The sequence below is a fragment of the Thunnus thynnus genome, chromosome 19 (genome assembly GCF_963924715.1).
Source record: "Thunnus thynnus chromosome 19, fThuThy2.1, whole genome shotgun sequence".
In the NCBI taxonomy this organism is placed as follows: Eukaryota; Metazoa; Chordata; class Actinopteri; order Scombriformes; family Scombridae; genus Thunnus; species Thunnus thynnus.
In genome coordinates this window covers 12,284,609-12,564,596 of record NC_089535.1, presented here as the reverse complement: position 1 = coordinate 12,564,596, position 279,988 = coordinate 12,284,609, and the positions used below count along the sequence as shown (strand labels likewise).

General features: G+C 39.6%; 8 protein-coding genes and 1 long non-coding RNA gene across 29 annotated transcripts; 4 read left to right on the top strand and 5 right to left on the bottom strand.

Moving 5' to 3' along the window:
• The first annotated feature begins 55,559 nt into the window (after positions 1-55,559).
• LOC137171166 (alpha-synuclein-like) lies at positions 55,560-66,964 on the top strand. The gene is made up of 6 exons (XM_067574946.1): positions 55,560-55,849; positions 56,260-56,418; positions 56,705-56,734; positions 58,491-58,633; positions 65,423-65,494; positions 66,183-66,964. Exons 2-6 carry the CDS (start codon positions 56,298-56,300, stop codon positions 66,198-66,200), a joined length of 384 nt encoding a protein of 127 aa, XP_067431047.1. The 5' UTR covers positions 55,560-55,849; positions 56,260-56,297; the 3' UTR covers positions 66,201-66,964.
• A 5,084-nt stretch (positions 66,965-72,048) lies between these two features.
• On the bottom strand, positions 72,049-84,117 carry nop14 (NOP14 nucleolar protein homolog (yeast)). Its single transcript, XM_067574342.1, has 19 exons — positions 83,932-84,117; positions 82,004-82,186; positions 80,905-81,039; positions 80,561-80,702; positions 80,091-80,239; positions 79,830-79,958; positions 79,598-79,720; positions 79,310-79,441; positions 78,833-79,181; positions 78,554-78,684; positions 78,359-78,444; positions 78,131-78,266; positions 77,839-77,940; positions 76,771-76,924; positions 76,502-76,661; positions 73,047-73,194; positions 72,814-72,932; positions 72,579-72,734; positions 72,049-72,485 (listed from the first exon to the last, which is right to left on the bottom strand). The coding sequence occupies exons 2-19, from the start codon at positions 82,184-82,186 to the stop codon at positions 72,389-72,391; spliced, it is 2,631 nt and encodes an 876-aa protein (XP_067430443.1). The 5' UTR covers positions 83,932-84,117; the 3' UTR covers positions 72,049-72,388.
• Positions 84,118-86,209: 2,092 nt separating this feature from the next.
• add1 (adducin 1 (alpha)) lies at positions 86,210-116,100 on the bottom strand. Of its 12 annotated transcripts, none has more exons than XM_067575287.1 (17): positions 106,916-107,057; positions 103,774-103,982; positions 102,826-102,988; positions 102,350-102,501; positions 102,088-102,168; positions 101,701-101,850; positions 101,447-101,590; positions 101,238-101,336; positions 100,702-100,875; positions 100,005-100,355; positions 97,176-97,271; positions 96,933-97,025; positions 95,239-95,325; positions 94,185-94,341; positions 93,376-93,711; positions 92,353-92,442; positions 86,210-88,682 (listed from the first exon to the last, which is right to left on the bottom strand). In XM_067575287.1, the coding sequence occupies exons 1-17, from the start codon at positions 107,022-107,024 to the stop codon at positions 88,390-88,392; spliced, it is 2,784 nt and encodes a 927-aa protein (XP_067431388.1). In that variant the 5' UTR covers positions 107,025-107,057; the 3' UTR covers positions 86,210-88,389. The 12 variants fall into 12 exon arrangements, with proteins under 12 accessions (XP_067431388.1, XP_067431377.1, XP_067431384.1 ...); XM_067575283.1 differs by lacking the exon at positions 93,376-93,711 and adding an exon at positions 91,350-91,383 and having other exon boundaries at positions 88,541-88,682; positions 106,916-107,051; XM_067575284.1 differs by lacking the exon at positions 93,376-93,711 and adding an exon at positions 91,346-91,383 and having other exon boundaries at positions 88,542-88,682; positions 106,916-107,051.
• Positions 116,101-122,894: 6,794 nt separating this feature from the next.
• Positions 122,895-167,579, top strand: sema4d (sema domain, immunoglobulin domain (Ig), transmembrane domain (TM) and short cytoplasmic domain, (semaphorin) 4D). 6 transcript variants are annotated; one of them, XM_067573483.1, is made up of 21 exons: positions 122,896-123,056; positions 134,098-134,213; positions 142,204-142,262; positions 155,219-155,352; positions 157,111-157,256; positions 157,348-157,410; positions 157,522-157,620; positions 157,745-157,838; positions 158,005-158,121; positions 158,343-158,494; positions 158,772-158,947; positions 159,088-159,244; positions 159,451-159,673; positions 160,366-160,478; positions 160,980-161,152; positions 161,369-161,415; positions 161,630-162,001; positions 163,802-164,053; positions 165,235-165,447; positions 165,709-165,800; positions 166,714-167,579. In XM_067573483.1, exons 4-21 carry the CDS (start codon positions 155,256-155,258, stop codon positions 166,741-166,743), a joined length of 2,616 nt encoding a protein of 871 aa, XP_067429584.1. In that variant the 5' UTR covers positions 122,896-123,056; positions 134,098-134,213; positions 142,204-142,262; positions 155,219-155,255; the 3' UTR covers positions 166,744-167,579. The 6 variants fall into 6 exon arrangements, with proteins under 6 accessions (XP_067429581.1, XP_067429584.1, XP_067429583.1 ...); XM_067573482.1 differs by having other exon boundaries at positions 161,630-162,007; XM_067573485.1 differs by lacking the exon at positions 163,802-164,053.
• Positions 167,580-168,154: 575 nt separating this feature from the next.
• On the bottom strand, positions 168,155-169,980 carry zgc:86839 (Cyclin-dependent kinases regulatory subunit 2-like). Its single transcript, XM_067573486.1, has 3 exons — positions 169,803-169,980; positions 169,028-169,155; positions 168,155-168,832 (listed from the first exon to the last, which is right to left on the bottom strand). Exons 1-3 carry the CDS (start codon positions 169,859-169,861, stop codon positions 168,789-168,791), a joined length of 231 nt encoding a protein of 76 aa, XP_067429587.1. The 5' UTR covers positions 169,862-169,980; the 3' UTR covers positions 168,155-168,788.
• A 4,180-nt stretch (positions 169,981-174,160) lies between these two features.
• On the top strand, positions 174,161-194,004 carry shc3 (SHC (Src homology 2 domain containing) transforming protein 3). The gene is made up of 12 exons (XM_067574091.1): positions 174,161-180,053; positions 183,206-183,276; positions 186,415-186,478; positions 187,501-187,620; positions 189,175-189,228; positions 189,597-189,648; positions 189,739-189,868; positions 189,961-190,111; positions 190,273-190,366; positions 190,472-190,663; positions 192,472-192,797; positions 193,023-194,004. Exons 1-12 carry the CDS (start codon positions 179,418-179,420, stop codon positions 193,149-193,151), a joined length of 2,019 nt encoding a protein of 672 aa, XP_067430192.1. The 5' UTR covers positions 174,161-179,417; the 3' UTR covers positions 193,152-194,004.
• Positions 194,005-195,277: 1,273 nt separating this feature from the next.
• On the bottom strand, positions 195,278-199,489 carry LOC137170602 (sphingosine 1-phosphate receptor 3). Of its 3 annotated transcripts, XR_010924637.1 has the most exons (3): positions 199,301-199,489; positions 197,232-198,794; positions 195,278-197,188 (listed from the first exon to the last, which is right to left on the bottom strand). XR_010924637.1 is itself a non-coding variant. In XM_067574092.1 (2 exons), the coding sequence occupies exon 2, from the start codon at positions 198,715-198,717 to the stop codon at positions 197,557-197,559; it is 1,161 nt and encodes a 386-aa protein (XP_067430193.1). In that variant the 5' UTR covers positions 198,718-198,794; positions 199,301-199,489; the 3' UTR covers positions 195,278-197,556. The 3 variants fall into 3 exon arrangements, 2 of the variants coding, with proteins under 2 accessions (XP_067430193.1, XP_067430194.1); XM_067574092.1 differs by having other exon boundaries at positions 195,278-198,794; XM_067574093.1 differs by lacking the exon at positions 199,301-199,489 and having other exon boundaries at positions 195,278-198,595; positions 198,678-198,794.
• Positions 199,490-211,893: 12,404 nt separating this feature from the next.
• On the top strand, positions 211,894-219,298 carry LOC137170939 (uncharacterized). Its single transcript, XR_010924686.1, has 3 exons — positions 211,894-212,495; positions 217,419-217,511; positions 219,188-219,298. It is a non-coding gene; the product is annotated as an uncharacterized lncRNA (long non-coding RNA).
• Positions 215,911-236,255, bottom strand: LOC137170937 (zinc finger and BTB domain-containing protein 7C). Of its 3 annotated transcripts, none has more exons than XM_067574606.1 (4): positions 236,059-236,255; positions 219,162-219,890; positions 218,382-219,055; positions 215,911-218,048 (listed from the first exon to the last, which is right to left on the bottom strand). In XM_067574606.1, exons 2-4 carry the CDS (start codon positions 219,861-219,863, stop codon positions 217,427-217,429), a joined length of 1,998 nt encoding a protein of 665 aa, XP_067430707.1. In that variant the 5' UTR covers positions 219,864-219,890; positions 236,059-236,255; the 3' UTR covers positions 215,911-217,426. The 3 variants fall into 3 exon arrangements, with proteins under 3 accessions (XP_067430707.1, XP_067430706.1, XP_067430708.1); XM_067574605.1 differs by lacking the exon at positions 236,059-236,255 and adding an exon at positions 226,405-227,095; XM_067574607.1 differs by lacking the exon at positions 236,059-236,255 and having other exon boundaries at positions 219,162-222,788.
• Between the last annotated feature and the right edge of the window lie 43,733 nt (positions 236,256-279,988).

Genomic DNA, 279,988 nt, shown 5'->3' with positions numbered 1-279,988 from the left:
TCACACATACCCAGGAGCTATGCGTATCTTCATTTTTCTCATTCTGCATGTGCGTGTGTGTGTGTGTGTGTGTGTGCGTCTGAAAGACACAGGAGCAATGTATTGTTTTCCCTAGAAGATTATGGTTTACTGTTTCAGTTTCTCTCCTCTGTCACAGAGCTGGGAACTACCGCAGGGAAGACATAGTGCTATTTTTAGAGCAACTCACCTTTGTTCCTCCACTGGGTACAGAGCTGCCCCGGATGATTTTGAACAAGACCATGATACAACATAATTAAATATATGTATATATATATAAGGTAGAAATATTTTAATTTTACGGTTGTTTAAAGAGTTACAGGCTAATTCCAGTTTATTATAACTTGATCTTACTTTTATAGTTTTGCCCATCAGTCCCACCAGTAATAATATCATACATACTCACCAAGTTCTATGCTGAGATTATTGCCAAGACCAGTGAGGCAACATCAGACTATGGAGATATCGCTAAAAAGAAGTCAGATGTTGTAAGTAACAGACAGTCATAACGTTTTTTGGAAGAGAAAACCCAAACCGTCTGTTGTAAATATCCATCACAGTTTACAAATTGCATCCATGGCTCAACTTTGACCTACAGTACTTAAGTTGTGTGCGCACACACAGTACCAGTCAAAAGTTTGGACACACCTTCCAATTCCTTTGAACGAGAAAGTGAAAACTTGACTTGATACTGTAGTCGTCCTGTGCACTGGTAGATTATTAGTGACATTTTAGGTGTGCTCACTTTCAGTTTTACTTCCAAATAAATCAGCTTAGATAATGTAGCTAACTTGGTTCGTTGCCTTGTTTAACATCTGTTTGTCCATTTGAATGCTTTTGTTTCTTGCCCTGTTGGACTATGTTGTAGTAGTGTTGCAGTGGTCCTACAGCTCAACAATTACTTTGGTACATAAGTGCAATGTTACAGATTACCCTTAACTAGGAAAATAAGACCTAAATTGTAATAAAACTATAATTATGTTAAATACACAGCAAGATCATTTTATGGAGGGTAGAACAACAGCATTAACTCAAGTGCTTTAGAGGAAAACATCAACTCTTCCAAATACAATTAAGATCTCAAGAAACTATATTTATTTTTCTCTTTTAAACTTTCTCTTCATCTCCTGCCTGTTTCATTTTCCCTCCTACATACAGCACAGTAATGTGTATGCATATCAACCCATCCACTCATCAACCCATCCACCACGACGTTCCATAACAAAGAATCCAGATTGTGTAACTGTCTGTTAAACCAGTTTTTTCTCCTCACTATTTTAATACCTCACCACAAAGTTGCAGAAGGAGGGAGGACCCTCCCCTCCCTGTGACTCATTCTGATATGTGCGTAAGCAGCTGCTACAGACCTGAGAGTAGTATTTCATTACTCTCACCATTATTATTGTCTTCATATTTGCTGTCATTGTGCTGTTAGCTGCTTGTGCCAGGCTAGTGTAAATGACGGCTATGTTCATAAACAGAGAACAAGTCATTATGGCAGCCAGGCCTAGATCATAATGTAGATAATGCATCTCCATGGAAATGTTCAACTGTTTCTTTTCTTTTTCTTTCGTACAGTGCAGCACTTTTTTTTTCACTATAAGAAAGGAGAAAGGAGCCTGAAACTGAAATTGTAAAACAAGCCGTGGCTGCATAGTGAGACAACAAATAGGAAAGGGGGACATTACAGGGTGAAGGGGAGAAGAATGAAAGACAAGCTGGACAGGCAAAAAACAAGGACTTGAAGAGCAGAGAGGGATGTGGAGGGAGGGAAAAGGGGGACGATGAAAGGGAGGAGAAAGACTTGAGTGTAAAAAAAAAAGAGGCATAATGACGAGCAGCAGGTGTTGAGGACGTAGTAACACAACTCTGGGTCAAAGAAAGATCGTGGTAGAGGGGGTTTTCCATTGAGCTGAGGGTCTCTGTAGTATTATGTCACTCTTAAGGCCCCATTAAGCCATAATGAGGGTGTTACCTAAATTATAATGTCACAGTGGACACTGCCAGCAATACTATTACACTTGGCTTCGTAAACTATCAAAGCTGTCACTGTATCAGCCGTTCTACATGACAATATATAACCTAGCTTTGAAAGGGTAATGTTATAAAATTGAGAAAACCCTAACTGGAGTGTGAAATTTTGACTTCAGTTTGGATCAAAGTGTGCCACCATCTACAGCCAGGACCCTTTCAATGAATATGTCACACGGAAACCGAGTCAGATGCCATCGTGAGAGAGAAGCTAGGGCACCAGGCCAGAGTGTAAATATTCACTTGACGATAATGTGCGTGCTGAGCTAGTGTACACACCCTCTGCCCACAGATAGCAGCAGCCTTTTATCTTAAACTGTACACACACTGGCTCGGTAACAGTGACATGACAGAAAAATAGCCGCACAGAGCAGAAAGAAAGTGCTGATCCAGCATCTTCAGAAATATGAAGAAGGAAGGGTATGGTGAATGTACAATACATGACTTAAGTTGCTTAAGTTACCACATAAATTCCGGTGTCATTCAAGATCAGACTTGTGTTGTATGTAATGTGTTATGCCTATTTTATTCAACAATGCTGTTGAGTCTGAAATGACTCTCTCCTCTCAGTTTAGGTGTTAAAGGTGACATATATTTTTATTCTGGAGTTCTACTGGAATATCTTTGTGTGTTTTGAAGTAAAAAAAACCCAACAAAAATAAACATCTAATTTATCTTATACTGACCTTTACACAGTCCCTCAGTTCAGCCTCTGTCTGAAAGAGGCCGTTTCAGCTCCTTTCTCTTTAAGGCCCCCCTTTAAGCCCACTCTGATCTGATAGGTTAGCTCATGGAAGCTGCCTTTGAAAAGATTTCTGGCATCTCTGGAGGCTATGAAAAAACAAACAGTAGCTGTAGGATTTTACTTCTTTTTCTCATTCTTTACTCAAAATATAACTTCTCAAGTATATTCATACATGTTCGAACCGTAAAGCTATTCAAAATATGCAAGTGGATAATGTGAACAACCCATGGAAGAACTTTAGCAACAAAGACTACTGGTGGTGTACCAGCCATCGGGCAAGTCCTGGTGGGCCGCTGCATTGGTGGGCCAGTGAACCGTCAAAAAAATCTGTTTATACCGGTGCTCTCTGTGTGCCTGTCATTCGGGGTGCTCATGAGAGCATGCTGCGTGTGTCACTGGTCAATCAAGTCCAGGGCTGTCCAGTACATCCCCAAAGATTGCTAAATGGATGGCGTTTGTGGGCATCACAACGTCATCACTAGGAGGAAGTAGAAGTAACTTTGAGTTAAGAAGAATTCCTTTATGAATCCTAACTCTGTCACGCTTTTTTTTCATCTTTGTTGAGACTGTGACAAGTATTAAATCAACTTTATGATATTTTTGTTGTATTGAACTATGACATAACAGTCTCAACGCTATTGTTTCCACTCCCTGTATGTGTACCTACTGTATCAGGAGCAGGACATGAGAGCATGCTGCGTGTGTCACTGGTCAATCAAGTCCAGGGCTGTCCAGTACATCCCCAAAGATTGCTAAATGGATGGCGTTTGTGGGCATCACAACGTCATCATGAGGAGGAAGTAGAAGTAACTTTGAGTTAAGAACAATTCCTTTATGAATCCTAACTCTGTCACGCTTTTTTTTCATCTTTGTTGAGACTGTGACAAGTATTAAATCAACTTTATGATATTTTTGTTGTACTGAACTATGACATAACAGTCTCAACGCTATTGTTTCCGCTCCCTGTATGTGTACCTACTGTATCAGGAGCAGGACATGAGAGCATGCTGCGTGTGTCACTGGTCAATCAAGTCCAGGGCTGTCCAGTACATCTCCGAGATTGCCAAATGGATGGCAGTTTGTGGGCCTCACAACGTCAACACGAGGAGGAAGTAGAAGTAACTTTGAGTTAAGAACGGGCTGAAGCTTGGGATTTTGACTATCAGGGAGCATTTGTACTTACTTTCACCTCATGGTTTGAAAACTTTGACTATGTTTAACATAGACATCCAACATTATAACAGTATGACAGATAATCACAAAAAGCACGATATGTCACCTTTAAGGTGATTTTAGCAGTTAGCTACTTCTTTTTTGGAGGCAGTTCATTTTAGGATTCCTGTATAAAACCTCTCTTATGGCCTTTTCTGAGTCCTAAAATATGGCAATGGAGCCAAGCCAAGTAAGTTATGAAAACCCTCTACTCACACATTAAACTTGTATATTAAGAAACATGTTAAATGGTTTGACCACTTGTCATTCCTTACCTAAATGCTGTGACAGCTTTTCTTCTTTTGCCTTCTCCATAATGCGTGTTATTCAGCTCGATTTCAAAAGGCGTCCTTTTTCTGAGGACCATGGCCTGAGCCACAAAATGCGAGAAACAGAGATAGTTTTTGTCGCTGACGGGAGCAATTTGATGCTTATCATAATTGGTGTGCGCCACTTGGTCTCCACTCCATGTCCTGACCAGCTGCAGCACAAAATGTTTCAGTTTCTGCAATAGGAAATGTTAAAGTGGACCACAGAATGCTAGCTTCATCACGTAGCTCATCAGATAAGGCTACAAACCACACTGACAAAACGCACCTGAGGAGCTTCTCAAAGAGACCTTTTGTGACTTCGTCCCCCCCCACCACTGTCTCAACAAACCTAATAACTGTGCTCAGAGCCAGGGTCCATTTCTAAAATACACACAAGCATGTAATTATTGGCAGCTAATTGGCTAGCCCAGCGTTACGGTACAGGGGCAGTGCGGTGGGGGCGGTCATTAAAAAAACATTTCCTGTTGTGGGTTTGCTGATGCTTTGATTGATAAGCACAAAGACACATTTTTTATCTTCGGAGATTGAAGGGACAAATCTAAAAGCAGAGACATTCCATGATAAAGGGTGAGTTGTGGAAAGGTGTCATAATGTATTATTTGCTAATCTAGACCTATTTAAGTCAGACCTAAGTCCAGTTCAAAATAGTACAAGAATTAGAATTAATTATGCTTTCTGTGACCGACAGTCGGGTTCAGTTCAGTATGCTTTAAATTAACTCGGTTGTATGATGTGTCATTCAACCACGTGTAAAGGCTTAAACAGGTTTAAACCCTGATCTCTGTGGTTTTTTTATGCGGTTTTTTTGTCTCTCCACAAAGAATCATACAAACTGGAATAAGGGCCCACACTTTCGGACCGTCTGTCCTCAAAGGAATTCTTTGGTGTTGCACTTGGCTGCATGCATGAAAAATGATTTAAGTGTGTGAAGAATGGGAAAAGAGAGGATCCTTCCAGGAGAGACTCTTGCCGACTTTCTTACCTGGCCAGTCTCTACGGGCAGTGGGCATGCTTGTTTGAGTGTCAGGTTTGGAAAAATACAAAAATTGTCAAAGGCAACTCCTAAGGTGTGGGGGAGAGGGGGGGGGATCATATTGAAGCTAAGGTTTCTTTGCATTTAAAAGGAAAGCTGACATATTTGTAATGGCACAAATGCCCAGCTATCATCATATATAGGTGTTGTGTATCTAGTGCAACCTAATACAACAATTCCTTTATGAATCCTAACTCTGTCACGCTTTTTTTCATCTTTGTTGAGACTGTGACAAGTATTAAATCAACTTTATGATATTTTTGTTGTACTGAACTATGACATAACAGTCTCAACGCTATTGTTTCCACTCCCCTGTATGTGTACCTACTGTATCAGGAGCAGGACTTAACCTCAGACTGAGACCTACTTTCACTACATCACAGGATGCACTCAGGAAGGGAGGAACAGGCTGGAGCTTGAGCCCGGCTGGAGAGGAGTAGGCAGGCTTAATGTCGGTCACAGGACGATGACCTCATAACATCGTTCCTGCAACCTGTAGTTACGCAACAGCCCCAGCACCACCCGTGTTGGCGAGGCCAGGGAGGAAGCGCTGAGGACAGACAGATCCCCCCCTCTCCCTCTTGGGGGGCCGGGTGGAGAGACAGGCCAGGGCTCAGATCTGATTTCGCAGGAAGGAAAGGAGAAGGGAGGGGAGCTTTGGATAAGAGCGCTGCCGTTGCTTTATTTTATCCTCTCTCCCTCTTAACTGTGACCCAGGCCTGTGTTATGAATGCCACAGAGGTGGAGTTATTACACACACAAAGCTGAGCCAGGTCTAATCTTGTTACTATTCTGTTCAGTAACAATGCAGTGCTCCTTTACAGGGGCAACGATTCAGATAACTGTAGTTCAACAGAAACAAAAATGAAGTTATATAACATTATGAGCGGCTCCTGCCATTTCAGGCTGATTTAGGTGTTTTACTGATTGGCCTCCATACCCTGTCCCATCTATTCTCTTTCACTTTTCTTTGTCGTCATTTAATGAGCCACTTCTTCACTGACTAGCAGGTGATTTGGAAGGGCACGTCTGTTTATCTGCCCTAGGCCAAGAGGCGCCTCAGTCTGGCTATAAAAGACAATTACTACAACAGGAAGCTCCCGTCAGCTAGAGGGCCCAGCCTTGTTCAAGTGCATACAAATACAAGCACAAGTACCCTAATACATGCTAGATACTTTTAACTGTGTGCAGACACCCACTGATGCTTACAAATGCACCTCAAAAAATGTCTATGCCCTCTCTAAGTCTCCACTCCCCTCCCTCATTCTTCGGGCATGACAGGGCACTTCATCACCAGACGGCACACAATCTCTCCACCCACTAGAAGACGTGGAGCTCTTTGCCAGAGAGTTGACATGGAGTTGGCAAAGGAAGTCAACCCACACCCTTTTGGCGAGGGATCAACCGCTGCAGACCTTACTACCTGTCTGCCTCGCTGGTCAGTGCAACAGTCTGTCACTGTCAACATATGTGGGTAGTGTCCCCTTCCACAAAATGTGTTTTGCTTATTGTTCCTTCAATTGGATGATTGATCTTCACTGTAGTGAATGACGTAGTTGCAAATATTGACACTAGAAGGCTATTTTCTGCTGAAGGGGGAAAGTTTCTCTGATCTCACCTTAAATCTGAGTTTGAGGCATGTACCTATGAGCATGATTTGTGACATCACAACTAGTTTGGTGCCAACTGTGGTCCAGTGTGCAACTCACACAAGATTGATGTGGAAATTTGAAAACTCTTGTGTTTCAATGAGGGAGAAAGAGTAGTAATTTCAATAGTGATGGTTGTTAAGGAGAGTAAATCGCATTTTAATATTGGTTAACGGGTATGTTACAATATCTAATGAACCTATATATGTTGTCTTTTTCTTGAAAATGCCCACTTAAGCTTTAGAGTTCAAACAGATAGTCGACATGTGCTTCAAACTTCGTTGTCCTTGTTCTTAGTTTAAATACAGAAACAAAACATGGTGACAAAGCATGCTAACAATTAGCTAACAAGCACGGACAACTTGTTCTGAACTAATCAGATGGAGGAGTTGACTGAAGTTGTTCATTCTACATTGAAACTACAGAATAAGTTATCCTTAGCAAATTAAATAATACAGCGTATTAGCTATTTCTCTAAATGTTCCTCTATTGTATAAATGGCTCTGGCAGTAACAATTTAGTCATTTTGTTTAATGGCTGTGGTGGAGATTGCTGTCTTACAAGAGGTCTGTTGAAAATATCCCATAAAGTAGGTGTTAAATTGGGTTGAGAACATATAGTACGATCTAAAAGAAAGTCTTCAAGTATTTGGACTGTTTCATTTTGGCTCTGTACTTCAGCAAATTGGATTTGAAATGAAACCATAACTACAAGTCTACAGTGCTGACTTTCAGGTTTAATTTGAGGGCATTTACATCCATGTCAAACACACCGAGTTGAAATTGGGGCCTTTATTTGATACAACCAAGGGTTTACAGATGTTCCTAAAAAGTTCCCCCATTATGGATATGAACACCCCAAACACTGTTAACACTGAAATTGAGCACTTTAACCTCATAGTCATTGTTTCATTTAATATCCAAAGTGCTGGAGTACAGCCAAAACAATGAAAACCATATCACTGTCCAAATACATACATACTGCACTGTGTATAAGTATTTGGACAGTGTGATATGTTTCAGTTTCACTGTCAGTAACATATCAGTTTCACAGTTAGCCAATACTGTACGTTTCTCATTTCCGAATAAATTCATAAACATTTTACACTGCAGAAACAAACACTGGGGAGCTGTGTCAAGATTTTCTCATATAACCTTTTATCATTCTGCTGTGCAGCGTTGTTCAGCGGTCCATGCAAACACTGGCACTGGAGATATTTTCTTTTTTCATCTTTGACTCTCAACTGCTAAAGCTGGGCTTATAAAAGTAAATTACATGTCTATAAAGTAACCTCCTGTGTTTGTGGGGCCAAATTTGAAGTTGCGTCATAGCAGAAAAACAAACCCTAAATTATGTAACACACAGTCATGGTGCTCTCTGCTCAGCAGCTGGAAGAATTAATATATAAATTATATTTATACCCATCAAACAATCTCGCTCGCTGGTTTGTGGTTCCTCCTTTTTTTATTTGCTTGTTTGTTTTTTTCTTTTCTTTTTTTTTTTTTATTATTTGACAAAAGTCCCACAGTCCTGCAACACACATGTGGACATACACATATGTTTGGCTGTAGTTCTAGAGCGCGTGGGAACATGGTCCCGTTTACGGTGCTTTGCTAGCTTGTTGTGCTATATATCACAACCTCTTGACTTTGTTCTACGTTGTTAATCTCTCAGACAACCTCAGTACAAAGTCAAGAAGTTGTGATATGTTGCACAACAAACTAGCAAAGCTCTGTAAACAGAACTGCGTTCCCGCTCATGCGCAGTGGTGTCTGCCTCACACAGAACTACTCTCTCAAGACTGAAAACGTGATCATACTCTTGATGATCTTGTTAGTTTGGAACATGTCACCCAGTGCCTTGGTGTGGCTCATTGTGTTTTAATCATTTTTGGACAACAATAGAAGTCTACGGAACGGAGGAATGTGATATATCAGGCTTTGAATACACACGCGGTACTTGGAGGAAGGATCAATTCATGGGTGGTTTGGCTCTGCACATGAGATTTGCTGACAATCAAGAAAACAATCATCCTTTAAGCACTTGGGTGCATTACAGTTACAAAGTTTCTTTTTTTTTTACTTAAAGACAGAAATAAAGATCGGTTCAATTCAATAAAAATAGTGCTTCAACAATATGTACATCCAAAAAAGACAGTTAGTCAAAAGAGTGAAATTCACTACAGCTTCCTCTCCGCTCTGCTTCACATGAAGTACATACTTCTGGTACTTTAACTTCAACCTGCAGCCTGTTCAAGTAGAAAGATCCCTTCCATGAAGGCAGAAATGGATGGCATGTGACGATATAAAATTTAAAAAGGTTTTACTCCATTTACATCTGTTTAACAGCCTGAGTTTAATAGTTATTTTCAGCTCTGCCATGGAAAACAGTGCTATCATAGATAAGATTTGCCTGTACATCCGGTACCAGTGGGCCATTGGTAAATAAACGTCTCCTAGACAAAATGGTGTCACAACTTGCTCTTATCTCAAATGTTCTGATCAATCTGATATCTCCTATTTGTAGAAATTAGTTGGAAATGTTTTCATTCATCCAATTCTCCAACACTAAAACATACATATGTGAATGATACAAATGTTTCCACATGCACACACAGGTATCTATACTCGCAATATACAAATACACAGGTGAGGTTTAGATCTGTGACTGAACACCATGGTTACATCCCACACCTGAATACCTGTGTCTCTCATTCTTAGGCTGGCTTACGTCTGTGCTTTCACCCACACATGACTCATCACCGACCTACTATCTGATAAAGACTCATTGTCCCTTCCTCTATTTTGACGAAACATGTCTGCCGTTACTATTTACAAAGATCTTTCCCATTCCTACAATACTTTTACTTCATATGCAGTCAACACCGTATATTGTAACTGTGTGTCTTTGTCATTGTTGTGACAACATCAAAACAACTGCTGATATGTTCTTATCGCTTGTGGACTGCGTGGGAGGTTTGTGGTGCAATTTACTGCCATATTGAGGCCAACCAAAGTCCAAGAAATTACACTGGGTTTACCTCACTGACAGGACACAAGTATAAAGAACAAGCTTTGAGGAAAACCCACTCCTCTGGCGTCCATGGAGGGAGACTACAGGAGATTAGATCAACATGCTATCACAGGTGTGTGGTGCTCTGGATTCCTTTTTGCACTGAATCGCTGACTACAGCTTGTTCAAAGGTTTCCAATGACCTGCATACCTCACAGCAGGAGAGACACACTTTGAACTTACAGTCTAATTAGCCTACTCTCAACTTCACAAATTGCTACAGATGCATATTTGATGTATTCTGAACTATTTTAGCAACCGCAAGGCTACCAGAGAGATCTCAGAAGTGGTCTCATTTTTACTTCTCCTTTTATTTTCCTGTCAGTCCACCACTTTGGTCCAGATTGAAATATCTCAACAACTATTTAATGTAATGGATGGAAATTTTGTTCATACATTCATGGATTCCAGAGGAAGAATCCTAATAATTTCGGTGATCCTCTGACTTTTCCTCCAGCGCCACCATCAGGGCAAATCTTTCATTTATCCAGTGATTTCTCAACATCTGCTTCATGATTCATTGACACAATTTCATCATTTATTTGTCAATTTGCCAATATTTTGGTTTATGACAAATACTTGGCAACAGGGTTGAGTGGCAGCACCGTGTCCAGCTGTCTCAGTGCATATCAACATGATTGAGAGTTTTTTCATCATTTCTGCCTAGCATCAGCATGTTTGCATTGTCACTGCGAGCATATTAGCATGCTGATGTTAACATTTAGCTCAAAGCACTGCTGTGCAGAGTCGCAAGCATGTCTGTAGACTCTTAAATCTCGTTTCTACTACTTCCCAGTCTTGTATACCATTTCCACCTCTACATCACTGATGTCTAACCCTTTTCCTTCCTGTTTTCTTCTTCCCTCTTGTTTTCCTCCTGCTCCTCCACCTCCTCCTCCTCCCCCCCTTCTTCTCTTCCTCAATCTTTTCCCCCTACAGCACAAACGTAATAGAGTGTGTCCATCCAAAACTCTGACTGACTGCAGAAAACCCTAGAGGACACTGCATACTTTTACCCTGCCCTAACATGTGCACACACACACACACACACACACAATTATACATAACCCCTCTCAGCTGCTTGTACAATCACCACACCCGTCTGCATGACATCAGCCTGTGATGTCATCATGGGACCAATGCTGGCATGCTGTCCAATGCAACTTCATCATCAGCATCATCATCCTTTGGCAGTGGTGGATGAGCCTCGGATGGGAGGCAGCTGGATTGTAACAATTCCTTCACCCTTTGCACATGTCACTCTGTGTGTGTCTGTGTGTGTGTGTGTGTGTGTGCAGAGGGAGCAGAGGGGAGGCTAAAAGACGCAATTGCTCTAATTCAAACAATCTGAGCCAGACGGACTTTGGCTTTCTTCTGGCTACTTCGTCCTGTTTATAACGTGCTCTCTGGACAGATTTACATCGTGTTTGTCAATATTTCAACTGCAAGGTAAATATTAGAGTAACAGTGCTTATTAAAGAGGAAAAAAAGAGGAGGAATGTGATGGAGGGGGGGGAGAGAAAAGATTCAACACTCAAGGGAAGAGAGTCAAGAGTCAGAGGAAAGGAACAAGATGGCATGATGGGACTGGACAGGATGGGGTGGGTTGACAGGCAAAGGCGAGGCATGACAGGATGGGATGGGACAGGACAGGGAATTGTGAGGTGGGGCAGCACGAGGTGGGGCAAGACAGGAAGAGTGGTGCAAAAATATGATGACAGGGCAGAAAGTGGATTGGATAGGTGAATTTTAGAAGAGAAAGGTAAGAGGAAAGGAAAAGTACAGTAGGGGGACAAAAAGAGAAAATGAAAGATGAGTCAGTTTGAGGATATTTGCTTTTAACTTTTTTCTGTGATGAATGTTATTTTCACAGTGGAGAGCAGTGCATTATCACAATTACAGAGATGAGATGTGATTGCCAAAAAAGAGGGAACATAGAAAAAAAGTTTGTCCATCTCTCAATAATTTTATAACTTCCCCACCCTGTTCATGGTACTCAAGCTCATTGGTGAAAATGTAAAACTTTAAAAAGGGGTCTTGAAAATATACTTTCATATTTAATAATTCTCTGAAACAGCAGGGCACTTAAGTTTCCTGAAAACTTTACTCAAACTGGAGTAAACAGTGCATTCGTTGGGGACTTTTAGCTCTGGACTTGGTGTGCTAGGGGGTTTTTAACATTCTGTAAATCACCCTGATGAAGGCCCTGTGCTGAAACGCGTTGGTAAAATAAAGAAGATTCTTCCACAAGTCAGTTGCCAAGTTGTTTTTTTTTTCACACTAGTGAGTTTTTAAGACAGCAGGAAGGTATGTGAAGGATTAACTCAAGATAAACCACAGTACAGTGCCTTTGTACGTTGTAATAAAGGTACATGTATGTTACCCAGTTCAATTGTGTAGCTTAATGATGTAGTTTTTGGACAACAATGAAGCTCTATGGCACAGAGGTATAAGTTTAAGAGGCTTTGTTGTATTCACCAGACTTATCCTTTAATCAGAGATGACTTCACCAGGCTCCTTACAGCCTGTGGGTTTAAATGTGAATTTTGATATGAGCATTATGCTATAGATGGAATTTTTGATGTGTTTAAATGGTTATAGATGCTGCACTTTATGACAGCTTCTCAAGTGTATGTACAATATTTACTTCCCTTTTATTACTTCCGATGTGTATTTATATCATTATATTGATTTCCAGATTGCTTCCTGTATAAATTTATCATCAGTCTTTATGTTGTATTTGTAGCTTTATCATTTAATCTTTGTACTGGACCTACAGTAAGTATACAAGGTCTTCTCTTTCCCATATTTGATCTTCCACCACTTAAGCGTTTTATTGTGAGTGATCTGCACTATTGAGAGAAGTGCATCATAAAATCATCTAACTGTCATTGGCTAATTCACTGCGTATTCCTCACAGGCGGCCTCTGACTCTGACAAACTCTGCAGGAGTCTGAAAATTTCAACCCGATACTGCCTTGATGACAGTTAACCATGATTGTGTTACTCTGTGAGTCTGTTTCACTGGAAGTAGTTCTGGCTCATCCAAACCAGCTGTTTATGAAACCTTATCGTGAGGAGCCGCAGCACTCCGGCGCCTGTGCAGTGAACGCACCCTGGAAACAACCACAGTGTTACAACACACCTGGAGCCCATCCCAGGGACAGACAGACAGACAGACGGATGGATGAGCCCGCAACCTCATTGCCTGTGGCAGCATCATCCCAGCTCTCACGGCAGCACCCACCTCTTTAGACGTTTTTTTTTTTTTTTTTCCTTCATTCAGAGAAGCCCGTGCAGTTCTGGGGGACACTCTCTGTCTTGCTAGCTGTCAGCCATTATCATGCTGCCATTCTGTATAGATCACCTCCAGATGTTGTCATGTATAGTTCACATTCAGTAAAGCAAATTCTCTTCATCCAGGCAAATAATGTGAGAAATAAACTGCCTTTTACTGTATTTGTTTTACACTGTTCAGCTGTTTTATGACTATTTTCTAAGATTACCTGGCCCAGCAGAGTGTTACACAAGTAGTTACTTGTGAAAATGTTGGATATGTTACTGTATGATCGAAGAAGCCTTCACAGCACCAAGCCCCAAGCCAATGGCCTTTAACCCACTTAAGGGTGTAGAGGACAAAAGTATGTAAATCTGATGCAAATCTGATGATCTCAAATATGCAGTTTCTCCTGGAGAACCCTGTGGCTGCAAAGGGGGAAAATACTGCTTATACCGATTCAGCTTAGCTGAACAGCAGAAATCATCAGTGATGAATGTTTTACATTAGGGTAATAAAGTGGACTGGAAGAATCCACACTGGATCAATAGCACAGGGCAGCTTGCCAAACCATGTCATTAACCGCATATTAATTTTGGCAGCAGCCGCCGAGCCACATTCTGATCGAGGTGGTTTCTAGAGGAGTGTTTACCAAAACAAGACTTCCAGCTCTGCTTTAGTGGTTTCACAGAGCTATCCAGTGACGTAGGAAACCTCGGCATATTACTGGCTTTATGTACGCATGTAGAAATGTGAGGTCATGTCAGTCTTGTAAGTGTACTTTCTCACCAGAATGTGAAACGCTGTGGACTGATTCCCAAAGCAAATTAAAGCCTGGTCCTGCGATGGATCAAAAGCACAACTGTTGTAAGATATCATTACAAGGAACTAAGAGTGTAAAAACCAAGTTGTTGACTTTAAACACAGTTTCAGTCCAACAACTGGAATTGCACTTAAAGTCCAGCTCTTAACAGGAGAAGTACAATCAAAGAAAATATCAGCTTAAGACTCACCAGAAACTTAAATGCACATCAGCACCTTTAACGTCAGCACTCTATATCAACCATACAATCTCCACTTTCCTCAACAACTGATATCTCATTCTTCTCGCTCCAAATATAAGACATGTGTCAAAATGTTCCTCCCCTAATTGACCCCTAATCACATTTGCTGTACACACAGACGTCTGGGGGGTCTGTCAGACTTATCTCTCCTGAGGGTGTCATGTTTGCTCAGCCCTCGCCGTCTGATGCAACCTCAGTCTCACAAGTGCTTCATACTGTCCATATATATATATATATTTTGAGAGCCTATATTTTTCACCTCTTCACAGAAATCAAGTATAGAAAAATGGAAATGTTCTGCTGCTTTGCTGTCTTCTTTTTCAATATTTACACAGCATTTCACATAAAATTTACACAAGGAGAGAACACTATACTTAAAGGGATGAATTGGGAATCAGTAATGTAAAGAAAAACTACAAGAGACACAAGGATTGCGGCGTATATGTGAAAAGGAACTTTGATGGAACATAATTTAATGAGACTTTGGAGATTCATTCCCTGCAACAAGAGCCATAAGCAAAAGATGGTGAAGGTGAGAGTTCATGCTGATACTTATTATTGGCTGATTAAGATGTATGATGACCCTTGACCTCCCCAGAATCTAAACCACGTGTGGCCAAAAGACGGCACTAATAAAACTCAATGAGCTTTCATACAATCCCCCTATTTGTATGAAGGCTAAGGTTAAAGTTGTATGAAAATCCGTCTTTGTTTCTTTTTTTTCTGCCTTTTTTTTGTCGTGGTCTTGCACTATTTATGTCTCCCATCTCATAGAAGCTTTGAACTCAAGAAATTTCTTTTCAAGGTGTGAAATATCATTATAAACAGACCATAAAACTATTTCAAAGCACGCAGATAAAATACTTAATGTAAAAATATTGTATTTAAATTGCACAATATGTGAATAATGGAAGGAACACATTTTAAAATCTTGGCAAGTCCACAATATAAACCCATTTAAGTTACAAGTAATTGTTTCAAGTTGATTGATTCCAGTTGTAGTAAAAGTGTTTAAACACTAAAAGGCTAAAAGTTAATTGGATTTTTATTAAGTTTCTGGTCAAAACAATTAATCTAAATGAATGAGTAGCTATGTAGATTTAAACTCCTTTTTTAAACGCTACACAAAGTACAACAGACTGTTAAAAACAATTAAGGAATATGAGTTAAAGCCACATTATCCTAATATTTTTTCATCTTTTAACACGCAAACTGAATCATTGGCTTCAACCTTCACCTCCGCTGCATCTCTGACATCAGCGTTCACTAAACCATTGAGAAGAATTTGGCAGCTCATATCTGGCTCTAATTAGGAACTCTGTCAGTACTTTTTGGGACAGAGAGACACAGAAAAAAAAACTTGGGAGAGTGAGGTTTCATTCATGACAGGACTATGAAAAGTTTTTAAATGCAAATATATTCATGTTCATGAAAAGTGACAGAACTATTTTTCCCACCATATGAGGTTTATGTGAAGGAAACAGCCAGTGGTTTTCACACTGAACTAACGTGGTGGAAAGCGAGGATGTTGTGGTCGGGTCGGTGGATGGGTGGATGTGGCCTTAAACTCTGATGACCTGGGTTTAAATCCCAACTCAGACCGAGGAGTTTTTTTACTGCGAGTGAAGCCTCAGTTTTTAGGAAACACGTTTATTATTTCACCATCACCAGAACCTTAACCCAACTTTAACCTCGGATTTGATCTCTCAACTAATCTAAACCAGATTGTTTTTATGTGCTAAACCATAATCCTTTTTCTAAGCCATAACTCTATCTAATTTTATTCTGCAGAGAAGTAATCTTCACATAATTTACATACATAACATGCAATCCGCATTTCTGAGTTGCTCTCAGTTCACTATGTTGGATTGTGTGCACATCATTTGCACATCCAATAATTACAATATATAAATGTACAGTATGTCCCCATTTACAAACTCCATGTAACATATAGCCTTCAAACAAACAACAAACAATAACATATTGATTATTGGTTATTTTGCCATTGTATTATGCTATACAGCTATATATATATATACATATATAGGCCTATACAGTATACAACCCAGTATATAGCCATATCGTGTTATTAATTAGCTTTAATACACACGAGTAACACACTTCACTCATCTGTAAGCAAAAAAGGTTTTAATAAATGCCTTAAACCAAGTTGCAGTGTGCTTAAAAAGTATACCTTGAAAATATTACAATGCTTATAGTCTTCATTTATAAGAGAGAAAAAAAAAATCAATAAAGACATTGCTTCAGTTTCATGTACTTTGTTTGTCAGTCAGCTGGCAACGTTGTTCCAGTCTGCAATATCTCAATAACTATTGAATGAACTGTCATGACATTTTGTACAGACATTCATGGTTCCCAGAGGATGAATCCTATTGAATTGGGTGATGTGTCTTGACAACTATAACTGTCATGAAATTTGATACACACATTCATGTCAGAATGAATGAATGTTGAATGTTACAAATTGTGATATCTCATCGTTTCATCTAGCGCTATCAACAGCTCTAAATTTCACTTTGTCCAGTACTAATAACCTTCCAAGCCTCAGCTGTACTCAGTACTCAACTGTGTTAAGTGCTAATTAGCAAATGTTAGCACACTAACAAGCTAAATTAAGATGGTGAAGTTAGCGTTTAGCTAAAAGTACCACTGTGCCAAAGAACATTACCCTAAAATAAAACCTGGATAACTATGCTTTAGGAGTAGAAGCTAAAATGTCTTCTTGTTTTTCACAGTGAGTGAGCAGGACCAGGATTACAGTAGCACTTCTACAGGAAACGTACTACACCCAGGTACAGTATGCTCAGAATGTCAGCTATTAGAAACTGGCAATGTAAACTTGTCTACCGAATATGATTAACATGCACATTTTGTAAACTTAATGTGGCTTAAAGGGCATTTAGGCTAAATATAAAACACAAGAAACAGCATTAATGTCTGAATAGCAGCAAGAAAACTGTTGCTAAATGATATAATTTACGATATTAGTGCAGTAGTTAAACAAAAACCTCACACAAAATGTTGTATAATATGGATGTATTACTATACTGTTGCTGTTTTCTCCACTTTTGTGGGATAATCTCATGTTGTTATCAAATCGAAGATGCATTGATGGATTCAAGCCAGCTGGGGGGAAAAAGCAGCTCAATGCTTGAGTAAACACACATTTCAAGGGTCTGATGGCAAGGACTCACAGTAAGAGCAAGCCATTTTCTTACTCTGCTACAGCTAAACAAGCTAATAGACTACACACAAACACATACACACACATGTATACACACGCATAACTAAATATACACACATATACATGTGTACAAATCAAGATATAGAAGTTGTTTTATTGAACAACACAACCATTTACTTGTGTAATCACCATTTAGATATTATATTGGATAAAACTGAGCCACAGCAGTTGCGGTAGTTTTACTTATACCAGTAATTACTGTGTATTAGAACTATATAATATTTATATCTACATTATAGATTGAGAAATGATGTAGTCAGCAGTATCTTGCATTATGTTTAGGATTGCTATTGAAAACACTTTGTATAGAATCACTGAGCGTACCAACAAACAGTCTGCCTAAGTGAAGTTATGATTACTATAATGATATAATGTGCTAACCACCTCTAAATTTTCCCCCTTGACACAGAAAGATTGATGGTGGCCAGTCAGACCGTTCCCTCGAGGAATCCTTTGAAACCCTGCAACGATGTTGATATAACAAAGATTCATTATGACTTTTATAAAATAAGTTGTCCAATAAGATTGTGAAAATGATTTATTGCTTTTTTCGCGGGGAACATTCCTAATTCCTAATAAGCTGCAATAATTTCAGAGCAATCCCCTCCATCTAAACCAGTTACTCTACAGTAATGTCTTTTACTTGCTAAATGAATTAGCATTTGCAAACAATGATCTTCTCTGGGGGCTATAACCACAGGAATTTGACAAACCCCTGCAATTAATCCTGGTTAAATACCAAACTCCAGACAGCACGAATATAATTGTAGGCCGATATAAAGTCTTAGCTGGGTTCGCAGTTGCATTGTTTTAAAGTTGCATTATCTTAATATGCAGCGGCATGTCTGTTGATATTGCAAAATCCATCATTGTCTGTGTTCTTTAAGAGTTAAAGCTGATTTGGATTTTGAAGTAGCAGAGTATTCCAGTGTGAGTGAGTATACGTTTCACTGGATATCTCTATCTCTCAGGAGTCTTATCAGAGCAACAGCAGCATTTCAACAGGAAACTGCATTCCAGAAAACATTGTATCCCGGACTAAATGAAAGACTGTTTACAGTGTTAAGTACAGTGGTTCTTTCCAAAAAAAACTGATTAAAAGCTGAAATTGCACAGCCAATCATCAGGGGGAGTCTATCGTCCTATGATCATGTGCCACTGTTGCCAGATCCAAGTGTTGATCTGACTCATCACAAGCTTTTAAATCAGCTATGAGCTCTACTAATTATTCACTGTTACTTTTACTGTGGTTCACTGGTCTTCTTGAAAATGGATCGAGTCTCTCCTGCTGAGTGAAACATGGTTTCAATAACAACACTGTAACGATTTGACAATCATCATGGTTGCCATTCGCCACATCTGAAATCAGCACATTCTTGGCTTGATGCGTCACCTTGAGGCAGCTCAGAGGAGCCATACCTCTTGTGAAATGAATGCGTGCTCCTCTTATAATATTGCTCGCCAAGGTCAAAGGTTAAAAAGTCTCATCTGACAAATAATACTTACAGTGACCTCAGGCGATCACTTGAGATACTGTTTTGTTGTGAGTGAAAAGGAGCTTGATTTGTCTTTTGGCCAATGAAATGAGCTAATCAGTACCACTTGAGGCAACATCTGGGGTGAAATGAACAACTGCAAAAGATCTGATTGAGAATGGCCAAACACATATACAGTAAGACTTGAGTTTGAATCATGATAATTCAGATCTTGCCCTTGACGTTGGTGCTCTATGGAGATGAAACAAAACAAAAACAAAATTTTCATCTCTCTGAAGGGGTCTTAAAGTAGCCAAATCTAGAAATACTGGCAACACTCAGTTGGCCTTGACACTTATTCACAATCAGTAAGGTACAATTATTCTCCTGGGTTGCCCTGCAGCTGTAGTCTGGACAAAACAAAAACAAAACAAACTGTCATGTTTAGGTCATTTATGAGTAAAATTGGGAGGAACATTATATCTGCCATAAATGTCAATGTCATAAATTCCAAAAAAGCCAAACTGTAACATGCAAGAAACCACAAAGCCTTGAAATCAGACCAAACTATCAGTAAAATGCAAACATTAAAGTGAGTCTATGTGACTTTTACTGAACAGCAACAACTGTGGCTGCAGTATAATGAAAAATGCTAAAATGTAGCCTAATATTAGCACAAGTCAGGAGGAGCCACTGGCTCAGTGAACTGACTCAGTAATGTCAGTTACACAGAAATATATATATAAAGTTTTCTAATGTTAGCTAACATTAGCCACCATATGCTACTGATCATACCAGACTGAGTGAGGCTGTAGCAGCAAAACCCATGTAGTGTATTAAAGGGATACATTTTCTTATGAATTCAACATTTTATTTGTAAAGAGGTAAAACGGGTAATTTCTTCTTTCTAAAGTCACATAGTCTCACTTTAATGCTAGCAGAGTCCATGAATGCAGCATCATGCTTCTCTGTTCTCAAAACTCAATCAACAGACTGGACTTAAAGCGCTGCAACTTGATAACATCCTGACAAGAAAAATAAGTCATGCAAATCACTAGAGAATGTGTGTGAGTTTTGGGAGTTTGCTGCAGGAGGATATGAGTGAGATAAGAGAGAACAATAGATTTTCTTTTTTTTTACAAGGTGCCATGAAGAGAGGAAAATAAACAAAACATTTGTTTTTAAGCTGTATTATGCTTTCATTACATCCTGGTACTAAAAAAATATATATTCATTTTTATTCCCCTGCCAGGTAATAAAACCATAATTGATTATTGTGATAAAATTAAATAAACCTAAGGCTGGATTTTATGACTCCAGACTTCCTGCAGTGTTTGGTAAGCAAACTGAAGGTGACTATCAGGGCAATACACTGCAGTATCAAACTCGGAGAATGACCTCAGATCAAACATAACACAGTGGTTGACTTTTGTGTTGCCATTATTTTATGACCATAGTAATTTCATTATGTACAGCAGTGAGATATTTAGCATTGAAAGGGAACATTGGATAATGTTTTCTGTCTTACCCAGAGTCAGCCAAGAATATCAGAAACAATTTCATGTCTGCTGGTCCAGCAGAGTGACACAGTACCTCCAGGATGTATTAGCAGCTGAGCACAAGGACTGGAAATAAGAAGCAGCTCCATCATTAAAGGTATTAAAAGATATACTGTATTTTGTGGTGACTCCGGCTGTCCAATTGACATATTATCTCATCTATTCTCATTTATTTATGTGGTTTTAGAGGCAATTGCAAGGCTATTTCTTGTAAATAACGATTTAATAAATCCACCCAGCACCCATCTCAAGCATCTTCTGGTGCAGCAGGTGATGCAGTTGCATTTCCATTCTGTAAGCAAGGTGAAGAGCATTAATATTATATGAGAGATGACTTGCACATGAATTGGTTATATAGTCCATGCAAAAATAATATTGTTTCCAGTTTTTAAACCTCTGAGCCAAACACATGTTGGGCGGACTGAAAGTGTCAGTCTGTGTAATTTATTTGAATTGTTTGAATTCATTTGAAGCGTCAGTCTGCATTATTCTTCTGAATTGTACGTCTCCTTCAGACAAGCCATCAGTCTCAATGAATCTTTATCTGGGGAGATATTTCAGTTGCATATCACAATAAATTTGATCAAGAATGATTTAGGCTAAAGAAAGTTTGCCCAAAAATCTGAACTACACAGCAAAACTGTCATTGTTAACTAAATGTCCAATCACCCAATCAAAGCATGTGTTGTTGTTAAACTGATAAGCCTCAGAGACTTTCTACAGTTTGATAGTGATTAGACACAGGCCAGAAAAGGGTGCAAACTAAGTCAAGGATATCCTCACCGCACCCTGCCTCAGCAGGCGAGCTGCCTGCTGCCTCATGCGCGATGCTATGCTCGCTATTTTCCATAGTTCAGTCTCATTCCAGCTCTAATTTCAGGGGGAAAAAAACATTTATTTAAAACATGCGGTCCTTCTCACACCTCTTTCTCTGCTGCTCCAGCTCTCTTTTACCACTTTTTTCTCCCTCTTTCTTTCTTCTCGCCTCTGCCATTTTCTCGCCTTTCTGCCTTTTTCTCTCTGTTTCACCCCCCCCCCCCCCCCCCCCTTCTCTTTGTGTCTGTTTGTCCTCTCCAGCATGTCTCTTGTCCTGTGGTCTTTCTTTAGTGTCCATATGCTCTTAGTATTAAAAGGGGGAATGGAGGGAGAGAGGAGGTGGGCAGCTCAACCCTCCTCCTGAGGGAGCATCTGCTTCTCTCTTTCCTCTTGTTCATAATCATCCCTCGCTCTCTTTCTCTTTCTCTGCGGACTAACAAACAGCGCTGACCTCAGACAGTTGGATACATTTCAGAAGAGCAACATGATATAAAACAAAAAATATGCAGCCAAATGACAAATCAGGTTAGGGATGTGGCCGAACTCCAGGACATCACAAACATTTACAGATAATTGAAATAACTATTCTTCACAAAAACACCTTTTTTAGCACTGATGCACTCTGATATTGTGATATTAACAAGAATCTGCATTCGGGTTAAATTAAAGGTCACATTCCCCAAGTGCTCTTCATAACACCCCACAAAGTCTTGAGAAATCAGTTCAGCTGCTATGTTATTTACATTATGGCTTTAAAACTGAAACATCTGACTCATGCTGTCAGCATTAAGATTCTAAAATACAACATCAATCAAGGAAGTTACACAACTTATCCAACAATAATAAATGATTTTTTGGAAAATATCTTTTTAATAGGTTTCCTACCTAACTAGTTTGTGTTTTACCTTGTTATTTGTAATATTGCGTGTGTGTGTGTGTGTGTGTGTGTGTGTGTGTGTGTACAGCCACCCTAGTCATATAAATTGTTATGTAGATTCTGTAAATGTAAATGTTTTATATTGTTTAGTGACAATCTTGTGCCTTGGGTTTTTTTTTGTGTCTTTTTGTTTGTTCGTTTTTTTTTGTATCATCGTGTACGATTACATGCTCCTCTTCAGTTTGAGGAGCATCTTCCACCCTAAAACACACTCGGATTCAAACCCCAAACTGATTAACATAGACTATAGTCTTCTAAATCTGGAATGTGTTTTTTTTAGTTGTACAAAATATGACATTTGGAAATTACAAGGTCTTCAGTCAACAAGACCACAGTAGAAGTTCACCACACACATCCACCCGGGTGACGTAAGTAAGACGCATAATGATATTGCATTAAACTGGTTATTTCTGAGGGGGATTATGGTGCAAAGGCATGTAGGTCAAGTGAACTGTAGACCCTGAATTACCCCTTGTAGTGAATATATTTTGATTTTTACCAACCCTCTATTCAGCGCATGCTGGGATTTGGTACAGATATGCTGTATTGCATTGAATAAGTCTCAGCAAGTCAGGTTAATTAATTCATGATTGCTCTCAGTTACTGGTGTTCAAGAACATTCTTATTGTTTCAATCAATCAGTTAAAGGTGCAGTTTGTAGAATTTAGTGGCATCTAACAAACAAACTTGGCAGAAGTGGAATATAATATTCAAAGTATTATAAAGTATTTTTTAATCAGTGTATAATGCCTGACCTTAGAATAAGCCATCTATGCCTACATAGGGAGCAGTCCTCTTCCATGGAGCCCGCAATGTTTCTACAGTAGCCCAGAACGGACTAGCCAAACACTGGCTTTAGAGAGGGCCTTCTGTGTTTTTTTTTTGCAAGTTTCATGGAGGGGTATTCAGTTGGTCACAATCTGCAACCTCAATGCTAGATGCCACTTAATCCTACACACTGGTTCTTTAAAGAATGTGGCTAAATGTTTACTTAAAGGAAAAGTTCAACATTTTTAGGAAATACAAATATTCTCTTTCTCATAAAAAGTTAGATGACAGGATCAATACCACTCTCGTGTCTGTCCATTGAATATGAAGCTACAGCCAGGAGAGGGTTAGCTTAGCTTAGCATAGATTACAGCAGGGAAAAACAGCTAACCTAGCTTTGTCCAAAGGTCTTAACTGAGCGTATTGACTTCCTGAAGCTTTATTGTCACTGTGAGGTTACCAGACAACCAGCAGAGACTACAGGAAGTCACTAGTGCCAACCAAGAAATAGTCTAGCAAACCCACAGTTTTTACACCTTTTGGTGTTGCCAACTAACCAAACAAGATATAACATGTTGATATGTGAGCTTTAGAGGTGCTAGTAGGTTAATTTTTTTCAGACAGAGCCAGACTAGCTGTTTCCCCTTGCTTCTAGTCTTTATGCTAAGCTAAGCTAATTGGCTGCTGTCTATAGCTTCACATTTAACATGAAAACATGAGAGTGGTATCATTCTTCTCATCTAACGAATAAGTATATTTCCCAAAGTGTCAAACTATTCCTTTAATTGCTATTTTTTAATAAAGCAAAGATTATTATATTCAACACACATACATACATGTACATATAGTACATACAACAAACTTTTTTATGAGAAATTTCAGAAACATATGCTGAACATGCTTTAATGACAAGGCTTTAATGTCATTACTGTATTTGTGCCAATCTCACATTGGAACAGGAAATGATGAATTTGACTCTGTAGCTGTTAACAGTTTGTAAAAGTATCTTTCCAGCTGTTCATTTCAAGATAATTTCAGATTTGAACACTGTCTCACTGTGTAAACACACATCTATACTGATTGACTCTACAGTTTCCAGATATCCATCAATAAATACAGAGAATATCTGAAGTGTTATGTATTCAATATGTCCATAAATTACTATTGAACCCAATAACATACCTTTCCATGAGCCATTCCAGAATATGACCGATATAAAATTTCATATCTCCAAACGATGCTTTGAAACATCCCATGAAATATATCAGCTTCTTATTGCCCGTGAGAGACTGAGCAGCTGTTTAAAGCAAGCCGACTAACAAATTCATCCCCTAAAACACAGGCAACATGTAATGTATGTCTCAGTGGGCGTCATAAATAGTGTAATAAAATTATGATAGTGTCAATGTTTCCAACCTCCAGGAAGGGAGAGAAGTGGAGTGAGGTCCAGGTACTTACGGTATGTCAGAGACAAGGTCCTTTGTTATGTGAATGGCTCGTATTTATGCATGATATTTAGACAGGAGTATTTCATCAGATTCAGCTCCACTAAAGGATGGGTTCATCATTTTTCAAGTCTGTCTTAAAATAATAGTCAGGCGCCCAAATGAACACTGAAAGAGGTTTTTCTTGATGTAATCATTCCTCCTGTTCATACCGCTTATTAAAGGGTCCATTGTTAATGTGCTTTCAATATAAATGAAATCTTAAATCCTCGGTTTTTCAAAAGCAAAGGTTTATCTGAGGGTAGTATGAGGCTTCAGCCATCAGATTTAGTCAAATTAAGTGGACATAAAGGTTACAGCCTTTTTAGAGCAAATTTCCCTTTACTATCCTTCCACTGCCACTCAACAGGGAAACACAAAGAAGGAATTTTGCACTGAAAATTTTTTGGAAGATATCCACTTGGTTTGACTAATCTGGACAGCTGAAGCCTCGCATAAGCTTCACATAAAATTTTGAATACATTTTTGTACAAAACAAGGACTGTGGATTTTGTCTCCTACCACTTATATTGAAAGAACATTATGCAGGGATCTCCTAATAGTGAATATGAACAAGAGAAACGATTGCAGCAAGACAGACTCAAAAATTGTGAAACTGATTCTTCACTGTCTGTGGTGGGTGATGTCACCATGCTTTTCATCACTGACACATAAAAATCTCCTTTTTCTTCCAAAAGTATGAAACTACGGATATTATTTCATGTCACTTGATGCCAGATTTTTACTTGTAAATGTGGGAATAATTATTTAATTTCTGCTTAGCCTGACAAAGCTATTTCAATTTTAATAATGTGGAGGACTGCTTAAGTCAGTCCTGTTGTATTACAGTACAATAGAACTAAGCCCCATGCTTTTCTATGATTATGTAATTATCTCTTAACTACTTTTTCACTCCCTTGTACTCACTATGTCATTAAAGTTGCCCAAAATATAGCCCAGCTCTTGCATTTCTTGTGTATAAAATTATGTCTCCAACCCCCCTCACCATGTCTGCTCTTCCCTGCTCACACAAACATGGACTAAATCTGCAGGGCACCATCCCCACTCTGCTGACTCAGACCAGATCAAGGCGTGGGGAGTCTTCTTTTTGGCATTGAGGCAGGAGTGCGGATCTGGAATTACTGGGCATTGTGCCATGTGACGATGGTGTCACATTTGTTTTCTGCGTGCAAATGCATATCAGCGTGCTTCATATCAATAAGATTACACAAAAGGGCTTTCCTCAATACGTAGGAAAGGGTGTGTGAAGGGAGTAGGATTCTGTATTGTTTCAACAGATGATTCATGTGTGCTCTCAAAGGATTGCTTCTTTTTCAGGTTTTGCATACAATACAGCCACGCTTGACCTCCATGTGCAACGTCAAGGTGAAGGGTTTGGTTGGTTTCATAAGATCATAAAGCTCAAGCTACATTGAACTGCAAGCCTGATGCAATTGCATCATCGAGGAACAGATGTTTGTGACATTTTGCATCCAAACTCTCCCACTCTTGTGCTTGCCTCACTCTACTTCTCTTCCATGTACTGTGTGCACTTTACCCTCATATAAACTCCTACTTCGATGTCAGTGCACCTTTTGAGACATTTATAAGGCTTTCCCATGAGGGAACGCATAGTGATGATGAATTTTTAAGCTTTAGATGACACATAAAAACAGTATATCATAGCAACCTGGGTTTCAGTCTGCCATAAAGTGAGAATTAAAGAGAGAAAGGTAAAACAAGGATAAGAAATAATGACAAATTCATGCTGTTCATTTGACAGCAAACACTGAGAAACACTACAGGAGAAATTCAGGGAAACTGAGAAAGCATATTTGCTTTCAGCTTCTCTCTCTGGAGTGTCTTCTGCACGTACTGCGGTGTTGCTGAAAATGAGGCTGCTATGTATTATCAAGGTTTGACAAGTAGTATGTATGACTTGGGGTTTTCGTGTTCCTCTCTGCTTCTCCTTACAATTTAAATGTTGTATAACATGTTAATCTGAGGCTGTGTACTCCTGGATGATACAAGGTAAAGGTTCATTACCAGTGTGAGAAATGAGAACAGATTTCTCACAGTGAACGAACAACCCTATGTTTTGTAGTGAGGACTGTACCAGATTTCTCCTAATTACAGGCCAGAGGGGGGTACAAGCAGAACCAAACAGCTTAACACACATCAGAGGAAAGAATGTTTCTGCCCTTCAAAGCCTCATGAACGTATGTATCATCAAACCACAAGCTGCTAATATACTGCACCAGTAAAGAAAGCTATATTAAGTGAAATATAAGCCAAATAATGACTCTCAGATTTCTCCTGTATGGGGCTCCTTATGTTCGTGTGTGTCATTGAATCTTCTTTGTTCATCCACTGCCATATCTGCAAATTTCTTGGTTTGTTTTTTGTAGTTTACCTACCGCACATGCTGTAGTTGCGCACACACATATTTCTAGTGCAATGAGCAATTATTACGGACAATTTTGGTGCGCTCACTTTCGGTTTAACCTCCAAATAATGTGGTTTAAATAATCTGGATGAAGTGTTGGCCAATTTATGATCTGTCTGATTGTCCAACCTCTTGTGCATGTAAGACTTATCTCAACAGTCATAAGGACATATCTTAACAGTTGCTTTTAAACCAGAAACATCCTTTACTATTGCAATAATACCCCAAGTATCTGTAGTTGCGTATGAAACATAAGGAATAAATCATAAATATTATAATGAGTAACTGATGTTTGCTGATCCAGTGGATGACAGACTAAAGATACACAGTTACAGCATTATCATACATTACCATGCAGCATATCACGTTACCTTAGGGAAGTTAACCTGAATGTGTACACAGATGTGTAACACTTCCGCATGCTTCTCACCCCTTGACCCATTACAACCTGTAACCTCTACCTTACCCCCATTATCTTTTCCTACTCTCTCTCACACACTCACGATGTCAATGCACACACGGGTCATGTAGACGGTTGGAAATCCAAGCTATTGATAGTTACCTTGGGAAATGCCTTCGTTTTGGGTAGAATAGACGGAGCCATTTCTTCCCACACCTGCTGCTTTGTGTCACTTTATCCCAGAACATCCTCTCTGGACACCTTATCCTGGCCTTCCCAGAGAAAAGTGTAGGATGACTGGCAGGATGACTGCCAAGTGCTCCAAAAAAAATCACATAAAAATCATAATAACAATGTATTTTATCTTGATTTGCTTGTAACAATAAATATACTCACAACAGAAGTGAAGTTATTGGAGGTTGAATTGTTCATTCAGGTTTTTGTACAGGAAATGTTTACTGTAGATTTTGCTGTACAATGTATATTAACAACTCTCTTTCCCTCTCTCTCTCAGCTTTCCTCCACTAGGATACACAAGTAACCAGAGCAGCCAGTGGATCCAGTGACATCGGACACCGCCGAGGAGTATTGACTCTTTTCTCCAAGCCACGGGAAACACAGGACACAATCTAGGCCTCTCACAGTCAGCACGCTATCCAGCGACACAGGTCCAAAGCTTGGGTTACCACCTTACCCTCTTCTCTTTGTGCATCTCTCCATTCAGCATAGAGAAAGATAACTAGAGCTGTTTTAGGCCCTGAGGTGGGATTAACAGCTTTCAGGCACCAAAGTGGCTTGTTGTGATCGTCTATGAATTAAACAGGAAGGAGTTTAAAACCTTGATTGTCAAGTTAAAAATTTTGAAATATTCTTATAAAGTTTGTTGGCAGTTCATTCCCACGCAATTTCCTCACACGAAGGAAACACCAGAAGTCAACATAACCAGTTTGCATGCACGTGTGTGTGTGTGCGTGTGTTGAGTGGGGGATGGATGTTTACTTGGGCCTGGGAAGCAAACTTAATCTGAATGATCCACTTTCTCAGAACATAAATTTCTGACATAATTAAACACTTCACAGACCATCATCAAAGAGGCGACGGATGGCAGGAGTGCGTTTCATCTGTCCCAACAGGAACTGTAATGTTTGGCCAAATAAATAGAGGGTATCAGCTTTCCGCAATCCCACTAATTAAATGAGGAGGCTTTTTTTAGAGCTGCGCTGGTTTGAATCATATCAGCATAGGTTAGATAAGGCAACATCTTGATTTGTAGTGCATAAAGAAAATACAGAACTAGAAAAACAGTCAGGAAATCAGAGAAATACTTGGTCTTTGAATTTTAATCAGACTGGTTTCCAGTAAAAATATTTGCCCAATCAATTGTTTCCCTTCGAGAGTAAGACAAACAATCATCACACCATGGATCATTAGGAAAAATGGGCACACGCCTCCATATGCCTGTGCCCAGCTAAGTGTGGTATAGCCAATGATGGAAAGAAGCTCTCATTAACAGAACATAACTGTAGGCACCACTAAGCAGTCTGAGACACAATGGCTTCAGGCCGAGTTTACATAACACAATCATTGGCTTCTGATTAAAATATTGGCAAAATAAAAGGCGTCAGTATGTCACTAAAAGTCAATTTGCCATCCAGTAATTACAGCACTTCGTTGTTAACACCATTGTCCGTAAAAATAGCTGGGTGGCGGGGAAGACACATAATGCATTGTGAATTCATACAGAGGAAATTTGGTGGTGCAAAGGAGGGCAGCGCAGCAGTGGAATGAAGGTCAGGTAGCACCTGTTTAACATCAGCAGCTAACAGCAGGAATATGAATCAAACCATCTGGGTACAGCTCTGCCCATCAGATTACTGCTTGGCATGCAGCTGCATGGCAGTATGTGTGTGTGTGTGTGTGTGTGTGTGTGTACGAAAGAGACACAGACAGGCAGATATATTACAGCATCAGAAAAGAAAAAGCCAAAAATGAAAACCAGAGATCATTTCCAAGACTACTCTGCTAGTGGAAGTGCCCAAAGAAGTTAGCAATTATCATGTCTCTCTAAGGAGGGCTTTATGGGTTTAAGCGCTCATCCTAGAAAATCCAAAAGTGTGCACCACTTCATGTTCCCAGTAAGCTAGCCTTCGCTTCGGTCCGAGGTAGCGGGACGTGTTTTCAGAGCATGAAAGGCAACCACCCGCACTCCTTATCTGGAAGATCCTGGCTCCAAATGGAAAAGATGGCACCAACAGTAAGCTGCAACTCTGAGCTTCAAACTGGCTCCAATGCAAACCAGCGGGTGACGTCACACCATTTTCCATTTAAACTCTCTGTCCTTGTTGAGACCTGAAGTCTACTGGATCGTGTTTAGATGGTTTTCTTCTCAAGCTAAAAAGAAATGACGCATCTGCAGTATCTTCAACATAATCAGGAGACATTTGGAGTTTACTGAAGCCTTGTGGCTCTCCTGAGGGAAAAAATCTCATGGACTGTCATGCATCCACTGATGGGAACAAGGAGACCCCTGCATGTGCTGGGGTTCCCAGAAGAAAGAAACACACAGAAAAACAGATAAATACTCAAGTGGCCTGTGTGTGTTTGTGTGTGCCAGAGGGCCAGCCAAGCATTAATGCTATCCCAAACAATGCTTCAAGTTTCTTGTTGTGTCACCCAATCTACTGTACTCTATTTTAGTTAATCCCCTCTTAGATTATCACCCCAGGCATCCCATATATAACACCTGTTGTTTACCTCTCAGTCATCTGGACACAAACAGCCTCGATGAAACCCTGACAATCGTTCTCTGGGGAATATCGAGGAAGCACATGGAGGGTAACATCTTCGGTCCGCACCTCTGCCCTCCCTCCCCCTCGTCCGTTTCTCTCGTTTGGACGCCACCACCGACAGCTGTGGAGTGGAAGGCGAGCTGCTGACGTCCTCAGGGGTAATTGCGCTGTAAATGTGAGGTCTGGGGGGGTAAATAAAGAGCTGTGAGCCAGGACCAAAGTAACCAGGGTAACAGGAAGAGAGAGAGAGAGAGAGAGAGAGAGAGAGATACACAGAGAATGGGGCAAAAAGCGTAACCTTACACCAACCACCATCTCTATTATAGGGAGCATCACCAGCATTACATATGTCATATATATAGCTTGTGGGTTGCTTTCAGTTTCAGTTTCCCCCTCTCTTTCTCTCTCTTTTCTTTTTTCCACAGCTTCTGCAGCCTTCTCCCCCTCCTCATCCCTCCACTAACTGTCAGTCAGAGTGGTGTCAGTATGAAAAATTTATACAATCTTACCTACATTCATGTGTATGAGCTCATAAGTCAAGGTTTCATGCACATTGGAAATGATTGAAAATACCTCTAGGAGAAGTTTGAAAAGGTGATTCTGTGTGGGTGCAATGGAGCACAATTATTAGTGTCGACTCATAGACTAAAAGAAGTGTTTCTGCAGATTTTTTAGAAATGTTGCACACAGAATTTAGCCGAATCCATGTAATAAACCAGGAGATAATGATGACATTTCAGAGCAGATTTTTATTGTACTCTGTTTATGGTTCATACATTACAAGAGGTATTTCAGCCTAGAACTCTGGATACTTACACTGCTCAACCACAGCCTCAATTCATTAAATCGCATTTATTAAATACATTAAATCAAATCCCTACATGCGCTTTGCTGCTGGAGCAAAACTCTGCTCCATTTACTCATCCATCACTAGAAGGGAATAACATGAGGTGTAGTAAAAGATAAAGGAGGCAACCATTAGCATGTTTTAATTATCCAAAAAGTACATTTTGCCGCACAGACGTCAAATTAATAATGTAGAGAAATGTAGATACAGTACTGGATGAGAATTCTCAGCAGGGAAAATCAGATTAATTGACTTTCTAGAGTTGTGTCTAGAAGACTTGGGTTACATACAGTATAGGAAGGTAGTGTATAGGGGCAGCGAAGTGGATCAGTAAATCTCAGAGCCCTGGTTCTTTTGCATGAGTTTTGCAGCTCAGGTAAACCAGTTCCAGAGGCTGAATGTGTTATGGTGCAGCCTATTCTTCTACAAATGATGTTTATATACTACTCATTTGCATTTCAAAATACTTTTAGGAGTAAATGTAACTGCTGCCTTGCCTGTGTGTTAGATCTGTGATGAGCTGGCAACCTGTCCAGGCTGTTTCCCTGGCTCCAGTCCCCTGTAACCCTGAATACGAAAAAGCGATGTCAGCCGAAGCAAATCACATACATTTTTAAAAATCGGAACGAATCGTTCTGACATTATCGCAGGAGACAAGTAACAACGTAACAAAAACAATGCTGTGAGGATACGTGCATGAAACCCAGTAGGTTCTAACAAACAGTATGTGGGCCCACATACAAGCTCTAGTGTGACATTTTCCTGTCATATCAGCTGGTAAACATCTTGGCTGAGAGTTTTCTTTCAGTGTGTCTGATATACAGCAAAGCTCTTATATTTCTCTGGGAGACATGCAGACAGTCCCTGGTTCCTTGTGGTTCCTCCATCAGCTCTGAATCTGAGTGGGTGGCTGACTAACTGGTCGACTGGCATTCCCCCAAAGGCACAAGGAATGACAAAAACTTAGAAAAACAAAGGCACACCAAAACCCCAATTGACTTGCACAATAAAATCCTAATTAGCTACTGGCAATAATGATAATAAAAATATAGTCTAGACATGCTGTATTGAATAAAAAAGTGGGGGATTTTATGAGAGCGTAATGCACAGTTTAAAAAAGCCTCCACAATATTGTCTGTGATGCCAGTGACAGCGTATATTATCTTGTTTTATGAATAATAAAAAAAAAGCTTTGCCGTTTTCTTGTTTGCTGATGTAAGGGGAAAGTATGCTGGTGGGTGTGAGTGAAGTCTGGGTCAGACTCGCACGGCTCAGTGTTTCATTAGTGTGCCTAATGCTGCTTTATTGTAATTGAAGTGGCTGTTAATTTAAGCTAACTATAATGAAGAGCCAGTAGAGTTAGGCATCGTGGTGGACTCTTCAGCAGTTAATTCCTGCAGAGAGCCTGTGTGTGAGAGTGCGAGCTTGCATGCGGTGTTTGTTTAAAGCTACCATTTTGGTTTTTTACCTTTACAAAACGCAGCATGGCTCAACAACAATAACACGTCCTACCTGTATATGTCGCTGCTGGAATTCAACCCGTGGGACCACATTTACAATCTTGGCACCCTAACTGAAAAACGGCTGCCTCTTTTAGAGACGTCCCACAAAGTGTTTTTGTTACAGTCGTAAAATGGACTCGCCTTTAAAATGTAAGAAGCAAGTTCAAATTAAAAAGCAGACTGCTGGAGTCAAAAATTTCATTTTAATCCCAATATACAGAGTATATTTTTGATTAATTAGCTAATTACTAGATCAACATTACCTGTATATGCAGTATTTGAGGGGTCAAAGGGCACCTAGATGATTAATGTATCATCCAGGTGCTCAGATGCTTAGTTAAATCTCTGCACAAGCTACAAAAACATTGTTTACCTTTCTTTGGAAGGTCTTGGATTTGGTGTGCCTGTGTTTGTAACAATGGATGTGACCAAAACCTCTGTTAAGCAACTTACTGCCACTGTGTTTTATTGTCTAGAGACAGTGTGGCGGTGCTGGTTGTTGCCACAGCTGACACACATAAAACAAGTCATTCTCTAATTTTGTTGTATGTAACAAATGTGGTAAAATCTCTTGTGCTCTGTTTCACCGTATATGATATACAGTAGTGTACTGTGGGAGATTCATGTAAAAAAAAAAAAAAAAGTCTCTATTTTCGTTGAGCTCTGGTGAGGAGCTTTCCCTGATGTCTGCAGTGTGCGGGTTCCCTTCTACTCTCTTTGATCTTTTTCTGGAATCAAATGTAATGATTGTGGCTAACTTTGAAATCTGGAAACACACTTGCTGTGTCTCGTTGCAGAGCTCCTTTGCACGGCTCTTGCTGGCACATTTCAGCTGCTGTTCGCTGCTTTTATTTATTTGAAATATGGGTTCGTTTTGATAAGATACTATGAGCCACTGATCAAGCATTGTCTCTCATTAGTGCAGGGATGGCATTAAGTGCTGATGGTTAGCAGGTTTATAGACTATACAGCAGATGGTTAAAGGAATAGTTTAAAAGTTTGGGAAATATGCTTATGGAAAGTGAGAAGAGAGGATTAATAATACTTTTATATCTGTGGACTAACTATTCACTATCCACAGAGGTGGTTAATTTAGTTTAGTGGAAGCAAGGAGATACAGCAAGGCTGGTTCTGTCCAAATTTCAGAAATACACCCAGCAACACTGCTCAAAGAGAAATTTAAAGACGACATGATGTGGTGTACAGGGACTTACTTTGAGTAGAGATTTCTTGGCAAACAGCAGTGACTTTCTTACTGAGTTACTGAGAGGTTTCTGGCAGTGATGACATTGCTACATTTCTGTTTGTTTGCAGATTAAACAAACGACATATATCATGTTGACTAATGAGGTTCAGAGGTGCTGGAAGACATATTTTTGAACTTTGGAGAGAGCCAGACTAGCTGTTTCTCCCTGTTTCCAGTCTTTATGCTAAGCTAAGCTAACCACCTCCTGGGTCCAGCTCCATACTTAATTCCGTGATCATGGAAAGACAATAAAGATTGGAGGAAAAACCCATGTTTACAACTTGCGAGCGTTTATTATTAATGGAAGACTGATGGTTGTATGATTGCAGAGTTGGCGATATTTGAGGGTTGGAAAAAACTGTGGATTGACAATGCAGCAATATATAATTCAAATCAGACTTTGTTGAAGACACAGCTTATGGGGGGTCCATAGAACAATAAAATACAATGAAAAATAAATAAATATACAATATCTATTAAAAAAAAAAAAAAGAAGATTTATAAAGAAGAAAGCATTCCACACTGATCAGACATTTTCATACAGGCTGGAACGCTATAAACTGAAGATGGGTTTAATTACCTTGGACAGGCTTTGGCTGACATGAGGCATCATTGTTTATTTAGTTGTCTGGCACTTCAGTGTTATTATGCGCCAAGTCGGCTATATCGGAGCTTTCAGAAAAATCAGATTTTCCAGTCATAATTACGACTTGGATGTTGATGTGAATACTATTTACTGGACGGAAACTGGTTATTATGATAACTCCAATATAAGGAACGCAGCATAATGCACAGATATAAAAGCGGTATTGATTTTCTCATATAACTCTCAGCAAGAAAGCAAATTAGTTTATTTCCCATAACTATTCTTTTAAGCGCCTTGTCACGTCAGAAAGGGACACAATGCAATGTAGCCACAGGTCCTCCTGAAACAGGTGATGCTGGAAGCTTGGTGATGTACTGACTGTTTGCAGGTCGTGTGGCTCCCATTGGTTGTGCCTGGACTGTTCTTTGCAAAATAGATACAAAGAAGAAAGCTCCTCTGGTGCTGCTTCTCATTCAGACCAGCAGGGGTTTATATAAAATTGGATTATACCACTCAGCTAATGTAGCCTCCTCTACTTTGGACTCTGCAGCTCCCCATTCCTTCAAAGGTCAAGACAGTCAAGTTCACTAATGTAGAACTATATGCAGAAGTGCCACGCAAATTTCAGCTCATCCACAGATCAAAGCGATTCCGCTGAACTGATTTCAGTCTCAAATTTCAGTGTCATAATTGCTGGTTTCAGCAAGACCTAACGCTACATCAGCACAGGGATTCATCTGTCATGACTGGGTGTAATGAAACTTGCTCAGCCCTTCATTGCTTTAGAGTATTAGTGGACCACACTGCACGCAGCGTTGAATTACAGATTCCTGGAAACCCCATGTAACGTTTGTGTCTACTGATGTTATACAGTTTGATTTGACTGCTGTTGCGTGAGTAATGTTTATTGATTGATATGTTCATATGTTGATGCTGAACCTCACTTTCTACCTACTCTAATCTATTTTCATCTTCTGCTGGAGCGCATTATTTGCCTTTCATAATAGATTAAAATTATTCATTGGTAATATTTTTCACTAAATAACTATATGTTTGTGCCCTTTCTGTTTTGGTGCTGTTCACTGTTTGGATTCATCTTCTTCACTTTTTTTACCCTGCTCAGACAAAAAAAAAGACAAAAAAAAAATTATCAAAAACTAGAATATACGTGCGAAATACTGATAAGCAGGAGGTACATCTAGTAAAGATGGGAGTTAATGCATGTTAGGATATAATGGCAAATGGAATTAGAGCAGAGCATGTCTTTCATGTGGTAATGGGCCTATTTGTTGGAGTCAGGGTCCATGCCTTCATGTTACTTAAATGGCTTTATGGGGCAGTATTTCTATATATAAAAAGTTTTTTTGTTTTTTTTTACCACAAGTCTCATGGAGGCTTTTTCATGTGACTGTGCATTTTATAGTGAAGATATACAGCAGTTGGTTTTTCTCTCAACCTCTCATTTAAAAGCAAATTGTCTTTAACAATGGATATAATCCAATATAACAAATGTGGTACAGAGAAAAAATAATTACTTCTCATTTTAATGTATTCTGAGGTTATTGTTTCCATTATATATCAAGTATAAACCTTACTCTTAAGGTGAGGACTGTACAGTGGAAAGTCAGCATTAAAGGACTGGTTCACAATATATCAAGTCTATCCTAAAACAATAGTCAGGTGCCCAAATAAGCATTGACACTTGCTGTAATCATTCCTCCTGTTCATACTGGCCATTAAGAGATCCCTTTATGATGTACTTTAAATGTAAGTGACGGAGGACAAAATCCACAGCTGTCAGCTAATCCACAGCTAAATTCTTCCAAAGTTTCTGTCCTTTTAGTGCCAAATTCCCTCTTTTTGTCACTATCCTTCCACTGCAGCTGAGTAGGAAAACACTGTCCACAGGGACACAAAGAAGGAATTTTGTGCTAAAAGGACTGTAACTATGGAGGATTTGATTAACTCAGAAAGCTGTAGCACCATATCATCTTCAAATAAACTTTTAAATACTTTTGTGCTTGAAAGGAGGACTGTTTATTTTGTCCCCTATCACTTAAGAGTGTTTGAAGGAGATCTTCTGGTCCGCATGAATAGGAGGAACGATTACAGCAAGGAAAATCTCTTTCAGTGATAATTTAGGCACCTGACTGTTGTTTTAAGACAGACTGGAAAAATTGTGAACCTATCCTTTAATGTAAATACAAGTGGAATGGGTAAAAACAGGTTTTGGGACTGATAATTAAAGCCCCTTACTTAATTTTACATGCCAAATAATTTTAGGTTGGTTTTGTTTTTTTATTATTATTATTATTGAATAATCCAGGGAAAGTTTAGTAATATACCAGCAGGTGCTTCCTTTCTGTGTGGCTTGCAATGTTTAACTGACATGTGACGTCAGTCCTATTTTCTCTGTCTTAGAGAGTACGTATGTCTCAACTCTGCCAACTCACGCTGCATGTAGAATCCGATTTCCCCACCTTTATTATCCAATGTAATGAGTTCAGGGCAGGTTGGGAAACACGTGCAGATCATAAATCTGTCATTACGTTAGTCTACATCTCTTTACTTTGTTGAAGAGTAATTTGACAGTGTAATGAGTTTTACAAAATTATGTCTTCACTTGTTCTTTGTTATTCTTTCTGGCGCTTCATAAAGATACTCTGAAGAGTCTTTGCTCCCTTCATTTGTCAGTTTTTAAGAGAGACGGACTTGAAAGCTCATTTCTGATTTCTTTGAGGACATGTTCCTGAAATCTAGTGTCATGCTACACGTCTTTACAGATGTTCCAAGTTTAAAATGTGGCTAGAAAGTATTTATCATCATGACGTAGGGGGCACCAGTTGACACATGCATACAAGTTCCAAAATACTAAGAGTTTATCATTTCAGCCAAACAAAGAGTCTATTATGGCAGAGAGAAGACGCTGACTGCTGATATTTCTGTTTGTTTAAACTTTTTACTCACAGTGAAACAACGTTAATTTTGGTTTGTGGGATGTTGGCGGTTGGGGACTGTAGAGCAGTGTGAAGAACAGATGGTCTGAGTAAAAAACCTGTTCGAAAAACACACAGCCAGTTGTGACAAGGCAGCTTCTGTTCTTCTCCTGATTGTGAAATTTTTCCTTTCTTATTTTGTCAGCCTCTGTGAGGCAGCTGATATTTGTTTTAAGCTTTTGTTTGTTTTTTGTATATTCAATACAATACAGTAATCATAGAACAGAATGAAAAGACACCATACTTGTACAGCAATCAGTGAACGCAAAAAAAAAAAAAGTGAGAGCCCCATTCCCAGCCTTAGCACACATATGGGAGTCTGTTCCCACTAGTGTCTTAAAATAGTCACCGAGGGCTTTTCAATTATACAGGCCACGCTGTAAGAAGGGGCCCAATCATAAAACCAGAGTGTTTACCTCCTCTCTAAATCTTACGCTGCTTTGATTAAGGGGGCAGAAGACGGCTGGGAGACTGGGAAAGAAAGGACAAGGCCGGGGGTAGAGATACTGTAAGAAAAATTCTAGGAAACACAATGAGAGCTATAATTGTCAACCATCTGTGACCTGAGGCCGGCAGAGCATCCGCCATAATGTTAGGTCAGTCCTGTGACACTAGAAGTACAGAGAGAGAACATGAGTGGGGTCATTAAAGAGGCAAAGGGCAAAGGTGTGCGCAAGCTGAGGTTCATATCAGTCTGTATTAAAGGGGCACTCCTCAATTTTACGTGTCACGGTCAATTAACTCACCCGAGGGAGTACATGTACTACTCAGCCTGTGAAAACAATATATTCTGTTGAGTCTGTGAAAACTACTCAAGTGACACCATGTGAGTATCTCAGTTTAGTTTGGGAGACTACAAATTGTAACAAACTGGGATGTTTGAAAGAGGTAGATGTTTAACAGAAGATGCCATTTAGTTGCATCCTGGAGGATCTAGTGTTTTTGGAGCTTGCTTGACTCAGGCTAAGAAGGAAAAATCAGCATAACTCAGCCTTTTCATCTGTGACCATTCTTTTAAAAAGTCCCCCAACTGAATTACTGGAGTACACTTGTAAAGAAATAGTTTGACATTTTGGGAAATACACATAATCGCTCTCTTGCTGAGAGGGAGGCAAGAGCAGTTAGCTTAGCTTAGCTTAGCATAAAGACTAGAAGCAGAGGGAAAACAGCTAGCCTTGCTCCGCCCGTCCATAGCTTAAGAATCCACCTACCAGTACTTCTACAGATAAATAATTTTGATCTTTTTTGTTAAATCTGTGCACAAAAACCAGCAATTTGTGAATTTAGTTGAAGTTACGTGCTGTAACTATTTCTTGACAACAAGACAAGAAAATCAGTGCGCCCAAGAAATAGTCACAAGATATAAATGTCTCTAAACCCATAACTTGTTATTTTTGCATTTCGGTTTGTGTATATAGATAGATATAGATATAAATGATACAAAACATGTTATTTAATTAGCTTTAGAGGTGTTGGTAAGCATATTTTTGTACAGACTGGCTAGCTGTTTCTCCCTGCTCCAAGTCTTTATCTTATGTTAAGCTAATCGCCTCCTGGCTCTATCTCCATACTTAATGCACAGACATGAGAGTAGCATTGATCTCTGCATCTAATTTTTGGCAAATAAGTGGATAAGCATATTTCCCAAAACTACTCCTTCAACAGATAAATAAAAGTATTTGTGTTTACTGTGTGTCTTCATCTGAGAGAAACATTTGCTATAATGATTTATAGAGTTGTTTAACAGACTTAAATGTTAGAATAAAGGTTTGTCCTCAGAGTTGCACCACAGGATTCCCTCACTGTCATCATGGAAAATGGAGTTCCTACTGCGTGTGTTACTTCATGTGTGTTTATAGAAACAATGGCTGCATACGAGGGTGTGGATGCAGTTATAGAAAGGGTATTACACTCCTGTTCCCAGGTTTCTTTGTCTATTGCTGCTTTGAGGAACCAGCTAGACCTGTTTAAACAGAGTTCCCTCTAAATAAATCACAATATAAAGGACATTTTTTATAGCACACCTTGCCGCTCATGTTGCACTGCAGGCATGATCACGATGTGACACTTTTCCACTACACGGTGCCAAACAAGCACTAAAAGCAGGAGCAAACTGTTTTCTGCTGCCATGAGCTGGTGTAAAAGCATGAAATCCTCCTCAGGGCTCAAAGACTGCTGAGTGTCTTTTTTTTAATCTGTGCACATGTCTTCATCAGCTCATAAAAAAAAATTAATGTCTTCATTGTTTGTTCTTTTCCTCTGTCTGATATTTGTTCATTTCCCCAACCTGAGTAGTAAAATGATCTTGATAATGGTTTTGTCGGTTATAGAAAAGCAATATAACTAATAGACTGGATCATATGAGTTATTGGGTTTACAACAAAAAAAAAAGTAGAAAATGCTCAAAAATTTCAGTCAGTTGTCAGATACCCACAATTTGGAGAGATGATAGTGTCCATTTAAAAATAAATATACTAAGCAAATATTTCTTTTTAAATGTGGGACTTAGGCATAAATCATTGATGCTCATTTAAGGGTAAATTAGATTTTTGTTGATCTTTAATTCAGCAGGTCAACCTCAGCATAAACACCCCCGTCTGATCTTCTTCTGCTGGCTGGATGCTCAGGGGATTATGTTTTTTAACGAGCTTCTCCTCATAGGAGGTAGATCATCCCTAATCAATATTTCAACGCATATATTAACATTATCCAAATTGATTAAGTGCCCCGGCATCCTTAAATGTTGTTTATCAAAGGAAAGGTCACTTGATGTATTTGGCTGTCCAACAGGGTATCTTCCTGAGGACTCCATAGGAAGACATGGTGTAATATTGATCAATGGTTTACAGTAGCTTAGCTTAGGTTTATCATCACTAATGACTCATAAGAAAATGTTTACACATCCCTTTAGAGAAACAATCCAAAAAAAAAAGGGAGTCTGTGTGTCTGCATGCGTGTGTGAGTCCAATTGGAAAAAGCAAATCAAGAAAGACAGTTAAATCATTATAACTGCTGTTATGCAAATCAAAGTTCACATCAATGAAAAAGCATCAAATTTATGTTCAGAGCTAGATGACTCATAGTTCACACTCTGCAAAATGTCTCACCCCTGCAGCTGTATTAATCCGCTGCTCTGTCTGTGCTGGTGTGGTGTTCTGCAGGGTTTTAGGTTTTAAAGCAGCGCAGTAAAACTAACTAAGACGTGTTGAGAGGAGCTCAGCGAAACACAACGTAAAAGATGAGACAGGCCTTTTGTCTGATTAAGAAGGAATTAACTTTTGATGCACTGATTGCAAAAATATGCTTGTTGCGACAATAAAAATGGAATATAGTTGTTGTAACTAAACAATGGATGGAAGTACTTCTCAACTGCAGGCTGATGTAAGTTCACTCGCTGAGTCCAGTTGATATGTAACATTTGATTCAGTTTAAGAACAGAGCATTAAATGATTCATTCTGGCAGGGATAGTGATTTTGAATGAACACGTAGTGATGTATGATGCCTGTCTAATGCTCCATTTGGCATGTAGGAGGAAGTAAGATGATGTTACACGGTGAAACGCAAGCATTTAAGATTTTTTATTACTTCAGAAGATAATAAAGAACCGAGGAGTCGTTTGAAGCTTATCAGCGCACTCCTCAGTCATTCTGCTTCTACATCGACAAGGGATCTCAAAAAGTGAGATAAACACTTTGCTAAAGGCAGAACAGAACTTTTATGAAAGATTCTATGGGAGAAATACAACTAAAAGGATTGTTTTGGGTTTATATGAATGTGCATGCATCAGCATGCTCAAGTGCAAACAGTTTTTGTTGCTGATCTAAGGTGCCCCTTTATCCTCAGATCAAAAACGTGGCCTCAGTGCACTCTTGTCTGGAAAATTCCCATCCTGAATGAGAGATGTGAGTGAATTCCTCAGATGTAGAAGATCATGCCAAATGAATAAGTATACTTTTGACCAGCTGATTATGATTGCTTCTTTGGCTTTCCAAGTGAGGGAAAAACCATCCAGTTTGCAATCCACAGCGCCAACATGGTCAACTGAGGACACGGACGCTTGTGATCATTCTCATCAAGCGCTGACTGAAGTGCCGTTAGAGCGCTGACACAATCTGTGCCATCTGTGCAGGTTGTGTCAGCTGGCATGTGTGATTAAAGACATGTCATGTATTTTGATATCTAGCCATCAAGCTTTTCAGTTTTCTCATCGCCCTCTGTTCTCTGCAGTGTGATGGAAATACAATATTCTGCTATTATAGGGATGTTTGTTTCTCATAGAAGGTATTATTCTACTACGCAGTACATTGGTAGAATGCAAAGTATGCTGTTTATAAGCTGCTAAACATCCACATTCATATAATTTAATAGGTAAAAAGTAGAAAAAATAGTGTGTGTGAATTTTGATTTATCATAAAGATACATGATATTCCACAGTTTTCAAGAGAGGCCAACGTGTCATGATTTTCTTTGGTAAATCATCATGTCAAATGTATTCCGAGATGTATTTCTTGTGAGCTTGTAAATGCCGAAATTCATGTCTCTGCGTCATACACTTAATCCCCATTTTAAAACATAGGCCAGATCTGAAGTCATCATAAGATTCACAAAGCACTAAACAACGCTTACAGCACAGTGGAGACAAAACTGTGTCGCAATCACATTCCACATTCTGAGCGAGGCTTTAAAATCCAACCCTCCCTGTCTTTCACAAACATTAACAGGCCTATGGTTTGTAGCTCATTCATGAATCTACAGTTCGTCTTTGGAGTTCCTGCTTGAAAGTGTAAGTCTACCAGTTCTGACTCAAAGCCAAGGGACGCCCTTTTTCCCTTTTCTCTGTCTCAGCTTTGAAACCATTCATGCCCTGTGGAGCGTGTGCTCCACCCAAACACTGGAGTATCTCCATGGTGACACACATACTGTACATATACCAACCTTTAAGGTGCGTGTCTGTGTGTCTTTTCTCTTTTTTTTTCGTCTCTACCTAAGCAGCCTTTGAACCATGACAACGTTTGAACGACAACGTCAGCAGATAAGGGGTTTCCCTCTTCACGGCCTCCGGTCACCCAGGCAACATTCCTGAGTCGACAAACATTGGCCCAGACTTGAGCCTGCATACCAGAGGATCTCCCAGGAAGTCCAAAGGCTTTCCTTGCGTGTTGTTGTTGTTGTTGCTATAGTAGTGGCTGCCAGCCAGAGAGTGTGTACAGGTGAAAACAGGTACATATACTGTACCCGCTTCTACTTGTTAACTTCATTGAAAACCTTTGAAAGAAATATAACACCGTCTTTATATATAGACACTGACACACCTGAAAGGCGTCACATCTGACATGATGTTGCAGGCTTTCCCATAGGCAGAACATTGAAGTCTGACATGTTTGTATTTTAGGTATTAACAACATAGCAACATGGAATCTGCATTAACTTCATACAGTAGTTTATGAAGAATAGAAACTGTGAAATATGTGAATTTGCATGTTTTATCATGTTCGCGGCCTCTTGATCAGCACACAGCTACAGCAGACATTTGGAGAGTTTTCTGACCCGACTCTTAAAAAGTCACTGCGTGGTCCTGGGTGTGTGTGTGTGTGTGTGTGTGTGTGTGTGTGCACATGGTTTGTCATAGCCACTATAGGGAGGCGAGAGGCTTGCAGCCGCTCAGTGCAAACACAAACCAGGGCCATCTGCATGCCTGGATCCCCTCCAACAGCAACACTAGCACACGCACAAACACATCCACACACACTATACATGATATCATGAACTGGGTTTCAGTGGCTGTAGCACCTCATCTGTCGACGTAAATGTATACAGCCTGGGGCCAAAGCAGATGTTCTGCATACTGTGATAACGTAAAGAAGTTTACAGCAACACTTTCTATCCAAATCTCTGAGATGTTGCACAATTAATGTTGTAAATTAGATTATTCTTATAAATGAAATAACAGCTCCTGCTGTGGTTGTTATTATTTTACGTCACACAGACTGTGATATGTTTCCAGATTGTAAGATATGTTTTGCCTTAGGTCTTAGTTTCGCTGTTGTTGGGTAATGTTGAGAAAACAAGTGAAGCATGTTGTTATGAAACAGTGACTGATGCTGTGTAGCAGCAGGCCAAAGTGAAAATGCCTCTTTCCCTGCCAAAGATTTGTATTGGAAACCACAGATTCATGGCACAGAACCACATAGGCCGTCCTCACTACACAGATCCAATTCCACAGGAACATTTGTGTAAGTGTGTGTGTGTGTGTGTGTGTGTGGTGGGATCAACATGCCTATGGGTCTAAAAAGGTTTCATTTGGTTTCAATCGTAACTGTAACCGAGCGGCTTGTTGATTTCACAGCAAGAAATCAAAAGCAAAGATAAAGGACCTGCAACAGGTTGCCATGCCACTTAATAGACATCTGATGAATTCACTGTCATGTTAAAATTTGTGAGCGAGCCTCGAGAAGCGCTTGGCTGACGCACAAAACTCCAGGTGAGCATAATTCAATTGGTCAACACAGGAAAAAGTTTGTCGATGGAATCTTCACATGCAAGCTGCTTTGGATTTCAGAAATTTAAAGGAATCTGCTATGGACAAAACAGCAACTTGAACTTGGTATCTCTCTCTACTATCCACATTTGTCTTCTCTCATCTTAAATGGAAATGTTTTGAAGTAGACATCCTTAACTAATTAGGACTTTGAGGTTGTCCTCTTGGTCCAAGTTGCTGGGATACTTCAAACAACAGCAGTGGATTCCCGGCTGTATATACTGTACGGTTAACCATCCATCAAGCTGGTCCCCTTCCCTCTGAAACGCCACAACTTCCCTTTGAACTTATCACTATGGACTGAGAAAGAAAAACATATTTGACAGACAAAGTGTGCGAGTGAATTTTCGTCATGACTCAAGACAGTCTGCTGTGTCCTCTTATCAGCCATGCAGACAGCTAATACATATGGATTATTAGTCACTGAGCGTCCAGATTGTGCCAGAGTCTCTTGAGCTGCACAGACTGTCATTTAGTGGAGAATTTTGTTTACAAAAGGCTTATTTGAAGCAAAGTTTCAATTTGACCAAGTTGACGGCAAAAGAAAACCAAAATGAAACATTTATTGCTCACTGAGAACAAAAGAAAAAAGGGTGGTGTGTGTTAAATGAGACACTGAACATTATGCTTTTCTTATGCTGATTCCTTTATCCACAAACTTCTTTAACAAACACAATATCTTATTTGAGCGACATACCTTCAGACACAAAGGAAGATACGTATATTGTAGGTATTTCTTTTTATCTTTAAATATACAGTAAGTGATTTGGGGGCAGCTGAAACAAACTGTAAATAAAAACTGACATATTAGCTATCACCTTTGGCGAACAGCTAACAGTTGCCTATTTATACATCCATTAGCAACATTAGTAACATTTATGTCACCTGGCAGAATATTCACTCTCCCTTTAGCTCTGTTTTGGTCTCCACCACCTCCTGAGGAAAATATCTGGCTCTTTAGCTTCTAAATGCTACACTGTGTTCACTAGCTAGTCGCTAACTTTGTCTGTGTGCCATTTGGTGCTTGGCGGGTAGCGTACAGTTGTTTTTGAGAGCTTTTTCTTTGAGAACAGCTGCCTGCTGTGGCGGGAAAACAAGTGAAACATGCTGAAAGTTAACCAAAACAGTAAAATTGCAGGGCGTAAAACCAAAACAACGAGCTAAAGACGTTTAAAGGCTCCATAGAAGCAGGAACTACAGTCAGGGGATAATTATTGGTGGGTTTGTCACTATGAACAACAGCTTTCACATTATACATGTCATTTGATCCATTGTTAATATGAAAAATACTCCTTGTTGCAGTTTTAACACAACATTAAGATTTCATTTAAGATGTGACTGAACAGGAAAATACTGGCATCACAAATGGTATTTAGTGCTTTCATGTTCAGAGTGATAGAACAACTTGCTGCAACACATAAGACACTGTGCCAACTACTATTAAATCTTCACAACATTAAGAGCCTAGTTCATTAGAAATCAAACACTAGAACAGTGAAGAATTTTTGTGTTGTTTGTTGTCTTATTTGTCATTATTGTGCTTAGTGTAAGAGCTGCTCCTGCTTATCATAGGCTCTGTACATAATATCCACACTTCACCAGGCCTAACATTCATGCCATCTGTTGATTTGTTGATTATTGTCATGCTATATTGTCAATTTTGTGTGTCTTTTTTGTCTCTATGTAGTGCAGGCTCTGTTTGTATCTGCATATTTTCATTGTTTTTATTGTTGTGTGTATTTTCAATGCTTTTATTCATAACATTTGTGCTTTCAACTATTTGCCTGCCCAGGGAGAACAGATGAAAAGTAGCCTTTCTGGCTAACTCTTTCAGAAATGTTATTAATATACACTGCCCCTGTCAAATAAAATAATAAAATACAAAACACATCAGATTAAAACACATCTAACTCACAACTGTGAGTTAGAGTTATCGCTTCAATCTGACTGTCAGCAGTCCCTGTTTTTTCAGGTGGGTTTTTGGATGAGTCATCCAGAGGTTCTGCAGGTTCTGCTAGTTTTGTGTTTGGATTACAACAGATACACTAAATTGCTACCAGCATGTGCCATTCATCTGATATGACCTGTGGAGGAATCTTATCAGATGTACCGTATGACAATCCTTACTGAGGAAGGACTAAACATAGTTTTGTGCTTTATCATACATCCCAGTCACACTCTCACTTATTCCCTTCTCCGGTTACTGAGATGTTTTCATGTTACCAACCGTCATCTCAGTGGGCATGATACTGCTGATGCTTTCTCTTTATGTAGTGTTATATAAGAGCTACCATTTTGAGAATTTGGGTAATGTCCTCAGAGGCAAACAAGCATATTTATGACATTCGTTAAATTGAATCTTGATTTCCCAAATTTAGAGTAATTTAGACAAAACAACCCTGCATACTAGATTTTTTAGTATTTGTGAAATATCCCCAATTTGCCTGATTGTGTTAGGATCAGTCAACATTTTTACCATCTGTCCATTATTATAATTTGAATGGGAAAAGGAAGAATTTAGATAATTTGATAAAATATCAGTAGCCATAATATTTACTACATCATGGCATAAAAAAAGGCAAAATCGCTGCCCCAGTTTGATCATTAGATCCTTTTTTCCACCTTTGCTGACCTGAGAATCCATCATTTATACTCCTTACTAGGTTTTGGAGATCTCTGTGTTCATCATATAGCTTTTCCTCCACTGGGAGTCCATGTTGGGCTCTCCTTTCTGTCTCTCCAACACTGTCATCAAAAGATATAAATTATATTAACCTTCCTCTAGTGTTCTGATGCTGAGGTTAAGCTGTATTCTTCTTCTTCTTCCTGAGGTGACATTTTTTTGTTAAATGCCTGCCAGCTACAGCAAGCTCCACACCACCTGCAAAGACCGCTAACAATCTCGGGGTGATTGTGGACAACAATTTGATGTGTCAGGCCGATATCACAGCTGCACAATTCAGCCATCTCTCCAAAGATCTCTTAAAGAAATATTACCTTTTTAGTACAACATCCCCCACTCTCATATCTCCTATCTTGAATATTTTCATTCTCTATTTGTGCTGTTTTCAAATGTACCTAACTTATAGCTTCTCTACATATATATAGGAACTGTTCAGTCAGACTATAACAATTCTCTTCTGTTGCTTTAATTGTTATTATTTGCTCCAAAAAATAATGTAAGTTAAAGTGAACAAATGTAAGAGGATGTCATACAATAATTACAGATATGTGTCAAAACAAGCAAGTTCTGCATGACACAATCTGCTTTTTGGTATCTTGTAGTGCCATCTAGTGACGGTTCCTCTGTGTAAACTGTTGTCATTTGTCTGACCTGAAAGGAAAAAAAGTGGGCCACAGCCACAAAAACACACATCCTACTCCTACAATATACAGAGCCAACAGAGTCTTTTACTGTGAGAATGTCCAGGTGGGAAATGTCAGGCCTGTTCCTGGGAACTGTAACCCTAAAACTGGTCAGGCGTAACCATCTGGATCTCAGAATAATTGCATTAGATTTTCACCAGTGAAACCAGAATGTTTCAAACCGTTCCTGTGATTTAAAGACGGATTGTGTAAGAGTTGATCTGTAAAGTATCAACCCACCAGTTAAATTACCTGAGTCATAGTCGGTGAAAATTCATCAAGCCAACCACTACATCCTGAATGACTCACAGTAAATATATAAAGTTTGCTTCACTGACTTCATTTTAAATATCAAGTCAAGACAATTTCACATATATTGCCTTGAATTGCCAAAATGGCTTTACAAACTGGAAAAAAATCCAAAAAAACAGGGGAAAAGGGGTGAATCCTTCTGCATAGATGGACAGATATGCAATATTAGCTTATGTTATATACTGTATTAAGTATTATTCAAAATACCTCATATAATATTAGGTAAATATTAAGAATAAGATCATGAGTTTCAGGTAGAGTGTAAAAATGTTTGCTGTGAATATCTTAGTAAAGGAGCTTTCAGGCACCACGAATAATTAAACAATGCAAAATGAGGTGTGAAACCATCATTAAATGTAACATAGCGCTATAGCTTTAAACAAATACATAGAGGAACTGGTGTATTAAGTGTCAAAACACAGATAAAACCAGTAATCATACCTTTCAGCACGATCGCAACAAGACACTCTGTTGTGCATGTAAAGGAAATAATAGAAAATGCACAGAGGCAGTACAGATGATCACCTTTTCACCTCTTGCTGCTGCACCCACATTGTAACATGTACCAACGCCCAAGGAGTGACTAACTAACTAACACCGTCATCATTCCTCTGCGGTCTGCCAAGTGTCTGATGATTCAAAGCATGGACAATGTCCAGGCAAATGCAGTGAGAGTGAGAGTCAGTGAGCCATTATTGGGATGGATGTGTCACCAAAAGAAAAGAGAAAATGCTCCCATTGAGATAGGATTGAAGGAAAAAACCTAAAATATTCCGCCTTAAAACAAACAAATCAGACAGTGACTTATGAGGGAACATGTTATTTAATTTTGACAAATGAAACTAAGTCACAACAGATAAATGTCTGAAGAAGACTCAATTATACATGAAAATGCATGTAGTAGCATGTGTTTGTATTTAAGCGTGTGTGTTTGCTTGAGTTTTGAAAGTCTAAATCAGTTGATCCTACTACTAGAATTATAATGTAATGTTATAATGTTTTTCACAGCAGCTCAAAATTTGCATGATGGACACCCATGCTCTAAATTTGAAGCCACAGAAAATATTTTCTGAGCAGCTGTTGATTGTTTTTTTTTTCTTCTTGGCAGTCTAAAAACCTTGGGATTTCATCATGAAAAAGCTCTAAATATTGGAGGGATTCATCACCCTAATATTCCCCCGCTGGTTCATCTACAGAGCAAAATGCTCCCGCAGCCAGAGGAAACAGAGTAATATGATAACAAGCATGTTGACCATATCTTTAGAAATGCTCTGGATCTGTCTTAAATGTACTCTTAAGACTTCCTTTACCTCTCTGAGACCAGCATAAATCAGCTTGATAATGTGACTGCTAAGACAATTAAATTGCAGTCAGAGTCACAGCTTTCTGTATCTGAGTAATCAATGCCTTTTATTAACTGTGGCTGTGCTCTTGTCCAGGTCAGTGGGTTCAAACAGCTATAGCACACATCCCACAGTAGGTGGCACTACACCACATGAAATAAATTCACTTTTCAACACACCTGAGCACCTATAAATAACATCCATGCAATAAATTCTACTTAAATTGAACTGATGATGGTATATTTTGGTGCTACATACATTAAACTGTGTAATTATTGTCACATATCATTATTAATATTAACAGCAGTAGTGGGAGTGGTGTGGCTATTTTTATCCTAATAAAATAGGTTTTTGTTTTATTTCATTATCAGTATAATTTTCATTTTTCAGTCTCTACTTAGCTTTAGATCTCAGCCAGTCCATCTGTAATGAGGCCAGACTAGAGACATAATCAAAGTTTCACTGTGAAGTTCTGCTCGTATTTCATCTGGTTTGGATCTTCCATGCACACTCCCACACATATACACATAGACACACACACACACACCCGTGCACAAACACACACATGCATGCATGGAAAAAGAAAAAGATGAAGAGACACAGCAATAAGTGTGTGACCGCTGGTGACAGCAGGCCAGAGCTGCACAGTCATACTGAGATTTTGATCTGCCTTTATCCATTTAAGTCTCTTTATTCCTCGCTGGCCACCAGACTGTGTCTTCCTTCTCCTCGTGTACACACTGCAAAATCCTGATAGCGCTGCATTCAGCTCTAACATAAGAAGTAGAGGATTTCAAAACCTAAATCAATACTGCAAACAGTGTAATAGATGCACAAGGGATGGCAAAAGCAAGTCCTGTCAAATAAATCTGGATGTTACGAAAAACATATTGTGAGATTCTTTTTCCTAGCATGACTCATGTTATATAATATGCCTTAATTATGAATCATTGAAGACATTATGCTGCAGAGGGTGGTCATTTAGAAAGAAAAGAAACTGAGAGGAACAAAATAAAAAAAAATAAAAAAAAATGTGTCTCTTTCTGTTCTTTATGATCATTTTGTCTTTTGAATAAAACAGAACAATTAATACTTTCAGGTGTTTTTTTTTAAAGTGAGCTCATTGTGACTAGAACTAGCAGCATGTTATTATGGACTGCTCGTTAGTGATTGACAATAGGTGATGAAAGAAAGTGTACTTACATGACACACGTCTGTCTAAGCTGTTAAGTGAGGTTGTAATGTACTACTTTTATCTGAAACTCACTATTTTAGACCACTACTTCAGCGATTTACAATAACAAACCAATCATTCTTTATCATTACAATGATTTATGATGTTAGAGCATGTTGGAGAAAATGAGTCCACCGTAACGATCTGTAAGAGTCCAGATGACAGTAGGATAAATTACATTGCTTTACTGGCACTCCTGCCCTTCCTGCCCTAAAATGAAAAAAGAAAACTTGCCATTATCTCTAAGAAAGGCCACTGATTTCTGTAAAAAGTAAAAAAAAAAAAAAAAAAAAGCAGCTTTTACAGTATATGGGCTGTGGTGAACAGTGCTTTCTTAAATAAGGTGGAACAGGACATCAGAGGTTCAGCTGATGAAATTCAAAACAAGAATCTAGCCAAATTTCAGCCAACAGTTGGTTTAATTTAAGATTAGTGAGTATTTTCACTATTTTCTCTACAGAAATTATAGATAGTAACACATCATTTAAGTGAGACCCACCATTTACGGTTAATATCTAACAGTTAATATGCATGTGGGCAGCAAAAATGCATGAGGTGAGCCCAAAGTTAAGATGTGACTGTCTGGTTGAATAATTTAGTATGGAGATGAGACATCAATGGCAATTTAAATTATATTAATGTGGGGGAACTTTAAAATGTCTAATTTTAAAGCATCTATGATCAATATTTTTATAATAGCATTCGATCACATGTCTCTGTATGTAAAAGATTTTGCTCGTAGTGACCAACCCAACGATAATTGTCACTTGACTCAACTCAACTTTATAGCATATTTCCGCTCATTGTTTTGGTTTTATGGGCTGCAGCCTTAATATATTGGCTCACTGGCTCTCACTGCTCTCGTAGCGTTATTTTTGGTCACAGCAGGCAGCTGTTTTCAGCGGAAATACTCTAAACACCCACTGTACGCTCCCTCCCCAGCACCAAAAAGCATACAGACATTAGCAACAGGCCTTAGAGGTTAGCTTAAAAAGCCAGATATTTCCCTCAGTAATTGGTGGAGACCAAATCAAATGGAGAGTAACTATTAGACATTCATTAGTGGCCAGAAACTCCACACGAATGTTAATGTTTCTTCAAGTCTACTGGATGTATAAAGGCAACTGTTTGCCAACAAGTTAGCTATATCAACTGAAAAGGTGATCATATGTAAGTGTTGTGCTCACAGCTTGTTTCTTCTGCCCCCATGTGGCCAAAAAATCTTATTTAAGCCCTCACCTTCTCGTCTCTGCTCCACAACTTACTAATATTATTATCCCAGAGGGGAAATTTGAGTTGCAGCCAGGTGAAACATAGAACAAGCACACAGACAAAGGTATGTAAAACATGCAAAAAAAAAAAAATGTAAAAATGCATGAAACATGTATATCAAGTGACAACATATGTGTGTGTGGTCAAATGAAAAGGTCCCACAAGAGTTCATCAATATCAGCAATGACAAAAATCATTATACTCAGTAACAACAATATAAACTCCAATATACTGTGTGGAAATTGTCAGTATAAAATGTAAAGCATGTGTGATTTGAACACTCATCCAGACTGAGGGAGGATTACAGGATTTCCACATACATTAGTCTGAAGAAAAGTCGATGTTACGTTGCTATTAGTGTGGAATCCATCAGGTCCTTTAATTGAGCCTGCGGGCTGCTGTGCTGCCGCCGCCTCATATTGAGCCTGGGGCTCACCAGCACAGACAGTAATGAGCCTGGCTTGTCCCCTGTAGCTAGTGATAAATGACATGGGGCCATAATGCTTCTGCTCTCTCATGTCTGATTGACAGCACGGTGAAGCAGGACTCGACCCGCTGATACTGTGAGCGTTTGAACACATAATATGCATTGAATCTTCATATAAATGAGAAATATTGCTTTGACAGTGACAAGACATGTGTGTAGTTAAACTGTTTAAACACTAAGATGTTTTGGAACATCCCTCTGATCATGTGCTGTCTTCCATGTAATTAGCAATCTATCTTTTTAATTGATCAATGACTTTCTCCCTGCAAATGATTGAAGTTATTTTTCATCTGAGGCTTCATGATGTGTAGGTGTTGTGCGGGTAATTCTTTGAATATCTGTCTTTAGCTAGCATTAGCTCAAATGCTTAAACTACAATATATCAGGAACACTGCAATATACCAAGCTACAAATAGAAAATCAATAAATGCTTTGCATACTTATAATAGCTCTACATACGTGGTGCATCATAGGTCATGTGCAGTACATTTATGCTCTAGTGTGTGCTGAAAAATGTTCCATTGTTCAGCTGATAGAGTTAACTGTTTAAGCTCACAATACGATGAATATTAATCTTACAGTCTAATCCAAAACAGTTTAAAATTAGGTGCCTCTTATGGTTGTAATGTTAGAACTACATGGACCGACACTGTAACCACTGCTGTCTAATTAGAGTCAGAGTCAGTTTGACTGATGTGTTACAGCTAAGCTCAACATGAACTACTAATACTGTGTGTTGTCAACGAATCAATGCAGCAGTGCCTTCACAATTTTAAGTACTATATGTATAAATCATACTTGTGAGTGTGTAAAATATAATTGTCCATTATAAATTGTTAAACAGATTTTCTGCATCAAGTAAATTGATATGTGTACAGGTCAATACAATATTGTTTATATCTGTAAAGTTAAAAGTCCATAAATGCACGGTCTGCATACTCTGTCAGTTGTTTTTCTAACACCCTCATACCACTCTCATTATTATTAATTGCTTCTATTGATAGATGTTTTTGCCCTGCTTTGGATGGAGATGTCAGCCAATCAGTAAAAGGTTTGCGAGATATCTTGGCAACTATATGGCCATATTGCCATAAACTATGCTGTGGATTTTCATGGTACCAAGAGGCTGAATATTACAGTGTTTTTTGTGACTGCCTGACCTTTACTCTAGCCATCATTTGGCCAAATTTTTGAAACCGCAAACAGCTAATGGGGAGATTGCAGTACATGGTTGTCTGGAAACCTCACTGTAATGACAAGTTTCTCCTCCCTGCCAAGAAATAGACCCACATATAACCCCCAGTAAAACCACAAAATGTCAGTTTTACACTGTGATTACTGTAGAGATTAAACAAACAAAATATAATGTGTCCATTAGTGAGCTTTTGAGGTGCTTTCAGACAGATTTTGTTCCCTTCAGACTGATGGGCTAGCTAAGGTTACTGTCTCCTAACTGTAGCTTGATATTCATCATACAGATATGAGTGATATTAATCTTCAAGAGAGCAAATCAGCATATTTCCCCAAAATGTCAAACTATATTTTTAATGGCTCATATAACTGTACTCCAAGGGATGTTCGGGGACTTGGAAATTTTCTTGGATCCATCCGCTGACTTGTGCTTTTAAGGCACCTTTTCATGGAGTGTTTCATTGTCTTCTTTGTTAGTGTCTAATTAATAAACTCCCCAACAACAACAACAAGATGAGTGCTACTGTTTTACTTGTATGACCATCAACACATCCACCTCATGTACATCACATCATCAAGGACATCTGATTGGTTATTCACTCGAGGCATGGAATACCACATTCATGGCGCAGGTTTTGACTGACTCGCCAAAATTGGTGGACCGTCCAGATACAGGTGTATTTACACTGCAATTAACTGAATCCCTTGACTACGCACAGGTGAACTCCATTTAACAAATGATGTGACTTCTCAAACCAAATGGCTGCAGCAGAAATGATTACGGTGTAAATCCTTATGCAAACATCTATTTTGTATTTTATAATTAATTCAGATCTGTGACAGCCCCTTCCTAACCTACCTTAAGTATATTGGTAATGAGTTATTGTTATATATTCTTGTGTCCATAAAGGTATCTGGGAGAATGTGGGTGTGGCAGGCAGCTGAATTCAGAGCACCTGTGTCTAATGCTGCCATAGGATAAAAGGCCAACTCCCAGTATTGTTCGAGCTCTCTTTCTCACCTTGACTCATCCCAGCAAGCAGCTGCAGGCTTTTGTTTTTCATTTGATTCTAGTTTTGTTTTTACTCCACGACACCATACACTTCATTGTTCACACATTCTCACCTACATTACTCATGCTACTGATTGACACACTCCATATTTGCAATTATTTCTTCAGTTGTTTACTTTATTATAATAAATATCTTTGATTTATTGCCATCCGTTGTATCCGTTCCCACATTTGTCATGGCCTAGGAACCGGGTTATGACAGATCACTTTGTAGAGATCAGTCTTTTTCTGTTGATAAGTGTAAAAAAAACCACATTACTTTGATTCAGTTTTGTAAAACAATACAACATGAAAACTGCCATGGGCCTCTTTTTATATGTGCTATATCTGTCAAAAATCCATAACAGGTATAAAACCAGATTACACTAAACCACCTATTGCCATTTAATAAGTTTAATAATGCCATTAATAAGAACAAATTTGGGGTAAAAAAAAAAAAAAAAAAAAAGTCCACTGATAGGTTTTTATCCTTTCTTTATTGGTAATACTGCAGTTATAAATTGTTGTAAGTTTCTCATTGTCTAATAAGAAATCAAGTATGATGTTATAAATGTATGTTAATAAGTCATTAATGGAAAGTGTGCAGTTTTAAGTGTTAATAAATGGATTTTGGTCCAGATTCTCTGCAGTGCTTTTCTATAAACTGTGGTTATTTAAAGGGAGTTTGCAAAACATGGATACCCAAACATTATAAATGCTTTATATCTGATCTGTTAAGCATCAATCATCATCAAGCATCAATAAAACCATTCATTACTAATCTATAAACCCTCTATATAGGTACCATTATTAAAAAGTGGTACCACTGTCATGAATAATCAAAAAGTGTGTTTGTTTAATCAAAAAGTTGATCAACATTAGTGTAAAAAAACAACCTCAAAGTGAGTTTATTGATTGCTCACAGTTTGATTTATGAGTCGATTCCAACATAGCCTTAAAGGGAAAAAAAACATCTTACTCACAGGTGGGAACACTAAACAGTCCACTAATGTTATCTTGCATAATTACACTGCTACTAATTGGTAGTTCAGCCGCAGATGCATTCAGCCGGCTGATGATTTTAAAGAGCCTGATACACGCTGTGGGCAACCCACGTACAGAAAAAGAGCTACGTAATCTTTGTGTGTGTGTGTGTGTGTGTGTGTGTGTGTGTGTGTGTGTGTGTGTGTGTGTGTGTGTGTGTGTGTGTCACAGACAGACAGAAAGACAGACAGAGGAGCATCTCTTCTCTCGCATCAGCATCACGGGGTTTAAATCGCTCTTTCTCCATCACTGAGGCGGAGGCGTCTCTCTCTCTCTCTTTCTCTTTCTCTCTCTCTCTCTCTCTCTCTGTCAGTCTGTCTGGAAGACACTACACATCGTCTTTGGAGTAGTAGTTGTAGTTTGGAGACAATAAACCGGTTGCACTGCTCTTTAGGGGAATCTCCGCTGTCATCCCGGAAGACTCACCACATTGTCGCCTCAAAGGAAGTTGAAGCAAACAGGTGCGTGAATCACAGCTGTATCTCTTGTTCTCTTTCTCCTAAAAAATATGTTAAAATCATTCATTTAAGAATACCAGCTTGTGTATTATTTTATCTTCCTTGTCGCTTTGCAATACAACAGCTCAGTTTCACCTTTTTTTATTGAAATTAATAGTAAATCCATTCATGGTTTCTCAGTTGGGCTGTAGCCAGTTCCTACAGGTGGGATTTTTTTCATCAGCCTCAGAGAGCAGGGCTGCTCGTACCATCTGCACAGATATTGTATTTTTACATGGCGATACTGGCTTTTTCAAACCTGTCAGAGAAGAAAAAGTAGGGCGGTGGCATCGTTTTGTGTCTATAATACCGAGCGCTTCAAATCCGGGAGTGCCTTTTTCCCTCATTGCGCCTGTTTTCTAACATCTCCGCAGCTGCGTGTGCGTGTAATTTGGGAGCCAATCAAGCAGCCATGGACGCCTTAATGAAGGGCTTCTCTAAAGCCAAGGATGGGGTCGTGGCAGCGGCGGAGAAAACCAAGCAGGGAGTGACTGGAGCAGCTGAGATGACGAAAGATGGGGTTATGTTTGTCGGTGGGTGCTGGGAATTCATCTGATTAATGATCTTTTTTTTTATAACAGGATGCTGGTAAAAAAAAAAAAATGGACAAAAAGCTTAAAAACGTTGTTCATTGTTAAAATATATATATTTAAAAATAATATTATCATTATAATTATTATTATTTTACACAACAATCACCTCTGAGCTTGAATGACACATATAACCTTGACAAGCCATCAGTTTTTAATTTTTAATTTATTATTTATTTATTTTATTTTACATGCTGACTAACTGAGCTTCACTTGGATTTTCTTTCAGGCACCAAAACGAAGGATGGAGTCACAACAGGTAACAGCATACATGAATGAAGGCTTAAACGCATCTGCTCCATTCCCTCCCCATCCTACACATTTTGCATTCAGCCCTTCTTGTTGACACTCGAGCGAGAGTTTTACTCCAAGTACATAAAAGCAAAAGCGGAAAATGATACCGGATCCTCAGGTGGTCAGTAAGAAAGATGTACTGTGTAAATCTGCAGGTGAGTAAGTGTCATATTTCACCGCCTAACTCAGGAAAACCTGTCGAACTCCCCATGGGCCATGCCTCGCCATCCCTCATACATAACAAGCAGGGAATCCAAGGGAGACCGCCTGCTATAGGCATCCAGGGAAATAGCTGTAAAGTAAAGCAATTAGCATTTCATAAACTGGGATTATAAGAGAAATTCGTGATGCTTGAATGTCTTATTAAAGCCTCTAAATGAGGGCGGAAGGAAAGGAGTAAAGCACCAGGATATCGTCTCTCCCAGTGGACCCAAGTGGCTGCACTAGACCTATGATCAGATAATCTGCTTTCAGGAGGTCCGCATAAGCAGAGATGATGACCTATAGCAAAGAGCAGCTGGGTCGTGATTAATTATTATGTGTAACACAGTTGGACTCCATCATGATACAGTGTGGAGGGCAAAGGAAGTGGACCGAGTGGCCTTTATGGCTTCAATCAAACACTTGTTTTAAATGCAGAGAATGTCCATGTTGATGACATTTTTAGCCTTAATTATAACAAGGAAGTCTCACTGGATTTGACATTTTTATTTGCAACTGCAGTTACACAAAGTTTACACATGAAAGTCTCAAGAAACACACATGAAAACCAGATGGACTGATATGCAAAACTACGAATGACAAAGCAATGAGCTGAAACAGTAAAAGGCGGGGTGAAACTCGATGAGGCCTGTTGAAGGCTTTTGAAAGGAAAATGCCTCCAGGCTGTTCTGCTTGTGGTTTTTCAGTTCCCCAAATGACACTAGAGGTGGTGATCCAGTTTTAAATAATTATGTAGGGGGTTTCAAGTAGAAGCAGCAGAGTATCAGTCTATAGTAATTAGTCTTTATTCAACTCTATAGACCTCAGGTAGCCCACAGTAAGGCAGGAAGTAGATTTCACCACATTTGAAAATACCGTTGCAAAAAAAGGAAGTAAGCAGGTAATGTGACAACAAAAGCTTTAGCTCTTATTAAGATTGTTTTTTATTTCTCATCCAGATTCATCTTTATTCAAGCAAAAGTGATATTTATTATAGAGAATATGGCATTTTTGAAACAAGAAACATCACAATATTTCCCAGTGTTCCCAATATTTCCAGATGTACTTTTACAAGGAAGTGGAGTTTATGTGATCACCACCATGAGTCTATTTGGGTTTTTTTGACTGTGATCACCATGTTGAAACCTATCGCATTAATTAATCATTTTTACTTTGCATATATGTTTTGGAAAGAAAGAACAATTCAGATTTTGGTGACCTTATGGTTGTTTTTAGCGCCTCCGTCAGGTCAAACTTTGCTAGTAAAATTCAGTCATTAACCCTTTATGTGTAAAAGTGTAAAAGCTATTAGACTTAGATTTATCTGCCATATATCGCTGATAACTGGAGAAACGTCACTAAAGAGCAGCTCCACTCACATTACATTTCCTTCCAGCTTTGAAATCCAGTATTGTGAGATCTGTATCGTGTTAATGTCTCTTTCTACATGCTGATCCTCAGAGGTATTGAGGCTCTATAGAGATACACCCTCCTCAGCTGCTCTTCTTCCATCCCTACAGTTGCAGGTAAAACTGTGTCTGGAGTGTCTCAGGTGGGTGGAGCCATGGTTACCGGGGTTACCGCTGTGGCCCACAAAACTGTGGAGGGCGCAGGTAATATTGCCGCTGCCACTGGACTGGTCAAGAAGGATCCAGCCAAACAAGTAAGAGATACCTGAAAATTGTTTTTTTGCTAAGAAATCATATATATTCTGTATGTATGTTAATGTGTAGGTGTTTGTTTTGACTTGCAGAAGAAATTTTACTTAATTTTCTGTGGTAAAAGCGTCCCCTACTTTAAGTCTCTCCACAGGCATGAATTTTTCCAACTGACAATGGAGATACTGTTTGATTGGTACCATATCTGTGTGGGCAGTCACTAAAAATAGTTGATAATAACACTGACTTAATAGACCCTTTACACAGCAGACATTTTGACTTGTCAAAGCAGGAAAAAGCACAGGTGGAGTCAATAACATCAACGATGGCTGCATTCCATATAGGTGAGCCAGTTTCAGGGTCCTGGTATTGTGCATCCTTACTCACTGACTGGAATGTCGTTAATGTTATTATTTACACCACACATTTTTCCTGCTTTGACAGGTCAAAATGTCTGCCATGAAAAGGGCCTATTAGTCATGGTTGAGACTCCTCCCAAGAAAAACAACACTATAGGTCATAATGTCAGTTGGCCAAAACTGACCTATAGTTACGTTTGAGTGACAGATGTCATCTCGCAGCCGTAGTTATTAAGATCCGGAGAAAATGACTTCTATATAAGCTGACAAATTTCTTCATTCAGAGGTGGCAGGTTGGGTGGATGGTTTGACTTGCAAAAAGTGGACTTTGGACTTTGCTGCAGGAGACTGCTGTTTGTTTCCCGTTTCCAACCATGAGTCGGGACAGTTTTTAAATTTTTTTTAATTACAATCGTCCTTTAACCTTAACCCCATGGTGTTTACTGTTGCCATGACAACGAAGGTTGTCTTACTTTAAGGAGGTAGTAACTTTAACCCACACCACGTTTTTCAAACCTTAACAAAGTGATCATTTTAACAGTTTTTGTGCCTAAACCTATCCAGACCTTAACCACAGTGTTTTCGCATCATAAAACATCTTTTTTTTATTGTAACAGTTTTGGAAAGCACAGATAAATTATGTTGTGCTGCCAATTACTGCCAATAGAGGCACCATATTAGAAAATGCTCCAAAGTGACGCTCTGGAGTGTTTGGTAAAACAGCGTATTTGGTCGCCTAAATTGGTGGACTTGTTGCATGGTTTGGGTCTTTTAGCACTTCATATGTTATAAAACTACTTGTTGCTAAGCGTTTTGACAGTTTGGTCATTTGCCATCATCCCCGACTTGACCTATGAGAAAGAGACAGCTAACGCTAGCTAGACCCCCTATTTTTTTATAATAATAATTAGAAACAGTTTTTCTATAGCACAATTCATACATAAAATACAACACTATGTGCTTTACATAAACATAAATAATTGTCACATTTAATATAAAACAATAAAAGAAGGATAAATCAGTAAAATAATGTACTTTTTCAAAAACTGCAGTGTTCAGGAGCTGGCAATGATTCAGCAGGTGTAAAGATTACATGGGCAAAAGCGAAAAAGTCTCATGAATCAGTTTCAAGCTAGGCCAACTAGCTTCCTCTAGCTCTCTAGGTTCCACTTTCCAAGTGGAAATTAGAAAGTAAACAAACTTCACAGTACAATGGGTCTTCCAAAACGCTGAATGTTGAAAAGGGACAGACTTCTTCAATTGCTAACAATACATGGGCTCATTGAAAAAAGGGGGGAAAAAATGTCAGTAGGCTTCCAGTCTATAGCGCACAACTAGCCAAGCCATCCAGTAATCTGCTGCCCCCCAGAGGCTTGAAGCTTAGACAGTTTCCACAAATATGTCAAACAAAAATATGCACAATAGCTGCAGTGTTAACTATCATAGTAGTGTCATATATTATAGTTTCCTCACACAAGAAATGAGGAGAACTGAAAGTTCAAGTTGATTTTACTGCTTTGTGTGACCACACAAATGCTGGATGCTTATACTTTTCCACAAAAATATGGATATAATGTTTATAGATTCAAATTTAAACACATATTTGAAGATTGTAGTTCGCAGCAGAGCACATTCCCTCCATTTCATGCCAGTGGCTGCGAGCCATAACTCTTCACTGTGTCAAAATGGCCTCCTGACCTTGAGTCATTTGTCATCACTTCTCATATCTGCTGGCTGTCTTTCTTGACTGAAATGAAAGCCATTACATATTGTTAGCTTTCCTGCATTGTTCATCAGTCAGTCTGGCCTTCGTTTGTCCAAAGGAGGAGGAGGAGGAGGTGAAGGCAGTTTACAAAAAAGTCAAATATGAAAAATGATTATCTTTCCTCTGTTTAATTTTATTCTTCAATCTCCGAATTTTTCTATTTCACTCTCTTCTTCTCTTTAGCAAGAATTTTGATAGCTGTTCATGTGGATTTTTGTAAAGAGTCAGACTAATTACCAGCAAGGTTATTTCTTTGGTATTTTGGGGGTTTTAGCAATGTAACTTTAGATTACTTTGATTAGATTAGCTACACAATGATTTGAGTATTTTTAGACTTAATATTGTATATTTAACCTTACAAAAAACATTTTATCAAAGAAAAATTGATAATATCATGTGAATCATGATATAATTTCACATTTCACATGATAAATTCACGTGTGTTTTTGAGAAATTTCACATGTGACATGAAAGACAGCACATGTGAAAACATTTATTTCACATATAATATCACATGTGCAAAACTGTTTCACATGTGATGAATACACATGCAGACAAATGTAATCTATCACATGATGAATTCACATACACGGTAGGTACAGTGTGCGATTTTTGGACATAAATTCATGAATTTCACATGTGATATTTTTTGTAAGGGTAAATTTGATCTCTTTTAGGCCAATAAAAATATATAAATAAATAAAAGATTGAGTATTTCTTCACCAGAACTGTAAATAGTAATTGACAGAAAACATAACTTAACATTTAAGTTTAAATAAAACATTGAATTGCATTTGGATAACCTGAACTTCTACAATTCTGGCCACAGTCTAGGATTGTCTGTTCACATTTGGATTTAAAAGCCTTTGAGACCTTTATTTATACTGCACATTTAATTATTCCACTGTTATTTGAGATAATGCACTTTAATTACACCTTACCCCCTAAATCTCTACATTTTCACTTTTACTTTACACTAATTCCTAAAAACAAACACGGAAACTCTTCAGCAGGCCCTCACGCTCAAATAATCACTGTTCTTCTTCTGTAGTCAGACCGTAGCAGCTACACTTCCGCCATGCTGCCACTGGTTCATATCTGGATTAATAAGGTGTTAAAATCCTTAAGGAAGGACTAAATTTGCTTGTAATTACCCTCCTTGCTCATAACACTGCTGTGAGTAGCAGGAAATGATAAGCCAATCAAATATTTCCCAGGGCAATCCAAACACTTTGTTCAGTGTTTGTTGTGATGCTCAATCTCCCATTCCTTAATTAGCGATGGAACACAGGGGAACCCATAACAATAATTTAGACACCAATAGATAACAGCACACACGCACACACACACACATACACACAGCTCTTTAGCTCTTCTTTAATTGGCTGTGATTAGTTAAAAGTACACTGTAAAAAGATAAGATACCAAAGAAATTATCAAGTTGTTTTCCTGCCGATGGCAACGACTGACACATGTTTTTCAGCGTGTTCTTTTTGATTTTCATTGCCGGCAAAAAAAGGCCTCTTACATTTGATTTCATTATCAAAGGATGCATGTGGTATTTCCCACAAACATCCAAGTCAAATCCTTTCATCTTCCTTAGTGGTTGAGTTATTAAGGCAGCTAGATAGCTAATCGTGCGTTTGCCCTGAGGGATAAAACACTGACGGAGCTCCACCTGGAATGTGATCCGACTGATTATGAGCAACCCTGACAAGCCAAACTGGCAGGCAGAACAGACAAACAGATGGACGAACAGCCACAGAGTAGACTGACTGATGGAGATGGAGAGGTGGATGACTGGTTCGTTGGTGGACTTACTGACTGACTGACAGAGGCACAAACAGATTTTTAAAATCCAGGTATTCCCAGCAAGAGATTGACATGCAGACAGCAGCAGATCGTCCTCATTAAGCCGTCATTCCCAGAGGGCTCAGCCATTAAACGTCATTTATATTGATTTCATTTTTTAAAAATTGATGCCAGGTTGAGAGAGCCCATCAAAAATTGTCTCCTGTGTCTGACACCCAGATACACACACACACCCACACTAGCAAACACAAGGTGGTGGGATGCTGAGTCTGCCGTTTGATTAATCTCCTCATCTGGCTGTTTCACCAATTCATCAGCTGCTGGTGACTCATATCAGGGCACACAAACGCCAGCAAGGTAGAGGAAGATGAAAATGGACTCAACAAACACATCTTATTGCTCAGATATTTTCAGCGGCATGCAATAAATTCTAGCTGAGGCTGCTGTATTCCCCTTCCCCAGGAGGCGATTTCTGCTCAGAAATTGCTATGAAACAATACAGTCATTGTAGGCGCGGTGTTAGCTTTGATTTGCTTTGAAGATGAAGGTTTATAGTTGATATTTCAGGTTTGATTTGTTCTAAAAAATAGTGAACTTTTGGCCAAAGTTTGATCTGACCACAGCAAATAGACAAGGTGGTGTTTATTGCCGTTGTCCAAGTATGTATGTGTGTTTGTGTGTGTGTGTGTGTGTGTGTATTTACACGAGCACATGTCTCTCTGGCTCGGCTGTGTGAACAGATGGAGGCTTGATGGGTGGTGTTAAATGCAACAGCAGGAGGAGAAGGTGCAATAACTGGTTTAAGGATATGTCAGCTGGCGAGCGCGTCACACACACACACACACACATATATACACACACATACGTGCACACATCTCTGTGACCGCACCCCATTAAGGAAGGTCAGTTCAATGGCACGGTGTAATCAAGGCATCCTTTCAATGAGACAGGAGAGAAGTAACCCCTCCCTTTTCTTCATTAGCGCTTCATAGCTCGTCTCTTTCTCAGCAGCCTTCTCACTCAAAATGACCGCTAATCATTATAAACGTTATGAAACAAGAGTGTAAGTGGCTTTCAGTGTGTGCAGGGACAAGAGTGGGGTGAATTATGTGTGCTGTTTAGATATAAAAACATGTTTTCTTCTGTGGATTCATCAAAAGTTGTCCTTGGATAGACGTGCCTGAACAATCACTCGATCAGTGATTCTTTTTCTTATTTGAAATCTTACTTATTTCAATTTAAAGTGTCCGTGGCTCACCTGGCTTAAAGGAATTGCAATTACAAAGTGGTACAAAAAAGAACAGAAACTGCACATTACAGTCTATTCAATTACATTCTCAAGCTTTCAGTCATAAACGGTCTTATGTATATACACAGTAAATTCCAGTGTTTAGCCCCATTGCAAATATCTTTGTATCCCTTGTATATCAGGGTCAGGGTTTGTTATAATGGCCAAGGATGCATCCATACAAGGCTTGTGAAATGTTACAAAGAATATATGCACATACACAGAGATGATGAAAACTGTACGCATATGAGGAGGCATAAAGCCAAGGTTAATTTTAAATAAAGAAAAAATATATATACAATATCACACTTTCACAGTTGTTTAATATTATGTGTAAATATGTAGTATTGCACATATTTTATCATTTTGTTGGTATAACCACAGCCCTGTTCTTCATATGTGGATAAATAAGTTAGCTTGATTTAATTGTAGATGATTAGACACAAACCTGGATTTGATTTAAATGGATCTGGAGCTGTTGACAGGGCAATCTTGTTAGCTGTATTATGGTCATAAAGGCTGAAGCATGACAACTTCTTTTCAGATGCAGATGACTCTTTTAATTGAGTTTAGTTAGATACTATGAGTGAAAGGATTATGTTCAGGTAAAAGTTTTTTTTTATGGGACTTTGTTATTTAAACTCTAAAATGTATGAAAATTTGAATCACAAATACAAATTGTACACAGTTGGATTGAGACCATCTATCTTAGATAAATTTCTGCATGTTTCATATGTTATAGGTAAAATTATAGCAATTACACGATTGATTTCTGAACTAAGTTTGCTGGAATTATTACAAATTAATCACAAAATCTAATCTGCTTTACGAGAGATTTTGGTAGGTTGCATTGCATAATTAGAATATGTTAAAGGTGCAGTGTGTTGTGTTTAGTGGCATCTAGCAGTGAGGTTGCAGATTTCAACAAACTGAATATCCCACCTCCCCTTCCAAGCATGTTGGAGAACCTAAGGTGGCAGCGAAACTCAAAAAAACACATTTGTCCGTTCTGGGCTACTGTAGAAACATGGTGGGCTCCATGGAAGAGGACCCACTCCCTCTGTAGATATAAAGGGCTCATTTTAAGGTAACAAAAACACATCAATTCTTATTTTCAGGTGATTATACACTAATTAATAATATTATATTCCATCTCTGTTAAGTCTGTTACACTAGATGCCACTAAATTCTACATGCTGCACCTTTAAAGGTGGTTCTTCAATACGTGCAGTAAAAATGTGCTGGCTGAAGCCACAGTTCCATGTTTGCCAATCATGAGTACAATCAATCATACTGTAAGATTAGCACTCATCTTAAAAAATAAGATCACATTATTATTCAAGGTAACAAATCAAACCTCTAACTGTGTTTGAAAAGCTGATTGAGAATTAAAAGGATTATTCTAGCAGGTTAACATCATGTTAGACTGGATTAATAAAGCCTTAATAGGAGCCAAAATGTATCTATGTCCATTGCTTATTTGGCCGTTAATCATACATAGATAAAATAATGCAAGTTTGATCATATTCAGAGCAAAAAAGACAAAGTTTTCTTATTTTTTGTTTTCCAGAGTGACGACCCCTCAGCACCACAGAACATGGTAGAGTCACCGGTTGATACTGATACTGCTGATGTCACAGAGGTAAGACTCCTCCAGCAACTGGTGGACGCAAAACCACAGTCAGCAACATGAAGCTTTATCTCAGTTTGATTGTTTTAGAAAGAATTATAACCTCAGTGAGAGTAAACAGAACGAATCATTGCAGTTCATGGATAACTATCGTATGTCTTACAACTGAGTTGGACTGGATTTGAGGGGGAATTTCTTCTCATGAGTCTTCCAATACAATTTGATAAATCAGCAGGAACAAAGATCACATAAGGCTGAAGGAGAAATGGGAATATGGGAAAATTCATTCCATGTATTTAGATTTTGAAGGTTTGTGTAATATATGACGTTGAGTGGAGACTTTCAATCATAACACTTAATTGATTGCATACATTTCAGTGTGGGTGGTTTCCCCAAACATTGATTGATGATGAATCTTTTACAATATTAGAAGCACATTAAGTCAGCGTTTCCTATGACAAATCCTTCTGAGGGCAATTAAAGACTAGCAGATTAGAGGTCTGTGGACTATGTGACCAGAGTAATAAATAAACCGTCCGTAATGGGTGTTGTAACATCATCTCAGCGATAAACAGGTGTAATATCATTATGCTGTATGATGATGTTTTATTCAAGGATAAAATGGATCACATCACAGCAGTCATTTGTATGCAGGACGGTAAATTCACAGCTCACTTCTCATCCCTCTTCTCTCTCTCAGGAGGACACCGATGACTAAGCTGATTGAGAGGCTTCACAATCAAAGATCAATGACCGAAAAACATTCCATGTCGCTCTGCCAAGTCCCATCGTGCCTCGTTTTGGTCCTTTATGAAGTCTGTGCCCAACGTCTGTGTGTGTGTCTGTGTGTGTGTGTATGCGTGTGTGTGTTTTTTTCTGTCTGTGCTGTTACGTATGTCCGTGCGGCAGTATCTGTGTAAATGTCGTAGTGAAAGAGAGGTGTTGTGTGATTGTGTGTATTCATGTATGTGTGTGTCTGCGTGTGCCTTTTGCACATCAGTGAAAGGGACCTCAGGTGTGTGTCGTACGTGTGCGACTGGCTGTCATTTACAGTGACTCCCTCCCTGAGAATGCCACCTGGTCCATGTGTGTGTGTGTGTGTGTGTGAGTGTGTGTATGTGTGTTTTCTGTCAACCGTGTGACTATGTCAATAACTCAAACAAGGAAATATACCACAATTTACCACTTAAAGCACCTAAGTGTCTCTATACAAATGAACAATTTACAGTGATCTGTTTGAAATGGAAGCGTAATGATATTCTCTATTTTTGTCTGTATACTGTCGCTGTTTTTTGCGGTGGACTATAAAGTGCTGAGCTATTTGTGCATTCATATTGTATTTTTTAAGTTATCACTGCTAAAACAAATATATCTCATATTGAATGGACTTTTGAAAACCAAGAGCATGTAAAACAATTCAGCGTGACAGCTGTGATATGGATTTATTTGGATTTAAGTGTTGAATAAAATATGTAAAAAGTGTGTTTGTTGCTTAAGTGTTGTTCATTTATCTGTACTGTATGTTTACATGTGGGGTCAGTGATGTAAAATTATATATAATATAAACAAATAGTGAGTGTTTCGCTCGTCTATCAGATAAAAAGTTATAAATGCTTAGATCAGAGTCCCTGTATGATATTATAGAGATTATACAAATGTGTAAACATTCATCATAAGATATCAATGGGATTCAGAGATCTAATAATGTATCAAAGATAAAAATCTTCACAAATACAGAAGGATTTTTTTCCAGTCAAATAAGAATATATACAAAAACCATACACACCTTCCATGTATTTACTATTTATGCTCAATTATACACTTTCTAAACATAACATTGCCTACATATTCAATTTATGATACAATTAAATAATTTGGTGCAAATCTTCAAATTGCTCATCATCTATAAACAGCATCAACAGTAATCACTAATCAGAATGAATTTGGCACCGGATACAATGACTTTTTCTTCCCCGTAACCGATACAAAATATTTTCCTGATTTCATCGTGTATTATCGAGAATTTACCTTGATCCTGTTGTTTATTTCATGTCCTGTGATGTGTATTAATGACACCATTTTTAAAATTGCTAACACATGTTTCTCAATTCTGAGTTTCAATTTTAGTCACTGTGGACTAAACTGTGAATCACTTTTCACTGCTTTGAAACAGAATGCATTTAGTGACCACATCTTTTAACATTGATGAACTGTTTTCTCACTCAAACTCAACTACCACCAGTATTTACAGTCCATTTTACACATGCTTAAATACTATCATTATAACTGTTAAATTTAATTTCAAAAGTGTAATATAACACCAAATCACTCTAAATTAAACTGCAATTTCTGCAAAACCTACATTAAAAAAGAAATCGAAAGAAGAATGCATAAACTCCTAATTGGGATATAAAACACGGAGCAGAAGACAACGGTGAAACATAATGCTACCTGTTGTTTGTGTTTTTTTAGGTCATCGTGTAATGAGTGACAAAGTTTTCTTGTTATGAGTCAATGTTCTGGTGAAAGAGATGATCCTGAAATATGAAGTGTTTTGGTTGCATCAGTGCGTTTTGGACGTGAGATCATGCATTTTTGTAAACTGTGTTAAAAGACTGGAAAGTGATCTCAGCATAAAGAAATGTGTGTTAGCATTGTGAAAAACAAAACAAAACTGTAATATTACAAGTTGAACAACTCAAGAGGTTTACACGTTTAAAAGAACTAAATTATCACAAGTGTAGATTGAGAAAACATAAACACCGTGATGCATGAACTCAGCTAGATGTCAAGTCATTTATTCCATCTCATTATTTTTACCCTTTATGAGAAAGTAGGACAAATAACAGCCAGCAACAACCTCTGTGTGTGTGTGTCAGCTAGTTGGGAAACAATCACAGGGAGACAATGGAGGACAACATGTGCTCATGTGCACCAATAACAGGTTGCTGTTTTAAGGATTTCAATATCTGCCAAGGATTTTAGTGATTTCTGCCAAGGATGTATGATTAGATGATCTGTTATTATTGGTACATTTTCATCAGAGGAAAATATGTCTTCCAGCATTTGGTTTAAAGGGAGTAATAATCCTGCCTGTAGCCAGTGAACCAGTGTGTCATTACAATAAAGCGTGCTGGCCTTGACTGCGTGCTGTACCCAGCTGTCCAGCAGCAGCAGCAGTACACACAGGTATAGTGTGTGTTGTACGATAGAAAGAGGAGGTAAAACATGTACTAACAAATGTCAGTCCTTGCAACCAACTGCTCCAAGATCTTTCCTCTGCGAGACGGTTCTGCTCCATTAACACCGAGAGCACCAAATGCATCAACAACCTATTGCTGATAAATGTCCCAATTTTAATCCCACAGCATCTCACCGCCTGTACTGTGATATTAGTTGTTCACATCCCTCTACAGCTGCAGTACATCTTCCTTGACTTTTTGTACTTGTGAGTTCTGAATCCTTGTCAGCAGGTGTGACACAAGACAAATCCTTGAAAAATGAACCGCTTTTGCTAAGTAGGGGTACAGAAATCCTCTCCTCACAACATTTAGTTAAAGCTATATTACTTGCTGATATAGACAGGCCTTTATTAAGCCTGAATCACTTGAAAAATTATTCACATAAAAGTCAGTACTCCCAGGAAAACCGTGTGAGTCATTTAATTTGCTACCCTTTGTTTGTATTGCTTACTAATGAATCCCACAGAGAGGAATCAGCAGTTGTATGCCTCCAAACATTGTTTTCCATCCTCACTAGTTATCATCCATAGCTGTAAACTGCTGTTTCCTGGAACATCCCTGCAGTCTCAAAGTAGTCGATAACTCCTGGTTGGTTTTGTTTATTGAGGCTCCATGCAGAGAGTGACATGAGATTTAGGTTGTGTATATTTTTATTTATTCCATGAATGATAATTTGAAACTATGTCGAAAACTCCTGATGTAATTTGGAAAAAGATACTTGCATGTGTGGGAGATTTTAACCAGTTAAGTCCCAGCTCAACCAACAGCTTCATGGCACTATTGATGGTTTTGACATTAATTTAATTCAATTTATTTAATTTTCTGCAGGAAAAACAGCAGAGCAATGTAAAACATCACAAGCTGTGAGCCCAACTCAGTTAAGAAACTGTTTAACGATTGGTTTCCTGCTGTCCCACAGTGAGGACAAAGGCAACAAAATAGCATAAAAACAAGACAAACAAAGAATAAAAGTTGACAAGTTAGACAAAAAACATTCTTTATATATATAGTCTGAAAAAGATACTTATTTTAAGAGTGAATTCTCACTAAAAAAGAATACAACATTTGGCAAAAAATACCACAAAAGAGTTTAAAAAATGAATAAAAGATTGATTATTGAAACGTTAGACATTACAATTTTCATTCAGAAAAAGAAGATATCTGTACAAATGCTTAAATTATAAAAAGGACTGCAGTATACAAACTGTGCACAGAAAAAGAGTCTTGAACCATAGTTATTGTTCACGTATGGGACATGTTTGCCAGTAAAACTGAGAGCAACAACCAACTCTTGGACTGTGTTAGCTGCACCTTTGTGGTGCAGGGAGAGTAATATCACACATTTTTACTTCAGGGATGAGTATCTTAAGAAGAATCAAAGTTTCATATTATCAAGTTTTGTGAGAGGTGAGAGAAAAGTAGCAACTTCCAATGTCACACCCTGGTACAAAAAGACCAAGGAGTAGACTGAATTACCAATGTCACATAATTGTGCCATAGTTCTCTAAAAAAATGTGTATAAACCCTGCACAAGATTCAATTCTGTCTGAGACGCTCTTTGTGGCCCCATAAAACCCCCGTACTCAAGAACTACACCGGCAGCAAAGAGAAGTAGGACATGTAGGACCTGAATGTCAGGTTTGCGGGACAAATCCAGAAAGTTTAGGCACTACACCAGAGGAATGCTGCCCTACAAGCTGAGCTCAAAGCCCTGCAGAGCCACTACAAGGAAGCCCCTGCAGTCATCAGCAAGGACTACGAGCTGAAATTCAATCAGTGTAAGAAAGGAGCTGCTGATATCAAGTGAGGATACCTTGAAGAGGTTGAGGTTGAGTTCAATCTGACTGCCTTGCTTGGCTTCAACAGAAGAAGAGGAGATGATCCTCAGATAATTTTGTCAAGATGTCGACAAGGCCACAATGTGAGACCCATCTGGACATGGCTTAACACATGCAGGAACCGCCAGGACCTCATCAAGCTGAAGCTGGATGCAGAGATTGCCACCTACAGGAAACAACCTGAGGGGGAGGAGAGGAGGTGTGGAATCATCACAGCAGCTGCAACAGGTAAGTAGAGTTAAAAGAAAAATACTTAAGTTAAAAAAAAACCTAAAAATAACCAGTACAATCAGTCTCTCCTTTTCTTCTAACCAACATAAATTGCACTCTTGTTCTGTTGCAGGTGAGTAAATGTCACTCCAGGCTGCAGAGACCTTTAAATCCAAGGTGGTGCTATTTTATTACCCTTTGCATAAGACATCAACAGAATTTATTGCTGTTTCTGTATCCCTGCACAGAATCACATATCTCTTAGTGCTGAAGTCCCAACCAAACTAACTTAAACCAGCTCTTCCTGCCAGACCAGTCAAACCATAACTCCTCTGTACCAACATACAACCCTTGAATGCTTGTTTGTGCTTGAATATCTGTGTTGATAATAAAATTAAACCACTGACATTTGCCTAACCTGACTTTATTTCTGAAATAAACCCTTACAGTTGGATTAACCGTTACCCATTACCTGAATATCTAAATATTATTTATGATAATCACTTACTCTCAATACTTTGACATACAATTGTTTTCCCAAAAACAGAACCCAACAAATCCCACAAAAGACCAAAACCAACTACATTATCCTAATTTTAATCTATCCTATATGTGCAGCTAATGCCTGATAAAGCTTATTCCTGTGTGCCATACACCTCCATTGTTGTACAAATTATTAGTGCTGTAAATACTCTGCAAGCAATTATTAATCTGCAGCTAAAAATAGCCCCAACTCCTGTTTGAGTTATGTTTTAAAGCTACAGTGAGCAGCTGTTACAAGAAATTACCTTGCCTTTAAAGAAAAGATGCATTTGTGATCAGAAACCAATAGTTGTTGTCTTCTCCTGGGATTTGTTGACGATAAGGAAAATATAGAAAAACTGCCAAGTTTATCCTTTAAGCCACTTGGTAGAAAGTAGGTGGTAATCAACATGACTATTCTAATAAAATACTGATACTTATACTAAAAATAAAAAAAAACTCTCTCAAGCCTGACTACACCCACTCCACTGAATGCCCTTGGCTAAAAAGTGAATCTGCAACACTTCTCTTACAGACCTTCTCCATATGACCACTACCATCTCCAAATTTAATTCAGTCCAAAATGTATCCCAATTGCCATCTTTCCTCCCACATCTCTGTTATCTTTCAACAGTCCTGTGGCTCCTGGCTTCACCCCCTGTAAAGACAGCTACAAGTAACCTTGCTCTTACTTTGCTGAGCTTACCTTGAAAAACATATTGTTAAGAGAAAATAAGAAAATAGAAAGGTAGTGTATTTTTGCACATTTTATTGATGGATTCTGTGGGGAAAAAAATGAGATTGCAAACAAAACATTCACCGCTGTGTAGACTGACACTTCTAACAACATAATCCGACCGTCAAACGCCTACATCAGAGTGTTTGACAACTCGGTGTGTGTCGCTGACAGCTATTTCTAAAACAGTATAAAATGTGTGTTGTGAGGAAGAAGGTTGAATTTATACTGTCTCATGATAAAAAATAAAGTACAAAACAGTTCCTGGTTCCACAAGTTCTTATCCACAGCTGAACTGGAGAAGTCCATTTAACAGGGAACAGATGATGGAGAGAATCGAAGGAGACGTTTCTGTATTTCACTTCCTCTTCTTCCTCTTCAGGGCCTTCCACTCTCCCTCCTGAGTGGCCAAACTGCCGAAGAGCTCCTTCACTTTCCTCTTTCTCTCTGCATCTCTGAAACGCAGAACGTATCAAATGTTAGAGGCTTTTACAAACATGCAAATCATTGTGGTTCACTTCCACATGGACGCTGCGTTTTATCCGCACCTGTTCATGACCTCGTTGAGCTTCTCTCTGGCCAGGAAGCGCGAGTCCTTCCTGATCTCCCTCAGAGCTCCCTTGAACTCCTTCTTGTACTTGTGCTTCAATCGCTCCTTCTCTCTCTCTTCTCTGGTGCTGCCGCGCTTCTTTCCGTAGTCCAACCTGACAATAAAAGATGCTAATTAGACAAAGCCAGCAAATAGTTAAAAACAGCCTTCGCATTCATTGGGTCGCCACTTACACTTCAACAATCTTGGGTGTGAGCAGCTTCAGAGGAATGGGCTTCTTCTTCTCAAAAACCAACCGACTGCGGGTCACAGGAGCACTGCTGATGGCCTCTAGGATCTCACTGTGAAGCTCCTGCAGCAAAACAACAAACATTATAATTAAGGAGAAATAGAAAATAAGACCGTGAAGCAGAATATATGCACTCGGAGAGGGGTTTAAGTGTATCAAACCCTCTTTGGCACAAACCTTTAAAGGTTCAGGTAACGTTTGGGCCGAGAGATGTTTTGAAAGCAGCGTTCTGATTGGCTGGAAGATGTGCGTGAAGGATGTGAGGTCTTTGTAGAGAAGGCAGCATCGCTTCACTAGGTCCAGGCAGGTAGACAGACACGTCAACCTGTGGAGAAATACAAACACACAGATGAACACCTCAAATGTTATAGTTTGCTATTTGTCCGATGGTTATTAGCCTTCCTACATCTGACTGTCATAGCAACCCTAAATAAAACAGTTTGCTGAAAACAAGTTCATGTGTATGTAAGTATAAGTATAATAAATAATGGTTGCTTGCAAATTTCACATATGAATATCATAACATAAAAGTCCTACAAGGCTCTTGCATGGCTAGTTAGGAAGAAAAAGAAGAAAGACTGAAAGCTAATAAACATGGATGTAAACAACGCAGGATTTAAAATATTTAAAGAGTTGACTTTGCAAATGTTTCATGAGGAAGGAAATGGATTCAAAATATTTGTCAGACCCTACGGATACATACGATGTGTTTTGGTGAGTAACAGTCAATGTAAACATAACTTTTGTTTGTTGTAAGAGAAAACTCTACAGGGCACCTTTAACACAAGAGGAAATTATCTCGTAGCAAATTGCAGCTTGCAGGTTGCAAATTTCTTTTTTTTTTTTAGTCTTGGATTAACTTTAGTCTTCAGATTATTAGCACAGTATATCAATAGTGATGCAGTGACCAGCTCTCTGCTTTAACAACAACCAGATGATGAAGATAACAGTGTGTTTTGATTAGCGAGTGTTGCTTCACTGACTCTCACCATATAAATCTAGTTAGCATTTGGACATAGAAAAGTTTGCAGCAGCTGGCCAACATAATCATTTTGCTGCATCCATGTTGTAGAATCCATGACTATTTCATGTTGTTTTGTATCTAGTTATCTATAAAAGAACTGACAACTAATTACTCTTTTAGTTCAAAGTTCTGTGTGCAAATACATATTTATTCCACTCTCGTTTTTATGCAGTGTACACTCACTCGCGCCCTTCTCTACTGGACTACTCTGCAGCATCGCTGAGGTAGTAATTACCGTGGCTACGACACTCTTCACACACACAGCTGCTGGTGTGAATGTATCATTGTGAGGCCTGAAGGAAGGCAGAAATTAGAATATGACTGGACATCCAGGTGTGAGGAGCGGGCGTCACATGAAGCGCTGCGTTCGTAACAGCGCGGAAGAGATCCGACTGCATCGGGCCCTCAAGGCCGAGCGTTTTAAAGATGATTTAACTAGGTGGGCGTTTAGGGTCGTCGCGAGACTGAGTCTGACTCATTATGAATTAACAGCTGTAAAAAAATAAAAGCTTTGAAATATTATATGACAACTGCAGCTTCCAAAAGAATAGATTAGGTGAATATAAGACACATAAATGATTAAAATGAGGATAATATGTAAGTTTATTCTTCAGTTTCTCTGTAACATAACCACTTCTGAGTCTGAGTCACTGTGTATGGCATGTTAGGAGCATTAATTTTAGTTGAGTACAAATGAAAATGTATATTCTCGCAAACTGTGTACAATCCTGATCCGCTGAAGCCTGTTTGCAGGCTTTGCTTTGTGCCCACACACCAGCTGCTGTGTGAAACCATGCTGGCGACTCATCAGAATCACATGAGTGTATGTATCAGCTCTGAGCCGCACAGTCTGTACAGGTAAACACCGTATGATGGTTTCTTAGGTTTCAATATGCGTACAGTGGCGGCCATTAATGAAGATGCTTATCACAAGTTGATTCTTTTAAAAGCAAAGCAACTGGTTAAAGGAGAGATCTGTACGAGTGTGTCTGTGTGCTTCCATTTTGTCGTCACAGTTTTATTTTTTGCAAAAGAACAAATTAGCTTGTCTTTTATTCACTTCAATAAAAGGTTATTAATCAGTCTCAGTTTTCATTTTTGGTGGACTTTTCCTTGTCCAAACTGAACTTTGTAGCTGTGTGAAGAAAAAAACATTTTCTCACACTTTATTTCCCCTCCTCCTCTTCCTGCTGTGTCTATAATTGTCTCCAGGCAAAGGTCCACTCTTGTTATTACATGGTATTGTTATATACTTACTTCTGAATGACCAATTAATGCATTCTGAGATCTTTCTTTCTGAACACCAAGTCTCTGAGGGTAAACTGCATATACACAATATGTCTGGGGACACCTGTAGAGGGGTTTGGTTTATTTTTGAAATAATTTTGATACAGTGAACATATAAACCAAGTTTGAAATATCTAAAGCTAGCTAAATGCTTGTATGAAGGTGGTGCTCACAGAAGTGGCAGTAATTCAATAAAGAAATTGACATTGAAAACATAAATGCTCTTGTCATCAAAATCCTTCTTGCAGGCTGCCTGGTTAACTAACGCTAGCTAGCATTAGCGACTAATCACTATGACAAACTCTTGTAAAATATGCAGATGTGTGTCGCATTTATGGAAAAAGAATAGTACAGGAAAAGTTCAGCATTGCTTTCTTGTCAAGACTTGGATGAGAAGATGGATACCGCTCTCATGTGCGAAACATGAAGTTACAACAAGGAGACAGTTAGCTTAGCATAGCATAAAGACTGGAAGTAGAGGGGAAACAGCTAGCCGGGCTCTGTCTGAAGGTTAAAAAAATAAAACAAATTGTAAAAACATGACTATTTCTTTACTGAGCTCAATGACTTCATGGAGTCATTAGTGAGTTTTAGAGATGCTGGTAGGTGAATTTTGTTTTGTTGGAAAGAGCCAAGCTAGCTGTTTCCCCTTGTCTAAAAGTCTCCTGGCTGTAGCTTCATATTTCATAGACAGATATGAGAAGTATCGATCTTCTCGTCCAACTCTCAGCAAGAAAATTAATTAAAACAATCTTCTAATTCCTCTGAAATGTTCCTTAAACGTTGTACTAGACATCACTGCATTAGAAGTAAAACAAATGGTGATCTAGCGGCGGCTTCATGTGTCCTCTAACATTCATAGTTACACAATAATACAGCTGCAGCAAACCTAATGTGAAGAGAAGGGACAGATTTCAAACACCTGATGTTACTTTAGTGACGCAAACATCACTTATAAGAAAGGCGTTACTTCACTTGAGCTGTCAACTAGTCTGGACAGTAAATGTGCAGAATGTAGTTGTGGAGTTTCTAACAGAAATGCTGTTAGTGGCGGATTCAGCTGCTGTCTTCAGACCCATATTATTATATGGTATGACAAATCATATGTGGCTCTGCAAAACTGCCCAATACAGTACCACTGTTTCACATTAAATCATGTAACTTTACTGTTTACCTTGTTTTCTATTCAAATTATTTTGGTAGCTTATGGCCATAAGTTGTTGCTCCGAGGTCAATGATGTTGTTAATTGTATAAAAAGTGAAATAATGTAAGATCATTCTATTGTATTGGAGGTTTTGACCAGCTTCTTTTTGCTCCTACCTGTGGTGATCTCTGTCGAGGTCATTTTTCAGGTCAAGGTGTTGGGTAGCAGACAGTGGCAGGCTCTTCTTGCTCCAGCTCTTGGAGGACTCTGAGTCTGACAACACCAGTAGATCACTGTACTTCCCTGATGCCCTAAAGGGCGGCACCACAGAGGAACCTGCAAAAGAATATTAAAGTCTGTAGTCTAGTATTTGTTTCACCTTACGAATGCTGGCACCAGTACATGCATGATATGACCTGTGGAAATGTGTATGTTGTGCAGTTACCTAGAGAGGTCTTGTCCTGTACGGCCAGATGTAGCGTTCCAGCCAGGAAGTTGATGAGCTCAGGCAGGAAGCGCTTTGAAAAAGAGACGTACTCCACTGCCAGACAGCACAGCATTAAACCTGATGTTACATCCTCTAATGATCTCACTGGACACTGCAAATAGTGCACAAAAAACACAAACAATTAGGGAATGATTATGGCAGTGGTGCTAAAACCTGAACATCCATTTCTTCAGTGAAAATGATTTGATGATTTGAATTATTTTTTGGTACTTAAGAGGAAATATCGCCACGTCTTATGTGGATTTCAAATCGGTGTTGATTATAAATGTAGTCAACTGAAGCAATAAATTCCTCAATGCATGCTATATTGACTGAGAAAGCTGAGTTTTCCTGCTCGTGTAGCTGTGCTGACAGTGCATACATGTACCAGGATGCATTGCGCACGAGCTATTGACGCCCTTCCCCATACCCACTTGAATAAATACGGCTGAATATCCGCGTCAGCCAAAACAATGTAAAATGTATCCTCATCCTCTGCACTCATATTTTGGGATGCTGTTAGAAATGTAGCTAGTTTGCAATAAAAGCGAAGAGAACAAGGAAGTTTTGTTTTTGAGCAGCATCTAAAGCACGTGACCTGGCTGCCCAGAGACGAAGACTAGAAATCCAAGATGAAACAGCCTAGATAGCTGGAGATAAGGTTGAAAATTGGAGAAACGGTCCTTTAAGAAGAGATTCATTTTAATATAAATGCCATGTCAATATGATTCAGCTGCAGTTCTGAAAAAGAAAACAACAGTACTGTTGTGATGTCAATGAATAATTGAGAATGTTTGAGGTGTATATATGTCAAGCCTCTTCTTATCCGCAGAAAACACAAGAAAGAATGATGACAAATAAGAGGATGAGGGATGGATTCAAACAAAATGAGGAGTCCATTTGTTCAAACAAAATGAGAAGCCCACAATGATTGTGTAACACACTGAAACACACACACACACACAAAGGCAGGATCAGTCAAAACAGGGAAACACAGACAACAAACGCAGTGAAGGCTGTGTGTACCTTAGTGAGACCTTGGCTGATGTAAAGCAGCGCCGGAGTCGTGACTGGGTGTCTGAAGTCTGAGGTAGGAAACAGCAATGCCGTCACCTTCAGGTAAATAAGCTAAAAACACACAAGAAAGATTCGTTCTCGTTTAATGCCAAGAGTATCTGTAAAACTAAGCTAATTATAAAAGAAACAACATTTCAAGCTGAAGATAGAAGTGACGCAGGCCTGTAAATTAACCCACACACACAAATTTCTACACACCCTGGTGACTATTTTTATGACATTCACAGGAAATAATCCGTACCATGTCTAGTGCTGGGAAAGCAGCATGCCCTTTGACCTCCAGCACCTCCTCCATGCTATGAGCGGCATCTCCAATGGTGCTCTGCATGGCCTTACAGGCTGCTTCTGGAAACATCTGACATAGAGTGTACAGCTCTCTACAGAACAAACAAATAAGTTTAGTTTCAAGGACTAAATATTCAAATCAGGGGACAAACTTGAGGAGGAAAAGCCATTTTTTTCAACTCACGGTATGAGCTTATCTATGGTGGTGAGTTCAGGTGGACTCCTGGTGGCCAGCTCTCCTACGTACTCCAACAAAAAGCCAAACAGTTTCTGAGAAAAACAGAAAAAAGATATTATCAATTTGAACAGAACTAAACACAACCAAAGACAAATGTACAGCACTGATTTACAGAAGTGGAAAGCCTGTTCTTTATTGTACCTGCAGTTTGAGTTTATTACCAACAGCCAAACTAGGATGGTTGCATTTCTGAGTCCTGGCCACGATGAGGCGCTGGTTGTCAGGGGTGTGTCCGTGGAGCAAATCTTTGAGATCGTCGTAGCACTCTGGAGCTATGAGAGGAGGACACAGAATATGTAAGTAAAACAAATATGTCTCTATTTAAAATCATGATCAAAAACAAGCTCAACTAGAAAAGGCAAGTTAAGTTTCTTTAAATCAAGTTCTGATCTTTATATTTCTATATTTGTGTGTCGTTACCAGTAAACGTGTACGGCAGCTCTGCTTTGGCTGCGTCCTGCTGAGCCTTCAACTCCTCTTTGGTCAGACTCTTCTTCACTTTGGCCTTCGTCTCTTTCTCTTCCTGTTTTCTCTCCTCATCCTCGCTTTCTTGCTCTGACTCCAGGTCCGAGTGACCATCTTCTTCTTCTTCTTCTTCTTCTTCACTGCCGCCCTCCTCCTCTTCCTCTTCCTCATCCCCTTCCCCTTCCTCCTCCTCCTCTTCTCCATCTTCATCTTCCTCCTCTGCCTCTGATTCCTCCTCACCACTCTCTCCCTCTTCATCATCTTCATCTTCCTCAGAGCCCTCTTCAATGTTCCATTTTCCATCCTAGACGTATAAAAGAAAAGTGAATGAAACGAATTCTGTATTCACATAAAAAAACTACAAACGATGTGATGAATATTTCTGAGGAAAAAAATCTTGTACACACGGAGCGTATACGCATCGTCTCGTACCTGATAAGACAGGGTCTTCTTGTCGTCCTTGTCCAGGATGAAGCCGTCATTGAGGTCATCAGCAGACATGTAGGTCTGTCTCTGTGCGCTGTCATCTACTTCATCTCCCATCATCCTCCTCAGACGGTCAGCCTGGAGAAACCACAGAGCACAAGAAATCTACTATCGCACAGAGGTTTCAAACACGTTAAAACAAAAATTGAATGTGACAAGATGCCGTCCGCCTCAAGATAAAAAGGCTCAACACCTACAAACAACAGGAGGCAAAGATCCGCGCTGTGAACACACCTCAAGTTTCTGCAGCTTCTCCCTCTCCTCCCTGGCGAGCTCCTCTGGGGTTTTCATCTTCTCCGAAGGCTGAGCCTTCATCTCGAAGCCGAGCTCCCTGACCATCATGTCATATTCTTCCAGCTAGAACACATGGAGAGGAAGCGGAGAGGGATCAGGCTCCGTCACTGATGAAAGAAAGCACCAAATGGAGGAACGACGACATTTCACTGATTGATTGGTCCATCCCTACCTTGGGTTTCTCCTCCTGTTTCTCGGCTTTGGGCGTCTTTTGCACCATCAGAGCCTGGATGCTCTTCCAGTCCTGATCCAGCTTCTCAGTCAGCTCCTGCGCCTCCTCTTTCTGCACCTGTCGTTCCCGCTGAGAAAGAACTCAAAAGTTAATCATCTGGACCACAAGCAACATCTCGTCTAGAACATCATTACAATCGTTTGTCAACAAAAAACCAAAAGCCTTTATTACTAAGTAAAAATCCACAAGATAGACACTCACCTTCTCCTGCTTGGACTTCTGGATGAGCTCTTCAATGAGCTCCTGCCGGGACTTGGCCCTCTGGCTTCCCTCCTCCTCCTGCTGCTCCCCTGATGTCTTCTTTCTGAGGAGACCCCCTCCTCCTCCGAAGTGGGCGGCCGTCAGCTCGGCTAGGTGAGAAAGTGGAATAGTGTCATTATTATGTACCAGCTCCGTCATCTATAGTATGACTTATAAAACCCTGATATGGGCTGGCATCATAAAACCACGACAAAAAAGCAACCATGTTGAGGGGAAACTGTATTTTGATATTATTAAGTAGGGAAGTTCATGAATTATTTCGGATTACAATTACAAGTTTGCAAGATGGCAATGTCTAAATTCAAACTAAGTATCCAAGAAAGAAGGTCAATTTCAGGTTTAAAAATTGCCATTTATGTTAGAGAAAGCGTCTGCATGCAAAAACATTCAGTAACTCTGGTTACACTCACCCGACAAAAGACCTTTCTCTTCTGTTTCATCATCGCTGTTCACAAGGTCATTGAATTTCTCCATTTCAGCCAGTGACTGGCCGTAATGAGTCAGCTCCTCCTCCTCGTTCAGGTTGTACACATCCTTCTTATCATGGACGCGCTGAAAGGTGATGCAAATTAAGTAGAAGTTTGAAGTATGTAACATTTCAGAAGCCCAAAGCTACAGAACTGAGTCAAAGTTGGTCCAAACAGGGCTTTAAATGGTGAAATGAACTGATTGTAAGGTTGAAAGGTGAATGTCGGGTGATCTGATGTCCTGTACGTCCGTCCAGGTAATATAAATGCGTTATTACTTCACTCACCTGCCTCTCCATTGCGAACCTCTGTAGAATTTTGTCTTCTGGTGCCATCTTGGTGTCATACTCTCCAAAGCGTCTGTCAATTAATTTGTTGGACTTGTTCTTGTGTTGGTATTCCTTCAGGAGGGTCTCTTTTCTCTATTATAAATACAAAACAAAAAACATAAAACAAAAATCAAGAATTGCATATTATGTTTGTCCACCTCCTCTCGGGCAAACACACACACACACAACAGGCTACAAACATATTGGTTCTTTATTGGATTGGATTATTAGTCAAGACTGCTTCACTGACCAATCAATTTGATCTGATAAGCAGCAAAAAATATCATATGTATACATAAACTACATACAAAATACATAAACGAGAAATAAAATGCAGTTTGCCACTATTTAGCTCGATTTGCACGTCCTTACAAAGCTCCCAATTCTTCCTGCAGAAACTCCCTCTGCTTCTCTCAGCATGATGCTGCGAGCACCAGCCTTCACAGCACAGATAGTGTTAAATTGATGATGAGTTGTGACCCATGACTGCCAGATACAGTGCTACAGCAGAAAAGTTTTTTTTTTTTATTTCATAAGACCACAGAATCTTTTGTACTTTATTCTGAGAGTCTGTGTTCCTTTTCTTTATTCTGCCCACACTGGCATTTTCCACTTCTCTAGCTTCTATTTGCTGCAGTTCCCCGAGTGTTTGGTCAGTTTTTGATGAAGAACCAGCAGGAGTAAGAATCTGGTTTGTTTTATTGTTTGTTTTTAATATATGTATGCAGGAGGACTCCCAAGAAAGCAGTCTTGATATTGAGGGGATTATAATGGTGTAATAAAGTGAGCTGAATTGGTTAATTAACAGTTTCTTTATCCCTAATGATGAAGCCTACTGTGCCCTTATGAGCACTAAATACTTTAAAACACTTCCAGAGATATACGCCTCCTAATAACTTCTCTGTAATCTGTGTTCTGCAGCCATTAGGACTGAATTTACTGCACGTTTCAGCAACAAACAAAAAAAACTCAAAGAAAATGTCAGTGAGCTTGAATACTTTCTGAAGGTGACAACATGAGACACATGTCTATACTGGCTAAGCTTTTGTCTTCTTACCTTATTGATGGCTTTGGATCGAGACACACCTGGCAGACCCACATCGTGCTTTGTTTTTCTCCCCAGAACATCAAATTTCTTCCTGTTGATTTTCACCTCAAAGGGGTTGTTCTTGATCTCAGTGGAGGTTTTGGTCTTGCGGACCTTGTCGGCAAGGCTCCTCTTTTTAGGTGCCTTCCCCATCTGTAACAGAGTAGTAGACTGATGAATAATCATCACTGAAGTCTGTTTTTCCAGACTACCTGTATCTGAGAGATTGCATAAATCCTGTTATCTTTTGAAACTGTTGTAGGTAAAACAAAATATTTTTTAACTATTAAATCACATGTATTTATTTGGTATTTGGCTGCATCATATTCTGCTCTTCTATTTATGCCGACTTGTATTCTGGTCATTGATTTGTCTATCTATCTAGTTTCATCCTGAGCATCTGGTTAACATTAGTTTAATTAGCTTTTCAAGTGTTTTTATAAAGAAAACATTGTTTTTTAAGTGTGACTCAAATGTACTCCTACAAGCAAAAGTCTCAAATGTAATAAAAAGAAGGTTTATATGAAGAGAGGCAACATTAGGAGCAGACGGGTGAAAAATTAAAGGAAAAATCTGAATAAATGGAGAAACATAACAAGTGCAGATGCTTCCACACAGGTGCATTGCATGGTACAATTTAGAAATTAACATCCAATCATGCTCTGTGGCACGTATAAAAATGCCACAGTCACAAAGACTGCTCAACTGGCTGGTGTTTCAAAAGGAACAGTGACTTAAGTGACATCTGCATTTACATCTATGGGAAAGACATCAGTAAGTAGGGTCGGACATTTGATAACCGTGATGCTCATGCATTAGTGTGATATGTAAGGAAAAAACAGAAGAGCAACTCTTCCTCAGGTGACTGAGAATATGAACACAGGACGTGATCAGATTGTCAGCAAGAACAGTCTGTTGATGATTACATAGAGAGAGATATTATAGTAGGGTTGCAGTGCATAAACCCCTCATTACAAAGATGAATGCACATTTGAGAGTTCAGTGGTGCAAAAATCATAAGCACTGGTTTACAGAGATGTGGAAAAAAGTGATATGGTCAAATGAGTCATCCTTCACCATATTCGTGAGCGAGAGCATATGTGGCGTTACACTGAGAGAACGGTACAGGTCTGAATGCTTGACCCCTACAGTGAGAGTATCTGGTGGCTGTTATGCTGTGGGAGGCATTTTGCTGGCATGGTTTGGGTCCACTTGTCCCCTTAGAGGGAAGAATCACTGCAAATCAATATAAAGTTGTTCTGATTAATCACCTTTATCCTATGATGAAACATTTCTATCCTGATGGGTGTTGTCTCTTCCAGGATGACAATGCTCCCCTCCACAGGGCACGAGGGGTCATTGAATGGTTTGATGAGTATGTAAATGATGTGAATCATATGCTATGGCCTTCACAGTCACCAGATCTCAACCTAATTGAACACCTATGGGAGATTTTGGACTGATGTGTTAGACAGCGCTCTCCACCACCATTATCAAAACACCAAATGAGGGAATATCTTTTTGAAGAATGGTGTTCATCCAGGGTGCAAATTAACCTTTTTGTCCACCGGCCAAGTGGATAGTAAATGTCACTGCCACACAATAGATTACCTTTGTTTTTTTGGCTGGTGAGTGAAGCAAATCTACCAGCCACTTGCATATTTTACCAGCATTTGTCTGGTGACTGGTGCTAACTTTGTGCCCTGGTTTCATCCCTCCAGTAGAGTTCAGAGACTGTAGAAACAATGCCAAGGTACATTGAAGCTGTTCTGGCGACCTTAGTAAGACACTTTATGTTGTTTTTTCCTTTAATTGGTCGCCCGTCCTTACCTAGATACACTACTACTCGTTACCAGTTTGTAAACAAACCAACATTAGCGCACACCGGCGGCGTTTACCTTTGTTCCGGGTTGATGAGCCGAGTTATCAAATCCAGGCGGAAGAAAACATGGGAGAGTTACACTCTGCCAACGCTGATTTTAACAAATAACGCTTTATTCTTTTACTGTCCACGTTGTTTCACTGAGGTGCCATTTCCAGCGTGCACAGCCCGGTGTCAAAGTTCAAAACAAAGGAGCACACAGCGCTACTTCCGGTGTGTGTTTTCCTATGGCGCCCCCAGCGCTCAAACCCGGAAGGACACCCGCCATGAGGCCTGCAGGAGAGTAGCCTACAATTGCCAGGACAAATACACGAGGACTAAATTTATCTCAGATGAGCAAAGACTGGAGGACACTGATTGATTTATAGCCTTTAACCTTTTCCACTCCACCCCTATTTTGGAGCAAAAAAACAAAGATTCATTCCAAAATTATTACTGGCTGAACCGCAGCAGCCAGCTGCATAAATGAGGTCATTCCAGAAAGGAAACCTCCCAAAGTTTCCTGTGAAAGTGTCAAAAACATTCAGGGTGATAAAGATACAGAGCAGAAAGTCTTTGAAGGCAGGAAAAACTGAAACATTTTGTCCGCCTAAGATAAAAATGTCTTTTCAGTCCAAATAACAGCCCGTGTGTTTGTGTGTAAAGGTCAAGGACAGTATGGAGCTGTCAACTAAATACCAGTAAATACCTTCCTCACATTTGAAGAGGATAGCACACATACTTCTACAGAGTTTTTGTCATGAAAAGGCCCAAACGGATGTTAAAAAAGAACATTTGGAGACTGCTAATTTTGGTGGTCAAAGCTAACGCCACACTTAGCATGCAGCTAAACGAAAAAATCATGTTTCATACAAATACATTTTGAAAATTTAATTAAAAATTGACACAGAAGGTTTTGAAAGAAAAATGTGCCTAAAAATGTTCTAAAAGAAAATCAAAACTTACCAGCATTTGATTTTTTTTTAACATAAGGATAATATACACACATTCAGGTAAACAATATCAGCACATACGAAACTTATGGACACACATAAATCATGCTATTTTAACCAAAACATGTTGTTGTTTTTTTAAATTGATTGACATATTTCCCATGAGGAGGGAAGCATTTATGCTCCTAAAAACAAAAAAGTCTGAGATTTATGCAATATTTATTGAGTTTAACCTCACATGAATGTGAGAAACATTTAAAAATATAAAAATTATGATTTTATTTGACTTCAAGCTAATAAGTACACTTGAATTCATGTCTTCAGCCATTGAAAACAGTATTGGCAGTTTTATGTTGCCTCATTTTCCCCATTAACGTGTTGAGAATGACTCCATTACGCGTCTTCATCAGAGTCTAAACCAAACATCAGCCTGTTTGAACTATTAAAGGCTGAAAATCAATCAGTGTGCTTCAGTCTTTTCTCACCTGATGCAGCTGCACATTGCTGGAAGATGCACAGAGAACCCCTTTAACTAATTTTATGTCTTATATAAGTAACATGAGAGAATAACTATACTTTCCATTATTATTAGACGTCACACAGACTATCTGAAATGAACAAAACACTTCCTAATAGATGTTCCTCTACAGTGTTATCTTGAAGGTCCAGAGTTCATGGTCATATCATAGCAGGCAAAACAAAGACATTATTCTTTTAAACTTGGCACAGATCACCATTTATTCCCACAATAACTTAATCAAATCAAAGCTGCAGGAATGCAACAACCTAAGACATGATTTCTTTTATCTTTTACTGTGTTCATGCTCGTCTGTGTAGGTAAAATAGATGTTAGTAAATATAGCAAATATATCAGATTGTTATAATGTATTTGATGCCAAGACATTGGATTGACCAGTTTGATCTATTTCTTCCCCTTTTGTTGGTTTTATTGTTTATTTTCACCTGCACGCTAGTATTGGTTGCTGCAGAATTATTGTACAAGTACTTCTGGTGTGCATTTATACATTGTGTGTAAAATATTAAAAGTTAATACACATTCTCCTTAACCAACTAATGATTCACTGCCCATAACACTTATTTTGTTGCTGACATTTTTGATCCATCTTCATCCTCCACTGAGCAGTTATTCAGGATGATTCAAGACACTAAACCTGAAGAAATACTGAACCTTTTAATATCATCTCATATGTTATTGTTCCCTGACGAAGGAGATGGCTGAAATATGTGTGTTATGAATAATTTAACTGCTATGGCAAATAAAAAAAGCTTTTGTGCACCCTGGATTACAGTATATTCCTTCATTACTTGCAGTCAACATAAATGACAACAATCACAAAAAAACAGATTTTAAAGGTAGTGTTTTTTTATTCATGGTTGTAAAAGAGGCAGAACCATGAGACAGGTGGAAGTATTAAGTCTGTAGATGGTACAATGATGAGACATTTAATTGGAAGTGGTTCAGACAGAATACAAATCAGCATAGCTGTGAGATTTAAAAAAAAAAAAATCTATGGTTGACTCGGATGAAAACTAAAATGGACTTTAGTATCGTTATCAGCACACTAGAGCTAAAATAAAATATACTTCAAATAAAAAAAGGGGTAGTTACAGTCATTTAAAAAGGACAGTACAAGCTCTAAGCACTCTAACACATGCAGTCCTCCAGGAGTCAGACATTCTCAGCTTGTATGTAACGCCGTACATACACCACCTGTGGTGAACAAAGGTCGAGGTTTACTAAGCATCTTGGATTTGGTGGTTTCCTGTTAGTTTTGCCTTTTAGTTCACCTTGAATTACATGGACTGGTCACCAACCTTTACTAGAAAAACAGGATGAATAAACACAAACTAGGAAGCAATGCACGGAATTGGCCTTAGTATCAATGCCCTGCAACCTGAAGCACAGCTCATCTGCAATCACACATCAGTGACATAAACATTAATAACAACAAAAAAATAATAATTGTTTCTCCAGTGTACATTGTGTCTTTACTGCAACTGGAAACAAACAGGTATTCAGTGATAAAAAGTGGAGTTTTTACACAGGAAAATCCAAGTTGAGAGTGTGGAAATATGACTGATTGATCATGCAGCTCTGTAACAGTGACGATGTCATTTACATGTTCTGCAACAACTGGATCTACTTCTATGATGCACTGTGATTATCTAAAAGTAATGTGTGTGGTATGAGTTCCCAAACAGTGGTTTTTAAAAAAAAAAAAAAACATAAGAGGAGGTTCACAGTGCTCTCTCACAGCAAGTAATCATGGCTCAATCTGCTTTGTGAGAAAAAGCGCAGGAGGTAAAAGAAAAAAAACAATAATCTTGAACAAAATGAAATATGTAATCTCACACAATATTCTGTCTTTCACAAATGCAGAGAGAAATCAAGGGGCAAATGCAAAACAAAGCTGAGCTCAAAAAAAAATTTTGTTTTTATACATTCCTTCATACTAAAGACTTACAGCCAGTAGCAAATACATTATCAACCCTCGGAATAATCGACAAGCACAACGCTTGATGACGCTTCCCGGGGATGACTCACTCTTTGTTGTGAACCGTACCCAACATCAGAGGCTCAGACAATACCATCTGCAGGTTTGCAGCACCGCAGATAAGATATTTTTCATGAATCTGCTTTGTGAATTATCCAACCAAACATCGTAAGATCATCAAAAGAGCTAAAGCACTATTCAACATACCTGAAAGGCCGTGCCAAATGCTTGTGGGTAGAAGATTTTGAGGTTTTTAAAAAAAAAAAAAGTCAACAAACATCCAGACGTGATTTAGCTCGTATGAGGCGGATTTAATCGACATATTGGATGACGGATACATTAATATGAGCTTTACATGACTGCATTTCCCACGGGTAAATAATTGAGTGAAAATATCCTTCTCCTGGCCTGCTAACATGTAATTACATGGATGCACAGCTTCAGAGGTAAAATTAGCACTATGCAATTTGTAGTCGTCTCCGTCAGAATTAACCACCAGTTAAATGAGAGGGTACAAGCTTTTCTTTCTGCATTCACTGTTTTGTAAAAGACACTTTGACATATTTTTTTTTTGATACAATCCCAATACATTCTAGTGGTTACAACAGTTTAGTAATACTCTTCTTTTTAAAATTAAAAAAAAACATGAGGGCGATAAAACCCTAAAGACCTCACATCAAGCGTGTGGGCCTGTAGTAATAGACATGCATAAAAAGGCCAGATGGAGCGGACAAGACAGGATGCATCACTCACTCACAACTAAAAAAAAAAAGCCTCTAATAATGAAAAAATCTTTATGCAATCAATCATTTTTACACTGTATATAAAATTGGCACACACTAACGAGGAAAAATAGGTTAATAAGCCAGCGACAAATGATATCAAAAACAACAAAAAGCATAACTGTGTGTAACTGTGGCTTGCTCGAAGGGTGCAATGATAGCAGACGGAAAAAAAAAAGCAAAAAAAAAAAATGAAACGGAGGCAGAGGTCAGCCTTCGGAGACTGATCCAACATTCTCCAAATCTAGGACTCTGTCTTTTTTTTGTTTTTCTTTAGGAAGGAAGGAGTGCGGAACTTCTTTTTCTTTTTGGAGGGTGATTTGCTGGGAGACTCGTCACCCTCCTGGTCGCCAGCGTCAGCAGCTTCCTCCCCCTCGGCTGCGTCTGCGGTGGCAGGGGCAGGGGCGGGGGCGGGGGCGGAGTCTTCGGCAGGAAGTGCTGGAGCGTCGGAGGGGTCGTCGGGTGTTAAATCTGGAAGGGTCTGTCTCAGGGTGGCTGCGTCGCTGTCGTCCTTATAGGTTTGCTCTGGCAAGGATTCTGGTGGTGGTGGTGGGGGAGGGAGGGGAGGGGGGAGGAAATGGAGAGTTATTGATCTCAAAGAGTAAACTGATGCATCTGCGCTGCTGAGCTTTCACACCACGGAAGCCGCTACGAATCAACCACTGGATAAGCTGGAAAATCCGTGTGACTTTCTACTTAAAAAGCATCAAACTGTCACAGCAAGAGTTCACACAAGCTGCCATCTTTAGTGAACAGCATCTATCAGACTAATGTATTTAAATCAGTTTAAGACATTATTGACTTTGAACTATACAGAGAATATGTGCTCCCCAGTTTATGAAAGCCTTTAAGGACAAAACTCTAACATTTCAACAAGCGAAATTCCCACTAAAAGCCAAAAGGGCCCTTCAGACACACACACACACACACTACTAAAAATATACACATAACACCCAAACTCACACCGTCACTCAGATCAAAAACCAAACAAAGATGCTCCGTTTCTCTTACATTACATATAGAAACCTCAAAGTTTTTTTTTTTATCTCTGAGAATGACAATAAGCAACAAAAAAATAAAATCCAAATAATTAATCAGGATTTTTTTTTTTCTTTCTGACTCCTTTTATTCTCCTTATTTTGACTGGTGCAAGCTGGTACACTTTATGTTACCTTCAATGAAACAGGGAAATCTTAATGAGTGCAGTTCCCTTGCTCATTTGCACCCTGTGTACAAACAAACAACAAGAAAAAAAAAAGGAAAAGTCTACAACAACAAAAAATACAGCAATACTGTACTTTCAGAGGTTTTAATAAGAAAACCACACAAGAAGGATTACGTAACAAGTCAGGGGGGATGAAGGTGAATTAATTCAAAACCTGAGAAGCTCTTAAAGTTAAAATTATTAACAGGAGTCAGAAAGTCTGAACCAGTGAGCATGAAACCAGCTGCTGGGAGTATAGACACTAGATGATCTTCATACTGAGAGCTAGAAGAGTGTTTGCATTTCTTTTCTAAGTTTCCAAATTACAATAAAGAAGTATACTGTGTGATCATTTCTCTCTCTGTCTTTATGTAGAAGTTGTTCTTGGAATGATATATCAAGGATTTAGTTTCTTTTAAAAAAATTTTTTCAAATGAATGAATAATCTTTTTCAGATAATCTACCTATAGCAGGAGAGTGATAGATCATTATCATAAAAGTGGAACATATTTGTTTGAATACACGAGCAATAAAGCATAAATCTAACCTTTGTGTTTGCCCAAGTATGTTTTCCTATAAAAAGCATCTAAACAGGGTTCTGTTGGAATGAAATACTGGTCTGATATTGAATTTTCCTCATCATATTATACTATAATACTAGGGCAAACAAGTTTTAGCCGTATGCCAAGTCTTTTTTGCATGTATGCAGCCGTTGAAACCCCTTTGTAGGTTTTCAATTTTCATTAGAGTCAAATTATGAGAGTAAAAAGTCAGAAGACACTTTGTAAAGCTTGACAGGCAACAGTAGCTAAGAGGGGCCAGGCTAACTAAACAGAAACAGCTTTTTTCATTAGTAAAATAGTCAAATATATTCAGAAATTTCTTATAAGTTTTGCTGTTTTTATTTTATGAAGAAATATCAGTGTTGATTTAGTTTGACTTTTCTAGAAACTATCTTTTAAATGTTATTTAGGTGACTGTCTCTTCCTGTAAAAATACTCCCAGCGAAAACAGTTAAGAAGCACTGAGTGCTGACGCTGCATCGGCTTCAGTAAACTTCAGGGATCAGTGGCCCAAACAGCATCCAAACCGCTGCGTCAAGCTCACACTGTGCAGCCAGATGCAAACACAACCGCAGTACAGCTTTGTTCAGTTTTTAAAAAAGTTGCTCACATGCAACAGAGACCTTTTGTCAAGACCTGAGAAAACACTACACACCAGTCGTCATTTCAGATCTCTCATGTCTGTCAGGACAGAGATGAGGCCGAACACACCGACAGATAAAAATGGACACTAAACACCACACAGCCAAGCTTTGTGCTTCAACCGTCTTTCAAGCTAAACCGACAGCGAGTCTCAGCAAAAGCCAACAGCAGGAAGTTTACTTCCGAAGCCACACTTAAATAAAGCACTGATGTACCTGGTAAAGGACTCGTCTGCAAGACAAAACAACATTCAACACGTTTTTCGAAACATTACCTGATTTTTCCCATGAGACAGAAAATATACAGTGTCATATAACATTGATAGAATGTGCATATATGTGCAAGAGAGGTTGGTTAACTTGATAGTGAATCATTAGCAGGAAGAGAAGAAAAGTTATCTAATGTAAAAAGGTTTGGTAGGTTGTGAGGTTTACTTCAGGAACATCCTCCACTGGGCTTACTGTGATTTAAATGCATGATATTACTGCGATAAGTTTGTAAGGAAGATATCAAGATGCCGTCAGCATTCAGGCCAGGATCGTTTTATTTTTTGGAGAGAGGGAGGAGCTCTGAAATAACCCCCAACAACACAACACAGAGAAAGAGATTCAGAGAACCGAGTTAAGACCGACTGAACAGTCACAAAACCCGGACAAACAGGTTAGTTCAAACCACAAAACAGCTCTAAAACTGAAGCCATGCAGAGAAAAAAAAAAAAGGGGAAACACAAGCATGGAGGTGACGGGTATAGTAATTAAGAGGGTGGTGAGGTCAGGTGGAACAGTACGTACTTACTATGGCAACAGGTACTCTTTTGTATTTCCTTCTCCTGATTGTAATCGCAGCCACAAAGAAGAAAAAAAGCACAAGTAGAAACAAATGTCTATGCAGATCAAACCACAGGCACCGTGTTAAATTATAAAAGGAATTAAAAAATGTGAAAATAGAGAAAAAAAAAAAATCAAACACCAGAAGAAAAAAATAAATAAATAAAAAGAATGGTTGGGAACCATTCTTAGTAGACCCCAAAAAAGATGGAGAATGGAAGCGAAGGGGAAAAGGAGATCTTGTCCAGAGAGACATTTGTTATATAACAACATTTCAGGTATTAGATTACACCGGCATTAAAAGCTACTCATCCCCTTCCTCCCTCATGTTGACTTTAATTAACTCACACAATGAGGAAAACTTGTTGTGTATGACTGGAATAATGCCAATTATCATTTAATTAAACTGTATCAGATTATAACTTCCTGATTCTTTTTTTTTTTTTTTTTAAAGAGCCAGAGCTGGTATCATTGTGAATGATACTGCTGACATACTGTAGGTGTAATCCAATAGTAATAAAGACCAAGAGGGAGAAAATAAAAAAGAAAGAACAAAAATAGTCTGCACTGGGGTCCATCAATTCATGCTAAAATACTTATTTTTCAAATATAATAATAATCTATTCAGTATATCTCACTGTTTTGTCTCTGGTATTAAACCTTGAGACTGCAGCAGATTATCTGGCCCTGTAATTTTCCATCTCTCATGGCGTAAACCTAATTAAATAATTAAAACCTCTTGGCCTCTTATTACAGAAAACACAGCACAGCAGCACCTGTAGTAGTATTATTAAAAGACCACGACATGAACAGACCCCAAGACAGACAGGCAGATGGACAGGCAGGAGCCTCCGCATTCCCTCTTTAGAGCCTAGAAAAACCAAAACACCCAGCCACAGAGGACTGGGGAAAAACCCATGCTGAACCAGGCAGGACAAGGCCAGGCCAGGTAATACGTCAAGCCAACCTACCTTCCTCTGCTCTGATTGGGGTGCTGGGAGGCGTGGTGGTGGGTTTCTGGCCCGCAGCCTCCTCCTCAGGCTCTTCTAGTTGTTCTGGTTCTGAAAGAAAATCCGCAGAAATAAAAACAGTGAGAAAAACTATTTACCCCAAATAAATAAACAATATAAAAAAAAAAAATCAAGGAACCACTTAATAAATGTTAAATCGATCTACATTATTCAAAATACCTTTAGAAACTTATAAATTCTGACTAAAGCTTTGTCTCAGAGAATCTTGTGCAACATTGCAACACAAAGAAAAGGGAGGAACATAAAGAACCAAACCAGGGAGGAAGCGTTAATGAGGAGAACACTGCAAACCCTTTCAGATAAATCCCAGTAGAGTCAACTTTATTAAAAGTGTCCCAAAGAGCCAAACAAACCAAAACTACCATTAGTTTTAATCAGAGGCACAGGAGGGAGAGTGGACACCAACAGAGATATATCCAGGACAGGTTAGCAGGAAGAGAAGGAGGACACCATTATTCAAGTCCACACATGGGTTGCTCTGATTGGATGACTGAGCTCAAACATAGTTTCTGCAAAAGGAAGGAAAAAAAAAAAAAAAATCGCAAAATCGCTTTTAGACTTGAGGAGTGAGCGCGATGGGTTTAAACCTCAAGATGAGCTTGCTTTTAACTCTTAACAACCTCTCTTCTCAGCTCCTCGTCCAATCAAACGGCAGAAAGGTATTTGATCTGCCAGAGCTCTGATGCCTTTAGACAAGACATCAGAGAGATGGGATGGGGAGGGGGAAAAAAAAAAATCAAGCAAAGGCTTCAGAGATTGAACTGTGGGTAGGGAGGGTGCTTGGACAAAGTAAAACAACGGCAGCAGACTCAAAACCCCCAGAAAGAGGAGAGAACACAGCAGGCGGGGATTCCCAAAAGTCTCAGTGCAGTGGTATGTAGTGAGACGGGCCAGGGCTGAGCAGGGGGGAGGAGGGAAGCGGAAGGCCAGAGTTTAGGCTGGACTCCGCTTCTTCTGGTGTACCTGGAGCCTGATCTCCCTCAGCTGCTTCTACTACCGTCGGCTCCTTGCTGAGGGCTAGCAGCACGGCGCAGTGGAACTCCTTGTGGGGGGAATCTGGTGCCGAAAAACACTCGTCCGCGGTCGAAAAAACTTCGTCTGTAACCGTCCCTGCGGAGCCCTGCTCAGAGGCCGGTGTAGCCGGGGTGGGAGCTGCGAGCGGAGCTTTCTCTAAGGTAGGCGAGTCATTCGCAGACTGTAGAGGTGTGGAGATAGAGGCTCGACCCTCTGGTACCATTTCAGGCTCTGGACAGGACTCACTGGAGGCCGATCCCTCCCTACAATCGTCTTGTCCCTGCACTGTGAATCCGTGTGTTTGGGTGTGTGTGTGGAGAGATAACATCACAGTCCGGCCAAACTGAAGATCATTCAAAAATACTTCCAATTTTATTATAACTATGTTTAAAATAAGTTTCCTATACACATTTCTTGAGGGACATTAAGGAAGAGTGATTACAGAAGGAGCAAGCTGGGAATTACACAACACAATTCCCTCTTGTCCCTGCAACACAATGTTACCCTGAGAACTCAAACCTGCACTGATGGAAGTGCTACCTGCATTGGTCATTATACAAGATAGTCAAATCATAACCAGAACTCATGACCATGGAAAACAACTGCAGATTTTTACACCTGAAACTTGGTAAAAGTGATAAAAGTGAGCCACACAGCTGTTCTTTTTTTTTAATTGTGACTATTGTTCCATCCCCAGTTTACAATTTACATAACTCCAGATTCATTTTTATCTTCTCAGCTTCACTCGTCACTTTTACCTTCGGGCCCTTTCTGTTTCTGCTCCACCTCCTTGCGGTATTCGTCCAGCTCCTGGTCGGTGAGTTTGGTGAAGGGGTTTGGACCCTGCTTGCTGACGATGACCTTGGGCTGGTACTCCTTTTCGATGATGGCCTTGGATGCGGTCACTAGCTCCCCCTTCAGGAGACAGACGAGAAAGAAGGAGGTGATCAAATATATGTTAGTCACTGCAGGTGGTTACACATTGCTGGCAGAAAATTTGTTGAAAATGAAAGTTAGATTTTTTGAAAGGGATTATCAGATAAGAGGCGGTTAATTTCAATAACTTTTACGCAGCATGAGCAGAAATATCAGCCGTATTAGGTGAATGTAAAACATCAGAGCACATGTTAGAGCTAACAGGCCATTTCATAACGCAGGAAGCACGTGTGATGATGCCAAATAATAGGCTACTTCTTATTTATGGTGAATTATTCCATTGAAAAACATTTTTTATTAAATCCAACACTGACAGATTTGAGAAAGAGTCCAACATTACATCACCAGGTACACAGAGAATGGCCGAGGTGAAGCAAAAAAAACCTGCAGTAAACTAACAAACAGCAGTAGTCGTATTCTATAAAACAAAAACATTGACTCAGTTTTAACTTTACTTAATCTTTCATGGACTTTATATTCTTTAAAATACATGCAGTCAACACCACCATCACTGCATAGAATACCTGTGCTCTTTACTTCCCATCTCAACTTGAAACGATATATTTTGAGATTGAAAATCTCTCCTGCAGACGGACTCGTAACAGCAAAATACATGTCTGTCTTTGACCCAAAGGATCCTAGCTGGCAGAAAGATACATTAATTTAACTGCATCCAAAGTTCTCAGGCTGTAGAAATGGTTAGGTCACATGACCATACAAACATAAGGGAGAATGGCCTCTTTCTAGCACCACTATTTGCTTTATATATACGGATATGTACAGGTGTAAAGTGCTTATCTGTGGGCTCGGGGGAACAGTTGGGAGGATGATGTGAAGTACAGGTGAGTAATATTTGTGACAGCAGCAAGTAAGTACCTTTCTAATTGATTTAGCAGGACTATAGGACCCCTCGGACACATCGAGGCCATCAATAGTGTCTGTACAGTCAGACAGAGGGGCGTCCTGCAATAGTAAACCCAGTGAGGTGGGGGCACAACCCAGCTCTTGAACACCAGCACATTCAAATTTGCAGTCTGTCAGGCAGGCGTGAATGTGTGCAGACATTCGCAAACATATCAACTTCCACACACGCAGAGGTGGAAAGTACTACGATATTCCTGCTAGATTAGAAATACTATTGCTTCGGTTTTATTACTCAAGTAGAGGTGAAGCTTCTTGTGTTGAAAACTGATCAAGTAAAAGATCAAAAATGACTTGGTCACTGTGAAACTGAGTCTTCCTGGTTGTACAACAACACAACTGCAGGCTAATCTGCAATTCTGCCTTGTTTTAAAAAGTAATTGTTCTCATTTATTTAAATCAGAAACTCTGTGAAATCTTGGTAAAAGTAAGATTACTTATTTCCAGCTGTCTTTGTGATTAGTTGCTTTCCACCTCTGCATCCACACGTACCCTGACAAGAATACAGGAACATTGGAAAAGCATGCAAAGAGAGAGTGTTGTGGAAAGAGACATGGGGTGATGGAAAGCATAGCAGTGATGAGACAAATAGCCAGGACAGGATCATGCATTGTGAGGACATACTATCCACACAAGGGGGTGCTGAACACTACAGTACAATGTACCGAGTCTTAAAACAACAACACATCAAGGCCTGCTTTGGTCTGCTACCTGATGTGCTGGGTGACGTTTTAAGTAAGCCATTTGATTAACACACTAGGAGAAATAATTAGCAGCTCTGTTTTAATATGCTCGTCGTCCTGCTCCTCTGTGTGTCTGGGTTAAATGTTCAGGAAGCTTAGTCTCCAATGTGGAAAAACTGAGCTACCCGGCGTAGGAAGGGCGAACCATGCAAACTGTACTTTATTTTTCCTCATGTTTTGCCTTTTTACCTCTTAAAAAGAGGATTAACAGTACATGCACAGGAAAAAAAGGCATAATTATGGTTGATTGTAGTGGGGATTTTGTTGGAACATTTCATGGAACCAAAAAGACCAGCCTGCAAAATGACAGATAACAGTCCTAACCGCAACGCAAAACAAATAAAAACCTCAAAGAAATGGAGGTTGGGAGAAAAACCAAAAAACAAAAAACCAACAACAACCAATGTATGAATACAGACACAACCTGAGCTGGCAGGTTTGGAGAGCAGAGTGAGGTTACCTCTCCCACATACTACTCACCTGCCAGATTGACAATCTCTGTGGTCAAAGAATAATGTCACAGTTATAAAGTCACCCCATGCTTGGGGACACAACATGGAGGACATGTTTTTTGCTCTCTGTTATTAGTGGTGAAGTTAGTCCTTCAGAAACTGATGTCAAATCAGATTACAACGGGTATAAAATTTTGATGGCAGCCAATTTTCTTCTATTAAAAAAAGATCTTTAATTTAACTTTGCGCACAATATTCACACATTGCAGCATTTTGGTTTAGGGGTGACACCAGACCTGGACAGAATATATTATTAAAATATTTTTTTTGGAAATTTGAAATGTATGTAGACTGAATAAAAAATAGACCAAACATGTGACTGTTTTCATTCATCTCCAGGTCAGGATGGCTGTAGCGGTGGGGTTTTTATGTGCCGGGTTGTTCACAGACTGACCTGGTTGAAGGAGCGCTCCACCACAGTGCCGGCACACAGAACCTGAGACTGGGGCCCTGCTGTCTTTATGTCCTGCAGGTTCTGCTCCCGGATCTATGAGAAAAACAAACAAAAAACAAACAAACAACATTTTAAGTACAAAAAAAGAATACTAAACATACAATACATCCTGCTTAAGAAGCCTTCAAGTACATTAAGAGCCTTAAATGGTCTTTATTTCATAGTAAAGATAAGCCCCGATACCTTATTCCTCATTTCCAGGACTTCTTTCGGGTTGGTGTTCAACGGGATGAACTGATTGGCTGCCGCAGCCTGGCGGAGTCCGTCTTCTTTTGTCCACTGTAAACACCACATAACGTGTTAAGAAAACAAATAAAGCCAAGATATACAAAATGACATAAAAACCCAAGCACAAAAAAAAATAGATTCAGACAAAATACTATGCAGGCTTCACAATACGAGAATCATGCTGAACTGAAATGGACAAAGTGAAATGACTGTAAATATGTTTTAATGCAAACCAGTGAACCAATGATGATGAAGCACATTTAGAAAATATGTGCAAGATTCATTTTTACTTTTATAAAAAGACGAAGAAGAGAAGAAGTGTAGTTTACTATGTGACTGTTTTACATCATTAACCTGCATTTCCTCCCTGATGCAGTAATGTTATCATCTAACTGAATCTAGCATGTTTGATCTGTGCAGTGAAGTGCACAGACGCTGACCGGAGCAGGGACTCAATTCTCTAAAAGCATTAAGAAGGTTTTGATATACAGTAGATTTTGCTTTTTTGTGTTTTTTTTTTTATGTGACAATAATCATAAAAGAGCTGAAATGACATTAAATGAATTAATGAGGAATTTGTCAAGAAATGCAAGAAAACTATTCTATAGATTATGTTACTCATTTTACACTAAATAGCTAATGGCCGTCTTCCACTATCATTTTTTTGTTTTTGTTTTTTTACATTCATCCATAAGACTCAATGCTGAACTCTAGAAACTAGATGAACCAGAATTAGGCTGCTGGAGGCAAGGAAGCACTTTAATACTAACAAGAAACCACATTTGACTCTATGAAAGTTTCAGCAAGAGAAACATAATGTTTATGAACATACTGGAAATGAGAGGAAATTGTGGTTTATGATTTAATAGCTGCTTGTACGACTGGTTTTAAGAGATAGTTATATGCTCCTTCGGGCGATGATTAGTCAGAAACTGCTAATAAGACAGTGTACTGAAAACCCATTTGTCATCATCATTGATATACCATTAGAATTAAAAAAAAAAATCAAAAAAACAACAAAATCAACTGAAAACATCACAGAATGAGAATAAAAAAAACAACAGAAAACGTGAAGGGGTAAGGGAGGGAGAAGTGAAGGGTGGTGGGTGGCGAGAAGTGAGGGAGTGTGAGGACAATGAGGCTGGCTTACGAAGCGAGAGTGGCAGTGAGGGGTGAGCTGGCATCACCAAAGTCATTTCCCAGGCTGATACACAACAACAAGGACGACAGAGATAAGAGAGAAACACACCCGAGGACATTCGCCCACGTTGGGACAAAAACAAAGCCATTGTCACAACGCTACACACTGAGACAAGAGTGTATCTTTCCAGCAGAGGATGAAACCTTTCATTGTTTAGTTAAATAAAAAATGTTCCTCTTAATGTGACAAACCCATCTCTTTTTTTTTTTTTCCACAAACACGTTGTTTTTGTAAACCTGGTAATGCTCAGCATGATTGCAGGAACCCATTTCTTGCACCAAACTGAATGAGCAGCGGGTGAGTAATAGAAATCAAATCTTCAGCTTTCATGCAAAATGTTTTTTTTTTTGTTTTTTTTTAAATCATTTTTGAAACTAAGCATGTAATTCGCTGTGGAAAAGCGGAAGCTCATGACTTCATTCCTGTATTTGCTCTGAGCTTGGCTGGTTAGCTGCCAAACTAGGGGGCTAGATGAAGAAGGGTTTCTTGATGGAGGTAGCTGGGTCGGGTTGGTTGAGTATGAGATGAACATGTAAACACGATATACTCACTGAGAAAGAGTCTCACAACACAACATTTCCTACTTTCCCAACAGGAGATAATTGATTTAAAAGTCAGGTCAAATTTGTTCAGTTTTGCTTTTTTTTTTTTTTTTTTTTTTGCTTTTAACAAATCCACTCATGCAGGCGATCACCTTGAGGTGTTCAAAACCAGAAGAAAACTAGAGAGAACAAAAACAAAAAAGGGGAAACGTACAACTGGGAGCAGTTGCAGGTATTTGAGGAAAATAAAAAAAATCAGAAAAGCAGGCTGCATAACTCTTTGCCGAGGAAATTTCATACTCAAGATTTCTGTTTGACTTTGTTTTTCTTTTAAAATGTCTGTCATGTATCTGGCATTATTCAGGAAATTAAATTTTCTCAATTAAAGCCATGCCACCTCCCTTATTTATGCAAGCAATGTGTTAGAAGATGTATAATAAAGAAGCTCTGTGTGTGAGCAACCCACAAAGCAAACTGACACTAATGAGATTTTAGTTGATATAGCCTCAAATCTCGCTACACTCGCTTTATTTTTCAAGAGTGCGTATTATGGTTAGCAGCAACATCACCGTGTCTTGCCATGTTTACCTGCCCACTTGAGGACTCATGCCACACCCCTGCTGCTCGCTCCTCTGGGAAAAACATCAACACCAACAATGCATTTCACTACTACACATGCAGTGGGGCATGCTGTGGGCAGATGGCCTGGCATCATGAAGCGTTAAGAGACCAGAAGGAAAAAAAAAAAAAAAACACCCAGCTAAGCTTAAGAAGTAATTAAAAGAGTAGAGGTAACTGCATCAGATAGGTGGGTTAATAGGACATCTTAAATTACAGTGAGTGAACCTAAAAAAAAGCTTAGCAGTGAAAAACAGGATTCTGTTTTTAGCCTGCAATCATTTATGTAAAAAGAAAAAACAGCTTTGTGCTAAACTTTTACCCCTCACTGTCCCCGGAGCCTCAAGATGCCGACCACCTACCCGTTTCCACCAACAAGGTAGCTGTAAAATCTATACTATGAACAATAAGGTAGGCACAGACCAAGCAGTTGGTTATACAGCTTGGCACGCAGACACCGGACGAGAGAGACTGCAGCAAGGGTTTGACGTGATCGTGTGTTATGTTCGTCCACACCTTAGGCTTCGACTTGGGGCTGCTGCCGTCGGGCCCGTCCTCGTAGGGCTCGTCGGGCCGGCCGCCGGCATTGAGCCAGCGGGTCTTGTCACGCTGGCCGCGCTGGAAGCTGTGTTTCAGCGGGGAGCGAGCACCTGAGTCGCTGTCCTCCCCGTAGGAGTAACCACCGTGGGAGGAGGGAGCGTTCTCCACGTCACTGTACTTTTTAGCTTTGTCTCGCAATGCCGGGCAGCGGTAAGGATAGCCCGTCCTGTAGCCCTGGGAGACATGAGGACAAGGAGATAGAACGACAGCAGGGTTTAGAAAATTATTAATACAGTAACTATCGAAGGTTAAAGCGAGACTATTTACCTTTTAAAAAGAAGAAATAACACATTCTTTTTCTTAAAAATGTTATTTATAAGCAATAAAACATACATTTGCTCAAAGCAATCTTATCTATTTGTGTTACTCTTACGCAAAAGTTATTCAGCAGTTTGGAAGACTTCACAGATTAATTGTGGATGTCATCAAACAAGAGATGTAATAATATATTTTCAGAACCTCCCACCTCTCCACTCTGCTGCAAAAAGTTTAAAGTTTTTCCCTTTTTCTTTGTAGTTACCAAGTTGTCGAGCATTCTCATGAGAGCCTCAAACTCCTGCTCCCCGACTTGCCACTTGGGGTGTGTAGAGGACCCATCACCGGCTGGCTCAGGGACCCGTGGGCGAGACTTGTATTTCGCCGGGTCCAGCATCACCAGATTATCTGGCCCTCCAGCGCTGGCCAGTGTTCGCACCTGGTAGAAATGTTGGGGGAATACAGACAGACAAAAACACAGACAGATCCAGAGTACAGAAGGAAAAAAAAAAAAAAAAAGTGGACATGAGGACATACAAAGACACACAAACATCCAATAAAATAAACATGTACATGAGGAAATATGAACATATATAGAGAAGTGGAGAGACAAGGGACAAAGACAATTGTTATGAAAAATACAGACAAACATATGATACCAAATATCACAAAAACAAATGACATACTCATACTCAAAGATATAGAAGTTATTTTACATAAATAAATGCCCTGGTGCTAGTCGCTATTGCCAACTCATATTACAAAGTGAATGTCCTTTACAGAGCTTAACGTGTGTCCTACCTGGATCTCACAGGCAGTGACCAGGTTGTGGATGTAATAGAAAGCTTCCTCCACTGTTTCACCTACAGACACCAAGCCATGGTTCCTTAGGATGAGCACCTGGAGGATAGGGAAAAATAAAAAAAACAGAAAAATGTCTGTTGTTGCTCCAATTCTTCATGTTTTCATTTACACTCACACACACACACACACACACACAGTGCCGTTACCTTGCTGTTAGGCCCCAGGTTCCTCTGTATGACAGCGGTTTCTTCATCATCCACCAGTATGCCATGGTAGTCATGGTAGGCCACCTCACCCAGAGACAGCGCCTCAGGTGAGATGGGCAGCAGGCCGCATTTCATGGCCGACACCTGCGTCCAAAAAAAACAAAAAACAAGGTGACATAACATATAACTTACTACGATGTGTCCATTTCTGTTTGTGTATTGGGTATAATTACTACGTGTGCACTGTCACTTACCGCAGCACCCGCAGATGTGTGTACATGCACAATACACTTGACGTCAGGCCGTGCGGCGTAGATGGCGGAGTGTAGAGTGAAGCCGGCCTGGTTGACCCCGAGGTTGGTGCTTCCTCGGTCCACTACTTCACCTTGAAGGTTTATCTTCACCTGCAAAGGCGGGGCGGACAACAACAGATTTAATAATCATGATATCAGCTATGCATCTCAATCAGACTACAAGCGGTTCATTTTTGTCAAATACCTCTGTGTTTTATTACATAAGAAATTAACTAATGGATCTAAAGAGGAATTAAGAAAAAAATCTCATCATTTACTGATAGAAAATTAGGAAACAAACAAAAGTAAAGACATGCAGCATCAACAGAGATCAGCACTGATTCTCACCAGACTGGACGCAGTGACTTCACTGTACAGGAGACCAAAAGGGACAATAAGGAAACGCTCCTGGTCTGAGTTCACCCTGACCTAAAGGACCAGATGACAGTCACGTTAGATGATACTGTTCATAGAAAATGGTTCACATTTAGCTGAACTAATCAATCAATAAAGAACGTTAGCCAGAACAAAGCTGATAAAGACAACAACTTTGTTAATTTAACTTAAGTCACTTGATCTGTTGTATTATAAAGATTGAAATTTATCTTACTGTGAGATGGTTGTAGATGAGCTGGGACCAGCCGAACAAGTCGGTGAGGCGATAGAAAGCAGCCAGCTTGCAGCGAAGCAGCTTCTCGCCCTTGTCGTACGAGATAGAGTCTGAGCCACGCAAGTCATTCACTGGAGTCACCATACCCAAACCTGAAAGATGAAGATGGGGTCAGATAGAGTTGACGTACAGTGAAGAGTTAACGGGGTTGATGGTGAGGAGCAAAGGACGTTAGAACAGGCGAAAATGGATAAAATACATCGCTCTGTACAGAAGAAAAGACCCATTTGTGATTTCCTTGCCCGCAGGGAAGGAGAGAAAAAAAAAAATTAGATGGATTCTGCTTACTGAAATCAAACTGGACTCTTTGTCCAGAAATGAATTCTGGCATGCAGTTTGTTAGTCATTGTGAGCAGAGACATAGCCGGGCTATGGAGGTCAAAAAGTCACACACACTCATTCACTTCTCTGCTTACTCATGTTGAGCGCTGCCATGCCTCCTTGTGGTGCAGCGGGATACATGGAAGGCATGCTGGTGGTCATGAAATCAGCGATCTGCTGCAGAGCCAACAGGCTCGTAGGCGTCTTCCCCTTCTTCAGCTGATCCTGGATCATCGTCTCCAGCTCATCGCAGAACGCCTGCCGGACATCGACGCAGACACACAGACAGAAGGAGACGAGAAGATCATAAGATCAAAAAGACGAAACACATAGAGGCACGGTGACGTAAAAAGAAAACAGGTAGGGACACTAACACAAAGAGAGTAGGCTGGCTTGAGATTAAGATGAGCAATTTTGGAATTAAAGCAACATTTTGTCTTCCTTTCAGTCAGATATTTTAAATGTTTCTTCTTGTTGTGTTCTCTCCATGATATTAAAATGAATTTGCAGAATCTTGAACCTTTCTTGAGACGGATAATCCATCACATGTCTGCTTCTACTGTTGTTCAAGTGGAGATTCACTTGAAAAGTCTGAACTATATTACAACAAAGCGATCATACAACCCTGACAAACACCGTTGTGACACCTTCACCGGGTTTCACATGTTCAGCCAATAAAACAAGGATACATAAATTTGAGACTGAGAAAGGTCAAAGAAAAAAAAGGAAGCTCATATAAGCACCATTCTGGGCTCATTTTCAAGACTTTTCATACACACAATAAGCCTTTAAAAAAAAAAAAACAGTGTTGCATTCATCTGGTCACACACACACTGTTTATGGGGAATAAACTAGATCCATCATGTGACATTGAGAAGGCTGCTGACTTAACACTAACAGAGTCTATTCATGTTTAAAAACGCCTGCTGTGGTCGTGTGCATTGATCAACTGTGACCATATTATTTTGTCAGTTCATGTAGTTGTATGTGCTGGTAAATCTAGACATGTATTTTGTGATTTATGACGTTTCTGTTCCACTAACCGGGCTCTGTAGTATCATGGAGACCCTTTTCCTCTGCTCCATCATGTTGAAGTCCTGCCGCAGGTCGGGAGCCATGTTTCTCTCCCTCTGGTACTCCGGACTGCTTTCATCCACCCGGTCGAAGTACCGCTCCTTGTGGGGGGCTGTGGTGGGAGGGGGAGCCGTCACCACTCCGGCACCTGACTCGCCGTTCATCCTGGTTTGGCCTCCTGTAGATGTGCATAGAAAATATAATTATATTGCTATAAAGTGGCCAATAATATAATATTTATTGACAGAAATTTCTAATTTAAGCAGCATTGAATATCAGGTGTTTTTCAAATGATAGCAAGAGGATATTTTCTAGCAAAAGAAACATTAGCTCCTATGGCTCATTGGCCCAGAGGTTGACACAATAAAAATGTTTGTGTTAAATTCAGGGTCATGATCTGTGTGTTTATATGACATGTCAACACATGAGCTCACAAACAGATGGGTCAGAAAAAGGATAAAGCTATTTCAACTGGCTCCAAACGTAGATTGATCAAAAATATTTGGCACCATTCGTAATGGTCAAAGCTTAATGTGTTGAGAGTCCAGATGTTAGACAACAACAACATATCAGTGTTGTTTTTGTAAAAATTATGGATGGCTTGTTTCTTAAAAAGGTGGGGAGGACTTCCATATATTTCTGAGAGGAGAAAGAAATAAGAGTGAGAATGAGTATGAGATGCCGACAGAGGGACATATAAAGTTTTTCCCAGGTAAATGAAGAAATGAACACTGCCTGTCATTAGACCTGAAAGCCAATCACAGTCAACACTCTACCCCACTTCCTGTCATGGCCACTGGACTCCTCTTCCCAGCTCAGAGAGGTTTTAATTGATTTTCACAATGTGTTTCCTGGCATCACAACACCACTCAACTGTCAAAAATAGGCAAATGAAAGTCAAACAAAAACTGGAAATACAGCCACAGGTTTATTTACCATTCAGCTTAAAAAAATATTTGATTAGAGGTGAACAAACTTCACCAAGAAGTCCTTAATTATCTCTCAGGAATCTCTAAAGCATTGTGGACGTAACTATTCTTGTATACTGTATGCTTAATAAACTATGCTCTCTTAACAAGCCCCCCAAAAAATAAGAAATTGACAACAACAGGGAGGGGATTTCAAGACATAAAGAGAACAGAGAGACAGGTTTCCAATAGATCCACCTCCATCCAGCTGGCTGGGTGTATGCGGGGATAAAGAGCCTCCGCCTGACAGTCACAGCACAGACTACTCAAGCTCTGCCTCTGAAGGACACAGACAGACTTAAAAGCATAGGGAAGTGTGTGTGTGTGTCTGTGTGTGTAAGCATGCATGGGTAATGGGGGGTGCTCTGGCAGAAACTGATGCAGCCCATTAGTCTGCATCAATACAAATGTTCAGCCAAATCTACCATGACAACTGCAGACCAAACCCAAAGCATCCAGTACCACACTGAGCACCGACAGACCCTCTCTCTGTTTCTGCCCACTTTTATTGGTGTTCTGAGATTTTCCACAACATCAAACCCATCATTTTCACTAATCTCAGGTCACCTGTTTCAATCAAGGTTTTTGTGTTTTCAAGCTGTTTGGCTAATTCCAGCCCAACAACGTTTTTGTCCATTTTAAGCTCATGAACACATTAAATAAAAAGAATTTAAATTATCTCAACATAACATTGTACATTGTAGATTGCTGCCCAGCAAAAGGCAGAAAGCAATAACACTTTTAAAGTCTTTTTCAACTGGTTATTTCACAAAAAAATTTTTGACACAGATACAGATAAGACCTAAAAACTGCACTCTACCTTCAAGAAAAACTTCAGAGAATATGTGGGGGAAAAACACAGTATAAACAAACAAAATCTATTCTTTCTTTCAGCTTCCCATCAACCATTTCTTAATAATTACCTTGAAACCAATATAATACATTAATTGAAAATGTAATACATTTAAATATATTTAATTCCACTGGACTCACTAGGTGAGGCAGCAGTTAGCTATGACTACTCTGCTATGCTAGGCTAGTTACCTTTTAGCCGGACTAGCCAAGCTCTTAATTTGCCATGACCGGATTTAACTTTTACCTTTATGTAATTTATGTGGGAAAACAACGTAAACTACCAAGACATTATTTCATCATCATTTATACATTTAAATTACACAAAACAGCTAGGGGGAACAAGTAAGATAAGCAACTTTAGCTTTACCCAAGGCTAGCCGTCGCTCTCTCATCAGCTAGCTTTAACTGCTAAAGCTAGCTTTCTTGTTTTGGCAGTTTTGTTTGGTTTTAGCTGTTTTGTAGTACTGCAAATTTAAAAATTCTTTTAAATTATACATTTATACACACATAATAAATGACATTAAATATTTTAAAAATGTACAATAATAATTATACATAAAAAATGTATGTTAAAACAAATGTGAACAAGTTGCATTCTGGCCTACTAAATTTTAGTATGTAATTTACTTAGCGTTACTGCGCTAACTAAGTTACATTCTCAACATTATTAATTTAATAACATTATTCACTAATCTTACAATTATTGAGACAAATATTTAAAGCAAAAACTTAATGAATACTTCCACCTTCCACGTGTAAAGAAACTCAGAAATGCGTCCAGAGAGGAGGTAGTTGGGGTTGACGTCCTCGCCTTTCTAACAAAAAACATTCACCCCTCATTATAAATCGAATCCTTCCACACTTTTCTCCTTGGTGTCTCCTCTCTGCCGTTTTCCTTCAATACTATCTTAAAACTACTACTATCTTAAAAAGAAAAAACGAATAAAAAGAGGAAAGCGAACAGTATTCTCTCTCTACAATCATTCAGGATGGAAAACTCAGTAGGGTCTGTCGTGCTCGTGTGATTAGGACATCAGTTATTGACACAAGAATAAAGACATCAGCAATTAGTTCTGGTGCCAAATACACTCATTAGGGATAAAAGAGTGTGTCCCAGTCGCTGGCATGCTATTAATACAACTGTATCTTTTGTACAGCAAAAATATGCACAGAATCAGATTGGTTTGATGCGGGAAATTCAGCAACAAAAGTGAGATCCCCATCAAAACCTGTCAGTTAAACCACTTCAAAAATCTCTGCAACCCTTCCAAGATGGACTTGTGTCAACCTGGTTTACAGGAAGATGATCTTAACGCTTCACGACTGACAGTCAGATTCCCTTCGGTCTGATTTTCTTGTTGCAGTGTTTGCTGCTTGTTGTTCATGTTGGTGTTCATCGCTAGTGGCAACGAGACAAACCAACATGTCTGCTGACAAAGGGACAACTGAAAAAAAAAAAAAGACAAATCAAATCAAGGACAAAGCCCTGAGAGTTTAACATCCATGCAGTCCTTTCTACTGACCTTTTCTGCTTAGGGCGGAGAATACTACATTGTTCAGAGAACAGTCTGACAACAGAATAAAGTCATCGGTATTTAATCTAATGTATCCTATTCTGCTACAAATTAAACCCCACAATGCCACAGAGCCCTCATCTGATGACATTTAAAAGAAAATTTTGTCGCACACTGTAAATACAGACTGTAAACTGGTATTTTATCATTTATTTCAGTCTAATGCCAGTCTTTGCTTAGAAATGAGAATATAAATTGTAACATTAACTCACAGCCAACACACTTAATTTCACAATGTAAAAACACTTTGGGCATCATACACTTTCCCTCAATGTCCTAAAAAGACCATAATAACTTTAGAAATGCTTTTCTTGTATGTCATTTTTGTTTGAACTATTATTATCTGATGATGAGCCAATTCATTTTAGCTGTTTGATTATTAAATAGCCTCTAGGTTTACATAGTATGATAAACCATTACGGCTGCTATTGCTGCTGAAACCATTATTAAAGATTGAGCTATACTGACCTACTGAAGTTTCATCAAGAGCGCAGGATTTTATGTAAGCCCTAAAAATGGGAATTAAAGTTTTATTTGAATGCAAATCTTGCTTGCTCACAGTGGCCCATCTCTGAGCGCTGAGGCACTGCGGGAACTAACAGAGCTGTTGTGTAACAGGATCCTTTCAATCGTCTCCAGGCTGCCATCGGTCCAGACAGTGTCCAACACTGCAGTGCACACTAACACAAGATCTGCCAACACCTGCAACCATAGACTTGAACGAGCCAGAAGTATCCATTAAGAGGTATCTCTAAAACTACATGAAGGGTGAAAGAAAAAGGAGGAGCAGCAGGAGGAAACCAGATGAAACGCAGACATCACCTCTGTAGCCTTCGTATATTCTCCTCTGTCAGTATTATCAACTTGAAGCTGGAGTAAAGTAAAACTGGCGGAGGGTAAAGGGAATATAGATCATGTTGCGCAATATATTACTAAAAGGAGTTCAACTCGGCCTCTTCCCCCGCCATCTCCGGGAGAAGTTTTTAAGTAAATTAATTTCCTGCTGCCGCAAATCTTAACTCAATCACCTCAGCTGTGCAATACTAGACACCGTTCCAGCAGGCACATCTCTAGTCCATCTATAAACTATGCTAAAACAAATAATCAAATCACAAAGCTCTTTATCTCTTGTGGACAAAGTAGCAATAACATTGGCCTTAGATGCAGGAAGCATTTCTCTTTCAACACAGAATGCTGTCATCTCACAACCACGGGCGCCCCCGCCTCGCCAGACCCCATGTTTCTCATCTCTCCTCAGAAATGTAGGTGCAGGGGCTCGGTGAGCCTCCGCTCCTGTTAAAGAGTGCAATCGCTATGGAAACCAAACACATTACCATGGAAACACAAGGACGGTCTTTAGAGATTACTGTTATGTAAGAAACAGCTGTAGGCCAACATCACACGGCAAGCCAGTCAGTGTCACAATGCGCACATCTTCAAGCTAACGTGTTACTCGTCTCACATTAGCTTCAAAACATCTCAGGGACTCGGCGGCTTCTTCGGTGACAGTAGGTCAGAAGTGAATGTGCATTTCTACAGATACAATATCCACTGGATAAAAAACGGCATGTTTGTTTTCAAGATTAAACCAAGTTGGGGATCAAATGCTTAATCTTAACCTGAAACATACATAACCTGGTTATAATCGCAACACAATGACTCTGATGTGCTGAGAAACTTAAGACATTTCACTGTTTTATAAATGCACTTGTTCTGTATCAAGATGTTAACAGAAAACTCCACTCCGGAAATGTCGCCGTGCATCAGAAGCACCTGTCATCTTGTATCACAGGAAGGGTGGAGTTGCTGCCACAGTTGATTCAAATCAGGACAATAAGAAAGTGTTCATCGTCCACTTTAACTTTCTTTAAGAGACTGAATGTTTGAGCATAATGTGGTGATAGCACAAGCGGTTACATCTTGTGATGGCCCGTCTCCCTAATGGCAGACTCACGCTCTTAACCACACCCGTTGGATGATCTGTATTGGAAAGTACATTGAACTCAGTAAGTGCAACCATGGGTGTGCCTGAAGCTGTAGCTCATACATCAAACTGATTGTCAGTATCTGGTCCTGGTACTGTACCGTCTGTCCTAACCAGCACTCTGCAGAAAAAGTATTTAAAAAGGGGTTTAAAGGGTACAACTTCTCCAAAGTTGCAAGAGAAACATGTTAAATGATTGTTGATGTTAAAAAAAATTAAATCCCTTTTCAAACACAGCCAATATTTGTGGGTGTGACTAGTGCCCATAAAAAGATCACAGATTAGGGGGAATTCAAGAGAAATCTGAATCATCAGTTTTCTTTCATTAAACCCAGGAGACACACAATGACAAGTTAAAACCAGCCTGAAGGAGAAACCAGTCAGAAAAATGCAGACTTTGAGCATGTGAGCAGAGAAACCTGCTATAGGCTAGCTCTGGTACAGCTAGTATCAGACTTTCTCTCTATTATCTTTGACAAGATTAACTCATTTGAGCTCTTTTCTTCAGGCCTGCTAGGAAATACCAAAACAGTGAAGGTCACACTTGTGTACCGATGGCCACTGACAAGCAGAACATGGAACGGCTTATGCACATTAAAAGCTAATGTCGGTGCCTCCTTTTGCTCTCTGGATGTGGAAAACCCTTGGAATATATGCGTCCGAGGGTTTGCTCATCTCTTAGCAACGAGAAAAGGTTGTGATGATGAATCAAGCCACCTGCTTTTGTGTGAGAAATAAGAGATTTTGTTTTACTGTAAGAGTATATTTAAAACATACAAATGCTTCAAAAGTAATCAAAAGGAAACAGCAGCTGACAACAACAGCCCTGTGTATCTACCAGACAATACTTCAAACCTTATCTTTACTACATGTGCTCATTAAGCAGGTTGTAAACTTGGTGGCCACAGACAGCCAGTTAAATGTCTTTACTCAGATCAAAAGGCTGCATTTACAAGAAACTATTGGCTTTTAAGTCAGGCACAGTCTACAGGTCACTTTCAGTAAACAGATATATGCATCTACTTTTTCAAATTCACAATCAAGACATCCCTGATTATGAGAAAGACGTTTGGAGTCTTCTATCTATTTCACCAATCTATGAGGCTTTATTCCTATATGGAACAAAATGTGTAACATTGTAAGGGAATAGTCTTATTCATACATTTCTATATTGTGAGATCATTACATAGATTCTGGAAAAAAATCAATTATGAAACTGTTTATGGATAAAAACAGCACCAAGAGTCACGCTAGCAGCTCTGTGAGGTTATACTTATGCACAAAGCTTTGAGCTAAATGCACACAATGACATGGCTCACATACTGATGTTTAACAGGTTTATGTTCACCATGTTAGTTTAACGCCTTAGCAGAACATTTGCTAATTAGCGCTAAACACAAAGTAGAACTGAGGCTGATGGGAATGACGTTAATTTTGTACATATCATTTGATCATAAACTAAAGTACTGGATAAAATAAAGTTTTGACCTGATGGTTGCACTGGTAGGTACAAAAGTTCATCTAAAATCGATTTAATAGCTGCTGTTGTTGTTGTTGCTGGAACTGTATTTCCATCTAGACCAATGACCAAAGCCCCGTTCCTAACCACACAGGAATGTCCAGATTTGGTTATTCCAGTGAATTAAATACCTGACAAATAAAAGGTACTTCACCACATTCATGCAAAAAAAAAAATCACACAAATCAAATATGGTCATAAAGCAGTCCTGCTCACTGATTTGCAATATTGCCGACAATGGCCTGATACACCCAGATAGGTATCTCAGTACTAACAGTATGGCAAGATGTCTGACAGCAGACACATTTTGTGGTATATATATATATATATATATGGTCATATTGCTCAAACGCACTAGAAAAAAGTCTATTGTCTCTTAAACTCTTGATCTGTGTGCCTACCAGGACGATGTCCATCTGTGCACCCAAAAAGGAAAATGAACAGGATGCTGCTGCGTTAAAAACAGGTGATTGTGAAACAAACAGATGTGTTGAACTCGCTATGACACCACACAATACAGATGTTTCCAGCCTTGACAAAGGCTGCTATGAGGCAATGATGAGTTAAAAAAAAAAGGTAGAGATACTATATGAAGAGGAGCACCAGGCTCTCTGCTCTCCCTCAGTGCCTCGCTCTTTGTAAACTTTAAAAAAAAACGCACCCGGGAGGAGATTGTACAGATTTCAATTTGATCATCTCTCTTTTGAGATGGCGGAAGCTTGCAGTGAAAACATCTTTTCAGCATGACTAAGCTCTCACCAAACGGAAAGCATTCTGTAAAAGATCCATTTAGTTCGGTCCAAAAATATGACAATCAAGCAATCACCAGTGAAAAGATCATTATGTGTGTATAAAAAAAAAAAAAGCTGGCCTCAAACATTCACTGTAACAGTTTCAATGTATGTGTGTGTGTGTGTGTGTCCAGTTTGTGTTTCAAGCAGTTTTTAGACATTCAAGAGAGGCACTCAGACAAGGCTCTTTATATCTCTGAGCTGGATGCCTGTCATTACTGGTGACAACTGCTCTTTAGTGTGTGTGTGTGTGTGTGTGTGTCATGTGCATGTATGTGTGAGACCCTAACTACTGCAATGGTAGGAATGCATTAGGTGTCATTTTAGCGTTGCTCCAAGTATGGTCTCGTGCCTTAGACAGTAACTGCGCCCCACACACAGAGAAGCTACAACATGAGCTAATTTCAGACAAATACAGTGTTAAGCAAAAAAGAGGGGACAGCAGCAATACACGTGTTAGGTTCACTGACCTCACTGCTACTCAAACAAAACCTCATCACTCAAGGAAAGAAAATTGGGTCTCATGTCATTTTAATATCCTAAATTCTTTTCCAACATCAAACATGTACAATTATTCTTGATTTCAGACTTTTCCCTCCTTAATTATTTGGGTTCATCCCACATTTTGGCGCGTATTCAATCAACCAAGCAGGTCTTATTTAGCAATAAAATGTCTTCTTCCTACCAGACTTTGTAGCAAGCATGGTATCTAGCTGTCCTCTCTTAAATCACTCCGTGTCTAGACAGCAAACGTAGCGTGAGCAGCACGTGAGCAGAGCAGAGCAGCAGCAGCAGCGAGTGCTCTGTCTGTGTGTTTATATTGGAGGCGTTCAGGTGCAGTGTTGAACGTGGGTCACCCATGTGTTGGAAGCGCTCAGAGCCCGATACACGACTGTAATGATGTGAATAAAACAGAGGATGGAAGCATAAATCAATGCTTCAGGTGGCGGTTACGCCCGTGAGACGCGGCGAGCTCGCACGGAGCCGGTGCAGACAGCTGCATAGATTAAAATGAGAGCGTATCTGTCGCGTGTGACGTTCGCTGGGAAAAACACGTCTGACACGCTTGCTGCTGTCTAGACACGGGGTTATGGTAAAAAGGAGTAACTGGTGAATCAATTTCAAAAGACGTTTTATTGGCAAATGTTCTGTTGGGGTCATGTTGAAATGAGAGGAGGAAACACTATAGCAGAGGAAGAAAGAACAGCCAGCATCAACGCTGATGTTGGAATTACATTAGAAAGTCCTTTGGTGATATTTCACCATGACCCATGAATATGTTGAATATGTGAGTCACTTACATGCTGTGCACAAGTGAATGCAACCGCAGCTCATTATTTCACCTCACACTCATTTTAACTATTCCAAAAACTGGTCGATATCACCGCGTGAGTGTTTGTTTCCTCTTTGAAGTCAAATGGCGCCTTCATCATTGTGCCAGCTCTGACATCACATCATCATCCACTCACTCACTATATTACATTACATTTAGTCTCTATCCATTATCCACTGTGTAATTATATCCAAGAGTGCAGCTTCCATGTTTTTATGCTTAGTCAACTGATGCTAACCCTCTGAGAAAACAGTGGCACACATCAAAAGAACTAGGATCAAAAATTTAAAACAAATATGAGTTTTCATATCATCGCTGCTTTGGAAAATAACGTCCAGCTTCACCATCGATGGGACTACTGTATGCACAGGAAACTTTATTATCTGTCGCTGACCGCCGAGGCCAGGCGAGATGCTATGTTGTGTTAGTGTGCAGAGTACAGTGGCTCGGGTTTATCTGGCTGTCGCATGTCTTATGGGACAGAGAGGCGGGAGATTGCTCTCTGACACAACACACCCCTCCCTGTACATGTTTCCCCTGTGTCACACTCTACCCTGTGCTATCAAGTGTACATCCTGTAATAGCATTCTGCCGGCTAAATATTAGACCCAAACATGCTGTACATCGATATGATCCTTTGTGACCTCCGTGGTGTGAATGAAAGTTCAAGGATGACTGTTTTTACATCTCTAACTTTTAAAAAAAAAAAAAAGCCTCCTGAAACCCTGCTAAGTGATCACATATGGGGAGGAAGGAAGGAAAGAGAGAAATAGAGAGAATGGACTTGAAATGAGGAACACATTTTCAGCTGCACTGCAGTCAAGGGTGTGGGCGTGGGGGAGTGGGAGTAAAACAAACACAGATCTCTGTATCTAGAGTGAGTGTGTATTCATGTGTGTAGTAGCGGTGTAGTGTGTGTCGAGGGTGGCAACATGGAGCCAGACTGACAGAGCTGAGCTCCGTCCTTGGGGAGTTTCACTCATTCTAACAGAATTACCAAATCCAGGGTGTTACCGTCCCCTAACACATACACACACACACACACACGCATGCACGCACTGAAAATGTATCTCGGCAGTTTGGCTTTGCTAATCCACATACAGTATGAGGGGGAAGGGACTTCACAGTGTACTTTAGAAAGGAGATAGCAACAGATTAGTGGTTATGTTGTTCAGTTTGGACCCAAAAACAAACAGCTGTCAAACAGCAAAGCATAGTAAACAATTAAAAAGACTTAGGCGCCATGACACAAACTCACTGGGTATTATCACCTCTCCATCTTCCTTCTGATGCTATTAGTAGAGCTGGACAATTACAGCTGCATCTAACAATTATTTTCATTATTGCTTGATCTGTCCGTTGTTTTTTCTTTACTTTTAGTCTATAATTAGCAGGAATAAATTGTGAAAAATGGGCATTTCAAGCTCACAGAGCCCAAGGTGACATTATTTGTCCTGTCTGACCTAAAGTCCAAAACCTAAAGATAATCAATTAACAATAATATAAAATGGTGAAAAGCAGCAAAATTCTCAAATTTGAGAAGCTTGAACCAGCAAATACTAGAATTTTTTCTCTGATGAAGGGAAAGATTAACTGATGAATAAATGCCATCATGTAGCTTTACTGCATTTATGACTTTCGCTTTATCAATACACAGTGTATTCATATGCACTATCATTGCATACTTTATATTTAGAGATGTGGTCCAAAGCTTATCTCAGTTTCTAGTTTAAAATGTTGGTTTGATGCGTTTTATTTAGGATCGATAGGAGTTGGCTGCTTCAACAACACAATATGGAATTTAATAACGTAAATCTGATGCAGTGAGACATGGTGTTTCCTCTCATACTGTGAAAATACAGGTTGGCAAGTGAAGGGAAAAAAGTGCTTACAATTCAAATGTGATGTGCAAAGTTATTATTATTATTATGCAGGACGTAGCGTCATATGACAAAAAGGAAACTGCTCCATCACCACACAACTGAATACAGCTAACAAACTGTCCTACACACAACAAACACACCCAGACTAGAAACAGACCCGGTGTTACATCGTGTTTGGTGACCCATCAGATTCTGTGATCTGCAGTGATGGAAGAAGTACTCAGATCTTTCACTTAAGTGAAAGTAGGGCTGGGCGATATATCAATATCGTGATATGAGACTAAATATTGTTATATTGTGATATGGCATAAGTGTTATCTCTTCCTGCATTACAGTAAAGTGATGTAACTTTCTGAACTCACCAGACTGTTCTAGCTGTTCTATTATTTGTCTTTATATCTACATTATTGATGATTATTTATCAAAAATCTCATTGGGTAAATATTTTGTGAAAGCACTCATCCCTACAATATTGTTGTAATATCGATATTGAGGTATTTGGTCAAAAATATTGTGATATTTGCCCAGCCCTAAGTAAAGGTATCTGATATATTAAATACATTTGAGAAAGTACATCATTAATACTGATGAGTCAATGCATACGCAGCATTTCTGCAACATTGGTACTTTTAGTACTTTAAGTAAATTTAGCTGGTAATACTTCTACACTTTTACTTAAGTATGATTTTAAATGCAGGATTTTTACATGGTGATATTGATAGGCTACTTTTACTTAAGGACCTGAGTACTTCTTCCAACACTGCAGGTCACAGAAATTGATGGGTCACCAAATACAGTGTAACATCGGTGCAGAACAACTACAGGAGGAAAACCTAGGCAGCACAAGAGCCCATATTTAAGAGCTACAGTAAGTGTGCGCCATGTGAAATGCAAAATAACGCAAACACAGGCCTGCTCGGGAAGCTGGCTAATGATACTCGGGGCAAAAACACACACTCAGTGTGGCCCTAGGCTGTTGTTTTTTTCTACACAGGAAAGCGTCCGAGCGAGAGGTGAATTCATTAAACCGTATTGAAACACACAAACAGTCGTTTACAGTATGAAAACGTGCCTCTCTGCAGACTCAACCGACCAGAGGCAACGTATTAGCAAAACAGTGAGAGCTCGCCACACCGAAACACAAGGAGACGACTGAGGCACAAACATATTAACACATGGACCGTGTCGCACCGGACAGACGCTGCAGGTGAAAATGCAAACCGTGTCGATTATTTTGGAGCTTACCCTCTGTTTGTTGAAGTGATGAGATATAAACAGTGGTCGGTGAAAGCGGGGCGGCGATTTTCACTATTTTTATCCCCCACCCTGGTGACTTCAGAGTGGGTTTATCGTCCCTGCGTCGCTCCGCCCATCCACCGTCATCCAATTTGGGTGCGCCGAATTTTTTTTTTTCTAGGATAGCGAAGTCATGACCCGCCCCTCTCTGCCTCTGATTGGCTAATACTCGTTGCCTTCGTTGGTTAGATTGGTTAGATTTAGGCACGAGGCGTGAGATTACGAGCCGTATATAAGAGTAAGCCAATCAGAGGCAGAGTAAGGCGGGTCATGACTTCGACATCCTAGGGAAAAAAATATCGCCTTGGGTGCGGTAAACGAGTAATCTGCAGCCCAGCATTGGCCACCCGGAAACACCTGACCGCACCGGGGAGATTTGGTTGGAGCATGAGCATCTGGCCCGCCCCCCCTTGAAAGGGGTTTTAGGTTTTCACTTTCTAGCTCAAGGTAGTAAAGCCATGCAGCTAAAGAGAGTGTAGGCTGACGCTGGTCAAATTCATACACCTGTTTTATTGGTGGCAGTAATGCACAAATACATTGCAATCTTTCATAGCTCCTGAAAAAAACAAGGATTGTTGTGTGTATAAATTGGAGCTGCAACAATTAGCCGATTAATCCATTAGTTGCCAACTATTGAATCTTCAGCCATCTTGATAATAGACAAATCGTTTTGAGTCATTTTCTGAGACAAAAATGTCCAACTTCTCTGCTTCCAGCTCCTCAAATGTAAATATTTTCTGGTTTCTTTAGTCCTCTATGACTGTAAACTTAATATCTTTGGGTTGTGGACAAAACAAGACATTTGAAGACACCTTGGGCTTTTCACCATTTTCTGACATTTTATGGACCAAACAGCTGATCGATTAAACAAAAAAAATAATCGACAGATTAATAGATAATTAAAATAATCATTAGTTGGAACTGTACACTGTGATGTAGTAAATTCATGTTGTTAATCTCCTACACAGAACAGAAACAAGCTTTATCTGTTGCTCTATAAAGTTTGAATTATGAGCCCTCATAGTCATAGAAAATAACACCATTAGTTCATACAATTGAATTGTACTGCCTGAGAATTTCAAAAGACCCTTTAATGTTTGTCCTGTATTCAAGCAGTAATCATAACCATACCAAAAGTAAATCAGACTTGAATCCAAGCTCAGAGTTAGTTAGTTGGCTGAACAGGTGATGTGCAGTGTAAAAACACTGCAATCACTGCTACTATTGACTTCTAATGATTGTGAAACTGGAGATATTGCATTTTATTTATGTATTGATCCTGCACGGTGATATCACTATGTGGGGAAAAAGTGTGAGATAATGACATATTTCACATGAAACCATATTGTACAATGTAGCCTATAGTCAGTGCAATACTGACGGTTAGTGAGTGCAATACTATTTAACCAAATTTTTAATTGGATATCTAATTTATGGCCTCCTTTGCACATCTGTATTTTTAAACATTTTTATTGTTTTTATCCTTTTAAATATGCACTGCCACTTTACTGACCACTGGTCACTGTGTTCTGTTATTTTAGGAATAGTGTAAACACTATGTACCAGGGGTACAATAGTGTATTTTGTATGTCTGTACATATGGAGATGATGTACCCATATTTTTTTTCTATAAGCAGCTGTATGCAACACTTATATACAATAATATATATACCGTACACAATAATATCTTATCTTATACTAATATTGAGTTTGGAACTGTGGTCAAAACAGTTGTGGTTTCACTCCAAAATTTAAAACATATATGGGGTCTGTGCATTCTTTGAAAGGTGATACAAAATGATAAAAGCATACATTGAATTTAATTGAATGATTTTGCTCAGATGCACTAGACGTGTGGTGTTATTTCTGAGATAACACAAACAACTTTGAATTTCGTTTAGCTAAATCATCGGAGCAATCAAACCCATTTTTAAGAGCATGTAGGGTTACGCTTGAATAATTTAGGCCTCATCTCTTTATCCCTGTGCAAATGTCACATTATCCGTTTTATTTGTGCATCTTAGGTAACAAAATGCAGCTTCACCTTGATTTAAAGCCAAACTCAATACAGCTGTGGTGCTTATAATGACACAACTGTATTGCAGCACATGTTGACTTTATGGTGCAAGTCAGGCAAGCTATTTTAAAACCATGTTGATGGCACTCGGGGTCAATTACATCACACTGGACCCACAGCGAGTCTGCAAACATTGTACAGTAGAGCCTACTGTATGATGTACAACTGGGAAAATTTAGCCCACCCACCAGGGGGCGCAATAAACTGATTAGTCAGAGATTGGAGGCGGGACTTCCGGTGAAAACACTCCTCAATCGCCCCCAGTGTCCCCTCCCTCTCATAGGCTATTTATCTCCCAAATATATACCTCCATAGTCTTTGATGGAACAATTTGAGTTACTGCAGCACAGACAGCAAAGTGACTGCAGCAGAAAGAGGGCAACAAGGGGCAATTACATGATTTATGAGCGTGCAGTAGCCTATACAGCACAACATAAGGAAGATATATTCACTATCCTAAACACTAGATGGTGCTGCTTTGCCACATTGGTGCAAGTCAGTGTTTTGTTGCATTAATGTTATTCCCTGGGGTCAATGAAGTACATGAAATAACCAACCAGGCCAGAGTTTATATATTAGACAGTATTATGATGTTAAGATAAATAGGTCAGGTAATCATCAACTTGAAGGACATAAAAATATGTCTTGCATTTCATTGCACTGTAAATAACCAGGGGCCGATTTAGTGATGTGGGGGCTGCAGGTAAACGCTGTCTTGCTTCATTTTCACCATTTCTCTAACTGGGAATGTTGGTATTGGCAGTGATAGGCTAGAATAAGTACTCATTATTAATACTGCACAGTAAAAATACTGTAAAAGTTCAAGTCCTGCATTCAAAGTTTTACTTAAAAGTGAAGAGTGAAAGAGAGGTATTATCAGCACGATGTACTTAGATTCACTTAACTAGTGTTCAAGGTGGAGCTTTTAATTCTTATATAATGCTGCATAGTTTAATCAATAATAATGTATCATATTTTATTTGTTATATTTTGTGAGTAAATGAATCTGCAGTATAACCAGTAACATTTATCTATGTATTGGCATAATGTTTTCTTCTGGAGTAGAAGTATACAATTGCATACTTTTTAAGTACTTTGGTGGACATTTTGTAAGGTATTTCAGGGTAAAATGAGTTAGAATCGTGACATAACTCAATATTTTTCATATCTAACCATCATAATAGCTGTTTGGGGCCCTTTTAGTTGGGGGCCCCAGGCAGTTGCCTACCTTGCCTAATGGTAAAGTCTGCCCCTGCACACAAGGAATGTGGGAGAGGAAACTTAAAAGAGAAGAGGAGAGGCCCAGCCACAGGCTACAACATAAGGTAGCTTATTATGACATTGCTGTTTGTTACATTTTCTTATTTCTTTAGTATACAGTGAACATGAAGTGTGAGTGAGAAACAGGACATTTTTGCTTCGTTATTCCGTTCCATGACAAACCAATATTTAAAGCTCAAGCTCATTTATTTGCATAAAAACATCACCAGTTATTTTTTTAACCCATAACTGCCAGGCCTTACTTCTTCATAACTGTATAATAAGAGTATCTTTTAAATTGTCGGGCAACAAAGTCAAAGTTTAGACTGTAACTAATGTAATAATAAACTCATATGGGGGATAATTTTCCACAAGACTCTGGGGTTTACAGCATATATCCGTTAATACGAGTAGACTATTGGCCCTGACCTCTGACTCTTGTGGTGTCAATCCTGTCCCGTACCAGTTGCCACACAAGCAGTCTCCCCTTGACTGATCTCAGACCAGTGCTAGCCATTCCAGTGTTGTGAATAATTGTGGTCTGCCTTGTAGCATGGATACACCAGCGAGGGACTCTAAATATATCCGAATGGTGTGTCTGAAGAGCTCAGGCATGGAGATCGTATACTTACACTAGAAATGCACCTTACTGTATTACTTTCTCAGCCATTGTGTGTGCATGTGAGCGTTTCTGACTTCCTGTCCCTGTTATATTTACATTTTGGGCTTTCGTCTGTTTATATCTGGATCAACAGTAAAATAAGGCTCACTGTGTGTTGCATGCGTGTCACTGTATCTGTCTCCTTTTTTACATTGATATGTCATGTATACACAGAGCAACTTTAAATCCACCATCAACAATGTCCACGAAGGAGGAAGGAGAACGAGAAAACACATAGAAAGGCTGGCGAGAAAGACCTACGAGAACAGAGAAATTTATAAAATAGAAATCAAAAGAAAATATAGCCTATCTTTAAAAATGCAGATCTGCCTGAGCGGGCAACAAATCATTTGAGCTCAGCATTACGTTTGGGTTTCAGCACACATTCCTCGGTCACCTGTTTTCTCTTAGCTGCACATGTCACAGAGCGAGTGAAGATAAACCCAGCTGCTTTTCGTATTCATTTCAGGCAGCACTTATCGTCCCCTTTTAACTTCAGCCAGCCTTCAACCCTAAGCTCTCAAATCACTAGGGGTTGATATGAAAATAAACAATTTGTACTATAGCTGATGATGCCTGGGAGATGTATTGGCATATTAAGGGGTGCAGCCTAATTCTTCTTTACTGAAGTGACAGGAGATTGTAGACTTGTGGCACTGGGAATGTTTTTTACAGATGAGTGCACCTCTCCAGCTCAAATAAGCAGGTAGATTTCTGAACACTTGTTATTCAATGAACCCACAAAGCAAGCACAGAGGTAGACTGCAACGTTGTTCTGTCTTCCACCAGTAGCAATCTGTCTTTTTACTCAAAGATGGTATTGTATTCAGTCCGCAGTGCCATGGAAAGCCCCACTCCCTCCGCCTCTGCCCTGCACAATGAGACAAGGGTCAGCCTGTCTTTCCTTCACTGTGTTTTTGATTCACTTCTCCTTTAGGAAAATGTTGTATAACCTTTGACCCCCGACAGTGACCTTTTAAACCAACCGGCCCCACCTACAGAGTTCCTCGTCCAGGGTTTAAGGTTTAAGATTCTTCAACAGGCCCGTGACTAGCTGCCACAGAGGACACTGAGGTCATGTCCTCGGTCATATTTCTGGAAATTTGGGAGGTTATATGACATATAGAGGAGTTTACGATCACACATTGCACGTGTTGGGTTGTATAAGGTTGATTTTATATTTTTAGAAAGTAATAAATTAAAATCTGACTGTTTTTAAACAAGAAAAGGGGATTAGTATTCTCCATCCATGCATTTTTTTAAATGCAAATTTTCATTGGAGTTTGGTTGGTGGCGAGTCAACAATGAGAAATGCAAAGAAAGGTCACTGACAAAATAGACAAATGAAGAACCATATTGCTATATAGTAAGTGTGTGCATTGTAGTAACCCTATAGCAGCTGTCTGTTAGGGTCTCGGCAGTGGTGGAAGAAGTATTCAGATCCTTTAGTTGAGTAAATGTAACGATACCACAGTTTGAAAATACTACATTACAAGTAAAAGTCCAGAAGTTTTAAGAGCAAAATGTACTTATAGTATTGTTAGTGAAAGTATCCCTTATGTCCTTATTCCTTAAGTGTTCAATTATTATTTATAATATTATTTTTGTAGATGTGGGAAAGTAGGAAAAACTCATTTTAACTCCTAACTTTAATGTAGCGTTTGGCAGTTTTCTCTAAAAATGCATCATATTTTATGATTTGATCATACATTTTGGATGAAAAGTTTACCTCTGTTGTCAAATAGTGGAGTAAAAAGAACAATATTTGCCTCTCAAATGTAGTGGAGTAGAAGTAAAAGTAGCATAAAATTGAAATTCTTAAGTACATCACCATTGTACTCATGTACAGTACTTGAGTAAATGTACTCAGTTACTTTCCAACACTGGGTTTCCTATTGGAAATGGCCATTTTTATGAAATTATATTATGTAGGTCTATTTGTCATTAACTAATATGATAGAAATTCCTCATTCACTCTTGCACCATTTATAAATTCAGGCTGGTAACTTGTTACTTACTTTGATCAGTGAAAGCAAAAATACCAGTACCTATCTTTTGAAATACTCTGTTATGAGTAAAAGTTATGCATCTGAAAAAAAGCATTAGCATAACTCAAAATACAAAGTACCAAAAGTACTCATTGTGCAGAATGGCCTATTTCAGAATGATTGAATTATAAATATTGATGCATTAATGTTGCAGCTGGTAAATGTTGGGCTTATTTTAACTAATTTATATTCTGCTGGGTATTTTAATCCAATGGTTCTCAAAGTGGGGTCCAGGGACCCTCTGGGGTCCTTGAGGGAGTTCCAGGGGGTCCCCAGAGAAAAGGGGGAATAATTTATTTTCACTATAATTGCATCCATAAGTAACACAACAAAAGAATATGTGACTATTTTGGTCATGGGTTTCATATGCTTTCTGTGATAAAACATTTAAAAGCAAAAATCTTATCAGATGGGAGACCCTGGGACAAAATCCTATCAAATGGGGTCCAGGGTCTAATTTGTGTCAGTTTAGGGGTCCTTGACGTGAACCACTGTCTTAATCTATAAGACATCATCCAATTGTTGATTATTATGTATATTCATAATATAAATCTGCAAAATAACTAAAGTTGTCAAATGTAGTTCAGTAGAAAATGCAGAAACAGAAGTAGCCTATAAAGGTTTACTCAAGAAAAGTACCACAAAATTGTAATTTAGTAAAGTACTTGAGTAAATGTGTTTATAAAATTTCCATCTATGGCTACAATGGTTGCTGAAAAGAAAAGAAAACGTCCAGGTTGAAGCTGCTTGTGAACTTTCTGAAGGATACCTCGGTTCCCCCACCACCACCACCACCACCACCTCCACCCTGTGTGCCCTCCCCCCTGTCTGTTGATATCACAGCCCGGAGAGGTTTGAATGCAGCCTCTGGCCCCCGCCGCCATGCTGCGCTGAGCTGAGAGAGAGAGAGAGAGAGAGAGCGACAAACCAAACTTTGTGACGCTGCTGCTGCACCGACACTCATCTCCTAACACACCGGGACAAAGAGGAAAACCTCCCCTCGGTGAGTACCAGCCGCTTTCGCTTCCGTGCAAAATGAAATTTGCGCCAACTAGCCGGTGAAAGCGACGCTGGCGGAACTTTTCTGTTTGAAATTTGCGAAGTAATTTCAGCCCCGCTGCTCGTACTCATGCGTGCTGTCGCGGACTTCCAGCTCAGCTGCACTTGTTGCACTGTAGCCGAAACCCCTGCTGAGACACAAAAGAAGAAAAAATTACATCTTTGCAATTCTCTATTTTGAGCTGTCCCGCGTTTTGACGGCGCAGAAAACTTATATATCACTTTCCCGCGACGTTTCTGGGCCGAATTGCAGAAAAATGAGATGTTACCAAGCGCTGTAGTTGGCTGACTGTTGCGTCCACGCAGTCGCTTGTCACTGTCCTTGAAGCGCTAAATAACTCCTGAATATAATATTACGTGTCCACCAGCAGTGGTCACACAAATCTTTTTAAAGATTAAACTCCCCTTGCAATTTTAAAATGCCATTCTGGCACCCAGAGGTCACTGAGAGGTTTCTAACCTTGGCATGCATAAATCAAGGGTGCTCTTTCATTGCAACAACAAAAGCCCTTTTATTGACAGCACTGAAGCACATATCCACGTTACCACAGTTTATATGTGGACTAGTTGGACCATCAAGTGAAAAAAATACCTGCAACAGGCACTGGTTTGATTTCACATAGTTGACTTGCAGCCCCACAGTCTCTCAAGATGTGTGTTTCTTTTTAGTTGTTTTTCTTCAGCCTTGAAGGCATCTTGTGCCAAGACAGGAGGGCAGTGCAGCTGGGGCTCATCAGCAGATGGTCATAAACCTTTCACCTGCATGCATGTCTAGTCTTAGTTGGAGCTGTGTGGACCGGAGGGAGTAATAAGAAGTTATGGAGCTGCTTTCTGTCTCACCATTTGCCCTCTGGCCTGGCTAACCCAAGTCCTGCGTCTCCATGACTCTCTTGGCTCGATGCAGTATAATTCAAACTGCACCATCACCACCCTGTTACTCCTCTTGACCTTTACCCCTTCGATAGAGTACATGCCTTCACAGGCTCAAGTTCTCTTATCTTGTATATTACTGCTGATTAGAGCTGAAACAATCAATCGATTTATCTGATCAACAGAAAGTGAATTAGGAGATGTTTTGATCATCGTTTTAATGCTGTGAATACTTTCACTGTCGAGTAATGCGCCGATTATTTTCCCATCTTATTCATTTCTGGTCTATGAAATGTGAAAAATGCACATTGCTGTTTCCCTGAACCCAAGGTCATGTCTTCATATTTCATATGTTGTCCGATCAGAGATCCAGAAATCACAAAGTATTGAGTCTAATATCATAGAAGACATAGAAGACCAGTTATTTACATTTGAAGATGAATTTGTGGCAGTTTTGCTTTAAAAACTAATCAATTATCAAAATAGTTGCAGGTTTGTTTTCTGTCGATTAATCAACTGAACGTTTCAGCTCTAAATTGGAATTTTTCAAACAAAAAATGGCAAACATTTGATGGTTCCAGCATCCTAATTTCTAGGATTTTCTGCTTTTCTTTGAATATCTTTGGATTTCGGACTGCTGGGACACAAAAGTCTGACAATTTGAAGACGTCACCTTGGGCTCCTGGACATCGTGATGGGTGTTTTCCCACTATTTGGTGACATTTTACAGACCAAAAATGAATGCTGTTAATTGAGAAATAATTAGAAATTAATTGATAATTAAAATAATCATTAGTTGCAGCCCTATTCCTAATAAAAGAAGAATTTGTTAGCATTTGTCTTTTCTACATACTTGTTAACATTTCAGGCTCATAATGAATGAATGGATGCTCTTAACTTAAGAATAAATAATCCCCCTCACATTATATGGGAGGGTTACATTGCATAAGCACTGTGGAATTTTGAAACATGCCAGCTATTTAGTTGCTCACTAAATACAGCTGTTGTGCTTTCTAAATCTGTTTTCCACTGCTTCGTTAGTGACATTAACCGCCCCGCCTCAACCTCCTCTCCTCCCCGCTCAGCGTTTCGACAAATGCAGGGGCCATGACATCCCTTCCCTCGCGGCCTCAATAAGTAATTCTTCTGCCTCATCGAGTTTGATTCCACAGGTCCTTGGCTGGGTCATATCAGGCATGGGGCAGCCACTCGGATCTTGTCAATATGATGGGGCTGGCTGGCGCTTCAGTGGCACCCGGGCAAGCCACAATCATGTCAGCCAGACCCTCAGGGGGGGCCCGAAGAACTAGCCAGAACAGGATATTGCTGTGTGATCATTCACCAGCAGCAGACAAATCATTAAACCAGTGGCTGCGTGCCACTGAGCGGTCTAGGCATTTCTGTCTGTCACACTGACTTTCCCTCAGGTTAGAAGTTGTGTTTGTGTTGTAAGGTTGTCATTGCTTCTTGCGGAAGGAACGTTAAATCATGTAGATTTATTATTTTGTGTGAAACAAAGCAGGTTACAAGCATTGATGCAATCATTTTTGATCCTCAGTCATTGCAGATAAACTGTAGTCTTGATTTGTTTTGTAGATTTGAACCCGTGCTGTTTAACTTACCTGCTTTTTATGGGGGGTATCTTAAAGGATATGGCTGGCAATTTTCAATATTTTCAACAAATCTCATGTGCAGAGCCAAACCAACAATGAATTGAATGAACTCCTACTTGGAATTATTGTGTGTGTATCCAAAGCCTGATTATATCTTATTCTTGTGTGCTGTTGTTGTCCAAAAACTGTAAAAGACACGTCAATGGGCCACACTGTTGCACTGCGTTTACAGTGCTTTGCTAGCTTGTTGTGCTACATGTCACAACCGATTTTACAATGGGAAAACGTAGCACAAAGTCAAGAGGTTGTGATATGTAGCACAACAAGCTAGCAAAACACTGTCAAACGCAGCTGTGTTCCCGCGTATGCTAAGAGGTGTCTGCTGTACACAGAACTACTCTCCAGAGACTGAAAACATAGTTGCAGTTATTAGTCTTTGGAGCTGTTTCTAAACAAACTGCCGTGTCCAAACTCCTCATAGCAAAGGAACATGTCACCAAGTGCAGCAGTTTGGCTCACTGACATGTTTTTAATAGGTTTTTTACTACAACGGAGGTCTACGGCACAGAGGAATACGATATAGCAGGCTTTGGATACACACACACAAGACTTGTAAGCAGGATTAATTCATTATTGGTTTGGTTCTGCACATGAGATTTGTTGGCACTAAAAAAAACTGTAGAGAAATCGCCAGCCTTTCTGGGACTTCCCATATTGGGAAAGCTAATTGGTCTATTTTTAACGTGTGTGTGTCTGTATTTGATTTGTTTGAATTCTGTTAGCGGAGAATCTGATCTATCCGTAAGTTATTCTTTGTCTTTTTACACACTCAGTGGAAGCACAGGATTCACATGTGCTAAATTAAATTACACAGACCGCCCTTGCTTGTTAATGATAACCATACTTGTGCACGCAAACCCATCTTTAGAGTCCTTTTTTTTTTTTTTTTTTTTCATCAATAATCAATTTAAAATGGGTGGGAAGTGGGAATCCAGTCAGGAGCTACATGGCTGAAAGAGATCTTTGTTTTAAACCTGAACTTTGTGCAGAAATGGCGCTTGTTTTGGATGTCAGGGGTTATTTACTTGGATGCCTTGTTTTGGGTTCAGACCAAACCCTGGCTGTTTGTCAAATTTCTCTCTTGTAAAAAAAAAAAAAAAAAAAAAAGTTGGAGCATTGAAATCGGTTCTTACTGGAGCGAATCCAGTGTTGCTTATAGGAGCGCACATTAAGCACACATGCTGCGTTTGTGTGCTACTCCTCAGACCCAAATGCAATTATTCAACCACCTCAACGGAGACCCAGTTTTAAGAGACGTCACTTTTCTTCACATGCCTACAGTGAGTGACTGTCAGGTAATTGAATAAACTCTAATGGGTTTGAGGGTCACCATTCATGAGCCGTCAGAGGCTTTCTTCACAGACCACTACTACACTCATCCCCTCTGCTGAGTTTGCTCGTCAGGCAGCCCCTCTGGTAGAATAATACCTGCAAATGGTCTGACAGTGTCTGGGCAGCAGCACTTCCCCCCCTGCTGTGAAGGTCACTGTAAAAGGTGCTACGTCTTCGACACGGACACACACGGCCCTCATTGTTCCCTCCTGCTCATTAGCAATCTAATTATCAGGATTCTCCCGCAGTCGAGTCAGCAACTCACTTTAATTTTAAATCATATGCACTGCATACTGAAAGAGGAACCAATGCGATTCAAATGACAACAGGGTGACCTTTTTTATACAAGCCAAATAGATGTCCTGGTATTAGGAAACAAGGTAGGAGAATTTGATGTATGAGTTGCAGCAACCTCATTGTTCTGGTCCTGCAGGAGTTAAAGGGTAGAGGTCAGGGGCCAAGTCTGTGGTGCTCTGATGTTGAGGTGTGCTGTGCTGGCTCTGAGAAACAGACATCTGGGGCAACCCCCACCTCCTTTTGAAACACACACACACACACAGACACATACACATACAAACCTCCCCTGCCACACCCTAGTACCCCAACACCCTCAGGCTGGAATAATTTCCTATTGGCAAATAGAGTAGCATCTGGCTGCATATCAGAAGCAGACAGCAGCATGTGTAGGCACTTTCTGTGTGTGCTTCCGTGTTACTGGCCATGCATAATGCATTGCCGCATTCCAGAGATGTCTCAGCAAAATTGTCTCATGATTGAATGGTAGTTTCAAATCAGCTGATGCAAAGATAAACACTGGATGTTTTTTTGCATTTTAAGTATAATAAGTTGAGGAACAGTCCTCACCCTGCACGGCTCAGTCACTTTAGTTCTTTTCAGTGAGCAAAAGGAGTTATTGCATTAGGGAGCGCAGCACAGCAGCTGCTTATTTGTTTGAAAATGCCGACAGTAATTGCATTAATGAAAACTGTGCAGGGAATCCAGGAAGATTCCCAAGACACTTCACCCATAGCCATGACTGACCGCAGAGAGTGCAGGAATCTACTGATGCAAGGCTGCAGTGCTATTGACGGCCTACTTGATGTTTTGAAAAGGTTCCCAGCGTTGTGTTGCTGAGAGCAGGGAGCTGGAAGGGAATGGAGTGGGGAGCTAGCCTACATACAGTACATTCTGTTGCTGTGGTAGATATCACTGTCTGACACAGCTGAGAGGAGAAGGTGCTGTCTGTCTTTGTCCAACTTTTCATCTTTTAATGGGGTAGCATTTGTTTATAGGCGATAGTTTTGCCTAGGGAAAGGTCTCGCATGACAGAAAGTTAATTTGCAATCAGCAGATTTTAATCAGTTTTCTTTTTTATCAGCTTGTTGTTGATTTGTTTAGTGTTTGCATAATGAGATGTAGCCTTCAAATCCCGACGTCAGTGATCCATCGCCCGAGGATACAAACTGTCTTTACAGTTAACGCGTGTGTGTGTGTGTGTGTGTGTTTGTGTGTGTGCGCGCAGTCCACATCACCTAGGGCTAAATACAGTGCTGAGAGAGGGCAGCAGCTGGACCTGCAGTCCCCATTCATTCCTTTTTAAAAGAGAGAAAAAACGTCCCCATAACAATAGACACACTCCCACAGACACACATGCACACTACCCTAACCTCAGCCCCCTCCCCCTCTTCACCCGCCACCCCAAATTACCCCTCCCCCCCACACCCCCTCCACCACCCCCACCCCCCCTTCAGCAATTGTGTGCATTGACGCTTTCCAGAGGCGCGATCCAATGCGCTGTCGCTCCTCACTGGCGAGCAGCGTGTGACTGCTGTGACAGGGGGGGAAAGGCAATCCTAGCCGTTTTGTTACACACTCAGACGGAGACAGTCTGCCACTGACATGCGTTAAAGTGAAACAGGCCTTTAATGCAAGCTCTCCACTGTTTACAGCCTCTCGTGCGCTTTTTTTTTTTTTTTTTTTTTTGAAAGTGTTTATCGCGCAAGATAGAGGGAGAGGCTGAGGGAGACCGAAGGAGGAGGGAGTGTGTGTGAAAGAGAAGAGGCACGACCGGGCAGTAGGGAGGAAGGAGGTGACAGACAAGTCGTGCCAGATGATCATATTCTATTTTTTTTTTTTTCATCTGTCATGCAAACCATTGGTGACTTTTCCAGTAATAACAGTGTGACTGAGCCGAGTTGGAAGAGCGTCTCTCTCTCTCTCTTTCTCTCTCTCCCTCTCTCTCTCTCTCCCTCTGTCTACAGCATTCTTCTCTCTCAACCTGCAGGATCCTCCCACTCAGATTATGGTAAGATTCACCGCACAAACATCTTGTTGGAGCACCCGTCTTACAATGTCAACACCTTTTTGCTTTGCCTTTAGAAATCAGATGGTTTTTTTTTTAAGCTGTGCAGTGGAGAGAGTGTCTTGTGCGGTGCATGCTATTTTTACCCAAATCATCAACCGGGAGGTAAATAATTCAGTGTTTTGGTGGGTGGAAGGTTCTCATGATGCAGTGAATGGGACTCTAATGTGACTTATTTTGAGGAAATAGCCACACAGTTCACTTAGATAAACTGTTTTGTCGTTGGCTGCATGAGTTCAGATTGATAATGTTTACAGACAAGAGGCAGCATCTTTTTATTATTTTCACCTATATCTGTTGTTTTGTTTATAGTAAGGTGTGTAGAAGGAGTTGTTGTTTTTCCTGGCTGGCTGCTGTCAGGTCATAAATCTGCCTCGAGAGTCTTAAGGAGTGGCATTATCCTCCCAGCTCGGACATTTCAGATTTTCCCTTTCACCACGCCACAAGTTGTTCATCTAAACTGGGCATTGAAACACTTGGAGAAAGATATTGCTGTAATTGTTTGTGAGCGCTGGGCTCAGACAGATCAAAGCTAGCTAACATGTCTTTTCAAGTGCTGCTGCTTTTACTTCAAAGAGCACTGTTCTTCCAGCTCGAAGCAGGTCCCTATCTCCACTGTGAAAACACTCTATCTGTGTCATTCACCTGATCTTTTTTAGCCACCAGCTGCAAACCTATTGCAGGATGATTTGAACTGCTCTTTATCGTTCACTGGTGTGTAGAGTTTCGAGCCAGGATCCACGCACTTTATCATTGTTTGCACAAGGAAGAGAAGGCAAGAGTTTAATTTTGGGTTTTGGGTAAGGAACTCTTTGCTTAGCAGCAAAACACTACATGCATCATCACCACAGTGAGCATGGGACATTTCTCATATGAAGCTCTCATACTCGGGAGGGACTTGCCACATTGTGCAAAAGCACAGACTTTTGCATATTTAAGCAATTTAGTTATTTCATTTGGAAATAGGCTTATTGTGTTTCTTCAGGAAAAGGCTGCAACATTTCATCCGTAACATTCTGGTGTAGCCTGCACTTTTGCAACAAAGACTGGAACAAGAACATTTGGGAGGCATTCGTTCAAATGTAGGCATTGTCCAAAGCCTTCTCGGAAGATGACCCTGATCTTTAAAAAAAAAAAAAATTTCCCATAAACACGGTGTGATGAGAGACCAGAGGAAATGGAACTAAACTGATTACCGGAAATGACTTGGGTGTATCAGCTAATGTCTGTCTCCGCATGGAAGACAGACACACAAGCAAAAGTTTAGTGAGCAGCTATTAGACAGGAAAATCAAAGTGACATACTGACAGTTAGGCAGATGCACCAGAGCATCAGGAAAGAGGGGAGGTCTTGATGTAGTCGTGTGAAATGGGGAAAGGAAAGCAGGAGGCACATCAGCCCGTTGAGCCATGACCCTCCACACACACAGACAGACTGCCACTGGCTGTCTCCAATGCTGGTGGCTGTCTGTCTGGGTTCGGGGGCTGATAGCACTGGGCGGGGTCGAGACCCTACCTTCACTCCTCCGTCTCCCTCCAGTCATAGCCCTATCAGCTGACCAGCGATAAAACCATTAATACCTCTTTGGTTAATCTGCGGTGGATTATTAACTGAAATCGACATGTTTTTGAGTGAGTGTGGTAAAACATATGATTCAAACGCTCCCATTTTCTGCTTCAGGTCTTTTATAGATCCCTGACAGTGGAATAAATTGGTATCTACCTTTTTATCTGCTTATGGAACCTAAATCCCATTCTGGCAGGTCACAATCTGTGTTACACCAGCGAAACAGCAAATAATCTATAAATCTAAAGTGATGTTATTGTAATCTTTTAGTGGTAGATAAGCTGAAGAGTTAATGCCATGTTTTGGATATTGCTCATCATCAGCCAGCAGGATACAGGATGTGCCTGCTCTCATTGCCTCATTAAAATTTCAAAATCAAAATGCCGGCTGTAAACGTCTGCTGATTTTATATGCATTCCCAAATAATGCATCATCAGCAGAGGTGTGTTTTTTACATATGAATTTTGCATTTTTATGAATTTATTATTAGTGATAATTGGGGGATTATGCATGCTTTGATTCGCCTGATAACCAGCAGCATTGTTCCAAAATTGTCATCATTGCCTCTTTGTCACACAATCTATTCTTCATCTGTGATTGGATTCATACTGTCAGCTCGCTACCCGGAGGATTTCTTGGTGCACTCTATTTATGCTAGCAAGCTGGCTGGTTGGCTGCCTTGGTAACTATGGTAACAGTATCCCCCAGAAAGTTGAAGAGACCAGTCCTTGCTAGGCTAATTGTGAGCAAGTGAAGCATGTCTGCAAAGTTAGACGTTAGTCCCAGCCCGGACAATGGCTTGTTGCAGTGGATTTTTTTTTTTTTTTGGTTTGTTGTCCTTAATGTCTTTTACAGACATGCATTATCCATCACAATAGAAGTGATTTGCTCAGAGCTTTTTGTTTTTATGAAGTATTTGAACACTGAATCATCTAGCTGCTTGACCTACATACACATAGAACAAAATAATGCACATAAAAAAAGGTGAAAAAAAGGACTTTGAACTCAATCACCATTGCAAACAGTGTCACAAAGGTGGAGCATATAATGTTTCACACTTGTATTTATCAATATGCTGAATATATTTGGTGTATCATTGTTATAACTGTAAATAAGTTACTATAGTTTAAGTCATTTTCCGTAACAGTGTTTTTCCTGGATTTTTCTGAGACAAAGGTGGCAAAGGCACGTGTGGTGTTGTGTACACAGTTTGCACCTTCAGAGTGTTGTGCGCTTAAGTGAAAAATTAACGATTTGACAGACCAAAGTGTCCACAGCGATTTAATTTTATACCAAGATGGAACAAAAAGCTGAAAAATAAGGGTTGTGACAAATGACAGTGTTTACTTTGTAGGCCTGGGACGATATGCTGATCTCCTGATACGATGCTATTATGATACTTGGGTGTTGATTTGATTCAGAACCGATTCTCAATGGAATGAATAGAAGAGGGGGCAATATTTTCAGTAGGGATATGTTTTTCCACCTAATTGCATTTTTTCCCACTTAATTGCAGAGAACATTAAGTTGTATCTGTATTGGAATTAACATATTATTATGCCAACCCTTATCGTGATGGCCCTCTGGCAATACAATGCTCTTCAAGATGTACACGTTCACTGTGCAAAACAAGAAAACTACTTCAACTTTAGTTTATGTAAAACATGCCATATTTATTTTAATGTAACATTTTCTTCCAAACAAAACTGCAAGATTCATCCTACTGAAACAGGCTTGGATGAAACTCTCCCTGAGATAATCCTGGCAAAAGCCACAACCAGGGCAAAATTGACCTATTTCACAAGCTGCAAAGTAAATAAATGTAATCTCTGTCCACAGGGATCATGTGAAAGTAAGTGCATCGTACAGCGTTCTGGCTTTATCGAAGGACAGGTTTTTTCGCCGGTGACTGTTTCTCTTTGTTTTTCACAAATTTGTCATAATGATCAGGATGATGGTTCTTAAAATGGGCAAGTGTTGAAGAAATGCTCCTCATCACATGACTGATGCTGAGCAATCATTGCAAATATCAACTTTGCTGTCCGTGTTGGACACTTTAAAAAAAAACTCCACACTGCAGACATATTGTTGCACCTTCTTTGACACTTGACGCAAGAAGACGTGATGTTGTCGCGCTGCATGCACACCCTTGCATCGGGGTCGTGGCGTCGAGCATTTAGTCATGCATCGAGCATGATCATATCAGCAGAAAAGTTCATTTTGGGCTGATGCGGATATTTCATTTTAGAGGACCAGTGTGTAGGATTTAGTGGCATCTAGCAGTGAGGTTGCAGATTGCAACCAACTGAATATCCTCCCCCTCGCCTCACAAGCGTGTCGGAGAACCTATGGTGGCCACATAACTTGACATACACAAATGGCCCTCTCTAGAGCCAGTGTTTGGTTTGTCCATTCTGGGCTACTGTAGAAACATGGCAGTGCAACATGGTGGGCTCCGTGGAAGAGGACCCGCTCCTTATGTAGATATAAAGGGCTCATTCTAATCTAATGAAAACACAAACTTTCTTATTTTCAGGTGATTATACACTACTTAAAACATGCTTATGAATATTATATAATATTTCTGCCAAGTCCGTTCCACTAGATGCCACTAAATGATGCCACGGATGATGTGCTGATATTATCATGCATACCTAATTTTCAGTCTCTTTCTCCAGTATACCGTGTGCCAAACCATTGACTGGTGTCCTTAGTCCACTGAAATACAATATGAAACATAACTGGCAGATAAGATAAATGGTCCACAACCTTTTTATTTTAAAAAGTTTACTGCATTATTTAATGAATTTGAAAGCAACTCACAGTCTCCTGCCTGTAACAAAATGAGGAGGAGGCGGAGTGCTCCTCTGTTATTAACATTATATCTCCAGCAGTTGAAAGCAGCCTCTCTGCTGCACCATTAGCTTCGGGGAAAGCCATCGCTGTCAAAGATGCTGAACAGGCGCAGGGTCTTCTGAGGTGAAACAGACAGAGCACTGAGTTATTTTCTTCACCTCAGAGTCGGTTTAAGTTGTTAAAGTGCTACAAAGGCAGCTGCCAATAATACAAAGGCCTGGAGTTAGATTGGAAGGGAAAACCCCACATAAGATTTTCAACCTCCTGCAGGTATGAATGAGTGATTTCCTCTAAACTAACTCGCATCGCTTTTCTATCTTTTGCAGACTGGCGTTGGGACGTTAGCCCTTGCCCTCACCCTCAACCATTTCTAACTGTGTGAAGAAAAGTGAAAAGAAGTTTTAATGAACCAGTATTCGCTAGCCGACGCCATGACAGACAAGTAAGTGATTTATCTTTTCTCAAGGGTGTGATTTGTGTATACCGCCTACTGTGCTCTTTGGCCTTTTTGTTTAGCTTGAAGTAAGAAGATGATGCACTGCTGTTGTGGTTACTTCTCTCGCTCTGTGCAAGATTGTCTGAGTGGAAGTGTGAGAGTGTTTCAGTACAGAACTGGTGGAGAATCGGGGGGTGGGGGGTGGTGGGTGGGGGGGGGTGGGTGATAGCACAGAAAGAAGTGTGTTGTGGTTGGGGGTTGGTATAAAGACAGTCTGTTTTGCCCCTGAAGACGTATGACATTTGCATCAGGGCTGATTTGCATTCTTGTTCACTGTGCTGGTATGTCGCTGCTGCTGTTACTTCGTCTTTATTTCCCCGACAAAACACAGTCATTTAAAGGGCTTTGAGCATTTTGCTGTGTTACCTCTTCTTTTGCTCCTTCTCTTCTCTTTTTGCGGTTCCTTCATCTTTTTCCCTTCTCTTTTCATTTAGGACCAGTTCTCTATACTCCCTATCTCTTTTTCTCTTTTTTTTTTTTTGTTTCTTTTGTCAACTTTGCCTTTGTCTCTCAGTCCGGTATTTGTAGGATTTGATCTATATAGAGGATGGAGAATTTGGGTGCAGTAAGCAAAATAATCTGCTGTCAGTGTTCATAATAAGCGGAATAAGTGGTGCAGGCCAGTCAGCTGAAAGGGATAGGCGCAAACATAGTGAGGGCCAAACAAGGTCAGGCCTATTATGTGCTTGAGTTACAGAAAATGAAAGGGGCAGTTAAAAAAAAAAAAAAAAAAAAGTTTGGCCCATAACAAAACCAAAAAAACAGGTTGTTTTCAGAATACTTTGATGCCACAGATAAATCGTAGTGATAATGGAGGCTTCTGCAGGATTTAGTGAAGAGGCAGAATAAATGTATACGCAAAGAGCGAAGTTGGTGAATGAGATAGCGGTGGTTCAGTGTTTGTATGCACTTAGTCAACCCCCCAGTATCTCTCCACTTATTAGTTATGCACCTGTTCACCCTCTCAGAGAGAGAGAGAGAAAGACAGGGAAGGAGAGGGGGGGGGGGGGGTGTCTGGTGAGTCACTCAGTCTTTCTGTGAAACAGGCCTCAGGGTAGTTCTCCTGGCCAGCACACTATAATGTCACAAGAAAATATTGTGCATCTAGCTGGTTAGTCAATCTGTATAATGCTGTATTTGCCCAGAGGGGAATTTCTCTTGCAAATTAGTAGGTTGTACAATTTCAGCCGTTCCCTCAAGGTTGCATTCCAGTTTTTTACAGAGCTGGACATTCAGGCTGGGAAGTTTTTAAGAGTTTTGCACATTACATAAAATTTATTAAGGCTCTGCTGGACCAAATCAAAATGAAAGTGAAGATTGGGAGTTTCTAAGTAAGTGATGATGTTGTTGACAAGCTGTCCCGTTGGATGAAAGGTATCCCAGCAACCAGAAAGGGCACAAGAGGAGGGGGGGGGGAGCGGTAGTTTATTGTGCGCTAGATGCTAGTCCATGTTGTAGGATGATTGTTCATCGGGGGAAGAATGATAAATGTTATGCCAAAAGGAAGTAAGGGGAAAAGTTGGAGGACGTGCCCCCCGACGGTGACGGCGAACAAAGCCTCCCTCCACATGGGACTACTTAAGATTCATACAAAGGCTGAAGAAGACGGCTACTTATTTTCCTTACTAACACACACACACACATCCACACGCACACACAGAGGCACGCACACACAGAGGCACGCACACAAATGCTCCGTTATTTTTCTCTAGCTCGCTCATGAGCAAACATTTACACAAAGCGGGATATCAGTCGACATTCCTTTTTAGATATGTGCATTCCAGTTGTTATTCCCAGATACAAGCTGGCACGCGGACAAAACAAGAAGTGGAATAACATTTTACACCGTGACTGCCAAGTGCGCAATGTTCACATTGGGTTTGTTTAAAGAGCTTTGTATCTGTGTTTTCCACGCAGATGTTGCTGTTGATTCGGGGAGCTGATTTTTATCTGCTCTCGCGTCCTCAAAAATGAACATGTTTCAGTTGCAGGATTTTAAGTTTAGCCTCCTATTGTACCAGGATGCCCTGGGATGAGGAAAGTTTCAAAAGCCAAATTTGCTCCGTAGTGCTTGTAGACAGGGATTCTTTCTGTTGAAATTCAAGCCTGCATAATCCTCTTCAACACACTGCTTTGTGTGTGTGTGTGTGTGTGTGTGTGTGTGTGTGTGTATGTGTGTGTGTGCAAAAGTACAGAGTCCATGCACCCTCCATCCAGGATTTGAGTGAATAGGAATTTCATCTGGATTTTCTTTTTTTTTTTTTTTTTTTTTTTCCCTTTCAGAAAGATTTTCACCAGGGTTTACTGTATTGCATCATTTATGAAAGACAATATCCCAAATGAACAGAGAGGATGTAGTCCAATGAAAATGTTGCTTTTAATGAATTAAAAAATATGTTATTTGGCCTAAAGTGTTAAACTCTCAGTTAAGTTCACCGTTCTTTGGGGAAAAACACAAAAACAAAAGAAAGATGTAAAAAATGTGTTCCTTAAGCGCTCAAGCCACACTATCATATTTCTTTATGCAACTGTTCCATTCTTGTTTTCCATAAGGAGAATCTGCCTCCTACTCATTTCTCCTCGCTCTTCTTTGTCCTCGCTCTTCCTTCTCTTCAACCACTGTATGAATTTGCACGCTTGAATATCCTCTCTCATACCAAAGCCTGTTTTCTCCCTCTTCTTATGTCCTCTCTCGTTTTTCCTTCCCTCCCCCACCTGTGGTGGTGCACACTGACAGCCCTGTCAGAGGCTTGGGATGTTTATAGATGGACAGTAAGGATGGTTGCACAGATGAGAGTGTGTGTGTGTGTGTGTGTGTGTGTGTGTGAGATCGGATGGAGGTGTAGGGTTTTTTTGGTTTTTTTTACAAGAATGACCACACGGTCATAGAGATGAGTGGCCTTTGTCAGTCTACTGGATGTCTGTGTGCTTTGTGTATCTGTACCAGTCAAAGTCCCACGTGTGAGTGTATTCATATCAGTCTCAGGGGAGCGAGGATCCAAAACCACTAATAGGAGCTTGTTAAGAGCTTTCTGTCAAGCAAAGCTTTGAAAACTGCAACGCTTTGTCATTTGGGGCATTTTCACACCTATCTGGTCTGAATCAGTTGAGTTGGTTCTCCCCTTGGTCGGGTTTCTTTTCACACAGAGGAAAGTCCAAGCAAGCAAAAATGCAGCACCGCAAGCCACATGTTCACTGGCCAAATACAGCGTACTAGTCCAGGTCTTACCTCAATTCATTCTCTAGCTAGTTTCTAGCAGCATTATTTTTTTATCCCACCAGCATTCTGCGAAGACTTGCACCTACTTTGCCTCTGATTGGCTTTGACCCAGATATTTTTACCCTAACCATGTCACTCCTTGTGCCCAAACCTAACCAACGAAAGCAACGACTACTAGCCAATCAAAGTGAGAGTGGGGAGGATCTTCCTGGTATGCAGGTGGGGAAAAAAAATAAGGCTTGCTAACATCTGTTAAATTCACTCATCTGCATCCTGCTATGTACAGCTCACCTGGCTACGGGAGCCGTTTTACTCAAACTTGCAGAGTGCACCGAGTGTTCAGGGCGGATTATGGATGGATCACGTTCCCACCACAAACAAACCGCCTCCTCTTAAGGGTCTCGGTGTGGTTATTGCACCCAAGTGCGATTACTAGGGTTGGGTAACAAACTTTTAAGGGTACCAACCAAATCACATTGGTATTACCTAGTCACGTTCGATCAATCAGTGCCAAATTCCAGTTACTTGCGGGACTGAGAGTGCTTGCAGCCCCAATATAAGTTTTAAAACACACATTTACCAACCGAAGCATCTTACACCGAGTCTCCGACACTGACAGGAGCACCAACATGTGGATACAGAGAGCTACAACTGATCCATTTTTACTAGCCTGCACAGTGGCTAGCAGCTAATTAGCATGGCTAGGATTGTTAGCATAGCCGTGCTGTGATGTGTGTAGCCCGTAGACTGTATAAAAAAATTAAGGTGTAGCTGAGGTGTTTGGGTTTAACAGCACTGTGCTGGGCAGGTGACAGGTGTGTTTACGCTGTTTGTGTGCTCTGAAAAACATCACAGCGCTGATATAAAGTCACTGTTAGCTTAGCATGCTAATCGTACATAAACATATGATATCCATACATATCCCTTTACGTATGGTCTCTCTTTAATAACGAAGTATGTATTACTTTATTATTACACCCTTAGAAAGCTGCCAAACACCCAAGCTGTCTTTTTTGTCAGCTTAAACTGTCATTGTGTGACTTTCTGTTAAGTGACAAGGGGGGAAAAAACTCCTGGAGCCAACTGGAGACTTTCGGTCAAATGATTTAAGGGGTGGTATTAAGGCATTGGTTTAATATACCTGAACCAGTGTTGTGTTACATAGGATACTGGTAAGAGGAAGGGAGTGGTGGTCATAAGATACTGACAAAAGCTCAAACTGGGACCTTTTTACCAGCACTTGGGAAAATCAGGTGTCACAGTGGAGAGGGCTCAATAGCCCAGCCTGTCAATATGTTTACCATGGGCTGGGTTTCTGAAGAAGGGCCATTAATACATTTGTTCTGGCTTGAAGAGTCCTCAAAAGGCCAGCTTTGGCCAGTCCTCATTCAAGTCCGCTCATCAATTAAGAAAACTCAGACCCGTGACATTTCCACTTCCTCTCTGTCCCCTCTCCAGACCGCTGTGTCACCAAGGGCGTGGTTTGGGGGGCACCGCAGAGCTCGCCCACAGGCCCGACACCCACTCAGCACATCTTGAATTAAGACATGCGAAGGCGTGGTGTCACTAATGTCATCGGGATTCGTGGGTGCATAGTAAAAACTCTGTATCAGCTGTCACAGGGTTTTGTGGGAGCCGAGGGAAGCCGAGTCAAAGTGCTTCCTAAGGATGTCGAGGGGGATGTAACCTTTGGCCTACGGCTCATCAATCTTACGCAACTGTCATCTTCTCCCAGTGCTGCATTGATGCTGTCAGAGGAGGCCGAGAGGCAGGGACTCGTTGTGTCGTGTATTTGTGCTTGCTTGCATACATGTTTTTTTTTCTTTGTGTGTGTGTCTCTGAGTGAAGGAGTGACTGAAGAATGGGGAAAGTCTGGAGGAAAATGGAAAATCACAGGGTGATACTGTGCATATTGAAGGTCCGCATGGCTTTCTCATTACCGTCTTTTTAAAAGTGGCTATTCACTGCAACCAGCAAGCTTGACCTTGATCTATGTGAATAGTCGTCTGTGGCTTCGGAAATCATGAAACTGATAGTAACCATGAAACTGATCTGAAGTAATGTGCTATCATTTATGGTCAGCTAAAATCTATACTCGATGACAGAAATGCAATAAAGCGATCTTAATACGGAAAAATATTCCTCACCGCAACCAACTTCATTACAGGATACTGTGGTCAACAAGCAGCGGAAAGACAGTAACATACCGTTATGGTCCCTGCACATCCAAAGCTTTTCTTTGTCTTAATGTGATCAGTTGTAAGTGAAACTGCCCATGTCTGTTGTCTGGTGTGTATCATCTCTACTTAACATAATCTGATTATTCTTTTATACAGGAGAGCAGGGGGCGGTTGCATTACAGTAGCTTACCCCCACCAAGCAAATGCTAATGAATCTGCATATTTGGGTTGATTTGGGTGACCTGAATTCAGTTATCTGGAAAAATTTGTCTACTTCTTCTCGGGACAGTATCTGTTGCTTTGCCGGCGTCATCCATACTGACAGATTTAGTCAGCTATCTTGGGATTTTACCAACTTTTGCTATATAACTCAACTTTTTCTCATTTGTTTAAAGATGGATTGAAGATTGTTTGTGATTTAGTGATAATTAGACATCGATTCTCTGTTTAAACTACCAGTGGAAATTGACCACGAGTCCCAAACTGAACTATAGTCAAGGCAAAGTAAATATGTAAGCCCATGTTTTCCACTCAAACAGAGTCGGACTGTAGTGGACTGTGGGAAATAAAGCTTGTGTACTTGTGCAAGGAGAATGTATTCAGCCTTGTTGTAAGAGTTTTCATTTAGCTCAGGGAAGCAGTCTAAGGGAACAGACTGGAAAGTGTTGTGAATGGAGGCCCAACCATCTGTCACAATGGCAGTAAGAAGATTTCAACTTACCCTCCCTTTTGAAATATACAGTCTTGTTTTCATGCACTAAAAAGTAAAGCAAAAGAATTTTTCCAGCTGACTGTTCTGTTGTGGCTTGATGCAGATTATTCCTCAAAGTCTTTTGTTCTCTTTTTGTTTCATTAGTGATGCACAACTCCAGTGCTGACGCAGAACAAAAATTTTTAAAGGTCCTGAAATCCTATTCTCTCAATTACCTTCTTACTGTGAGGGATGTGGTCCTACGTGAACACAAAAAAATGTTAGAACAGCTTCGGTTATTTCAATTGAAAGATTTCTGCCTGTGCTCTTCACAGTGGATTAAGCAATGTTTAAATCAAAATTTATTGGCTTATGTGCTTATGTTACCAGTACTGTCTATCAAATGTGATCAAACACAACCACAGAGTCCTGATGCAGCAGAAAAGCTAAGCTTTTGAGCGTTAAACTCAATAAATGAGTAATGATGTTTTTAGTCATGCTAGATATGTGGTTTTAGGGATGACGATTGGTCGGTTGCACAGTCCGTTATGGCATAGAGCTGCAGCAATTAGTTGTGATCGCACAAAATAATTGATTAATCGTTATTTTTCAAGCAAAAATGCCAAATATTCTCTGGTTTCAGCTTCTCACATGTGAAGATTGGCTGCTTTTCTTTGTCATATATGACATTAAATTGAATATCTTTGGGGTTTTGGTTAGTCAGACAAAGAAAGCAAATTAAACACATCGCTGTGGGCTCAGACTATTATTTAAGATTTCATAGACTAAAGGATTAATTGAGAAAATAATCAACAGATCAGTCATCAATGAAAATAATCATTAGTTGCAGCTCTATTGTCGTGATTCCCAAAAGTCACCACAAGTTGACCACCTTGTTTCAGAGTGGTGTTGATGACAAGTGGTTTACCCACACCTGCAATAAGGGAAAAAACATGTAACATTTCTAAAAGCAAAGTATTAAAACAATGAAAACTGTGTATATGAGTTAAAGTCATTGCATTTCTCTGCTCTCCACTATTGATAATTTTATCAAACGTGATACTTGTTTTTTGACAATAGAAGTTGTGCTTGGCTGTGTCTGACCTCTCATAGTTGAATCTGTTAAATCATAGATGATTCAACAACGTTGAAGGGAGAGTGCTTTCACTTTATTTACAACTGATCCATCTACAGACATGGCTGCCCACAGCCTTACATTTGTACTCCCATATCTCAGGCTGGAAAATGGTGTGAGGCCACAGCGAACAGCCAGTTCAAGACACTGAAGAGGAAATTAATATCGTGGTCACAGACCTCGGGTTCCTCTGATGGTATTCGTACAAAATAATGTTTATCATTTGGCTGCTCACCATTAATTTGTCCTTGGTTATAAAAAGTACACATGCTGTCCTGACAGACATAACAGTATATGATCTCACCAGCTCGGTGGTCAGAGGATATGTAGCTATGTAATTGTTTTGTCCTTCCCAGAACACTTATCTACCTCACTTGTGTGTGTGTGTGTGTGTGTGTGTGTGTGTGTGTGTGTGTGTGTGTGTGTGTGTGTGTGTGTGTGTGTTTGCTTGTACGGGTGAAGCGGTGGTATTCTTTCATGTGAATATATTATTGTGCAATGTGTGTTTTCATTGGTTCATCATTTTATTGTGCAGTGTGTGTGTTTTCATTGGTTCATCATTTTATCTGACCATGGTCTAGACAACTAACCACACATGCACACACTCAACACATCCACCCAAACTTCTTCCTCTTTCTCATAGGCACTCACACATACTACACAACTGTCTTGTCTGATCTTTCTGTCTTCTCCCCCCCCCCCTTCCCTAGCTTGAGGATTTTATAATTCTCTCCGGAGGAAGAGCGTCGCATCTTGTAAGGATCCACAGGTCAGAAACTCTACTCCTTTCTCTCCTTCCCTTTTTTTTTTTTTCGCTGTGCAGAACGATACTGAGCTGCTGACGGGTCTGCATGCTTCAACACGAATGCTGCATGCTTCTCTGACTCCCCCCACCTGTAACCACCTTGGGGCTTTTCTCTGTTTTTTTTTGTTTTTTTTAATTCCCCCGTGCATGACCACACCTGGGCAACCCAACTTTGATTCTGCTTTGCTTTGGTGCCTGTGGAGAAAAACTCCAAATTTGCATTTTTTTGGAATCATACTTTGCTTTTTTTTGTTAATCATTTTGACATTTGCATTCACTGTGTGATTTGGGTTTCTTTTCCTCTTTTAAGTTGTGATTCTCTTGTTTTATATCTGCTTGAAAGCAACCTGATGGTCCATGTTGTGTTGATTATGATGTTGTGTACATTGTGTGCCTGCTTCCAGTGGGCTTTAGACAACCAGCTTATGCTTGGCTCTGTAGCTTTGCTCTGCAATTGACTATTTGTTAAACCTCTCTCCTGTCAAGCTTTGAATTACTCCAAATGCCAAGTGCATGCAGTGTTGCCAACTTAGCAACTTTCTTGCTGGATTTGGTGACTTTTAAGACCCTTTTTAGACTTTTTTTTTTCTAAAAAAGTGACTAGCAACAAATCTAGCGACTTTTTGGGCAGATCTTAATACCTTTTTAATCGAATAAATTCACACATTTTTCTTAGTGAATGTGCACTAATGTGGCTGTGGCTCTCTGGACTGACTGTGTTCAGAGAGCGGAGACAGAGCAACAGCATGTTCAGTCGACCAATCATCAGCCAGACAGAAACAGGAATAAGCTGTGAATATACGTAACAAAAGACTAATCACTGATCCCCATTGATTGTCCGGGGAACTCCTTCTTTGTTTTTATTCCAAATTATTAATCTTGACTGTCAAGACACACATTGAGTTTACAAGAGTGAGTTTACCCCAATGTCCGGATCCTCTGTATTCGCAACACTCAATTTACAGTCTATACAACAGCCTGCATACAAATTTTTTGATATTAAAAGTTGATTTTAGATGCATTTAGATGAAACATTCTCAGCTGTAAAAAGTAACTCATGATTTAGCTAGTTAAGTTTAAAATGTTTTAATTTTTAAATCTTGATGATGTCATTTATGCGTAAATAGGCGTATAACATCATCTAGTGACATCTAGCGACTTTTTGAACAGGCTTTAGCTACTTTCCACTAAAATAGTTGACAACATTGTCTACATGGGGCTCTAGTAAGAGCAATACTCAGCATCTAGACAGATAGGAGGGTTTTTTTTTTTATCATCTTCCCAAAGCTTATAACAGGAGAGCAAAATTGTAAGGAATGGATTAAAGTGTGTTAGCTTGGCCAGCTAACCAGCTTTCCTACCTACAGTAGTAATGTAATGTTCTTCTCAGCTCCAAGGAGCATATCACTAGCTAAATATGTGGGGTGACAAGTCACCTTACAACATATTCATTATGTGGATCCCGAGATGCTACTATATCAAAGTTAGAGTAACATTAGCGCCTCCATCCTTTATTTGGATTGTTCATACTCCTGTTTTTCTTCAGTAAGCATGTTAGCTAATTTTATAATTATATAGTTTAACATTTTTATTTATGATACTGTACTATAATACCAGGGCTAACTAGCTCTACTCACAAGAAAAGCTGTTCATGTCTTCTGCATGCCTCATCAACTCATGAGGAAGTTGAGGTTTTGCCGGAAACATGTAGACGTAGCCTCAGTCTTTTTGTATTAAATCTTGCATGCAGCCACCGCGTGCGTTTTTAAGACCTTTCTCCACGGTTCTTGTTTTAGACAAGTCAGCTGGAAACATTAAAAAGTCAGCTGGATATTGTTTTCAACCAACTCATGCAGTTTATTTGAGTTATCGAACAAGCTACGGCTAATAAAACCTGCTAGCAATAATCTTCATTTTAGCCCCACTAACTCAACTTTTATCTGAAAGAATTGAGAAGCCTGCTTTTGTTTACCCCTGTGTGAAACTGGGGAACCATTGTTCCAAAAATTACTAAAAATTTCGAGTAGTAAATTTGCCACCGCCTCTGTAAACGTATGATGTGCCACGCAAGCATAGAAAATGTGTCGCAGCAGGATCCAAGGTGATTTACATTACTCTTAGACGGATTTAGATTTTTTTTCAAGTATTTTTTCTACATAAGCTGCTTGAATTTTAAGTGTCCTAATTTTCCCAAATGGATTCAGTTATTTTCATTACCGTAAGGATAAAAGTGTGCTCTAAATGTGCTCACCAGATCACGAGAAATCTGCGTGATAACTGTTAAAAGATTGAGGCTTGGCTTTGTGTTCTTTATCCCTCTCTCTGCTGTGAAGGGAGTGGTAAAATTAGTGTTTTATCTTCTGGTATGCCAAGTTCAGGAGGACACACTGTTAGCGTTGTGTGGTGTTTCACACAGCACTCCAAAGGAGGTTTTTGTCTCTGCTAGCCAAAATTACCACCATGAAATCAGTGCCTGTTGAAGACTGCTGAGAGAAAAGCAGAGGAGAAAGGAGCCCTCCTTAGAGGCAGAAAGGAGAGGAGAAAATATAGCAGGGTGTTTAGTGATGTTTACAGCGCCTTCAAATGTCCCCTGACTGGTGGGAAAGCCTAGCAACTGTAATTTCAAAGATGGTTTGTTGTGTTTTCTTTATTTATATCATGATGTTCTTTCACAACCTCACCAAAAATCTATAAAATGTTTGCCATGTTAATCAAATGAAGGGGCATCATCACAGTTTTATTTCACATCAGTTGAATTGAAACCCAGACCCAGAGATTTATTCCACTCTGGGAGCTGAAGTCACCTGCCCTTGGCTATTGCTGTTTTTTTTTAAATAAAAAAAAAAAACCTACCACCAATGCGACTACCATTCACCAGCTTGGGACCGCAAGACCTTCAGCTGGGCTTTCGCAGCTTCCCAAAATAGCCCCACATTATACGCCCCAAGGCCTGGCTGCCATCACAGTTGCCTCAAGGAAACTACATCAAATCTGTGAATGGTGGCTTCCATGTGACCCCCCGCATGGATCACCAGTTTTTCACCCCCAAAATATGTGACATTTTCCTTTCAGTGACATTTGAAATAAAACCACCTGTGTGCTCTTTATCATAGCAGCTCAGCATAGTTTTGGAAGCTTGAATTGTCAGGAAATATTGTTTTTATCCACTCAGTACATGTGTGTATTGTTGATAAAAAAACATTTTGTTCCTAGAAAATTTATATTCTTGTGGCGACAGAGATACAGTGCTGTTTGACCACTGTCTACATTCGCTGTCTGAACACTATACTTGTGGATGATGACATAAAAGGTAATTTTCGGATGTGTAAATGTAGAAGTAGCTTCAGATTCTCCAAACTAAAGTTCCTCTATTGTTGTTTTTGCCGTTGCAAATGTCAGTAGTAAAACTCCACTGTTTTCTCCTTTTTAATTAAAAGAAGTGCATGGTGATTATGTTTTCATGTTAGACTACAGAGGCACAGTTTGTGCTTAGAAGGGGAACGCCACACAGAGAGCCTTGTTCCTCTAGTTAGCTTACTTCACTTGCCTGTATGTTTATAGGGAAGTTTTTCAGATCTTCCAGAACCATATGACTCAGGGAAAGGGCGTGTTGTTTTTAAAAAGCTTGCCATCGGCAGACTAAATATACCCTTTACTGGACCTGACCCCTCATTTGCCTTTGCTGTGGCCACTTTAGGTCGACATGCTAGCTCAGCAGGGGCCCTACAACCAGTAATTATATAGGAGGGCTTCAATTTTACATCCCTTGTATAGTGTTGCCTTCACACAAGCTCTTTTCCTCAATTTAGACATTTCGGTTGTCACTGATGGTTCACCTACGTTTTAATTCCACCTACTTCTTCTCAATAGAACCAGAAATAGTTTATTTCCAGCACGTTGTGCTTCATAAATGAGTATCATGTGCTGCTTGTCATCACTCAGCCTCTAACTTAGTGTAGTTAATGTGTATTAATGCTGTGAAAGTAGTAGATCGTGTCCTCGATCTGGCTTTTTAAAAGTTGAACTTTTCCTCCCATCTGTCATCCATGGATGATTCTCCATATGACCAGCAGTCAGCTGTCCGGTGGCGGTCATACAGCTGTTCACTGGATTTAAGATGACTTTATGTTAACATGATGTGGCTTTGCACTTCACAGCTGAAGCCCTGATGTCTATCTTCAGTGAATTCCAGATGGTTTGGAAATGGATCAGAGCTGCAGACTGTTATGCGCTCTGAGAAATTGAGCGGATAAGACTGCTCTTGAAAGTAAAAGGAAAAACAGTATATTGTGGGTTTTTTACTATTCTTCTTAAGAGGTTTCTCAGGAGTGGCACATTACTGGAAGCCGCCTGAAATGCAGCTTCATTAATCAGATGGAAGCATGATAGTCAGCTGGAGTTGTCATGCCAATAGCTTAGCCCAGACCGAGAGACTGTAAAGCCCTGGCTGTCTACGTGAAATGTCAAAAACAGTTCATCAGCCTGTGGCGAAACACAACCCAAAACTCTGATGCAGCTGGCAGTATTTTAAGATGGGCTCGTGGTCCCTGTCTGGTCTTATAACAGGGATTTGATGCCCACAGTTGGCATTATCATGTACACATGTGTGCGTGCTCGAGTCTCTGCCGCATCTATAGCCAAACTCCATTAATCTGTAAATGACATTGGAGCAGACATCTGTCCCCATCAGTGTGTCATCCTTCGTGCTCTCAGTATTTTGTTTCAAGAGGAAGGCTCTCTCTCTCTCTCACTCTACTTTCTCAGAGAAGCCTTCCTCCAAATAACCCACAATACCCCTGGAGAATATAAGTGCAAGCTGCTGTTGGAGGAAGAGGCAGCAGCTGTAGTTGGAGTCCTTCAGACACTGTATGTTCTAAAGAAAGTTTGGGCCTACACTTTCTGACAAAGCATAGTCTAATCATTGACCTAAATTAAGAATGCAAATATGCATTATATTTAAATGTGGGGAATTCTGGAGGCATTTCTGTTTAATTAATGATAAAAAGAAAATATTTCAGGACAGATTGTCACAATGAAATCAATGTAAGTATGAATTATTAAGGACAAAATTAACATTAAGTCATTATAAAAAAAAAAATCTAGTGTCCTCGGTCATAAACTGGCTTTTTTAAATAATGCATCCTGTGCTTCCACAGGATTATTATTACATTAGTACCAGTTATGATATGAAGCTATATGATCAGTCTATTAGACAACCGTCTGCAAAGCACCCTGATTATCACAAGCAGCTGATGCTGTGCTATCACCATTCCCACAGCTTGGGTGGGTACTTACAGATGGTCCTGATGATTAAGTCGGCAGTCGTACAACAAAAAAAATGTGCTGTATAGTTTGTTTTGGAGAAAGTAGAAAGACAAACTGTCATTGCTTGTCTCAGTGACTACGTTTATATGCACACAATATTCTGGTTTTCGCTCTTATTCGAAAAAAATGGCGGACTTCTTCGACCGTGCGAACACAGCCTCCCTCTTTCATTCGTTGAACCACCTTCTTGAAAAGGTCGGCGTTGCGATATTTGGGCGTATCCCAAAAACCTGTTGATATCCAAGTCTTTCAAAATGTTTAAAAGTAGGTGTGTTTCTCCTTCTGACCAGAAATGTGGGCTTTTCTTTTGGGTGTGTATCTCTACCACAGCGTTGCAAACTGTTGGCTAGTTGGTTTGTTTACAACGTACAGAGCTGACCATAAACAGGCAAGAGGCTGTGTGTCGCAAACTGCGGTAGACACATATTCTGAATGCTCTGTATACACGTTCGAAGAATTCCCCTAAAACCTGAATAATATCCAACATCTTAATCAGAAAATGCTACATTTGGAATAAGGCCTAATTCGCAAATATCCAAACGGAATATCCTGTTTACATGACTTGTATCAAATTCGGACTATTGTCATATTTAGAATAATAGTGGAAACACTTAAGTGCATGTAAACATGGTCATTGAGGCTCTTAGGGACAGCTGATGTGGATAAATGAATCATATGTGCAACATGAGAGGACAGAGGATTGGTTGGAATAAAAATAGGCATCATGGTTAGATTAATTGTGTCCTTTGTGTTTAAGGAACAATTTCTCGTCATGAGGGCTGAATTTACTACTTTAACTGGAGGTGTGAATGGCGACATGAAAAAAGCAGAAGTTATTTTCAACAACTTGGTGTGCAGTACAGCATGGTAATGTCATATTGAACTGCCAAAAGAGACATTCTTTCCACAAAATTAGCTACTTAAAGCACATTTCCCGTTACAGTTTGTATGCACGCGGTTAGGCTCATTGGTATTATAGCAACAGATTGTGGGGGGAAAAAATGAGTAGCAGCCTCTTGGCTTACTGCCGCAAAAAGGAAGAAGAGCATCTCTGTGAATTGATGCTGATGATGAGTGAGCACATGGAAAAGAGAGCCAGTGAGGAGAAAGAAGTGAAGGGTTGCAGTTATTGGTAGGCACTGAATGTCCAACTCCCTCACATCGCCCTCCATTACACTCTGTATCCTCTCCGTTCTCTCCGCTCACAGGATGTGGAGCTTCTTGTCGGCACTCTGCTTTGGAAGTGAAGTGGCAAGTGGTGAAGCCGCTATCTGGTCCTACGTGACAAGTGCTATCATTTCATCAGGGAATCTAATTATCTAGAATGGCTTGGTTTAGTGAATAAAGCTTGAGTCCACTCTTACTATGAACTTAGTATCTCTTTCTTTCCCTGTCTCCTGCCTTTATGCAAGCTGTAATACTTCATTTCCTGTGGACCGCTCTGGTGTCATTTAGTGCTCCCACACACACCAACACTGCCTCTGGGTCAATTTTGTTCCCCCAGTCTTATCCGTTGCACAGGGATTGACAATCACCACCAACAAAATCAAATGACTGTCAAACCAAACGGCAACTACCACAGCTTGAGACGGAAGCAGGTGCAGAAACACCTTACAGTGAAACGCCACCGACGGCTCCTAGATGCTGACTCCAAAAGATCCCTAGCTTCAGTTGAGTCCCATTCAATAAGAGTCAACTTCTCTGTCAATAATCTTTTTCAACTTGTCATTATGGTCTCAATCACTAAATTCAGGCCCACTAATGAATATGATGGTGGTCATTTTGGAAAAATTGCTCTGTGAATAAGATTTGAAGAGCTTAACATGTCTGCCATGTGGGCGTTGAGTGACAATTTTCAGACTATTGTCACAATATACTATATGTCATAAGTTTAATGTTACTTGATTATGATAACTGCCCTGTTAGCACAATGTAGCAAAAGTAGCTAACGTGAGGCTAGGTGTGCACAGCTTGGTGTTCCCAGTAAGCTAACATTCACTTCTATCTGAGGTAGCAGGGCGTGTTCAAAACATGAAAAGTGACACCTCGCACTCCTTTTTGGAGGGTCCTGACTCAAAACAGAAAAGATGTTACTGACCATAAGCAGAAACCCTGGGCTTCAAACACATGTCACACCTCACTACGTCCATCTTTATTTACACTCTGTGTCATATTCAGGGTAAAATTCCACTTAAATTCTGACACGCTTCTTTTTCACAAATTTAACAGCTGGTGTGGTTTTGTCGTCCATGTTTATTAGGTACAAACAGCCAGTAGATGTGTACAATGATTAATAGTTCAGATGTTTGCTGTAGCAACATGCCCCAGCTCTGTGTAGATACATGAGGGATGCACTGCTTTGATACACCAGATTGTACATCAGTATGAATACTGACCCTATTAAGCAGATTAAATATCATTAAAGACATAAGAGATCCACTTTAGATAGTTTCTTTGTCAGTGTCATTTAGTTACATTCAGTCAGTCATCGCAGGAAACAGACTAAGTTTTGAGTTGAGTGCCACAGCCAACCCTGACCTCATGTGACTTTGACATAAAATGGTCCCAATGATTTCCACCCAGTGAAGTGTACAGATTTCATATTTGGGTAAAATGAGTATCGGATCAGTTATTACATAGCAGGAGGATGGACTAGACTGAAATACAGACTTCCTCCTCTAAACTCTGAAGAAATACTTTTTTTTTTTGAGTTATATCATCAACCTCCAGGGAGAGAGAGGCCCTAGGTGAGCGAGCGAATTAAAGTTGATCATGAGATGAGATTACAGGATCTGGCTGGCTCGGCTCAGGAGATGACACTGATTAAACTAACTTCATATCATATGTTTGCTTCATTGTAAATAGTCAGAGCAGGGAACTGAAATGTTGGGGTGAAAAGAAAATGTTGTTTTTACAGGGTGGGAAAGGTTAAGGTGCACACCTTAATCAGACACAATCAGGTTGGGATGTGTGAAACCAAGAAGGGTTAGGGTTACAGCTCATACTTGATTATTGTTAAACATTTTCAGACTCTTCCGGAAAATCCTGTTTATTTGTCACCAGGCTCTCCCCATTTACAGTAAATGAACATTAAGGATAACTGCAAACTGTGAGCTCGGCCCCAACCTTGAGCCCAACACCTGCTTGGAATCAAGCCGGTGTTTTTGCTTTAATGCATCATGCAAATTTGTCGAGTTTCAACTTGACTGGATTCGTCCTCACCACTATTTTTGCTTTTAGGTTGGAGTGTGCACTTCTTTAACTCTTTTGAGTTAACTCCTCCTAATTTCACATAGTTTCTGCACTCACTAAGATTTTTTTTTTCTTTGGGTTTTCCCCATGGTTTATAATCCTACAGATATTTTTTTGTACGCCTGTTTGCTGTGAAGACTCGACACTCTGTATCTTATTTTGTCCTGAACAAAGACTCTGCCCTTCCCCCCAAATAAGAAGTGGAAAACAAACTTCCTTTTTCTCCCTTAATCTGGCAATGCTTTTCACAGAAATTGTGTGTAAAATAGCTTAATTAGCTTATCAATGTGAACTAAAGGAAATACAATGATCAACATGTATTTAGCTTTGAATCCCCCGCCCAATGGGGACATCTGGTTATTCTTCCCTAAATTGTTCAAAGTACTTTCTAGCTAAAGTTGAGTTCTCTTTTTTCCCTCTTTCATACACAGTAACACATTGAAGGTTATGGTGCACAGATAGGCAGAGCTCCACTTCCCCCCCCCTCTCTGTCCCTTGTCCTCAGTGGGCAGCCTGCCAATATTTGTGCCCAGTTAACAGTGCAGTGCTGGGAACCCCAAGGCCCCAAGCAGGTGTCAACCTCCCTGCCCAGCCAAAGGAGCTGAGAGGGGAACACAAAGGGCTCAAAGAGACCTGCCAGCATGGTAACCGTCTTAAATATCCGAGGCCAGTATGGCCACTCCTCTAAATCTCTCAGCAGCATAGGGTAGCTGCCAGTCTGCTCTTTCTGCTACTGTAACACTGACTCTCAAAGGGGTTTGAAGCTTTTTTTAAGCTTTGCCCTAAATGGGGTTCGGAGTGGTAAGATTGATAGAGGGCATCAGGAGTGCACAGATAGAGGGATGAGTCTAGTTTGAAGCTTTTATTTGTGCAGTGCCCCCAATAGAGGGGTTTTTCAGAGGACAAAAAACCAAGAGAAATGTGGTCTGCCTGCGGTTTTCATCACAGATTGAGTATTGTTATCTCGTCCACTGACCCCTCTCTGTCTCTCCTCAACAGTCACAGTTTTTGCTGTTGTCATCGGACTTTTTTTGTGGATCGTCTTTACGGGACGCTTCCAGATCTCATGGGCTTGTGTGATCTTTGAAAATACTGGCTTGCCTCACAGCTAAGCTGTCCTGGCATTTAGATTGGCAAGACTGTAAAAGAACTGGATGAGAGGGAGAAGTGATGCCTTCGTCCTCTGTCCTCTCTCCTTTCTCTCTGTCTGTTCATTGTTTGCTACTCTGCAGTGATGATGTGGATGGGACTGGGTGGGGGGGGGGGTAGAGTGGAGGCTACCATCATCTTCAGTAAACAATAGGTCCTTGTGTATTTGACCCCCTCTCTAGTGGAGTAGTCCACGGTTAGAGCTGAAACTAGAATGGAATTCCATCTTTGCTAGATTTCGGTCGGTGGAAGCTCTCACGAAAAAACAATCTCAGTCGTACCTCTGGGTCCATTTGTTCTCATTTACAACCAAATCAATAATCAATTAGCATTTTCCCCCCTTTTTTCTCAAGCTGTGATGACCTCCATTGATTGTCCATGCATGCTGTGCCATATGATATATCTCCTCCCCCCCGGCTGTGTAACTAATTACTAGCCTATATGTTGGTGGGATGAGCCACAATGGGGCCACTAGGTCATTAAAAACTAGCTGACAATGATTTATTTGTTCTATGACCATATAATGTGTTGTGTAATTTTGGTTAAAAAACCTTAAATGAGGACAAATGACGTGATGATAAAGCAGTTTATTGTTTTCCTCCTTTTTTATTTTATTGAAGTCCCTTTTTAATTGTGAGATTTCTCTTTTATATACACCTGGAAGTTTTTCTTTGGCCTCTTAAGAATAAAGTTTACTTCAAACAAGTCTTCATCTCGTTAGCTTGAATACAAATTAACTCCATATTGTTGGGACATTGTAGGACTTTAGTTTGTTCCTGTGAGTGAAAAGTTTTGTTATCTTAACCCTTGTCTTACAAGACATCCGATAACCCTTTATCCCCTCCTTTCGCGTGACCGGCCCACCCATTTTGCGGATGTGTGCTGCGGGTACTTCAGTTTCTTTTGAGGATGTTGTAGAAAACCAGAATAACCTGCTTTGTGTCGGATCCCTTTACTCTCACAGGAGGAGAGAAGTACACACAACCACCTGAGAGGCCAGATCCACCCACTTTGTGCTTACTACAACAACATCAGCCGTTCAATGAATGCAACGCGCATATTTGTACGCACACATGCAGGCGGCACACATTATCAATCTAGAGTCGTCTCTAATATTGTCAAAGCCAACTATATCAGTGAGAAACCACAAAGATACACCCTCCCTCTCACATGATTGGATCAAGAGACAGGAAGCACTTCAGCCTTATAACTGAATTATATCAGTTAATCACTTTCTGACTTAATACCATTTCAGTGTTAATAATATTTAGTAAAAGAAGATAATCAGCCTTCCGTTCATGTCACAGTGAATTTGATCAGTCATGAAAATTGACCTGGAGATTATTTTACATCTACCCTGCGTCACAGTAAATTTGGCAAACATTGCATTTATTACAAGCCGGATTGAGAACAGATTTAGAGATTTATTTTAATATTTTACTTAAGCTTTAAAGCTTCCCCCCGGCTTTTCAACTGACCTAAAATAGGTGACTTGAAACACGGTTTGTTCAACCAGGAGATATTAAGTATTTTAGATAAAAATGAGTCAAATGAAATGATACAAAAATGTTATTAAAGTAACTGAATCATCTATATTTGAGACATATTCAAAGAGGGTTTATACTCCCAAAATAGATACACAGCATTTCAAGATAAAACCATTTTATTGCAAGTCATGATTGGTAGTAAACCATTATAAACTTGCAACCATAACTTTCTTAAGTAAACACAGTTGGTTATCTCAGTATCTTGGAGTAATACATTTGATTTACCAGTGTACAGAAACTGCAGTGGCTGAGTGTCCCAGGAAAACAACTTAACATTTTATTGAATATGACATCAATCTCCTGAGGTGGATCTGGATAAGTTTAGCGCTTGAGTGTGAAATAACACTGAGCAGCTTAATGGAGAGCTTATCAGGCACATCCTGAAGTGAACGAACCAGGAGAGAGCCGTTAAAAGGCAAAAAGATCAGGAACGCTCTGCGAATCGGCGAATGGAAAACGACACCCACATCTGATAGCTATCAGGGATGCTGTCATCATCACAGTCATTGTCATCTTCACCATCCGAGGCAAACGGATACGCCTTTTACTGTGTCGCAACAATGGTGTGAAGTGCAGAATAACAAGTTTTTAATAAAAGGGGGATTTTCTTAAGCCTGAGGTGTTATTGCATAACGCACATACCAACAGCAAACTGAAATGTCATACAGCGGTCACATTAACATTAACTGCACTGCTAAATGGTCATCTGTTGCCAGAGTGTCATGCCAGCTGTGTATATGTGTGTGTATGTTCTCTGCTTGTTACAAATATAAGCGGATGGTTTTCTGCCACTGTCAGTCATGTTAGTTCAGGACCTCAACATGTACTGCATCCCCTCCCATCTCTCTCCTCCTTACTGCCCCCTCTCTCTCTATCTCCGAGTCCCCAAGTGAAACTCCACATTCATCTGTTTTCCTGTTTGGTTATTTAACATTTCAGAAATAGATCCAAGTTCCAAAAGAAAACCAAGGTAGCCTTTTGTTGTGCGCTAGAGTGAAAGTACAGTACGGGGAGTGGAAATTGCAAATGTCAGAGTTGTTTCTGAACGCAGGCAAGAGTTTACTTCCCTTGTTTCGTGTTGTTTTAGAACAATATGACTGCGGATTCATGAAGGTGAATGAATAAGAACGTGAGTAGCACTAGTTCCTTATTTGTAGGCGGCTTTTGTAGAGCCCAGCTGGTTTAAAAACAAAAAAGCAGAGGAATAAAAAAAAAAAATCACAATTCATGTGATAAAAAATATTACAGAGAATATACAGATGTCAGAACCTGTTTTATTTTTTTTAAATATGTTTTCACATAAGAAATATCTGCATTTCAAATGTGCTTTTATTGTAAGAGAGATGTTTTTTTTTTATTGTTCAGTGTCTGTCCAAAAGATATTTTTTCACTGATTTTATTCAAATGCACGTGACATGCTACACTAACCTTCTAAGCGATACAAAAGAGGATGAATCAGCCCTGCCAGCTTTCAGTATGAGGGAGGTGGATTTGATGTCCTGTCCCCTTTTAGCGCTTGTGCTCGCATGATAAAATCAGCCTGTGAGAAACTCGTTCATTTCTACATACTTGTGCAATCCCTTTTTTGGTGCATCAGGTTTCAGTGTGTGTGGCTTTACTTTTTGTTTTTTTGTGTGTGTCTTACAGAGGAAACTTCACAGTTCCGAAGTTATCAGAGTCTAATATGGGATTCGGCGTGCTGGGAGTGTTTCTGGGGCTGCTCCTCGAGGTCTCCACCCATGGACCCCACGCTGTGCCTCGAACGTCCTGGAGACACCAAGGTAAGGTTTAAGTCATATGACGTAATTTACTCAAACTGTGTTTCTCAATCAACAGAGAAATTAATAGTTTACAGTTTGATAACTAATCATTCATTAGGTAGAAATACCAACAATTTACTGATAATAGTGAATTGTATAAGTTTCCCCATACTAGTAATATCATAGTAATAGTATAAACTTAGGCAAATTAAAGATGTCAATTTTTACTTGTAATTTCTAATTGCTATGTTATTTTTTCACGTCTCATCAATTGATTTATGATTGTATCAAGTAAGAAAATATTTTAAATATTAATGCTTTTTTGTTAATATATCTTTATACTTCTGTGACCATTTTACAGTAAATTCCATCCGAAGAAATGCAAACCATTTCTGGCAAATGTTCTTCAGAAACCACTATGCCGATTTAAACTGAAACTTTGAGTGTATAAATGCACTCAAATTGGGAAGTCGTGCTTGTTAATCTCAGTTGGTATTTACGGTCTTGCACAATCTCAGAAACAAGAAACAGGAGGCCCTAATGTAAAGTTCATTTGCTCCACTGGCAATGGATGGAAAACTGACTTTGCAGATTCCTGTGGTGGAAGTTTACATCCCAGTTAGCATTAAATTATGAGTTATGTAGTAAAACAAATAGAAAGCTTAATACAGGTTGAACCTTCAAGTTATACAGATCTGTATCATATACCAAAGCTCTCTTTTTAAACTCTCTCAAGGCTCACAATAGATTTCTTAGTAACACCTATTTACTAAATATATCTCATTAAATGTCCCCCAGTCTCACCACAAGCTCTCAAACTGGAACACTTTACTATCATGGGGAAGTTCTGTTTACATGCTGCTGTTTACATAAATAGCTCCAAGTAACCAAGTCGCTCTGTGAGAACCAGTACAGCTCACCCTTTAACAAAGTCGACTTTCTCAACTCACTGCGATACAGTCACAGCTTCAGTCACTCAGTGTGGGTATTTGCTTTCAACATTGTGGTGTTTATGTGCAGGCACCTGCAACCCGAACCCACTTGCACCTGGCACAACTAATGCCAGCCGGATACAAACACTCCACTAGGTTTGCCATCAATCACAACAACACACAGTATAACAACAGATGAACTCACATCATATTAATACATCGGACTGAGAGAAACATATCAGAATCTATGCTTGAAGGTTTCGCCTTTTTGTCACCTTTTGTTGATATTTACCTGTTTACAACATGATATTGATGATTTCAAGTGCATGTTTAACCTATGTTAACTGTTTGGTTTTTTCTGTTTGGTTTTTTTTTTGGCTACTTGGAGGCAGTGGAGTTTTTGGCAAACAATTGCTCAATTATACAACCAGAAAAAAGCATTCATTTGGAGCTCTGTTTTTGGCCACTTGATGAATATTTACTTTCCTTTTAGCTCTGATCTCATCTCCACCAACTCCTGGTGGAAATATGTCTCTATTTAGCAACTAAATGCTCCGCTTTGTTCACCACATAGTCGCTAACTTTGTCTGAACCAAAACAAGCTGAAAAACACTAAAACACTCCATAGAGTTGAGAGTAACTGCAGAGTTTGGGGAAAATTATCTGTGGGTTTTGTCACTACAAGCAACCTGTTTCATATTACATTTAGTCATTTGATCCTTTGTTAATATAAAAATATTGATTATAGCAGCTTTAAAAATCAAATTTTGCTATAAGTAAAACTGCATATTTAGTTTATGGTCATTTTGGACGCTGAAGTAATGTGATCCAACACTTTTGTGTTCAGATTTAGATCTGATGGAGTTTTCGGAGCCTGGGATCTTCAACTACTCCACATTGTTGCTGAGTGAGAAGAGGGATGTGCTGTACGTGGGAGCCAGGGAGGCCGTCTTTGAGCTCAGCAAGAAGAATGTGACCGTCAAAAACAACAAGGTATCAAAATACGATTGAAGATTTATGACTAAGGGAGGAAAAAAAATGCTCATACAAGTTTTAATTCTTATCTTCCTGTCAACAATTTAAGGTTCAGTGGACAGTTGCTGAACTCCCCATGATGATGTGCACGCTCAAAGGAAAATCAAAAGAGGTTTGTTTCATCATTGCTATGTTAATGTGGTTTTATCAGCCACTCTTTCAACTGCCATGTATGAACAGTCTGCAGCGTATTTCAAGTTGTTTATCGAATGTTGCTCTCCAGAGGGATTGTCTGAACTACATTCGAGTGCTCCAAGTCGTAGACGAAGAGCGTCTGTATGTCTGCGGAACACACGCCTTTCAACCTCAATGTGATTACTTGGTAGGTTATTGCTCGGTCTGCTTCCTTAACGCTGAACAGCACACTGCACAAATAAACATGTGTTTGAGCTCACCAATCAACACAGCGGCCTTTGAGCTGAAATTTAATCTTGAACTCCTCACAGAATCTCGCTGACTTTTCGCTGAAGGGTCAACCCGAAGATGGCAGAGGAAAGTGCTCCTTTGACCCTTCACAAAGCTTTACTACTGTCATGGTTGGTGAGTTATGGCCCATTTTATCTAATTTCACAAAGAGCACTTTTGGTTGCCAGCTCTGCTGCAGTAAAAGGCATAATAATCCTCAATAATCTCTCTTTTTTTTTGGGAGGGAAAATGGTCTCGCTGGATAATAAATTGCCTTTTTTTTTGTTTGCTTTTCTATCAGATGGAGAGCTGTACTCAGGGACAGCTTATAACTTCTTAGGCAGTGAACCGATTATTTCCAGATACTCCCCATCCCAGTCTCTGCTGAGGACAGAGTACTCCACATCGTGGCTCAATGGTGAGTTGGGACAATACGGGACAAATATAGATTTCTTGAATCAATTGAAAGATTGTTGGGGTCGTCAGGACAGGAAAAAAATCATTAATCACAAAGGATGATGAAAGGTTTTGTGTCTGCTTTTTAGGGTTGAGAATAAGTTTCTAAAGATTTCTGATAAATTATGTGGAACCGAAGCAGGAATACAAGAGGTTTATTTGCTTACTATGCTTTCCTTGCAGAGCCCAGTTTTGTTTTTGCCGACGTGATCAGGGAAGGGAAAAACAGAGCAGATGGTGAGGACGACAAAATCTACTACTTCTTCACCGAGGTGTCCGTGGAGTATGAATTCTTTGGCAAGCTTCTCATTCCCAGGGTGGCGCGCGTCTGTAAGGTCAGCATACGTCATGTACCATCTGCACATACCAGCAGCATCCCTCTTTAGCCCCGATCTTCCAGTTGTCAGTGTGTACATGTCTCTCTTTATCCCTTCTTCCGTTGAACTTTTCTGTATCTAACCTGATCTCATATCGTAGTGCTATCACAGTACAATCATTAGACTTTACTGCTGTTGTATCATCAAAAATATTATCTTTTTTTTTCTTTAACCTCTGTCCTCTCTCAACACGGCCTAATGTGCTGATAAAGCTTTCTTCCATCTCCCACCACAGGGTGACCTCGGAGGTCAGCGGACACTGCAGAAAAAATGGACGTCTTTCCTGAAAGCGAAGCTGGTGTGCTCCATGCCTGAACTCAACTTTGTTTTCAACGTAGTGCATGATGTCTTCATCCTGAAGGGGGCAGACTGGAGGGACACGGTTATCTATGGCGTCTTCACCTCCCAGTGGTCAGTGATTTGAAAATCTTGATCCCGTAATCCTGTAAATGCACTTTGAAATTCTGTTTTCTTCTTTTAACCCTCACCCATTTACCTCTTGTTTTTCTTCTTCTGTTGCGATTCCCGTGATCCTCCTCCTCCTCCCTCAGGGGTAATGTGGGATTGTCAGCAGTGTGCGCCTACAACATGACTGCTGTGGAAGAGGTTTTCTCCAAGGGCAAGTACATGCAGAAGGCCACAGTGGAGCAGTCCCACACCAAGTGGGTCCGGTACAATGGCATCACTCCGTCTCCACGTCCTGGAGCAGTAAGTACCTTAAACACACAAATTAGCCAGTTTTGCATACAAGTTTGTGCAAACTTTGTGTGATATTTTAGAGCTGAGAAATACTTTGACTATTTATAATACTGACCTGGAAAAAATACAATAAAAAGACGGAATAACATGCCTAAAATTACACTGTAAAATCAGTTTACTGTCTTACAATAAATCTCTTCTTCCTTCTCTACAAGTGTATCAACAACCTCATGCGGCAACAGAACATTAGCAGTTCTCTCCACCTGCCAGACAAGACCCTGCAGTTTGTTAAGGACCACCCCCTGCTGGAGGATCCTGTCCTGCCCATCGGCAATGGGCCTCGCCTCATCACCAAAGACGTCAACTACACACAGATTGTGGTGGAGAGGGTCCGTGCGCTCGACAATAACATCTATGATGTCATTTTCACTGGAACAGGTAACAACACGGTTACGTGGCAATAGTTAACACTTATGTGATAGGAAAAAAAAAATGTTATAATTAGGGATGTCCATGTCCAGTTAATTAACCCTTGATACTGATTAGAGTCATTTGATTTTAAATATCTGCTAGTAGAGTGTCCCAATCTGATATACACCCAGGTTTCGGTTTATTAGGTACATGTAACTAAGACTAATGCAGTCTACAGAAGCCCTGCATGTTCATGAAGTTTATAATATTTTTAATATTTTATCCACCCATTTATATGAATGAGAGTAGTTCAGTTCAACAGCGGCACAAACTAAAGCCTCTAAAATGACCATAATGTTTGTTCATGTGAAACACATCTCTAAATCTGATAACTTTCATGAAAGTAGAATTTGTTGCAGACTGCATTAGTCTTAGCTAGCTGTACTTAAAAAAACAAAAACTGCATGAATCTTTCTAGATAATAAAGCAGTACAATTCCCTCCGCTAGTACAGTTAAGTAAAATTAAACTTATTAAGGTAAGATAAGACACATTTTACAACTAGAAAGATCTTCATTAAGAAAAAATACCCTGCACCACAGTTATACTTTATTGGATTTGATATATATCATGACATCCCCAATCACATTATTCTAAAAAGGTTCAACTCTGGCTTTTGGCTTGACTGAATGGTTGATATTTTTCCATTATCATCTTTAGATAAGGGAGTCCTGCACAAGTCAGTGGTGTTTGGCGGAGAGGTCCATATGGTGGAGGAGATCCAGCTCCTGAAGAACTCTGAGTCCATCAAGAACCTGCTGCTGTCTTCTGAGGTCAGTCTTTACTATGATAAGTAGTCAGTAGCTGCTAGTAACAGCACAAAGAGACGACTGCAGCACACAAGAAGTGGGAAATGTCTTCTGACCTCAGTGAATGTAAACACCTAGACAGTGAGGATATGTGTTTATGTGTTGCTGTATATGTGCGTGTGTGTGTGTGTTCACACGTTTTTCTATCGTGCTTACTCTGCTTTGAAAAAAAAAACCTCACCAAAGGAAGTTACAAAGAAGATGGCATGATAGTTAAAAACAAAACCATCATTTCCTTTTAAATGAGTTGAGACTGCACATTTAGTGTGTTTGTGGTTGTCTGGTGTTCGCAAATAAAATTCTGCAGACTGTTGTTACTTTCGAAGATGCTTTTTAGAGTTGTCGAGTGTGTAGTTAAGTTCCAGAAAGCTCAATAAATTATATTTGTAAAATGTTCTTTTTTATGTGAAAGTTTGTGCACTCTTTCTTTTAGATATTCATGCGAATGATCTTGTGCTTCCACAGACACGATCCCTGTACGCTGGTTCAGACTCGAGCGTAGTCCAGTCACCCACAGCCTCATGCGGCAGATATCTGTCCTGCGACGACTGCGTACTTGCACGAGACCCTTACTGCGCCTGGGACCCTCACACTGCTGCCTGCGTCAGCATCTTTGATGCCCCCAGCGAACGACTCAGGTAACTCGCCACGGACCTAGATTTGTTCACTTTCTATTTCTCCTTCTACACACCCGTATTATTGCACTGCTTAACAAAAGCAAAACCAACACTGAGAGAAATCTTTACTGATACTGTGCCATCCATCCAGTTGAACCTGCTTTACTCTCTGTCTAGATACTGTGTGCATGTGCATGTTTTAGACTCATGAAAATAATGCTTTGTTTGTTTTTTCAGGGAGCTGATTCAGAGCCTGAATGGTGACGCAGACAAGTGTCCTTCAGGTAGAGTGCAACATGCACACACACAGCCTGATAAAGAAACTTTATAACAGTGATAGTGCTTAGTCCCCTCCTGATGTTTTTTCCACTTATTACTCTAATTAATATAGATCAAAGTGTAGATAGGCTTAAATATCATAACTTGAATGTTGTGTTTTCATGCTCAAAACTTGCTGAGTGACCAAAAGTCATCATCTCTCTCTGTTTTGCCTTGTAGTGTCAGGTGTGTCTGTGAAGGACTACCATCATGTCAAAGTGAAACGGGGGAGCTCCGCTGAGCTACCATGCATGGTACACTCCAACCACGCCCAGGTGATGTGGAAATCCAACGGCTCGGCTCTCACCGAGGCCTCTCGCTTCCACCTCATTGGAGAAAACGGTCTCCTTATTTACAGCGTGGCTCCAGAGGATCAAGGTCACTACGAGTGCTGGTCAGTGGAGTGGGCCCCCGCTGTCGGGAAGAACTTCAGCCGCCTCCTGGCTGGATACGTCCTGACTCTGGATCGCCCACCTCGACCCCCGCACCAGGCAGGCCACGTGACCACCACCCTCGTCAGCCAGGAGCCATCTAGCTCACATGCCGCTGAAGGTAATGGTAAGACAGACAGAGCCCCACTAACTTCGGCCCTTGCCCCTCCCAGCTTCACAGCCACAGTCCTCTTCACCACTCCACCCCAAACTGACGCATCACTAACCCCGCCCCCCAGCAGCACAATCAAGTTCCAGCCTAAGCAGCATCCCTCCAGCTCCCTCCCAGAGAACCGGGACCCATCAGCTGAGTATTTGCAGCACAACAACAGTACTGCCCTCCTCTTCCTCTTCCTGCTGTTTTTCCTCCTCTTCCTGGCTGCACTGGCATACAACTGCTACATGCAGTATCTTCCTGCTCCCTGCCTGCGGATGCGAGCCGCTCTGCTGGGCAGTCACAAGAGCGCCCATCAGCCTGAGTATCGGGCCTGTGAAGCGGGTCTGATGGAAGCATCCGCGACAGACAAAATTAACATGACAGAGCAACCGACCCAGAACGGCAGCCAAACCACTCAAAATCTGCGGGCGCTCCGTGACACAGGGTACGAGACCGAGCCGGAGTGTGGCAACGGTAGGATCCCCTCTCACAGTTACGGAAACGACAGCCCATCCCAGGAGAAACCCTTCGATGTGGACTGTGATTCTCAGCCCATCCAGTTTGCAGATGCAGATGAAGCTTACTGATACTGCTTTTGTTTCTCTTTGCATAGAGACTATTTATAAGGGGGGGGGGGGGGGCGTGTCACCTTCTTGCTGCATCTTTCCACAACGCAAGTCTAAGTGGTGTCCTCTACATGGAAGTATGTTCAGCGCGCAGCATTTCATGAAGTTTAATCATTACAAGACTTAAGTCAGGCATCCCACTTTCCTGTAGGGATTGAACTCCTGCTGTATGATTTTTAGGGCATACAGGAGTTACTCATGGAAGCTGCACCCTCTCAGCTTAGTCCAGCAAAAAAAGCTATTTCTTAAATTCCAAATTGGAAACACTGTTTACCAAATTGGTAAGTTACTGTGATGTTTTCCAAATTGGAGTTGTTGTTTTTTTTTTTTTTTTGTACAGCCTGGGTGGGAAATAATCTCTTGAAGCTTTTGCATCTTTTTTTTTTTTTTTTTTTTTTTTAAAGCAACGTGTAGGCTATCTGACTTTGGGTAAATGCTTCAACATTATAGTCATTTCTCAGGGAAGATTTGCTCAGTACGTTATAGCCTAGATTTTGTTGTACAGCGTTGGCCATCTGCAGCACCTGGTATGTGGGCCTTAATCTCACCCAGTGAGGTGGCAACGTAGAGTTTAAAGAACAGAAAAAGAGACGACTTGCATGATAGAAAAATGCTGGAATAAATCAAACCACTGTCTTCTGAAGAGTTGTCCTGAGTGAGAATGTTCAGTTTCTATTTTATTCCCCCCCCCCCACCCCCTCGTGAAGTCGACATTCCTACATGGATACAAGGTCAACTCTAATGATCCTGTGTATTAACCTCTACTAGTCATCTGTCCTTATGTGGTCTGTTAATAACATAAATATGTACAGTATGACATGATGCTTGATAATATCAATCATCAGTTCTTTTTTTTTTAAAACTGGAAACCTGGAAACAATCTGAAGTTATTTTTGTATTTTTTAATGAAGCCTTTGGTTATAGAACCTTTTTCAGAGAATTATTATTTAAAAGGAGTCACATCTGTGGTAATATCATTTTGTCCATTTGTTTTTAATTTATTGCAGCAGATTTAGTTTTTAGAGATCCTAGCCCTCATTCGTTAGTCTCCCCTTTGTCTTTTCTGCATGTCATCCCCTGTGTAGATTTCCTGTTTTCCTCAATACTATCTCTTTTTCCATCACTCCCTCCCTCACAGCTTCCTCTCCTGTCGGCACCTCATCTTCACTGTCCTTCTCTGGAAGTAGCACTCCCTCTGCCTTCCCTTCCCACTCCTCCTCCTCCTCCTCTTCCTCTTCCTCCTCCTCTTCTTCCACCTCCTCCTCCTCCACCAAGCCCCACAATGTGGAGGCTCGAGAGGCAGAGGTGAGACTGTTGCCTCCCCTGCTGAAGGACCAGGCCTGGGGGATTCATGCCCAAGAGGCCTTTCTGCTCTTCTGCCTGGCCTTGGGTGAGTGGTGCCTATGACAGCTCACACCCTGACACCCACTCTCACTTTCTAACCCCCCCCCCCCCTCCCTCCCTCCCCTCTTTTTGCTCTGGACCATAATTTTTTCCTCTCCTTTCTACACCTTGCATGTCACCATTTCCTCAACCTGAGCTCTAACCGTGTGTGTGTGTGTGTGTGTGTTTCTTAAAATAAGCCTGCCCTTTGCTTTAAGGTGTCTGACTTGTGGAGATCCATTCATCTTTATCATAGGTGGTGTCTTGCAAGACCAATATAAGAAGCAAAATGTAGTTGAATGTTTAAAAAGACTGGGATTCTTCTTCTAGGAAGAAAACCTGAAATTCTTAATTAAAATGTCAACCTCACAGTGATCTGGTTGTCTCACAGTTCTCAGTTGTATGTCGATGAAGACTACAGTTTTGTGTATATTTTTGTAAAGCAGCAGTCTGACATGAAACATGTAAATGTTAGAAGTGGATCCTTATCCACAGTGTTGAGAATCTCTCATCAGAACAAAAGAGTTATTGTAGGCTTGCTGTCTTTTTATTTCAATACTTCAACTGGATCTTTTTTTTTTTTGTGCCTGTAAACAAATGTAAATATATTTGTATATATGGAAAAATACCATTCGAAGATGTACATAAATCTACGGGACATTTTTGGGCTACAACAGCTCATGGTAGGGAGGCTAAATAAACCTTGTCAAATGTTTTCAACTCTGGCTTGTTTTCTTAAATTTTTGACTTCAGTCATCACTTGTGTTTTTATATGGATTCATTAGTGAAGATAACAGCATATAGTGGTAGAGAAAACTACTGTATGTGGCTGAGATTAGGATCCTGTTGCATATATTGAAAATATATACATGTAATCTCACTAGTGGTGACGTAGCCTACAAAGTTTTATGCAAAACACAGTATGTACAGAATTGATTATCAGTGCTGAGATCAGCCATTATACATATACAGTACCAGTCAAAAGTTTGGACACCCCTTCTCATTCATTTTGACTGATACTGTACATGCCACACATGTACTGTATATTCAGTCAACAAGTGTTTATTGAAACTGAACACCTCAAATGGACCCACCAAAGGCAAGTATTCCCATTTCTTGTGTGTCTATGTGGAGTGTTAAGCATCTCGATCGTCACGGGTCAACATGAAGTTCGATTCTGTCCCTCAGGTCCCAGTGATGTCCACATTCACTGGCTAATAAATGGGCACAGTCTGGACACCCCCATTATGGAGTACCGCCGCCCGCTGGGTCAGAGCGAGGTACTTGTGAGCAGCTGGCTCCGAGAGGGGCCGCTGATCAAGGACGCCCGTTACCACTGCGTCGCTGAGGCCAGCACAGGAAATGACATGTCTGAGATCGACCTCCACCTCTCTATTGGAGGTATCCAGACCTGGTGGTGTATAGCTGCTTTTAAGTGTGGAAAATTGTGGATCTGTCTGCTGTCATTATGTTTTTGAGTATTAAAACCTGTTAGATCTCCAAAAAGTGAGATAGTGATCACAGTAATGCATGTACAGTGGTAGTAAAACACAATGAGAAGTCCAAACCCTAGTTTTGGTTGTAAGAAATGCTCTTTGCTATTAGTCCAGAGATGGACATTTGTTTTGGTTTATATCCATAAGAGATGTTGTTATTTGACAGATGAGGAGAGCATACCATCCAGGGATTTGAACCAATGGAGAGGTGCACTCACAGAGCATGAGCAACTGCTAAAAAGATGGGAAAAGGCCTGGGTAGGTTGTACGCTCTTGCATGTGAGTGTGTTTTCTCCCGATCTCACAAAAGTTGGTGTGCAGTTGCCCGGGTTGACTGACATCGTGTACTGGTTTTAACCTGATCTACATGTTTGGCTTTATGCGAGTGGCTTGAACTCAATGGCAGGTTGCGTAGTTTTCAGGATCATAAGGAAAGAGCAAAGTCCAGCTTCATTGTGCTATTGGCAAATAGTCAGGAACTCAAAGCCAAGTAACTTATATTATATGAAGCAAAAGTTTAAATGTGCAAATGCTCTTGATGCTACAATGTACTCAACAGTCTGAATAAGGTCTTTGTGAGCAGTGATATGCTTTAAAGAACACTAATTCAATTAGTAGCTGTGCCTGAAGCTTTTAGTTAACTGCTTTTAACCATTACATTTAACTACATTTCCTGTACCACATGATCTATTAACTGCATTCACCTAATCGTGTTGTAGATAACTAAATACTTACATGTTCATTTTAAAAGGATTCCTCTAGAAATACATGCAGTCATGTGACTTGTCAGTATAGATTTGATTTTACCTCACATTTCACCTATTTCTGCTTTTTTTTTATTGAGATCAACACATCTAGTTTCTTATTTAGTTTCAGTGCAGATGTTCTTTTTACTTGCACGTTAGTGTGACCAGAAAAACATGCAAATTTCCTTGTTGCAAAGCAGCGGTAAACCAGTTTAATAGGAGCCTGATAATCAGACCGAATCACCACTTTGTTTCACTTCATCGCTAATTCAAATCAGACGTCTGGAATGAGGCTCGTTTAACTTCTGTTATTAACTTGATGAATGTCTTTTTTTCCCCAAGTGGATTTAGTGAGATCTTTGTACATTAAACATCAATGTTTGCGTGCTCCTCTTCTTGTACAACTCTAGTTTTTCCCTCCACAGGAAAGCTGTGATGGCCACCGAACTCTGTGAAGACGTCACGTGCTTCGCTTGTGTTGGCTGACTCTGGTTGTGAACATGGTCCTCAGCCCGGGTGGACTGCACCTTTGACACTGAAACGATCATAAACAGATGGAATATGATGTCCCAGTGTCACTTCTTACAAAGGAGCTTGATGGACCGCGAAGCAAAGCTTTCACAACACCTGCCCTGTGCAGAGGCTCTGCTGGTTGTGACGATGGTTTGATGGTGACTCCTTCCAAAAACTGACATGGAGATGAGGCTCTTTGGTTGCCTCAGTCTGAGGACGTGTGGGCTGCCTTTCTACCAAATATGCATACATTTCTATTTTTATTGATGAAAATGAACATCCTGAAAGCAGTGCTTGTATGGAACATTAAAAATTTAAAGAAGGGTACAGCTGGTTGTATATGAGGAGTGCTGATCTGTATTTGCAGCATCTTTGACAGTTTACAGTGTAGTTTATTTTGCAAATGCCACAGAGATGTTTGCACCTTCACTGCTTTCCAAAGCCTCGATATGGTCCTTCACAGCTACCTTGCAGTTTGACATTTTCACTCGAGATTATCCTGTCTTTAATCTTTAATGGACATTTCTTTTTTCCTTCCAGAGCCCAAGCTTCCTCAGCAGGCTGCTGTGGGTCTTTTCAACCACAGTATGTTTGACATTAAGAAAGATTATATCATCAAAAGTGAAATTCAGATTTAAAAAAAAACACCAGCATTCAAACATGGAATTTAATCCAAGGACAGCGTAGGTTGTTACAGACCTTCCTGCTTTTTGTCTTCACGTTTAAACTGTGGCTACTTATTTGCCTTTGAAGCAGAAATAAATGGGAGTTTGTTTTATCTGTTGCGTCACACGTTTTTGTCATGTCTGAATTAAGCTTGTTTATCACTTTTGATGTCAGATAAGTTAAATATTTAATGGCCTGTTTCAGCCATTTATAAACAGGTTATTATTCCTGAGTGGCATGATGACATGTCAGCCTTTTTTCCTGCAGGAGCACTTCCTACCTTCTGAATTATTAACCGACCCGCACCAAGCATTTATCCTTGGAAGCCAGATATGACATTTTCAGATGATACAATAATGTCCTTGACTGGAAACTAATTTGACACAGAGAGGTAAATTGTAGACTAAATCTGAGAAGCTGATGCCTCACAGATTATAGACTGGAAATCTAATAACAATATAACCAGGAATAAACCAAAATAAACCATATTTTAAATAGCTTACGTCAAGTATTTAATGGATGAAAACAATGCTAACTGTTAAAACTGAGAAATCCTAAATATGGTGTTTATAGGCCTCACTTCTGTATCTCAGCATGACTGTGATGATTTCATATTTTGAGAGGATAGCATAGCACCATAGCACCCTCTTGTGTCCAAATCAAGGAGCACTAAGTGAAAAAAAAAAACATGGCGTGGATAGTTTATTGTCAAATTATTAATCAAACAGGTCATGACTGAATTGTCACAAGCTATTTTTTTCCTTAAATGTGACACAAATCTAAACATTGTGATGTAAATCAAATCCTCTCTTTCAGTGGACACTGTCTGACACTCAGAATCAAAAGGAAGAATAATAAATACAAGCCATGTAGATTTTTAAGTTAAAACATCTTGAAGAGAAAAAAAAAGCAGCATTACTGTTTAAAGTAGTTAAACTCTGTATCACTCACAAATTCAGCTGATTGTCAACCTGCCAATTTTGGCACAAAATCACAAGACAGTTCTCTTCCTCCTGACTTTACAAAATCTATGTTAACTTGAACTAATGTAAACTCTTGTAACATATCATCAGACATAGATCAGAAACAATTTCAGTGCTATGTGATATCTTTTCTCAACAAGTTGATAAGTCAGGTACTTTATAGTGTTTGTTTGGCAACCACAGGACTGGTAGGATTCCATAGAAATGGATCAAATCTTTATACAAACTGAGCTCTTAAGGCTGAGAAAATACAGCTAATGCACAGCAGACGATAACTAGCAGAGCTAGAAAGTATTCACTCTTCCAGGTAAATAACCAGATGAATGAGTGGGATGATGTCAATGCTTTGGTAGAGGTCTTCTGAACAGGAGGATATGGGGCTCTGAAAAGTTAATGACAGACAAATGATAAACAAGTCACCACCCGAGGCTGTCATTGTTCTCACTACGTGCTTAAAGGCTGTTGACAGATGATTTTGGCAACAAAGCAGAAGAACAAAGAATTGCACAGTGTTTACAATGTACACCAGATTAAATTACTAATGTTGGGACCCAGTAAGAGTTATTACATACAGTACCTGGCTCGTGGATCATGTAGTGGATCCATCCTTGGGACTGCTGTACACCCAGTTGTCTCCACTCGTCTTCAGACATCAGGTGGGATCTTGGAATACATTTAGCCATTTCCCGAGGCAGAACAACATGTCTGGTGATTAGAGGGAAAAAAGTTTTTCTTAGTTATTGGTTATGACTGATTATGCTGTGAGGTTTGATGTATTTGTTAAAATGCAGCAGTTACATCAACTGAACCAAGTTAAAATATACATACATATGCATGCATATATGCACATGACAGTATTTGTACCATATCTTGTAAATTACAGAGCAATAAGGATTGTAAAAGACACTATCGTTATTCATATGTGCTCTGTAACTTACATTCCTCATTTTCTATTAGTTTAGTTTATTAGGTGCACCTGTGCAGACTGATGCGCTCCAATACAATTCTGCAATAAATCCTGTGTTTTGTGGACACTGTCAGAAAGCTGTTGACTGATTGTACAGGTTGTAGTAACCTTGCGATTGAGTTAAATTGATTGCTTTATTTTTTAAAAGGTATTTCTAATGATTTGTCAGTATTAGAAACGCGCTACAATCTCCATTTCTAGGAAAACAATAAAGACTTGTAGGTGCTAAATTAATACATTCAAGGTAGAGTCGGAAAAAAGCTCACAAACTATTATTGAAATTAACATTGGGCTACTGTTGCTAAGGCAACAGTGGAAAGAAATTAGCTTAGTTGGCTAGCTTCCAGGTTCGCGGTAGACGTTTCCGACGCTATAAATATCTTACCTGTACTCATAGTAGTCGTCATAGTACCTGTCTGAGTAGTAAATCTGATTGCGGGACATGTTTTCAGACAAAGTCTAGTTATTTAGATAACTTTTACACCAAATTACAAAGTGACAACAACTCACGGTCAGTTTACGGCTTTTAAAGTGCACGAAAGCTCTGATTGGATGATTTAAGTCATGTGACCAGATTCTACTATAAGTAAACGTTCCATAAGCTTTCACTCGCGCATCAAAACACAGGTGAGTTAAGTTTACAAACCATAATGTTTTCAAATAGGTTAGTCTGTCGCATCTATATGTTTAACTAGACTTCATGGAGAAGTGACACCTGTCATGTTGTTTTGGGGATATGATTTCCGATAGTTTATTGCAGGTTTGCATAAAGATCTTCAAAGCTATTCCTCCTTAGAGGGCAGGACGGTTATGTGTCACATGTTCAAAGAACCGTTGTTTTTTTTTGGCCTTTCCAAAAGATTTTACCTCACTGAAATGAAGCAAGGACGTTTTTTCCTCTTCCGGGGGTTGTAATTTTGTTTGAGCACCCATGCAATGTGGACCACTGAATCTTTAAGACAAGCGCAATGTGCTGAATGGTGCAGAAATTTTGGGGGCTGTACCCGCCTACATTCTAATGTTGCTGAGGACATTTATATTTAGCACTGTATATTTAGCAGAAAATGACAGCTGGTCAGAAATGCACTAATACATTTGACAGTGCAAAACGGTTCACACCCATAAACAAAGCTGGAGTACCAATCAGGCAAAGTGGACAAATGCCCAGGGGCCCCAGACACTCAGGGGGCCCAAAAGCCCCTTACAGGAGTACCCTAAGACTGTAACCAGCAATTATTTTCATCATCAATAGGTCTGACAATTATTTTTAATTTAATAATGGATTGATTGTTCAGTGTATAAAATGTCAGAAAATTGTGAAATATGCGAAATCATCATTTCCTGGAGTCAAAGTTAACATTCAGATTACTTATCTATTACTAGTCTGAACAACAGTCAAAAACCCAAAGATGTGGAGTTTAAACTAGTAAATATTCACATTTAAGAAGCTAGTACTAGTGAATTTTGGGCCTTTTTTTTCTTTAAATAATGACTCTAAGATTTAATCAGTTATCAGAAAAGTTGCCAATTAATTTTCTGTCCACTGACTAATCAAATAATCATCTAATCATTTCAGCTCTAGAGTTCTACCATATATTGTGGGGGTCAACAGGGGCCAAACAACATATATTTGCCCCGTGGCCCCATAAGTATATGCTATTATATAAAATATGGTTTAACTCAGGAGAGCCAGCACAAAATAGAATAGAACAAAGGATTAATTGGCTATTTAGATAATCGAATGATCGTTTTAGTAAGTCTTTTAAAAAAAAAAAGTTTACTGGTTTCAGCTTTTCAAATGTGGTATTTTAATGTTTGTCTTTGTCATTCACTATAGTAAATTGATTATTTTGGGATTTTGGACTGTTGGTCAGGCAAAATAAGGCATTTAAAGACTTCACCTTTGACTGTAGTGAATAATAATAACGTGCATTTTTCACTATTGACTATCTGGCATTCTATAGAAAAACGAATCAACAAAACCATCAGCAGATTAATCCAAAACAAAAATGATTGTGAGTTGCAGCCCTAAATACATGGAATAGCTGTTGTACCTTTATGAATTTTGGTAGCTGTTGCCCCCCCCAAAAAAAAAGAATGAAAAAAAGAGAGAGAGACTCAAAAATATTGACTTGTCTCATGGTCACAGTTTGTATGTTATTAAACATTACCTCTATATCAAATGTGAAAGAATTTTAAAACAACCAATTTTTGTATAAATCTTGCACAACAGTAGCAATACACAGGTGTGCTATATTCACCGAAAAGATTTACTAATTAATTTTTCTATAACCTGCTTTTAGTTAGTTGATTTACAGAGGTACCTTGGATGGCATACAGTATAAGGTTACTCTGTCTATAGGGCTACAGACACACACACACACACACACACACACACACACACACACACACACACACACACATATGGTATCTGCTTGTGCTTCCGCTGCTTCTGTCACTCTTTTAATGAACCATTCACAGAAAGCTCAAATGATGCCCCAGATATGATTATGAAAATGAGCTCTCAAGGCTGTGGATGTAATTGTCCACACAGGAAATTCTTACATCACTCTGCTCCCCTTTAAGTAGGCTATCAATATTGCTTTTCTTTGCTATTCATTTTATTGTGCTCCATTCAGCCTTTAAAAAACATGACACGGGATTGTATAACCACAGGCAATAATGCTAATGAAATATGGTCACAAACAGGCTCATAATAGTCATGGATGTAGGGCGAGAATATGACACTACATTGAGATTCCATTCATGAAAACCAAATGTTGTGTAACTTTTATCTATATTTTAATCAGATGCATAGGTGTCCCTGGCCCATATTTTGTGTATGTGTGTGTCTATATGTGTGAAATATAGATAATAATTATCAAATATATACATTAAAGATTAAAGAGAGAGAGGGAGAGAGAGAGGTTTAATGACAAAACAATTATATCATAATATTTTCAGCATATGGCTTATTTGTACGTTTTAAACAAATTACAATTGAACCTGTGAATTAAAATAAATAATTTTAACATTAGTAACTTTTACTAATCAACTTCCAAAGCATAGGCTATATATTAAAAGTCAAATGTCACATTTCACCATACAATTAATGGTGCTGTTTCAATTCATATTTCACATTTGGGCTTCCCTTTGTTATTGTTTATTATTGTTATTTCTCATTTTATCTACACATTGTCACTCTGTCACTCTTCAAATAGACAGTATATACAGCTTTTTTTTTTTTTTTGCTATCATTCATTAAATTTTAACAAAAGTGGTAGCTGGATGTAACCAACAGCCAAATAAATGGATGGCTGTGTTAGAAAGTTGCAGTGTTGGAATATTACAAAGAAGAAAATGATCAGCAAACAGTGGAAATGGACTGTTAAATAGTCCAGTCTAGACAGTCTATTAGTCTAGACTATTTTCAGTTTTATTGAAGATTGGGCGACAACACTGAAGTCTTATTTTAATTTTAAGATTTCAAAACTTTTTGAATTTTTAAGGTATTCAGTCTTGTTCCTGCTTCTGCTACTATCATGCATCATTTTTTCTCACTTAGTGCAGAAAACTGTCCTTTCTAGTAGATATTTCCTCCACATATTCCATTAAGATAGGTGAACAGGTAAAACTAAACAAGTGGGTTTGCTGTGAATACCTGGTAGCAGTTTTTGCTCAAAATAATGACATTTTTGGGGACATAGAAACAAAGAATGTTGTTTTGTGGAAGCAGTAATGTTGCCTCCTGAAGCTCTGCCTAAAAGAAAGTAGCTATTTTTCATGGGAGCAACCCGGTGAAGGATACCAATTGTCAGGGAAGATGACAAGCTAAAGAGGTATTGGAGATTTTGGACAATCAGGGAAAAAATGCTGCAGCAGTTGTAGAAAGGAAATCTTAGGCATGGGGAATATTTCTGGAGAATGAAGTTTAGATGGCCTCAAAGAAAATAGTTGGGTTTTTTTTAAATTTATATTTGACAGGACAAATAAATGCTACAATAATGTAGTCTGCCTTTAACTGAATATAATTGCTCATAGTCTATTGTCATCTGTACCTTATATTCATGTGTTATTATGAATGTTAAAAGACTCTCTGCAGACACTGCAAACTGAAATCACAAGCCATATCTCTCGTGATTTCACTGCTACTGGTGAATAATACGTTTTTTCATAATGGAAAAAAAAAACAACAACAACTGAACAAGTGGTCACAGTTTACCAGTTGAGTGTATCTGCCCTTTTCGTAACATTGGTTATTTTGCTTCAAGCTAGTCTGAAAATAACTCTTTCTTTTTTGAATGTTTTTGGTAACCGGGCAACAGTAGTCAAATGGAGAAGTGTCTGCTGCTTTCCTTGCCAGTGGATGCTCTTTTCCTCTGTCTTTCCTTTCTCATTCACTCTTAATGTTATGTCTTAAAGAACGAGATAGAAAGCTGTTATTAAATCACATGTTTAATTGCAATGGAGGACATGTTCCAGTAGTTATTTTTACACTTATCAAATGTTATGAACATGTCTGTATGACTTCATATGCAGCCTGTTTGTGTATGTTTTTTTTATGTAATGATCATGATTTCTATGATTTCATGATACATTTATGTTTAAGTTGTCAGCACAGTCTTATTTTAAAGTTTTACCTGTCACTCACCTATGTTAAAGGAAAAACTTAAAGTCAATCCCTTTTTATGTTTGTGCTGCTTTATTTTTTATTTATTAGATGCTCTTTGACCTATCCACTGATGGGCCCCATCATACACTACAGGAAGTCCTACTCTGTGGTCTGCGCATCCTACCGCAGCCTCAACTCCTGCTGAGGGATGATCGGGTCCCTCAGCCTTTTCCGTGACAGCGGTCAATAAGCAGGAAACGCCCCCGAGTGACCAGCCATCGTCCTCCGTTCCAGCAGCAGTAGATATAACAGATATTCCCGCCCTTTCTTTTCAACTCTGCGCCCTCGTGTTAACTCTCCACAGTGGCAGGGAAACGGTGGGTGGGCCTTCAGTGCTTCAGGGTCTCTACCTTACTGCCCACCAGCTTACAGCACACCACAATGCCTGAGTAGAGCTTTGTGTGCTTCTGTCCTCATGGCTACACGGTATACTGAAGAACAGCTTCGTGGTCCAATTCAGCCATGTGTCTGCGCCCTTCTCTCTGCAGACTTTCCTCACTTGCACATTTAAATTAAAGAGCAATTGCGTAGGAAAATAATCATGTTTTGGGTATTATACTGTATATGTGAATAAGGTGTATAGCAATAATTGATACATTGCCTTCCTATGCTAAGGAACGCATAAGAAAGAAGGACATAAACACTGGTTTCTATTTCCCATGCTCCCTGGTTCCTATTTTAGTGCATAACAGCTGTCTGCCATTGCCGTAGCTTCTTTATTGTTGGTATTGGGCCTTAGTTCAAATGGTGGCGACTATTCAATGTCCACTGCTTGACCTGCAAGTGGCTCTGATGTCTGAATCGGGGGGGGGGGGGGGGGTGTGCTTAGTAGAGGCTGAAGTCACAAATCACTTCACTGATTCAAATCACTTTGTTCAGCTGAGTTCAAAGATTTGTAGTCATTCATTGTGTAGTTCGTCAGCTAGCTTGCTGACGTTATAGCTCCGTGAGTTGGTTGAAAACATTGTTTTTGGCTGACCAGGCATTTGTTCCTAACTAACCCCGAGTGTGTGCTTACTATAGATACATTTATTTATTTATATATTTTCAAATAATAAGTCTCACTTTTACTTTTAGAAAAAGAGAAAAAGCTCCCAGAATGAGGAATAACTGATGTGTTGTTTTTTTGTTGTTGTTGTTGTTTTTTGAGGACCGACGTGCTTAGAAACCCAACAATTCCCCGGGTAACGAGTTTGGCTGGGGTTGCTGGAGTGTAAACATCCCCAAATCCAGTTAAGAGCAGGACAGAGCCGCTTACATTAAACTCTGATGTAGTAAAATCTGAGCCTGGCTCTGGATGTTCCAGTCATGAATTGGGATTTTTATAACATAATCTGTGACCTCACAAAATAATGTAGTTAGCTAATGAAATGCACACTGGCATTAAATGTAATGCTAGTTTACTACTAAAAGAATGGAGTTAGCTAGGCATGCTGGGCAGGTAGCTAGGCAGACTGTTCAATCCATTCCTTACACTTTTGCTCTTGTGTTTGTGGTTTAGAAAGGCAAAACAAAAAGACAGAAAGACACTACCCACCACACTCTTTGTATAGCAAAACTACTTACCGCCCACTTTTTTACAATGTGTAGAAATCATGGCTTTATTATAAGCACTGGTTACAATATGGCGCCTATTTATAGTTCATAAGCCAAAAAAGTTGTTCAGCTTCCAGGTTTGCTTCTGTATCACACACATAACAATAGGCTCTGGGAAAGTTTTACAAATAGAAAATAATTGACCTTGTTTTTAGGTGGAGATGTCCTGTCAACAATTTTATCAATGTCTCTTTCATAATGGAGAAAAATGCTCCTTGGGGCAACAGAGGATTTTTTTGTTGCAGTACCTCAGTTGGCCACAGGGACAAATTGGAGGCAACGCTGAGTAGCTGCACCATATCCAGCTGAGCCTAGTTATGGTTGCTAAGATACTATTGGATAATCGCTGTTAGGGGGAGAGGAGTTTAACAAACTGTCAACTGGACGTTATGTCCTTCACCTCTGATTTTTATCAGTGACTTTGACAGACTGCAAACCTGCCAAATTCTGCCATTGTTCAAAAAACACCAAACAATTTTATTTTTATTTCATATTGGCTAAAATCATTTTATATTTAGGTTTTTTTAAGTTTAGATAATTGTCCATTTCATTATAAATATTGCAGAGTCATACAAAGTTATATAGTAGGTTCACTGAAAACGATTTGGCAGTGTTGTTAGTAGTTTTAATTTTATTTTTTTCAATAGTGATGCATTTTTAAGAAATTGTAAAGTAAAAGTAAAAATGAATAATGGCAAATTTTGACATCCCTGAACTCCCATACCATACTGACTCAGCTTGCACTGTTTACAGCTTAGCATACAATCATACATTGTGTTTGGTTGAATGTTGAAGCCAGTTGATGCCAGTTTTTAGCAGTCTTCAAGTTAAGAAAAAACTACTTCACAAACAGCAGCAAATACATATATTTTAGTGTAGTCTTTCCTGGAATATTTTTCATAGCAAGTTTAAATAAAAGTAGATGACCAATACGAGTGTTTGCTGATAATTTAACTAGTGTATCAGCTGATAAATATCTGCTGGTGGAAAGAAAGATAATGATCACTGTCTCTCAGATGTGTGTCTTAGAGGGTAATAAAATTGCAAAAAGTGACAATAATTAGGACTTTTATGCAACAAAGATTTAGAATAAAAATCCCAACAAAAACATATAAACTATTCTAGCATACAGTATGTAATTCTAATGGTTAAATCAAAACCCAAATACACTGTAATATGCTAAATAATGTATTTTCAAAATACCAATGTCCACATATATGGCTAACCACATCTGTCAGCTCAAAGTATATGTGTTGTTCTAGTGCATTTGTACTATCTGCTTCATACTTATGAACTGTAAATTACTAATTAAATGTGTAGGTGGTAACTGTTCACATGAATGTGGAGAGAAAAAAAAAGCTGATAATGGTGACAATCAAAAACACAGGGGTGGCATTTTACTTCTGTTCTCTGGTCTAGGCATTTTTCTTGCTTTTTTATTCTTTTAAAAGAACATGATCTTATTAAATTATGCAAAACATCTCATATCTGATGATGTATGCAGCATTTTTAAAGGGCAGTTAAGAGAAAACAACATGTACACCTGCATTCGAAATGGTCTCTTCCACTATTCTGCAAGCCTCCCCTGAATGAGTCATCCAGCTGGCTCCTCATTGGATAAGACCATGCCATCCCTAGGGATTGCCTTGCAGAGGCAGAAAGGCCTTGCTTCCATTCACAGAAACATTGGTATGCCAGCCTGCTATTTCATTCACATAAAAGACTAAATATTGCATGCTTTTTTGTCCTCTGCTCTTTTTCTCCTTTGTCTTTTTGCCTCCTCTTTTGATTTGCGAGTGCCTGCCTTTTTCTTCTCTGCTTTTGTGTTTGCCTTTGTTTCTGAGGAGAGAAGGCAGACGTGCTGTCTTTTTTTTTTTTTTTTTTTTTTTTTTTTTCTATATTTGCCAGGCAGGAAAGAGAGATGTTGGGAGGGACTGCAGTGCGAAATCTGCAGCAGAGTGAGAGCGGAAGCTGCTTATGAATGAGTGTCAGTCTTTCAGCTTTGCTAGATGCTCCTGAGGACATTTTACATGAATGGTGTCTGGCTGTGTGCTTTCCGCTACCAGGGAGACAAAGATGCTTCATTGCTGCTGGTTTTAAGGAGACTCTTGGGCTTCTTCTGTTATCCTTTTGTTTTTGTTTTTCATTGACTCATCTGCCTGAGAAACATGTCGTTCATACTGTGTTTTTTTGAATCGTACCATTCATGTAGTTCAACCAGGACCAATTGCTGGGTATTTTAGACAGGCTGTGTATCTGTATCTGCTTCCTTGTTGTGGAATTGAATTTTTTATTCCTTTGTTGCAGAATGCTTATAGAGAATTAGTGAGACACATTTAGACAAATGGTCTCAAAACAGAGATTTTATGGAAAATGGAAAATGTTCTTTTTTTCTTTATTGTATTAATGCCTGATGATTAATATTTTGTGCAGAAACAACAATAATATTAAGTAGTCATATGTTTTTGAAAGTAGAAAACCGGAGACCAGGAGTGATGTCTGCCCATATTCTGCAGCTGTTATAAATTAACATGGACAATGTATTAATGATGTTACGTTATTCTAGTCATGCTAAAATCTCACTATATTGTTTCTTTCAATGATTCATAGAGATTTCTTTTATAACCTTTTAAGGAAAATTACATCTTTACGGTACATTTAAATAGAGGAAAAAAAGAAGCCTGTAATTTTTGTTAGAGAAGATTTTGGCAGGCCGCTCTGCTCATAACTGTCTATATCATGGATGCTAGTTTTCATTACTTATTTCACTTCATTTATTATTAACTCTGTGATTAATTTTAATCTGTGTACCATCCTTTTATCACAACTTTTATCAGTTCATCCATTTCGTTGGACGGTAATTGTGCTTAACATGAATTCAAGCAAACTATTAGGAATAATTATTTTACTGAGTTAAATAATCAAGCTACCTCTCATTCTTCATTTCCTTTTTCTCGGAAAAACAAATAAGAGGGTAAAAATTACCGAGAATAACTATCAGACTGGGGAATTTAAAAATTGATTGGTTCTAGTGTGCTGTAAGTGGGAGTTTTTTTTCTCTCCCTCCAACAGGAAGTGATTTGCAGTGTTCAGCAAGCCTTTTGTTGAGAAGGTTTTCTCAGATCAGTGAGTCATGCTTCAGCTCTGAGCCGGCAGGCAGGCAGGCAGCAGTCAGTAGAGAGTATTTGCTCTTCCCTCGCAGTATCCGTGATCATCGACAACATAGACCTTTCTCTGTTCTCTTACTTTTTGGATTTTTGAGGCTAGAAATAAGCAGCAGCAGCAGCAGCAGCAGCAGCAGCAGCAGCAGCAGCAGCATCATCACAGCTGGAAACCAAACAAGCTGCACCACAACACTGGCAGCCTTTTAGAGACCTTTTTCCTCTCCATCCTCTTCTTCCTCTGCTTCAATGTTGTGTTTCCATGGATTGTGTCTGTATATTTCTCTCTGACGGACTGGATTGCAGCTCTGGATTTTACTGAAAGCAGATTGGACTTTGGCGACAGTAGCAGCAGCAGCTCAACACAACCACCACTGTAACCTCAATAGAGAAAATTACAGTCAGGTGGCCTGTGATTGCTAAAAGGCGTTTGCTGCCTGTACCGCTGCTGCTATGTTACAGGAGAGGGTAATCAGCACGGCTCAGCCACGTCTGCCAGCACACTTGTGAAAGAGGCAGGCTGTGCGTGTCGGTTGGTGGAGAGAGGGGAGAGAGCAAGAGAGAGAAGGGTATGCTTCACCGTACCAAATACAACCGCTTCAGGAATGAGTCAGTAACATCCGTCGATGAGCTTCTCCACGGCCTGTCCATGAACCCCAAGGTCTCGGCCACCCCCCAGTCTGCTGCCGAGACATCTTACACACCCCCGACTGAGGTCCAGCCCTCCTCCACCACCAGTGCTTCCAGCACCCCCACCAGCCACGGCTCTGACCACCTGGAAGATGGAGGCACCACCCTCTGCACCCTCATCAACAAGGTGTCCAGCCTGAAATTCAGCAACTCAGGCAGCTTGCTGGGCATCAAGGGTCTGCCCTCGGCTGTCAAGGACCTGGCTGTGTCTAAGCTGCAGGGGGGTGGGGGATCGGGCTCAGGCAGCTCCAGTGGCTCGAGCCCCAGTGCGGCGACAGCAGCGGCAGCAGCCTCTGGTGTGGGCGGCTCTCTGTGCAGCTCGGCCTCCCATTCAACCCCCTGCTCACAGCTGGAGCCAGCCGTCAGCATGAGCAAGAAGAGCAGGCTGGATGAGCTCCAGCCTGGTGGAGAGGACTGGAATCCAGGTGGAGGTGGTGGACTGGTGAGCAAACCCTCTAGAGGATGGCTACACTCGAGTGAGAAGATCTCCGGTCCAGGAGTAACATACATTGTGAAGGTTGGTGGTCTTCCTGTCTCCTTCCTTCTGTCTCATTTCTGTTTTTCTCCTCTCTCTTCTTTTCCCAGTCTTTACCAATTGTCTCTTTTCTTTCAATGAATCAAGCTCAGCTACCTGCAAGGGGGGAAAAAGGAGAGATGTTTCACTTGCACATCACAACATGCCCTTGAGTGGGTGTATGTAGGTTGGCTACAGCAGAAAGAGCAGCGACCAGAAAATATAACATTGAATAATTCAGGAAATAGAGAAGGTCAGCATCGGGGGAAAAGTAAAAGAAAAGCTTGTGATTGCAAAATAAAAACAGCGTAATTTTGAGCATGTTGTAAACATTTGAATCTATACAGTATTTCTGTCTTGTGTATGTGAAGCCTCAGCGTTATGCTTTTGTAACCATGGTGATGTGTTATTTCTGTACATTGTGCATCTCTATGAGCTCTATGGCTGTTTTAGCTCGCAGATAAGTGAAATGGTGGAATCGGGGGGCGGTGGGGGGAGAAAGAAAAAAAAGACATACAGTTCATGTTTATCTCATCACATCCATATCTCATGTTAATGTTGGTGATTTCAGCCATCATACATCATTTAAAGGAGCACAAGTTGGCGCACAACTACGAGAGCTGTGAATGTCATCATGCCGGCAATGAGTCACTAGCATGAGGAGTGATGATGCTGAGCCCTGGCTCTTCAAGGTGTGAAGTGAATAAGAAAAAAAATGGAATAAACCATTTTCACTGAAACCATAAAGTAACAGTTCATTCACCTGAAGGTTCAGTCTTTTTTTTATCTTCCTTTTATTCATGCAGCACATTAAAGAAAAAAAAAGAAAAAAGAATGAGCATACTGAACAGCATTGTCAGGAGAAATGTGTTGTATTCCAAATCAAGTTACACTGTATGATTGCAATCATATGACACCTACTACAACTTGTCCGAACAAAGCCTACAGTATCTGTGACCAGCGTGACATTCCATTAACGGCATTAAGGCCAAGAGCGCTTATTTGTCCGGTCAATGCTGCTGAAAGCATCCACACTGTGAGAGGGGAAATGGGTCTGGTCTGCGCTTCCCCAACCCCCTGCTTTTCCTGTGGTTTGGGTCCTGTGTGTATTGAGTTCAACGTGGTGTTCTGCTCACAGCGCTTTTAATTAGCGTCATGTGGTCACTCCTCACACATCATGCACCATTACTCTAAAGGGACGTTGATTGACAGTGACACTGTTTACACTTTTAGCCCATGGTAGCTTTTTTTGTTCCCATCACATCAGATAGGAAAAGTTTTGTCACTATTGCACTGTTTTGATTGAGGTTAGAGGTCAAAATTTGCAAGATATTGTTTCTCCAGGCTATCTAGGGACGTTATGTGACAAAACATTCACAAATTATTCAGATGTATGTTGCAGTTTCATAATAGCTGAATAACTGAATGGTGTAAAACCCTTTTTCATGAACTCTCTCAACAGTTTCCTGCAGTATATAGTTTACTGTGATTGTTTACTGTACGTTATAATCCATGCCTGTTCATCATGCGTCTTTGGTGTAGATTTTTCATGTTATTCAGCATTTATTAATACTCATTTGATCGACTTATTTCATTTAACCTGTTTATTGGTAAAAATGTTCTGCCCTCATGACCTGACATACTCTATCTAGACTGTACAGAACTGGACTGTATATATAATGTAATGTTGTCTAAAGTAACAGCCACACACATCACAGAACAACACGTTTTGTGACAACTTTAAAAATCTTTAACTTAATGACGTGAAAGCCACTTTTTATATATTTAGATTAATGATTACAGTAAGCAAAAACTGTAGTCAGTGTGATATATGACCTCATGTTTTACAAGTCTTTACTAGTCTTCTTAGTGCATTTGAAGGACTACAGATGTAGCTATAAAGGTGATCACTCTGATGTTGTGTTGTTTACTGGGATCATTTATGGGTTCTTCAGAGCTGGCCTCCCATCGCTTTTCATAATTAATCTGGAGTTCAGTTTTACTGTGCAAGTCATGTACTTGTTTGTTGTACAGCTTGAGAGAAAGAAGTGTCCATGTTGTGCTCAGAATAGGTCTCTACCAATTTTAGAACTGTTTGATATATTTTTGGCCTTGCTGAACTGTTCAAACTCACTGTTCTAATAATAGATAACATCAAAAATTTGCAAACGTCATGTTGACAAAAAGGCGTTTGTTTGCTGGCGCTTGCAAAACTATCACCGGAGGGAAACGGCCTCATAATATGAAAGTTATGACCGTAATAACTAACTTCTTTATGAAAAGGAGTGGAAATAGAAACGTTAGACTGTGTGTTTTGTTTACAACCAGATTATGAATGTGATTCTTATAAGGATAGGAACTCGTCAGCACAAAATGTTCCCAGTCTGTGCAGTATTAATCAGAAGAGGTGTTGTAATGTGAGTAGGTGGCTGGCACTGAAGATGATTTTATGGGATAGGAGGACTACAGTCACCTTAGAGGCTCATGTGGCATAATAACACTGATGCAGATTCAAAATAAATTAATGGTGAACAAGCTATTTGAACAAGGTTTGTTTTTTTTCCCAACTTTGGATCAACTTTGTGCCAAACCTTAGCTTTATGAACTCCTAGGTGGTCTAGGTGGATGTTTCTATTTTTAGATAGAAATTAGACAACCAAGATACCAGCTGAGTGGGAAAATCAATCAGTACACAAGTTACTTAATGAAAACACATTTCCTAGTGTGAGATGGGTTTAACTTGACTTGCAACTCTTATTTAAGTGCATGAGAAGATGAAAATGGGATGAAAGGATAATTACTAAAATTACCAATTTAACATTCAGACACATTTCTTATATATTAATTATAAGATCAGTGTAATGCTCACAATCTAAGATTAAAGACATTGAAAAGGTCACTGGATATAGACATTTTACTGACAAGTTAAAAGAGACAAACAACAAATCTAGATGTTAGTATTTACAACATATGGAGGTGGTTGTTCAAAGCAGTTTTTTTATCATTACCAATCATTCTGGTCGTAAATCCAATATAACGATTCAGGATGTGCTTTTTCTGTACATGATGATGTGCTAGTCATGAAAACCTGAATGTAACTTTTTGCATCTTATTGAATATTTATTTCACACAGGCTTTTCATTGTTTCTTTCCAGTACCTGGGTTGTATAGAAGTCCTACGGTCGATGAGATCTCTGGATTTCACCACAAGATCACAGATAACAAGGTATGTTGACACTTGGTTTTCTAACTTTTTTTTTTTTTTAGGATTTACTAGATTTCCTTAACACTGGGATTTGTTCATTATTAAGACTCAACCTCATATTTGTTAATGAAAAGCTAGAGACGGTTTAAATAAAAATCTGGATTTTTTTAACGCCCACTCACAGGTACATTTCTTGTGCCAGTAAAGTCACATACTTATACTTATTGTCTGGGTGTCACTGCAAAGAGTTTATCATGAAACACTTAACCAATATGTCAGATTCCCAATGTATATGTCTTATGTCATTGCTCATGTTTTATTCTGATGTAGAAAATATAGCAATAGACAGTGCAATACAAAAAAGTGGTATCGCTTGAAAGTAATTTTAAAAAACCTGTAGCAGTCTTGCAAATGAGCTATTTGCTTTTTAAGAAGTCTTAAAAAAATTCAATTCTCAAATCAATCTATATTATCCTAGGTTTAGCAAATGTAGGCACACACACTTTTGAAGACTGAATCTCATTTAAAATTGTTTTGAAATGTATCTTGTGTAAATGCTTCCCACTAGTGTATAAATACAATGTCATGTACATCCCAAAAAGGATAATAGTAACTATTTGCTGCCCAATTACTATTTTTATCATAATCAACTCAATGGCATGTGGCTCTTATCCATCATGAAACATTATTTCTAAAAATAACTTGTTTGCTTCTAAAGGGCAGCCTGAGCTCAAGCCCACTTTCATTGATATATTTCATTAACTTTCTACTGTAACTTGTCACATTAATGGGGATCTGCACTTTCAACACACTAGTCAGGTGATACCTGTCCATCAAAAGCTATACTGCACTAGCCTCACATTACTAAACATTTAAAATATTACTAAACACAGCATTTAAAAAAGGCATCATTTTAAATTATATTCACAGCTCCTTGAACCCACAGACCAATTTCCAAACTCACATTATAGTAGGAAATAATATTTAATTTGATTTCATTTTCTGAATGAACTTCATGGAAAGCTTATTTTTACCATTAGCTACCATGCTAGCTACATGCTAACGTATGTTAGCAAGAAATAATGTAATTATAGGTAACTCAAGTTACTGTCACTAATTTAGAGTCAAGTCAGGAGACATAAAGCTTAACTTTTAACATGTAGGAAACTGAGATAAATTCAGGTTTTGTAATTGGCTAGTTGCTTAACAAGACGCTAACTGTACCATGCTCCTAACTGGGTTTGTGTTTGTTTTTAACTGCAGCAGACACTCAATGATGTTAGTGTTTCAGAGACTGACATTGAGTAACAATGGGACTGGGAGCAGCAAGTGACAAGATGAAAAGGAGAGCAGCAGACAGAAAAAAATGTAGAACAAGGAGAGAAAGTTTCAACAGAAATAAGTAGAGAAACATTTTTGAATTTGACTTTGAAAAATTGGATCGTATCAGTTCAAATTTGTCTTCAATATGACCAAATGTTTTGGTTTCAACATTAAAAACATGTATCTGAAATGTTGTGCCCAAAGGTCTTATATCATAACTACTAAATACATTAATTTTGAGTTCTCATCTACAATCTTACCGTTCTAGAAAACTCAATCTAAGATGTGAATGTGTTTTAATATAATATATTTAGTAGAGTACATTTGGGGTACGGTGCTTGTTATTTTGACCAATAAAAAACAACAATTACTGCATGTCAGTTTTGCTACTTAGTATATCTCAACTTTGAACCTCAATATCTCAAAACCTCTCAGATCGCAGATATAATCTTATAATTTCAAGGTCATGATTTGTTTACATGGAATTTTCTGTGAGTCCATCTCCTATCTTTGAAATCATTGACCAATGTGCAGTGAGCCAAAGGACAACAGTGAATCGGTTTGTGTCATGTCCACTTTTCTGCTTGACTTCCTGAAGTCAGTCCAGTGTTGACGTTAGCTAGCAAGGCCACACAGTTGTAGCCTCTCTCTCTCTCTCTCTCTGGCTCGCTGTTTGTTTCCTTTTCTCTCTAATAAAGAGAGTGATAGTGAAGAAGAGATAGAGACAGAGAGAGAAAGCATTTGTCTTGTGCCATTTCTATTATTAGATTTCTCCTTAGGATACAGAAATTAACATTTCTGTTTCTTTCATGAAACCAATATTCACTTCTGAATCAAAGCAGCTGTATCTTTAGCCACAGTTTTATTCACATATTATTGTCTTTTACATAAAAAATGTGAGCATGGTGATGGCTGCTACAGATAAAACTCTGTGTCTTAAAGAGTTTTGAATGTCACTCTATGATGTATAGCAATGAACACATACCAGATACAGTTGTATGAGTTCAATTGGTGTAGGGCATTCACTTTTGACCAATGCATTTTCATTCTGCTAGTAACAACCTGCAGAGTTCAGGGAAACTATCAATACTATCTTTTTTTGTTCAAAGCATTTAGTTATCGATGTTTATTCATGGATAAGTCATATTTTATCCTCTGTATGTTAATAGACACAATATGAAAACAGACTGTAGCACCAGCAAATTAATCAATACAACTCTGATCCAATTCTAGCCCACACAAAAACATACATAAATAAATATACAATAAATAAAATGTACATCTTAGTGACAAGCTAAAAATAAATAAAGCAACTAAGTAACTAAAGTAAAACAGTAACAACAGGTACATTAAAAACAAGGCATTCGAACATTTCAAATTTGAGAAAAAAGGTGCTAGAAAAGCCCAGCAACTCTCAGATCATCCCCATTCAAAGACTAACAGTAAGATCTATAAATAATTGAAGGGTAAAAATCAAAATATCGAATTATTAGATATTACCTAAAGATTAGAAGCAGCCACAACACCCGTGTACCCTAAAATGAAATCTACCTGACAGTTCAACGCCCTCTCTACAAATGAGTGAAACTATAAGTCCAAACTTAAAAGTGAAACTGTCAAAATATGAAATTTTGGGGCCCCAGAATATATAAAACACATTCCCACTATTTTTCTTTTCTTTATTTAACTCCAATATAGCAAAATATATTTATTTGCAAAGAAATCATCTCGATTAATGACTCTAAATACAGTCTAACTTAATGCCAAAATAACTGTGATTCTGTGGTTGTCTATGGTCACCATATTGGCTTCACCCTCCTCTCTCCTTCCCTCTAGGGAAGCCATCAGTCTGGTTTGTGAGGCTGTTCCAGGGACCAAAGGAGCTCTGCGGAAGAGAAAGGTACATGGGTGGACAGAGAGGGAAGGAGGGAGGGAGGGAGGGATAGAAAGATGGAGTGATCACAGGCGAAACGATGCCCACACTGAGAGAGCAGAGAAAATGAATGTTAGCGAAAGGTACAGTAGACAGAAAAAGAGGAAACAGCATTAGATATTCATTTACCATTCCACGTTCTATATATAGTATTGCCTCTGTAAGTTCTTTTTCTCACATCCTTCCTTCATGTAAAAAGAAAGAAAACAGAGACAGATAGAGAGAGGAAGAAATGATGAGAGAGAGAGAGAGATTGTACTTGGGAGAAGAGAGCGGCTGAGGAGAGAGGAAAGAGATGAAGAGGTATGGGACTGTATGTGCGTGGGCGTAGCTCCAGCCCACGATGCATTGCACACCGCGCACAGTGCTTAGTGACTCATGTAGTGCACAATATCTGTGATCAGGAGGCTGAGCTAGTGTGTGTGTGTGTGCACGCGTGTTTGTGTGAATGTCTGTCTTCTGTGTGTGTGTGTGTGTGTGTGTGTGTGTGTGTGTGTGTGTGTGTGTGTGCGCATGAACATGTTGTGTGTCCACAGCGTGTGAGGAGACTGTGTCTTAATGTGGGGTGTGAAATGAAGCATTACTCTGCTCTCTAGAGCTTGTTCAAATGTCAGGGAAGAGTATATAACACAAAATCAGCGCCGACTAATTTCCCTCTGGGAATAGATCATATAAGATATAAGCTAATGTTATTTTGGTTGTGTGACAGATGCACTATGGCGACATCAGCTTGATACTGAGAATTATGAATTGGTTTGGCTAATTTTACCTGGCCTCTCTGCCTCCTCTATTCATCAAAATCACCATTAACAACAGTATTTAAAGTATCCAACACTTGTGTGTCCCAGACTATAATCAATACAAATTGTTCAGTATTCATTCTGTAGTGGTGAATGTAAAATACTGTACAGAATTATTGGTAAAAACACACTTTAACGCTGTGATTTGTTTTATTTTTGTCTCTCTGTGTCCTCCTCTGATCCTCTCAGCCACCGTCCAAAGCTCTGTCCAGTATCCTGGGAAAGAGCAACCTGCAGTTTGCTGGCATGTCCATCAACCTAAATATCTCCACCAGTAGCCTCAACCTGATGACCCCTGACTGCAAACAGGTAGGTTTGCAACCTTTGTAAACAATAATAAGACTATATTAAGCCAAATACATGTAGTAAAAAGGTTACTACTAGTAGTACGTTTAAAAGAAATAGTAGCACCATTGTAAAAGAGGCTCTGTCACAAACCACATAGTGTATGGTATTGTCTAGACATAGTGTGTAGACCACGTGTAAGTAGGTCTTACGTTTTAGAATATTTACCACACATTTCCCCAAGAATGAATCCCAATGCTCAACTGAAGAAAGATTGTTTTGCTGTGGGAAAAAAGTGATCAGTAGACATTTGTTTCCAAATTTAGGTTACTGCCATAGAGGAAATCTATTTTTAGCTGTTGCTAAGGTGATAAGATGTATTTTAAAATTCAGGATGTTTTTTTGGGGGAGGGGAGGTGGGGGGAGCATGTAATAAAAGAGGAAGAGAAGCAAGAGTATATGACATTTCCAGATGTCCGCAATGTAACTTTCTCTATGCACTATATATGACTATATTTAGTCAGTTATTTGGATAATAGAATAGTTTCCTTTCTGGCAGGGCTGGTCAGTGGTAGTGTCATGTATTTCCGTGTCCTTCTTGTTACTATCAGCAGATGGTGCCAGAGTGAAAAATAACCCAAATCCTACACATAGTAACTCAGACCAGACACAGTAACATTTCTGATATCTTAAGAAAGCCGAAGACACTTGAGAAAAGCTGCTGACAAAGCATCAGAACTGAGGACTGACCCTGATTCTCCGTAACCCTTCTCTCTCTGATCCCAACCTCTGAATTGTAGCTTCAGAAAAGTTGCACTAGTTAAGATAAACATGCAGCTGTTTTTTGTTGTTGTTTTTTTACCTTTGTTGGCTCTCATCAGGCTGAATTGATAAAGCAGCTGATAATGTAAACTTGCAGTGTTCTTCTAGATATTGTAGGTGCTGCATTTTTTCTAGTTAATCTGTAAATAGCATTGAAACAGGAAGTTATTTATATGTATCCGAAGTTAAACTATCACTATCTAATCACCCATACTGGTTTAATTCTTTTGAGATAAAGTCAGTCTATCAAACCCAAACTTTTTGCTTTTACATTTCCGTTCAGATTAAACAAACAAGATACAAAGTGCTAACTACTGTATGAGCTTTAGAGGTTTTGACAGGCATATTTTTGTACTTTGGACAGAACCAGGCTAGCTGTTTCCTCCCTGCTTCCAGTCTTTACACTAAGCTAAGATAATTGCCTCCTGGCTCCAGCTCCATACTTAACGAACAGACATGAGAGTGGTATAGATCCTCTCATGTTACTCTCAGCAAGAAAGCAAATATTTCCCAAAATGTTGAACTATACCTGAAAACTTCCGATATGGCTGCCTCACAGATACAGGGTGATAGTCTGTTGTTGAAGTAGTAGTGAGTAAAAGAAATTAACCATATCCTGATACACATTTTAGCGCATATACAGTATGTGTATAAAATGTGTTTACAATGAATTCATGTGCATCTGTGTGTATGTAGAAGCATTGGTTAATATTCATCATATGCACTGAATAACTTGTATAATTTGTCTCCTGACAGATCATAGCCAACCATCATATGCAGTCCATCTCCTTTGCATCAGGTGGAGACCCTGTAAGTAACTCAATGGCCTGTGTTTTGCAATAATGAAAAACTATCTCATGGCAAAAAGTTGTAATTTACTAATGATTTTTTTTTCATATATTTTAGTCTAGATTTAATTACTTTGAATGACATACTGTTCAATGTTCACCATAGCCCTGTTCCATAAGAAGTTTATCTCTCTATAAACATGACAACAAGGTTAATATCCAAATGGTATTACATTATTAGTAAGTTATTCAATTTTTATGAAGTACAAATTTCAAACTTCTTGTTGTTGTTATCAAAAACACTGTGTAATAGCTGTGACTTGACAGGAAAGTGGTGGTATTAACTTTTAAAATATTGTATAATATAATATAATGTGTATTTTTTTTCAGGACACGACAGATTACGTTGCCTATGTAGCAAAGGACCCTGTTAACAGAAGAGGTAGGTGTTCATTCCCTTAATACTCTTTAGGATGTTTCATATCTTGCATGCAACGTGCTCATTTAAATGTGTTGTTCTGACCCTCATCAGCGTGCCACATCCTGGAGTGCTCTGACGGTCTGGCCCAGGATGTCATCAGCACCATCGGCCAAGCCTTTGACCTTCGCTTCCAGCAGTACCTGCAGTGTCCCTCAAGCAAGCTGTCCTCCACACATGACAGGTGAGGTGTCTATTGTAAATCTAGTACACACCCAAGACACAAAGCACAAGCAGACAGTATTGAGTTTCACGGTCAAAACATGTTTTTCTCAGGGTATTAAACATGGAGGAGTTAGCATGGACCGAGGAAGAGGAGGAGTCAGCAGAGCACCCTTACTATAACAACATCCCCGGAAAGATGCCACCCCCTGGCGGCTTCATCGACACCCGGCTGACCAATCAGAATGCAGCAGATGGATGTCAGGTAGAGGAACCTGAACAGAGTAACGTTTGTTCTCATGTGGACACATTCTGGACATTTGAGATTACATGATAAATATTTCTGAAATATGAGCTCATAATTCCCCATTTCTTAATTCAGAAATATCTTAAACATCCACTGTGTGTGTGTCTGTCTGTCATCAGATGGGCCCAGGCTCAGTCGATCAGACATATTATCAGGGGCGGCACTGTGGAGAAAACTGGGGAGATGAGAGAAAGCCCATCTTCATACAACAGGGTAAGAAGATCCATACAGTTCACTACATAAATATATATATATATATACATATTTAATTTAACATTTCATCAATTCATTATTATGATTGTTTCTCCACATGTCTAGGATCATTTGATATAAGCAGTCTACCCGAGAGTAAAAGTCAGGCACCAAAAACAGGAGAGATGCCCACATATGTGAACACCCAGCAGATTGATGCTCAGGTGCTGGCAGCACTCCAGGCAGAGGCAGAAAATGTGACAAAGGGCATGGCAGCTGCAGCCAAAGAGAGCCCACAGAAGGACCTGTTTGACATGAGTAAGTCTTGGTTGGAGTGCATTGAAGTTTCTGTTGGGCATGTGGTTTGAATAGAGGATTTAGAAGCAGTTATTGATTTAAAATGATTTGGAAGATTACCTGTTGAAGCATCAGAAAGTTTCTGAGCAGAATCTGTGCATTGCCTTTTAGAATAACATCATCATAAGATGACTTTCCAATCAGAGTTCTTAATTATAGAGGTTTCCTAGCTTCCGTTTCTCAGTGACTTTGGTGTGGAAAGACAGTATAATAACATCGTGTCAGCATGAAGACAATAGGAGGACAGTGTTACCGTCAATGAACAGCTTTATTCTTTCCTCCTTCAACTTCGAACTAAGCTTTGCTATTTTTATACATGAAAGATTAGTTTCATAATGATGTGTGTAACCATGTACGGAGAATCCATGACACAAATTACATGTGAGCAGTGAATTAAACCTCTTAAAACTGAACTGTTCTTACATGAAATTTAAGCAGCCCTGAATAATAATTGTGGGTAGAGAAAGTGGATGAATGGACATAGAGAATAAATCATAAATCATTCAGGCTTACACATACAACACAGTGTCATCAGTATATCATTGCCTCACTTTACAAATGATATACAATGACATATGATGTAAATAGATATCTATATCTGTACATACAGATATGCACACACATTTTTAAGGTACTCCACTAATGAGACTACTCTGAGGATGAGAAGTTATTTCCTCTTTAGTTTGAACAATAAATCTTTGTGTACTTTATGTATACAACAGTTTTTTTTTGCAAATTATTGCAGGTATTTTTGTGTGTTAGGAAAATGTTGCATGTGCACATTTATCAGTGGATTTGTTAAATAAAACTAAATGGCTAAAAGAGGTCATATCAGTTGCACTACAACAGAAAATGATATTCATTAGATGCCATAGTTTTGTGTATCATCTAGATGACAGCAGGGTATTTTGAAAATCTGAGTGTCTGATATTGATATCCTGATCTGGAAATACTGCTGTCAGGTGCCAAGAGTCAGAGAAACAATGCATTTTCATTAAAGCACAAATTTAAGTATACTTATATATTCAACACATCATCTTCTTTTGCTTGGTTTTAGGTAAATCCCTCCTTCTGAAACTGATAAGCTAATGGCTACAGAAATTTCACTATTTCCTTTCTTTCAAACATGGATCTTATATAATGATGTTCTAGCACCATTACAATTTTTTGCATGCTTTATCCCATTTGGTTTAAACACTATTGAGTGCCAAATAAAAAGGATTTTTAGGATCTTGACTTTTTTAATGTGATGTATTTCCTGTTGAAACGATGTTGGTGCAGGATATTACATTACACAGGATCAATTTAGACTGTAAATCAAAGGGATATCAGTAAGGGGGTCACCAGATTCCCTGTTTCCTTGGAAGTGACAGTTTTCCAGGAGGTTAAAGTGCCCACTTCATGGGAAATAAAGGTCCCTAGCAAGATTCAAATCTCAGATGCTGCGTCTACTGAATGTGGCATGTCTCTCTTCCTGTAGAATCTAGTCCTCAACAGCAGTCTTTTTCTTGGAGGAGGACAACATTTACTAAATTCACATTATCCTTCTGACAATTACAATATTTTTTTTACCATTATAAAGAAATGAAGACACTGTTCTCAAGCAAAAGAAATGGTTAACAACCATGTAGTTTTGAGACATATTTAGATTTTTATATCAACAATTATAGCTGAATTTTATTGATTAGCACACCTTATATGTTAAAAATTCAGTTTTCTGTTGTACATACCCTTCCTCTCATAATTCATCATTTCGGCACCTATACCAGAGCCCTTCGAGGATGCCATTCAGTCTCAGTCCCATCCGCCGTCCCAGGGGCAGGCCCAGTCCCAGGTATCCAGTCTTCACAAGGCCGCATCTGTGGACAACTCAAGCCCCCTTCTTGTGCGCTCGCTGGCCTTCCGGGCACAGGAGGAGCTGGAGGGCCAGCCTTGGTACCATGGCAAAATGAGCCGCCGCGATGCTGAAAAACTCCTGAAAGAAGACGGGGACTTCCTGGTTCGTAAGAGCACTACCAACCCAGGGTCCTACGTACTGACGGGCATGCACAATGGACTTGCCAAACACCTACTGCTGGTGGACCCTGAGGGCACGGTAAGAGTTGAATAGAAGGACATGTAGAGTGTGTTACAGGGATGCAGGATGCTAGACACTGAGACAAGACAAAGAGAGAAATGACAAGTTTGAGAATGTGTCAGTGAGCAGGAATACAGGAAATGAAAGATTTCTCATTTTGCAAGAAAAAACACTCAAATTTGCCAAAATTAAACTCCTTACGAGGCCAAGACAGACTTCTAACATCTTTTTCTCTTTTCCAAGGTACGGACAAAAGATCATATATTTGACAGCATTAGCCACCTTATTGGCCATCACCGTGACAACAATCTGCCGATTGTGTCAGCTGGGAGTGAACTGTGTCTCTTACAGCCGGTTGGAAGGAAACAGTGATGCTTGCAATGCCTGATGGGAAAGAGGAAGCTCTGAACAGTCTCTCCTACCATCCTGAAACTTGAAGATGAAACAGAGAAGAGAAGATGCTCAAAGGCTCAACGCGCTGACAGTGTTTTTTGGAGAATTTGGCCACAGTTACTTTACTGGAGGCACTGGAAGGCGCAAGATTTGTTTAAGATAAAAAAAAAAATATTTATAGAACTGTTATTATTTTGTTGTGATGATGACTGAAATGCTATATTTTTGAGAAGACATAGGTGCATTTGGACATAATATCTTGATTTGGTGTTTTAAAAGATTAAAAAAAAAAAGACAGTTGTTCTTGTAGTTTAGATGAAGTGCAAATCAAACCTCAAAGAGGTATTAACAAGAGTATTTTAGAATAAAAACCTGAAATTTTAGTTTTGTCTGTCAAGCACAACCACATTTCTACAGGAACCGTTGGCTAAGAGGTTGAGGAAACAAAAACAGTTTGGACAACAAATGCTATTTATATTGAATTACTTTAGGAAAAATGTCCTTTAATCTCACCAATAGCGTGACAGCTCACTCAATTAGTCACTATATGAAATCTGCTTTTATCGGGGATTAGAACTGAATGTGTTTTGCTTTGCAGTAGTCACAAAGTGTTGGGGTGCAAACAGGCATCCTTCATAGTGCTGTCAATGGCTTTAAAGATAAACTTTTTAAAAAGTATTTTCTTGTGTCACTGCAGTCGCATGACTTAAAAAATCAACTGTTCTTGTGGACATTGTTCGTAGACCTTGATACCCCTTTATTTGAAAGAGGTGCTTGTGTATGCTGACACTGTAAAAATATTTATGCTTTTCAAACGGTGATTATTTCTGAATTGGTTTTCTCTGGATTCTTCTTTTAGGTGTGTAGTCGATGATTAGTTTTGGGGCTTGAGTCATGCAATGGATATTCTCACATTCTTAATTGACTTTTTTTTGTGAACTTTTAAAAGTTATTATCATCATTATTTGAATGACCACAAATGAATAGCACAATCAGAAACTTCGATCATCTGTGTCAGTTGTACCAAGACAATTCACCAATGTGTTGAGATGTAATTTACACTTTTTATCGAAGAGGCTGAATTAGACAAATGTGGAGTTTACACAGAGTGTACTCAATACAGAATGTTCAATATTAGATATATAGATCACTTTCACTTATTGATGTTCAACAAAAAGATTTTATTTCTCAGTGTGTGTATACATCTAATTGCAAGACGATTGCCACTAGATGTCATCACAGAGATGCTTCTTCTCTTTTTTACCCCTGTCAGTCACAATCACTTCAATTCTCGTGTTATCACTTACTGTATTAGTATCAAAGGATGCTATCTGGCTGTGTATAGCTTGAAGTACAACAGTACAGAGGGAAATCCAATTTTAGGAAAGCAAGTTTTCAACTATTATTGCTTGACAGGTCAAGAATTAATTTTTGCATTTTTCAGTCCACTGTACACAATCGTTCCTCAGAACAGTTTCCTGTATTTAGGTTATACAGACTGTTTTTGTAGATTGGGAATCAAAATTTTGAAATGGCTCCTAGAAAAAGTACACAGCAGTTCTAGCAACATACTTTTTAAATGCTCTCATCCTTACTTATTGTCAGTACTCTGATGGATACCAAATGAATGGGGGCATTGTATTTGATATGCACTGGACCACTTCAATTGAACCAAAATCAGCATGTGTTCAATGAGTTTGACAAGACAGATGCAATGTAATATAACGTGCCTGTATTTTGCTGCAAGAGGGAGTGTACAGTACATGCATCTCACAACAACACATATTTAGCAAAGAGCAGTATCGGGCTCGTTATAAAAATATCCACCAGATTCATTTCGGTTTAAGCCGATAAGACTTTTCCTTGATTCTTTGTGTCCCATGTCCCAGTTTGCTTCTCAGGATTCCTTTGAGGAATTTTTGTTCTAAGAGAAAGGGGAGAAGAAAAGGGTGCAAAGAATCAATGAGGTTTTTTTCGACAGTTATCCGTTGATTTTTACTTTGTCCGATTCTTTGTGACATGATTTCATCAAATCTAATATCTTGGAAGAAGACATAAATGCGCTAATTGAACTTTTGAAAAAAGCACTTTGCTAATGTAAAGAATAATTTTAAGATCAGTCTTTATTTCTGAAGAGCAAAATTGTAGAACCACTTGGCAAAATGTGCAGTTTTGAACAAAGCGTATATATATATATATATACATATATATATAGCAGGAAACAACTCCATACTTGAATCTCTCTGATAACACGCTGATTAATTATACATCCAAACAAGCTGGGACACAAATAAGAAACATGGCTTTTTCCAGATTTCTGTTGATGAAAATGTGCCTTTTATTTGTACAAATGGTGTTTTTATTTCTTTTTCTCTCTCTCTTCAAAGTGCAATAGCTGATCTTCAATGGGGCATGCCTGTTCACTAGAGGTTGTGTTTTGCCCTGCTGCGTGTTGCTGCTTGAGACTACTGTTTTCTCTCTCTGTCTCTTTCTCTCCCTCCCTCTCTATTATATATTATAAATGTATCATTTCCAGATTCTAAATATAAATCTTTGTCAGACAGAATCACACAAAAACTCACTATTTTGGAACAGGTATAGAAAAAAAAGGAAATAAAAACAAAGAAACGAGTCCAAATGATGTTTACAGATTTAATCTTTTGGTTGTATGGGTTTATCATTATTCTGTATGACTGTTGGCAATAAAACCGTGAATGTGTAGAATCTCTTTTGTTGTCTGTACTGTGATAATCAATAACACATTTATTGTAGACGCAGCACTTAAGACACACTGTCATCTCATTTTCCTCTAAAACTCTAAAGGGTCGTTTGATGCAAATTATGAAAAAACATGTTTTCTCACTTATTTCTGGTGATATCTAGCCACGCAAATGAATTCAGAGGAACATCTCACATCATAAACAATATCCTTGTAACCTTGAAGAAGTTTTCATAGGGACTATTTCTTTGGTAGAAAGTAGTTCCAATGAAAGCTGTCCGCAGTGAGGTCTTTGGATTATATCCGTGAAAGTAACAGGGATATTGTTTCATTCATTTTGCTGGAAGCAGAAATTAGAGGGGGACTAAATCTCATGAGTCCAGGTCTAAACCTGGACACATAAAACAAGTAATATCTGCATGGCTAGATAGATACCACTACAAATAATTGAAAAAATATGTTTATTTGTATTTTGGGTGAACTGACCCTTTAGGATACTCTCTCAAAGAAGCGAGGAGGGTATTGCGCATGACAAGGCAGAACTGCACTCTCTACTGGCCACATGAGGTGATCCAGGTAAATAATTTTTATACAGTACGTTTACCCTTTAATTTCACTTTATAATATCAAAGCTAATAGTTTGCATCATATAAATAGCTGCATCTATTTTAACTATTTCCATTTCACATGCTAAACTGCATTCACATGCCTTTTAAGACAGCTTACCTGCTTCATGCTTTTAGATTCGATACAAAACATTTCAATATCTGTAATAAGCCCACAAACTCACATTCATAACAAGTTCAATTTGGTGCAAAAATAAGATTAAGAGATTCTGTCCTGAACATGCATGTTGTGAAAATATCTAGTCAGCATTGAGGATATTAACTACCATTACTAGCCAGCAGAGGGAGCCCTGGTATCACTAAAAACGACTGATGTTGAACGAGCGACATAAGAATCATGAAGCTTTTGTAGTGAATAACAGATGCAGTTCTGTCATTTTGAACATGATGCTCCTGATATAGTGAAACAGGTAGTAGGTTTGAATCTCCAAAAGGTGTTTTTATCTCCTTTTATCACATCATCTCTGCACAGAATAGTATAGTAAGTATTATTGACTAAATATAAAATTACAGAATATACTGCATTGAGTAATAAATAACTTCTCATTACACCAATAACTGTTTACAATCACTCATTCATCATTACATAACTTTTGCAGTACTATAATTGCACTTTTACTGTAATTCATTGCAGGTTTTTGTCACTTCTTAATAGTCTGAAATGTTCACACCTGTAACCACGGAGGTAAATGATTTTTCTGTCAAGGCTGAGACCACCATTCATTGGTAAATATGAGCTAATTGACAAAAAGGTGATATTCAGTCATTGAACATATTGGCCTCATACATTACTCAGTGTAATGCCAAGTGTAGACTTTTAACGAGCTTCCCAATCATGGATGATGCAGACATATCAATATCAAGCACAAAGGAGAAACCATTTCCTTGCAGTGTAGGTCTTTAGTCAACATCTCATTCAAGAAATTATTCATTCTATATTAATCACAACTCAAATTTCTTTTTGTCATCAATTCTGTCCGCTGTGAGAACTGCCCATGAGCACATAACCTTCCTACTGCAGGTATCTTTGTCCCCCATTTCAGTCTTTTCTCTCACTGTCCTGGACGATCTCAGCAGCACCTCTGCTGGTTCCTGCCACCACTGAGACCTCTCCATGATTCGTGTCCGTTTCCTGCCCCTTCTCCATCTCCACCTGCCTGGAGCTTTGTTGGTTCTGGTTCGGATTGTTCTGGCTGCTCCACGACTTGCTCCTGCTGCGGCTGGGCTCCAGAGACTGCTTGTTCCCGCTGCCATTGACAGAAGCCTTCCCTCTGAAGCAAATACCACACACCAGACCCAGGAAGGCCCGTCTCATCTCACGGCTGGCCAGAGTGTAAATGACCGGATTCATGGCCGAGTTGAGCACAGCCACTGCAATGAACCAGTCAGCCTGGTAGAGGATAGGGCAGCGCTCGCCGTGCTCACATGCCACATCTACCAGGAGCAGGATAAAGATGGGCGTCCAGCAGGCAATAAAAACCCCAACTACAATGATGACAGTGCGCAGCAGGGACATTGCATGCTCTGAGTTGCTGTGCTTGCTGACCTTTTGGCTGCTGGACTTCACCAGGATGTAGATGCGGGCGTAAAGGATTGACACGGCTGAGAGCAAAATTATGAAAACAATGATACAGAAAGCTACATATTTCTTGGTGTAGAGGGGGAGGACGGTGGAGCAATCAGGGAGGTTGTCCAGGCAGTTCCAGCCAAGAATAGGCAAAGCTCCAAGAGATATAGCTATCAGCCAGCAGGTCCCTATGAGCAGAAACACTCTGTAATTCTTGTTGGCATCATAAGGCCTCATTTTGATCATAGTCAGGTGTCGTTCTATTGCAATGGCCAGGAGACTGAAAATGGAGGCACCGAGTGCTACAAACATGCTGCCCTCTCTGACAAACCAGAGAGGAGGTGACAGCTGCAGGGTCTTCTCTCCTGACAGCAGCAGGTTGACCAGGTAAGCTACTCCAGCGAGCAGGTCGCACAGCGCCAGGTTAGCGATGAAGAAGTACATGCGGTTGTGGAACCTGTGGTTTCTCCATATGGCTACCAGCACGGTGAGGTTCTCCAAAACGATGAAGCTGCATATGATGAGGAACACAATGGTTTTGGTGTCCACAGTGCCAGCGCTTGTGTCCGTGCTGGGCCGGTGGTCCAGCTTACCTGTGTAGTTGTAGTGGAGGCGTATCTGAGAGTTGATCATCTTCAAAGCACCGGATGCTGACACTGGATGTCAGAAGTGAGCAAGGAGTCCAGTGTCAGCAGTTCCACCGTGTTCAGCTGCAGTGGAAGATGTGAGGAACATAAGTTATTATTAAAGAAAGCAGCCAATTTATTGCTCATTATGTTGACGTTATGCAGAAATTCAGTTTGTCTGATGGTTTTAAAATGAATAATCTAGTTGCTCTAATTCCACTGGAAACACATTGCCTAATTGTTTGGCAAAATACCAAAACTTTAAAAATATATATATAGAAGATAACATGTAGCCTACACCATCATTTAAAACACCATAAAATAGACCATGATGCTGTTTGTTTACATAGGAATCTTGGACTATTGCCTAAAAGGCAAACTACCAAGAAGGCTCCTTTTAAATTGCAACTTAATCTTTACCTCTACTTTTCATACACGACTAGACATTTTCAATCACAGTAACATACTGTTAGCTATAAATGATCGATTTCACTTACAAGAAATTAGACAGCATATTTGTAGTTAGCCTATTTTTGCCGACTCAAGCAGCTCAGTTTTTTCCCCCAAATGACAGCCTGAACACAACTCACCGTGGGATGCTCGCAGTTCGGTTTTAGTTGAAAGTTAAACTCACACTCAAAGACACACATTGCATTGCTGAGTTAGTCGTTTCTCCGTATTCTTGTGTGATAATGAACTTTAATTCCTTGTCGCTCGCCGGAGGAGAGCAGCTCATCATCTTTTACTGATCTCTAAACTCCGGAGCTGTGGACGGTTGGCTGGAAGTCAGACCCCTCCCTCCCTCCCTCAGCCCCGGGCAGAGAGAGGCTGCTTGGCGGGTCAGCTCAATTCATGAAGCCTATCAAAAACCAGGAGGTATGTGGAAACTCATCATGCCTGCAAGATAGGCTGCAGTGACTCATTATCACAGTTTTTGTACCACATATGGTTACATATGGTTCTAACAATTTTTTTTCGGAAGTTAGCTTGCTGTATTTCCTCCAATTATGTCATTTATCTGCTAAAAGTTACATGAGTCAGAAAATAGTTCATTGAAGTGATTTCGGTTCCTTAAAGGGATTGTGAGTGGAAATAATTTAAACTAACTAACTGTAAAATTAGCTAGCTAGTTTAGCTAGCTAGTTAACCAGTTAGCTAGTGACAAAAGTGATAAATGACTAAGTGAAGTAGCTGTCCATAAATAATAAAATAAAGAAATGAGAATGGGAACTGGAGTAATACTAGAACAATACTCTCTAATACCTCTCAGTAATATTCTGTCCAACGTAGAGTAAACTAACTATTAAATTAACTATTTTTGTCCAAATTCTCTGATTTCAGCTGATTTAAGCTTGTTCAGTCTTCCATGACAGTGAAGTGAATATCTTTGAGTTGTGGATAAAACAAGACATTTGACGACATCACCTCGGGCTCTGGAAAACAGTGATCGGCATTTCTCACCATTTGTTGACATTTTATGGACCAAACAACTAATGTATTAATCGAGCAAATAAACGGCAGATGTATTGATAATGAAAATAATCGTTAGTTGCACCCCTAGTCCAAAGCTGAAGCAAATGTAATATGAATACTAAGAAGCCAGCTTTGACTCTGCAGATTTACTTACACATAAAAAAACATGAATAAGAAACGATAAAAGAAAAAAAATCAGAATAGGACGTGAAAAAAATAGAAAACTAAAACCATACTCTCTGAAACCTCTAACTATCCAGTGATACTCTGTCCAAAGTTCAAGAAAATGTAATACGAGTACCAAGCAACTAGGCCTAAGCCTTGTCTCTGCAGATTTACACATCATAAGTATATTAACAAAAGCTTTTAGTCTACCAGCAGTGTTGCTGCGGCTGATTTGACATTTTCCCTGCTGTGATTCTACTTGACATGTGGACAAGAGCAAGAAAGAGAAAACGAGCGTGCATAAGATATGCTGTCAGAGTTTAAGTTAAGATGACTGCAGTCCATCCTTTGTTCTGGTCCGTCTGTCATGACCTCATATCCAGGAAGGATGGGCAGGGCTGGCAGCAAGGAGTGGGGCTCAGAGAGAGTCTGGGAGGCAGAAGGACAGATGCTGACTCTCTAAAATAGATATGACAAAGTGGAAACTACACTGCTGAGATTTTAAGACTTCCCTGACTGAAACTAAACATAAAATGACCAAAATGTGACTAAGAAAATAAACTTTATCTTCAAACAAAATCCAGAACTTGCACCAAGAATAACTGAGTCATCGTGCACTAGAATATGACTAAAAGGCTAAGAATCCTATTGCTTTACTTCATAGAGTGCAACACATTTTCCCCAAACGAAGCACATACTGTACTGTGTGTCAGACCAAATCATTAAATAGTAGATATCTTCCCATGTCTGTGGTTATTAACCCAGAAGAATGTTGTGTGTGGTTGAATAAACAGCTGTGGTCTGGCATTGGTCCATTAGCATTGTTAGAGTCACAATTCTCAGTCATTTCCTGCAGGTCGCACTGTGCCAGCAGCAATGGGAAAATCTCAGGGAAAAAGCCAAATAGTTACTCTGGACCCACAGCAAATCTGGGACCAATCACAGAGTGGGTCTACGTAAAGGCAGCTGGATTAACAGACCGGGAACATGGTTGGAAAAACCTTGGGTTTTTCAGCAAACTACAGTGATGTGGGGCTAGCATCTGCATTTACATAAACTTTGGGCCAAATATGAAACCATCAGCAAGTACAAACCCATAATATGTGGTTAGAGTGAGTCTATGTCTATGTGTATTCATAGACTACTGAAGAAGAGCATGGGTGGAGGGTTTTCACTTTTGCAGGACCACCCTCACTAAACTGTTACTTTGTAGGCAACCACTTCTTTGGTTTCAGCCAGGCCGACTTTTCCTGTCATCTTTGTCAGCAGGACAATAATTAAAGTTCTCCAGCAGCTGACATTTTTCCACCTTCAGGAGCTGCATGTCTCGCTTAAATCATCAATGCAGCATATGTGTGATTTCCTGCTATTATAATGCTATATTATTTAAGTATAAACCTACAAGCTGCAACCCCTCATTTGAAAGTACTGCGCAATATAGCCTTCCTTCCCTCACAGTAGCTGGCCTCACAGCTGGTAAAACCATCCCTCAGGGAAAGTTTCCACTGCTCAGCTACTGCCGGCCCCAGACTTTATACAGTATACAGTTTCTGTGTGTCACTGTCAGTGGTGGAAGAAGACTTCACATCCTTCATTTAAGGCAAAGTAGAAATATCACACTGTAGAACTGAGAAATTACTGGTTATAGCCGTGCATTCAAATTTGAACTGAAATAAAATACAGAAGCAGGCTATTATAAACAACATGTACTAAGAATCAAAAGTAAAAGTTCTTAACATGCAGCAGAATGTCCCCTTTATATGGTACATTATTATACTGTATATTACATCGTTTAACTAATAGTCTCAGAATCTGTTTTATTAAGCCATGTATGTAAGCAGCAGTTGATTGTTGCAGCCATCCTTTATATACAGTTGGATAGTCTAATTTATAACAATGCATCACATTTTATAGGATGATCTGCAATGTAACCAAGATTTACAGCTGTCAAATAAGGAGTATAAAGTATAAATTGTCTGTGAAATGTAGTGGAGTAGAAGTATGAAGCAGCAAAAAATGGAAATACTCAAGCAAACATTAAAATTGTACTTCAGTGCAACAACTGAGCAAACTTGGAACTTGACATTTTGATGTTTGTTTGAGGTTGACAGTGAAAAATAAAATAATACAGTAGAAATTGAAGATAATATATTTATGACACAGTCTATATTAATACTGTGTATATTTTCTCTCAAAGATGCTTAATACAGGATCTGCTTGCTGTCTGTCGATATAGATATAGAGCATTTAACTAACAACCCTTGACTCAGGGCATTAACATATAAAGATATTCATTATTAATCATAATGCAATATAAAAGCAGCGCGCACTTAAAAAAAACGCCTACATGTATAAAGCATAACAGCCTCTCGTTCAAAGCAGAGAACTAATGGTTAAATGAGAAAGGCCGGATAGAATAAAGATAAGAGCCGCTTAGTTTAGTACTATAAGAACATTACAAAATCTATTTGGCCAGCATCATTGTAGCCATTACCCTGCCGGGGTTTGCCTTGTTCAGGCTCTCAACCCTTCATTAGAGTGCAAGAGCTGGGGTCAGAGCCGTGGGCAGTGGGCACATCCATGTGCAATTACATGAAAACCCTGCCTTTAATTTCACCCCCGCCATTTTGAGGCAAAAACACACCCCATGAGTCTGGGCTACAAATCTGAGGCGGACAGTCCCCTCCTGCCTTGTGGCTTTGTGGCAGCAGTATTTCTAGGCTCGGCGGTCTCTTGCATGAAACCTAACAGAACAAGGCCTGAGCGGCGTTTCTGAGGCATAATTTCAGCTGTGGCACAGTTTAGTCTAGGATCTGCCAACTTTAGAAGGCCACACAAACTGAAATAGGTCTTTAGTTCTGTCATTTCCCTCTGCTGCAGTGATATTTAGTGCCCTTACCTTTAGTTCTATCACCATTAAGTGCAGTACTTTTAATTTTCCATTTTCATTTGTTTCCAGCTGAGAGATTAATCGCATGGTTTTTATTGAGATTCTGCCAATGGGTCTGACTTCAATAATACTACAGTGGCTTTTCAGTGTCAAACTGGCTGACATTACCATATAAGCATGAAATTAATGGACTGAAATCACTTAATACTGAACATGTAAAAAAAAAAAAAAAAAAACCCAGAAGCCACAGTTTTTCTGTAGTAGGCTAGTTTTAAGGGCTTCTGTGATAATTGCATGGTTCCCAGTCAAGGTTGGTGCCTGCTCTACTGCACGTGAGCACTCATAATGTTTTGCCCACCCCCACATACAGTACATATTGAACAAGAATACCAGAAATACAGTGTCATATAGTCCCGTCAAATTCAACCCCACCCAAAAATTGAACATTTAAAGCTCTTGTGATGTAAAGTTCTTAGTGATTATAGCATCTATGAAAATATTCTGATAGTATACATTTTTGTGGTACCACTTTCTAATTAGGCACCCTTTATAAAGGGCTTATTCATTGTAACTAATGGCTTCATTAATGCCTAATGAATGACTAACTAACGCCTTGCAGATCAGTTATAGGCCATTTAAAAGAACAAATTTGGGGTCGGTAGATTGTGAAAAATTCAATTTGTGGATATTTTTCCTTTCTGTTTGGTAATATTGCAGTTATAAAGGTTAGTAAGTCATTAATAAGTCATAAATAGGCAAGTGTTTATAAAGGTAAGTGTTAATAAGTTGTTAATACATGGATTTTAGTCCAGACTGTGTATATCCCTTTTCTAGAAATAAGTGTTCAAATGGTCTAATGGTGAAATAGTCTCTGATCTATAAATTAGTGGATGGATTATTACCTGTCACTAAAAGTTCAGTGAGAGAGAGTTGCATTGTGTTTGTTAGTAGTGATGGTATGAAGAATATGAAAGAACCAAAAAACAGATCAAAACATTGTAAATAAAGTGAATCCAAGTGATCATCATCAAGTGATGTGCAGGATTTTTTGGTTCTTTCACAACAATTTACAAACAAAACATATAAGAACATGCAATGAATTTAACATAAAATAATGTCCAGTGAGCTGTCTTAAACTTTAAACAACCAACCTGCTTTTGTTTGTGGTGTTTTCAGTGTTTTTGATGTTGGTTCATTTGAAGGGAACAGCAGAATTATTTAGCTATTCTGCTCAGGTTTATACAGTGTACATTCTTTAGCTTTAAATATCATGTATGTCTAGATTAACAATTTAATATGCTATACTTTCTAAAATGGTCCAACTGACTGTTATACCTTTTAACAATGTGCCACTTTCAAGATTATCTTGATTATAAATTATTTATAATCATACACACAGCAAACACATTAAGTAATTTAGTCAATACAAGACATGCATAATTTTTACTGAATCGCGCTGAGTCAATACTGTCGTGCAACAGTATTTTATGAAGATAAACAAAACAGGAAAGGATAATCATCTAGAGTACAACTTCCTGTAGATAATCTTAACTCTTTCAATTCCATCTGATGAACTTCGCTCCAGTTTCCATTAAGATGTTGCAGCAGGCTAATGCTAATGCTACAAACTCAAAGCATGTCTACATAATACTGTACACATCTGTTTAAAAGAAACTTGAGTTGATTTTCATGATTTCAATTTATGGTTTCTGCCTTCAGATAAGCGATACCCCCTGCCGACGTGGATAAGGCACTGGCAGACGGCTGTCCTTTACCTCTGACCAAGATATCGAATGGGTTCCCAAAATCTACATGTGAGACCATCCTAGCCTTGCTTAGGGAACCAGAGTTCAGCCTGGCTTCTATAATCACCAGCTGTCGTTGAACCATTCTAAACGGGCCTATGTAGTCAGGAATGCATGACAGCATGGGTCGCAACGAAGTGTACTGGTGCAAATAGGTGTTAGAGGTTTGAAAGTTCTCCAGATGGCCTTCTAACAGGTCATCACTGGAGGAGGCCCACTCCGACAGTTGAGGGCACTTGCCCGGTTTTATAAGGCGGCTTCGATGCCCTGGCCCTAAAAGTTCAGCCAATTAAAGACCTATATTAAACCTTTCAACCTGATTCTGTACTGATATTATACCTCTATCACATGTGCAGCAAGTTTATCCTTAGAAAATTTCATTATAAATTTACAATTTAAATAAAATTTAAATCTCATGTCAGCCATATCCCAGGGGTGCGCCCTCTTACCTGGAAAGAGATTATAAGACCTCAGAGATGAGCGCAAGTCAGGAACTTTGGTTGGAGTGCATAAAAATACAAGCCAGTTTTATTTGGTTTTTACAAAAATGAGTGATGCAAAATGCAAAAAGTAAAATACAAAAACTTGAGTAAATAGTTAGAGATACAAAAAGGGCAAACTGACAAAAGGGCCTCAAATGACGACCCAAAAAGGAAGCCCAAAAAGAGAGACCATGAGTCTCTCTTGGCTTTCCTTTTTATATTAATACATCCTCCTCTTCTTACATTCCTACATCCATATATATTCTTCCACCAGGACATCTACCAGCTTCATGCTGATGTTTTATGACTTTGCACTCTGATCATCACTTTCAACACTTTTCGCGGAACCTTTGAAATTCTGCTTTTTTTATCATTGAGATTAAAATTTAGGGATGTCTGCTGGGTACATGAAACCACAGCTTCTCCTTTGGCCTCAAGTTCTCTACGCTTTTTCTGTGTCCTAGGTGATTATTTGTGTTTGTTTAGTCACTTTTGAAAATTCTGATGTGGTTCCGTACAAATTGTGCAAGTTCCGTGCAAATGGTTTAGGACATTTGATCATGTTTTGACTTATCACCAATTATAATTTAATAATTTAGTCAGAAGGAGGCTTGAGTGGAGTTTGTCTCGGCCACTTATAGTAGAGCTTTCAGCAGTGGTTTTTGCCATCCAACCGGGATCACTTTTGTCCAGGAACACAACATCACCCACCCAACCATTGTTTGTTGGGAACCTGTAGAGACCTGGTCGATCTCAGTAAAGACTTTATGACACAGTGATCTACAACAACACCTGAAAGGTTTCTAAGTATGTTAGGCTACAGTTATAGCTTTTAGAAGAACTTAGTGGTTACATCTTCTGGCCAAAAGTGAAGTTCAGTATGTCCCTGTCAGATTATGAGACTACTGTTCTTAGAAAAGCTTAAAACTGTTCCTTGTATTTACTATTACACTATCGTGACCTTATGTTGAGACTTTATTTTGGCCCTGATAAGCTGTCAGTGTCATCCTCAACTGCATTAAGTAGCAAGCAAAGCCGTTTCCTTTCCTTTTTGTTGAGAGAGAGTGCAATTGCATTGGCCTCCCAGACAGTTAATGCGAGTGTACAGCAATAGCCCATCTATCACGAGGTCGAGCAATGCTTTTCACTCTCAGACCCATTAGGACTACAGTGCTCAGAGCTTGTTGTATTGATGTCCAGCAGTCATTGGTCATTGCCTGTCTTACTGCTGAATGGATGACTATTATATCGTCGTTAACTAGAGAGGAGTCTGCAGTCTGTGGAGAACAGGACAAAGTTCATATTGAGCCCTTAATATCACTGAGCTATATGCATTATATTTATTGATCTTTCACTCAGTTGCCCTCCCCCCTCCAACTCCTTCTGTCCTGTAATCCAATGTATTAATACAAATATAAATATATAAAGGGGAAATCATTTTTAAAATATTTTTCATAGTTCTAGCAATCATGAAATAATCAAGCAACTCCAGTTCAGCTAATGTATCTAAATATGGTAGCAGACCTACATCTTCACTTTTACTCCAGGGAAGACTCTGCAGCAGCAGAAAAAACAATCTATTTATTTCAGCCTGAGAATCTAATATCTATCTAGAGAGAGAGAATCTAATATTTGGGTCTCAGTGGTTCAGTGTAACCATGAGACAAACTACAGTCCAGACTGTTAAGTATTTGGACAGTTAGACAAACTGTGGGCACTATGTGTTAAAAGGGCTGTATCTCCAGCATAGTTCTTTCAGTGTTGACGTAAATCTACTCAGTCTTAAGCTGAGACATGGCATTTAAATGTAGTATCCATTATTTTATTTCAAACTGAATGTGTTGAAGCACAAAGCCCGAAGAACAAAAAGTGTGTAACTGTCCAAATACCTACTGTCTGGACTGTATATCTAAGTTCAAAATTGTAGAGATACACCAAAACTTAACCTAGAATGTGTTGAAAGTTTAGCAATTTATTTTTTTAGGCATTTTTTTATAATTAAAGTTATATTCATCCACAACTGACTAATGACATGAGAAAAAAAACATTATTTTGAGAGTTCAGCCACCATATTGAAGGTGAGTGAGTCCTGAAGTCTAAAATGCATTTCAAATCAATATTGTTATCATCCCTGCTCTGCCTTTTCATCAATCTTTCATAATCTACAGTATGTCTATCGAAAATGCACCAGTGAAAGCCACCATTAACACGAATTACTTTTCAGCAAAAGTCAGACAACATCAGACAACATTAGTTTTATATAATAAAATTATCTAAAGTAGATGGTCTGTTGGATCAATATAATATCATCTAGGTTGTGTAACAGCCTTATATATGGTTCTTTACAATAAAACAATTTTTTAAATTTGATTTCTTTTCTATGTCTGTCTTCATACCTCATAGTGACATAGTTAAAGAATAAAATGTATTTTTTTATTTGGGGTCGAACATATTCCACTTGTGATTTAATCTGACTCTGCTCAAGAGACATAAAGACTATTTGTTATCTCTTTGCTTCCTGGTGATAGAATCAATAAACCTGCTCTTTAGCTAGGTAGGAAATGACTAAGATGCGTAGTAAGTGTACTGGGAACCATTATAGCTTGGCAGATTATATGTACTGTAGCTGTACATTAGTGATTTATACACAGCAGCATGCATGCCAGTATTTCATATGTATCTCACATATCCACACATTTAAAAGAATCATGCAAACATGTGACTGTCAGTGAACTAGAGCACAGACCAGTATGTCTGATCTAGATGTCCAATGACTAAAATTCTTCATCTGGTCAAAATATATGGTTAAAAATGATCAAGATCTAAACAATGAATCTTAAAAATGTAACTTAAAACTGAACAAGAAGTCAATTTATGACAGCTTCTGGTGGATAACCACAATGCTGAAGTATGCACAAAGGGATATAACACCATTGACAGGTGACAAAATGAAACAAGCTGCTGTGTGTGTGTGAGAATGTGTCATAGGCTACTTTCACAGACAAATTTCAGACTAAATCCGCAATCCCCAGTTGCTAAATGTCTGATTTTTGGGTCAGTGGTCATGTATGTGTAATGTTTGTATGAGTGTGTGTGTGTGTGTGTATATTGTTTCCAGCAAGAGGTGGGCAATGAGATAGTGAGAACGATCAACATGTGATTAAAAAAAAAAATCCAATTTTCCCCAGTTTCCCCAGAAAAGAGAACAATATGAAAGTGGTTTTATCACTTATTGTATCACGTCATTGTTAAGAATAGATATGAATGAACTATAAAGAGGAACTGGTCCTCCTGGAGACATTGACTTTATTGTGTTATTATCTTGTAGATGTCAGCTTATTGTACCTTTTGTACTGAGGGGTTTTGTCATGATTTAGGCTGACATGTTAAATGGTGGACTTGACCTCACAGGTAACAACTGTGAAAATGCTTTGTGTGGTAAAACCTTCCAGAGGAAACTGTTTGGGATACCATACCGTATACATATTTCATTAGAGGCCATATGGCTGGTGCCTTCCTGACCCTGGCGCTCTCAAGGCACACACACACACTTTAGTTTAGGCTGCCATTGACGATTATAGAAGGACTGTCTCGGGGTCGGAGTGATCTCCTGGTGCCGATGAGCAAAAACTGTCACTGACTGTCTACAGCTGTGAAAAATGCTGCTCCTGCACTAAACTCTCTAATAATGTGTGAAAAATGCTGCTCCTGCACTAAACTCTCTAATAATGTGTTAACTTAGATGTGTTTAGAGATTGGGTAATGTCTCAGAACAGCATGATGTCTAATAATATAATAGAGGGCATGGCTGTAAAGTCAAACAAGACACAGGAAGTGACTGCATGTACTTCTCTGCTCATAAGAAGTTGATCTAGTCTGGCACTGTCTCAAAAAGAGGTAATGAAAGTTACCTCATCAATAGCAGCAGTTAACTTCTCAGAAATTTAACAGATTCCTCCGATGGTGATACCAAAAAAAAAAAGAAAACCTTGAACATTGTCTCTAACATGCACCCATGCTGTAAAAGGAGAACAAGCTTACCCTTGAATGACTTGCATTTCAAGGTAAAAAAATTTTTTTCCAGTAGACAAAAGCCTGCACCAACACTGTCTGCAAGCTGACCCGCAAAGCGAGAGTTTAGATTTACTGTCCAGCTTTTGCTCTAACCTGCAACTGGAAAGAAAGGAGAGGTATCATCTGTTCGCTGGCATTACTCTTTAAGATTGTAGAATTTATACCTCAGTAGTCAGAGAAAACTAGTATTAGTCCTCTGCTCATTCATACTGAGTGGAGAGAATTGTAGTGGTTTGAGCAGCTCGTTATGATTAGAGCTGAAATTGACTGGTAAAAAATTAATCAGCAACTGTTTTAATTAATTAATCGATGGATTAATCATATAAGTCTTTTTTTTTCTTGCAAAAATGCCCAATATTTTCTGCTTTTTCTGTTTTATATAGTTGAGGTTTGGACTTTGGACTGTTGGTCAGACTTAACAAGACATCTGAAGACATCTGTTTATTGTTAATATGTTTATTTGTTAGCATCTTCATTAGCTGTGCCCTAAAGCACAGCTTCCTGGGGTCCACGTCACCTAGTTAATTGATGATAAAAAATAATTGCTGCTGTCCTATGTGATCCACTGCAGACATGCAATTCTTGAAACGTTCTGGGCACAATGACTGGGAGGAGAGTCTTTACTGTGAATTTAGGACTTACTGTAATGATCTTTTCTTTTTTTTGAAATAGCTGTGGAGAAGTTGCTTTGGGTAACACCACATTACAACACTATAAATAAAAAATGACTCTGCTTACCCTCCCAGTCATTTTGAGCAAAATAAGGACAAAGGAACGCATGATATTAAAACTTTAGAAAACTGGATGAAAACAAATGTTTTTATATTAACAACTGATCAAATCACTATGTGTAATGTGAAATAGGTCGCTTGTAATGATGAACTCAGAGAATTATTACCCAACTCTGCAGTTCCCCTTAGCTTTATGTAGTGTTTTAGCATCTTTTAGCTCTGTTGTTAGGGTTTTACAGCACACTACTTCACTCCACTCTACACTACCTGCTCAGCACTAAACAACAGACAAAGTTAGTGAATGGCTGGTGAACATAATGGAGCACTGAGCAGCTGAAGAGCTAGATATGTTTCTCATGAGTTCACTCATCAGAGCTAAAAGGAGAATGAATATTTAATTTACATTTTCACAGATTTCAAATGAATGACAAGGTTGCATCACATCTACAGGATGTGTTTGCAAACACATATCATGTCAACTTTCCAAGGTGATAATATGTCAGTGCTGTGTTTACAGCTCAGCACAGCTGCCACTGAGTAGACAAATAATCACTTATAGCAAGAAATTAGCCATGTGTAGCTTTTTGTCAAATATGACATCTGTCATGAGCCTGTTGCTATATGTTTATTACAGGTTTGTTCAGCGCAAAATGCTTTCTAATTATGTCATGCATATTGTTCTTTGTATTTGAGATATTGTCACAGAAGAATTGTTGCTTTTGCAAGGCCTTTTGTTTTGAAGCTGTTTCCTCATCGGACCCCCAGAAACCCCACAGAGAACATCAGACTGCGTTACCTCCAACAGCCCCTGTGGTCTTACTTTTAGCTGCATTGTGTACTTGCATTGTCTTACTGCTTCCTCAGAGGATGTCCCATTAGAAATGCTGCAGGCATTCCTTTGTGTGTGAAAGTACACACGCACACACAAAACCAGACACGACACGGCAAGGACCACTCTGTGTGTACCAACAGTGGGCCTTGAGGATCATCAGGGGGGTGACTACGTAAGTAGTAACAGAGAGAGGAACCCAGAAAGGACTGCAGGTGAAAAAGTCAGGAAGTCACACCTCAGGAGGGTTGAGGTTCAGGAAGTCGTGTGTACACACACACACACATACGTATTTAACACTTTGTCTGCTTGGTGCAAATGTACAAACAAACCGAAAATTGTGTGCTTGTCTCACACTCTAACTGACGGCTGAGATGAAACACCATTTTATTTTCAACAAGAGTGTGTGTGTGGTTGGATAGTAACACTTAAGTTCAGTGGTGTACTGGACCGTTAAAAAAATCCATAAAGGTTATACCGGCCCTGTCTGTCTCTTTACCGGCTCTCTCTGTGTGCTTTGAATTCGGGGTGTGCTTGAGAGCGTGCTGTGTTCATGTTCTGGGGCTGAGTTCACTGGCCAATCACAACCAAGTTATATACTGGACATGTATACACTCCCCGGGCCAGTCCCAGCGGGTAAGTCCAGGGCCGAATTTCTTTCCCAGTACACCCCTGGTTCCTGACACCTGACTTTTTTAAGGTTAAAACACATATAATGTGTGATATATGTTTTGTATCTATCCTCAATGATCAAATCTTCAAAATTCATATTCAAGTGTAGAGAGGAAAGTCTAAATAGCATATCCTGTCAGCATTTGTCATCTATTTAGGGGCATGACCTGATGAATGTAATTCCAATATTCACTCTGTTTTAACTCCTGAGGGTAACTGTTGCTAACTGTCATGACTATTGTCTTTCTCATTCATTTTGCTCAGTCTGCCCCTTTGTCCTGTCTCCAGCCTCTTTTCACTTCCCCCCTGCATTATTTATTGAATTTTTCATTCCTGCCATTCTTCGCCTGTCCACCAGATGCCGGACTTTCTCACCTGATTCCCTCTCCAGGCCTGCTCACCTGTTGCCACTCCCTCATTATCCTCACCTGCTGCTCACTATCCCATCAGCAGCAGTAGCATATATACCAGTCCTCTGCCATACATTTCCTCCTGCAGGTTCACCACTGTTGCCACGTGCCTTTGCATTCGAGCCATCTCATCCTGTTACCTGTATTCTAATCCTGATCACCTGTTCTGTCTGTATTCTGTAGTTTTTGACGTGCCTGCCTGCCTTGCCCTCTGGACCTGGTGCCTGTTTGGACTGCCTTCCTGTTACCGATCTGTAAGCCTGTCTTTAGATATTGATTTATTTAAGTGCTTTTCATTTACCTGCCCTACCTTGGTGTCGCATTTAGTTCCCTTTTGCCTCGTTCTGCACACATGTGACAGTTAACTTTGTTTATCTACTATTTGGTGCTGGGCAGGTTGTGTATCGCGTGTTTATCACAGCTTTTTGTTTTTACTGAAAATATGTCCTCGCAGTGGTTGCCACTGGTGAAAGGGAACCAAAACTGTTAAGTTGCAGCCTGTAAAATCAAAACAGCAAGCTTTTCTCACGGCAGACAAACACAGGTGTTACTAATGACATCAACAATGTCCCAGCAGTGTGACAGTGGGCCAGCATGCACAAGATGTAATCATATGTTCTCATCAGTTTGAAAGGCACAAAAAGATGAGAATTCTCTGTAGGTTCATTAGTTTAAGGGACAACTTTCACATTACACATGGTCCTCTGACCCATTGTTAATATACAAATATTGATTAGAACCGCTTTAGGCAAGTTTGATAATGTTACTTGATAATATTTGCATGTCACATGCTGTATGTCATCCGGATCTATTTTGCTGGGATTGTGTCATGAGCTACTTTTTTACTGAACTGAATGAGAATTATTGCTTGTTACTGAAACTTAATCCTCAAACTCTGATCAATTTTTTTTCTGCCCTTTTTTTTTTTTTTTTGATTAACCTGAAAGATAAGTTCTCTTCAATATGCAAAGTACTTTATATTAAGATCTTTGCAACCAGATAAGACTGACAGTGACAAAAATAAGAACAGATGCGTAAAGATAAGAGTAACTCCTGCAAAGCTTTTCTTTATTTAATTACTTCCTGTGACATTCTGTGAGTCATTGTCACTCCATTACTGAGTAGGTGCACAGTTTATCACAACAACTCATCACATCAGTGAACCCTTTGCGGAAAATTAAATGAACCACCAGGAAGCAGCTGCTGCAGACCTTTTCTGCCCCACATGAAGGATGTGGTTTGCACTCTACGTGTGTCCCATAAAATGATTCCACCGCAGTGTCTTTAGTCTATGTCTTCATTTTATCTTGCTATTATTTCACCAGGTGTTTTTAGAAGAAGGAAAACCTCTTCCACTGAATATAAAATATATTTTTATGACTAATTTATGATGGTGCTTATTAATGTGTAGTTAGTCATTAGCTTTTAAACTAATTTGAACCGTATATTTCACTGTAAAGGAGTCACTGAAGTCAAATTATTTTTTGACTTGCTGCTGTAGAGATCAATCTTAACTCTATAGTGCCCCCCAGAGGGATAAAGTCATATTATTAAGGTGGAAGCATTTCTAATATGTCCATCTTATATTCAGACATTGATTTGAGCCACTTCAACATCAATTTTAGACATTCATTCACTACATATTAAGTGTCACATGGTATATCAATTTAGATAAACATACATATTCTTTTTTTTAATATGAAGTACAAACAGGGTTGGTTACAGTACCACTTGTTTTCCACTAGAGGTCAGGGCGGAGAAACAGACAAGTACTACATGAGTCAAAACCAATGAAATTAGCATTTAAACACATGAAAAAGAGTTGAGTGATGAAACCAAAACTTTGGAAAAAGTAATTTCACCTTCTTTGCGGTAATCATGCGTTTACTGTAGAGTATCAATAAACTCTCAGTCAATGTCATAACTACACCTCTGTGAATGCTCTGGCTGTAAAGACTTGCTTGGCAGACTGAATGAGTCTCAGCAGCATGATCATCACTATTGTAAATATCAATTATTGATACCACCTCTTTAAACCACATTATTGTGCAGGTTGTTTAAAATATTATTAATGTAAAGCCTTATTTGTTGTACACCTTTCTGTGGGAGAAAGAAAAACATCTTAAATTCCCCTTAATAACCTTATTAAGTCATTACTTAAATGTATCAGTATTGAAATGATATTTATAGCTCACGTATATTGTTGGTTTGAATCTTTTCATCCTATGACTCACTGTGAACTCACTAAAAGACCAGAGTGGATTTATCTTAAAAGGTTTCAGTGTTTAGAGGTTTTGATCATCTGTTATATTTTATTTATTCAGACACATTTATCAAATAAGATGTGACGTTAATCAATCACAGCTAGGTTCTCCTTGTCTGCTTAGCTGTCTGTCTGTCTCCCTCATCCTCCATCATGGTGAATGAAATCTTCTACAACCTCATTAATGACAAGAATAATACTTCATACATAGTGTAAGACACAAAGTCAGTGTTGGCCTCCGCTGCACCAACATCGCAGTAAATACAACCTATCAGTCTCCAGTTCTGTGGTCTTATTCATGTGGTTACGAACAATATACAAGGTAGTGGCTGGTAGTGTTGAGTGCCCTCTTTAATGCACTCATTTACTTTATAAAACTAATTTTACTCACCTTTTTATGCTAATATAGACATTAAGTTATCGTGTAGGTTAGCTTCTTGGACATAAGAAGACTTTACAGAACAACAATCAAGCTTCTTAAGATAATCATGCAGTTAATATTTAGGATAGGAAGCTGATAACATCTACTATATATATATACTTATCTTGCTGCATGCTCAGTGGCATAACTATACCTCTCAGGGTTTCTGGCATCTACAGTATGTGACTCATTTGGACAGATGTCTTTCTCTGTTTGTGCAATCAATATGTGGAACTCATTGAGCACAGAACTCAAATTGGAAAGTTGAGCTTTTAAAGGATAGGTACACATTTTTTCTGTCTGTCTTAAAATAATAACCACGTGTCCATATGAACACTGAAACAGGCTTTGCTTGATGCAATAATTTCTTCCGTTCATACTGGCTGTGAGAGGTTTCTTCTTCTTCTTGTGCTTCAACAGTTTGAGTTAGTCAAATCAAGTGGATATCTTCCAAAGTTACTGTCTTTTTAGTACAAAATTCTGTTATCTACTACTATCCCTCCACTGCAACTCGGCACAGAAACACTGTGTGTAAACACAAAGAGGGAATTTTGTACTAAAAAGACCGCAAGCTAGCTTTGTTGGCCCATGGTCCATGCTATATACGTGTCCCTATAAAAACAAACATTAGATAAAGTAAAAATATGAATTACCCTGGGATTGACGTGAGCTACAACAAAAATAAGAAAGTAACCCAATTAGTAATATTACCTACCAGTTCATTTACCACTAAAACGCTTTGCAGAGGAAGCATTAGTTTTACACAAAATGCAAAAATGTAAGAAAATTATCTAAGGAAAGTGATTAAATGCAGATCTTTACACAAAACCCACTTTATATTTATTACACACCACTGTCACTTTGTCCAAACTGTAAAGAAAACTGAAAATCAAATTTCTAGTTTTCAAATATCAAATAATTTTCGGTCTATCTACTATGTTGATAATAAAGGCTGATATTCAAACACACACTACTGGCAAGGACCTTTACTGACATAATTTTATTTTGTTTCTCCTAACTCTAACCATCACAACCTCACTTTGCAAAAATGTCGTCATTATCAAGGTCCAAAACTCAAATTGGTCCTCACAAAGGTAGAAGGATAAGATCACACACACACATACACACACGTACACACATACACTAGTAATTTTAAGGAAATAATACTCCCAGACCAAAACGAAGTTCAACATTTAGTGTCTTTATAAAACAGATTTGCAAAATATAGCCAAGGCTCATTCATTTAAATACGCATAAATAGCAAGAAAATACTTTCCCATTTCAATTCAAATAATTTTTGAACTTCTTTATACACAAATCAGAGATGAACATTATATGAAAAATGGGGCCGAAACCCTCTTGATTTGTTGCAGCCGAAAAACACAAGCACAAAGCTGAAGCGGCAGTTGATTAGTCAGAAATATACATCCTCTGAAGACACATAAACATTAAAACAAGTCTTATTCAAGTCTGTGAAATATCAAAGTACACATCTTTGGATGGATGCCTCAAAGTCTTTTTAAGAGCAATATATGTTTTTTTGTTGTTTTTACATCATCAGCAACGCAACCGTAATTAACACCACCATGGCCAAAAGTTTTTCTATTTACAATAGTGCAGACAAGGAGCTTAAATCAGAACAAGGCAGTGGAAGGATAATTATACATTATAAAATATCCTGATTTTTTTAAACTTCAAGTGGGTTCCTTTTGTTTTGGAATATTATTAAATAACCACATATATCCAGGACATGTGCCAGACTACGTCCTGCTCTAATTCAAACCATTTTTAATGTTTTTTTATAGTACTGATCCATCTTTTTAACACTTAAACACAGCTATCCAAAATTAAACTCACTGTGAATTGTTTGAATGAAGGCTTATTTATTTAATTTAATTAATTTGTCTCCACTTCATTATGAGACTGAAATGTTTATGTTACAATACCAAACATTTTTTGATTGGGTTTGTACATGTAATCACGTGTTTTACATTCATCATAGTCACTAATTTAAAAAATGTATCAATTACAATGTTCTGGATGTAGATTTATGTCTTCTTGCATATTAAAACTTTTTAGTATAAAAGCCTCATCTCGTCTTGCTTCAGAGGGCATAGTGGAGTTTGAATTAATAGTATTTACCTTGTAGATAAATAATGCAAATAATATATATATAACAGCATTCAGATATGTTTTCCTCATTAGCAGTGTCTCCTCTTACTTAAATGCTATCAAAGTATTTGTAAACATTCACAGGGCAGAAATAATTATTTATTATGAAATCTGTGAAATTATTTAATTGGACTGTCCCCGCCCCCCCAAAAAAGTCTGTGTCATTGCTGCCACATCAGCAGGCTTCAAAAGGTTCATTGATCTCACTCTTTCACTTTTTAAAAAGGTGCTTTAGCTTCCTAGAGCAGAACAGACACAGAGATTAAAGAGACTTTCTTTCTTGTCTTGTCTTTCTCTCTCTCTCTCTCTCTATCTCTATAGGCCAGAATTCATTTGGCTGGCTCAGGGATGGGTGGAGCACACTCCAGTCTCATGGTCCAGGGGTCAGAGGTTGCAGCATAAAATGGAGAGTGGGTAAGCACTTCTTCTCCAGCGAGGGCGAAGGCAAACACTCCCCTCTGCCTCCCTGCTGCTGTCTTCTCCTCCTCTGCGACGTGCTTCCCCTCTGCTCGCCGTTCCTCCCTGCCCTCCCTGCCCACACCGTCCACGCTCTTAAATCCCACACCCCTGTTACCGAGGCCGAGCATCTCCCCAAGTCCGTGACTCTTGACTCCCTGGTATGCAGAGCTTAACCCGTTCTCCTCAAACCGGTTAGTAGCAGCAGGTGGGGGGCACAGGAAGTTGCTAGTGGGTGTCGACCGCCAAGCAGCTGGCTTTCGTCCCCGCCGGGGACGGGAGATGCGGCAGCTCTGCCTCTTGATGTGTCGATGTAGGTGGTCAGACCGTGTGAAACTTTTGTAGCAGTGCTCACACTGGTACGGACGGACGCCCGTATGGATACGCAGGTGGTTCTTCAGGTCGTAGTTGTGGACAAACTTTGAGTTGCAGTGGAGGCAGATGTAGGGGCGCTCACCTGTGTGCTTCCTCATGTGGATCTTGAGTTTGTCTTGTCTGGGGAAGGAACAAAACCACATGTTTTCAAATGTTGTGGGTGGAAAATGTGCCAAAGAAGGAGGATGTAAGTGAGTGAGATATCACTAATGCAGAGCGGAGGGGCTTTCCACTTAAAGCTCTTTGATATTCAGATGAGGTGAAAACAGATTAACCTCAGTCATGAGAGCATGGGGTATTTTTCCGTTAACCTTGCTGTTTCACACAACCTGTTTCTTTGTAGTGAAAACACACAGAAAAACGAAGATCTCAAGATGATCTCTGTGTGGTTTATTGATATTAAACATTTGTACAAAGTATAAATGGTGTGATAAGAAGTGTTGCTTCACATACCTGGTGAACCGTACTTCACAGATAGTGCACATGTACGGTTTCTCTCCCGTATGCGTCCTCATGTGTCGCGGCAGTTTCCCAGCCCCTTGGATGACCTTGTTGCAGATTGGACACTGCTGCGATGCTTTGGGCTTCATCTTCCTCTCTTCCTCCAGCTGCCAGGGAGGGAACAGTGCCCCCAGGTGGGATGCGGAGCTCAGGAAGCTCAGGTACGACCGGAAGTCAGCTTCATCCTTAATCGGACCCAGAGGGTGACCCTCTGATGGCACTGACCCAGCGTTCATGGTGCTACCCAGCCCCGAGCTGACAAACTCCTTCAGGAAGTCACCGTGGAGCAGGCTGGGCGGGACTTCCTCTTTCAGCTCCTCCTTTATGATCTCTCTTTTCACAGCTAGGTCGAGGGGCCTGGAGGCCTCGAGCGGTGCGGGTGTTGGAAAGGCATGGAGGAGCCTGGTTTGCGGTGAGGCTCCTGTGTGGGGATGCTGGTGATGGTTGGGGTCCAGGAGCTGTTGCGGGAAGGCCGGGAACTCGGCAGCCCACATAGAGGGGTAGAAGCCTGGGAGGAGGGGAGAGAAGTTGGCCCTCCTGTCCAGTGTTGACATACGGGGGTACAGCCCCTCCTGGAGGAGAGACTCGATGGAGAAATCCTTCAAAGCCCGACTCTCCATACTCTCCTGCAACACAAGATGACATTATGACCTTTTCAAACCTAGGAGTAGTCTTCCTTTTTGCCTTGAAAATACAAAGAGCACAAATAACAAAATGTCTAATGAACTATACCTGTTTTCCTCTCATGTTGTCTGGAGACTGCGACTGGGACTCTCTGTGCAGATCAAACTGCTGGTGGTACGTGGAGGTGCTGGGAGGCGGCGAGTCCTCCGTCCCCAGAGGCGTCTGCTCCCCCCTGCTTTCCGACGACTGCAGCGACCTCTCGCTGACATTGTCCTCCTCCTGCTCATCTTTCCTCGAACCCACGTCCTCCTCCTCTTCCTCCTCCTCTTCTTCCTCCTCCTCGTCTTCCTCTTCCTCCTCCTCGTCCTCTTCCCCTTCCTCCTCTCTCCCCCCACCGCCACCACCCCCGCTGTCCATGATCTCCAGGCAGACGTTGATGATGCAGGGAATCTCCAGCATCTGAGCGGCGTTCAGGATCTCTTTGACGTTAGACGCCGTCACCGTCAGAGTAGAAGTGTAGGCAAACTCCAGAATGGCTGTGAGACACTCCGGAGCGACAAAGTCAATTTCATACACGGCCGCCGTGTGATGACGGCCGCCGTCAGTGGTGGCCACTGTGAAGAGCTTCTTGAAGTACTGGCTGCAGGCGGCCAGAACGGAGCGGTGGGTCCGGTACTCCTGGTCACGGACGATGAGGATGACATCGCAGAGCAGGCCATCACGACGCTGCTCATTGAGGCTGCAGAGGACGTCGCTGCTGTGATTGGGGAAGGGAATCCCAATCAGGTCCTCCTCTCTGTGATGAACCATTCTCCGCTCTCTGCCTCTCTTGGTTATCTAGATAGAAGGCAATAAAAATGAACTGTTTAGTGACAGTTAAATAAAAAGGTCAACCTTAAAAAGACATCATTATATATTTTCCTTTTACTGATTTACTGATTTACTGAGTCTTTTATTATTATACCTATACTTCCTGTTATCATCACATCTGGCAGAGTTTGTTTTTATGAAAAATGACAGAGACTCATTAAACCCATTTAACAACCGCAGTTTATAAAAAGCCATTTTAAAGGCATTTTAAAGCAGAGAGTAGAGAGTAGAGATTAACAAAAATTAGGACAGAGAAAGACAGGAGTTCAAGTTTTCAGGCTGAACGCAAACCAGGGATGTGTTTCAGGGTCAGTAACTTAACCCCTAGGCCACCATTGTGCCCTTCTTAACGCAGTTTTGAAGGTATTTTCATAAACCTTAGACACTCTTCTATCCATAAAATAGTCTGCTGCACATAAAAAAAAAGTTGATTTAATTCAATAAAGTGAAGTGACATACTATATATTTCCTTGTTCATTTTGTATGACACAAGAAAACAAAAAGGAGTGATTATGTGTGAAAATGTAAAATAACAGGAAATAACGCTAATATAAGATAATATAACTGATAATAAAACATTGGTTTGTACAGATCAAGAGTTGTAACTTGGGGAACAGGTCAATAATTATTTTTATTGTGCAGCGGACTGAATATTTTTTTGATTTCAGATGGTGAAAACAATCTTTGAGGATTCTGGAAATATGTGATAAAATTTGTTAGAATGACCTTCTGTATCATCAGGGGTTTATCTTTCAGGAAAGCAGGTGCTTACCTCTGAATGTAACACATGATAAGAAAACTGATTAATTTCAACAAGCCCTGTTTGATTTCCTGTTGGCATTTAATCATTTGTCTCATTACGTGTTCTTCACTATGACACACAGCAGTGAATAATACTTTTCTTAATGTAAGTCTATACAATATTTGGTGTCTTGCTCCCTCAACAGTCGAAAGGTCAGTATCATAAACTCCACTTGAGTTTTAGAGGGATGCAGCAGCACCTGCGACTGATTATACTGAGGAGGAAGTGCCATTACGAAGCTGATGAGGGCATGTTAAAGTAAATAATGAAACTGGGTCACAAAGCACTGATTTAAAGCGAGCAAAAAGAGCGACAAGTGTTTCTTGTCTGGTGCCTCGTTCTCACACCTGTACCTCATTTTGAAATGTGAGTGTCACGGACAGTAAAGCAGCATCCATTCATTAGATGAAGGACTTTAAAAAATGTGATATTTGAATACGAGGAGGCTCTTCACTGAAGCTGATATTGTTAACACAATGAGCGACAAACTCGCTTTATGAAAATATACTGTAGGCATGCTTGTTTGTGTGCCATCTGTGCAGCAAAGGCAACAAGTGGTAAATACAGCATGTCTCATTTTGAGCAAACATCACATCGGGTAATATTTATTTTTGAATGTGCTATCACGATTTCTTGTTGGAACGTGTTGCAACTGTGTGAGTTAGGGAAACCCATCATCTTGATAACATGAATAAGACTGTTTGGCTTTTTTAGATTTTTTTTTTTTTGCCCCTGTTTTACACTCAAACACACAATGAGATTTAATGATAAAGAAAATGAGAATTGTCCATCTCTTTTTTTACAAGATACATGCATGAAGTAAGCTGATACTTTCATTTGAACAATACAGTGTGTGATTGGGATGTGGTGAGAAATGAAGAGAACGACAAAAGAGGTCAGATTGTGCACTCGATAGGCCTACTGTATCCTGTCAAAATGCTTAGTGTGCAGTCTATTCCCCCTACACTCATTTGATTACAGCACTGTGACGAACAGCTCGATAGAGCAAATCTCTGCTCACTTGGTGGTTTTCTTAAAATCTTCATTCCACAGCTTCCTGAGTTCCTACCTGTTGATTCACTGTGCTGTTGTTTACAGTTACAGTGACAAAACTTCCTCTGGCAGTCTGCTCATTCATTCACATCTATGAATAGAGCTTAAACTTAGCCGTCTACACTCGGTGGTCACTGGAGGCATGTGTAGAAAAATACTTTGAAGCAGCCCCGTTCACCACAGCTGCATTGTTGACTGGCTCTAAATGGGCCAGGACCGAAGCCACACAGACTCATACATATACACACACACACACACACACACCCTGAGTGTCTCATTTTCTCGTTGGTGCTGCAGCGGATCACACCAGAGGAGGGAGAAAAAAAAAAAAACTATTTCAGAAAATCCCATAGTTCACCTGCAGGTATATAACTTGGATACCAATCTTACATGTAGTTTATTCTTGTCGATCTTGTTGCTAGGTAACTGTTGCTATGTTCATGCTATTGATACAGTGTGGACATAATTAAAATGTCTATAGAGGGGGTGGTGCTATGGGATATAGGCCCACAGACCCACGCAGCTACCTCGGTGGGAAAACTGGAACAAAAGAGCAACAGAGTGTCAGTGTCCAGGCCAAGTGATGAGATAGTGTATTTAAAATAAAAATAATGAATGAAAGGGAAAAAAAAAATTCTCTCTGTATTCAATTTCAAGTCTCACAGTGTAGAATGAACTCAGAGCACAGGTAACAGACACTACATTAAAACTTCTGCCATTGATTCTGTTGTGTCCTCTGAAGATTGATGTTGCTCCCATAAAGAATAGAACGATATCCTTTTTCTATTATATTTCACACCACATGTACAACATTCATAAAAGTAATAGCCTGGGTAAAAGGTGAGAGAATCTCCAGTGAGAGAGTAAGGGAGAGATCAGATGGCCCTAAAAGTTCCCTAACAGGTTGCACAAACACCAGTGGAGGGGCCCCTCCCTGTAACAGCCTGCCAAGGCAAACAATAGTGCAGAGCTTGGCACAACACCGAGTGGATAAGAGGGAGAGAAAGAGAGCAAGTCTGACTGGGAGGGCTTGGCGAACCCACTGTCATTCGTTTGCTCTCGATCCATCCCACCCACTCTTGGAACTATGGGCCACGTGCTGCTGTTGCTGTTTGTTCTCTTGGTGCCCCAGCGAGCACCACTCCCCTCTGTTCCCACTGTTTGCCTGCCACTAGCTAGCGCTAGCTCTTAGCGGCCGGCCCCTAATTACAATGTGGAGAGGATCTAAAGAGGATGTGCCACATAGACAGGGAGGGGAGGAGGGCACAGCTTTCCCACCACAAGGTCCTGGAGCGACATTTCATCAGCCAAACAGCCTTAACCCTTTACACCCCCCACCACGCCCCCCCCCCCACCCCCCCACCTCCACCCCCGACCCACAAGAGCAGCCAGGGTGGGGACGCCTTGTGAAAGGGCTCTGATAATTACTGTTCAAGTCATTTCGCTCCATCGTACTCTCCAAGCAGAGTCATGGAAAGAGAAAGTTTTTTTTATGGACCCAATAAATGGTTGTCAGCCTGTAACAACCTGCCAGTACTGAAAAAAAATAAATAGTGAAAGTCATATTTTGTTGCAGTCATCAGCTGTAGCATCTACTTCTGTTTATCACACAAGCATCATACTGCTTCACACTGACAGCAGTATCAACTCAATTATCAAACTGACCTCTAATGTACAGTCTTGCCTTTCTTTCTGTCTCTCCTTCCGGCTGCCTGTACCGGCCACGTCTCCTCTCATGCTTCACTTAGTCACTAACACTTTCAACTCAGCACTCCCACCCCAAATTATGTGTCACCTCCATTCAATGTCGTCTTCCTCCCAAGAACTTCATCTGCTTTCCGGGCTCTGACCACCACCACCACCACCTCCTCCTCCTCCTCCTAATCATTCTCCTCATCCTCCTTCTTCTTCTTCTCCTCCTCCTCTTCCTTTCTCGTTCCTCTTCCCCCTGTTGCAGCTGTATCATCATTATGTCCAGAGTAGAGCAGCTAACTTGTCCCCATCCCTGACCGCTCAGGCCACAAATCAGCAGCTAATGTCCATCTCAACCCTTGTCACAGGCAGACACTCATTTGGCCTGTAAGCTACAACAGCTAAAGCCTAGTTTATCCCTGTCAGGCCAGTGCATCCACCTGACCCACATGCTAAATCACCAGCAGCCAAAGTTTTCCCTTGTCACCAACTGCCCATAGCAAACAACTGCTAAACAACTGTCACAGATGGACAATTGCATGGCCAATAATTTATAGTATTGACAACCAAAATTCACCCCCTCATTAAGAGAAGACATTCATTTGACCTACTGTGTAGGCTAGTCCATTATCACCAGTGTAACACCGGTGCACCTGTTTCTCTAGGAGACTCTTCCTCAGTTGGCGTTTTTAAATGAGTGCCTGCAGTTCATGTATGGAGCACGATTGTCTGGAGCTTATAGGTCGCATAGGGAGAGTTTTACATTTTTATCTTAATTGCTGTCACTTCCAGTGGTGAGCAGGACATAATAATGCCGCTTAGACAACATGGATTGTGTATTTATCTGTGTAGTAATGATGAAATGTCAGAGCCAAAAGTGAGCATTTAACTGCACAAGTTGAGGCTTGTTTGGAACTTATTTATGTGGACTTTACAGAGTTTGGTGCACATTCATACCACATTTGCACTGCACAACAAATAGGGTTTAAGGAAATGAGTGTGCAGCCATATACATTTTTAATGTAAGTATAGAAAGACTTAAAATAAATATTATTACCATTTTGGTAGAAAATAAGCCCACAAGTTCAACAAATTTCTGCAAATCTTGCAAAACAAACCACTCTTTAAACAACAGAGGTGTACCAACTCACTGTTATATTTAATTATTCATTAAGATTACTTTAGCAACTGGTCATTGATTTATGCCTTTAATTACTGTGGAATTTGTATTTATTAGAAGTATGATAAGTAAACACTGGACTGGTCTTAAGAGCTCTGGAGGCCAATTTAACCCACTTTGCCCCTTCAAGAGCCTTTTTGCGCTAAGTGTCATCTCTTGAGCCTTCAGGGGGGCCCACAGCTACACACCATTATCTCTCTCACCCCAAAGTAAACAAAAGTTTACGGTTCACTGCTGAATATCACTTCAGTGATTAAGAATGTTGCTTCCAGACCCTTCGCTGTGAAACAAAGGACAGATTATTTCTTTTTTTTTTTTCTGTGTCTTTGTTTTTCTCTGAATAAAGACCACCAATTGAACAGAGGAAGGTTGTATTCAGTACCACAAGTGAGGCGAGGATGATACAATGTAAAATTAGAAAGCATCCTTTTCTCATTGAAGCAGGAGTGTTTTGCGGTTTTATCATTTAGCCTCCATTAAATTGCTGCTAGGCTTCTTTATTTGAATTCTCCTAACATCCACAAATGGCGCCCTTAAAGAAAGGGTCCACTCGCTACCATAATATATTTTAAATAATTAAAAAACAAATACGTAAAAGTTTCTGGGCACTCTGCCTTGAAGAACAAAAGTTATTACACACTAGCAGGTGTACTGACTGGAGCTAATGAGATATAATCAGAGTTACAATATGTGATTAAGCAAACATGTCATTGGTATGACAGTGATCTATATTAAATTACCTGTCGCTATTTTTGAGTCTGTTGAGTGGGTGTGTAACCACATCCACTCTTATAAAAGGACTAGATAAATGTTCCACTGTTTGATAAATCAGCAGCACAATACAGTACAGAGTATACACTGATTCTATGTTACATTTTTACATGTAGATAGATTCTCTGTATTTTATTTCATATTCAGGTATACTGCATTTTTAGGTTTTTTTTCTTTTCATTTTTTTAAAAATGTATTTGTGTGAATCATTTGAATAAATAATAATGCCATGAGCACAAACACATCGCAATGCCTGAATAAAAAACAACTGGTAAACAAATATAATTGTAATATTGGTCATGGTATTTAGTAACTACATGAGGTAAGAGGTCTATAAGCTGACTGACAACAAGCTGCTTGTAAACAATAATTTACAGCTCAGCCTTAAATCCACAACATGTTTTTTAATTTTTTTTTCTCCACACTCCCAAATGTCCCCTTTAACTTTTTTTGAATTACCTGAGCATTTCTCCTGGAATTAAAGGAGAGTGACATATAGATATGGAATATCAAAAACTGAAATGTGTAATTACTGTTGGAGACAAAACACATACTTAAGTCTACTAAAACTACTATGTTTAACATTTCCAAGATGTGCTGTGATGCTATAAACGCTCGTGCTATTTCCAGCGTTTTATAGCACAATATTTACACCACAAGCTAAATAATTACACGAGTCATTGAGTGACTTTATTGACCTGTTTGCACCTTGTCAGGCCTTTATGATCTAAAGCAGTAGGCTAAGCCTCACATAAATAGGTACACTAACTGATGCACGTGTGCACACTGTAACATAACGCACAAGTGCGAGCTTGTTCTCACACAAACACACTCTGAAACACTGTGACAAATTATTACGGACATATACGAACAGACACACACCCATGTGCATGTTCCAAAACTCTGGCATCCACATAAATTCACACATGTCTTGATACGTTCCCCTGCATTCCACAGCTTTCAGCAACCATCACCTACCGTACCTTCAGTTTCTCGATTCCCCTCACGTGTCTTTGTATTTCCAGACTACCAAGAGGCTCTGTGGATCCTTGCTTGACCTCTCAGCATTGCCCTTTTTTAATGGAAACACAGCTGCCTCTCTCTTTGCCAGTCTGTCAATCAGTCAGCTAAGGCAGTCAGTCCATTCACAAGCTCCTCACACTGGCCACGGATGCCCATTCACAAAAATAAAAAATAAAAATAAAAAATAAAAAACACCCAGAGTGGAATATCCAGTGGAGGGAAGCAAAAGCAGAGCAGCAGAGGAGAGCAGAGTGTGATTCTTGGGTCTGTCTGTGTAGCAGAGTGGCTAGTGTGGAGTTTAGAGTCAGGCTCACTGTTGTGTGTGGCTCATGTAGGACGAGCTAGAGAGTGAGAGGAAGGGAGGGAGGGCAGCAGCACTGCGCTGTGGAGATGTCACACCACTAGTTTTTATAGCAGGGTGGGTAGCTGGAAGATAATAATACCCCATCCTCCTCCACAACACAAGTTTAAGCGCACTGTGTAATAAGCCCATGGCGCAGACACCCTCTGATTTAGGTCAGACAAAATGAATTTTTAGTTGTGTTAGAGTGGATTTTGGTATAAAGGGACCGGGGCAAAGAAACTCAAAGGGGTTGTTTGGGGAGACTGAGGGAGGGTTAAAAAAAAAAAAAAAAAAAGGAAAAGAGAAAAAGAGAGAAAAGTTGGGAAACTATTTTGTGCACCTCTGTTGGTTTGTCTCAAGCTGAGATGAGGAGATGTACAGGACTAAAAGTAGTAATACACAAGCAGAAACACAACTGCAACTTAAAGCTTGTTAGTTTCTCTTTTACACCTGTTAAAAAAAGTGAGTCCTGCTATTCTCTTTTCCTGTTGTTGATATAATTCCACTAAAAAATAAATTCCAATTTAACTTTGAGAAACTGTAGGGTAAGAGACAGGAGATAAGGTACACTGGGCACGCTGGGCATTTCCCCCCCCCCAGCCCCAGTAAATTCTTATTCACACCCTGGGTTCAGAATCCTATTAAACCGACTGATTCAGTCAATGGTGCTAGATTGAGAGGAAATATCGCTTAAAAGCTGACTACATGTGAAAGAGAATTAAAACCACAGATGCTCTAAAATACCACGTTACCGCTTACTTATTTTCTCTTTTGTTAAAACGTCTTTTTGTAACCAAGGTTTCAAAAAGCAGGTTGCGGAGAGCAGAAGGCCAACGTTAGACTCCTGTTTTGAGTCAGAAAGCGCTGAAGCAGGGGAACAGTTGGTGAGCACACCACCACCTCGGTCTGAGTAGAGGAGGAGGAAGTTTACGCAGAAATGTGTAGAAATCAGATATACATTGGATGTATAGACGAGGAACCATGTTAGGCTTCTTGTTTTGGGGAGATTTTCACCGTCAAAAATTTGTGGCAAGCAAAAAAAGAGAGCAACACAGTTCATGGCAGCAAAACTAAATGGCAAGGAAGAGTGACTTACAAAGCCACATCCTACGTTGGGTCAAAGTGTTTCTGTGTTTGTAGCACAGCAAGAAACATATAGAGAGGAAGATGAAGGGAGAAAGAGTGTTTCCTTTGCCTTCACAGACAGGCTAAACTTTTTACTATGACATAGTACATTCATAGGATCTGAAACAGCTATTGGGTGAGGGAAGGTTTCCTGTATGACATAATTTGTAATACTTTTTTTTTTTTTCAATTAAGCTCGCTTACAGCAGGAAGCACACACCGCCTGAGTGATATATTTTCCTCTTAAACACTTCTTTTTTTGTGTGACCTCAAAATATTCAAAGTCGTGGTGCAGATGATAAAACTAAATTTAATGATCTAACATACAATTAAGAGCAAATCATAGCTTATCTAATTCATAAAGGTAGAATATGCAGTGAGCCATTGTTATTTTAAGTGGTTACTGGACCTTCCAATCTACTAAAATATTTCTAACCATCCATAAATCTTAACCGACAATCAGGCTGTGAAAGCAGTCAAATTGTGTCGAGTTAACCTACACAAACAAGTAGACATCAGAGTGTACATCAGACTGCTATGCCCACTTCCCCCTGGGGAAAACATGGACCAAAGCAAACCGCAGCCCATGCCCTGGTGGTTTACACTGTTTTGTAGAGGGTGAGAGCTGAGGCCAGCTCACATTGGCATCTAGTATATATAAACAGGGTTAGCCACTAACTGCTAACAGGCCAGCCAGACAGCCAGAAAAACAACATTTGCCATCCTATAGGATCGGCTATCTATTCTAAACACGTCGCTGCCGTCATAGCAACACTGTAAGTGGTACCTGTGTGGATTGCTTTGTTCTAAACTCAATGAAACTGCAGGCTGTTGTACTGCAAACTGTCAGAGGCCATGATTGACACAGACCAGTGGTCTAATGGGGTAGCTATACTGCACATTGTGTAAAATGCACTGCTCAGTTTATGGTATAGTTTCAAGTGTCTCGGGCCAATTAACAGGCTGTTTAATTTAATCACAGTGTAGCAAGGCTGAAAGGCAGATTCATGTTGTGATTATGCTATTGTAATACATGAAATCAATTTTATTGTTGTCTGAAAAACAAGAAAATGCATCTTGGTGTTTCAGGATCAAATCTATATTTCTGCTGTATAATCATCAGGCTAAACATTGGATCCTTTCCATTCCTCTCCTTCTATCCTCTCTGAGTGTAAGCTTACACCGAGAAATGACAAGTCTTGTCTCTCGGTCTGAGTGCAACAGTCACAAGACACGAGGATTCAAGGGGCTGAGTAATAGTCATCTGTTTTGTCTGTCTGGCATGTCAACGTACCTGTTTACTGCCACCTACTGCGCCCAGCAAGATACACGTACCAGGGCACCAGATTGGCACTTTGGAGGGGGGATGGGGTGTGAAGCATCATTACATGATGATCATGGACACTTTGATGCTGTTCTCAGCTTGGCTCACTGTGAGCAGAAGTCTATCATAAGAATACAAACTTGTTTTAAATCTAATCTTTCTCCGTCTCGTAGAAAAGTAAGAACTCATCAAATTGCAGCAGCACTTTAGCCACTTATCATAGAGCATCAGTGTTGCATGTGTGTGTTGAACACAAGGACACACTAACTAACAGTCTCATCATTATTATAAATTCAGTTCCCTGAAGGTGAAGACGTTCTAGCCTTGGATGCTGATCACTTAATACTGTTAATATTATTAAGTCATAGAAAACGTTAAAACCTAAAAGGTTTTTACCCTCTCTTGCTTAATGTAAAAAGCTCCATTGAGTGATTCCAGACTGCTAGACTGTCAGGCAGCAACCCTATCACTGTTGTGTGAATAATCCACCTTCCTACACAGGCACATGGCTGTATGCATTCTCATATACACACATAACCACAAGCCCCAAGTCATATTCCATATTCAAACCTCCTCTCGTTTATTGTGCATAGTGTGTTACTACTTTCAAAATCACTGAGCTGTTCAGTTATCAGCTGAACATTTAGGAAAGAAAAAACAGGACGTGTGACTAGCACACTTGTGGCTCTGTGAGGCTGTACTTAGACACAGCCATGCACTAAATGCTAACATCAGCATGTTAACATGCTTGCAACGACAATGCTAATGTATTGATGTTTCGTAGGTATAACGTTTACCATGTTCCCCAGCATGCTAGCATTCACTAATTATCACTAAATGGCAGCCGAGGCTGACAAGAATGTCATTGTTTTGCAGGTATTTGGTCATGAACTAAAGAATTTTGACCTGATGATGGCGCTAGTTGGTACAGTTCACCCTGATGGGAACATGCATGTGCTTGTGTAACATCCGATAGTTGCTGAGAAATTTCATTCAAAACAACAAACGTCAACCTCATGATGGCGCTAGAGGAAATGTCAGGGGATCTCCAAAGTCATCATGATACATCTTCTTAGAACCATAAATGTTTGTACAAAATTTTGCATCAAAAGAAGTGGAGATATTTCAAAGGATAAGCGGAAGCTTTGACCTGCTGGTGGCGCTACATTAAAAGTTGGGGGTTCACCAAAGTCACAGGGACCATGAATGTCACTACAAAATTTCATAGTAATCCATCCAATAATTGTTGTGATCTTTCAGTCTGGATCAAAGCGGTGATAGACGTTATCATTCATTCAGCTAATAATACATATTTAGATAATAAGACATAATTTAAAATGACTTGATAGCTCCCGAGCATTCACCTCTGACACTGTTTTGATAAGTGTGCAGTAATTGCATTGGAGTTGCAACATCGACCACAAAATTGGTTAATGTTTACTTAACAAATAACATGTTCAAACTGTTAAAATGGTTTCTGTCAATTCTTCTAACAACAAAAACAAAGTGGAGTTTCAGCTAAATCTCAGATTGCTGTTGACTAGAAAAGCTCACTGTATAGAACAGGTTTAAAATGATGTAGCAATGTTTGCATAGAAAAATAACATTGAAAAGGAGTTTACGGAAGTACTTAGTTGCCCTTCCTTGGATTAATAACTGTACAGTCAGACAAATACAACCAGCCCAGCTTGTGCCCTTTACCCTGGTGTCTGGAAAGCCAGGTGTGGCCTGGTGGAGGAGAGACGCAGGAAAGGGAGGCAGTCATCCCCCCAAAGTTCAGAGATAGAGCAATGCAGCAGTCTACACCCCCTGCCTCCAGAAGTCCAAGGACAGGGACATACACACACACACACACACACACACATAGATGCAGTGTTGCTCAAACACAAAGGGAGGCTGGAATCTGCGCAAACCTACTGTACACTCACACAAGCAATAATTCACTCTGCCTCGCTCAATCGAAGACAAACTCTCAGACATGCTCGCACACACTCACACACCCATCTGTCATTGCAAGTGAGGTCATTAGAACTCACCTTGGAGCATGCCATCCGGGTGAATGAGGTGAGGGCGTTTACTTTCTGCTGGCCTGTCTGTTTGTGCTTTAACTTTCTCATGTTTTGTCTTCTTTTTCAAACATTCTAATCAGTATTGGAAGCTTTGCCAGAAGGGAGGTAAAGTACACAAGCTGCATATTTAGAGCTGCGAGTTACAGTGCTTCACAGACGGCTGTAATATGTTGCATGAACCACAATGACGGAAAACAAGAATGTCTGTGGTGATGTTTTGCCGAGTATGAAACATGATTATTCTTTATGTTTAAGGCCACTCTTGACATTTTTGATGTTTTTTGTTCTCACTACAATATAGAAATTTATTCTGGACCCAAAACTGCAAACAAAATGTACATGGAGTCAACCCTCCCTCTGCCTCTGAATGTATCTCAGTATTGTATTGTGTTGTGTTCATTTGATTGGCTTGGTGTGAATATTTGTGTGTGTGAGCGCGTCTGTGTGTTGGGAGGGTCGTGGGGTGAATGAGGACAACTCCTTATGGTGATAACGAGAAGGAGGCCAGCCTTGGTGGGACAGCCTCTGTCTGCCCTCAGGTAGTGTGTGTGTGTATGCATGTTTGTGTGTGTGTGTGTCAGCAGGAGAGCCCTAGGGCACTCTGGCACCTCCTAATTAAAACCAGACAGGCTGCAGGGCAGGGGAGACAGATGCCTGTCATGACACACACACACACACACACACACACACATGCACGAGATGGCGGACCACATTCAAACACATGCTCACAAATATACAAGTGTGTTGCGCAGGTCAACTATTCTTGGACTCACACCCAAACTCATCCCACCCACTCAGGTATCACAGAGGTAAGTAATCTGTATCTCACCGAAATCAGCCAAATGACAAAAGAGAAGCAGTGAAATCAACACAGTGGTGAGACAAAGAAAATGTGAACCTACATGTATGTTTTTGTTAACTAGCCTGTTTCTCAGTTTCATGAGTGAATCCACTACTTGTTTTTAAAAGATTAGCCTAAGGTTAAGACCAGTTTAGCTAATTAAAAAAAAAACAAAAATGAGTCAGTGAACTCTCATCGATTTTCTTACCACCTGAAAACCTACTGGATTAGGACCAACTTGTTCATTAATGACACACACAAGCGTACGCTCACTCACACACACACACACACACACACTTTCACATGCAGTCGTGACCCATAGTAGCTTCTAGACTGACACATCTATCCTTCCCCCCAGCACACAATGAGACATGATTGTGCTGAATGCGTGTTACCTGCAGACTCTGTCACATTTTATCTCCGTTCCCTCATGTACGGCCCAGAGCTGCAGGCAACCACATATAGTACTTAGCAGGCTAACTGCTGTTTGTCTGGGGTGGGTGGGTGGATCAAGGCATGCTGCTCTCCTTTCTCTCCCAGTGATTAGATAGCATAAGCAGGCCAGCTAGCCTAACCCACACACTCATGTCTCTAAAACTGCCATCCAGCCCTGCTTTCTCTCTCGCTGCCTCTCACACACAGGTGGGTGGACCCACTTATTCAACCCAGATCTTTCTTTTAGACATTATGAAATTGTGCTCTGTTTTTTTTTCTCCCTTTCTTCTCTTCTTCATTTAACTCCCTAATGCTGAATGACATGCGAGCTCTTTACCATTAAGTAGAGCTTTCGTTTTCTAACTTACAAGGTCATCATTTTTTGCCTGATTGCCAAGCTGGGAATCATGTCTCTTTGCATTTGTCACTAAGGTGGGTTGCCAGTGGTTACAGGGGGCCTGTTGTCTATAATCTAGGTAACATTCAGGAAACACCCACAAATTTGTATGTGAAATGCTTTGTTGAACAACCACATTACAAACTGTGGCTGACACTGACATTTCAGATGTTGAAATGTATGACAAATAAATATTTCTCTGATGACTGTGACCCTGCTAAGGAATATAGAAACCGCTGCAAGACACATTTCCACTCTGATATATAGTGCTATCAGAGGTGACTCAATACGAAAGAGAATCAAATAAAACACTGCAATTAGGTAAGTCTTTAAAATAAACAATACTTCAAAAATAATGTTATGTACTGATGTGAATATTTAATTTTTTGCAGGGATTGCCATGCAAATCTTGTTTTAAGCTAATTTCTAATATTGCAAATGGCATTTAGTTGTGCTGTGTGCTTTGTGTTAAGGTGGAAGCTAAAGAGTTAGTTTGGGGCCTGATGTGCTTCCAGGTGACCTAGTTGTTAAAGTGTGTGAACATAATCAGTCACTTTGTTAACGGGAAATGCTGAAAAGTGAAGACAAGCAGCAGCAGCAGCAGCGAAAGAGAGGGAGGAGGAGAGGAGGAGAATGGTGGAAATTGAGAAATTGTAAATGCAAAGGAAGAATATAGCTTGAAAAGCAGAGAGGGTGCGATCGAGCCGACCTCTGGGAGTGCGAGCGCCTGCCTCCCTGACTGCTTTGTCGTTTGAGCCAGGCGCTGTGTTTCGTGAGGAGCGCAAAAGTACACAAATCCCACAGAAGGAGCTTTTTTGGCAGGGCTCGGGCCTCCCACCCACGGCAGCCTCTTCAAGCCTCCTCCCATCCTCTATTCATCTGTGAGGGGCGGCTTACTCACCCAGCCCAACTCCACACAACAAAACCTGGACCTCAGTCCTACGGAGGAGGGCGGGCACGCACACATAAACACGCACAAATGGCTACTCGGCCATTGTAGACACACAAACACCCTCAACCTGAATGCAAGCTGGGTTTTAGAGGGTACACCGCATATGTCCTCACGACACCTCGGTGATTGGGTGACATTTTGTGGCAGAGATTGTCTGAGCAGGATTTGAAAACACTAAAGCTGATTTTAGACAACTGTGACAAGATGACATGTGTGTCATAGGAGGTTAAAATCAGATTGTGTATCCCTGTGTAAATGCTGTTACATGGGCATGCCCACACACTGTCAGGTGGGAAGAAGGCGTGTGGACTCATTCACTCTGTCAGTCTCGTAATGAACACGTTGCATCATTTTGCAATTATGAAGCCACATTCTCAATCGCTTGACACATTCATCCACTACGCTTAAGTCTCTCTTTCTCTCAATCAGGTACTTTACATGCGATTCATTTTTGTGCGTAATAAAAGGTCAATTTCCTTATAGAGTTAGTTGAATGTCGGCTTATCGTATCCTGTATGCTATAGGTGAGATTGTACAAACATGAATGAAATCTGCCTCGGGTAATATTTGTTAACCACACTGATGTAAGAGAGGCCTTATTACAAAAGACCAGCATGGATCAGGTTCAATTCAGATAATCCTGGAGAAAGATAAAGACAGACAGAAGGCTCTAGTTATGGTGTGTGACTGGAGTAGGTGTGGTACTTAACTTTATCCCTATCTAACCCCCTCTGTGACAGGAAGAGAGCTCTGTACTGTAGATGCTGCTTGCTTTTTTCATTAATGATGAAGGCTAATAAACATTTGAGGGTAAAGCACGTCTGTTTTGCAAGTTAAGAGTACACTTGAAGTAAAAGACATCTTTTATGAATCATCAATCATGTGTTTGCGTCTGAATTACTTGTCATTAATGTGATTCAACTAAAGATTATTTGCATTTTCGAACCACAACTAGAAACTGAGTGATTTATGAGCAACTGCATCTAGTTTATATACAATTTTAAATGTATAATCATTCACAGAACAGTTTCCATTAACCACCGAAACCTCTTCAGTTAAAACAATGTCATTCTCGCTAACAGGAAAAATGTAGGACACTTGACACAATTACAAATTCTGACACAATTGATTCTACTAATGGTTCAGTTACAGAATAATATCTCGGATTCGGAGAGAGAATGACGCAAGATCAGTATCTGATTGATCAGTGAGTGTGATATATTAACACCTTTGAACATTATGTTAAAGGTTAACAGTTAGTCACGCTATTCGATTGAGGGGTCACAGACAGGAAGAGTGAAATAATTTTGAATGTCACACCTCTGCCCCCACATCTGTTGCGCCGAGAAACAGAATATGGAGTTAAGAAAACAGATTACATCTGCGCGCATGATAATAAACGTCTCATCTGAGAATGAAAGTGTGTTTCAAGATGAATTCCTGGAGGACAGATGTCATCCTGCCCGCTTAGCTTATCACTGCCATGTCAATTAGAAACGTGAAATACCATACATTATATTTTAATTTTACTACCACTCGCGCTTGGTCTTGATGACAGAAGTGTGAGGATGAAAATGAAAATAAATGATATTGGGGGTAGAAATAATGCACAATAATTCATCATGTAGTTATACACGCTGCGGCTTCAATAACAAGTAAAAGAAAAGATGATATCAGTCTTTCAATGTGTTCCAGCTTTGTCATGCTTTCACTTGCTTCCTCCTCAGTGTGTGGCTGTTATGTGAAGGGGGAGGCTTTCACTGAGTGCACATCTGTTGCACACAGATACACGCAGGAAAGTTTCTGGACAGCTTCTGAGAATAACTGACATCCCTTTTTAACTGCATGTCCTGTTATAAAAAGTTTTGAGACGTGGAGCAATTTGCAACTTAAAATGGGAACACAAAGGAACCCGATTCTACAAAAGGTCAGCCATCCTTTATGTTGATTCTGGCACTCAGTAGGTAGCAGACAGCTCTTGCATGCTTTGAAATTTTGCCACAACACAGAAACTATGAACCACTCATTATGACTTTTTTGGAGGAGGATATGAGGAATAGTATTGCTATGAAATTTAAAAAAAACAGAAAAGAAATGAGAATGAAAGAGACAGTGAGATGTTACTGACCTTTTAAGAAGTGACGTTTTGATTTCAGTTCCTTTCTCGTGCACTCAGTCCTTGTCAGGAAACTCAACACTGTCTCCGCACTGGCAGCAGACTTGTGAAAGTGAGAGCGGGTGAGATAGAGACACGAGAAGCTCAAATTTGCTCTGAAGGTGTGTCAGTGATTTGGGGGAGTGAAAAGGTACCGTTCTACAAAACGGTTATCTAAGAAACACAACAAAACAAAAACTGCTACACCCACCAGCCTCAGCCAACACCCCTCCCTCCTTCTAAACCAAAAGTATTTGGCAGCGTTCCCTACAAGTCCACCTGTGCTTAGGGGAGGGGAGTGACACACACTCACACTCACAGGCCAAGCCTTGAAACGTGCTTGCGAGCTTGGACTGGGTGGTATGGTTATAGCTGGGAATAAACCTAACTGAGCTTTGGTGCTAGGACTGGAGGGTTGGTTGGCCTGACCAGTGCCTGAAGGTCTGGAGCCAGAGACAAGGTTGGAGAGCTGGGGGAAAAAAATCCAGCCAGGAGCAACGGCTGCAAAACTTAAGCACTGACAGAAAAACTGAGGCTGATGTGCAGCTGGATGACTGGCTGAGATTTCAAAAAAGGGTAGAGGAAAAAAAAAAAAATGGAGAAGAGGTTGCAGCAATATAATGCAGGGTTGAACCAGTGGGTGGGTCTTTGCCTGTGCCAAACAGGAGCTAGAGGGGTTCATATCAGGTATCGAACAAAAGACATATCAGGGGAGAAATGAAGAAAGGAGGTGTGATAGAGAGTTGGTGACAGTATCTGAGTATATTTGGGTGTGTGCTTCAGTGTACCAGCTCGTACCTGGCAAGGAGTTAGGACCATTGTGCTGTTGCAAAGCCCATAATGCAGCATAATGGGAATATAATAAGAGGGTGTAATCAGCAATGTAAATGCTGCTGAAAGTGTCATATTGGATGATACAGTAGCAACAGACAATACAATGTGGGGTCTTATGATTCTCAAACAAGCTCTAGAGAAAAGATTGAGAAACATTTGGGAAATGAGGCAACATAAAAATGAAAATATCTGCTTTATTCTTGTAGCAGTGTTAGTGTTTAAAGCTTGTCTGTATTTCTTTCCCTTTTTAAAACGGACTTATTAAGATTTCATCAAGCTTGTTAAATTCAAACTGACAGTATTTATGTTGTTGCTTTTTTTATTAAGAATCCTAGAGAGTCCTGTAGGGCACACTAAACTGTCATAGTGTATATACTGAAGGTCCTAGTCCAGTTGTTCCCAACCTGGGGGTCGGGATCCCCTAAAAAGTCACAAGCTGAATCTGAGGGATCACAAGACAATCAACAGGAAAGAAAAAAAAAAATAACAACAACAAAAAACAGATGCACAAATTAATTTCTTAGATTGGAGTTATTTGCTACGCTACTTAAAATAAATATCTTGACAGCTCAGGATTGATCCATAAAAGCTGCTTTACTATAAACAATTCCACCTTATAAAGCTGGAATCTGTGTGTAACAGCTGACTTCTTTACATACAGTCAGTGGTGGTGATGGATAGCAGAATACAGAACATTAATTAACTTCACATCCTGACCGATCCTTTGTTTCAGCTGCTGCGTGATGCTGCAGGTATTTAATAAACTCAAAGGAAAGAATCTGACACACAACCAGCTGTGGACAGCAAACAGAACATCAGTACTGATGTTTCTGCAAAATCCTGGATACGTTCGGTGACACCTGGAAGACATTATTGTAAGATTCAGACATTAATTTAACACATTTCAGACCTGCCTGAGTCACTTCAATAGCTGTAGCCTATTCTGATGGACATTTCAGTAGATTATGTTATAGATGTGAAATACTAGAGAAGTAAAAGAAGGAAAATACATGGAAGTTGGTTTGTGATTGTGGAGAGCTCTGTGTACACATCTCTGTTAATTAAAGCCACGGAATTTGGGGCTTTTTTTGCTCTCTGCAGTTTTCATTATATCTGTGCTGAAATGTGGAGAAAAGCATGAAAACCTGGAAACTTTACTGCATACTTTACTGTATGTGTCTTGTTATGTGCAGCACCATATTTGTCCCCCTCCCCCCGTTGCTCCACGTTAAGTTCCACTCTGTTATATTAAAATACCAGTTTTAAGGACAAAAAATATGCGGGGCTCGGCTCAAACAGGACTTACAGGATGGACCCAAAGCTTTGGCACAGCACTCACAACTGTTGTGTTCACTGTTGCTGTTGACATGAACATAAACAAGATGCAGCAGGTTCTCTGTGATTCACAGAAAACCTGCATCTTTTAACTGTAAGTGTTGCAACATAGGGGCATTTGAGGGTATACAGTCATTCGCGACTTAAAAAGAAAGAAGAAAGAAGTGGGAGGAGGGTAAACTGAGGGGCCCCTTGGCTTTTTACTTCCAGGGAGCATTTTTACATACATTCACCTCAAGTTTTTGACCTTTAACTATGTTTAACATAGACATCTGACATCATAACAGTATAAAAATAACAGAAAATTACAAAAAGCATGCTTTGTCCCCTTTAAAGTAGATCAACACAAACATGAGGAGACTCCACATAGAAGGAACCAGGAGCAGAAATCCCACATTTGTTTCTGTGAGGTGAAAATCCAGCTACGATTATGTTATCTGGAGAGAAAATATTTGCACTTCCTATGCAAACTATGCCATCAAGGCATCACATGGGGGGGGTTTCTGTCCTAAAGGAGTCATAAACTACAGGATACAATACAGGATATAAGTATGAGAACTCATGGCTGGTTTGTATTAGAATTGTTGATTTAAACCTGAGCTTTCAGGACAATTCATTCCAAATTTCCCAAGCAATGAAAAGTTGAAAATAATTGTCAATAGATTATGGTTCGAACCAGTTAAATTAAGATTTAGCATGTATCAAGGTGTGTTGAGATTACAATAGCCCTGCCTTCTTTTCTAGTTTTGTCTTTTGCAGGATCTTAGAGTCAATGCAGCCATAAGGACACAGCGATTGTTTACAGATGTACACACCCAGCAGAGGTTTGATCATTTTGTATCCTGTCCCTTGCAGTATCTTGAGAAGTACATTATGAATTCTCTTGTGGATAAACAAAATTGCTTGAGCAAATTTGCTCAGTCAAAATATCATCTGAACTGAGTCACAAGAGAAGCTGATGTTAAATGTGCACCATTATACTTTTCACTCTGTGTAGCTCAAGATCCTTGTTTTTTGGTTCGACTTGAATAGTACTTCACAAAGTCTGGTTATTTCAGGAAATAGATACTTGAGGTTGTGTATTGTTAAACCAAAATGTACTGTTCTTACCTCTGAGAGCACAGATTATTAAACCCTAAATATAGACTCCCAAACTCTGATTATCTTAATTTTTGAAACATGCTCTCATTATGAACAGGCCACAAAGTGTACTTACAGTCCGCTCATAATGAAGTACTGCAATTCCAGGTCATGGCAGTATATGAGTACTTCAGTTGTTCATTCTGAGGGGTAAACTTCTTAAAAGAGTTGATTAAATGAGATGTCGGTGCCACAAACCTTCTACCTTCTTTTTCTGCAGAATTTTGTCAGTCCTGCCAAAAGTGATGGAAAGTAACTAAGTACATTTACTCGAGTACTGTACTTAAGTACAATTTTGAGGTACTTGTACTTTACTTGTGTATTTCCATTTTATGCCACTTTATACTTCCACTCCACTGCATTTCAAAGGGAAATATTGTACTTTCTATTCCACTTCATTTATTTGACAGCTTTAGTTACTTTTCAGATGAAGATTTGACACAATAGATAATATAACAAGCTTTTAAAATACAACACATTATTAAAGATGAAACCAGTGGTTTCCAACCTTTTTGGCTTTTGATGTCTTACAAAAAGCAGTGTGTAGTTGGGGTCACATTTCAGATGTTTATGAGGTGTTAACAGATCCACCAAATAGTGATTTTTCCCTCTAAACTTCTCACATGGTTTCATTTCAATAAATGTTCAAATGATTCAATATTTCACCAATAATCAATTAGAGAAAAAGTCCAAAAACTGAAAACAGATTTGTGTATCAGAACTTTGTTTTTTCTTTTTTCCTCTCCCATTTATCATCTCATGACCCCTCTGATTTAACTGGTTACCCTTTGGAGGGGCCTGACCCCTGGGTTGGGAACCACTGGACTAAACTAACTAACTGTATATAAAGTAGTTCAAACTAGCTCCACCTCCAGCAGCTACAACAGTAACATGCTGCTCTAACACTGATGCTTCAGTATTAATAATCTAATGATGTCATACATAATAATATATCAGTCAGAGGGATGAAATGAGTAACAGTTACTTTAATACTTTAACTACATTTTGCTGCTGATACTTATGTACTTTTACTTAAGTAGGATTTTTCATGCAGGACTTTTACTTGTAATTGAATATTTTTATATTGCTGTATTGGTAATTTTACTTGAGTAAAGGATCTGACTACTTCTTCCACTACTGCCTGCCAAAGACATCTTCAATTCGCTCAGCACGGCCTTATCTTGTCCAAAGTCCTACCATGGAAAACCCTCTTCTTCATATTGAGAAGAAAGGTGATTTCTTCTTTTAGGTTAGGGTTTTCTTAAAGGAATAGTTTGTCATTTTGGGGAATATTATTCAATAATACTTATTCATATTTGTCCATTCAATATGAAGCTATAGCCAGCAGCCAGTTAGCTGAGCTTAGCATAAAGACTGGAAACAGGCGGAAACAACTGGCTTGCCTCCATGTGAAGATAACAAAATCTGAAAATTTTTATATACTGCTTGTAAATGGGGAGGGGTCTAAAGTAGAATGTCAACTATATGATAAATTATAATAGCTCTAAAGCTATTAAAGAGTGAACACAAACACAAGGCCTTAAGTTTTAATGAAAATAAAGTTCACACAAAGTTCAATCATGAAACTCTGAGATTGTCCTAAACTTGGGCTCATAGCGGCGTCGAACAACATGATGGGGTGGTTCTCATTCATTAACATAAATCCGTTGGCAAGGTTTCCCACCTTGTTAATTACTGGGGCTTCTCAGAAACTTAAGCAGGAGGAGACACATCAAGGGCAGTGCAGCAGAATAACGGCAGACTTTGGACTAATTTAAATTTCTTGCCAAATTAAAAGTGAATAATTGAGCAAATTCTGTTTTTGTGTAAACAACTTCTCTCTACAGCTTGCAAAAATATCACCTCCAACACTGATTAAAATCTGGATTTTTAATTTAACCTGGTGTTTTTCTGGGGGGGAGTGTTTGTGCATGAGGCTTGTGTCCAGAGTACAGGACTATCCCTTTTAATACAGTAAAGAATAATGGTTTATAAAACACAAAGTAATAACTCTAAGTTACACCCACATGCTTGTGACTACCCGATCCGCACCGCCTGCCTGATCCGTTCTGCACATGCACGCGCATGCACAAGTGGGTCCGCCATCTTGGACAGCTATGTACGGCAACACCACTTGGACAAACCACAACCAGAACTGCAGTAAACCAGCATTTTTTTAAGTATAGTAAATAGTAAAAAATAGTTCATTTCAATTCAGTTCAATTCAAAAGAGCTTTATGGGCATGAAAGTGTCAACAGCAACAATGCACTCCTGTCCAAAATAATCATTAGCAAATGTAATCATAATTATAACTAAACTTAACAAATTGTTGGTTTTACTGCAGTTCTGGGTGTGATATGTCCAAGTGCTGTTCCCATACCTTGCTGTCTAAGATGGCGGACCTGCTCGCACATGTGCACACATGTGCAGAACTGATCAGGCAGCAGGTGCAGGCCGGGTAGTGACAATGCTGTTGTTGCTTTCATCCTGCCACCTGTGGGGTGGGTGACACCATCCTATCCACCAGATCTGTCAGATAGACCTGTTTCTGAGCAAACTCTGAAAAAAAATATTATATACTGCTTGTAAATGGGGAGGGGTCTAAGGTAGAATGTCGCCTATATGGTAAATTATAATAAATGCACATATACACCATACATAAATATAAACTGCATCTTTTTATGTGGACCCCTGAAGGAATAATATAGAAGATCTCTAAAGGAGTGTACACAAACACAAGGCCTTAATTTTAAATGAAAATAAAGTTCACACAAAGTCCAATCATGAAACTCTGAGATTGTCCTAAACTTGGGCTCATAGCTGCTTAGAACAACATGATGGGGTGGTTCTCATTCATTAACATAAATCCGTTGGCAAGGTTTCCCACCTTGTTAATTACTGGGGCTTCTCAGAAACTTAAGCAGGAGGAGACACATCAAGGGCAGTGCAGCAGAATAACGGCAGACTTTGGACTAATTTAAATTTCTTGCCAAATTAAAAGTGAATAATTGAGCAAATTCTGTTTTTGTGTAAACAACTTCTCTCTACAGCTTGCAAAAATATCACCTCCAACACTGATTAAAATCTGGATTTTTAATTTTGTCTCTGTGAGTGCATGTCTGCTAACCTGGTGTTTTTTTTGGAGGGGTGTTCATGAAGCTGGGGTCCAGGGTACAGGACTATAACTTTTAAAGGACCAGTATAGGATTTAGTGGCACCCAGAAGTGAGGTTGCAGATTGCAACCAACTGAATACCCCTCCCCTTCCAAACATGTAGGAGAACCTACAGTGTCCGCAAAACTCATGAAAAACGCAAAAGGCCCTCTCTAGAGCCAGTGTTTGGTTTGTCCATTCTGGGCTACTGTAGAAACATGGTGGTGCAACATGGCGGCCTCCATTGAAGAGGACCACTCCCAATGTAGATATAAAGGGCTTATTCAAAGGCAACAAAAACACAACAATTCTTATTTTCAGGTGACTATCCACTAATTAAAACATAGTTATGCACAAATTATATTCCATTTCTGACAATTCTGTTCACACTGAATGCCACTAAATTCTACATACTGCACCTTTAATACAATGAAGAACAAAGGCTTACAATACACGAAGCAACAACTCTAAGTTACACCCACATGCTGCTGTTGCTTTCATCCTGCCACCTGTGGAGTGGGTGTCACCATCCTATCCACCAAATCTGTCAGATAGACCTGGTTCAGCTCACAGGCCATGTTTTGGGTGAATCTGTTTTATGAATAGCTTTTGTTGTGTTTTGAGGTTTTTTGTTATATGTAGGCTCCTCTTGTCTCCCCACACAGTGATAAGAAAAGAAGATACAGTTGATACTTTTAACACTGTTATGTTAAAAGTAGACCGGTGATGTTCATAAATTAAAAGCAGGTGAAGCAGGTGAAGTTTTCTTTTTAGTTCTCAGAATTTTCTTTTTTTTTTATTTCCTAGAATAAACTGGTCAGTTCCTCTGGCATCCAATCAAAGGGTTTTCATCTTGAATAGCAGAAGTCAAAGTTCTTTCAGGATGATTCAGCAGAGTGTGCAGAGATCAGATGGAAGTCATAAAGGAAAGAATTAATATGGTGCAAAACATGTCAACAGGAAGGAGAGGAATACATAAATGATTTAGAGAAATTAAGCAACTGACAATAGAACTGTGTCATTTTATTGATAATGCAGGTGAACTAAATTTAACACCAATAACATTGATTAGCTAAACTTGAAAATATTTTAAAACATGTATATTGTGTCACAAGTTGCATCATTTTTACTTTTTCGACTAGACTGATACAAAAAAGCACAAAACAACAAATCACCACCACCAAAAAATGAAAACCACTGCCAACTTTTTGTTAATCATTTTAATGATTTAAAGTTTTTTCCCATGTTACTTTCTTGGTCCATTCTTCTGTTATATGTTGCATGCCAAATATATGTCTGCCCTTTTCTCTTTCTGTAAAGAGTCCAAATTGGTCCATCAAGCTCAATAGAAGAAGCAGAAACATGGGTCAGAGGTGCGTAGGTGTGTGTGTGTGGGAGCTGTCAGTTTACATCAACATCACCATCATTTTATCGGCAGCTCTTTTTGCTTCCAAAGGTTCAAACACGCATGGCCCGATGCCTGGCATACAAACATCTACCACCTCCTTGTCCTCCTCCACCTCCTCTGTGAGTTGGGGGGGTTGAAGCATGAGGTGTCAGGGTCCAGTTTTCAGGCTTCATCCTTTCTGCTTTTGAGCTCCAAGTGCCTCTCGATGTTACAGTAAGTACCAACATGTATCTCATGCAGAAGCTTTCAGCAACCTACATGGTCATTCCAGGGCCGGCCCTGACAGTCTGGTGGCCCCAGACAGTGATTTTAATTGAAGCTCCCCTCTTCGCTTCCTGCTGTTATGAAACTACCAATATTTACTCAGTGCAGGCCCAGAATGTGTTTATCTGGCTAGCATAAGTAATTGTGTATTTAGTAAGTAATTGTGCTCTGCACATGTGATTTGTTGACAATAAGAAAAATATAGAAAATTGCAAGCCATATTGGTCTCACTTTATTTTACGGTACACTAATAAGACGTAATAAGCCTTACTTTGTATAAAATTAGACAAAAACTAGAAATAATATGTTCTTCATTAGATAATAAACTAACACAGTTATACCCTAATTAGACACCTTACACCTAAACCGCATTTAATGCCATATTAGACCCAAAATATACTATACCTAGACACCATTTTACAAGAAACCAAGAGTAATTAGAAACCAAATAGGAGATCCTAATAGACAACACATTAGATGAATTTAGTGCTATATTATAGACAAATTTAATGCCATACTATATAGGGCAGAGTATTTATAATAGTCAGACAAAACACTGAGAGCTCAGAGGACGATTTATTTATTTGGCCTTTATTGAACATAGTTTCACTTTCTTAAAGGGTCATTTGTTGCTCATTAGAAGAAAACTGTACCGCAAACCAAAGTCATACCACATTGGGTCACATCTGGTCACTAATTCACACGTTCGTCATGGCCTGGATGTTCTCCCGAGTCCCGTGGAGTTTGTAGGTAGTAACATACATAGCCTATAGTAATACTTGCTTACTCACCACTCAACTCCCATACCAGTTAAGACATCAGACCATTTAATGCCATGTCACTATCCAAACCCAGTAACATTAGGCTATGGAAGCTACCAGGATACTGCATCTTTATTTCCCACTGTTAGACCCTTATTAGACTTTCTTAGAGGATAATCTGTGACACATTACAACAGAACTGTACTATAAACTAAAGTGAAATCGCATATCTGCTACTTGAAACATACCAACACCTTTTTCAGCTGGTCCCGTGCACTGTAGTTTAGTAACAAATGCTGCAGGTGACAGACATCAGACCATTTGATGCCGTGTCACTAACCCCGCTAACATTATGGAAGCTGCCAGAACATCGCATCTTTATTTCCCACGGTTGGTTACCTTGCGAGGCAGCTGGATTCGCGAGATCATGATATCACAAGATCACACAAGAATCCATCTTGTCAGGCTTCAAGTTATGCGCTTGTATCCAAACCACCAGTGGTTTGGACCAATCAGCATCGCGAATCCAGCTGCTTTGCAAGATAAGACGGTGATAGACGGTTCATCCAATCACCTGCCAAGTATTTTTTGAAAGTACCTGCCTTTTTCCAAACAGTTTTCGTGGATGACTGCTCAGACGATTCTGTGTAACAAACCATCTGGTGCGTCAGGTTACACTGTTAGTCCTTTATTAGACTTTCTTAGAGGGTAATTTACAACACATTACAGCAAAACTGTACCATAAACTAAAGTGAAATCACATATCTAACCCTAACCCAAAACACATATTAAAGCTGTATTGGTGTAACAACAGGTCACCTTTACTGGATCTCTAGTTAAATAGTGTTACTAGATGAAAATGGATAATTGATGCACAGATTAGCATATATTAGTACATGGGTTAAATAAACACACGTGTGGTATTTATTGATTGATTGTTTGTGTATTACAGTTCGCTTGAGTCTGGTGTTTCACAGCAAGGACGCTGAGCTGTTCCACCTCATCATTCACCTTTGAACAAGCAAATAACACACATTGATTTATGACTCAATAGTAGCAAAGTATTTGTTAATTGAGGAGTATAATGTAAGGGTCATGCTAAGCAAATTGTAATAGTAAATTGAAATCTGCCTGTGTCATGCACAAACTTATCTCTGACTGTTCTCTTTCTCCCAGGGTGTCAGGCAAAAGAATTCCCCGAGGGGCTCGAACACCAATTAATAGTTCCAGGAGGGTAACAACAAGCGGGAAGTGGGTAAAAGGGAGTTCAGTTGTTCAAATGTATTTATTTATGTAAGATATTTATGGGTTTATATTTGGGTGTGTAAACGCCCCTCTACCCGATCATAAATGGGTTGCTGTAACAACCATAAAACCAGTTCAACACGACTTACCAAAGAAGAGATAGGGAGGAACCAAACATCTCTTGAAAGAAAGAGGTGAAGACAGACACACCAGACACAAAAGGGAAGGTGGGGATGAGTGACAGAAGGTGGATCATGAGACTTAAACATCTGAACAACATGTCTAAAGTCTTAACAAAGCTTGTAATGGACTGATTTTCTTCAACTAACAGAGAATTGCAGAAGGTTGCACGGATTCTTCTTCTTACATTTTGCCAAAAAGAAATTATTTGGAGAAGATGATCAAGGTTATTAAATGTGGCAACACAAAAAAGCATAAGTAAACATGTCCTCTGTATGCAACATGTTTCAAAAGCATAACAGGCCCTCCTCAAACTCTGCTATGTTTTCTGTGGTGGTGGTTACTACTTTCTTTTTTCTCCTCAACAATACAGACCATTTAAACGTTTTATTTTGAAGTTTCCAGGACCTGAGGGAGATTAACTACTATTGAGAAAGATAAACTCATCATTATCTCAGGATACTTACTCAATATGTTCAAGGAAAATGCTGCTTTAAAGGTAGTGCTGGAACCTTTTACAGATGAGATCTGCTGTTCGCACAGACCCTTGATGGCCATGGTCACCATGGAGACTGTGGAGTACTTCACTGCCTGGACGGGTCATCTTTATTACCACTGGAACAACCAGGTATGTATCTGATACCACATTAAAGTTTGCTAACTTGAGTGCTTATCTCTGGTTTGGACTTAACTGTACAGAAATGAAGACTAGAGGCAGTCTTTTTTTTACTTTGCAGCATTGCAGAGGCCAGAGGACATCCAATTAAAGGAATAGTTTGACATTGTGATTATTCACTTTTTCGCCAAGAATTAAATGACAAGAATGATACCACTCTAATATCTGTGTTTTAAGTATGAAGCTAGAGCCTACAGCCAATCGGCTTAACTCAGAGACTCAAGATTGGAAGCCGGGGGAAACAGCTAGGCCGGCTCTGTCCAAAAACCAACACCTCTAAATGGTGTGTTCAGACAGGAAGCAGAGCAAATTTTTTGTCAGTTTGACCACTGGACCATTTGTATTTATTCGCCCCAAACTGGCCAATATGAGCTTTCACTTTTGTAATGTTTTGTAATGTTACATCCAGAAACAGGTGTACATTCCATGTCACTGTCGCCACTACCAATTATCCAACTAAGTGGGCGTTCAAGCTGACATTAGCTCTGGGTGAAAAAACGCAGCCCTCTCATTCATTTGAATAGCGGCAGTGTGTTGACTGTAAAATCACGTCTGAGTATGACAAACCGCTGTGCTGTGTTTTGGCACCTGATTAGCCTTTAAAGGCATTAATCTGTTGCTCCAACTCCACTTCCTGGATTGTATTTAATTGTTTCACTGGTACTTTAAACTACACACACCCACCAATGCAGCTCCCTGCATTGTTTTAACACAGGGCTGTTTTCAGTCTGAACACCGCCTAATTCTAAATCTGACAGAGTATCCTCAATAACATCCAGAGAGGATGTTGCTGTCATCTGGGTGTGGGACTATAACTCATCATGAGCTTTGAACTGGGGTCTGAAAATCAGTCACGTCAACAATATGTGCTAGCTGAAGATACACAACCTTCTTGGGCACATTAACTACTGGATTTTTGGCTTTCCCATTTTCTAGTGAGAGCACAAGTCTAGAGGAGAGGTGATTTAGCAATTACCTTTGACCTGTACAGATGGAACTCAAAGATGTACAGTAGTACTCCACATTTTGTTAAAATTCTTTACAGGATTGTGACATCTAGCTCTATATTTCCACTAGTGTCGACAACACATCAGCTGCTGGAAGAGCAAGTTGCAGTTTTTCAGTTATGGCCTGTCAGAGAAGGCAAGCAGCCTCTATGCCCCCTCATTATTAGGTTTAAAAGAACAGAACATTTGCCAACACATTCATTTCATAGGTTAAGAATAAACAGGATCAGAACATGAGCCAAAGCTAGTCCCTCAGTCTCTTCATCTGTCAGGTTCTGACACAAAAGGCAGGTGTCAGCTTCCTCAATCCAATCTTCAAGACAAAGGCCATCGAGAGAATCTGTATTAACATACACATATGAGCAATGCATTCAAACCTGACTACAGAGACTGTTCATTTTCTGCTTACAGGGACTGTAACTGCTCTCTTAACATTTCTATTTGTTCAGTTTCTGACAGGGTAACACTAAATGAAACAACCCTTGAACAAAGACAAAATCTATAATAACTTAGCATATCTTTAACAAAATTAATGGCAGTGAAATGCTGGATTTATAGCATCTTTGTCTTGCAGCTCATGGACTGAAAACGGGAGACCTTCTCTATCTTTGATGCAGCTTACCGTTTGCTGTACCAAAGCCTTCATATAAAATCTGACACTACACTGGCAACCCTCCACACAATGGCTGCATATATCCTGCCAAGTACACCAAATGTAGCCAATGCAGATATATTTCACAACAAAAACCCATCAGCATGCTGTTTACTTCAGTGAAGAAGCTTAAAATCTAATTTCAGAAATGTCTTGCCCCCTTAATAAAAATATAAGCAGAATATAAACAAGACTAACTGTGTGTTCAGACTGATTACATGCAAATCAATGGAAAGATGCAAGTAGATGTGAATTTGCCCGGGGCGGTATGATCTGACGCACCCACACTAGTTGAAAATTTTTCAAATGTTTCGGTTGGTGCATCTATTGCCAGCTAGCTTACAGCTAACATACTATTGGTACATTGGCTGGGCAAATAAAAACAGTCCAGTGGTCAAACTTCCATGTGTACATGTTGTGTTGAGCATAATTTACATACTCTGCTCTGACTGGACAGTTGTTTTCTAATGTAGCCGCCGTACTAATGAACCAACAATGTCAGCGATTTGTTTCCACATGTCATCATTCTTTTTATGGTTTAGGAAGCTCATTAAATACACGTCGTAGAGAGACCAGACACCACGACGATGAGCTTTTCCTCAGTTTTGGCGAATTAAATGTCAAAGTAAATTCTGTGCTTCTTTCTCTACAGGAATCAAAACGAGCGCAATTGGCTCTTGCTGGTTGTCGCTCGTACTACGCCTGAGGACATTTACATAAAGTTGAGCCTTCCTCAAGTTTTGCCTGTAATGTAGCTAGGGACTTTTTGACTCTCTCTAGCTCAGCTACAAAGGTAGACTACAAAGCTAGGTCTTCTCCAGAATGAATAGCAGCCATCACTGTCCCAGCTTTTGAGTCCATGAACGCCCCGTAAGTATCTACATGCTAGCAGCTTCATAGACAAAGCAGTGCTTTGAGCTAAATGCTAACATCAGCGTGCTAACATGCTCACAATGACCATATTAGCTTGCGTATGTTTATCAGATAGTTAATATTTACCAGATTAACCTTATGCTGTGTCTCAAATCGCATACTTCTGTACTTACACTTAATATTTTGAGTGCATAAGTTCACACCATAGACTGTATAAAAATATGGACGTAGTTCCGTGACTTCACCCGTTGGTTTCTGAAGAGCGGTTTTGAAGCTCAAAGCGAGCCACTCTGGCCGTCGCCATCTTGGCTTCATTTTACAGTCCCAGAGGTTGCCGCTTGGTTCACACTGAGAAGTATGGAAAAATGCTGTGCACTGTGAGTACCCGGATGGTGCACTCAAAATGATCAAAAAGTTGAGTGTGGAACTATGGACGCTTCTCGCCCTCAATGGTTGCCATCTTGGCTACGTAGCGGAAGGGGAGGGACCACTTTTCAAACTGGAAATGGCGGCCGGGTACGTTGTAACTACGGTGAACATCGCCACATTATACAAATGTAAGTTATACTTGTGTTTTTAGTACTAAGCACCACTATACTGTTGTCGGATATAAGCCATCAGTATGTTTTTTGGGTTAATTTAGCAGTCTGTAATGATTTGATGGCGCAAATGCTAACACTAGCTAATGCTAATTTGCGATTGTAATTTCCGGTAAGTGCACAACGGCTGTGTTTGATTTGAGACAAGACTACCCTGTCAAAATTTACACACTACGCCAGTAAGTACATAGTGTACACAGTGTACTACATGAAAGTGTACTAACAGAAGTATGTGATTTGAGACACAGCTTTAATTGTGTTAGCATGCTAACATTTGCTTATTAGATCCCAGGGATTGGAATGTCATTAGTTTTGAAGGTATTTGGTTATTAACTAAAGTATTCTTTTTACCCAATGATAAAATGTTAAAAGATCACCAAACATATTACATTTTATCCTGAGGGGAACATGAATGTCTGTAGAAAATTTCATGGCTATCTATTTAATAGTTGCATGTGAACCTCATGGGGCACTAGAGGAAAAGTCAAGGGATCAATAAAGTCATTATGATTCATCAATTGGGAATGTTGAAAGTCTGTTCAAAAATTCCCAGTAGATATTGAGATATTATAAATTTTAACCTGCTGGTGACCTGCCTTAGTGGAAAAGTCAGGGGATCACTGAAGTCATTATGATTCATCATTTGGGAACGTTGAAAGTGTGTTCAAAAATTCCCAGTAGATATTGAGATATTATAAACTTTGACCTGCTGGTGACCTGCCTTAGTGGAAAAGTCAGGGGATCACCAAAGTCAGTATGCTTCATTCTCTGGGCACCATGGTTAGCTGTACCAAATTTAATGGCAATCCATCCCATTTTGTTCAGATACTTCAATCTGGACCGAAGTGGTGGACTGACCAACCAACATAGACCCACGCAGTTAGCATGACCAAAAATATTTTAGTTACCACATGTATTTGGTCATCTGCAAAAAGTCTCTGTACTGAAGAACCTGCAGTAGAATTAACTGAATAAAGTGTTGCCAGAGTTTGAGAAACACTGAGAAAAAAAATAGAGAAAATTGATTAATTTGAGTGATTTCTGACAACTTGTGAGTTCTTGTCTGCTTGATATGTTTCATTAAATTTTATGTGTAAATTATCCAACTTATATTAAACTGTTAGCAGCTGGGAGGAAGCATGAAAAGAAAGAATGACAGAAAGAAAGGCATTGTTGAAAGAGCTCGTGTGAACCAGTCTTGCCACTTCAGGGGTGTAACGCTGGTGCTGCTTTGGTGAGAACTGTCGGCACTGCCCATCTCTCAACCCCCTCCACCCAGCCTTCACTATATCCCTTCCTACTCTTTCGTTCTGTATCTCTCCATCCCCTCCCTCTCTTCCAGCCGGCCCTACCACAAAGCCCCACCCACAGCATGAGAAGACGGGAATATGATCTAACCACACTCCCAGAGATATTACCTCAGCAGCCACCCCCACCCCCCTACACACACACACACACACACACACACGTACACTCCTACCTTCCTCCCCTCCGTCATACCCATACCCATGCACTCCCTCCCCCCCACCCAAGCATTCCCTTCCCTTGCTCCCCCTGATCTCCTCCTCATCCTCCACTCCCTACAACACTGCTGCCAGGCCGTAATGTTTTTCTTAGCCTCTCCTACACAGTTTTCACACAGTTTCCCTCTCCCTCAACATACAGCAACATCCCACACACCCTGGGCCCAGCTGACCCACTGAGAGAGGAGGTGGGAGAGCTTTGGGTGGGCAATAACACCATCAGCGAGTGACACGCACTGTGACTGTTTCACTAAAAAGACAACTGCCAAAAAATGATTTTAATCAGCAGGAAATGTAAACATGATTCCATGCTCGTCAGCCTTGCTTTCAATGAACTGAAAAAAAGTTGTGGGCTCTCACAAAGCGTCTTTTCCAGGTTTCGATCCTTCAGCTGGCCCACATTTTTTGCTCTGCTTATTGTGTGCTGTTTTCGCAGCAGTCTCTTTGAGGCCATGATGATGTGGGGTTGACAGGATGTGGTGTAGGATTCATTCCTCTCCACAGAGAGAGAGAGAAAGACAGCTTTAAAGGTTAAGGTGTCTGTTATCAGCAGGTCTCGATACCTGCCATCAGTCTGTTGTGGTTTTCTCAGTGGGGCCCTTAAACAGAAACAGCATCCATCTGTGGGTCTCAGCACATACACTCACCTGTTGTAGATGAGAAACAATAACTCAACAAATATTGAAAGTCAGAGAAAGTTGATCGCCACAACTCTGATCTCTTCCAATGGTCTCATGTAAAATGAGTTTGGTTTGTTGGTTATGTTATGTTAAACACTTGATTTATCCCACTTGGGTTTATAAGACACCACTACACTATATATCAAACATCAAAAATATAAAAAGACATAAGAAAGACAGAAAAACATACATCACAGCACTATATCTACATACTTTAAAGTAATGTGTTTATGTGTAAAATTTCAAAGCAACTGTGCACTGACCAGCAGAAAAACAAAAAGAAATCCTACAAGCCTACAAGTTTATCCTGATAAAAAGCTTTTTTACACATCTCCCAGGCTTTGTGTAAGTAGTTTACAGTCACGTGAGGGTCTGTGAGGCTGCACTTTAGCTAAATGCTAATGATAATATTCTAACATGCTCACAATGACAGTACTAACATGCTGATGTTGTATTTGGCAACAATCTTTGCCATTTTCACCATCTCAGTTTAGCATGTTAGCATACATTCGCTCATTAGCACTAAACACAAAGTACAGCTGAGGCTGATGGGAATGAAATTGGGTTCATGGTGATCAACATTTCTCATAATAATTATTGTATTAATTTTGTATATGGTAATTTCGAAGAAGGAATTGATTATGATGATTTGTGATGAATCAGTGAAATGTACTGTATATAAGGGAAACAGAAGCAGCCTCAGACATCACCCTGACGAAGGTGAGGTAGCCAAAAACATTTGGTGAATAAAGGACGGTGTGCTGGAGAGGCGTTATGTGATTAATTCTGATGGACTTGCATTGACACTGGTCTTCACCATGCTGTGAGTGCGTCTGCAAAGTAGAAAACTGTAATATCATTAGTTTTGCAAGTATGCAAGTATTTGGCCATAAACCAAAATATTGGAAAAACTTAAATTTTGAGCTGATAATGGCGTTACTTCAATTAATCCTGAGGGGAACATGGATGTATTACCATTTGTGAAGACATCTCATACAAAATCACAAATGTCAACCTCAAGGTAACGCTATCAAGAACATTTCTTTGCCTCACGTTTGTGAGTAAAGCCTGGTGTACTGGAGAAGAGTTGTGCAACGTGTTTTCATTATGAAGCACTAGACAAAAAGTCAGGGGATTACCAAAGCTATCAGGAATAATCATCTGGGAATCATAAGTTTCTGTGCCAAATTTTTATCATATTATCCAACAGTTGAGATATTTCAGTTTGGATCAAAGTGGTGGACTGAACGACTGCAGCCAACCGACATTGTCTTCTATATATCCATGATGTCAGTGTTGTTTTTAAGCTTTTATCTTACTACACAAAATATTATATGGTTTTCAAAGGACAACGGAAAACAAAATGAAACTAATTTTCAATATCATCATTTTCCTCTTCCAGGATGACATTGAGTGCTTAATTCCAGATCTCAACTGGGCCCATAATGAATCACTTTAGAGCTTTTAGAATATTTCCATTTTGTGCAGCAGACAGTGCTGGTTCATCAGGGGACAGATTCCAACTCATGGTTGTCTAATTAACCACTGGCCCATAAAGTGGCTATATTGAAATTTTTTTAAATTAAACTCAGAAAATGAGCAAGTAGCTGATTTTCTTTTAAATTTATGAACTTAAATTAGCGTTCTAAAAAAAAATGTGAGCTTTCTGTTTAAAGAAAAAAGAATTTCATAATTTTTCTTTGTTTCTAAATACATTCTTGCTGGTTTTTTTTACTTTAAATTGCATTTTTTGTGAACTTTTCACATTTACATTTCACTCTTTATTGATTATTTTAATTTGTCTTGAACGCTTTTGGTAATTATGATTTGATGTTTCAACAGTGCTGCACATTCTTTAGCTAAAGTAGTCCAAACATACATAGGCCCTACTGTAGGGCAACTTCGGGTCACAGGGGAAGGGACCAAAAAAAGAAACAGAGAGTAAAAGACGGATACAGCGTTCCTTCATGATTACTTGTTTGCTGTTTTCCAGATTGAGCCAGTCACGGGACAATACAAGAGTATATTCAGTGAATGATAATAATCCCCCTAGTCTATCAATATCCACATAATCATTATGGCTAGCAGAGAGGAGAGGGCGCTGGCCAGTGGAGGATTGTGGGTTTTGCAGTTCAGAGCAGCTAAAATAGCCATGCCACTGGTGGGGCATGTGACTACAGGGACCGGCGAAGCTCGAGAGCGTCCTGGCAGGGTTGACAAAACCACACGCAGACATAAATGACTGGCCTCGATGCCTTTCATCTCCACAGGGAATCACAGGGCCTTGTCAGAAACAAGCAGGCAGTTATAGGCCACAAAAGCACAAGTTATGGGTGTCAAGCCATGGTAGTGAGAGGGAAAAACACACACTACTGAAAGGACAGGAAATGTTTTATTTAAACATCTTCATGGTAGTTTGATTGAGGAAGATAGCTGGCTTTTGTTGGGCAATGCAGTCCCTCATTTTCTCATCAGTTACTGTAGTATAGAATTAAAACATATTACAAATATTTTCATATTGTAAAGCATACAGTACTGTTGGTCAAATGGGAGTCCATATATAAAGATGTTATTGTAGTTGGTGTTTATATACATTTTAACCATCTAACTTAGATAAACTGAGAATGAGAGCTGTTTTTGAAGGAATAGTTAGAAATTTAGGGAAATATGCCTAATGTGCTCAGCCAAAAAATAGACCCACACACTTTGATTTTTTATACAAATGAGATATAAGTTGTTAATCTATGAATTTCATAGGTGCTGACAGGTTGATTTTGTTACCTTTGGCAGAGGCAGGCTAGCTGCTTCCCCCTGCTTCCAGTCTTGATGCTAAGCTAAGCTAGTCACATGCTGGTTGTAGCCTCATATTGTATTTAACGTATAAATGAGAGTGGTGTCAATCTTCTGGTCTAACACTCAACAAGTAAATAAATGTGTTTCCCAAAACATCAAACTATTTCTAGGCAGTCTCTTATTCTGTGGTCACTGGAGCAAATAGAATATTCTTTGATCTTAACTATTTATAATTATGTATTATATATACTGTATATTTAACCAAAGTATTTTGTATTTTCATATAATTTATAGTGTCATTTTCCTCTTTTTTCACTTTTATTACACATTTATTTTTTTAAAGTACTATTTATAATATATTTTGATATGATATTATCTAATTTTCCCTGACAGTGTGTCGACCATAGTATGTTGTTTACTTTCATTCTCTGTGGAAGCCAAGCTTCATTATGTGACAGGTTTAGGTGCTGAATAAAGCAGGACTAACAACTGATAAAGAGTCGATTGTGTGTATTTAACATGGGAACACTGTTTGACTTAACATGCAACGATTTTTAAAGTGTGCACACCTGCAGGTGTTTGTGCTCCTGTGTATGAGCATGTGCTTTTGCATGTGCATGCTGCCTTGTGCTGGAGCCCCCTCACTGGGCGGCAAAAGGGCTGAGGTAACATCACATGTTTCTTTCTTTCTTTTCTTTTTTTTTTTTTTTTTGGATAATATATATAGCTGGAAGTAAAAAGCTCTCATAACTACCGTGGTTTTTAGTGTTGCCAGGTCAATCTGCCCACTCTACACTCAACAGCGCTGGGATGGGATGGGTTGAGCAGGGTAAGAGGAGAAGTGGGAATGATAGCAAGAATTTGGGGAGGGAAAAATTATGGCAGGCATGAGGTAGAGTGGGAGAGTAAGAGGGAGGAAGGGTGAGGGGGGAAGAGGAAAAGTGAGAGGACAAATGAAAGGTTAAAAGAATCGAAAGCAGAGACATTTAATGCATTAAAGAGATTATGATGATGAAGAGGAGACAGAAGATGATGTAGGCCGAGGTGAGATGGATAATAATGAGAATTTTCCGCACCATATTGGCTCCTTTTGCTCTTTAACCCCAGCACTTCACCCTGCACTGTAGCCATCAGACAGCGCTGTCCTGGCATACCCTCTATCCACTTATTTTACATGAGATAAAATGTGTGCCTGCATGCGTGTGTTCATGAATGTCACTGTGCGTGTGTGCATGTGTGTGTTTGCACTGCCCCGGCCTGCCAGCTGCCAGTGTGTAGCACTCAATCCAGCAAAGGCGAAGCCTAATTACAGACGCACGGCTACAGATTTAGCCAGCATGCTAACCATAACGGAGGAGGCAGCAGGGAGGGGATCGCTTGGAAAAGTCACGGCTGGACGGGAGCTTCACAAGAGCGGACCACAGGGACAAGGGAGGGGGGGTACTCTATTTCAGGATCTGCTGCTCTCATTATTTATCATAGTAGAAGTCTCGGCAAGAAGAGGCAACCTACAATTGACTGCATGCATCGACGCAAATGGGTAGAAGCTTAGCAAACCCCCACCCCACCCATGCACTCCCACCCGAGTCAACCGTTGATTTTGTGTGTTGCCATCTACAGAGTGTCCTAAACATCAAATAAAACAAGCACACAACTGCATTTCACTCATTTTTATGCACCAACACTGCCATAACTGTAGGTATAACACACTTGTCTCCAACAATGTGTGAGCAAGGTTACACAGAAAGCAGGGAGAGATTCCTCTCATGTCTAGCATATACTAATCGAGTTGGAAAGTTTTCCGGATTATCAAGCTAAAACTCTTCATGCAAGTGTGTATGTATGTACAAGTAAGCTTGTATGTATGTAAATGACTGTGTGTGTGCATACAAGTGTGTGTGTGAAGGACAGTTTGTGAGACCAGGGAGGGTTGGCAGTTAAACTCTGAGCTCACCCACGACTCTACCACTTCCACCCACAGTGTCCTCTATACAGCTGCTCTCACTGAGCCAAACTCACACTTCATCCTCATCCCTCTCTCTTTTTCTCTCTGTGCTTCTCTCTATCAATCTCTCCCTCCTTCCTCTCCATCCATCCATCCATCCGTCCGTCCATGCGTCCATCCATCGTCCATCCACCTCTTCTTAATGTACTCCTTTCTCTACATCTGATCTTTCCTTCTCCTTCCCTCCATCTGTCTTTCTTTTTCTCACTTGTTACTCTCTACCCACCTCTTCCAGCGTGTTCATTTTTATGCAGTCTCTTACCATTGGCAAGTCTTTTGCTTACTATATGAAACTTTTGGACCTTGACACAGCCTATCCCTGCACATGGTCTCAGCGTAGGAGGAATTATTTCGCAGGAGAAGGAAGCATCAATTTGAGGGTAGGGCAGTCCACTTAAACACGTTTTTATTAAGACAAACTGAAGATTGTGAAGGGTCACGATACAGAGTTGGAAGGAGTGCAGGATAGCAAAGAGCTTGTCAAAACTGGTGCGCAGAAGGAGGATTACATCCAGATCCCGTCGTCTTAATTATTAGGGTACAAAGTTATAGTAATATAAGAACTCTTCATTAAATTCATATTTAGTGTCCACTCAGGTTTTAACACTCTGTGTGTTCATTCAATTACTGTATAAATAATCCATCAACCGTTTGAACGAAAAGATGATTCAGCGATGAAAAGGAAAAAGTCATCCACAAGAACAGAGGAGTTGACTCATAACAACAACTCATAAGCAAGCCCAACTCGGTGTTTGTCCTTTGCTTATCAGGGATTAGTTAACCAGAATTTGCTCTGTTTTATCATAATTAGTATTTCATTGACGAAATGGGGAATTTGCTGACAGTTTTTGTAGACTCCCTGAATGCAACCTGCAGATGCATCTTCAACACTTCCTCTCAGCTTTATAAAAAATGCCCACGGAGTAGCAGCTACCCCTCCTGAAGCTGACAAAATTGACAAAATTGGCTCTTTTAGGATATGGCAAGAACAATTGTGATAGTGGTAGCTGCCAATTTTTTTTCAAATATTTTTTTTTTTTTTGTGTGCCCTTAAACCAATTGTTGTCATTTAAAAATAGGCCTCACTCTCTCTCAACCAACACACACAGGTACACACAAAGATCCACCGACTCACATACACACACGCAGACACACTGAGGCTGATTTAAGGTTTACATGGCCTCTAATGGTTTTGTGCTTGGCACTCAGCGAACTGGAATACTTTGTGCTACTAACAAAGTGCAGAAGGGTTTGTCATTCCTAAAATAAGAACAGAGCTTGCTGTTTCATAAAAATATATGTTGGTTGTTTTTTTTTTTTTTATCAGAATCAGGTTTGTAGCCAAGAACATTTGCACATGCAAGGAATTTGCCTTGGTGTTGTGGCACATAACAATCAAAATATACAAGCCAAGTAATCATAAATAATATAAAAATAGAAATTTACTATAGCAACATGTAAAATATATTCTAAGCTGAAATGAGCTGTTTAAAAAGAGAGTTTAAAATGAAGACAATGGAATGAACATACAATATTTTGACTGGTAATGTGCAAACGTTCATAGTATAAACAGCATATGCAATTGGTAAATGTGCAAATAGTATTAATATAGAACTATGTTAATGTAGCACATCATGTCAGATGTGGTGGGTTCACAGATGTGCAAATAATGAGATTTTTAATTTAAGTTTTATTTAAGCTTCTGAATGTAAATGTAAATTACTAAAGCAGAGGTTGAAATGAAGATCTTTTCTTTTCTTTTCTGTTTACATTTCATATATTATACTGATATATACCAATATATCTCATACTAAGTGGCCTGTCAAACTATGTTTTGATTTTGATTGAAAACTTGTTTTGTTTTTATCTTCTGTCAAACTTTTTTCAGTGTTTCAAACGTCAATTTATTCATGTTAGGCCAATATGGTATTGCATGTATACTTTAAAGTACTTTGTTGACTTTTACTACTTACAGCATTTAGACGTCTTACAAAAGGTCAGTGAAAAAATAATCTAAGAAGTCATATATGTATATATGAAGAGGAGTTATTTTTCACTCATGACATGTACAGTACGTGCACAAACGCAACCGTATAGACTTCTTCTCTGTTCTCCACTCTGTAAGGACCCAGGTGTTGCTGACAAATGTGAAGCACAGCAGCAGCAATAACACACACACACATATATATATATGTATAAAACTGAAACCAATAAGTTGCAGATAATGAAGATAAGTCTTAACCCCAAACCTCACCTTGAAAAGCAACGCCCACCACTGGTTTAAGCTCTGCCATGTCAGCAGTGCAGTATGGGAAATGAGGAGTGGGTGGGTGTGTGACCCGACGACCTATCAACAACTTGCTCAGGGCCCAGCCGCACACCATCAACATCTTACTGCACTCAGCTCCAGCTCAATCGATCGCCCTCATTTTTCACATGTGCAGAAGGAAAACCAACTGTTTTACAGTTGTGTTGTAAGACGTGTGAACTGGGGGAGGTGAAAAGGAAACTACATCGCAGATGGTTGTTGTGTTTCTTGAACACTCAACAGTTTACTCACCTTCTAGGCTTGTTAGCAGTTTTGCATGGTAGTTTTATGAGAGAGAGCGGACATGAGCTTATGGCTTGCTAGAGCGTATTATACTTAACCTTATCGTTAGCATAATTGATGGTGTGTAAAAAGCACATTTCTGCATTTAAATCATGCAGTACTTTGTTATTTTTACCTAGTGGGCTTCACATTAGAATTCAGTTTTAACATTCAGCAGCTTATTGCCAGATGTATGTGTATCTTGCCCACACATTATACAAATTGGATGCCTCTTGATGTAAAGTATATTAATGCTAGTCAGGTTTGATGACTATCTGATATCCTCAGGTCTAGGTCATCAGAGAGCTTCATCAGCACTTCAGGCATACATGTTTCATTTATTGAAATGGGTTGATCTTCATGTAGAAGTTGTGGTTGTGCACATGTGCATACTGTACCTGCATACAGTGGTAGTAGTGTATATAAGTGAGATATTGTCTGCTACTGTTGGTTGAGCAATGCCCTGTGTACACATGTACTGTATGTATGTGTTTATTTATAGTAGAATAACATGGAATAAGAATAGTTTTTGGCTCAATTTTGGCTCCGACAAAGCAAAGTGAAGTGCGCAAAGGTTAATGAAATGATCATACATCCATTTTTCACTGTTCAGGGTGGCCTCTCCCAGTATGCAATGGGCCAGAGGCAGGAGCCTGGACAGGTCATCAGTCCATCATAGGTCTCAAACAAGCCTGTGATCGTAAACATATTCAACTGAGACGCCTAAGGATGTCAGCCCACGATCACGGACGTCATGTGCTGACAGTCAGGTAGCTTGGCAGCGAGACAGATGGTACTGGTGTTTCACTCTTGCTGATCACAAAACTCACACTCAGCAGGGTGTCTCAGTGTTTACAGAGATGATCATTCAACCAGAGAACAGAGTTCAAGAAGCCTACACTTTTCTAAGCTTCAATAATGTGAAGTATGTTGTTCTATTGACCTCATTTGGGACAAAAAATAGGTTATGCTGGAGGAATATGTTTATGCATCATCTTTGCAATGGAAGATTTCTGCGTGGGTTCTGGCTAAGTTGGGTGACAATGGACCCAGAGGTGGCTGGGTGCTTAGGCTGCTATTTATGTATTTATTGGGACCATGTACAGTGTTAAACATAGATGTTACCATGATGTACTGTGCCAGAGTTAGCTAATAGCTAATTTTCATCTCCAGTCCTTTCTGCAGATCACAATTAAAACATATAACAGCACAATAACAGACAGTACAAAGTACAAACAGTACAAACAGTACAAACCAAAAAACACACAGATGTGATGATATGATCCACATAGACAGATCAGAAATGTCACCCATGAGTCACGGGGGACTGGAGAGTTTCAGCAGGTGCACCTTTCACACTTTCTGTCAAACTACTTGGGCTCAGGAAAATTAAAAGAAAATCCAACAACAGCATAGATTTTTATCAACCATTCAATAATCATATCTGATCAGAATTAAATTGATAAAAAGGTTCCCATCCTGAGTTTAGATTCTGCTACAACAAAGTACATTTGTTCATTTACTTCACTTCAGTACAATTTTAATTTTAAAGGTTGATCATTTACTTAATTACAACAGTGTAAGATACTCTTACATGCTTATTTGACTTCATTTCAGAAGGGAAATTGCACTTTTTATTTACATTTTACCAACACAGAAACTGACATTTTTCCTACGTAGTGAAATGCACGAATTGAACCGTGACGTCTCTGAACATCTTCACACTTTGCAGAAGGACTCTCAGAATAAAATCGGTACTTTCCCTATAGAGGCTGAGGTTGGGCCTCATTCTAATCAAGTGTGTTCATCTTGAATAACAAACTGAAAAGGAGAGGAGTCAGTGATGCTCTTTTCCTGACTTTGAACAACGGACAACACTGATAATGTCCTTATCGTGGAGGGCCAAACAATACATGCAAACATTGCTGATACAGTATTTCCTCTGATTAAGGTGCAACATAAAGAGAGAGTGACAGCTCATCTGCCTTGTGCTCTGCTGCATATCAGATTGCATTACTTTCATCTAGATGTACCTGATAAACCGGCAACTGTGCGTATGATTTTAGAGGGAGTATTAATTAAGCAAAAAAACAACTTTAAAACAGTCATGCATTGATGCACAGTCACACAGATGAGTCAAGAGTCAGTGTTTTTTTTGTGATAGAAACTTTTAGCTACTGCTACAACACAAAGGAAACTGTAAGATAATGCTGTGAGTAACTTTGTGTAATTTCCTCAGATTGTCTTTTGAATCCAGTATCTGTATTAGATTTCAGAGTATCAGGCCATATAACCTCTTCACAAATGTGAACATGTGCTCCCAAGTTTGAGAAATTCATAGGAGGCTATGTGAACCAGCAATAATGACCAGGGTTGAATACCGGGAATAGAGATCCTGGTATTTCCTGGCAATTCTCATCAAAATCGGTTGCTTTTTGGAAACCGATTGGGCGAACACACGAGCACTACCGAGGGAGTGCTCGTGTGTTTGCATACTAAAGAATATTGCATGTACTAAAACAAAGACGCCTTCTCCAAACCTCATTAACACTAACCATTGTAGCTTTAGTCCAACCTTAAGTTGTTGTTATTACAGCAATATAACTGGATCAACTTTTCTACTGCAATGATTTCTTCCATTTACGTTTCATGCTGAAATGGCCGTTCAGCACAGTTCAGCAGTGCTGGCGAAAATATGTCTTAGATTAAGGAAATGAAGCGAAGAGTGCAGAATCTGCAAATATAATCTATGCAAATGGTTGTGGTTTAATCAGATCAAATCAAAACAGTAGGGCTAATTGCAGAGCGATATTCAACAGGTGGAGCATGAGAGCAGAAGATTGCCCTGAAAGTTACAACTAAATGTCTCACAACTATTCACCCGAATCGTTCTGATTTGGTATGAATTCAAACCAAAGAAATAACACACCAAAAGATGTCCAGGCTCTCTCATATAACCACTCGTAAGAGCATATGCTGAAAAACAGAGGATCAAATTATTCATATGGTTGGTACGGTGTTTTTTTGTCACCTGAGAGGTCGTGTACTTCAGCAATATTTGTCATTCTACTAAAAAAATGTCTCCACATAATTTAACAAATTTGGAAACATGTGTCTGCAATTTGAAATGATTGAATAAATGTTGCTTTATTTTGTTTTATAATTACAGTTCTGTTCTTAAAATCAAACTTCATTTATGGCAAAAAAAAAAAAAAAATTCAGGAAATAATCATTTTAAAATCATGGAAAGCCTTCAACTCATCATTTTATTAGTCTGGAAGTTAAGAGACAAAAGCAGAAATGGAACAAATGGAAATACTAGCAAGCTGCATAAGAGCGGTGTGATTTCAGTGTCATTTATGTCGAATAGAAATGACATATGAACGGATTAATAATTTGGAATAGCAGTGAAGCTGGATAGAAGTGATAATTGAAGCATATGAGTGTATGGAGCAGTTGGGCCTTTGTATGTGGGTCCCTGTATGAGAAGAATGAAGAAGGCAGAACAGGAGCAAGCTGAGGACAAAGGAAGGAAGGAAGGAAAGGGCATCCTGGGAAAGAGCTGTGACCAGAGTATGCAGCTGATGGGCTGTGCTCTCTGTCTTGGGGTGTAATGCCAGAGGTGAATAATGAACTGGAGAGAAGGAAACAAGTGAATGGGAAAACTGAGGCTGATGTGCAACTCTGCCATAAAAAAGTCAACTGAGGCTTTTGCTTTAAATGTTGGGAACGTGTTGTGATTTGAGCTGAAATACAAGTTAGATGGAGGAGATGAAGGACTGGGTCTGACTTTAATTTTTTTTTAAAAAGTAGGTAAAAAGAAATATTTCAATTACAGTATGTTAAGTGGTCACAATGGGGAGCAAACTGTGTGAAAGAAGAACTGGTCTTTTTTGTGATATTGCATTTACATGTAAGATTTATACATACTGTTCACACCATCCACATGTGACTTATACATGTGATTGGTTTCTCTGACATATGTCACGCCGTAGGTAGCTTGAAGAAAATATTATATCCTCCCATCTTCTACCCACTCAGCTTGTATGAGTGACAGGTGAGAGAGTTTTCCTCAGCTGCTCAGAAATAACCTTGAAAGCAAACAGCAATGGTGATACACCGTAGGGCTGCAAAGTATATAAGCATTTTGTCTGTTAAGTGCTGGATCCTACTGAGATACACATAATTAATTAATTGGTTTGGTATATTTCTATAGTGACGTCTTTGAGTATTTTACATAGAATACCAGTTTTGTCTACACACATTTCCTGTGTGCCTGCTCTGGTCATTGCTGCTGTGTTTTGTGGTGTGGATCTCTAATCAGCTTACCTCCTTGGGCATCAGCTTCTGGCCGACGGCACAAAAGGCCATGCTGGGACCACCAGAATCCTTCCTGGGCCTCTCACTACCCCATTAAATAACACAAACATACCGATACACACAAATGCACACACACACACCTCTTGACAATTTTGACAGTGCAGGTCATACAGTTGGTTAAGTAATTAAATGGAGTTTATAAAGAAATATAAAGCTTTATACTTTTTCATTAAACCTCCAAATTTACCTCCAATCATTTGATAAAACAACTGAAATATTTATTTATTTTACTCTTCTATTAGTCTTCTACGAGCTCATTTTATCTTTGAACTCATTAGTTTTATTTTTTATTTTTTGGTCTTAGCACTCTGCTAATCATTTATATTCCCTATTTTTGGCTGCCTACTTTTTTGTAAGTAAAATACATGCTACATACTTTCTTTAATTTTCATTTAAGGTTCCCAACTGTTATAAAAGTAAGTGAAGTGTATACTGAACACAGTGATACACAGAATGAGGCCAACTAAAAGGAGCAGTACAAAGCATCTAATGGACAGTGTTGGCAATTTAGCTGAAAAATGTAATCAACTATTTATTAATTGAAAAATATATGATTACACAACAGCATAGGTAACTTTGCCAAGCAAACAAATTGTCAAAGTAATGAAGCGTTACTGGGATGAGTATCTGTAAAATCTGTAAAAGCATAATCTCTTACAAACCATCACTTACGAGAAAAGTTGACACGTCACTATATTGTGCCACGAAATAATAGTAGTGTGGACGTAATTCATACATAAAATTCAATACCTCGTAATTATGGATCATAGCATAGAGGCATACAGTGAGGGGGCAGACGGGGGTGGTTGATCAGGAAAATGATATGTTTCAATTTTAGGCTTTTGGTCTTTTGAAGAACAATAAAGCAGAGGGGAGAAGAGACAAGAGAGGTATTGTTAGTGCCAACCTGCACAATTTCATTCTTTAATCAGGAGATCAATAACCATCTGCAGATTGCGGTGTTTTCATAAAACTGAGATAGCATTTCCTACATTTCTGAGAATATCAGTGTGAACACCCAGTGAAAGTTTTGCTATCTGTTGCATTTTTGTAGATAGTTGAGAAAGGGTTCAAGTTTCTGGGTCAGTGCTGCGGGTAGGCCACGTCAGGCCATTGTGAGGTGGGCCTTTCCACTTTGTGTGTGACTAACACATTGATGGCAGAGATGAGAAGGATGTGTATGTGATGACCCCTTTAGATTAGAAAAGATCTTGTATGCATTGTGTGTTTGTGGATGTACTGTATGTGTGTATGTGCACTGTCCTTATTTCTTGATTTCATTATTACTTGATTCCTCATTTGTTGAACTAAAATTTTATGCTATTTCTTAGGAACTTCTTAGGAAAAAGCGCTCTTTCTCACTGCACTCGGTCAGCTACTTGTACCACAGCTCTTTTTGGGTTGATTTTGTCATTTGACAGAGATAAAAGTGTCTTTCAAATGACAAAATATAAATGTAAAATTAAAATTTATTTTTGCTAAGAAATTACAAAAAAGAATTCTGAGACATACTGAGATATAAATATAGATAAAGTAATTAAATCAGTGACACGACCACCACAACATCCAACTTAATCCGTTACTACAAAACCCACACAGAAAGAAATGCGTGAATGTGTCTTTTTAGCTAACTTATTGGCTGGTCAAACGTTATCTAGAAAGCTAACATTAAGTTTAAGTTATGTTAGACTTGGCTTCAAATTATGCATTTTATTGTATTGTGCACACGCGCAGTAGATCGGCCTCTATTGATTGTAATGTCATGGCCACATGATCACAACAAATTGGAGGCACCCTCTGATTATGACATTTACGTCACACAGACCTAGCGGACCCTCGCAGCTGTGGAAAGTATAATACCAGTGTAAGACTTGAGACTTGTGAGGCTTGTGTTGAGACTTGTGACTTGCACATGTGTGATTTATTCCCACCTCTTCGTACCTGTGTGAGCAGCTGTTCTCTGTCATGAAAAACAAAAAAACATCTCACAGGACACGTGTCACTGACAGACACCTTCCTGAGAGTTTCAGCTCCTGAAGTAGGAATTTATTTGTATTGTTGATTGTTATTATTGATTGATATTTGCATTGTTGATTGCTAGGCTTGCATTATTTTATGATGTACAGGTGGCCTATATTTTGTTATTTGAGTTGTTGAAATATTTATAGCAGTATGCCTATTTATGATGTTTTATATTTTGAATATACATGCACAACTTGACTATATTTTGTTGTTTAAGTATTTACCCTGATATTTTGATCAAACTATACCTAGACCTATATTAAAAAAATTATTGCAGTAATACACTAATACACCCCTTCTCATCTGGCCCACAAATTCATTTGAATTTTTTAAGATGGCCCCTTCAGAGATTGAGTTTGACAGCCCTGGTCTAGGTAAACCTCACTCCTGTCTATAATGTGTATGATTCAGTAGTCTTGTGGGAAACACTGCTAACATTAGCAAGCTATGCTAACTGGCTTCCACTTTCCAAGTAGAAGACAAACTTTACAGCACAGTGAATCCTCCCGAATCATTGAATGTGGTAAAGGGGCAGAGCACTTAATTTGCTAACAGTTGATAGTCAGTGCTATGGATATAGGGGCTTGTTGAAAAAGGGTTAAGAAATATATTTTGTTTGCAGGTTTTACAGCATGACGTTCTCCAATTAGCACACCGCAGTTTACAGCAGGTCTCTTAACCAACCGCTGCCATATAAAACACCCGCCCAGAGGCTGAAACTGTTTCCACAGATATGTCAAAAAAACAATTATATCCTTGTTTGAAAAATGGAAAAATATGCACAATAGCTGCAGCATCATATTATTGTACTTTATAATTCCTTACACAAAAAGTGTAGCCTAGCATTGCCAGACTAATTCACAAATGAGTATTATTTGCCAGAGAAAATAAAACATGAGCTCAGCAGTTTGGTCTCAGGCTACAGAAACTCAGAAGAATTCAAATTTCTTTTTGACTTTAATAGTTGTGGTCTGGTGTACAGTGTTTCCTATTTCCAACCAATCTGGATAACATTACAAAGGCCTACTTGAAGTAATTGATTAAGAATTTCTGATGTGGTTGTGGGACATTTCACTAGTTGCTATGGTGACACATAAGCACTTCCCTTTTGTGTCCTGTTAGATGAGACTTCACAGCAGGTAACTGATAAGAGTGTGTGTGTGTGTGTGTGTGTGTGTGTGTGTGTGTGTGTGTGTGCGTGTCCTGATGCAGGTGTATTCAAGTGTGTGCGTGCACAGCAGCCAGTACAGTCAGACACACTCTCACCAGTTTCCCTTTACTCTTTCCATGTCTTCATCCCTCCACCCCTCCCCTCCTAATGCCTTTCCTGGCCGCCTGAGAAGCGGAGGCGCAGCCTGGTGGCGTTGACCTCACCCTTAGACCCCCAGGAGACACTGACCATTACTGTGCTTCCGGCTGTCTCACAGTCCAGTCCAGTTATCCCTGCTCAGACTGAAATAGCATCGGCTACATCCTCTGCCTATTAGCAGTCACATATGCCCTTACCACTGTCACTATCACTATCATTGTTGACGACTTACAGCACTTGCTTTACAAAAGTGAAAATCAAACAGGAACAGGAAAGGCAGAGGTGTGATGGCGCTGAATTTTCTCAGAGTAAGCAAATTGGTTCCCTTTTACAATGTTGATAATGTTAATATATTTACTTTTCATTTCATATTTATTTCTATTAACCATTTCAAGACAATGAGCTGTTTCTAGAGAGAGATAAATGAGACATACTGGAACATGAGGTTTAACATACGGGAAATGGGGCATAACTGTGTGCAAAATCTTGTTCATCTTCCGCACTGACGCAGTGGAATGAGGTCACCTCTGAGTCTGAGCTGAGTTGATCCATCGCCGCTGGATTATGTTTGACATGGCTGAGGAGGAGGATGAGGTTATGAAGTGACATGGAGAAGAATAGGGAGGAGGTAATACAAGAAAGCCAAGTCTGGACAAAATGATTTAATAATGGGTTTACAGCTAAATATCCCAAATGGAAATCTGTCAATATCTATATTTCTCTCAGTGTATGAATGTGCTGTAAAAGATGTTATTTATCTTTGAGAAAACTGCCCAAGATTTACAAAAAAAAGGTTGGGAAATGTTGTGAAGGAGCTAGAGAAGCATAGTTGTTAAAGCATCTGGGTTGTCCTGTGGGCCTAGAGGTACGTGGGTATGTGCGTGATCCGCAACCACAGTTTCAAGTGGTTGTCTCCAGATGTGTATTCTTAGCACAAAGTGACAGAATCACGTCTGGCTCAGTTGAGACAAGTGTCTGTACAGAGCTGGTTGTTGTACGGAGGACTGTGAAGCCGCAGGTGGCAAAACATACGATATGAGGCTGGCAGGCAGGAAGGGAGGGAGGGAGGGAGGAGGGGTGTTCAGGGTTTCGTTATCAAATCGCCTCATAAGACTGGAGGATGTAATAGAGAATCAGCATAGGATCATTTACAGATGTGATGTACAGTAAACAGAGTATGCAAAAAGGTGAGAAAACTGTAAAATAGAGGTGCATTGTGAGTGAAAAAGCCAAAAAAAAAGAATCTAGCTGTGTCTGGTTTACTACTGAAACAATGAAGAAAGAATGAAGATCGGACTTAAGATTATAAAAAGTTAAATAAAAACACACATTCAAACAATTTCTGGCAACACACTTTCAGTATCACATACACTGTGATGTCCTGCCCTATACATAGAACATATACATATATATATATATACATATAAATAAAACATATATGTGTATGAAATATCAGTGTTGTAAAAATATTTGTCTTGAGTGATCTACATGTAGAGTAGGAACCACTTACCTAAATCAACTGCTTAGAAGAACATGGAAAAGTAGTATTTTAAATCATTAAATTTTAGGACCGAAAATTGAATATGGTTCTAACCCCTTGCTGTTTTATAGTTTTTATGTTTCCAGTAGTACAACTGCAGTTTATTTTGGAGCAAACAAAATAAGAAGCTAGTAGTTAAGCGAGAGCAGAGACAGCCCACAAGACAAAGAAAAAACTGCCACCTACAGAAACTAAAGGAAATGATTGTATCACTTAGGCAAACAGTGCCTTTTGTTTAATAGGTTAAAAGTGAAAGATTGACTCATGTTCTTATAAAAAACACATTATTTCCTTCCAGATATTCTGTGCGTCATTAACTTATTGTACTTTTAATTGGATAGCAGACTGTTTAACGTCACTTTTGCTGCAGGTTTTTGGTCTTAGATGGCAGTGTAGACCGAGAAACTCACTGATACTCCCTGACTAAATAATTGACTGACTACCTGCATCACAGACTGACTGTTTCTCTCATGGTCAAATATAACAAACACCAACTGAAACATACATAACGATTTGAAACTGAACCATTAGAAACTCAACAAGCCTAATGACGAATGCAGGAGTAATTTTTGCTGGAGTTAGCGGAGCCCCTGAATCATTCATTTTGAGCCCCGCACTCAAAACTTTCCCAAAAATGAATTGAACCAAAACTGTTTATGCATTCATTTCATATACACTGTGGCACATTACATTCTGCATTGCAAATGGGGGTGCAGGTAATGAAGCTTATGCACTGTGAAAGGGCCAATTACTCTAGTGTGTGGTGGCTTGGACTAGAGTGTGCTTGGGCTCCCTCCAGGCTAGAGACAGAACCTAGTAAACACCTCATCAGCTGATGAGACACACACACACACACACACCCACACACAAATGCATGTTGCTGAAGATCCTCATGCCTATTGTGACACACAAAAACACACACTCCAATGAAACTGTCATATATATACAAGTCACGTGCATGTAAACATAAATATAAAAATGAAGCTGTGTATACAAATGACAAAAAAATCTATCTGCATATTCACAAAAAAGTAACATTGTCAGCGGATGACAAGAGGAGAAGTGGAGAAAGATCCCTTCTTTGTGTCTTCTAATACTTGAGATGTTTGCTGTCTTTTTGCCATATTGCTTTCCTGTCCTGAACGAGGACTTGTTGTGACTTGTTTTATGTATACACATGATAAAGGTTTTTCTTTCCCCCACCGGAGACACGATAAAATCTATAGCCGAGAAAAATAAAAAATGCCGGAGATGAGAGGAAAACTGAGGAGACAGGAATAGGGGGGCAGACGGGAGAGGAGAGACGTGCAGCAGGAGGCCACTTGTGTCACCAGTTGCAGAGGGTCATGGTGGGGGAGGTGAAAATTAAAGCATGCAGGCGGCGTCTTGCACCTCAGCCCAGACTGAACCCCCCTCCCTTGCCCTCAGTGGTGTAGGTGGCCTGTGTGTGTATGTGTGTATGTGTGTGTGTGTGTGTGTGTGTTTGTTTGACGGGGGGAGGGATATCTCAGGGGCACGGACATGCACAGGTGAGTCACAGGTGTAGCCGCTGTCATGCGTGCTGCATATTTCAGGAGTATCATCAGTGGGTGGAGGGGCACTTGAGCATGGGGCGCGCCATGTGCTTCCCTGCTTATCAGACAAATTATTCTGATGTCTCATTGTGTAGGGCAGGGAGTGTGGACTGGAATTAAGCACAGAAGTATGTCGAGAGGCACCCGTGCAAGAAGAAATATTAGCTGCAATCACACTCTTAACGCTTTAAAAGAAGAGGGCTGGTCTGTTTGTCAGCAGTCATGTTTACATGCGCATGAAATATATGCTAATATGGTTTGTTTTGGCTCTGCACACAGTTTTTTGAAGAAGCTGAGGGAAAGATAGCAAGTGTCGCTTTTGGAGGTTAGAGGAAACAAAATTTTAATTACATGCAGTATGTAGAAGGATGTGCAACATAGTGTATGTAATGAAAATTAATGTAATGTAAGTATATAATGCATACAGGTTTGTAGAAGGATATGTGAAAAACAAACATAATTGACAAAATTTAACATAACATTGTATATGAACAACATACATTATACATTCTGCAGTTTTAATATGTATTACATTAATTTACAATCAACTTGCGTGCCATTTCCTACATAGCAGTGCAGTAATATTATCATCATTATTATGATGTCTTTATTTATTTTCTACAAATTATGTTAGAAGCTGCTCTAGGAACAAGTGGAATTATACAAATGTAATTAAAAAAATATTTTTAAGTCCATGAAACTAAATTACATGTTTATGAGATTATATTTTTTGAAACATAATGAGACAGAAAATTAAAATTTTCAGTACAACTGGATTTGTAAAGTAAAAAGCTAAAAAATGACAAATAATACATGGATTTTATTTGAATACACACTTAGTCAAGTCAAGTTTATTTAAAGAGCACATTTAAAAACAACCAGTTGACTTAAGTGCTGTACAAATTACAAGTGCTGCGTACTTACACATATAGCAACAATAATTTAACCCTGTATACAAAATTACAACAGCAAATTATAAGGGTTTTTTCAGACAAGAAAAGTATTGTAATCAACATACTGTGAACAACATAAAGTGTGTTTTAACATTCTGCCATTTTAATGTGTATTACATAGTTTAGATTAGATTACTGGTTTAGTATCATATGTTTTAGTATAATGTTTAGGGCAATAGTCCAAAATACACAAAAACTTTATGTAAAATACAAAGTACTGAAATTGTACAATTTACAAACTACATATGTAAGATACAGTAGTGAGTACATGCAGTAGTGAGTAAGCCTGTGATGAGCACTTGGAGGTTTTATGCTGCACAGATAAAAAAGTAAAATCCAGCTCCTGACTTCCTTTGGGAAAATTATTCTTTTGCATTAAAACCACAGATTCCCGACTCCAGCACTTCACCAGAATTATTAGTCTGCTTTGGATTAGCATGAGTAGAACAAATTGCATAATCAGGCTGTTACCCTGCTAGAAGTTAAAATGTGTCTGGAAAACGGCTCATAGTTTAAAGAAAAAAAAAACTGAAAAATTGAAGCTGATTTGTAAATTTCATGTAAATCATGTAAGAAAAAAAATGTTCATGTGGAGATGAAATGATCAGAGAACATTTCACTCCACCCTCCAGCCGTGTGTGTGTGTGTTTGTGTCTTTATGTCTGCGTGTTTGTTTCATTCACATCCTATCTTGACCTATGTGACTCAGCATGGGTTTTTGTGGTCATATAATCGGGATGCCCTAGCACATAAACCATAATCATCTCCCTTTCCATCTCTCAACATTAAAGGCCACTCATTTTTTCTACCATGTAATAATAGGGAACTTCCAATTCATGCCTTACAACGGCTTGTAACTTTGTACAAATCACATGCCCATCAAAAAGCTGGCGCTTCCCCGTTAGTGTTTATTTCACTTGCTCTGGAGGCTACGAGAAGTCAAAATAACTTGAACAGAATTCTCAAAGATGTTCTGTAAATTTGGTCAGTTAAGTCAGTCAGTTGGCGTTGATATCAAAAGGGAGTGAAATTGGAATTGAGAGGGATGCGGATCAAGAGGAAGGCAGGGGTGGAAGAGAGGGACGGATAAAAACAGACAGTGAAGGTCAGTGTTGTAGACAGAAGGAGTGACAGGAGACGAATCTCTGAGAAACACTCCAAATAAAGCAGCGAGAGAGGGGAGGGAGGAGGGAGTAATCTCTGCCTCACCAGAGGAGAAGAGGGTGGGGAGAGCTTGGACCTCACTGCATACACACATACACACACACACACACAAAAACACACACACAGACGCGTTTCCATGCAAACAACTTGGCCATGCCGGGCGGTTAGGTGGGAGGATGTAAGGGAGAGGGCTACACCCTTGTGCAAAGCTTTGTTGTGTGACACATAGACAGCCCACCCTAGCATTCCCACCCCTATATTTGGCCTTGAATACAATTGCAGGTTTGAGAGTGACAAATCGGACTGGGGCAGGCGGGTAGGCAGGCAGACTCAGGTGAGGACAAGGGCAAAATAACATGAATAGAAAGGGAAGCCGCTATAGGGGAAAGGCTGTTTTGCAACAATATGATAGATTAGAGATTTAGTGGATTATATATTGGGCAAATTGATTTTTAAATTGTTTATAAGCTTAAAAATTATTAGCAAAAAGGTGCTATATTCAAAATTTCAGACTTGGTCCAACTAAATACTCATTAGCAGGTGTAAATCTTAGAAGAGAGACATGTGTCTGTCTGTATTCAGCCTGTAATGGATTTCTGTTAACCTGCTAACCATAATTGAATGAATGCTGGTAAAGGCTACGGACGCCTGTGACTCTCAAACATATAAATTAAGGCAGATTTTACACAGTGTGCAATCAATGTGATGCTTTTTCTGAATATGTTTCCACACATGTGGGTTTACGATGAACTTTTCACCCCTTTTGTCATTGTGGTTCCAATACAAATCAACTTGTTTCACATTTTTTTTATAGTCAGGTGCCATTTCGCCATTATAGTAGCATAGTGAGCTCCCTTATTCTGTCTTTCTTAGTTCCTCTCTGAGTCCTTGATAACACAGATGTTAATACGCAGAAATTATGTATCTTGAAATTATGTGCTTGAGTTTAACAATTCAATGTGAGCAACTTTGTTTTTACTCATAATTTTAGATCTGAAAGAAATTAAATCTATGAAACTTGAATACAGTTTTTTGAATACTAACCTTTAAAAACAACTTTTCACAACTTGAAATTACCCTCTAGAAAATTCAAAGAGGGAAGTTCAAAGAAAAATCAAAGTAAAATATTTCCATACTATAAATTCAGTGGTGCTTAATCAGTACTGATTAAATTTCACAGTTAGGTGTTTAATGCTTATAAAATTCAAATTGTTATGATCTTTCTTTTCTTCCATAGTTATACTATATTATCTTATTTCTATTTTTCTTTTGTCAGGGGTTTAAGAATAGAGGATGTTGTATTGCTGTACAGATTGTAAACCCCCCAAAGTCAATTTGTGATATTGGGCTACACAAATAAAATTGACTTGGCTCATACTTGACTTTTACGCATAAAGTCATGTTTGAATTCTGAATATGAAACTAAATTACATGCTACTGAGATATTTTCGCAGCATAGCCGGACATAAACAAACCAAGTTTTCTATCTAAAATGATAATTTTTAAAAAAAAAAAAGTAATAACTGAAAATAATTAAAAATGTAAAGAAACACAGTAGTTGTTGAAATGTACACATACACACACAGTAACAATAATTAAACCCTGCTTGCAAAATTAGAGCAGAAAAACACAACCCATACACACCAAAGAGCTGTCAGTGTGGCAGCCATGTTGGTGCCCTTGTATTGTTTTTTTCTACCCTTGTGCTACACGTTTCATCTGTGTGTGTAGTATAAGTGTATGCTTGTGCTGTGTGTGTGTGTGCGTGTGTGTGTATGTGTAATTCGGTGCCTATGTATGTGTGTGTTAGGGTAATTATACAGTAGTGGACTGGTGGTGGGACAGTAAATCAACTGTAGAATGACTTGGATTGGTCCGCTCCGCCGGCAGCACTCCTCACCCTAACCGGTCATCAGGGAGGGATACACTCTTAGAATAAATACTGTGTGTGTGTGTGTGTGTGTCTACAGTATGTGCATGTGTGTGTGTGTGTCAGGGTGCAGACGTGTATGCGTGACTGTATACCTATCTAAGCACACATATTGTACGTCCCTCTCCACGTGTATTGTTCGCACATATTTTTGTCAGTATGAATAGGTATGTGTGTGTATATGAGCATCACGGATATATATGTGTGTGTGTGTGGTGTGTGTGCACATGCAGTATGGGCGTGTCCGTGCATGAGTGTGTTTGTATGCGCACAAATGTTGGTGGTGTGTCAGCAGAGTTCCTCACCCAAACAGGTCATGAAAAAAAAAGGGACTCTTGACTGCAGCCTTTTCGCCGCAGTGGCCACTCGGCCTGCAGCCATACGGTTAGCTGCTATTAAAAACACTCTCCACAACCCCACAGTGAAAGAAATATTTCAGTGCATCACTCACAATCTAAAAGCATTTCTCAAATTTTATGAGATGGCCCTGCCTACAGGAGTATAATCAGTTACAGTTGTTTATTTTTGTGTTGGTTGTTGTTATCTTATGTCTCACTTACCTCGTGTCATATCTAGCCGTGCAGATAGTTTGGGTGTTATTTGTCCAGGTTTTGAGATATCTAAAAACAATTACTTTTTTTTTTTTAATTAACTGCAATGTGTCCTTTCAGAAACTAAGTCTTGGTCACTCTGGATTACCTACAGACCTCTCTGTAAACAATTTTCATTGGAGCTATTTCTTCAGAGGAAAGTAGATCCAATAAAATCTCTTCCCAGTGTGCGTTACAGGTAATTTTTTTGAATGCCATGTATATTGAGACGTGTGTATGTGGCCTTATTTAAACTTGAGTACTGTGTTTGTATGTTTGTGTATGTGTGCATCTTTGTGATGATGAAACAGCCACTTCTGCCAACACACAGAACGTGACTGACTACAAAACCCTGAAATGTGAAACACAGGCATGTTCCAGCATGAGTCACAAACACACACACACACAAATAGACAGTCCAAATTATTGGAACCACCGATTATTGGCAATAAACACCAATCAGCTTGCTTACACATCGAGTCAGTGTGTTTGTGTGGTGTGAGTGTGAGTGTGAGTGTGTGTGAGTGTACCTCTTCCTTTACAAAGCATTAATGTGAAACTTGGATGCATATTTCTGTCTCCCTCCACATTCTGTGTGTTTTTGTACCATTTGTTCATGATGAAAAGAAACCACACACACCCCGTCCCTGCTGCACACACGACCCATAAAGCACCATGCGTTACTGTATGGGGGTGGTTCACTGAAGCCACGGCGCACACACACACACACACACACACACACACACACACACACACACACAAATTCAGTACTCTTGATCACGTCTTTTGCCACAGCTACAGCTCAGCCCCCAACCTCCTCTCACCATGACGACCATGGGCCAACCGCAGACACACACACACGTGCGCACACTTCTGCCCTGTCTCTCCAGGGCCATCATTAAGAGTCTGAATTTGGGGTGACGCCCCGCAGGTGCTTTAGCACTTTGTTCAGACGTTGTCCAGAGTTAAATCATAGCAGCCATGTCTCTCGGGTGTATTTCTTTATGTTGATTAATCCAGCGTACAGGTTCGTGCTGGACTATGTTGGTTTTTGAGATTGAAAGATTACAGTTCATATTAATGCACCACTGGAAACCATTCATATTCATATCTTTAAACTCATTTTCAGACTCAAACTTGTCACATATTTAGATTTAATTGCCTTTAAAGCGACATATAAGCTTGTATGTCTTACACTGACGCAGACACAGTTTTAAAACAAACCCAGACTTCAGTTACTAAAGATATCTGCAAGGATAATGGTAAAACCATAGCAACCTGAGTGAGTTCAATGTGCGTGTGAATCAGTTGATGACAATGCTTGATCTATAAGTAAGTTTTATTTAAGTTAAAGAGTTCAAAGTCAAATATCAAGAGATATAAAAACCAGTTCTTACAAGCAAATTCTATGTACACTGCGACATTATCGAAAGATAACGTTATATTGAAGGTGTTGGCAGACAAAATTAAAAACAACCTCACAGACAGGATCCACCAAATTTGGTTAGGTACCAAATAAATGAATGAATATATATCTTATTTTTTATCTATTATTGTATATTTTATGTTATAACAATGGAATCTAATTTCCTTTCAGTTCTTATAGATCTATTTATTGTTTTAATTAATTTAACCATGATAATGATAAAGAAAATAACAGCAAAACACATAAACACAACAAAAACATATACATAAACATATTCAGTGATTAATGGACTTTTTTTTATTTATATTTCTCACCTGTAAACAACTTTATTTCTTTATTAATTTGTTCATGTTTTCATTGAAAATGAACTCACCTGCCCAGATTACAGAAGTCTGGAAAGTATCAATTTTAGCATCCGTGAGAAGTGAATGCATTAAAATGGAAAATGATTGCTGCCATGACACGTTCGCATGCACACATATGGAGTAAAGTGAGGAGTTTTAATTAAAAAAAGGTCCCGAGAAGCCCACAGTCTCTCAGCCTTGTGTGGGATGTAGTTTGGCTGGGCATGAACGCTGTATAACCAGACACACTCCTTTCATTCCCCCCCCACCCCCCCCTCCCCCCTCCCAGACATGACACAAACAAGCGTGCGCACACACACACACACGCACAGATGTTATGTTGGGTTATTTTAACACCCTACTCTGACCTGAAGGCCCCTTACGCTATCACTGTACAGTTCAGACAAGGTCAGTTAGTGGGCAGAGATTTCTGTTTTAACACCCCTAGTTGGTGTCCTCCTGCTCAACACATACACACTTACACACACAAGTGCGCACACACCCATACACACAAGGAGTGAATGTGAAACCATGTAGCCACTGCACGCAAAGAAATATGCATGGGAAAGCAAGTTCTGACAAAAACACTTCAGTGATTTTTTTTTTTTTTTTAACCAAAGTTGAAGACAAACCTCAGTCATATCAGGAAACGTGAGCACAGTGTGAGAACTTTTCATTGAGAATCAATAAGAGAGACAAATGTGGCAAATTTACAAGTGATCTGTAAGCAGTTTATACAAAGTGAACATAATAGGAATTAACAAATATCATAGCAGGCTTTCCCAAAGGAGGTTAAATGCAAATGTAAATGCTGTAAATGCAATTCATCACAATTTTTTAAAAAAAACTTTCCTTTTTGTCTCCACGTGACTGAAATGACTCCAATACTTATTCATGTCCAGACAGCATAATGCCCCTACGTAGCCCATAAATGAGAGCGACTAGACTAGATTAAACTGCCACCACACTGTCACGGGGGAGATGGTATAATTAAAAAAAAAAAAAAGTCTCTGAGGACTGACGTAAATGAGCTAACTCTGCAGGAAACAAGTCATCGACATCTGTCACAAATGTACAAATGTTCAGACTAAAGTCATTTTAATAGATTTAAACAAACACATTACATCGTATTGGGTAGTGTCTGTTTTTGACAAGTGGTTACATAAGAATACAAATCAAGTAGGTTTTTTTAATCCTCTTTACTTTATTAACTATATATTCTTATGGGGCAAAAAATATGACTTTTATCTAATGCTAATCACACATTATCTTGACTTTTCAAAAAGAGTCCTGTCTCACTACATTCAGCTATCAAAACTATTGTTGAAGGTCAAAAGTATGTTTCTCCCTCCCCATCCTTCCACCGTGCACCCTTCCCGGTATCCTCCTACACCTGATATCATTATCACCCCCCAAACCCCAACTCCTCCACCCTCCATCCCTAGGCTACCTGTCACCCTCCCTCCTACCCCTGCTGCTCGTGCCGTCTCTCTCACCTCTCCCTCTGGTACCTGACACATCTCTCACCCCTCCTACTCCCCTCTCTCTCTCTCCATCCTTTACTCTCCCTCATTGTCTTACCACCCTCCACCTTTTCATCTCCCTCTCTCTCTCTCTCTCTCTCTCTCTGCATATCTATCCCCTCATTCTTTCAGTTCTGCTCACCCTCCAAGCTACCTATCACTGTCCCCGTGGCTCTTGCTGAACCCCTCCCTCTCCGTCCCTCTCTACTTTCTGACACTCTATGTGTCGCTGGTGAACTTCCTTCTGTGTTCCATCTGCCCCTTTCCCACCTCTCCCACTCCCTTCCAGCAGACCCACCTACTCAACGGGTGCTCACCATACATGCAGGCGGGCACACACACGGGCCCAGAGCTGTCAGCGCCCTCCTCGGACGGTCCGCGCTCTACCGCAGTTCAACAGCAGGGGGAGCGTCATGCTGCTGAGGACAAGACAGAGGGAGGGGGGAGAAAGCAGAGCGGCCCCTCGCCCTCTGCTCTTGGAGGGGGAGGCTGAAGGACGAAGTACAGAGCGAATGAATGGATCTTTTTTTTTTTTTTTTTTAGAAATGACTTATCTTTGAACTTATTATTATCTCTGTATCTCTGTTTTTATGTCTGATCCAAAAAGAGGATGAATTCACTCCTCTCTTCACTCAAGCACTTTTGTGCAGAGACCCTAAAATGACACAACTAAAATAAAATGGTTAGTGCGCTTGAACCCTTTTGGTCTTCTGAAAGTTGGCTTTGTTGGGGTTTACAAACCACAAAAAAAAAAATCTGATTTAAGTGAAACTGAACCAAATTTACAGAGACACAAACCTGGTAAAAATGTTTTTTTTCTCACCACTTTATATGTCTTACTGTTCTGTCTGGTATGACCTCATGCTGCTGAGATCATGAGGTTTCGAGGTTTCAAATAATGCATCGTTTGCCGAGGTTGCGTGAGGATTCATCTCAAACAAGGTAACAAACCCCCCCTCCCAACCGGCATTTAGGCATCTGCCTGTGAAAGTGTTTAAATAATGTGGGGCCATTTTTTTAAATTAACCTGTGTAAATGTTTTATTATTTTTGCCACATAGTTCAAAAAAAATTGTCTGACACAGTCTCAACAAACAAATTAACACTGTAGTTCCACATATAGCACTTATATAGCAGCACTTATTGCAGAGATACTGTATTGTGTTAGATCACATTAAATTGTTAAGTTTTTCATTCTATCCACCCCCCCTGTATTTGTAGGCTTCAATAGATCTATGACTTACAAAACATTATAATAGCACAGCAACATTCCTATGATCTGTCTACTGCCCCCACCTGCTGGTTAGAAAGCTATCATGTTTTTGTTACTCAACAAATTGAACCTTGGCCAATCTCGGTGTGTTTATTTGTCTGAGCGTTAATGTGTGTGTGTGTGTGTGTGCGCATGTGCGTTTTACACAAAGAGATGT

Coding starts and splice junctions, on each gene's coding strand:
- LOC137170602 (XM_067574092.1), bottom strand. CDS start 198,717: ATGATCAACTCTCAGATACGCCTCCACTACAACTACACAGGTAAGCTG.
- LOC137171166 (XM_067574946.1), top strand. CDS start 56,298: ATGGACGCCTTAATGAAGGGCTTCTCTAAAGCCAAGGATGGGGTCGTG. Junction 56,419..56,704: donor AGATGGGGTTATGTTTGTCG/GTGGGTGCTGGG, acceptor ATTTTCTTTCAG/GCACCAAAACGAAGGATGGA. Junction 58,634..65,422: donor AGAAGGATCCAGCCAAACAA/GTAAGAGATACC, acceptor TTTGTTTTCCAG/AGTGACGACCCCTCAGCACC.
- add1 (XM_067575287.1), bottom strand. CDS start 107,024: ATGAACACCAACATGAACAACAAGCAGCAAACACTGCAACAAGAAAAT. Junction 101,337..101,446: donor ACCTGGGGCCTAACAGCAAG/GTAACGGCACTG, acceptor CCTATCCTCCAG/GTGCTCATCCTAAGGAACCA. Junction 93,712..94,184: donor GAAACAGAAAGGGCCCGAAG/GTAAAAGTGACG, acceptor ACGGATTCACAG/TGCAGGGACAAGACGATTGT.
- shc3 (XM_067574091.1), top strand. CDS start 179,418: ATGCTTCACCGTACCAAATACAACCGCTTCAGGAATGAGTCAGTAACA. Junction 189,229..189,596: donor TTGCATCAGGTGGAGACCCT/GTAAGTAACTCA, acceptor ATTTTTTTTCAG/GACACGACAGATTACGTTGC. Junction 192,798..193,022: donor TGGTGGACCCTGAGGGCACG/GTAAGAGTTGAA, acceptor CTCTTTTCCAAG/GTACGGACAAAAGATCATAT.
- sema4d (XM_067573480.1), top strand. CDS start 155,256: ATGGGATTCGGCGTGCTGGGAGTGTTTCTGGGGCTGCTCCTCGAGGTC. Junction 157,411..157,521: donor TCAAAGGAAAATCAAAAGAG/GTTTGTTTCATC, acceptor GTTGCTCTCCAG/AGGGATTGTCTGAACTACAT. Junction 158,122..158,342: donor CTCCACATCGTGGCTCAATG/GTGAGTTGGGAC, acceptor CTTTCCTTGCAG/AGCCCAGTTTTGTTTTTGCC.
- zgc:86839 (XM_067573486.1), bottom strand. CDS start 169,861: ATGTCCCGCAATCAGATTTACTACTCAGACAGGTACTATGACGACTAC. Junction 169,156..169,802: donor GACGACTACTATGAGTACAG/GTAAGATATTTA, acceptor TCTAATCACCAG/ACATGTTGTTCTGCCTCGGG. Junction 168,833..169,027: donor CTACATGATCCACGAGCCAG/GTACTGTATGTA, acceptor TTAACTTTTCAG/AGCCCCATATCCTCCTGTTC.
- LOC137170937 (XM_067574606.1), bottom strand. CDS start 219,863: ATGGTTCATCACAGAGAGGAGGACCTGATTGGGATTCCCTTCCCCAAT. Junction 219,056..219,161: donor ACAACATGAGAGGAAAACAG/GTATAGTTCATT, acceptor CTTGTGTTGCAG/GAGAGTATGGAGAGTCGGGC. Junction 218,049..218,381: donor TGTGAAGTACGGTTCACCAG/GTATGTGAAGCA, acceptor TTCCTTCCCCAG/ACAAGACAAACTCAAGATCC.
- nop14 (XM_067574342.1), bottom strand. CDS start 82,186: ATGGGGAAGGCACCTAAAAAGAGGAGCCTTGCCGACAAGGTCCGCAAG. Junction 79,721..79,829: donor AACAGGAGGAGAAACCCAAG/GTAGGGATGGAC, acceptor CATGTGTTCTAG/CTGGAAGAATATGACATGAT. Junction 72,933..73,046: donor CGTTACCTGAACCTTTAAAG/GTTTGTGCCAAA, acceptor GTTTTGCTGCAG/GAGCTTCACAGTGAGATCCT.